This window comes from Oreochromis aureus, linkage group 22 (assembly GCF_013358895.1).
Source record: "Oreochromis aureus strain Israel breed Guangdong linkage group 22, ZZ_aureus, whole genome shotgun sequence".
Classification (NCBI taxonomy): domain Eukaryota; kingdom Metazoa; phylum Chordata; class Actinopteri; order Cichliformes; family Cichlidae; genus Oreochromis; species Oreochromis aureus.
In genome coordinates this window covers 4,692,036-4,926,077 of record NC_052962.1, presented here as the reverse complement: position 1 = coordinate 4,926,077, position 234,042 = coordinate 4,692,036, and the positions used below count along the sequence as shown (strand labels likewise).

The 234,042-nt window shown below is 43.4% G+C and overlaps 2 protein-coding genes and 1 long non-coding RNA gene across 3 annotated transcripts; 1 reads left to right on the top strand and 2 right to left on the bottom strand.

Annotated features, from left to right (window-relative positions):
- Positions 1 to 93,812: 93,812 nt before the first annotated feature.
- gabbr1b (gamma-aminobutyric acid (GABA) B receptor, 1b) lies at positions 93,813 to 217,533 on the top strand. The gene is made up of 18 exons (XM_039605151.1): positions 93,813 to 95,102; positions 108,029 to 108,163; positions 149,380 to 149,550; positions 150,741 to 150,842; positions 153,485 to 153,550; positions 154,961 to 155,152; positions 161,887 to 162,132; positions 162,256 to 162,319; positions 172,537 to 172,614; positions 178,495 to 178,645; positions 179,242 to 179,374; positions 180,558 to 180,674; positions 183,454 to 183,561; positions 184,016 to 184,109; positions 184,341 to 184,468; positions 200,889 to 201,017; positions 212,294 to 212,437; positions 212,903 to 217,533. The coding sequence occupies exons 1-18, from the start codon at positions 94,845 to 94,847 to the stop codon at positions 213,188 to 213,190; spliced, it is 2,604 nt and encodes an 867-aa protein (XP_039461085.1). The 5' UTR covers positions 93,813 to 94,844; the 3' UTR covers positions 213,191 to 217,533.
- Positions 112,657 to 116,253, bottom strand: LOC120435468. Its single transcript, XR_005609753.1, has 3 exons — positions 116,058 to 116,253; positions 115,504 to 115,929; positions 112,657 to 114,384 (listed from the first exon to the last, which is right to left on the bottom strand). It is a non-coding gene; the product is annotated as an uncharacterized LOC120435468 (long non-coding RNA).
- Positions 217,534 to 225,214: 7,681 nt separating the features above from the next.
- On the bottom strand, positions 225,215 to 227,422 carry LOC116317015 (tumor necrosis factor-like). The gene is made up of 4 exons (XM_031735669.2): positions 227,182 to 227,422; positions 227,030 to 227,057; positions 226,857 to 226,913; positions 225,215 to 226,432 (listed from the first exon to the last, which is right to left on the bottom strand). Exons 1-4 carry the CDS (start codon positions 227,356 to 227,358, stop codon positions 225,975 to 225,977), a joined length of 720 nt encoding a protein of 239 aa, XP_031591529.1. The 5' UTR covers positions 227,359 to 227,422; the 3' UTR covers positions 225,215 to 225,974.
- Between the last annotated feature and the right edge of the window lie 6,620 nt (positions 227,423 to 234,042).

Genomic DNA, 234,042 nt, shown 5'->3' with positions numbered 1-234,042 from the left:
TTACATGCATTTGAATGGAGTTCTCGCCTGAAACAAAGTATGGGTTTTCATTTTGTGAATAACTTGAAAATCTTAGCTCAAACAGCTGCAAAACCTATTTCCCCAGCATAGAAATGCTGAATTCTATAAGGCAAAGCCTGAAATATGTGTGTCCGAGTCTTCTATCAAAAGTTACAGCTGTCTTTATGAACTTAATGAAAATCGCTTTATTTCGCCAAGACAGTGCGTTTCTCGCTATTACATGCATTTGAATGGAGTTCTCGCCTGAAACAAAGTATGGGTTTTCATTTTGTGAATAACTTGAAAATCTTAGCTCAAACAGCTGCAAAACCTATTTCCCCAGCATAGAAATGCTGAATTCTATAAGGCAAAGCCTGAAATATGTGTGTCCGAGTCTTCTATCAAAAGTTACAGCTGTCTTTATGAACTTAATGAAAATCGCTTTATTTCGCAGTGCGTTTCTCGACAGTGCGTTTCTCTGAAACATGCATTTGAATGGAGTTCTCGCCTGAAACAAAGTATGGGTTTTCATTTTGTGAATAACTTGAAAATCTTAGCTCAAACAGCTGCAAAACCTATTTCCCCAGCATAGAAATGCTGAATTCTATAAGAATTCTATAAGGCAAAGCCTGAAATATGTGTGTCCGAGTCTTCTATCAAAAGTTACAGCTGTCTTTATGAAGTTAAATGAAAATCGCTTTATTTCGCCAAGACAGTGCGTTTCGTTTCTCAGCTGTTACATGCATTTGAATGGAGTTCTCGCATGCATTTGAATGGAGTTCTCGCCTGAAACAAAGTATGGGTTTTCATTTTGTGAATAACTTGAAAATCTTAGCTCAAACAGCTGCAAAACCTATTTCCCCAGCATAGAAATGCTGAATTCTATAAGGCAAAGCCTGAAATATGTGTGTCCGAGTCTTCTATCAAAAGTTACAGCTGTCTTTATGAACTTAATGAAAATCGCTTTATTTCGCCAAGACAGTGCGTTTCTCGCTGTTACATGCATTTGAATGGAGTTCTCGCCTGAAACAAAGTATGGGTTTTCATTTTGTGAATAACTTGAAAATCTTAGCTCAAACAGCTGCAAAACCTATTTCCCCAGCATAGAAATGCTGAATTCTATAAGGCAAAGCCTGAAATATGTGTGTCCGAGTCTTCTATCAAAAGTTACAGCTGTCTTTATGAACTTAATGAAAATCGCTTTATTTCGCCAAGACAGTGCGTTTCTCGCTGTTACATGCATTTGAATGGAGTTCTCGCCTGAAACAAAGTATGGGTTTTCATTTTGTGAATAACTTGAAAATCTTAGCTCAAACAGCTGCAAAACCTATTTCCCCAGCATAGAAATGCTGAATTCTATAAGGCAAAGCCTGAAATATGTGTGTCCGAGTCTTCTATCAAAAGTTACAGCTGTCTTTATGAACTTAATGAAAATCGCTTTATTTCGCCAAGACAGTGCGTTTCTCGCTGTTACATGCATTTGAATGGAGTTCTCGCCTGAAACAAAGTATGGGTTTTCATTTTGTGAATAACTTGAAAATCTTAGCTCAAACAGCTGCAAAACCTATTTCCCCAGCATAGAAATGCTGAATTCTATAAGGCAAAGCCTGAAATATGTGTGTCCGATCTTCTATCAAAAGTTACAGCTCTATCAAAAGTTACAGCTGTCTTTATGAACTTAATGAAAATCGCTTTATTTCGCCAAGACAGTGCGTTTCTCGCTGTTACATGCATTTGAATGGAGTTCTCGCCTGAAACAAAGTATGGGTTTTCATTTTGTGAATAACTTGAAAATCTTAGCTCAAACAGCTGCAAAACCTATTTCCCCAGCATAGAAATGCTGAATTCTATAAGGCAAAGCCTGAAATATGTGTGTCCGAGTCTTCTATCAAAAGTTACAGCTGTCTTTATGAACTTAATGAAAATCGCTTTATTTCGCCAAGACAGTGCGTTTCTCGCTATTACATGCATTTGAATGGAGTTCTCGCCTGAAACAAAGTATGGGTTTTCATTTTGTGAATAACTTGAAAATCTTAGCTCAAACAGCTGCAAAACCTATTTCCCCAGCATAGAAATGCTGAATTCTATAAGGCAAAGCCTGAAATATGTGTGTCCGAGTCTTCTATCAAAAGTTACAGCTGTCTTTATGAACTTAATGAAAATCGCTTTATTTCGCCAAGACAGTGCGTTTCTCGCTGTTACATGCATTTGAATGGAGTTCTCGCCTGAAACAAAGTATGGGTTTTCATTTTGTGAATAACTTGAAAATCTTAGCTCAAACAGCTGCAAAACCTATTTCCCCAGCATAGAAATGCTGAATTCTATAAGGCAAAGCCTGAAATATGTGTGTCCGAGTCTTCTATCAAAAGTTACAGCTGTCTTTATGAACTTAATGAAAATCGCTTTATTTCGCCATTTTGTGAATAACTTGAAAATCTTAGCTGCTGTTTCTCGCTGTTTACATGCATTTGAATGGAGTTCTCGCCTGAAACAAAGTATGGGTTTTCATTTTGTGAATAACTTGAAAATCTTAGCTCAAACAGCTGCAAAACCTATTTCCCCAGCATAAAATGCTGAATTCTATAAGGCAAAGCCTGAAATATGTGTGTCCGAGTCTTCTATCAAAAGTTACAGCTGTCTTTATGAACTTAATGAAAATCGCTTTTTTTTCGCCAAGACAGTGCGTTTCTCGCTGTTACATGCATTTGAATGGAGTTCTCGCCTGAAACAAAGTATGGGTTTTCATTTTGTGAATAACTTGAAAATCTTAGCTCAAACAGCTGCAAAACCTATTTCCCCAGCATAGAAATGCTGAATTCTATAAGGCAAAGCCTGAAATATGTGTGTCCGAGTCTTCTATCAAAAGTTACAGCTGTCTTTATGAACTTAATGAAAATCGCTTTATTTCGCCAAGACAGTGCGTTTCTCGCTGTTACATGCATTTGAATGGAGTTCTCGCCTGAAACAAAGTATGGGTTTTCATTTTGTGAATAACTTGAAAATCTTAGCTCAAACAGCTGCAAAACCTATTTCCCCAGCATAGAAATGCTGAATTCTATAAGGCAAAGCCTGAAATATGTGTGTCCGAGTCTTCTATCAAAAGTTACAGCTGTCTTTATGAACTTAATGAAAATCGCTTTATTCGCCAAGACAGTGCGTTTCTCGCTGTTACATGCATTTGAATGGAGTTCTCGCCTGAAACAAAGTATGGGTTTTCATTTTGTGAATAACTTGAAAATCTTAGCTCAAACAGCTGCAAAACCTATTTCCCCAGCATAGAAATGCTGAATTCTATAAGGCAAAGCCTGAAATATGTGTGTCCGAGTCTTCTATCAAAAGTTAGTCTTCTATCAAAAGTTACAGCTGTCTTTATGAACTTAATGAAAATCGCTTTATTTTCGCCAAGACAGTGCGTTTCTCGCTGTTACATGCATTTGAATGGAGTTCTCGCCTGAAACAAAGTATGGGTTTTCATTTTGTGAATAACTTGAAAATCTTAGCTCAAACAGCTGCAAAACCTATTTCCCCAGCATAGAAATGCTGAATTCTATAAGGCAAAGCCTGAAATATGTGTGTCCGAGTCTTCTATCAAAAGTTACAGCTGTCTTTATGAACTTAATGAAAATTGCTTTATTTCGCCAAGACAGTGTGTTTCTCGCTATTACATGCATTTGAATGGAGTTCTCGCCTGAAACAAAGTATGGGTTTTCATTTTGTGAATAACTTGAAAATCTTAGCTCAAACAGCTGCAAAACCTATTTCCCCAGCATAGAAATGCTGAATTCTATAAGGCAAAGCCTGAAATATGTGTGTCCGAGTCTTCTATCAAAAGTTACAGCTGTCTTTATGAACTTAATGAAAATCGCTTTATTTCGCCAAGACAGTGCGTTTCTCGCTATTACATGCATTTGAATGGAGTTCTCGCCTGAAACAAAGTATGGGTTTTCATTTTGTGAATAACTTGAAAATCTTAGCTCAAACAGCTGCAAAACCTATTTCCCCAGAAATGCTGATATAAGAAATGCTGAATTCTATAAAAAGTTACAGCTGTCTTTATGGCAAAGCCTGAAATATGTGTGTCCGAGTCTTCTATCAAAAGTTACAGCTGTCTTTATGAAAATCTTAATGAAAATCGCTTTATTTCGCTGAATTCAAGACAAATATGTGTGTCCGAGTTTCAAAAGTCAGCTGTCTTTATGAAGTTAATGAAAATCGCTTCGCTATTACATGCATTTGAATGGAGTTCTCGCCTGAAACAAAGTATGGGTTTTCATTTTGTGAATAACTTGAAAATCTTAGCTCAAACAGCTGCAAAACCTATTTCCCCAGCATAGAAATGCTGAATTCTATAAGGCAAAGCCTGAAATATGTGTGTCCGAGTCTTCTATCAAAAGTTACAGCTGTCTTTATGAACTTAATGAAAATCGCTTTATTTCGCCAAGACAGTGCGTTTCTCGCTATTACATGCATTTGAATGGAGTTCTCGCCTGAAACAAAGTATGGGTTTTCATTTTGTGAATAACTTGAAAATCTTAGCTCAAACAGCTGCAAAACCTATTTCCCCAGCATAGAAATGCTGAATTCTATAAGGCAAAGCCTGAAATATGTGTGTCCGAGTCTTCTATCAAAAGTTACAGCTGTCTTTATGAACTTAATGAAAATCGCTTTATTTCGCCAAGACAGTGCGTTTCTCTATTACATGCATTTGAATGGAATGGAGTTCTCGCCTGAAACAAAGTATGGGTTTTCATTTTGTGAATAACTTGAAAATCTTAGCTCAAACAGCTGCAAAACCTATTTCCCCAGCATAGAAATGCTGAATTCTATAAGGCAAAGCCTGAAATATGTGTGTCCGAGTCTTCTATCAAAAGTTACAGCTGTCTTTATGAACTTAATGAAAAGACAGTCGCTTTATTTTGAATGGAGTTCTCGCAAACACAGTATGGGTTTTCATTTTGTGAATAACTTGAAAATCTTAGCTCAAACAGCTGCAAAACCTTTTCCCACATGCTGAATTTATAAGGCAAAGAAATGTGTGTCCGAGTCTCTATCAAAAGTTACAGCTGTCTTTATGAAGTTAATGAAAATATTTATTTTTCATTTTGTGAATAATTTGAAAAGTTTAGCTCAAACAGCTGGGTTTTCATTTTGTGAATAACTTGAAAATCTTAGCTCAAACAGCTGCAAAACCTATTTCCCCAGCATAAAATGCTGAATTCTATAAGGCAAAGCCTGAAATATGTGTGTCCGAGTCTTCTATCAAAAGTTACAGCTGTCTTTATGAACTTAATGAAAATCGCTTTATTTCGCCAAGACAGTGCGTTTCTCGCTATTACATGCATTTGAATGGAGTTCTCGCCTGAAACAAAGTATGGGTTTTCATTTTGTGAATAACTTGAAAATCTTAGCTCAAACAGCTGCAAAACCTATTTCCCCAGCATAGAAATGCTGAATTCTATAAGGCAAAGCCTGAAATATGTGTGTCCGAGTCTTCTATCAAAAGTTACAGCTGTCTTTATGAACTTAATGAAAATCGCTTTATTTCGCCAAGACAGTGCGTTTCTCGCTGTTACATGCATTTGAATGGAGTTCTCGCCTGAAACAAAGTATGGGTTTTCATTTTGTGAATAACTTGAAAATCTTAGCTCAAACAGCTGCAAAACCTATTTCCCCAGCATAGAAATGCTGAATTCTATAAGGCAAAGCCTGAAATATGTGTGTCCGAGTCTTCTATCAAAAGTTACAGCTGTCTTTATGAACTTAATGAAAATCGCTTTATTTCGCCAAGACAGTGCGTTTCTCGCTATTACATGCATTTGAATGGAGTTCTCGCCTGAAACAAAGTATGGGTTTTCATTTTGTGAATAACTTGAAAATCTTAGCTCAAACAGCTGCAAAACCTATTTCCCCAGCATAGAAATGCTGAATTCTATAAGGCAAAGCCTGAAATATGTGTGTCCGAGTCTTCTATCAAAAGTTACAGCTGTCTTTATGAACTTAATGAAAATCGCTTTATTTCGCCAAGACAGTGCGTTTCTCGCTGTTACATGCATTTGAATGGAGTTCTCGCCTGAAACAAAGTATGGGTTTTCATTTTGTGAATAACTTGAAAATCTTAGCTCAAACAGCTGCAAAACCTATTTCCCCAGCATAGAAATGCTGAATTCTATAAGGCAAAGCCTGAAATATGTGTGTCCGAGTCTTCTATCAAAAGTTACAGCTGTCTTTATGAACTTAATGAAAATCGCTTTATTTCGCCAAGACAGTGCGTTTCTCGCTATTACATGCATTTGAATGGAGTTCTCGCCTGAAACAAAGTATGGGTTTTCATTTGTGAATAACTTGAAAATCTTAGCTCAAACAGCTGCAAAACCTATTTCCCCAGCATAGAAATGCTGAATTCTATAAGGCAAAGCCTGAAATATGTGTGTCCGAGTCTTCTATCAAAAGTTACAGCTGTCTTTATGAACTTAATGAAAATCGCTTTATTTCGCCAAGACAGTGCGTTTCTCGCTATTACATGCATTTGAATGGAGTTCTCGCCTGAAACAAAGTATGGGTTTTCATTTTGTGAATAACTTGAAAATCTTAGCTCAAACAGCTGCAAAACCTATTTCCCCAGCATAGAAATGCTGAATTCTATAAGGCAAAGCCTGAAATATGTGTGTCCGAGTCTTCTATCAAAAGTTACAGCTGTCTTTATGAAGTTAATGAAAATCGCTTTATTTCGCCAAGACAGTGCGTTTCTCGCTGTTACATGCATTTGAATGGAGTTCTCGCCTGAAACAAAGTATGGGTTTTCATTTTGTGAATAACTTGAAAATCTTAGCTCAAACAGCTGCAAAACCTATTTCCCCAGCATAGAAATGCTGAATTCTATAAGGCAAAGCCTGAAATATGTGTGTCCGAGTCTTCTATCAAAAGTTACAGCTGTCTTTATGAAGTTAATGAAAATCGCTTTATTTCGCCAAGACAGTGCGTTTCTCGCTATTACATGCATTTGAATGGAGTTCTCGCCTGAAACAAAGTATGGGTTTTCATTTTGTGAATAACTTGAAAATCTTAGCTCAAACAGCTGCAAAACCTATTTCCCCAGCATAGAAATGCTGAATTCTATAAGGCAAAGCCTGAAATATGTGTGTCCGAGTCTTCTATCAAAAGTTACAGCTGTCTTTATGAACTTAATGAAAATCGCTTTATTTCGCCAAGACAGTGCGTTTTCGCTGCTACATGCATTTGAATGGAGTTCTCGCCTGAAACAAAGTATGGGTTTTCATTTTGTGAATAACTTGAAAATCTTAGCTCAAACAGCTGCAAAACCTATTTCCCCAGCATATAGAAATGCTGAATTCTATAAGGCAAAGCCTGAAATATGTGTGTCCGAGTCTTCTATCAAAAGTTACAGCTGTCTTTATGAAGTTAATGAAAATCGCTTTATTTCGCCAAGACAGTGCGTTTCGCTATTACATGCATTTGAATGGAGTTCTCGCCTGAAACAAAGTATGGGTTTTCATTTTGTGAATAACTTGAAAATCTTAGCTCAAACAGCTGCAAAACCTATTTCCCCAGCATAGAAATGCTGAATTCTATAAGGCAAAGCCTGAAATATGTGTGTCCGAGTCTTCTATCAAAAGATACAGCTGTCTTTATGAACTTAATGAAAATCGCTTTATTTCGCCAAGACAGTGTGTTTCTCGCTATTACATGCATTTGAATGGAGTTCTCGCCTGAAACAAAGTATGGGTTTTCATTTTGTGAATAACTTGAAAATCTTAGCTCAAACAGCTGCAAAACCTATTTCCCCAGCATAGAAATGCTGAATTCTATAAGGCAAACCTTGAAATATGTGTGTCCGAGTCTTCTATCAAAAGATACAGATGTCTTCATGAAGTTAATGAAAATCGCTTTATATCGCCAAGACAGTGCGTTTCTCGCTATTACATGCATTTGAATGGAGTTCTCGCCTGAAACAAAGTATGGGTTTTCATTTTGTGAATAACTTGAAAATCTTAGCTCAAACAGCTGCAAAACCTATTTCCCCAGCATAGAAATGCTGAATTCTATAAGGCAAAGCCTGAAATATGTGTGTCCGAGTCTTCTATCAAAAGTTAAAGCTGTCTTTATGAACTTAATGAAAATCGCTTTATTTCGCCAAGACAGTGCGTTTCTCGCTATTACATGCATTTGAATGGAGTTCTCGCCTGAAACAAAGTATGGGTTTTCATTTTGTGAATAACTTGAAAATCTTAGCTCAAACAGCTGCAAAACCTATTTCCCCAGCATAGAAATGCTGAATTCTATAAGGCAAAGCCTGAAATATGTGTGTCCGAGTCTTCTATCAAAAAAGTTACAGCTGTCTTTATGAACTTAATGAAAATCGCTTTATTTCGCCAAGACAGTGCGTTTCTCGCTGTTACATGCATTTGAATGGAGTTCTCGCCTGAAACAAAGTATGGGTTTTCATTTTGTGAATAACTTGAAAATCTTAGCTCAAACAGCTGCAAAACCTATTTCCCCAGCATAGAAATGCTGAATTCTATAAGGCAAAGCCTGAAATATGTGTGTCCGAGTCTTCTATCAAAAGTTACAGCTGTCTTTATGAACTTAATGAAAATCGCTTTATTTCGCCAAGACAGTGCGTTTTCTCGCTATTACATGCATTTGAATGGAGTTCTCGCCTGAAACAAAGTATGGGTTTTCATTTTGTGAATAACTTGAAAATCTTAGCTCAAACAGCTGCAAAACCTATTTCCCCAGCATAGAAATGCTGAATTCTATAAGGCAAAGCCTGAAATATGTGTGTCCGAGTCTTCTATCAAAAGTTACAGCTGTCTTTATAACTTAATGAAAATCGCTTTATTTCGCCAAGACAGTGCGTTTCTCGCTGTTACATGCATTTGAATGGAGTTCTCGCCTGAAACAAAGTATGGGTTTTCATTTTGTGAATAACTTGAAAATCTTAGCTCAAACAGCTGCAAAACCTATTTCCCCAGCATAGAAATGCTGAATTCTATAAGGCAAAGCCTGAAATATGTGTGTCTTCTATCAAAAGTCAGCTGTCTTTATCAAAAAATCGCTTTATACAGCTGTCTTTATGAACTTAATGAAAATCGCTTTATTTCAGCCAATAACTTGAAAATCTTAGCTCAAACAGCTGCAAAACCTATTTCCCCAGCATGGAAATGCATTTATAATGGAGTTCTGAAATATGAAACAAAAAGTTATGGCTGTTTTCATTTTGTGAATAACTTGAAAATCTTAGCTCAAACAGCTGCAAAAACAAAGTATTTCCCATTTTGTGAATAACTTGAAAATGCTCAAACAGCTATAAAACCTATTTCCCAGCATGAAATGCTGAATTCTAAAGGCAAAGCCTGAAATATGTGTGTCCGAGTCTTCTATCAAAAGTTACAGCTGTCTTTATGAACTTAATGAAAATCGCTTTATTTCGCCAAGACAGTGCGTTTCTCGCTATTACATGCATTTGAATGGAGTTCTCGCCTGAAACAAAGTATGGGTTTTCATTTTGTGAATAACTTGAAAATCTTAGCTCAAACAGCTGCAAAACCTATTTCCCCAGCATAGAAATGCTGAATTCTATAAGGCAAAGCCTGAAATATGTGTGTCCGAGTCTTCTATCAAAAGTTACAGCTGTCTTTATGAACTTAATGAAAATCGCTTTATTTCGCCAAGACAGTGCGTTTCTCGCTGTTACATGCATTTGAATGGAGTTCTCGCCTGAAACAAAGTATGGGTTTTCATTTTGTGAATAACTTGAAAATCTTAGCTCAAACAGCTGCAAAACCTATTTCCCCAGCATAGAAATGCTGAATTCTATAAGGCAAAGCCTGAAATATGTGTGTCCGAGTCTTCTATCAAAAGTTACAGCTGTCTTTATGAACTTAATGAAAATCGCTTTATTTGCCAAGACAGTGCGTTTCTCTCTCGCTATTACATGCATTTGAATGGAGTTCTCGCCTGAAACAAAGTATGGGTTTTCATTTTGTGAATAACTTGAAAATCTTAGCTCAAACAGCTGCAAAACCTATTTCCCCAGCATAGAAATGCTGAATTCTATAAGGCAAAGCCTGAAATATGTGTGTCCGAGTCTTCTATCAAAAGTTACAGCTGTCTTTATGAACTTAATGAAAATCGCTTTATTTCGCCAAGACAGTGCGTTTCTCGCTGTTACATGCATTTGAATGGAGTTCTCGCCTGAAACAAAGTATGGGTTTTCATTTTGTGAATAACTTGAAAATCTTAGCTCAAACAGCTGCAAAACCTATTTCCCCAGCATAGAAATGCTGAATTCTATAAGGCAAAGCCTGAAATATGTGTGTCCGAGTCTTCTATCAAAAGTTACAGCTGTCTTTATGAACTTAATGAAAATCGCTTTATTTCGCCAAGACAGTGCGTTTCTCTTACATTACATGCTGTTACATGCATTTGAATGGAGTTCTCGCCTGAAACAAAGTATGGGTTTTCATTTTGTGAATAACTTGAAAATCTTAGCTCAAACAGCTGCAAAACCTATTTCCCCAGCATAGAAATGCTGAATTCTATAAGGCAAAGCCTGAAATATGTGTGTCCGAGTCTTCTATCAAAAGTTACAGCTGTCTTTATGAACTTAATGAAAATCGCTTTATTTCGCCAAGACAGTGCGTTTCTCGCTATTACATGCATTTGAATGGAGTTCTCGCCTGAAACAAAGTATGGGTTTTCATTTTGTGAATAACTTGAAAATCTTAGCTCAAACAGCTGCAAAACCTATTTCCCCAGCATAGAAATGCTGAATTCTATAAGGCAAAGCCTGAAATATGTGTGTCCGAGTCTTCTATCAAAAGTTACAGCTGTCTTTATGAACTTAATGAAAATCGCTTTATTTCGCCAAGACAGTGCGTTTCTCGCTATTACATGCATTTGAATGGAGTTCTCGCCTGAAACAAAGTATGGGTTTTCATTTTGTGAATAACTTGAAAATCTTAGCTCAAACAGCTGCAAAACCTATTTCCCCAGCATAGAAATGCTGAATTCTATAAGGCAAAGCCTGAAATATGTGTGTCCGAGTCTTCTATCAAAAGTTACAGCTGTCTTTATGAACTTAATGAAAATCGCTTTATTTCGCCAAGACAGTGCGTTTCTCGCTGTTACATGCATTTGAATGGAGTTCTCGCCTGAAACAAAGTATGGGTTTTCATTTTGTGAATAACTTGAAAATCTTAGCTCAAACAGCTGCAAAACCTATTTCCCCAGCATAGAAATGCTGAATTCTATAAGGCAAAGCCTGAAATATGTGTGTCCGTCTTCTATCAAAAGTTACAGCTGTCTTTATGAACTTAATGAAAATCGCTTTATTTCGCCAAGACAGTGTTTTTCTCGCTTTTTCGTTACATGCATTTGAATGGAGTTCTCGCCTGAAACAAAGTATGGGTTTTCATTTTGTGAATAACTTGAAAATCTTAGCTCAAACAGCTGCAAAACCTATTTCCCCAGCATAGAAATGCTGAATTCTATAAGGCAAAGCCTGAAATATGTGTGTCCGAGTCTTCTATCAAAAGTTACAGCTGTCTTTATGAACTTAATGAAAATCGCTTTATTTCGCCAAGACAGTGCGTTTCTCGCTGTTACATGCATTTGAATGGAGTTCTCGCCTGAAACAAAGTATGGGTTTTCATTTTGTGAATAACTTGAAAATCTTAGCTCAAACAGCTGCAAAACCTATTTCCCCAGCATAGAAATGCTGAATTCTATAAGGCAAAGCCTGAAATATGTGTGTCCGAGTCTTCTATCAAAAGTTACAGCTGTCTTTATGAACTTAATGAAAATCGCTTTATTTCGCCAAGACAGTGCGTTTCTCGCTATTACATGCATTTGAATGGAGTTCTCGCCTGAAACAAAGTATGGGTTTTCATTTTGTGAATAATAACTTGAAAATCTTAGCTCAAACAGCTGCAAAACCTATTTCCCCATAGAAATGCTGAATTCTATAAGGCAAAGCCTGAATATGTGTGTCCGAGTCTTCTATCAAAAGTTACAGCTGTCTTTATGAAGTTAATGAAAATCGCTTTATTTCGCCAAGACAGTGCGTTTCTCGCTGTTACATGCATTTGAATGGAGTTCTCGCCTGAACAAAGTATGGGTTTTCATTTTGTGAATAACTTGAAAATCTTAGCTCAAACAGCTGCAAAACCTATTTCCCCAGCATAGAAATGCTGAATTCTATAAGGCAAAGCCTGAAATATGTGTGTCCGAGTCTTCTATCAAAAGTTACAGCTGTCTTTATGAAGTTAATGAAAATCGCTTTATTTCGCCAAGACAGTGCGTTTCTCGCTGTTACATGCATTTGAATGGAGTTCTCGCCTGAAACAAAGTATGGGTTTTCATTTTGTGAATAACTTGAAAATCTTAGCTCAAACAGCTGCAAAACCTATTTCCCCAGCATAGAAATGCTGAATTCTATAAGGCAAAGCCTGAAATATGTGTGTCCGAGTCTTCTATCAAAAGTTACAGCTGTCTTTATGAACTTAATGAAAATCGCTTTATTTCGCCAAGACAGTGCGTTTCTCGCTGTTACATGCATTTGAATGGAGTTCTCGCCTGAAACAAAGTATGGGTTTTCATTTTGTGAATAACTTGAAAATCTTAGCTCAAACAGCTGCAAAACCTATTTCCCCAGCATAGAAATGCTGAATTCTATAAGGCAAAGCCTGAAATATGTGTGTCCGAGTCTTCTATCAAAAGTTACAGCTGTCTTTATGAACTTAATGAAAATCGCTTTTTCGCCAAGACAGTGCGTTTTAATCGCTATTACATGCATTTGAATGGAGTTCTGGCCTGAAACACAAGTATGGGTTTTCATTTTGTGAATAACTTGAAAATCTTAGCTCAAACAGCTGCAAAACCTATTTCCCCAGCATAGAAATGCTGAATTCTATAAGGCAAAGCCTGAAATATGTGTGTCCGAGTCTTCTATCAAAAGTTACAGCTGTCTTTATGAACTTAATGAAAATCGCTTTATTTCGCCAAGACAGTGCGTTTCTCGCTATTACATGCATTTGAATGGAGTTCTCGCCTGAAACAAATGGGTTTTCATTTTGTGAATAACTTGAATCTTAGCTCAAACAGCTGCAAAACCTATTTCCCCAGCATAGAAATGCTGAATTCTATAAGGCAAAGCCTGAAATATGTGTGTCCGAGTCTTCTATCAAAAGTTACAGCTGTCTTTATGAACTTAATGAAAATCGCTTTATTTCGCCAAGACAGTGCGTTTCTCTCTATTACATGCATTTGAATGGAGTTCTCGCCTGAAACAAAGTATGGGTTTTCATTTTGTGAATAACTTGAAAATCTTAGCTCAAACAGCTGCAAAACCTATTTCCCCAGCATAGAAATGCTGAATTCTATAAGGCAAAGCCTGAAATATGTGTGTCCGAGTCTTCTATCAAAAGTTACAGCTGTCTTTATGAACTTAATGAAAATCGCTTTATTTCGCCAAGACAGTGCGTTTCTCGCTGTTACATGCATTTGAATGGAGTTCTCGCCTGAAACAAAGTATGGGTTTTCATTTTGTGAATAACTTGAAAATCTTAGCTCAAACAGCTGCAAACCTATTTCCCCAGCATAGAAATGCTGAATTCTATAAGGCAAAGCCTGAAATATGTGTGTCCGAGTCTTCTATCAAAAGTTACAGCTGTCTTTATGAAGTTAATGAAAATCGCTTTATTTCGCCAAGACAGTGCGTTTCTCGCTGTTACATGCATTTGAATGGAGTTCTCGCCTGAAACACATTATGGGTTTTCATTTTGTGAATAACTTGAAAATCTTAGCTCAAACAGCTGCAAAACCTATTTCCCCAGCATAGAAATGCTGAATTCTATAAGGCAAAGCCTGAAATATGTGTGTCCGAGTCTTCTATCAAAAGTTACAGCTGTCTTTATGAAGTTAATGAAAATCGCTTTATTTCGCCAAGACAGTGCGTTTCTCGCTGTTACATGCATTTGAATGGAGTTCTCGCCTGAAACAAAGTATGGGTTTTCATTTTGTGAATAACTTGAAAATCTTAGCTCAAACAGCTGCAAAACCTATTTCCCCAGCATAGAAATGCTGAATTCTATAAGGCAAAGCCTGAAATATGTGTGTCCGAGTCTTCTATCAAAAGTTACAGCTGTCTTTATGAACTTAATGAAAATCGCTTTATTTCGCCAAGACAGTGCGTTTCTCGCTGTTACATGCATTTGAATGGAGTTCTCGCCTGAAACAAAGTATGGGTTTTCATTTTGTGAATAACTTGAAAATCTTAGCTCAAACAGCTGCAAAACCTATTTCCCCAGCATAGAAATGCTGAATTCTATAAGGCAAAGCCTGAAATATGTGTGTCCGAGTCTTCTATCAAAAGTTACAGCTGTCTTTATGAAGTTAATGAAAATCGCTTTATTTCGCCAAGACAGTGCGTTTCTCGCTGTTACATGCATTTGAATGGAGTTCTCGCCTGAAACAAAGTATGGGTTTTCATTTTGTGAATAACTTGAAAATCTTAGCTCAAACAGCTGCAAAACCTATTTCCCCAGCATAGAAATGCTGAATTCTATAAGGCAAAGCCTGAAATATGTGTGTCCGAGTCTTCTATCAAAAGTTACAGCTGTCTTTATGAAGTTAATGAAAATCGCTTTATTTCGCCAAGACAGTGCGTTTCTCGCTATTACATGCATTTGAATGGAGTTCTCGCCTGAAACAAAGTATGGGTTTTCATTTTGTGAATAACTTGAAAATCTTAGCTCAAACAGCTGCAAAACCTATTTCCCCAGCATAGAAATGCTGAATTCTATAAGGCAAAGCCTGAAATATGTGTGTCCGAGTCTTCTATCAAAAGTTACAGCTGTCTTTATGAAGTTAATGAAAATCGCTTTATTTCGCCAAGACAGTGCGTTTCTCGCTGTTACATGCATTTGAATGGAGTTCTCGCCTGAAACAAAGTATGGGTTTTCATTTTGTGAATAACTTGAAAATCTTAGCTCAAACAGCTGCAAAACCTATTTCCCCAGCATAGAAATGCTGAATTCTATAAGGCAAAGCCTGAAATATGTGTGTCCGAGTCTTCTACAAAAGTTACAGCTGTCTTTATGAAGTTAATGAAAATCGCTTTATTTCGCCAAGACAGTGCGTTTCTCGCTGTTACATGCATTTGAATGGAGTTCTCGCCTGAAACAAAGTATGGGTTTTCATTTTGTGAATAACTTGAAAATCTTAGCTCAAACAGCTGCAAAACCTATTTCCCCAGCATAGAAATGCTGAATTCTATAAGGCAAAGCCTGAAATATGTGTGTCCGAGTCTTCTATCAAAAGTTACAGCTGTCTTTATGAAGTTAATGAAAATCGCTTTATTTCGCCAAGACACATGGACCTGTGCTGTTGGCTGAGGCCATCTACAGCACACCAGGACGAGGGCTCTTGGCTGAGGCCATCACCATTACACCAGGGCCTGTGTTGCTGGTTGAAGCCATCTACAGCACCCCAGGGCCTGTGCACTTGGCTGAGGCCATCTACAGTACACCAGGACCTGTGCTTTTGGCTGAGGCCATATACAGCACACCAGGGCCAGGACTGTTGTCTGAGGCCATCAACATTACACCAGGACCAGTGCAGCTGGCTGAAGCCATCTATAGCACCCCAGGGCCTGGGCAGTTGGCTGAGGCCATCAAGATTACACCAGGGTCTGTGCTGCTAGCTCAGGCCATCACCATTACACCAGGGCCTGTGCTGCTGGATGAAGCCATCTACAGCACCACAGGGCCTGTGCAGTAGCCTGAGGCCCCTTACATTACACCAGGGCCCTGGCTGTTGGCTGAGGCCATCAAAATTACACCATGACCTGTGCTTCTGCCTGAGTCCATCTACATTACAACAGGGCCTGTGATGCTTGCTCAGGCCATCACCATTACACCAGGGCCTGTGCTGCTGGTTGAAGCCATCTACAGCACCCCAGGGCCTGTGCAGTTGCCTGAGGCCACCCACATTACACCAGGGCCATGGCTGTTGGCTGAGATCATCAACGTTTAACCAGGGCCTTTTTTGCTAGCTGAGGCTTTCAACATTACATCAGGGCCTCTTCTTCTGACTGAGGCCATCTACAGTACACCAAGGCCTGAGCTGTTGGCTGAGGCCAACAACATTACACCAGGACCAGTGCTGATGGCTGAAGCCATCTACAGCACCCCAGGGTCTGTGCAATTGGCTGAGACCATGTACATTACACCAGGGTCTGTGCTGCTGGCTCAGGCCATCACCATTATACCAGTGCCTGTGCTTCTAGTTGAGTCCATCTGCATTACAACACGGCCTGGGCTGCTCGCTCAGGCCTTCAACAGTATATCAGGGCCTGTGCTGCATTCTCTTTTTTTTTTTTTTTTTGCCTGTCCTGTTTGGCTCTTTTGCCATCAGAATTATTGTCTAAAAGCAAAGAAAGATGCTCAACGGATTTACTTTACCAAATGGACCATCCCAGCCTTGCCGTAATGGTCTATTTGATTCACCTCTTATTGTTTATTTTATTTTCACTTGCTGAATACGGGACAGACTTTACTGGGGAAAGAAAGGGAGAAAGAAAGAGGAAAGAAAACAGCTGAGAAGAGGGACGGGGAAAAGGGCAAAAACAAAACCAACAGAATAAGCAGACAAAAAATACATATCGATCACCTGGATCACCTGTTGAGAAAGAAGAAAAAAAACAAGCAGAAGAAAACAAGAGTAATAGAATAAACAACATCACAATGATATATGGGAATATGGCAGTAAATACTAAATGTTAAACATTATTGTGCAGCAAGTAAGATTGACAACGCACAGTGTGCTTTGAGGTAGGAGCCAAAAAGGGTGTTGTTTGTGTGTGTGATCGCCCGTGTGTACACCTGTGAGCATGGACACGCTTGTTTTTTAAAAGGTTCCTTCATGTAATGATCTGCTAGAGGGTGTAGGGGGCCACTGCCCCGTCCTCCAGGGCATGAAGCAGGTATGGAGGAGATCAAGACTCCAGACATCCAGAGGTCCCCAGAACACAAGAGACCAAGGAAGACCAACAGAGGGGCAGCTGCGCCACTATCCCAGAAAGAGCTGAGGAGAGTCCCAGATGAGGGGTCACTCAGCAGCCGCGGAGCAGAAGCCGGGGGGGTTGCAGTGACGTGCCAGTGAGCTCCGCCGGCAGCCAGCTGTGCCTGAGTGACCGAGCCCCAGGCCGAGAGGCCGAGGGCACCCCACCTCTGAAGTGGCACGAGCGAGCCCCAGGCTCCAGGCCCCGATAAGCAGCCGCCATGGAGTGAGCCGGTGTGTACCTGGGCGCCCATCCCCGGACACAAAGAACCACCAACGCACCGATGTCTGAGGGCATCTGCCACCGGAAGGGGAAGTGGTGGGGGGAGATAGGCCTCCAAACCTAATCAAACTGTGCTGCATTCTCAGGCCATCTACAGCACACCAGGGCCTGTGCTGTAGCTAATAACAGCCATCAACATTACAACAGGGTCTCTGCTGCTGGCTCAGGCCATCACCATTACACCAGGGCCTGTGCTGCTGGTTGAAGCCATCTACAGCACCCCAGGGCCTGTGCAGTTGGCTGAGGCCATCTACAGTACACCAGGGCCAGGACTGTTGTCTGGGGCCATCAACATTACACCAGGACCAGTGCAGCTGGCTGAAGCCATCTACAACACCCCAGGGCCTGGGCAGTTGGCTGAGGCCATCAACATTACACCAGGACCTGTGCTGCTACCTGAGACCTTCAACGGTACAACAGGGCCTGTGCTTCTACCTGAGTCCATCTACATTACAACAGGGCCTGTGATGCTTGCTCAGGCCATCACCATTACAACAAGGATTGTGCTGCTGGTTGAAGCCATCTACAGCACCCCAGGGCCTGTGAAGTTGCCTGAGGCCACCTACATTACACCAGGGCCATGGCTGTTGGCTGAGGTCATCAACATTAAACCAGGGCCTTTTTTGCTAGCTGAGGCTTTCAACATTACATCAGGGCCTCTGCTTCTGACTGAGGCCATCTACAGTACACCAGGACCTGTGTTTCTGGCTGAGACCATCTACAGCACACCAAGGCCTGCGCTGTTGGCTGAGGCCATCAACATTACACCAGGACCAGTGCTGATGGCTGAAGCCATCTACAGCATACCAGGGCCTGTGCTGTAGCTAATAACAGCCATAAACATTACAACAGGGCCTGTGCTGCTGGCTCGGGCCATCTCCATTACAACAGGGCCTGTGATGCTGGTTGAAGCCATCTGCAGCACCCCAAGGCCTGTGCAGTTGCCTGAGGCCATCTACAGCACACCAGGACCAGGGCTTTTGGCTGAGGCCATCTACATTAAACCAGGACCAGTGGTGCTGGCTGAAGCCATCTACAGCACCAGGGCCCTGGCTGTTGGCTGAGGCCATCTACAGTACACCTGGACATGTGCTGTTGGCTGAGGCCATCTACAGAACACCAGGACGAGGGCGTTTGGCTGAGGCCATCAACATTACACCAAGACGAGTGCTGCTGGCTGAAGCCATCTGCAGCACACCAGGGCCTGGGCTGTTGCCTGAGGCCACCTCCATTACACCAGGCCCTGTGCTGCTGGATGAAGCCATTTACAGCACCCCAGGGCCTGTGAATTTGCCTGTGGCCATCTACATTACAGCAGGGCCTGTGGTGCTAGCTGAGGCCTACAACAATACAACAGGGCCTGTGCTGCTGTCTGAAGCCATTTATAGCACTACAGGGCCTGTGCAGTTGCCTAAGGCCATCTACACCACACCAGGACCTGTGCAGTTGGCTGAGGCCATCTACATTAGACCACGGTCTGTGCTGCTGGCTGAAACCATAAACAGCAACCCAGGGTCTGTGCAGTTGCCTGAGGCCATCTACATTACAACAGGGTCTGTGCTGCTGGTAGAAGCCATCTACAGCACACTAGGGCCTGCGCTCTTACCTGAGGCCACCTCCATTACACCAGGCCCTGTGCTGCTGGATGAAGCCATTTACAGCACCCCAGGGCCTGTGAATTTGCCTGTGGCCATCTACATTACACCAGGGCCTGGGCTGTTGCCTGAGGCCACCTCCATTACACCAGGCCCTGTGCTGCTGGATGAAGCCATTTACAGCACCCCAGGGCCTGTGCAGTTGCCTAAGACCATCAACATTACACCAGGGCCTGTGGTGCCAGCTGAGGTGATCAACATTACTCCAGGGCCTGTTTTGGTAGCTGAGGACATCAACATTACAACAGGGCTGGTGCTGCTGGCTCAGGCAATCACTATTACAGTAGGGACTCTGCTGCTGGCTGAGGCCATCTACAGTACACCAGGGCTTGCGCTGTTGGCTGAGGCCATCAACATTACACCAGGACCTGTGGTGCCAGCTGAGGCGATCAACATTAGACCAGGACCAGTGCTACTGGTTGAAGTGATCTACAGCACCCTAGCGTCTGTGCTGTTGGCAGAGGAAATCTACAGTACACCAGGGCCTGGGCTGCTGGCTGAAGCCATCTACAGCACCCCAGGACCTGTGCAGTTGGCTGAGGCCACCTACATTACACCAGGGCCCTGGCTGTTGGCTGAGATCATCAACATTAAACCAGGGCCTGTTTTGGAAGCTGAGGACTTCAACATTACAACAGGGCTGGTGCTGCTGGCTCAGCCAATCACTATTACAGTAGGGACTCTGCTGCTGGCTGAGGCCATCTACAGCACATCTGGCCCTGGGGTGTTGGGTGAGATCATCAACATTAAACAAGGGCCGGTTTTGGTAGCTGAGGACTTCAACATTACAACAGGGCTGGTGCTGCTGGCTCAGGCAATCACTATTACAGTAGGGACTCTGCTGCTGGCTGAGGCCATCTACAGTACACCAGGGCTTGCGCTGTTGGCTGAGGCCATCAACATTACACCAGGACCTGTGGTGCCAGCTGAGGCGATCAACATTAGACCAGGACCAGTGCTACTGGCTGAAGCGATCTACAGCACCCCAGCGTCTGTGCTGTTGGTAGAGGAAATCTACAGTACACCAGGGCCTGGGCTGCTGGCTGAAGCCATCTACAGCACACTAGGGCCTGCGCTCTTACCTGAGGCCATCAACATTACACCAAGACGAGTGCTGCTGCTGAAGCCATCTGCAGCACACGAGGGCCTGGGCTGTTGCCTGAGGCCACCTCCATTACACCAGGCCCTGTGCTGCTGGATGAAGCCATTTACAACACCCCAGGGCCTGTGACGTTGCCTAAGGCCATCAACATTACACCAGGGCCTGTGGTGCCAGCTGAGGCGATCAACATTACACCAGGGCCTGTTTTGGTAGCTCAGGACATCAACATTACAACAGGGCTGGTGCTGCTGGCTCAGGCAATCACTATTACAGTAGGGACTCTGCTGCTGGCTGAGGCCATCTACAGTACACCAGGGCTTGCGCTGTTGGCTGAGGCCATCAACATTACACCAGGGCCTGTGGTGCCAGCTGAGGCAATCAACATTAGACCAGGACCAGTGCTACTGGCTGAAGTGATCTACAGCACCCCAGCGTCTGTGCTGTTGGCTGAGGAAATCTACAGTACACCAGGGCCTGGGCTGCTGGCTGAAGCCATCTACAGCACCCCAGGGCCTGTGCAGTTGCCTGAGGCCACCTACATTACACCAGGGACCTGGCTGTTGGCTGAGGTCATCAACATTATACCAAGGCCTGTGCTGCTGGCTGAGCATATCGACAGTACATCAGGGCCTGTGCTGCTGGCTGAGGCCATCAACATTCCTCCGGGCAAGTGTACAGCTACCTGAGGCCGTCTGCAGCACCCCAGGGCCTGTGCAGTTGCCTGGGGCCATCTACATTACACCAGGGCCTGTGCTGCTAGCTGAGGACATCAACATTACACACCAGGACCTGTGCTGCTGGCTGATCCATCTACACCACACCAGGACCTGTGCAGTTGGCTGAGGCCATCTACATTAGACCAGGGTCTGTGCTGCTGGCTGAGACCATAAACAGCAACCCAGGGTCTGTGTAGTTGCCTGAGGCCATCTACAGCACACTAGGGCCTGCGCGCCTACCTGAGGCCATCAACATTACAACAAGACGAGTGCTGCTGCTGAAGCCATCTGCAGCACACCAGGGCCTGGGCTGTTGCCTGAGGCCACCTCCATTACACCAGGCCCTGTGCTTCAGGATGAAGCCATTTACAACACCCCAGGGCCTGTGCAGTTGCCTAAGGCCATCAACATTACACCAGGGCCTGTGGTGCCAGCTGAGGCGATCAACATTACACCAGGACCAGTGCTACTGGCTGAAGCGATCTACAGCACCCCAGCGTCTGTGCTGTTGGCTGAGGAAATCTACAGTACACCAGGGCCTCGGCTGCTGGCTGAAGCCATCTACAGCACCCCAGGGCCTGTGCAGTTGCCTGAGGCCACCTACATTACACCAGGGACCTGGCTGTTGGCTGAGGCGATCAACATTATACCAAGGCCTGTCCTGCTGGCTGAGGATATCTACAGTACATCAGAGCGTGTGCTCTTACCTGAGGCCATCTGCAGCACCCCAGGGCCTGTGCAGTTGCCTGAGGCCATCTTCATTACACCAGGGCCTGTGCTGCTAGCTGAGGACATCAACATTACACCAGGACCTGTGCTGCTGGCTGATCCATCTACAGCACCCCAGGACCTGTGCAGTTGCCTGAGGCCATCTACATTACAACAGGGCCTGTGCTGCGGGTTGGAGCCATCTACAGCACACTAGGGCCTGCGCTCTTGGCTGAGGTCATCAACATTACACCAGGACGAGTGCTGCTGGCTGAAGCCATCTGCAGCACACCAGGGCCTGGGCTGGTTCCTGAGGCCACCTCCATTACACCAGGCCCTGTGCTGGTGGATGAAGCCATTTACAGCACCCCAGGGCCTGTGAATTTGCCTAAGGCCATCAACATTACACCAGGGCCTGTGGTGCCAGCTGAGGCGATCAACATTAAACCAGGGCCTGTTTTGGTAGCTGAAGACTTCAACATTAGAACAGGGCGGGTGCTGCTGCCTCAGGCGATCACTATTACAGTAGGGACTCTGCTGCTGGCTGAGGCCATTTACAGTACACCAGGACCTGTGGTGCCAGCTGAGGCGATCAACATTAGACCAGGACCAGTGCTACTGGCTGAAGTGATCTACAGCACCCCAGCGTCTGTGCTGTTGGCAGAGGAAATCTACAGTACACCAGGGCCTGGGCTGCTGGCTGAAGCCATCTACAGCACACTAGGGCCTGCGCTCTTACCTGAGGCCATCAACATTACACCAAGACGAGTGCTGCTGCTGAAGCCATCTGCAGCACACGAGGGCCTGGGCTGTTGCCTGAGGCCACCTCCATTACACCAGGCCCTGTGCTGCTGGATGAAGCCATTTACAACACCCCAGGGCCTGTGACGTTGCCTAAGGCCATCAACATTACACCAGGGCCTGTGGTGCCAGCTGAGGCGATCAACATTACACCAGGGCCTGTTTTGGTAGCTCAGGACATCAACATTACAACAGGGCTGGTGCTGCTGGCTCAGGCAATCACTATTACAGTAGGGACTCTGCTGCTGGCTGAGGCCATCAACATTACACCAGGGCCTGTGGTGCCAGCTGAGGCAATCAACATTAGACCAGGACCAGTGCTACTGGCTGAAGTGATCTACAGCACCCCAGCGTCTGTGGTGTTGGCTGAGGAAATCTACAGTACACCAGGGCCTGGGCTGCTGGCTGAAGCCATCTACAGCACCCCAGGGCCTGTGCAGTTGCCTGAGGCCACCTACATTACACCAGGGACCTGGCTGTTGGCTGAGGTCATCAACATTATACCAAGGCCTGTGCTGCTGGCTGAGCATATCGACAGTACATCAGGGCCTGTGCTGCTGGCTGAGGCCATCAACATTCCTCCGGGGCAAGTGTACAGCTACCTGAGGCCGTCTGCAGCACCCCAGGGCCTGTGCAGTTGCCTGGGGCCATCTACATTACACCAGGGCCTGTGCTGCTAGCTGAGGACATCAACATTACACCAGGACCTGTGCTGCTGGCTGATCCATCTACACCACACCAGGACCTGTGCAGTTGGCTGAGGCCATCTACATTAGACCAGGGTCTGTGCTGCTGGCTGAGACCATAAACAGCAACCCAGGGTCTGTGTAGTTGCCTGAGGCCATCTACAGCACACTAGGGCCTGCGCTCTTACCTGAGGCCATCAACATTACAACAAGACGAGTGCTGCTGCTGAAGCCATCTGCAGCACACCAGGGCCTGGGCTGTTGCCTGAGGCCACCTCCATTACACCAGGCCCTGTGCTTCAGGATGAAGCCATTTACAACACCCCAGGGCCTGTGCAGTTGCCTAAGGCCATCAACATTACACCAGGGCCTGTGGTGCCAGCTGAGGCGATCAACATTACACCAGGACCAGTGCTACTGGCTGAAGCGATCTACAGCACCCCAGCGTCTGTGCTGTTGGCTGAGGAAATCTACAGTACACCAGGGCCTCGGCTGCTGGCTGAAGCCATCTACAGCACCCCAGGGCCTGTGCAGTTGCCTGAGGCCACCTACATTACACCAGGGACCTGGCTGTTGGCTGAGGCGATCAACATTATACCAAGGCCTGTCCTGCTGGCTGAGGATATCTACAGTACATCAGAGCGTGTGCAGCTACCTGAGGCCATCTGCAGCACCCCAGGGCCTGTGCAGTTGCCTGAGGCCATCTTCATTACACCAGGGCCTGTGCTGCTAGCTGAGGACATCAACATTACACCAGGACCTGTGCTGCTGGCTGATCCATCTACAGCACCCCAGGACCTGTGCAGTTGCCTGAGGCCATCTACATTACAACAGGGCCTGTGCTGCGGGTTGGAGCCATCTACAGCACACTAGGGCCTGCGCTCTTGGCTGAGGTCATCAACATTACACCAGGACGAGTGCTGCTGGCTGAAGCCATCTGCAGCACACCAGGCCTGGGCTGGTTCCTGAGGCCACCTCCATTACACCAGGCCCTGTGCTGGTGGATGAAGCCATTTACAGCACCCCAGGGCCTGTGAATTTGCCTAAGGCCATCAACATTACACCAGGGCCTGTGGTGCCAGCTGAGGCGATCAACATTAAACCAGGGCCTGTTTTGGTAGCTGAAGACTTCAACATTAGAACAGGGCGGGTGCTGCTGCCTCAGGCGATCACTATTACAGTAGGGACTCTGCTGCTGGCTGGCTGAGGCCATTTACAGTACACCAGGACCTGTGGTGCCAGCTGAGGCGATCAACATTAGACCAGGACCAGTGCTACTGGCTGAAGTGATCTACAGCACCCCAGCGTCTGTGCTGTTGGCAGAGGAAATCTACAGTACACCAGGGCCTGGGCTGCTGGCTGAAGCCATCTACAGCACCCCAGGGCCTGTGCAGTTGCCTGAGGCCACCTACATTACACCAGGGACCTGGCTGTTGGCTGAGTTCATCAACATTATACCAAGGCCTGTGCTGCTGGCTGAGCATATCTACAGTACATCAGGGCCTGTGCTGCTGGCTGAGGCCACCTACATTACACCAGGGCCCTGGCTGTTGGCTGAGATCATGAACATTAAACCAGGGCCTGTTTTGGTAGCTGAGGACTTCAACATTACAACAGGGCTGGTGCTGCTGGCTCAGGCAATCACTATTACAGTAGGGACTCTGCTGCTGGCTGAGGCCATCTACAGTACACCAGGGCTTGCGCTGTTGGCTGAGGCCATCAACATTACACCAGGACCTGTGGTGCCAGCTGAGGCGATCAACATTAGACCAGGACCAGTGCTACTGGTTGAAGTGATCTACAGCACCCCAGCGTCTGTGCTGTTGGCAGAGGAAATCTACAGTACACCAGGGCCTGGGCTGCTGGCTGAAGCCATCTACAGCACCCCAGGACCTGTGCAGTTGGCTGAGGCCACCTACATTACACCAGGGCCCTGGCTGTTGGCTGAGATCATCAACATTAAACCAGGGCCTGTTTTGGAAGCTGAGGACTTCAACATTACAACAGGGCTGGTGCTGCTGGCTCAGGCAATCACTATTACAGTAGGGACTCTGCTGCTGGCTGAGGCCATCTACAGCACATCTGGCCCTGGGGTGTTGGCTGAGATCATCAACATTAAACAAGGGCCGGTTTTGGTAGCTGAGGACTTCAACATTACAACAGGGCTGGTGCTGCTGGCTCAGGCAATCACTATTACAGTAGGGACTCTGCTGCTGGCTGAGGCCATCTACAGTACACCAGGGCTTGCGCTGTTGGCTGAGGCCATCAACATTACACCAGGACCTGTGGTGCCAGCTGAGGCGATCAACATTAGACCAGGACCAGTGCTACTGGCTGAAGCGATCTACAGCACCCCAGCGTCTGTGCTGTTGGTAGAGGAAATCTACAGTACACCAGGGCCTGGGCTGCTGGCTGAAGCCATCTACAGCACACTAGGGCCTGCGCTCTTACCTGAGGCCATCAACATTACACCAAGACGAGTGCTGCTGCTGAAGCCATCTGCAGCACACGAGGGCCTGGGCTGTTGCCTGAGGCCACCTCCATTACACCAGGCCCTGTGCTGCTGGATGAAGCCATTTACAACACCCCAGGGCCTGTGACGTTGCCTAAGGCCATCAACATTACACCAGGGCCTGTGGTGCCAGCTGAGGCGATCAACATTACACCAGGGCCTGTTTTGGTAGCTCAGGACATCAACATTACAACAGGGCTGGTGCTGCTGGCTCAGGCAATCACTATTACAGTAGGGACTCTGCTGCTGGCTGAGGCCATCTACAGTACACCAGGGCTTGCGCTGTTGGCTGAGGCCATCAACATTACACCAGGGCCTGTGGTGCCAGCTGAGGCAATCAACATTAGACCAGGACCAGTGCTACTGGCTGAAGTGATCTACAGCACCCCAGCGTCTGTGCTGTTGGCTGAGGAAATCTACAGTACACCAGGGCCTGGGCTGCTGGCTGAAGCCATCTACAGCACCCCAGGGCCTGTGCAGTTGCCTGAGGCCACCTACATTACACCAGGGACCTGGCTGTTGGCTGAGGTCATCAACATTATACCAAGGCCTGTGCTGCTGGCTGAGCATATCGACAGTACATCAGGGCCTGTGCTGCTGGCTGAGGCCATCAACATTCGTCCGGGGCAAGTGTACAGCTACCTGAGGCCGTCTGCAGCACCCCAGGGCCTGTGCAGTTGCCTGGGGCCATCTACATTACACCAGGGCCTGGGCTGCTGGCTGAAGCCATCTACAGCACCCCAGGACCTGTGCAGTTGGCTGAGGCCACCTACATTACACCAGGGCCCTGGCTGTTGGCTGAGATCATCAACATTAAACCAGGGCCTGTTTTGGAAGCTGAGGACTTCAACATTACAACAGGGCTGGTGCTGCTGGCTCAGGCAATCACTATTACAGTAGGGACTCTGCTGCTGGCTGAGGCCATCTACAGCACATCTGGCCCTGGGGTGTTGGCTGAGATCATCAACATTAAACAAGGGCCGGTTTTGGTAGCTGAGGACTTCAACATTACAACAGGGCTGGTGCTGCTGGCTCAGGCAATCACTATTACAGTAGGGACTCTGCTGCTGGCTGAGGCCATCTACAGTACACCAGGGCTTGCGCTGTTGGCTGAGGCCATCAACATTACACCAGGACCTGTGGTGCCAGCTGAGGCGATCAACATTAGACCAGGACCAGTGCTACTGGCTGAAGCGATCTACAGCACCCCAGCGTCTGTGCTGTTGGTAGAGGAAATCTACAGTACACCAGGGCCTGGGCTGCTGGCTGAAGCCATCTACAGCACACTAGGGCCTGCGCTCTTACCTGAGGCCATCAACATTACACCAAGACGAGTGCTGCTGCTGAAGCCATCTGCAGCACACGAGGGCCTGGGCTGTTGCCTGAGGCCACCTCCATTACACCAGGCCCTGTGCTGCTGGATGAAGCCATTTACAACACCCCAGGGCCTGTGACGTTGCCTAAGGCCATCAACATTACACCAGGGCCTGTGGTGCCAGCTGAGGCGATCAACATTACACCAGGGCCTGTTTTGGTAGCTCAGGACATCAACATTACAACAGGGCTGGTGCTGCTGGCTCAGGCAATCACTATTACAGTAGGGACTCTGCTGCTGGCTGAGGCCATCTACAGTACACCAGGGCTTGCGCTGTTGGCTGAGGCCATCAACATTACACCAGGGCCTGTGGTGCCAGCTGAGGCAATCAACATTAGACCAGGACCAGTGCTACTGGCTGAAGTGATCTACAGCACCCCAGCGTCTGTGCTGTTGGCTGAGGAAATCTACAGTACACCAGGGCCTGGGCTGCTGGCTGAAGCCATCTACAGCACCCCAGGGCCTGTGCAGTTGCCTGAGGCCACCTACATTACACCAGGGACCTGGCTGTTGGCTGAGGTCATCAACATTATACCAAGGCCTGTGCTGCTGGCTGAGCATATCGACAGTACATCAGGGCCTGTGCTGCTGGCTGAGGCCATCAACATTCCTCCGGGGCAAGTGTACAGCTACCTGAGGCCGTCTGCAGCACCCCAGGGCCTGTGCAGTTGCCTGGGGCCATCTACATTACACCAGGGCCTGTGCTGCTAGCTGAGGACATCAACATTACACCAGGACCTGTGCTGCTGGCTGATCCATCTACACCACACCAGGACCTGTGCAGTTGGCTGAGGCCATCTACATTAGACCAGGGTCTGTGCTGCTGGCTGAGACCATAAACAGCAACCCAGGGTCTGTGTAGTTGCCTGAGGCCATCTACAGCACACTAGGGCCTCGCGCCTTACCTGAGGCCATCAACATTACAACAAGACGAGTGCTGCTGCTGAAGCCATCTGCAGCACACCAGGGCCTGGGCTGTTGCCTGAGGCCACCTCCATTACACCAGGCCCTGTGCTTCAGGATGAAGCCATTTACAACACCCCAGGGCCTGTGCAGTTGCCTAAGGCCATCAACATTACACCAGGGCCTGTGGTGCCAGCTGAGGCGATCAACATTACACCAGGACCAGTGCTACTGGCTGAAGCGATCTACAGCACCCCAGCGTCTGTGCTGTTGGCTGAGGAAATCTACAGTACACCAGGGCCTCGGCTGCTGGCTGAAGCCATCTACAGCACCCCAGGGCCTGTGCAGTTGCCTGAGGCCACCTACATTACACCAGGGACCTGGCTGTTGGCTGAGGCGATCAACATTATACCAAGGCCTGTCCTGCTGGCTGAGGATATCTACAGTACATCAGAGCGTGTGCAGCTACCTGAGGCCATCTGCAGCACCCCAGGGCCTGTGCAGTTGCCTGAGGCCATCTTCATTACACCAGGGCCTGTGCTGCTAGCTGAGGACATCAACATTACACCAGGACCTGTGCTGCTGGCTGATCCATCTACAGCACCCCAGGACCTGTGCAGTTGCCTGAGGCCATCTACATTACAACAGGGCCTGTGCTGCGGGTTGGAGCCATCTACAGCACACTAGGGCCTGCGCCTTGGCTAAGGTCATCAACATTACACCAGGACGAGTGCTGCTGGCTGAAGCCATCTGCAGCACACCAGGGCCTGGGCTGGTTCCTGAGGCCACCTCCATTACACCAGGCCCTGTGCTGGTGGATGAAGCCATTTACAGCACCCCAGGGCCTGTGAATTTGCCTAAGGCCATCAACATTACACCAGGGCCTGTGGTGCCAGCTGAGGCGATCAACATTAAACCAGGGCCTGTTTTGGTAGCTGAAGACTTCAACATTAGAACAGGGCGGGTGCTGCTGCCTCAGGCGATCACTATTACAGTAGGGACTCTGCTGCTGGCTGAGGCCATTTACAGTACACCAGGACCTGTGGTGCCAGCTGAGGCGATCAACATTAGACCAGGACCAGTGCTACTGGCTGAAGTGATCTACAGCACCCCAGCGTCTGTGCTGTTGGCAGAGGAAATCTACAGTACACCAGGGCCTGGGCTGCTGGCTGAAGCCATCTACAGCACCCCAGGGCCTGTGCAGTTGCCTGAGGCCACCTACATTACACCAGGGACCTGGCTGTTGGCTGAGTTCATCAACATTATACCAAGGCCTGTGCTGCTGGCTGAGCATATCTACAGTACATCAGGGCCTGTGCTGCTGGCTGAGGCCACCTACATTACACCAGGGCCCTGGCTGTTGGCTGAGATCATGAACATTAAACCAGGGCCTGTTTTGGTAGCTGAGGACTTCAACATTACAACAGGGCTGGTGCTGCTGGCTCAGGCAATCACTATTACAGTAGGGACTCTGCTGCTGGCTGAGGCCATCTACAGTACACCAGGGCTTGCGCTGTTGGCTGAGGCCATCAACATTACACCAGGACCTGTGGTGCCAGCTGAGGCGATCAACATTAGACCAGGACCAGTGCTACTGGTTGAAGTGATCTACAGCACCCCAGCGTCTGTGCTGTTGGCAGAGGAAATCTACAGTACACCAGGGCCTGGGCTGCTGGCTGAAGCCATCTACAGCACCCCAGGACCTGTGCAGTTGGCTGAGGCCACCTACATTACACCAGGGCCCTGGCTGTTGGCTGAGATCATCAACATTAAACCAGGGCCTGTTTTGGAAGCTGAGGACTTCAACATTACAACAGGGCTGGTGCTGCTGGCTCAGGCAATCACTATTACAGTAGGGACTCTGCTGCTGGCTGAGGCCATCTACAGCACATCTGGCCCTGGGGTGTTGGCTGAGATCATCAACATTAAACAAGGGCAGGTTTTGGTAGCTGAGGACTTCAACATTACAACAGGGCTGGTGCTGCTGGCTCAGGCAATCACTATTACAGTAGGGACTCTGCTGCTGGCTGAGGCCATCTACAGTACACCAGGGCTTGCGCTGTTGGCTGAGGCCATCAACATTACACCAGGACCTGTGGTGCCAGCTGAGGCGATCAACATTAGACCAGGACCAGTGCTACTGGCTGAAGCGATCTACAGCACCCCAGCGTCTGTGCTGTTGGTAGAGGAAATCTACAGTACACCAGGGCCTGGGCTGCTGGCTGAAGCCATCTACAGCACACTAGGGCCTGCGCCTACCTGAGGCCATCAACATTACACCAAGACGAGTGCTGCTGCTGAAGCCATCTGCAGCACACGAGGGCCTGGGCTGTTGCCTGAGGCCACCTCCATTACACCAGGCCCTGTGCTGCTGGATGAAGCCATTTACAACACCCCAGGGCCTGTGACGTTGCCTAAGGCCATCAACATTACACCAGGGCCTGTGGTGCCAGCTGAGGCGATCAACATTACACCAGGGCCTGTTTTGGTAGCTCAGGACATCAACATTACAACAGGGCTGGTGCTGCTGGCTCAGGCAATCACTATTACAGTAGGGACTCTGCTGCTGGCTGAGGCCATCTACAGTACACCAGGGCTTGCGCTGTTGGCTGAGGCCATCAACATTACACCAGGGCCTGTGGTGCCAGCTGAGGCAATCAACATTAGACCAGGACCAGTGCTACTGGCTGAAGTGATCTACAGCACCCCAGCGTCTGTGCTGTTGGCTGAGGAAATCTACAGTACACCAGGGCCTGGGCTGCTGGCTGAAGCCATCTACAGCACCCCAGGGCCTGTGCAGTTGCCTGAGGCCACCTACATTACACCAGGGACCTGGCTGTTGGCTGAGGTCATCAACATTATACCAAGGCCTGTGCTGCTGGCTGAGCATATCGACAGTACATCAGGGGCTGTGCTGCTGGCTGAGGCCATCAACATTCCTCCGGGCAAGTGTACAGCTACCTGAGGCCGTCTGCAGCACCCCAGGGCCTGTGCAGTTGCCTGGGGCCATCTACATTACACCAGGGCCTGTGCTGCTAGCTGAGGACATCAACATTACACCAGGACCTGTGCTGCTGGCTGATCCATCTACACCACACCAGGACCTGTGCAGTTGGCTGAGGCCATCTACATTAGACCAGGGTCTGTGCTGCTGGCTGAGACCATAAACAGCAACCCAGGGTCTGTGTAGTTGCCTGAGGCCATCTACAGCACACTAGGGCCTGCGCTCTTACCTGAGGCCATCAACATTACAACAAGACGAGTGCTGCTGCTGAAGCCATCTGCAGCACACCAGGGCCTGGGCTGTTGCCTGAGGCCACCTCCATTACACCAGGCCCTGTGCTTCAGGATGAAGCCATTTACAACACCCCAGGGCCTGTGCAGTTGCCTAAGGCCATCAACATTACACCAGGGCCTGTGGTGCCAGCTGAGGCGATCAACATTACACCAGGACCAGTGCTACTGGCTGAAGCGATCTACAGCACCCCAGCGTCTGTGCTGTTGGCTGAGGAAATCTACAGTACACCAGGGCCTCGGCTGCTGGCTGAAGCCATCTACAGCACCCCAGGGCCTGTGCAGTTGCCTGAGGCCACCTACATTACACCAGGGCCCTGGCTGTTGGCTGAGGCGATCAACATTATACCAAGGCCTGTCCTGCTGGCTGAGGATATCTACAGTACATCAGAGCGTGTGCAGCTACCTGAGGCCATCTGCAGCACCCCAGGGCCTGTGCAGTTGCCTGAGGCCATCTTCATTACACCAGGGCCTGTGCTGCTAGCTGAGGACATCAACATTACACCAGGACCTGTGCTGCTGGCTGATCCATCTACAGCACCCCAGGACCTGTGCAGTTGCCTGAGGCCATCTACATTACAACAGGGCCTGTGCTGCGGGTTGGAGCCATCTACAGCACACTAGGGCCTGCGCTCTTGGCTGAGGTCATCAACATTACACCAGGACGAGTGCTGCTGGCTGAAGCCATCTGCAGCACACCAGGGCCTGGGCTGGTTCCTGAGGCCACCTCCATTACACCAGGCCCTGTGCTGGTGGATGAAGCCATTTACAGCACCCCAGGGCCTGTGAATTTGCCTAAGGCCATCAACATTACACCAGGGCCTGTGGTGCCAGCTGAGGCGATCAACATTAAACCAGGGCCTGTTTTGGTAGCTGAAGACTTCAACATTAGAACAGGGCGGGTGCTGCTGCCTCAGGCGATCACTATTACAGTAGGGACTCTGCTGCTGGCTGAGGCCATTTACAGTACACAAGGACCTGTGGTGCCAGCTGAGGCGATCAACATTAGACCAGGACCAGTGCTACTGGCTGAAGTGATCTACAGCACCCCAGCGTCTGTGCTGTTGGCAGAGGAAATCTACAGTACACCAGGGCCTGGGCTGCTGGCTGAAGCCATCTACAGCACCCCAGGGCCTGTGCAGTTGCCTGAGGCCACCTACATTACACCAGGGACCTGGCTGTTGGCTGAGGTCATCAACATTATACCAAGGCCTGTGCTGCTGGCTGAGCATATCTACAGTACATCAGGGCCTGTGCTGCTGGCTGAGGCCACCTACATTACACCAGGGCCCTGGCTGTTGGCTGAGATCATGAACATTAAACCAGGGCCTGTTTTGGTAGCTGAGGACATCAACATTACAACAGGGCTGGTGCTGCTGGCTCAGGCAATCACTATTACAGTAGGGACTCTGCTGCTGGCTGAGGCCATCTACAGTACACCAGGGCTTGCGCTGTTGGCTGAGGCCATCAACATTACACCAGGACCTGTGGTGCCAGCTGAGGCGATCAACATTAGACCAGGACCAGTGCTACTGGTTGAAGTGATCTACAGCACCCCAGCGTCTGTGCTGTTGGCAGAGGAAATCTACAGTACACCAGGGCCTGGGCTGCTGGCTGAAGCCATCTACAGCACCCCAGGACCTGTGCAGTTGGCTGAGGCCACCTACATTACACCAGGGCCCTGGCTGTTGGCTGAGATCATCAACATTAAACCAGGGCCTGTTTTGGAAGCTGAGGACTTCAACATTACAACAGGGCTGGTGCTGCTGGCTCAGGCAATCACTATTACAGTAGGGACTCTGCTGCTGGCTGAGGCCATCTACAGTACACCAGGGCTTGCGCTGTTGGCTGAGGCCATCAACATTACACCAGGACCTGTGGTGCCAGCTGAGGCGATCAACATTAGACCAGGACCAGTGCTACTGGCTGAAGCGATCTACAGCACCCCAGCGTCTGTGCTGTTGGTAGAGGAAATCTACAGTACACCAGGGCCTGGGCTGCTGGCTGAAGCCATCTACAGCACACTAGGGCCTGCGCTCTTACCTGAGGCCATCAACATTACACCAAGACGAGTGCTGCTGCTGAAGCCATCTGCAGCACACGAGGGCCTGGGCTGTTGCCTGAGGCCACCTCCATTACACCAGGCCCTGTGCTGCTGGATGAAGCCATTTACAACACCCCAGGGCCTGTGACGTTGCCTAAGGCCATCAACATTACACCAGTGCCTGTGGTGCCAGCTGAGGCGATCAACATTACACCAGGGCCTGTTTTGGTAGCTCAGGACATCAACATTACAACAGGGCTGGTGCTGCTGGCTCAGGCAATCACTATTACAGTAGGGACTCTGCTGCTGGCTGAGGCCATCTACAGTACACCAGGGCTTGCGCTGTTGGCTGAGGCAATCAACATTACACCAGGGCCTGTGGTGCCAGCTGAGGCAATCAACATTAGACCAGGACCAGTGCTACTGGCTGAAGTGATCTACAGCACCCCAGCGTCTGTGCTGTTGGCTGAGGAAATCTACAGTACACCAGGGCCTGGGCTGCTGGCTGAAGCCATCTACAGCACCCCAGGGCCTGTGCAGTTGCCTGAGGTCATCAACATTATACCAAGGCCTGTGCTGCTGGCTGAGCATATCGACAGTACATCAGGGCCTGTGCTGCTGGCTGAGGCCATCAACATTCCTCCGGGGCAAGTGTACAGCTACCTGAGGCCGTCTGCAGCACCCCAGGGCCTGTGCAGTTGCCTGGGGCCATCTACATTACACCAGGGCCTGTGCTGCTAGCTGAGGACATCAACATTACACCAGGACCTGTGCTGCTGGCTGATCCATCTACACCACACCAGGACCTGTGCAGTTGCCTGGGGCCATCTACATTACACCAGGGCCTGTGCTGCTAGCTGAGGACATCAACATTACACCAGGACCTGTGCTGCTGGCTGATCCATCTACACCACACCAGGCCCCTGGCTGTTGGCTGAGATCATCAACATTAAACCAGGGCCTGTTTTGGAAGCTGAGGACTTCAACATTACAACAGGGCTGGTGCTGCTGGCTCAGGCAATCACTATTACAATAGGGACTCTGCTGCTGGCTGAGGCCATCTACAGCACATCTGGCCCTGGGGTGTTGGCTGAGATCATCAACATTAACACTGTTTTGGTAGCTGAGGACATCAACATTACAACAGGGCTGGTGCTGCTGGCTCAGGCAATCACTATTACAGTAGGGACTCTGCTGCTGGCTGAGGCCATCTACAGTACACCAGGGCTTGCGCTGTTGGCTGAGGCCATCAACATTACACCAGGGCCTGTTTTGGTAGCTGAAGACTTCAACATTACAACAGGGCGGGTGCTGCTGCCTCAGGCGATCACTATTACAGTAGGGACTCTGCTGCTGGCTGAGGCCATCTACAGTACACCAGGGCTTGCGCTGTTGGCTGAGGCCATCAACATTACACCAGGACCTGTGGTGCCAGCCGAGGCGATCAACATTAGACCAGGACCAGTGCTACTGGCTGAAGTGATCTACAGCACCCCAGGGCCTGTGAAGTTGCCTGAGGCCACCTACATTACACCAGGGCCATGGCTGTTGGCTGAGGTCATCAACATTAAACCAGGGCCTTTTTTGCTAGCTGAGGCTTTCAACATTACATCAGGGCCTCTGCTTCTGACTGAGGCCACCTACAGTACACCAGGACCTGTGTTTCTGGCTGAGACCATCTACAGCACCCCCGGGTCTGTGCAATTGGCTGAGACCATGTACATTACACCAGGGTCTGTGCTGCTAGCTCAGGCCATCACCATTATACCAGAGCCTGTGATTCTAGTTGAGTCCATCTGCATTACAACACGGCCTGGGCTGCTCGCTCAGGCCTTCAACAGTATGACAGGGCCTGTGCTGCTTTCTCAGGCCATCTACAGCATACCAGGGCCTGTGCTGTAGCTAATAACAGCCATAAACATTACAACAGGGCCTGTGCTGCTGGCTCAGGCCATCTCCATTACAACAGGGCCTGTGATGCTGGTTGAAGCCATCTGCAGCACCCCAAGGCCTGTGCAGTTGCCTGAGGCCATCTGCAGCACACCAGGACCAGGGCTTTTGGCTGAGGCCATCAACATTAAACCAGGACCAGTGGTGCTGGCTGAAGCCATCTACAGCACCAGGGCCCTGGCTGTTGGCTGAGGCCATCTACAGTACACCTGGACCTGTGCTGTTGGCTGAGGCCATCTACAGAACACCAGGACGAGGGCGTTTGGCTGAGGCCATCAACATTACACCAAGACGAGTGCTGCTGGCTGAAGCCATCTGCAGCACACCAGGGCCTGGGCTGTTGCCTGAGGCCACCTCCATTACACCAGGCCCTGTGCTGCTGGATGAAGCCATTTACAGCACCCCAGGGCCTGTGAATTTGCCTGTGGCCATCTACATTACATCAGGGCCTGGGCTGTTGCCTGAGGCCATCTCCATTACACCAGGCCCTGTCCTGCTGGATGAAGCCATTTACAGCACCCCAGGGCCTGTGCAGTTGCCTAAGGCCATCAACATTACACCAGGGCCTGTGGTGCCAGCTGAGGCGATCAACATTACACCAGGGCCTGTTTTGGTAGCTGAGGACATCAACATTACAACAGGGCTGGTGCTGCTGGCTCAGGCAATCACTATTACAGTAGGGACTCTGCTGCTGGCTGAGGCCATCTACAGTACACCAGGGCTTGCACTGTTGGCTGAGGCCATCAACATTACACCAGGACCTGTGGTGCCAGCTGAGGCGATCAACATTAGACCAGGACCAGTGCTACTGGTTGAAGTGATCTACAGCACCCCAGCGTCTGTGCTGTTGGCAGAGGAAATCTACAGTACACCAGGGCCTGGGCTGCTGGCTGAAGCCATCTACACCACCCCAGGACCTGTGCAGTTGGCTGAGGCCACCTACATTACACCAGGGCCCTGGCTGTTGGCTGAGATCATCAACATTAAACCAGGGCCTGTTTTGGAAGCTGAGGACTTCAACATTACAACAGGGCTGGTGCTGCTGGGTCAGGCAATCACTATTACAGTAGGGACTCTGCTGCTGGCTGAGGCCATCTACAGCACATCTGGCCCTGGGGTGTTGGCTGAAATCATCAACATTAAACACGGGCCTGTTTTGGTAGCTGAGGACTTCAACATTACAACAGGGCTGGTGCTGCTGGCTCAGGCAATCACTATTACAGTAGGGACTCTGCTGCTGGCTGAGGCCATCTACAGTACACCGGGGTTTGCGCTGTCGGCTGAGGCCATCAACATTACACCAGGACCTGTGGTGCCAGCTGAGGCGATCAACATTAGACCAGGACCAGTGCTACTGGCTGAAGCGATCTACAGCACCCCAGCGTCTGTGCTGTTGGCAGAGGAAATCTACAGTACACCAGGACCTGTGCAGTTGGCTGAGGCCATCTACATTAGTCCAGGGTCTGTGCTGCTGGCTGAAACCATAAACAGCAACCCAGGGTCTGTGCAGTTGCCTGAGGCCATCTACATTACAACAGGGTCTGTGCTGCTGGTAGAAGCCATCTACAGCACACTAGGGCCTGCGCTCTTACCTGAGGCCATCAACATTACACCAAGACGAGTGCTGCTGCTGAAGCCATCTGCAGCACACCAGGGCCTGGGCTGTTGCCTGAGGCCACCTCCATTACACCAGGCCCTGTGCTGCAGGATGAAGCCATTTACAACACCCCAGGGCCTGTGCAGTTGCCTAAGGCCATCAACATTACACCAGGGCCTGTGGTGCCAGCTGAGGCGATCAACTTTACACCAGGGCCTGTTTTGGTAGCTGAGGACATCAACATTACAACAGGGCTGGTGCTGCTGGCTCAGGCAATCACTATTACAGTAGGGACTCTGCTGCTGGCTGAGGCCATCTACAGTACACCAGGGCTTGCGCTGTCGGCTGAGGCCATCAACATTACACCAGGACATGTGGTGCCAGCTGAGGCGATCAACATTAGACCAGGACCAGTGCTACTGGCTGAAGCGATCTACAGCACCCCAGCGTCTGTGCTGTCGGCAGAGGAAATCTACAGTACACCAGGGCCTGGGCTGCTGGCTGAAGCCATCTACAGCACCCCAGGACCTGTGCAGTTGGCTGAGGCCACCTACATTACACCAGGGCCCTGGCTGTTGGCTGAGATCATCAACATTAAACCAGGGCCTGTTTTGGAAGCTGAGGACTTCAACATTACAACAGGGCTGGTGCTGCTGGCTCAGGCAATCACTATTACAATAGGGACTCTGCTGCTGGCTGAGGCCATCTACAGCACATCTGGCCCTGGGGTGTTGGCTGAGATCATCAACATTAACACTGTTTTGGTAGCTGAGGACATCAACATTACAACAGGGCTGGTGCTGCTGGCTCAGGCAATCACTATTACAGTAGGGACTCTGCTGCTGGCTGAGGCCATCTACAGTACACCAGGGCTTGCGCTGTTGGCTGAGGCCATCAACATTACACCAGGGCCTGTTTTGGTAGCTGAGGACTTCAACATTACAACAGGGCGGGTGCTGCTGCCTCAGGCGATCACTATTACAGTAGGGACTCTGCTGCTGGCTGAGGCCATCTACAGTACACCAGGGCTTGCGCTGTTGGCTGAGGCCATCAACATTACACCAGGACCTGTGGTGCCAGCTGAGGCGATCAACATTAGACCAGGACCAGTGCTACTGGCTGAAGTGATCTACAGCACCCCAGCGTCTGTGCTGTTGGCAGAGGAAATCTACAGTACACCAGGGCCTGGGCTGCTGGCTGAAGCCATCTACAGCACCCCAGGGCCTGTGCAGTCGGCTGAGGCCACCTACAGTACACCAGGGCCCTGGCTGTTGGCTGAGATCATGAACATTAAACCAGGGCCTGTTTTGGTAGCTGAGGACTTCAACATTACAACAGGGCTGGTGCTGCTGGCTCAGGCAATCACTATTACAGTAGGGACTCTGCTGCTGGCTGAGGCCATCTACAGTACAACAGGGCTTGCGCTGTTAGCTGAGGCCATCAACATTACACCAGGACCTGTGCTGCTAGCTGAGGCCTTCAACAGTACAACGGGGCCTGTGATGCTGGCTTACGCCATCTACAGCACACCAGGGCATGTTTTGCTAGTTGAGGCTTTCAACATTACAAGAGGGAATGTGCTTCGGGCTGAGGCCATCTACACCACACCAGGGCCTGTGCTGTTGGCTGAGGCCATCTACATTACACCAGGACCTGTGCTGCTCGCTTATCCATCTACAGCACACCAGGACCTGTGCAGTTGACTGAGGCCATCTACATTAGACCAGGGTCTGTGCTGCTGGCTGAAACCACAAACAGCAACCCAGGGTCTGTGCAGTTGTCTGAGGCCATCTACATTACAACAGGGCCTGTGCTGCTGGTAGAAGCCATCTACAGCACACTAGGGCCTGCGCTCTTGGCTGAGGCCATCAACATTACACCAAGACGTGTGCTGCTGGATGAAGCCATTTACAGCACCCCAGGGCCTGTGAATTTGCCTGTGGCCATCTACATTACATCAGGGCCTGTGCTGCTAGCTGAGGCCTACAATAATACAACAGGGCGTGTGCTGCTGTCTGAAGCCATTAATAGCACACCAGGACCTGTGCAGTTGGCTGAGGCCATCTACATTAGACCAGGGTCTGTGGTGCCAGCTGAGCCGATCAACATTACACCAGGGCCTGTTTTGGTAGCTCAGGACATCAACATTACAACAGGGCTGGTGCTGCTGGCTCAGGCAATCACTATTACAGTAGGGACTCTGCTGCTGGCTGAGGCCATCTACAGTACACCAGGGCTTGCGCTGTTGGCTGAGGCCATCAACATTACACCAGGACCTGTGGTGCCAGCTGAGGCGATCAACATTAGACCAGGACCAGTGCCACTGGTTGAAGCGATCTACAGCACCCAAGCGTCTGTGCTGTTGGCAGAGGAAATCTACAGTACACCAGGGCCTGGGCTGCTGGCTGAAGCCATCTACACCACCCCAGGACCTGTGCAGTTGGCTGAGGCCACCTACATTACACCAGGGCCCTGGCTGTTGGCTGAGATCATCAACATTAAACCAGGGCCTGTTTTGGAAGCTGAGGTCTTCAACATTACAACAGGGCTGGTGCTGCTGGCTCAGGCAATCACTATTACAGTAGGGACTGTGCTGCTGGCTGAGGCCATCTACAGTACACCAGAGCTTGCACTGTTGGCTGAGGCTATCAACATTACACCAGGACATGTGGTGCCAGCTGAGGCCATCAACATTACACCAGGCCCTGTGCTGCTAGCTGAGGCCTTCAGCAGTACAACGGGGCCTGTGATGCTGGCTGAGGCCATCTACAGCACCCCAGGGCCTGGGCTGTTGCCTGAGGCCATCTACATTACACCAGGGCCTGTGCTGCTGGCTGTGGTAACATCAACATTACACCAGGACCTGTGCTGCTGGCTGATCCATCTACAGCACCCCAGAACCGGTGCAGTTGGCTGAGGCCATCTACATTAGACCAGGGTCTGTGCTGCTGGCTGAAACCATAAACAGCAAATCAGGGTCTGTGCAGTTGCCTGAGGCCATCTACAGCACACTAGGGCCTGCGCTCTTGGCTGCGGCCATCAACATTACACCATTACGACTGCTGCTGGCTGAAGCCATCTGCAGCACACCAGGGCCTGGGCTGGTTTCTGAGGCCACCTCCATTACACCAGGGCCCTGGCTGTTGGCTGAAATCATCAACATTAAACCAGGGCCTGTTTTGGAAGCTGAGGACTTCAACATTACAACAGGGCTTGTGCTGCTTGCTCAGGCAATCACTATTACACTAGGGGCTCTGCTGCTGTCTGAGGCCATCTACAGTACACCAGGGCTTGCGCTCTTGGCTGAGGCCATCAACATTACACCAGGACCTGTGCTGCTAGCTGAGGCCTTCAACAGTACAACGGGGCCTGTGATGCTGGCTGAGGCCATCTACAGCACACCAGGGCATGTTTTGCTAGTTGAGGCTTTCAACATTACAACAGGGAATGTGCTTCGGGCTGAGGCCATCTACACCACACCAGGGCCTGTGCTGTTGGCTGAGGCCATCTACATTACACCAGGACCTGTCCTGCTCGCTTATCCATCTACAGCACACCAGGACCTGTGCAGTTGGCTGAGGCCATCTACATTAGACCAGGGTCTGTGCTGCTGGCTGAAACCATAAACAGCAACCCAGGGTCTGTGCAGTTGCCTGACGCCATCTACATTACAACAGGGTCTGTACTGCACTCAGAAGCCATCTACAGCACACTAGGGCCTGCGCTCTTGGCTGAGGCCATCAACATTACACTAAGACGAGTGCTGCTGGCTGAAGCCATCTGCAGCACACCAGGGCCTGGGCTGTTTCCTGAGGCCACCTCCATTACACCAGGCCCTGTGCTGCTGGATGAAGCCATTTACAGCACCCCGGGGTCCTGTGAATTTGCCTGTGGCCATCTACATTACATCAGGGCCTGTGCTGCTAGCTGAAGCCATTTATAGCACTCCAGGGCCTGTGCTGCTGTCTGAAGCCATTTATAGCACTCCAGGGCCTGTGCAGTTGCCTAAGGCCATCAACATTACACCAGGGCCTGTGGTGCAAGCTGAGGCGATCAACATTACACCAGGGCCTGTTTTGGTAGCTGAGGACATCAACATTACAACAGGGCTGGTGCTGCTGGCTCAGGCATTCACTGTTACAGTAGGGACTCTGCTGCTGGCTGAGGCCATCAACATTACACCAGGCCCTGTGGTGCCAGCTGAGGCGATCAACATTACACCAGGCCCAGTGCTACTGGCTGAAGCGATCTACAGCACCCCAGCGTCTGTGCTGTTGGCAGAGGAAATCTACAGTACACCAGGGCCTGGGCTGCTGGATGAAGCCATCTACAGCACCCCAGGGCCTGTGCAGTTGGCTGAGGCCACATACATTACTGCAGGGCCCTGGCTGTTGGCTGAGATCATCAACATTAAACCAGGGCCTGTTTTGGTAGGTGAGGACTTCAACATTACAACAGGGCTGGTGCTGCTGGCTCAGGCAATCACTATTACAGTAGGGACTCTGCTGCTGGCTGAGGCCATCTACAGTACACCAGGGCTTACGCTGTTGGCTGAGGCCATCAACATTACACCAGGACCTGTGCTGCTAGCTGAGGCCGTCAACAGTACAACAGGGCCTGTGATGCTGGCTGAGGCCATCTACAGCACACCAGGGCATGTTTTGCGAGTTGAGGGTTTCAACATTACAACAGGGAATGTGCTTCTGGCTGAGGCCATCTACACCACACCAGGGCCTGTGCTGTTGGCTGAGGCCATCTACATTAGACCAGGGTCTGTGCTGCTGGCTGAAGCCATTTAGAGCACCCCAGGGCCTAAGCATTTGCCTGAGGCCATCTACATTACACCAGGGCCTGTGCTGCTGGCTTACACAATCTACATTACTTATTCTCTCACAGTCTGTTCTCTAAAACCTAAAAGAGGAATTATGGCTTTGATCAACTGGTCCCTGATTGCAAATGACACCCTTTTCTCAACGAGAAGTCTGGGCTCGGGTGAGCCTGAGTGTCCTGGAGGTAACTGGAGGATCGTGTGCCTGGCGGGACTGTCGATCAAAGACGCTGAAGATATCTACCTATTCGGAACCATGATAACAGGGTTCTTGCTGATCGGAGCTGGCTTGGCCCTGGCTTATCGAAGAATTAAGAAAGCGGAACTGGCTGTTCAAACCCCCACAAGGCTGCCTGCTGGGAACGAAACGATGGGACAAGGCGTGAGTTCTCAAAATGAGCTCAATGAGTGCAGCACAGATAAGATCTTGGAGAAGCGTGCGGCTGCCGTGAATACTGAGAATAACACCTCTGAGCGAAAATTGGATCACATCTTGGAGAAGCTCACTGCAGTCGTGAGTTCTCAGAATCTGCTCTTTGAGCACAAGAATGACAACATCACGGAGCGTAAGTTTGATAACATCATGGAGAAGCTCATGGCTCTCCAACGGGAGATTGAGAGACCAGTGTCGGACTGTTAGAACAGGTTTGAAATTCTCATGAGTTGTTCGCACTAAAGTAAAAACCACCATCACTTCATGCGGCTATCCCTTCGGCGCCAGCTGCGGTCTCAAGGCTGGAGCTGAACAACAACACCCTGATAACGGACTGTGTTTAGACTGTTCTTCCATTCTATGCAAGGCCACCTGGGTTGGCTGGAAGACTGTTTACTTAGCCTGGCAGGGCAAAGGACACTGTCTCAGCTGAACTTTGGACACATGCACACACACACACACACAGACATATGTATATATGTCTGTGTGTGTGGCACAGGGCATGTGCTGCTGGCTGAGTACATCGTCAGCAAAAACAGGGTCTGTGCTGCCAGCTGAGGCCATCTACAGCACACCAGCGCCTGTGCTCCTGGCTTAGACCATCTTTACAACACCAGGGCCTGTCTTGCTAGCTGAGGCCATCTTCACCTCACCAGGGCCTGTAGTATTGGCTTAGACCATCTGCATTTCACCAGGGCCTGTACTGCAGCCTGAGGCCATATTCAAAACACCAGGGCCTGTGCTACTGCTTGAGGTCATCTGCACAACATCAGGGCCTGTGCTGCTGGCTGAGGCCATCTACATTACACCAGAGCCTATACTGTTGGCTGGGGCCATCTACAGCACACCAAGGTGTGTGCTGTATGCTAAGACAATCTACATTACACCAGGGCCTATGCTGCTTCCTGAGTCCATCTGCACAACACCATGGCATGTGCTACTGGGTGAGGCCATCAACATTACCCCAGGGCCTGTGCTGCTGGCTGAGGCCCGCTACAGAACGCAAAGGCCTGTGCTGCTGGCGGAGGCCATGTATAGCACACACAGGGCATGTGCTGCTGGCTGAGTACATCTACAGCCAAAACAGGGTCTGTGCTGCCAGCTGAGGACATCTACATTACACCAGGGCCGGTGCTGTTGGCTGAGGCCATCTACAGCACACCAGGGCCTGTGCTCCTGGCTTAGACCATCTTCACAACACCAGGGCCTGTCTTGCTGGCTGAGGCCATCTTCACCTCACCAGGGCCTGTAGTATTGGCTTAGACCCTCTGCATTTCACCAGGGCCGGTACTGCAGCCTGAGGCCATATTCAAAACACCAGGGCCTGTGCTACTGCTTGAGGTCATCTGCACAACATCAGGGCCTGTACTACTGGCTGGGGCCATCAACATAATACCAGGGCCTATGCTGTATGCTGAGGCAATCTTTTTTTTTTTTTTTTTTGCCTGTCCCATTTGGTTCTTTAGCGATCAGAATTGTTATCTGAAGACCAACAAGGATACCCAATGGATTTACTTTGCCAAATGGATCATCACAGCCTTGCCGTATTGGTCCATTTGATCAACCTTTGTTGTTATTATTTATTTTATTTTATTTCAGTTGTTACAGACGGGACAGAAAATTAAATTGAACTTAAATTGAAAACCTTTGAAATATGGTATCTAACCAGATTCTTAGTCTGGATGGCATTACCTTGGCCTCCAGTAATGCTGTGAGGAACCTTGGAGTCATTTTTGATCAGGACATGTCCTTCAACGCACATATTAAACAAATATGTAAGACTGCTTTCTTCCATTTGCGCAACATCTCTAAAATTAGAAATATCCTGTCTCAGAGTGATGCTGAAAACCTAGTTCATGCATTCATTACTTCCAGCCTGGACTACTGTAATTCTTTATTATCAGGATGTCCTAAAAACTCGCTGAAAAGTCTTCAGCTAATCCAAAATGCTGCAGCAAGAGTACTGACAGGGACTAGAAAGAGAGAGCATATTTCTCCTGTTTTGGCTTCCCTTCATTGGCTTCCTGTTAAATCCAGAATTGAATTCAAAATCCTGCTCCTCACATACAAGGTCTTAAATAATCAGGCCCCATCTTATCTTAATGACCTTGTAGTACCATATCACCCTATTAGAGCACTTCGCTCTCGCTCTGCAGGCCTACTTGCTGTTCCTAGGGTATTTAAAAGTAGAATGGGAGGGAGAGCCTTCAGTTTTCAGGCCCCTCTTCTGTGGAACCAGCTTCCAGTTTGGATTCGGGAGACAGATACTATCTCTACTTTCAGGATTAGGCTTAAAACTTTCCTTTTTGCTAAAGCATATAGTTAGGGCTGGACCAGGTGACCCTGAATCCTCCCTTAGTTATGCTGCAATAGACGTGGCTGCCGGGATTCCCATGATGCATTGAGTTTTTCCTTTCCAGTCACCTTTCTCACTCACTATGTGTTAATAGACCTCTCTGCATCAAATCATATCTGTTATTAATCTCTGTCTCTCTTCCACAGCATGTCTTTCATCCTGTTTTCCTTCTTTCACCCCAACCAGTCGCAGCAGATGGCCGCCCCTCCCTGAGCCTGATTCTGCCGGAGGTTTCTTCCTGTTAAAAGGGAGTTTTTCTTTCCCACTGTCGCCAAAGTGCTTGCTCATAGGGGGTCATATGATTGTTGGGTTTTTCTCTGTATTTATTATTGTGCAATCTACTGTACAATATAAAGCGCCTTGAGGCGACTTTTGTTGTGATTTGGCGCTATATAAATAAAATTGAATTGAATTGAATTGAAAATCCTGCATTATTAGGTGGGAAAACTGAATGAAAGTAAATTACTGTGTAGTGCAGCTAATACACTGAAATATAATTGGTAACCTTTTTAATACGCCAATACTGTGGTTATGCAAAATGCACATTTGTAGAGTGCAATCACAGTCTCAACAACAGAGCAATAAAACTTTAAATAGAAAAACACTTCTTTAGAAACATAAAACAAAGTGTTATAAACCTCCTTAGCGCCTTATGTCAGTTATGAGTAGTTCAGGAGGAACGTTCCTTAAGTGACATTCAAGATCCCACCTAGAAGCCAGAAATGTAGTGAGATTGTCCTTCATTTTCTGTATGGATTTACAGTTATCTGACTAAAAAACACAATCAAAATCAACTGATGATGGGAAAAAAAACAGAAAAAAAAAATCACCCCTTTTACTTTGGATGTGGCTTTTAGATAATGAAGTATGAAACAGAGTCTGCAAAGATTTCTTTATTCTATTCTCTCTTTTTTAAAAAAAAAAACTTATCCAGACTTGGAAACATGATAAACTGAATTACTTGCTTTAACAGGCACTTGAGGGCTGTGTAGGAATCCTGGACATTATTCTGCTGCCAAAAGATCATTTTTAAGACTCAGCACTTTGGGCTTCAACTTCCTACCCTCCAGACCTATCAAAACTTTCTGAATAAAGTCAAAAATGTTGGCCAAACATTTTGGGTAGCTTAGGTGCAGGGCGTAGGTCAGTCCAAATATTACTAGAAATGCATCAGCCAGGGTGGTGAAATCAATGATCATGTTACCCTCGACCAAAACTGCAGTCTTCTCAGGGCAGAAGAATGTTGCATCGCTGGAATTGGCTCTGATCAGGAGGAGTCCAAGTGGCACTTCACTAATATCTGGTCTATCAGTATGCATCATCTACAGAAAACAAAATTACTACATGTTAGTGCATTCCCATTTCTCTTAGTTTCATCTATACAAGTCACATTTCTGGATTATTACTAGCTCAGAAATCAATTGTTTGAACAACAAAAAGCCACAACACACCAAAGATTTGAGAAAGAAAAACTGACAAAAATAGTACTTTTAGTAAAGCAAAGTCATACCTCTTCGTAGCAATAACAACAGAAAGTCAATAGGAGTTATATTTTTTTTTCATTTGTACAGTGATGTATGGTTGGGCTAGGAACATTATAGGTCTACACACATTAAAAACATGTAGTGTTTCCCATTATGTGACATGGACACTGTTGTAGACAGACCCAAAGCATGGAGATGCTTCTCACACTGTCAAAGTGTCATAATGTTTTGTGAAATTTAAAGAAGGATGCTACTAAGATATTGCTCACAACTTTGTCCAAAACTTACATCCTAAGTTTTGATGAAGGTAGAGGTGTCTTTGTACAAATAGGCAGGGAGGGCATGAACGTTGGGCATGGATATCAGCTTGTTCCTACATCACAAGAAAATTTTTATTTTAAATTATTGGCTTACCTAGTCAAGAATGGTAGTTAAAATTGAAAAATTGATCAAATTACATAAAGCTCAAAAAACAAGACAAAAACCCACTAACCTGGAGATTATAGCTTCTGAAGAGCTGAGACAGAACATCAGACAGGTTCCCTGTGCAAACAGCTTTCTTTCTGAATAAGCTCTGGAGCCGGGGAGCATGTTGGTCCAACACGGCATAAAAGTGGTTCTTCAGGTCGAGGTTTGTAATCCTGTGGAATTCTGCACAGACCTGAACACACAGGATAAATTTATGTTTACAAGTTTCAATTAGTCTATAAATCCTTACACTCCAAAGGCACAATTTGTTCAGACAGGCCAGACAACAGGAGTTGATATAAAATACATCTTGTTAGATACACTGTTAGATACATCTATATACATTCTTACCTGGGACTGGAATTTCAGAGTAGGCCAGCAATCCAGGATCTGACCTACTGGTAGGTCATCATTGATGATCTCTTTGCATCGCAAGGCCAAAGTTGTGTGCATCAGCTTTGTAATCAGGACAAGATTCTTTTCACTTTTCTCGACTTCATCTACAATCTGTAGTCTTAGCTGGTCAAGGTGAACAGCATCTTCACCCCTGAAAATTTACTTCTGCCCTGGCATGGACATAACAGTAAAACACAGAAGACAAGACAGACTACACAGAGAACAGAAGAGACACATAACCATGGAGACACAGATGAAACATAACTAGCCCAGCCCAGAACTCAACTAAAGCTTAACTAATAATAACAACAATACAAGAACTTCACCTCATTTCAATATAACATAAGAAAGCAAAAATACAAAATAAACTCAAAATGCTGGGTCACAGACCCAGCCCCTGACAGAAGAAAAAACTAAGTCTTTCACTAATGAACACTGGGCATCAGAATAAAACAAAACGAAAAAATAACTGTTTGGTAAATATATTATTGATGGATTCACCCTTAAGTTAACCTAAAATAGAGCAGGCACAACAATTTTACAGTTCAGAAGCTTCTACATTTCAACTTAGTATACATAACTATTTGCAATGTAAACCAAGTTCTACCACCTAATTATGTAACGATTAATCACTGCTAATGTATGTCCTGTGCCTACAATTTCGCTGCCCCAGTTTTAATATGTACAACTCCAGAGAACTAAACGTAAGTTTCAAATTCCACCAGTTAGCAAATGGGTTAGCCAAAGTCAATACCCATGTATGCGCTAAGTGTGAAGCAGCGCAGCAGTGCATATTGATTCAACAATTTAACCACAGTGCAGTTTATAATCTGCAAATCCAGAAACGCCTTCTAAAGACTTCTTTTAAAATAGTAAGAGATTAGAAAAGTATGAGCAGTTCCTCTGCTGGGACTAATAATGTGTTATGCTAAATGTGAGCTTATTAGCATAATTCATGCAAAACACTTTGGGGTCAAGGCGACATGGATAAAACAACTCATGCATGTAATTCTTAAATGCCTGCTACAGTTGTACATTTAGGCCAATAAAAACCATATTACAACGGAGAACTATAGTTTCAGAAAAAATAAAACGTACCACAAAAGCGCTCCTGAAGATGCTGCAAAGGCGGTAAATGCAGCTAGCCAAGTGCAGAGCGTTAGCTGTTCCAGTTCGAAAGTCCGTAACATACCACAGCACGTCCTCCTTTATCCAGCGTCAAAGGCAATGCCGCAAAAAAAACCCTTCACAAATGTTTTTATTTCTGTTCGGATATTGATGTTTCACAAGTTTCTTTCAGAGTAATGAGCGGGCATTCGCACTCGAAGCGAGGAATCCAAGATGGTTGCCAGCACTTCATAAAGAAACAGGTGGCGCGCGTGCGTGCGTGCGTGCAGGCACGTAAGTGACGTCAGTGTTAAAACTCAAATTATTTGAGGGCAATGTCAGAAACTAATCAATATATTCAAGTACTGATAACTTGAAAAAACAAACTTGTTCAAACTACTCAAAAAAATAAAGGTGTATGAACTTATAATGGGTTTTTAAGTAGTTGGAACACATTTCATTTATCAAACTATTACTATTCGGTCTTACAGTGTAGATGGCCCCAGCCAACAGCATAGGCCCTGGTGTGATGTAGATCGACTCAGCCGGCAACACTGACCCGTGTGTGCTATACATGGCCTCAGCCAGTAGCACAATTCCTGGTGTAATGTAGATGGCCTCAGCCATCAGCCTGTCTATCCCTACGTTGGGTGAGTGCTGAGTATTTGTATATGTGTGCATGAGGGTGTGAATGCATGTTTTTGTCTGTGTGTGCCTGTTTGTCTGTGTTTATATGTCAGGTCGGGTCTTACACTCCACCTCTCTGGGAACTCCCAGGCCCTCCAAAGGCCTATCTCCCCTCACCACACTCCCTGCCAGTAACTGATACCCTCAGGGGTCGGTGCGTTGGTGGTTCTTGGTGTCCGGGGCTGGGCGCTCAGGTATGTACCAGCTCACTCCCGGTGACTACTTCGCGGGGCCTGGTGCCTGGTGCTCGGTCAGCCCTCTTCCGGGGCAAAGGGGGCCCTCGGGCCTCCGGTCTCTGGGCCTGCGGCTCAGTTCACTCTGGCACAGCTGGCTGCCGGCAGAGCAGAGGCACACCAGTGCAGCCCCCTCTGGCTTCTGCTCTGTGGCTACTGGGTGACCCATCATCTGGGGCTCTCCTCAGCTCTTCCCAGGAGGGTGGCAAGGATGCCCCTCCGGTGGTCCTCCCTGGGCTCTCGCGCTCTGGGGCCTCTGGATGTCTGGAGCCTGGATCTCCTCCATGCCTACTTCATGCCCTGGGGGACAGGGCTATGGCTCTCTATATCCTCTAGCAGATCATTACATGGGGAAACCTTTTGAATACAAGCGTGCTGATCCACACAGGTGTGCACACAGGTGTTCACTGTTCATAGACATAAACTACACCTTTATTGGCTGCTATTTCCAAGCACAATGTCCGCTGTCGGCCCTGCTTGCTACACAACAACATTCAATATTTAGTATTTACTGCTGGTTACACTTAGCTAGATTAACGTGATGGTGTTGTGTTTAGTATGTTGCTCTGGTTTTTTTTTGCTTGTTTTCTCTTCTTTTTCTCTCAACAGGAGATCCAGGAGATTTTTTTTTCTCTTTTTAATTGCCCTTTCTCACTGTCCCTCGTCCCTTCTGTTTTTCTTTTCTTTCATCCTTCTTTCTCCCTTTCCTATCCCTCAGTCATGTCTGTCCCATTTGTAACAACAGAAATAAAATAAAATAAATAATAACAACAAAGGTTGATCAAATGGACCAATACGGCGAGGCTGTGATGATCCATTTGGCAAAGTAAATCCATTGGGTATCCTTGTTGGTCTTCAGATAACAATTTTGATGGCTAAAGAACCAAATGGGACAGGCAAAAAAAAAAAAGAAAAAAGATTGCCTCAGCATACAGCATAGGCCCTGGTATTATGTTGATGGCCCCAGCCAGTAGCACAGGCCCTGATGTTGTGCAGATGACCTCAAGCAGTAGCACAGGCCCTGGTGTTTTGAATATGGCCTCAGGCTGCAGTACCGGCCCTGGTGAAATGCAGAGGTTCTAAGCCAATGCTACAGGCCCTGGTGAGGTGAAGATGGCCTCAGCCAGCAAGACAGGCCCTGGTGTTGTGAAGATGGTCTAAGCCAGGAGCACAAGCCCTGGTGTGCTGTAGATGGCCTCAGCCAACAGCACCGGCCCTGGTGTAATGTAGATGTCCTCAGCTGGCAGCACAGACCCTGTTTTGGCTGTAGATGTACTCAGCCAGCAGCACATGCCCTGTGTGTGCTATACATGGCCTCCGCCAGCAGCACAGGCCTTTGCGTTCTGTAGCGGGCCTCAGCCAGCAGCACAGGCTCATGGTTAATGTTGATGGCCTCACCCAGTAGCACATGCCATGGTGTTGTGCAGATGGACTCAGGAAGCAGCATAGGCCCTGGTGTAATGTAGATTGTCTTAGTCAGCAGCACACACCTTGGTGTGCTGTAGATGGCCCCAGCCAACAGTATAGGCCCTGGTGTAATGTAGTTGGCCTCAGCCAGCAGCACAGGCCCGGGTGTGCTGTAGATTGCCTCAGCATACAGCATAGGCCCTGGTATTATGTTGATGGCCCCAGCCAGTAGCACAGGCCCTGATGTTGTGCAGATGACCTCAAGCAGTAGCACAGGCCCTGGTGTTTTGAATATGGCCTCAGGCTGCAGTACAGGCCCTGGTGAAATGCAGATGGTCTAAGCCAATACTACAGGCCCTGGTGAGGTGAAGATGGCCTCAGCTAGCAAGACAGGCCCTGGTGTTGTAAAGATGGTCTAAGCCAGGAGCACAGGCACTGGTGTGCTGTAGATGGCCTCAGCCAACAGCACCGGCCCTGATGTACTGTAGATGGCCTCAGCTGGCAGCACAGACCCTGTTTTTGCTGACGATGTACTCAGCCAGCAGCACATGCCCTGTGCCACACACACAGACATATATACATATGTCTGTGTGTGTGTGCACGTGTCCAAAGTTCAGCTGAGACAGTGTCCTTCGCCCTGCCAGGCTAAGTACAGTCTTCCAGCCAACCCAGGTGGCCTTGCATAGAATGGGAAGAACAGTCTAAACACAGTCCGTTATCAGGGTGTTGTTGTTCAGCTCCAGCCTTGAGACCGCAGCTGGCGATGAAGTGATGGTGGTTTTTACTTTAGTGCGAACAACTCATGAGAATTTCAAACCTGTTCTAACAGTCCGACACTGGTCTCTCAATCTCCCGTTGGAGAGCCATGAGCTTCTCCATGATGTTATCAAACTTACGCTCCGTGATGTTGTCATTCTTGTGCTCAAAGAGCAGATTCTGAGAACTCACGACTGCAGTGAGCTTCTCCAAGATGTGATCCAATTTTCGCTCAGAGGTGTTATTCTCAGTATTCACGGCAGCCGCACGCTTCTCCAAGATCTTATCTGTGCTGCACTCATTGAGCTCATTTTGAGAACTCACGCCTTGTCCCATCGTTTCGTTCCCAGCAGGCAGCCTTGTGGGGGTTTGAACAGCCAGTTCCGCTTTCTTAATTCTTCGATAAGCCAGGGCCAAGCCAGCTCCGATCAGCAAGAACCCTGTTATCATGGTTCCGAATAGGTAGATATCTTCAGCGTCTTTGATCGACAGTCCCGCCAGGCACACGATCCTCCAGTTACCTCCAGGACACTCAGGCTCACCCGAGCTCAGACTTCTCGTTGAGAAAAGGGTGTCATTTGCATTCAGGGACCAGTTGATCAAAGCCATAATTCCTCTTTTAGGTTTTAGAGAACAGACTGTGAGAGAGTAAGTAATGTAGATTGTGTCAGCCAAAAGCACAGGCCCTGTTGTTTTGAATATGGCCTCAGCCAGTAACATAGACCTTGGTGAAATGTAGACGGCCCAAGTCAGTAGCACAGGCCCTGGTGTAATGAACATTGCCTCAGACAGCAGCATTATCCCTGGTGTAATCTAGATGGCCTCAGCCAACAGTACAGTCCCTGGTGTAGTGTAGAGCGCCTCAGCCGGAAGCACAGCGCAGGTCCTAGTGTAATGTAGTTGGCCTCAGGCAGCAACAAAGGCTCTGGTGTAATGTAAATTGTGTCAGCCACCAGCACAGGCCCTGGTGTGCTGTAGATGGAATCTGCCAGCAGCACAGACTCTGGTGTGCTGAATATGGCCTTAGCCAGCAGTACATCCCCTGGTGTGCTATCAGAATCAGAATCAGAATCAGAAGTCTTTATTTATCCCCAAGGGGCAATTAACAAACAACCGAGCAGCACACGTTGATGATAAGGACAATAAGAACAGGCAATATGAGTGAAATAATAAATACACAGAATATACATTATATACAGATGCTATAGATAGCCTCAGCCCGCACCACATCCCCTGATGTTTTGAAGATGGCCTCAGCCAGCAGCACAGACCATGGTGTAATGTAGATGTCCTCAGCCAACAGCACAGGCCCTGGTATGGTGTAGATGGCCTCAGCCAGCAGCACAGGTCCTGGTGTGCTGTAGATGGTGTCAGCCAGAAGCACAGGCCCTGGTGTAATGTAGATGGCCTCAGGCAACTTCACAGGCTTCACATTTTTGCTTGATGTATAAAGTTAAAAGCTTAAAACTAATAAAACTAGTTTTAAAAAGAGAGTTTTTCATTTGATTACATTTTATATGATGGATTATGACCTTGTTTTCTGCTTAGCCATCACCTAAGGATTTACATCACTGATAAGGAGAAGGACTCCCACTATTTGTTTAACATCTCCAATTACAATGGCCTCACTGTATGGGTATAGAGCATAAGGCCCATCTGTAGTGCACATGCATACAACTAAGTGACAGGACTGCTCTTGCTATACTAAAGTGATATGATTAAAATATGTGATTAATACATGAGAAAAGAAATCTGCCACCACAGTAACAATGGACAGTCTGAGCTGGAAAAATGGACGAAGATTACGTCGTCAGTGATACACTCAGTAAGCCCATTGATGTCCTCGGTGTGAGGCTCACAGAGTGTCTCCCAGTCAGTCACCTCAAAACAGCCCTGTTCCGCTAAGGCCTCCTCTGACTACCTCCTAATAGGGCTTTGGAGCGTGATATCACGAGAGGGGGCGTGGTCAGGATTTTTGGTTAAGGCACCATATTTCTGGGACAAACACTAGCGAAAGAGGACCCTTCTCGTGGTCACAGGTTCCCGCCTCACAATCGGCACATTGCGGGGGCTGCGGTGAATCAGGTTGTGATCTGACCTACCCAGTGGGGGAGGGAGGAGGAGCTGTATGTATCCTTGACATTCGCATACAGTAGATCTAAAATTCTCTCCCTGTTGGTGAGACAGACCACATATTGTGTGAATGCTAGTAGTGTATTGTCCAAGGTGACATGGTTGAAGTCCCCTCAGATCACAATGAAGGCACTCGGGTGCTGAATCTGTAACCAGGCTATGGCAGAGCCATATGGCAGAGCCATTTTCACTTTTGCATGCACTTTTTATGGGCTACAAGACACCTTTCTTGTCCAAATGAAAAGAGTTCTTCATTTTGTAAATAATTTGAAAGGCTTTGGTCAAACAGCTGCAAATCATGTTTTCCCGCATTGATAATGCTGAATTCTATTGTATTCATCCATAAATATGTTTGTTTGTCTCCCCTTTAAATAATTACAGCTATCTTCATTAAGTTGGATAAAAACATCTTATTTCAACAAGAAACCGTGATTCTTACTGTTACATTGTACATTTTATATATATATATTTTTTTCCCTCTGTTAAATACTGTCCATATGTATGTATATAGTGCTGCAGAACGACAAAATGCGATTCTCGCTGTTACGAGCTGGCTCAATGGGCTAGAAGACACCTTTCTTGCTTATATGAAAACATTTTGTGAATAATTTGAAAGTCTTAGGTGAGCTTCAAATCCATTTGACCCACAATGGTTATACTGAATTCTAGTTTTACACCATTTGGTGCCCCTGGTCACATCATCAGTGATGTAACCTGGGGTCATAGGGGGTTTCGGGTCCTTCAACAATCAGACCCCCTCTCTAAGGCGACCCAGCTAGAGTATATCAAGCCTCAGCTTGTGTCCAGGTAGCGCTACCCTACATGCCATGCCTCTCCTCTTTTGAGCCACAGCCACCTCGATGCCGCTTCTGCTGCTTTGGTGGTCAACTTGATGGCACTTTGCTGGCTGGCCTCTACGATGCCCAGCATTTTGTATGCTCTGCAGAGGGATTGGCCCGCAAAACCTCGACATCCCAAACTGATGGGTTGGCACTTGTCTGCCAGCCATTACTCTGGCACTTACTTGCCCTAGTTTTTCCCGGTTTAGGTTATTTCTCAGTTCTGTTCTCGCCACCCTCGCCTTTTGTTGTTTGTCCCTCTCCACAATAAAGCTCACTCACATTAGCAATGCCTGCATTTTGGGTCCTTACTCATAACCCTACATGTCTGCCATCGCAGCCGTGACATACCTACCTCTGCATGACACCAGGAGAAGGTGATTGGACCAGACCAGTGATTACACAGCTTTACATTGTGGGAGAGTAGAAGTGGTAAAGTTTAGCTTTAGCAGCACATGGGTGCTGCACATGAGATATGGGATTGTGTTTTGTTTAAAATTTCACATAGGCACTGATAAGCGGGCTTATAAAAATACAGCAACTAACTTAAACGACAATAGCATAAATTTAGAATTTGAGGCAAAAATAGTGTTATTATTGTACCTTTTCCCACAACATCAGTTTCCTGTTTTCTAAAAAGATGCAACATCTGCAGTGTTGCAACCTTGCATTGTAAAGCTAAATTATGGGATTCAACACTAGATGGCAATATGATCCTGAACATACTAGAATTTGATACAAAAGGATTAAGCATTATGACACAAACAAAAATGGTTTTCATTTCTTTCAAATACATGATCGATCAATCAGTTGTTATCAAATAAGTATAAGATCTGTTGTCATGCTAGTATGCTCCTGTCATAATACTTCAGGGTATGAGCAAGTTACAGTTTAATGTCTTTATATCAGGATTATCCTGTAATGTTGTGTGTAGTGATAAATGGCTGTGCCACTATCACAGATGTTTACATGTTTTCAGTGACGGTGATATGACAAAGAGCATAAGCACAATAAAATGATAATGAGCTCTGGTGACGTCAAGAAAATAACTGTAAGACACAACTAATTATGTTAATAAGCGTGTATGTTGTCATATAGGCTGTGAGATGGTTTTAGATTTATTATGCTAGCTGAATAAACCTTTCAAGTATTGAAGCAAAAAGCTGCATATCCTCTGCAGCATACCAGCTGGCTTAACTGTCAGTTATATTTTATTTACAGCTCAGTGGACAAAGGACAGGAGCCAGCTGACTGACACAAAATGGAGTGCCCATTGTTTTACATAAATTGAGAATACTATATTCTGAATGGACTTCCTGATGGCACAAATCTTATTATCTTATTCTAGTAAACTCACATTTATTTAATAGTCTTCATTGGTGAGTTCGACACAACATATTGTATTTTAAACTTGACTACCTTCCCACTCGCGTTTCCATGCAAATTTTAGTACAGAAAACAACCCACATAGTGATACAGTTTTTGTACATGCCAAGAAGAATCAACCCCTATCTTCTGACATATTCTGTTGTTTACAGCCACAGAGCTCATGAATAGTGGAATATTGATGAGGACCAGAGAACTGGATATGGACTGACAAACGATGTGGATTAAGTGTATTTACACATGCAGTTATATTAGGAAATAAAATGGGAATTGTTAGCATCAGAGATTTTTTTCATCATATTGACATTATAGTATTACACAGTTGCTGGAGACTTGTCATCTCCACATCCATGACTGTGCAATGACAATAAAGAGTTATCTGTTATCTCTTAAAAATGCTGCTCTGTTAAAGCTGTGTTGTAATGTATGATTATATTTAAGTTCCAATTATTTATGTATTTTTTTTAACTAAGCAAAGACGTGTGCACCAAGTTTTAGCACTGTACTCTCAGGGGAAACATTAGCTAAGAAAACCACACCACACAACAAAACTGTTCCGTTTCACGGTCCTTCCAGATTCTATGATAAAATAGTTGGGAGGAAAACCTTTCTGAGAGTTTTTTTTTTTTTTGTAAGTCTTCTATTCTTATTCTCGCGTTGTACAGAGTCCGTGGGGTCCAAAGTGATCTTCAACAACAATTGCTTTCCCTGTTGATAAGAAATGGCATCATCTGACCTGTGGCTGTGAAAAAAAATTATTGCTATGCTATATATTTTTGGAAAAGCATGATTAGGGTGACATATACAAAAATATATAAAGAATTATTGTCACATATGCACACGTAAAAATAAACACATAACATTTTGGAAATAAAGTAAATATACTAGGTGGAACATTTATTTTTATACATTAGCAATATGCTTACAATATATTTTACGAAGTTTAGCTGCTACTTGTGATACTAATTATTTAGACTTCTGATTCACGGTGCATTTCTTAATGTAAAACAACATAAATGTGGTGGGAGAGATGTTGTTTTAATAAAATAAATAATTACAAAATAAATATTAAAAAATAAAATTCTTACAAATACAAAATCTGTTAACACATATAATGTGTTTTTTTTGTATTATTTTTATTGTAATCAGGTGACTATAGAAAGACTTTTTTGATGAACACATTTCCTAGGGTGTTTTCAGATTTTCCATAAATCCCTCTTCTGCACTTTTTCTGCTCTTCTGTTCAAGCAATCTCAGCCTTACTTCTATATCTTTGTCCTTTAGACTCCTCAGCCTGAGCTGTCCCTTTGACCTACTCATTTCCAATCCTTTTATATTCTGGTCACTTCTAAAATCTTCAGCTCTATCACCTCTAGGTTGGCCTTTTTTGGACTTTCTTGCTTTGTATGGTTCATTCCATGTATTGAAACTGATCTACCATCACTACCTCTACTCCTTGCATCTTCACTGTCATATCTATCTCCAGCCCCTTCACACACATGTATTCTATACATGCAATACATCACATCTGAAGTGCCATCCTGAAGCCATCCTGAAGCTATACTGCTGCTCATACATCACTCTTCCACCTTCTCAACACAATCTTTACGTCTTTATTTTTCATCATATTAATCAGTTGTAAATCCTTTTCAGCTCCTTTTTTAGCCAATTGCTACATTGCATGCCTAATTAAAATGCAGGCAATTGGCTACAGTGTAGGCTGGATTTGGATGTAGGCAATCATTTCTTAGTGTCCTTTGGTATAAAATACCTGGATGTTAGGCAAAGCTAAGTCACTCCATAATATGGCCCACACCCTGGGAAGTACAGGGTACTTACATTTTAAGACAAATGTTGTTTGTTTTTCCCGAAATTTATGAAGAAATAACGCAGTACTTAAAATTACTTAGTCTTATTATATGCAATTATTTGAAACTGCACCTAAGTACAGGGTATTAAAAGGGGGCCTTAGGGGCCTTGCGGGCCTTAGTTGCTCCATAACACGACCTGCGCCCTGGAAAGTGCAAGGTACTTACATAGTATGTCTTGATGCATTCTCAATCAATCAATTCTCAATGTACTGTTTATAAGGTTTGGGGAAACCTGCAGTCAGCTGAGACTGAAGAAGTCACTTGGATGAGTGACGAAACGTTTCTCCCACAAAACGCTACGTCCAGATGAACAGATTCAACTTTTGGATACTTATATAGTACTTGTTTCATTGTTTCTTGCAAAGACCTGACTTGGTGCCCACAAATTGCACGTAAGTACAGGCCACTTGCGTTTTGTTGCCTGCAAATTGCATGTAAGTACATTTACTTACAGTGAACTTGTTTCATTGTTTCTTGCAAAAACCTGATTTGTTGCCTGCAAATTGCATGTAAGTACAGGGGACTTGCACCTTGTTGCCCGCATAGTGCAAGCAAGTACAGGGTACTATGTAATATTCCATACTAAACTGTAAATATAGTAATTTTTAAGGAAGCAATTTAATTTAATGTATTTATTTAATGTATTCAGTGATTTCATAAAGTCTCATACAGGAATAACGCACGTGAGGTTTAAAGCCTGGACAAGTTTGAAACCTTTTGTAGTCCACACTGGAAAATGGCTGAAAATAAAAAGGGGTATCACTTCAGCCAGCTCCCAATTTTATAAATTCTGCACTCAGCTTTGCAGTCTCCAGTATCATTGAAATGCAGCCAGATGCTGCTCATTTTACTTTTCGCTTCTTTCTTAACTTTTTCCTGACACATTTAAATCTCCCAGGTGTACCTGGCCTGTACCACTACACTTGCTGTCTGCCCCCTTCCTTGTTTGACATAATGGTATGATCCCAGTCTGTCTTTGCTTGTGATTGGCCATCTGGCGTGCTTATCAAATAAAGCCCCACCCCCCTGCCTGCATGGATTCTAAGGAGGGTTGAAGATTTGGCTCCCACGTATTGATGGGCCATTATTAATTGACATAAGAAACTATTTTGCAGGCCGAATAGAATTGATTGAGCCATAAGTTTGACACCAGTCTTTTTTTTGTTCTGATATGTCTGCATTTCTCTGTAGGGATGGGAATTGATAAGAATGTAGCAATTCTGATTCCATTAATGATATCACTCATCGATCCAATTCCCTGAATTCTCTTATTGATTCTTATTGGCTCCACTTTTTTTTTCTTTTTTTTTTTGTGCACCTGATTTATGTCTGTGAAGGTTCTCATTCATCCAGGTCATCGTAGTCAAAGGAGTTTGCAAAGAAAAGCGTCTGGACTTCTTTAAGTTGCTTGAAGACATTTCACCTCTCATCCGAGAAGCTTCTTCAGTTCTAAGGTCAAATGGCCGAGAGTCCCAGATTTAAACCCAGTGGGAGTATCCCCCCAAGGTGGGACAAAGGGCCCCCTGGTGATCCTCTAATCACCTGGGTCAAAATCAAGACACAAGAAGTGGAATCCTTCACTGCGCACATTAACGCCGTGGATAAAAACATCAAGTTCACCAGGGAAGACACAAAGGATTACTGTTTGCCCTTCCTGGACTGCGCTGTGCACATTGAAGAGAATGGCAACCTCAACATTGAAGTTTACCGGAAGCCCACACACACGGACCAGTACCTCCTCTTTGACTCCCATCACCCTCTGGAACACAAACTTGGAGTAATCAGGACCCTACACCACCGGGCAGAACATGTTCCCTCTAAGCCTGAAGGGATAAAGAAGGAACACACACACGTAAAGGAAGCACTGAAAACATGTGGTTATCCTAACTGGGCGTTCATAAAGTCAGCAAAGAGGCACAGAAAAGAAGATCAGACACCAGCGAGGGAGGATAAGAAAGACAGACGCAACAACGTTGTCATCCCCTATGTAGCGGTGTATCAGAGAAACTCAGGAGAGTTTTCTCCAAGCACGACATCCCAGTGTACTTCAGACCCAGCAACACACTCAGACAGAAACTGGTTCACCCGAAAGACAAAACTCCAAAACACAGACTGAACAACGTGGTGTATGCTGTACAGTGCAGTGAGGAATGCCCAGACCTCTACATTGGAGAGACCAAACAGCCACTTCACAAGCGCATGGCACAACATAGAAGAGCCACCTCCACAGGACAAGACTCAGCAGTCCATCTGCATCTTAAGGATAAAGGTCACTCTTTCGAGGATGCCAATGTTCACATATTGGACAGAGAGGACAGATGGTTTGAAAGAGGAGTGAAAGAAGCCATCTATGTCCACTGTGAGCGACCATCTTTGAACAGAGGCGGTGGTTTACAACACCAACTGTCTGCCATCTATAATCCAGTTTTGAGTTCCCTCCCAGACGACTTAACGCCCACTCACATCCTGGGCCATCTGACCTCAGGAATTCATGACAAGGTGGGGCCAGGTTTCACAATGAGCTCACCCGAAACCTTGGCTGATTAGGTCCCACACCCGCTTTCACACCTTGGCGCATGTGATTAGAGGATCACCAGGGGCCCTTTGTCCCTCCTTGGGGATACTCCCACTGGGTTTAAATCTGGGACTCTCGGCCATTTGACCTTAGAACTGAAGAAGCTTCTCGGATGAGAGGTGAAACGTCTTCAAGCAACTTAAAGAAGTCCAGACGCTTTTCTTTGCAAACTCCTTTGACTGCACCTGATTTACTTTACCAAGTGGATCATCACGGCTTTGCCGTATTGGTCCATTTGATCGACCTTTGTTGTTATTATTATTTATTTTATTTTATTTTTATTTTCAGTTATTACAGACCGGACAGACATGGCTGGGGGATAGGAAAGGGAGAAAGAAAGATGAAGGAAAAGAAAAACAGTGGGGAAGAGAGACAGTGAGAAAGGGCACTTAAAAAGAAAAGAAAATCTCCCGGATCACCTGTTGAGAGAAAAAAAGAGAAAACAAGCAAAAGAGAGAGCAGCATAATAAACACAACACCATCGCATTAATCTAGCTAAGTGTAAATAACAGTAAATACTAAATGTTGAATGTTGTTGTGCAGCACGCAGGACCAACAGTGCACAATGTGCTTTGAGGTGGCAGCCAAGAAAGGTGTGGTTTGTGTATGAACAGTGAACACCCGTGTGCACACCTGTGTGCACACCTGTGTGGATGAGCGCGCTTGTATTCAAAAGGTTTCTCCATGTAACGATCTGCTAGAGGGCGTAGGGAGCCATGCCCTGTCCCCCAGGGCATGAAGCATGCATCCTGGCCCCAGACATCCAGAAGCCCCAGAGTGCGAGAGCCCAAGGAGGACCACCGGAGGGGCCTCCTTGCCACCGTCCTGGGAAGAGCTGAGCAGAAATGCAGGGGGTTGCAGTGGCGTGCCCCCGGACTCTACCGGCAGCCAGTTGTGCCAGAGTGAACCAAGCCGCAGGCCCTGGAAGTGTTAAGACTGTGATTTCTGGGACTGTTGATTGTGGCTTGGCAAGTTTGAGGACTGTTTTACACTCTGATGCTAGATGTGTGGGGTTTAAAGACTCAATTTGTTTTGTTCCTTCCAAGCCCAGAGTTATTTCTACAGAGACTGTTGACACGGAGTTAGTTAACCCTGAATCAGGCTACTCTGTGCCTGTTTACTCCATGCTGGATTTTTCTCGGTGGGTATGAACTGAGCTTAAAAGTGTGAAGACTATCTCTTCTGAGCCCCATTCAGCCCCATATCCTGGGACTGATTTTGTGTCGAAGAACTATGTTAATTCTTCTCCTTCTGATCTTAGACCTCCGGGCTGGGGCTCTGGCTGGGCCTGGTCAGACTTTCCTGTCGGAATAAAGGACTGTTTTTCGCCTGCTCATTCTGAGCATTGAACTAACTCCACAAAGACTATTTCTGATTTTCAAAAACTGGCTTTTCCAAAGACTGTTCTCTCTGAGCCTGCTTCTGTGTACGGTATACATTTTAGGAAATCCTCAGGTCTCAGACAAAAAAATGTCAGGTCTCAGACAAAAAGTCGTCAGGTCTCAGGAAAAAAGTAATCAGGTCTCAGACCTAACAAATATCAGGTCTCAGGACTCAGCCAAAAAATTTCAGGTATCAGGAAAAAATGACCTGAGCACAACCACCCCTGCTTGAGTAATTGACCAATGACAGATATTGAAATGTATGTGCGTTACTCTATATAAAGTCAGTCACTGAAAGTTACATCATCATCTACAAGGATTTTACAGTCCTACATAGCAACAGTGATATTCAAACTGATGTATGCTCCAGAAGATAAATAAGCTCTTCAGAGATAACACATGCACCATAATAATGAGAAATAAAAAAGCTAGGAACAGCTAAATAGGTTCAGCCACATGTCCATGGCCAGGGAGATTAGAATGTGTTTTATGGACCAACTGCAGATCACATTAACATTATTACATTCTCTGTGAATGAAGAGAGTGAGAGATAAGCAGGAAGGGAGGAAACAGAGAAATAAATGAGTGAGATGGCAACAAGACAGAGGATAGAGAGGGGGAGTGGAGAAATTAAATAGAACAGAATAAGCAATGGACAAGTGTGAAAAATATGAGAGAACGTAAGCAAGATGAAGATAAAAGATAAACACTATTTAACTGATAATAAGATGCATAATAGGGGGATGCTAGTGAGCACCGAATGGAGTGGACGTGTTTCTGTGGAGCTCCTCATACTCTCTTCACATTTTGGACTTTCTTGCCTTATCCCTCACAATTCCTGGTTTCACTGAAGAATATTTGTTTCTTAACTCAAACAGGATGCCCAAATCAAAAGCTGAAAAAGCTAAAAAGCAGGATAAGCCTCCGAATGGGACCGACACCGCTCCCTCTGAACCAGTCGACGAAGCTGAGCTAACCTCGGACCCTGCTAAAGACGCGGACAATGATGATATAAGTTTTTTCAAGGTTTTTTCTGAAATTCAGAAAATAAATATCACGTATCACATGTCTGAAAGGTTTGACGGTCTTGAAGCGTCTCTGGCTACAGCACAGGCATCTTTGACGAGTATCTGTGGTCGGTTACAGGAGGTTGAAAACGCTAGCTCTGATCATGACCATCGTCTTTCTCTTGTTGAGAAAACATGTTTAACCTTCCTCTTGTGTTAGCTTTCTGTCATCATCTCTTATGTTAACGGGCCGGTTTTGACCCGTGAATTAAATCAGCTATAAAATACACTAAAAACAATAAGTTATCATCCAATTTGTTTCTCATCTCTTGGTTACCTTGTTAGGCTTCCTTATCCATGAAAATGTTGGTTTTAATACTTTTGGTGTGGGCCTCTGGGTCTTTTTTTGTCACTATACCCCTCAATTTCAATTTAAAAAAAAATAGTAAAATTAACCTCAAGAGAATCATATTAATAAATAAAAGGTTTTTGTGTTACCTGACTATTACTGAGGGGTATAGGAGACATCTCTTAAATAAATCTGTTTTTATTGATTTTTTCATTTTAAGCTTAATAATTAAAATGACATCTATGGTGTTACGGGTCAATTTTGAGCCATAGATATTTACATCAAGAAAAGACAAAAAAGTGTTTTTTTTTCAGCAGTAGGGTAATTGTGGGCTTTTTATCACTTCCCAATGATACAGCTACACCTTTGTGAAGTTTCCTTTGTGAAGTTCTTGTCCGAGGTCATATCTGGTAAAAAATAAAATAAAATAAAATATCACAGCTGATATTGTGACCCTGCAGTCCAGTGGTCATATCGAGGACCACACATTTTCATTGGTTCTTCTCAGGGATGCCACTCACAGCTTTGACTGTGAAAATCTGTACATTCCAGGCATAGTGGGTTTTTGCATCACAGGCTTCCCAGATTTTTCTGCTGTATTTCCCTGGCTTACTGGGTATGTATTGCCAGAAGGGGCATTTTCCTCGAAAAGTGGACAAGACGTTCATCCACTGTCACCTCTGGCCCTGGGATGAACATCAGCGGAAGAAGGTGCACCCATCTTTCCCAGACCTCCCTGATGGGAGCAAGCTTGTCAGACCTCGGTCTGGTCTCTCTGTTGTCAAATCTGAGGACTCTTGAATCAAAATTATATCAAATGTGTGAAGTGACATCTGTAGTAATATACCTACAGCTTTTTTGCCCCCCCCACCCGCATCCGATCCTCCAAACAGGTTTCACCTTTTGTTTACACCCCCCACACCTTTATCTCTGCATCTCAGAGGACAACTGAAACCATGGCAAAGCCCGGGGGGGGGGGGGGTAATGACACCTCCTAGTGGTCTGGTCTAAACCTTATACATATAAAGACTCTTTCATCATTTGGAATATCAACAGAGTGACCTAAGGAACACAGACACCTCTAACTAAGGAGTGCAGGATGACGTCGGCATCAACCATGACGAACAGCCAGAACATCGGCCAAGCCACAGAAGCTCTAGGTACGTGTACAGGTGTATGTACCCGATGCCCTCATCGTAAAAAGCAACGCTGTAAAAACATCATAGATGGGTCTAAATTTAAGTTAGAATAGCAAGGCAGTAATAGGTATGTGTATACCGTTAAATATAACAGCGGAGCAGTTATACTTCGCTTAGATTGTGGTGAGGGAGTGTTTGAGGGGAGTCACAAGTCATGTTTGCGCTGTCTTGGACAATGTAGACATCCCAGAGATGCTGTATGTTTCCCAGTGGAACAGTCCAACAGGCCCTGAGCTTTACAGCACGAGGCTGATCGTTTTAACCGTAGACCCGATGACTTTATTATTCTCAGGGTATGTGATGACAGGGAAAGTCTTGTTGGTGCCAGAGGGGTTGAAAACTGGAGGTTAAATCCTTACCCTCTGAGCATAGAAGAGCCGCACTACATGGTTTAAGGATATGGTTTTTATACAGTGGCATAAATGTGTGTGTGTGTGTGTGTGTGTGTGTGTGTGTGTGTGTGTGTGTGTGTGTGTGTGTGTGTGTGTGTGTGTGTGAGAGAGAGAGAGAGTGTGTGTGTGTGTGTGTGTGTGTGTGTGTGTGTGTGTGTATCTATGCTACAAAATATAAAATCTTTTTTATTGTTCCCATTTTCAGAGCGAGACATGCAAGCGTGGGACCTCTCAGACTGGCCAGACTCCCCACCGCCTGCGCTGCTAATCCAGACCCCACCAACTCCACCCCCTTCTCCACAGATGCTGCAGGATCCTACAGGATCAGGTCTGTGTGAGGAAACCATTATCGACATCAAGCTTGCAACCCATCACCTGGTGATGTTGGCATTAAACGCCTTTCTACAGGAAACATGCTACGGATGTCGAACAGCTCAACCCAGTCAGGTGCAACACAGCTGTTTGCTCGAACTGCCCGAGTATTACTTTGACACCTACTACGACGATGTGATGCTGAGGCTCAAGACATTCCGATTCATCCCTGCCATTTGCCTGTTTGTACGCTCGTACACAGTCGATGGGACTAAAACACAATTCAGCAGGATTGCAGAACACACCATGACTGAACTGAGATCATCACAACATATAGTATGCGCATGCGACAATATTGCACAGCTGCTAGAAGCAAGTCGTTATGCCCGTCGTGTTAAACCAGCCATGCTTCGCATGATTGGTAACTACTGGGCTGGGAGACACCTGGTTTAATGTATGTTGTTCAGTATTCATTGTCTGTGTGAATGAAATAAAAAGACATGTCAACACCGACATCTTAGTCATTTGCGGTCGCCTTTGCTTATACAATAGAGAAAAGCAACAATACAGCGTGTTTCTCTGCTCCAAGACATCGGGGGGCCTTTCACACGGTAAGCATGTCTGTTATACCCAGCGCATAAATGTCTGTATGTCAGTGCTGATTATACAAACCCTGTTTAAAATGTGACACATATGTTGTCCGAAAACAAATCCTCTAAATTTGCAAAGTTACTGATTTAAAAATATATTTTCAAATTTTTAGTTGCATGACAAACATACGATAGACTCTTGAGCGTATTTATTTATATAGCTACATTCACAATGGTACAACCATGCTAAATAAAAGATGCCCAAGCACCAAAGCACTCTAATGCAAGCCTCTAAACTGTATGTTTGATAAGTGCATAAAGTGTACCTCTACAGCTGAAAACAGTTTGCATCCGCACTCTGAGGGTCTGCTGAATTGTTTTTAATATTGCGCTTTTTCACGAACTGCAGATGATGAATTCCTCTTTATTGGAGAAAGTGTCCTTAAGCTATTGTTGCTCATACTTACTGAGTTCCCTAGCTACTTCTTTACTATGTCAGTAAACTTTTTGAAAAGGAAGGTGTTGTAGATTTAAAGAAACATCCTAATTGAAGCAAAGGCAAAAATTCGGAATGAATTTTATGTGACTGTTCATATTAAAGCCATCAACAAGTGAAAATTCAAAACCGACTCCAATCCTTTGTATTAATGATCTCCCCCTCTCTCTCTCTCTCTCTCTCTCTGTGTGTGTGTGTGTGTGTGGGTGTGTGAGCGTGTGTGTGTGTGAGTGTGCGTGTGTGTGCCCTCACAGAAGGAAGGTCACAGCAGGAGCTTTTTCAAACGCATTTCCAATCATTTTTTACAAGAAGTGTAGCTCAGACGATGGTATAAATGTATTATTTGCGATACTTTATAAATATGAAACTCTAAAGATTTTGAGTTCATGCAAATTGTGAAACAAGAATCTAAATATTTTGTGTCACAATGATTTCTATAAAAGCATGTTGTTTATGGGCATAATGTAACAAATCTTTTGTGACCCTATTAATGATCAATGGTGATTGAAGAGGAAGCTGAACACAGGCTCTGGACATTTTCATGACAAGTGACAGCGCAGACATGTGCTAATGAGAGAACATGTTTTATCATCATAAACACGGTGATATGAAGCATCGTTAAAGTGTCACTTCAGTAATGTTTTTAATAGATGTCTTTAAAACACTAAACTCTAATTCCTGTGGTTTATTTTAAGTTTACAGAATATAGCATGTGGTAAGACGATGAGTTTTACTTCTCACAGGTCGTGTTATGTGTATCTATTTATCATGTATGCTACTTTGCTCTGTGGACTGTAAAATGTTTCATTGTGTTCATAAAATAAACCAGACTTTCACCGTCTGCATCTTTTACTGTTTTTCTGCTTTTGTTCACTCCAAGTTTGACAAAACCCACAGACATCCAGAGTTAACTCGCTAACAATGTGGAGCAGTCTCAGTGTATTTAGCTGCTTTTTCCCTAAACACAACCAACTGAGAGAAACGCTTGTAGTCCTCACTTTGGTCATTTTGAACGCTGAAGGAGATTTGCTCCATAGACACCTTATACTAGTGTTTCCTGCACTTAATCCATCACTACTATGTTCTATTTAAATTCAGATTCCTTTTATAGTTTGCAGTGAAATTTCTTAAACCATTGCTTAATGGGACAGAAGTACACGTCACTCTTTACTAACACATTTGTAGATAAGTTTAATGCTGAACGACACAGCTAGCAGTCTCACTCACTCTTTAGGTTTTTGAAGTTTTGTGTGTAATGGTTTAGTCTATCAAACCTTACCCTTTTCTCCCCAGTATCACAACAGTATGACTCCCAAAGTACGGATCAGTAAACAACCAATGATTCTAAAGCCAGAACAGAAAGATACAGTTGGAAGATGCATGATTGCGTTTTTATGAAGTGTAGTAAAACTGGCCCCTCTTCTTCTTCTCTGTGTTGTTGTTGTTCTTGTGTGTGTGTGTGTGTGTGTGTGTGTGTGTGTGTGTGTGTGTGTGTGTGTGTGTGTGTCTGTATGCCTTAGAAGTCAAATAATACATTAGCCACACTTAAAAAAACAAAAAACATTTGAATTTCATTTAGAACTAAGATTCTAAGTTGTAAGCAGAAATCTTATCCTCAGCCACAAACATGTTTCCCCACTTTCACAATGCTGAGGTGTCAAATCCACAACCCCCAACAAATGGTTTGTTACACGCGGGTGTGAAGGGCAAGCTTTACTTACACAGCCTCACACACACAGTAGATTTTTAAAGTTTTTGGGTACAGTGGTTTAGCCACATATGTAACTTATACTTTTGATAAAGACCACTCCACCTGTTTATTTCTTAAGAAATTAAGCTCTTATTTATAAATGTCTACACAATAATAGACACCGTGTGCTCTGTGACATTATTGTCTTCTAATGCTGCTTCCATTGGTTTGCATTTTAAACTCCCAACCTTTCAGGTTGTTATGAACGACTTATATTTCTAACATTTTGTGATATAAAAGTGAACCATGTGGGTTTTTTTTTAATTTTCTGTGTGATGGAATGACTTAAGACACAAGTTATTTAAACAATTCTAAATGACAGTGTGATGGCCATAGTACTTAGTGCGGGTCAAATATGTTAAGGATAATGTTTATCAATGTAAAATTGCAAAGAACCTTTGAATAGATTATAACATTTTGTAAACAGTTACCTCAGAACCTGTACTGTCAGCCCTATGTATGTAAGGTGAAACTTTCCACAGTACTTCCACTTAAGTAACTAAACACATAAAGTCACCCTTTACCAGTAATCCACTGCTCCTTGAAAAAAGTAGCACAAACAGACAGCTGACTCAGCAATGATAAGTAGAGCTATCCGAGGATGAGACTCAAGCGGATGAAAATTAAAAGTTTTGGTTTTTGTGGCTCGGAAAATTAAAGAAAGTATGTTTAATAATTCAACAAGACCTACACTTTCAACACATGTACATTCAAAATTTGGATCAGACTAACATCGCTGTTGTTCAATAGTTTTTAGCCTCTCTCAAAATTCATTTTATGACCTTTATATACACGTTGTTACTGTGTTTTGTACTACCAACTGTGAGGGCTCTGCTTTTGCTTTGAGCAGTCTGTTTTTATTTTGTCTTGTGAGTGTGTGTTTTTCAAACAAGATCCTTGTCAGTTTGATTTTGTTATCACAAACTTTGTGTGCAGTTCACAACAGAGGTAAAGAGATTTAAACACACCAGTTTAAGGAGGCAGCGGTTGGACCAGCTGCACAGGGCAGGTGAAGCAGAGAGTGTCAGGGGAGATGTGCAACAGAAGCAGAGGGAACATTTTACAAGATGATAAATGGCACATTTAGGTGATTAAGGATTTGTTGACAAGATTAAAAGACACGTCCGTCAGAGTTCAACAACATTACAGTTTGATTAAATAAAAAGTTTTAAACTACACAAGGTTCATTTTCTCCTCCGATATAGTAATCATATTAAACGTGAGTGATGGAAGAACGAAAGAGTATAAAGAAAAATAGTAAATGTGTGTCTAATTCAACTCGTCCTGTGAACCTTATATCATCCTTTAATATGTTTGGTGTTACAAACTTGAAGAAGCACAGAAAAGATCATCAGACATTAATCTAATCAGTTTTTAGCCTTCATTCATATTGAAAAGTTGAAATCTTCCCTGCTAGACCAAAGTGCAGTGTTTAACACCGTTGACCATAACATTTTATTACAACTATTATTAAATGGAGAGTCCTCTTCACACACTGAGGTTAATTATGAAGCTCCACAGGCTTCTGTGCAAAGACCAGTTCTGTTTACATTACACGTGCTTTAGAAGACATAGCGTACATTTTCACTGCTATGCATATGATACCCACTTTTATTGGTTAAACTGCCGGCGTGTCTTAGACACATAATGAGCATTAATTTTCTGCTTCTAAGTTCAGATAAAACTGAGGTTATTGTAACAGGGAGTAAAAATCTTAGAAACACTGTGGCTAACAAGATCCTTACTCTGGACGGCACTGAGCCGCCTGTTGTAGTCATTTGGCACATTATAACTAAAATTGAAACATACAATCCCGTCGCACAACATCAACATTTATTTATATACAAAAATAAAAATGCCTTTTTACAGAAAAGAATTGTAACTTCACAATTCATCACCGATGAATTGTGTTAGTAAAGAGTGACGTGTACTTCTGTCCCATTAAGCAATGGTTTAAGAAATTTCACTGCAAACTATAAAAGGAATCTGAATTTAAATAGAACATAGTAGTGATGGATTAAGTGCAGGAAACACTAGTATAAGGTGTCTATGGAGCAAATCTCCTTCAGCGTTCAAAATGACCAAAGTGAGGACTACAAGCGTTTCTCTCAGTTGGTTGTGTTTAGGGAAAAAGCAGCTAAATACACTGAGACTGCTCCACATTGTTAGCGAGTTAACTCTGGATGTCTGTGGGTTTTGTCAAACTTGGAGTGAACAAAAGCAGAAAAACAGTAAAAGATGCAGACGGTGAAAGTCTGGTTTATTTTATGAACACAATGAAACATTTTACAGTCCACAGAGCAAAGTAGCATACATGATAAATAGATACACATAACACGACCTGTGAGAAGTAAAACTCATCGTCTTACCACATGCTATATTCTGTAAACTTAAAATAAACCACAGGAATTAGAGTTTAGTGTTTTAAAGACATCTATTAAAAACATTACTGAAGTGACACTTTAACGATGCTTCATATCACCGTGTTTATGATGATAAAACATGTTCTCTCATTAGCACATGTCTGCGCTGTCACTTGTCATGAAAATGTCCAGAGCCTGTGTTCAGCTTCCTCTTCAATCACCATTGATCATTAATAGGGTCACAAAAGATTTGTTACATTATGCCCATAAACAACATGCTTTTATAGAAATCATTGTGACACAAAATATTTAGATTCTTGTTTCACAATTTGCATGAACTCAAAATCTTTAGAGTTTCATATTTATAAAGTATCGCAAATAATACATTTATACCATCGTCTGAGCTACACTTCTTGTAAAAATGATTGGAAATGCGTTTGAAAAAGCTCCTGCTGTGACCTTCCTTCTGTGAGGGCACACACACGCACACTCACACACACACACGCCACACACCCACACACACACACACACACACAGAGAGAGAGAGAGAGAGGGGGGAGATCATTAATACAAAGGATTGGAGTCGGTTTTGAATTTTCACTTGTTGATGGCTTTAATATGAACAGTCACATAAAATTCATTCCGAATTTTTGCCTTTGCTTCAATTAGGATGTTTCTTTAAATCTACAACACCTTCCTTTTCAAAAAGTTTACTGACATAGTAAAGAAGTAGCTAGGGAACTCAGTAAGTATGAGCAACAATAGCTTAAGGACACTTTCTCCAATAAAGAGGAATTCATCATCTGCAGTTCGTGAAAAAGCGCAATATTAAAAACAATTCAGCAGACCCTCAGAGTGCGGATGCAAACTGTTTTCAGCTGTAGAGGTACACTTTATGCACTTATCAAACATACAGTTTAGAGGCTTGCATTAGAGTGCTTTGGTGCTTGGGCATCTTTTATTTAGCATGGTTGTACCATTGTGAATGTAGCTATATAAATAAATACGCTCAAGAGTCTATCGTATGTTTGTCATGCAACTAAAAATTTGAAAATATATTTTTAAATCAGTAACTTTGCAAATTTAGAGGATTTGTTTTCGGACAACATATGTGTCACATTTTAAACAGGGTTTGTATAATCAGCACTGACATACAGACATTTATGCGCTGGGTATAACAGACATGCTTACCGTGTGAAAGGCCCCCGATGTCTTGGAGCAGAGAAACACGCTGTATTGTTGCTTTTCTCTATTGTATAAGCAAAAGGCGACCGCAAAAATGACTAAGATGTCGGTGTTGACATGTCTTTTTATTTCATTCACACAGACAATGAATACTGAACAACATACATTAAACCAGGTGTCTCCCAGCCCAGTAGTTACCAATCATGCGAAGCATGGCTGGTTTAACACGACGGGCATAACGACTTGCTTCTAGCAGCTGTGCAATATTGTCGTTAATTGCGCATACTATATGTTGTGATGATCTCAGTTCAGTCATGGTGTGTTCTGCAATCCTGCTGAATTGTGTTTTAGTCCCATCGACTGTGTACGAGCGTACAAACAGGCAAATGGCAGGGATGAATCGGAATGTCTTGAGCCTCAGCATCACATCGTCGTAGTAGGTGTCAAAGTAATACTCGGGCAGTTCGAGCAAACAGCTGTGTTGCACCTGACTGGGTTGAGCTGTTCGACATCCGTAGCATGTTTCCTGTAGAAAGGCGTTTAATGCCAACATCACCAGGTGATGGGTTGCAAGCTTGATGTCGATAATGGTTTCCTCACACAGACCTGATCCTGTAGGATCCTGCAGCATCTGTGGAGAAGGGGTGGAGTTGGTGGGGTCTGGATTAGCAGCGCAGGCGGTGGGGAGTCTGGCCAGTCTGAGAGGTCCCACGCTTGCATGTCTCGCTCTGAAAATGGGAACAATAAAAAAGATTTTATATTTTGTTGCATAGATACACACACACACACACACACTCTCTCTCTCTCTCACACACACACACACACACACACACACACACACACACACACACACACACACACACACACACACACACACACACACATTTATGCCACTGTATAAAAACCATATCCTTAAACCATGTAGTGCGGCTCTTCTATGCTCAGAGGGTAAGGATTTAACCTCCAGTTTTCAACCCCTCTGGCACCAACAAGACTTTCCCTGTCATCACATACCCTGAGAGTTATAAAGTCATCGGGTCTACGGTTAAAACGATCAGCCTCGCGCTGTAAAGCTCAGGGCCTGTTGGACTGTTCCACTGGGAAACATACAGCATCTCTGGGATGTCTACATTGTCCAAGACAGCGCAAACATGACTTGTGACTCCCCTCAAACACTCCCTCACCACAATCTCGCTGAAGTATAACTGCTCCGCTGTTATATTTAACGGTATACACATACCTATTACTGCCTTGCTCTTCTAACTTAAATTTAGACCCATCTACGACGTTTTTACAGCGTTGCTTTTTACGATGAGGGCATCGGGTACATACACCTGTACACGTACCTAGAGCTTCTGTGGCTTGGCCGATGTTCTGGCTGTTTGTCATGGTTGATGCCGACGTCATCCTGCACTCCTTAGTTAGAGGTGTCACTCTGTTGATGTTCCAAATGATGAAAGAGTCTTTATATGTATAAGGGTTAGACCAGACCACTAGGAGGTGTCATTACCCCCCACCCCCCCCGGGATAGGCCATGGTTAATACTTTATTTCTAAAGGAATACCTGCTGTTTGTGGTATTCTGTTTGAAACTATTAGCCTGTGTGTGTTTCAGAGCACTAAAGAAAAAAGCAAAATACCCCTAAACTAGTTAAATTAAATCATCTATGTCTAAATAACAAGAGATAAAGGTGTGGGGGTGTAAGCAACAGGTGAAAACCTGTTTGGAGGATCGGATGGTCAGTAGAAAGTGTAATGGAAAGATAAAAGGTGAAAAACCTTTGGTGGCTCCACTGGGTCTGGCTCCGCTGGACCTCTGACATGATAAGATCGCTAAAGAAAGAAATCTGTAGGTATATTACTACTGACATCGTTGCCCAGAAAATATTTCTGCCTGTCGATGCGTCCCATAGACTATCAGTGGCCTCATTGCAGCATCTGTACACTCCAGCAAGAAGAAGAAAACCAATGAAAGCATCCAGGTATTCCTCATCAATATCTTTCCACATGTCGCCATGGACTTGTTTTCCTTCAAGGTTTATCATAGTAATGATGATTCTTTTTAGTGACAATGGCATAAATAGCTCAAAACATCTCTTGATGTCACTGACTTTGGTCAGAACAAACCTTGTGATTCCAGGGGTCATTTTGATGACATTTGCAGCAGCTGCCCTGCTATGTACATCATGAGGGTGCAGAGCTCCGAAAGATCGTACCATTTTTGGACTTGAATCTTTCAGCAGGAGTAGCTTCAGCACCAGCGACCGCCACCTCTGATCAGATGTGTCTGTGTCTTCTGGATGATACTCCACATTGTCTTCCTCCTTAGAAACCTGCCCATCTGAATCGCTATGCTGCTCTGTGTCCTCTCCTTCATTTTCACCAAAAATATGATCCAGAACTTGGCTCACCGTGAATCTTCTTCTCATTTTTTATGCTGCAAATTGTAAATGTGCACCCTGGAAGTCAAATGGCCACTCAAATGAATGAATTCACCTCAAATGTCTTGACATGCCTTTCTTTATTTTGTTTTGTTTTTGTGCAGGTATAATGCAAACAAGCAGCGATATGAGGGCCCTTGCACCCCATCGTGTCGAGCCACGGCCAACACCTAAAACCAGCACATCCGATCTGATGTCACATTGATGGAATTCATGCATTTAACCACCAGCTAACATTTCATCTCATTCAATCATGATTATAGTCGTCCCACTAGGTGGCGCTCAAACCATTACTGACAAATGGTATAACAAACATTTCCGTGCTCGAGTCTCATCACACCTGTGACCTCTGGGAGAGATTGGACATTGTGTTTTTGAGTGACAGCAGATTACTGCTTTTTGGAGAGTGATTGAAAATCCACGTTCCGCCATGACCACCCCGTTTCCCTGAACGTGAAAAGCTTCGCAATTTAACATCACAAAGGTCTTTAGATTCCACGCACTGGAGATCGCGGCAATCTGAGGAAATCCCTTGGAGGAGTTCGTCAAAGAACTGTGCCTGAAAAGAGGGGAAAATGTTGCCAAAATTACACATTAATTTTAAAATAGCTGACTTCCTGTTGGATTTGGGATATTGCTCCAAGAGACTTTTTTGTACATCTTGATATCTCCTGTAAGCTTACCAGGTTTCAGACTCATACATAAAACACAGAGCAGGGGCTGTTGTTTTGAAATTTTGTAGGGGGCGCTGTGGAGCCATTTTGCGCTATTCAATGAAAATGATCACATAACAAGATATCGCTCGTCACATTGGAGGTGTGCGCCCAATTTCAAGACTTTTTAAACTTTCCAAGCCCCTCAAAAGCCACTTCATTTTTCATGGTGAACCGCATTGCCACCAGGGTGCGCCGTTGAGTTTAAAGTCACAATTTTCTCACTGAAGCATCATGATGGACTGATGGTGATATTCACCGCTTTTGAGGTGGCCACGATGAACCTGTGAAAATCAGTACAACAAAGTGAAAGACATGACATTTCCTGTTGCCACTACGTGGCGCTCTGCGTATTCCTGACAATGGGCACATCAATCTGTTCAGGGCAGGTCTGACATCATCCCTGTAAAGTCTGGATCTGATCAGACTGGATTTCATTGAGTTATACTAACTTGTTTCTCCATGGCGAGACATCAAAGTTCGCCATGCTGCTGGGGTCACACCCTTTCGCGAAAAGTCACAGTTTTCACTGTAACCCAAGACCAACTCCTTAAGGCTTTCCTGGAGATATTTGAGGCAGCAGATGTCACCGATCACAATACTGTACTCCAAAGTGTAAAACATGACACTTCCTGTTCCCACTAGGTGGCGCTGTACCTGATGTCAAATATGGCAGTTGAAATATGTTCAGGGCTGGAGCCTTATCGTATGTGTGCTCTTTGGTGCAGGGTGGACAATGTATGAGGGAATGAGAGGCAATAAGATTTTCATGGCGAGTCATCGAAATTCGCCGTGGCGCCACGTCCTCACAGTATCGCGAAAACTCAAAAGCTCCGCAATTTAACATGGCCCACGTGTGTAGTTGGCACTGTCCAAATATGAAGTTTGTATGACGAAATCCCAAGGAGGAGTTCGCGAAAGTACAAGGCATGGAAATGGTAAAATCAGAGCCAAAATGTCACCTTCACTTCCAAATGGCGGACTTCCTGTTGGGTTTGCGTCAATGGGCCCATTGACTTTTTTGTTCGGCTTGGCATGATACATATGTGTACCAGATTTCATACATGTAGCTCAAACCATGTGTTCGTAGGGCTGCATTTTATAAGGCATAGGTGGCGCTCTAGAGCAATTTTCCAGTGCTCATATGTAAAACCATTAAAATACGAAATTTTTCACCAGACCTGATGCGTGTGCAAAATTTCATGAGTTTTTGAGCATGTTAAAGCCCTCAAAAAGGCAATTCATTTCAATGAAAAATAATAATAATTAAAGCTGCAAGCAGCGATATGAGGGCCCTCGCACCCCAGCACGTCGAGCCAAGCCCAACACCTAAAACCAGCGCTTCCGATCTGATGTCACATTGATGGAATTCATGCATTTAACCACCAGCTAAAATTTCATCTCATTCAACCATTATTATAGTCGTCCCACTAGGTGGCGCTCTAACCATTACTGACAAATGGCATAACAAACATTTCCGAGCTCGAGTCTCATCACGCCTGCGACCTTTGGGAGAGATTGGACATTGTGTTTTTGAGCGACAGCAGGTTACTGCTTTTTGGCGGTGATTGAAACTCCACGTGCCGCCATGACCACCCCGCTCCCTGAACGTAAAAGCTTCGCAATTTAACATCACAAAGGTCTTTAGATTCACACACAGGAGATCGCGTAAATCTAATGAAATCCCTTGGAGGAGTTCGTCAAAATATGAGGCCTGAAAAGAGGGAAAATGTCGCCAAATTTACACATTAATTTTAAAATGGCTGACTTCCTGTTGGATTTGGGATATTGCTCCAAGAGACTTTTTGTACATCTTGATATCTCCAATAAGCTTGCCAGGTTTCAAACTCATACATAAAACACAGAGCAGGGGCTGTTGTTTTGAAATTTTGTAGGGGGCGCTGTGGAGCCATTTTGCGCTGTTCAAGGAAAATGAACATATAAAAGAAATCCCTCATCACATTAGAGGTGTGCGCCAAATTTCAAGACTTTTAAACTTTTCAAGCCCCTCAAAAGCCACTTCGTCTTTCATGGTGAACTGCGTTGCCACCAGGGTGCGCCGTTCAGTTTATAGTCACAATTTTTGCACAGAAGCATCATGAAGGACTGATGGTGATACTCACCGCTTTTGAGGTGGCCACGATGAACCTGTGAAAATCAGTACAACAAAATGAAAGACATGACATTTCCTGGTGCCACTAGGTGGCGCTCTACGGATTCCTGACAATGGGCACATCAATCTGTTCAGGGCGGGTCTGACATCATCCCTGTAAAATCTGGTACTGATCAGATTGGATTTCATTGAGTTACACTAATTTGTTTCTTCATGGCGAGACCTCAATGTTCGCCATGCTGCTGGGGTCACACCCTTCAGCGAAAACTCACAGTTTTCACTGGAAACCAAGACCAACTCCTTAAGGCTTTCCTGGAGAAATTTGAGGCTGCAGATGTCACCCATTACAATACTGTACCCCAAAGTGTAAAACATGACATTTCCTGTTCCCACTAGGTGGCGCTGTACCTGATGTCAAATATGGCAGTTGAAATATGTTCAGGGGTGGAGCCTTATCATATGTGTCCACTTTGGTCAAGGTCGGACAATGTATGACAGAACGAGAGGCAATAAGATTTTCATGGCGAGTCAATGAAATTCGCCGTGGCGCCACGGCCTCACAGTATCGCGAAAACTCAAAAGCTCCGCAATTTAACATGGCCCAGGTGTGTAGTTGACACTGACCAAATATGAAGCTTATATAATCAAACCCAAAGGAGGAGTTCGAAAAAGTTCGAGGCATGGAAATGGCAAAATTAGAGCCAAAATGTCACCTTCACTTCCAAATGGCGGACTTCCTGTTGGGTTTGCGTCAATGGGCCCACAGACTTTTTTGTTCGTCTTGGCATGATACACATGTGTGCCAGATTTCAGACATGTAGCTCAAACGATGTGTTCGTAGGGCTGCATTTAACAAGGCATAGGTGGCGCTCTACAGCCATTTCCCAGTGCTCATATGTAAAACCAATAAAATACAAAATTTTTCACCAGACCTGGCATGTGTGCAAAACTTCAAGAGTTTTTGAGCATGTTAAAGCCCTCAAAAAGGCCCTTGTTTTGCCTGAATAATAATAATAAGAAGAAGAAACGGAGCAGATACAATAGGGCCTTCGCACTCTCGGTGCTCGGGCCCTAATAATAATAAACAGAGCAGATACAATAGGGCCTTCGCACTCTCGGTGCTCGGGACCTAATAATAAACGGAGCAGATACAATAGGGCCTTCGCACTCTCAGTGCTCGGGCCCTAATTAAAGCTGAGGGCCCTCGCACCCCAGCACGTCGAACCAAGCCCAACACCTAAAACCAGCGCTTCCGAGCTGATGTCACATTGACGGAATTCATGCATTTAACCACCAGCTAAAATTTAATCTCATTCAACCATTATTATAGTCATCCCAGTAAGTGGCGCTCTAAGCATTACTGACAAATGGCATAACAAACATTTCCGTGCTCGAGTCTCATCACGCTTGCGACCTTTGGGAGAGATTGGACATTGTGTTTTTGAGTGACAGCAGGTTACTGCTTTTTGGCGAGTGATTGAAACTCCACGTGCCGCCACGACCACCCCGTTTCCCTGAACGTAAAAAGCTTCCCAATTTAACATCACAAAGGTCTTTAGATTCCACCCACAGGAGATCGTGTCAATCTGATGAAATCCCTCGGAGGAGTTCGTAACAGAACGGTGCCTGAAAAGAGGGGAAAATGTCGCCAAAATTACACATAAATTTTAAAATGGCTGACTTGATGTTGGATTTGGGATATTGCTCCAAGAGACTTTTTTGTACATCTTGATATCTTACATAAGCTTGCCAGATTTCAGACTCATAGATAAAACACAGAGCAGGGGCTGATGTTTTGAAATTTTGTAGGGGGCGCTGTGGAGCCATTTTGTGCCATTTAATGAAAATGATCCCGTAACATGATAGCGCTCATCACATTGGAGGTGTGCGCCCAATTTCAAGACTTTTTAAACTTTCCAAGCCTCTCAAAAGCCACTTTATTTTTCATGGTGAACCGCCAAAGGCAAGATATGCTTCGTCAAATGTTCTAGTCTTTGTCTTGGAAGGAAGTTGGCTTGGATGCATATTTGGCAATGCTTCAACCTCTGCTTTGCGTTTATGTGGGAGCCCCATCAAAAAACCTGTCCATTATGTCCAAGCATTCTTCTTGTTTTTCTTTTTTTCTCAAATTCATACAATGCAATGGCTCTGCGCCCCACCTAGGGAACCCTTGCTCTACCAGATCATTACATGGAGAAACCAAAGCGTGCCCGTCCACACGGGTGTACACACGGGTGCTAACAGACTCAAACTACACCTTTCTTGGCTGCTACCTCAAAGCACAACATGCGCTGTCAGTCTTCTGTGCTGCAAAATAACAATATTTAGTATTTACTGTTACTTACATTTCACTAGCTGGGACCACATCCTCAGTAACGATGGGCGATGAGGGATGAGGAAGTGTGAACTGGTGCTGCGGTTTGGGGAAGGCCTTGAAGGGGACTGGCGACGGCTCCCGGGCCGGGCAGATCCCCCCCAAATGGCATCCCCTACAGGAGTGAAGACTGGGCGTTACGGAGGTCTTGGAGATTGTTGCGAATGTATAGCTGGTAATCCATCAACCTAGGAGCTTGATTAAGTGGTCGGGGATTCCTTTGTGGGAGGCAGAAGTCGCAGCGTGGATGCGAAAGGAATGGCCAGAGAAGAGATTGGGAGGAATCCCAGAAGACAAGAGCACTTGGCGAATGTGTGAGAGAAACCATGACCTGGTCCGGGCATGGCCAGATTCGGTGATGAACAGTGCCTCTGAAGGTAAGGCGTGCTGAGATTTTCTGAGGTGGAGGTAATGGGTTAGTGATTCGAAGGGACTTAAAGGTGAGTTTATTTTGAAGTAGTATATAGGTGTGGGGCTGCTCGACTGATTGGTTTTGAGGGAGAAAATGAGGCAGTCTTTGGAGACTGGGTGGATGTCGCTCAAACACAGGTGAAGATCCGGATGGGATTTCGAAGATGAGGAGGTGAATTCGGAACAGCGTAAGAAGCCGAAGAAGGCAAGCAGGAACATGGCTTCGAGTGTGCGTGCCAGGAAGTAGTCGCTATACTTCAGCCGGAGGGTAGAGATGCAGCGATGTAGAAGATCTGAAGTTAGAGGTAAGCTGTGTATCGTCGTGCCAGGTGACTGACGCTGGAGACCTTTGATGAGTAATGATATCTGGGCCGACGTCATGGTTGGGCATGGGAACCTGTGAGCAGTTTGGCAAAGAAATTGATGCCGCTGAGGTATGTCTTTATGGTGAGAATTTTGATGCTCAGAAACCGGAAAGCGTGAGATATGAAGCTGGAAACTGTTGCGATGTCGAATGATAGGAAGGGCAGGTTGAAGTTATTATGGAACGAACAGAACATGTTCCAAGCGGTCCAATAGGAGGACAATGTGCTTGCTGCAAGACTATTTATAATCGCTTCTTGGGAGATGTTCTGCGATGCTAGGGTTTAGATCTCGAACGTCGTGGCTGAAAATGGAGGAACTGGGGTCAGAGCTGCCTCTGCGTGGGGTGCCAAGGTCCTGAATGTCTGGAGGGAGGGACGAGACAGGGAGTCAGCAATGGAATTGAAATGGCCTGGAATGTGTTCTGCTCTGATTAGTGTTAAATCTCCCAATTCTTTAATCTTTGGGCTGAAGGAAGAACAACACTCGGTGTATAAATGCTCAATCATGAATCTCTTTATTCCAAACAATTCTCATTATTCCATACAACACTTTTGAGCATTAACCATCCGGATGGGAGATGTGGACAGCAGGGTGTCCGCCAGATCTCGAAGTGTCTGACCGTTTCTCACATTCTTATAGCTTTGGCCTCCTGATGAGATGGGGCAGAAAACCTCTACAGTATGTTCTGTTCTCTCTGTAATCAGAAAAGAAAGGCCATGATTCTACACAAACAGCATTTCTTATAACTCAGCAGTATAATGCATCATAAACAATGTAATTCATTCACAATAAATCAGCAGTCTAATGTAATACAAATCAGTCTAATAAATGTAATAGCTTGGGAGGCCAAGCTGAAGAGAACCACCTACCACCGTAATAGCACCCAAAGCCGGCAGAAGGGGCAGCATCTGTGTATAACTGAACGTCGTCGGGGTGGGACAGCTGATCGTTGTAGAAGAAGGTGATGCCATTCCAGTTAGCGAGCAGAAGTTGCCAGAGACAGATTTCAGCCCTGGAAGAGCTATCCAGCGTGATGGAGTCAAGAAGTGACGGTTTAGATGCAGCGAGTGAAAGCAAGTGAGAGATAAAGGAGCGGCCTTGAGGGATTATGCATAGAGCAAAGTTTAAGTGTCCCAAAAGGGAGAGCAGCTGTCGTTTGGAGCAAGTAGGAGCAAGGAGAAAGTTTTGGAGGAGAAGGGTGACGCGATTGAGCTTTTCAATGGGCAGTGAGGCCTGGAAACTTTCGGTGTCAAGGGTTATGCTGAGGAACTCCAGAGATGTTGAAGGTCCCCCTGTTTTCTCTTCCGACAAAGGACGCCGAGTTCGGAGAAGACTGACCTTAGAGTGGATAACCCGTGAGCTGTTGGTGATGTGGGAGGGGAGATGACTAGGAAGTCGTCGAGAAGAATTGATCCTCAGAACACATCAATTCTGAGGATGCCAAAGCAACACCAAGGGTGGGAACTTACATGGTTGCTATGTTCACCAGTATGGCTATTTAAACATTATTCATGTTGATGCATGGAAGGAGAACATTGTTAGCTAAAGAGGTCACAAAAAGGACTGGTTTTAGGGGTTTTTTGTTCTATAGGACCTACAGGAGTAGTATTTACAGGAACATGTAGAAAGTTACTGCTGTGGATAGCTGCATAATGAGGTTTGATACTGTCATGCTGGAGAGACACTACAGCCTCTGCTCACAGTGATGTACGATGTGATCCCTACACAGCTCATATGCTGAACAAAAAACCGGTAGGACAGGTAATCAGTCCCCTGCTGGGACAGATTGGGGAGTAAGCAGTTCATTCAGCTTCTTAAAATAAGGACGTCATGTTCTCTTCAATGATTTTGTGTGTTTCTCCATTAGTACACAATTGGTCCAGTACATATTCCAATCGCGCAGGCATTGTTCCTTTCAGCAAAAATTACACTTTACAATTATGGGAAAACGGCATCAACAGAACTCATGAAAGTGAAGGAACTCATATTACTATGACAATATTGATGATGTTTATTAGCGAGTTAATAGTGAGGCTGCACCAGAGATGTATTTTTTAACAGAGTTTAAGGAACTCTGGACTCAGCTGAAATCTTTCTCACTGACTCAAACATTTTGTCAACCTACACTTGCCACATCTGGAATAGCCAAAAGTATTTTCATCAGATGAGATGAAGGTTTTACTAACGAGAAGCTGAATTGTTTATTTTGGGAAAGAAAAAGTCCCCCAAAAATTAAGATGTCTAAATAATAGCTGTTTCAATAGTGTACAAAAACAATCCCCATTTCAAATGGATAGGGAAAATTGAGATAAAGTAAACCAAAGTGTGAATCAAAATGGCAGGAGACACTTTATTTTATCGTTAAAATATAGGTATACAGGTCATTTCTTCGCACAGAAAGAACTAGATTCCTGATTAAGGTTTTAAGATAAATAAATATCTTTTGATATTTATTTTGTGGATTTGTTGAGGCAAAAGAGATCTGTACCCACTTCTCAGACTTGTGATAATTATTAGCACTCTCTACTGGCACATCCCTCTGCCTGTAGTGATCTTGGCAGCCTGTTGAGCCAATTGTGTCACCCTACAGCAGGGGTGTCGAAGTCCAGGCCTCGAGGGCCGGTGTCCTGCAGGTTTTAGATAACACCCTGGGTGAACACACCTGAATCAAATGAGTAGTTCATTACCAGGCCTCTGGAGAACTACAAGACATGTTGAGGAGGTAATTTAGCCATTTGAATCAGCTGTGTTGGATCAAGGTCACATCCAAAACCTGCAGGACACCGGCCCTCGAGGCCTGGACTTCGACACCTGTGCCCTACAGTGATGCACAGACTTATGTAGCCAAATGTGTTGCATTTTGTGACCTTGCACCATATGCAGCCAATCACAGATGCCTGAATAATTGTCTGAGATCTTGCAGCCTGTGGTGAAATCCAGCCTGCTAAGGTACCCACAGTTCCATTCAGAAGCAGAATCCTACTAGAAAGGAGGTCTCAAGACCAGATTTGCCCATTTCTGTCCTCATATGATGCACATGGTGTAAAATGTTGATGAGGCTTGCTGCATATTTTTGGCTTTGAAAATGGAAACATGCGCATGTCATGGTCCCCGTGTCTACCCAGCTGGCCCCGCAAGGCTACATGTGTTTTGTGTTCTCTCTCTCTCTCTCTCTCTCCTCCACCGCTCTGCCTGGGCAGAGCTCACTGCGGGCTCCCAAACTTGGCCCACACACCTGTTCACGATTAGTTGTCATTACCTGTCCACTACTTAAGGCCGGGACGCAGACCTTCTCATCGCTGGATGATTGTGCGAGACACGTTAGTGATCCTCTCAGCTCCCGTGAATCTATGCTTGTGTATTTTGTGACTTTGAGTAATTACCCTCTTCTATGTGATAGTTTTCCTCCCCGGACCTGTGACCCTCCTGCTGCATGGACGTGTGTGTGTGTTTGGATGTGGAGACAGGAACGAGTGGGAGAGAGTTTTCCCTTGGACCTGGGGAACGCCGGATTTCCCCCCTCACTGTATATATTATGCACTGGTGTTGCAAATAAACTGTGTTTGGAAACGTCAACCTGCTCTGCGCTTGAGTCCCTGCTATCGACCGTGACAGAATCATCCAGCCAAGAAAATGGACTCAGCAGATTCGGCAGCCTCGACCCCCACTCTCGCCACACTGGCAGTGATGCTGGAACTGATGCTTCGTGAACTGCCTTGCTCCCTAGATGTTCTTATGACCCTGTGTATTCGGGTGGACGACCGAGTACGCACGCACACGCTCGGGGCATGAGCCGCTGGGATTTCACGGGACCTCCACAGCGGCCCGTGGGCTGCGCGACTTTGACACCTGTGAAGAGGAGGAACCCATGCAGCTAGGACGCTCACGGCTGTTGCCCACTGGCACCATTTCGCCACCAGTGAGTGCGTTTATTGTGGCCGCAAGGGTCACTCAGTCTCCTCCTGCCCGACACTGGCAAAAGGGCGCGCCCACCAGTAATTGAGAGGGTGCTGGTGGGCGATCTGTCGAGTGAGAGCCCTCTTCCCAAACTTCTTTTGCCTGCTAAACTGACTGTTCAGACTGTTTCTCATTCTCTCTCGGTACTCATTGACTCTTGGACAGAGCAGAATTTCATTGACACCTCGCTCGCCGTCAAGCTAAACATCACATTGGAGCCTCTGCTGCGCCCTCTCCGCGTTCATGCACTGTCAGGCACCATCGATCTCCTTCCCGGAGCCCCGTTGCCGTCTAGCCAATTGTACAGCCTCTCCCGGCCCGAGAGAGATGTTATGGAACGTTACATCACGGAGTCGCTCGCAGCTGGGTTGATTCGCCCTTCCTCTTCTCCTGTCGCAGCTGGGGGGGATTTTGTGGACAAAATGGATAAGATGCTACGCCCATGTACTGACTATCGGGGCCTTAACCAGATCACTGCGAAGAACAAGTATCCTTTGCCGTTACTTTCCTCTGCGTTTGAGCTGCTTCAGGGCATGACGGCCTTTACCAAACTAGACCTGCGCAACGCTTACCATCTGGTGCACATCAGAGAGGGGGATGAGTGGAAGACTGATTTCAATACACCCCTGGGCCATTTTGAGTATCTCATGATGCCTTTTGGTCTGACCAATGCTCCCGCTGTGTTTCAAGCCATGGTTAATGATGTCCTTCGTGATTTTGTCAACCGCTGTGTTTTTGTGTACTTGGATGACATTCTGATCTTTTCTAAGACACTCGCAGAGCACCAAGTTCATGTGAGGCAGGTCCCACAACACCTCTTGGAAAACCGGCTCTTTGTGAAGGGGGAGAAGTGAGAGTTCCACGTGACCTCGGTGGCTTTTCTGGGCTATATCATCGAGAGGGGGAACTTAAGGACTGACCCGGGGAAGGTGCGAGCGGTGGTGGAGTGGCCCACACCTCCTAATCAGTGGCAACTGCAACGCTTTTTTTTTCTACAGGCGGTTCATTCATGATTTCAGCAGAATCGCTATTCATCTCACTAAACTTACCTCTCCAAAAGTTCCTTTTCAGTGGGATTCCGCTGCTCAGCAAGCCTTCACCCTGCTCAAAGAGAGATTCACCACTGCACCCATTCTCCAGCAACCGCACCTCACACAGTAGTCCGTTGTGGAGGTGGACGCATCGGACTCCAGTGTGGGGGTGGTTCTGCCCCAACAGGAGGATGGTAAGCTCCACCCATGTGCCTTCTATTCTCGCCATCTCTCTTCCGCAGAATGTAACTAGGACATCGGGGACCGGGAGCTCCTGGCCATCAAGCTTGCCCTGGAGGAGTGGAGACATTGGTTGGAGGGAGTTTGTTTTACGTGCCACCCAGGGGTCCTCCGCACCATATCCTTCCTCCGGCGCTACTTTTGGTGGCCCACTATGGCTAAGGATGCCAGGGAGTATGTATCAGCCTGTTCGACGTGCGCCCAGAACAAACTTTCCAACCGTCCTCCGCCGGGCCATTTCAGCCTCTTGGTCGCATATCTCTCTGGATTTCATCACGGGACTGCCGCCCTCTGCAGGTAACACCACTATACTTACCATTGTCGATCATTTCTCCAAGGCTGCACACTTCGCCGCCCTCCCGAAGCTCCCCACTGCCCTGGAGACAGCTCGGCTCCTCACCTCCCATGCAGGCTCCACGGGATCCCCGAGGACGTCGTCTCGGACAGAGGGCCCCAGTTTACATCCCGAGGTTGGACGGAGTTCTCCTCCCCGCTGGGGGCCAAGGTCAGTCTTTCGTCCAGATTCCATCCACAGAGTAACGGACAATCGGAGCGGGCCAACCAGGAGTTTGAAGGTGCCCTCCGCTGTTGCCTCAAGTAATCAATCGACCTGGAGTGAACAGCTTCCGTGGATTGAATACACGCACAACAGCCACACCTCTACCGCCATGGGCAGGTCAAGCTGGTGCTCTCCAGCCCGTTGTGCCCTCCTTCCAGGCCCCCGCCGCCCCCCCGGCCTGTGGATGGCCAGCTTGTTTACAACATCACCCGCATCATGGACTCCCGGTGCCGGGGTACGGGTTTTCAGTACCTGGTGGATTGGGAGGGCTACGGGCTAGAGGAACATTCCTGGGTGCCTCGGGCAGCTATCCTGGATAAGGATATGCCTGGGGACTTCCATCGCTCCCATTGTTGGGATGTGTGTGTTTGGATGTGGAGATGGGAGCGAGTGCGAAAGAGTTTTCCCTTGGACCTTTGGAACCCCGGATTTTCCCCCTCACTGTATATATTCTGCACTGGTGTTGCAAAAAAACTGTGTTTGGAAACGTCAACCTGCTTTGCGCTTGAGTCCCTTCTATCGACCGTGACAGCGCAGGCTTCAAAATGAGACACAACCATTTACTTTTGAGATATGGCCTTCTTTTTGGTTTAATGCAGCTATGTGTGGATTGGCATTTTATTGCTGGGTATTTTTGTTTGTTATAGGAGCATTAATGTGTAAGCAGAGCAGGTGGGCTTCAGAACAACCCTCAAGGCTCATTCCTGAGCCAGAGACAGAAAGATTATCAGATGCTGCCTGCAGCTCCTTATGTCCTGTCAGAACCATCAAATATTAAAACACTTTTAAGTCTGTTCTCTTTCATAAATCCACAGCACTTTAACCTTCTCTCCTTAAAAGCCCCAGATGTAGCAAGTTTGACATGATAGCTATTAACAACCATAGCTGGCATATATGAGAGGGTCTGCCAGGAGGGGGTAAAAGCACTTCCTGTTTTCTAGAAGTTGTGTGTAAAACCAATTCAATTTCACTTTGATTCCCCTCCTCTAGTGACAAGTTATCATTGTTTTTTAGTTTATTGTTTTCACACACAGTCCAAATAATCAAAACACACCTAGATGAAATCAAACCTAATCAGTTGTGACATATTCCATTAGGTGTTTTAATCAGATAAACAACTTTTACACACCATGTCAATTCTTTTAGGAACAGATGCCTTTGATGACTGATTTATTCAACAGTGTAATAGGAAACACAATAGAAGAATACTTACCATTCTAGACTGATCTTGGCATGGTTAACTACTACTACTGCTACTGATGGTGGACAGACTTTTACAAATGTTGGCCAGGGTGGCCAGAGGAAGAGGTGAAACCAAACTGGAGCCTGGGGATGAAGAGAGGAAACCTCAGGTGGCCTCAGTGTCCGAAGCCTCCAAGACATGGGGCTTCTCTGGAGGCTTGGCTGGTGGCCAGCGACGACAAAGAAATAAGGAACCCAGAGATGACAAAGCAGGGCAGGTCAAGTACTTTAGTCACACCCACCTACCATGTAAATATTGAGTCCACCTTCCCAACCCTGGTACCGGAAGAAGTAATTTAAGGTAAACAATGAGTGGGAGCACTCCAGAGCAAACCTAAATGCCAAATTGTTATAGAGCTCACACCAGTGCCAGCACTTCTTTTTCATTGATAGAATAATTCTTTAATGCTTATTAAAGTTCTTTAAAAAGAAGCTTACTGTACGATCTATTCCCTCTTCGTTCTCCTGTAAGAGGACAAAGCCCCCACATAGCTGGCATCTACTTGAAGTTTGAAAGGCAGGCCAACACGTTGGGCCAACAATACTGGGGCTAAACAGAGCAACAAACAGAACATAAACCAGAACAGAACTTTCTGCAGCTTTGATAAAAGACTCTGGTAGTGTAGGAAGTTTTAATATATTGCAGGGGATTTTGTTTGGAATCTTCCCTGCAGTGGTTTTAGTGTCTCGGCAAAGACAGAAATTTAAAAGAGCAGATAGAAGAAATTAATAAGGAGGAAGAGCAAAACAAAGGAATGATCAAGAGATGAAGCGACTAAGTCATCAGAATAGCTTTGTTAGATCCAGTATTCTTACTGATCTGGGCCTGACAGTTTCCCTTTTTAGCCTTAACATTGTTCAGAATGTATTTAGATTTTTTGTAGCACAGTGTTTATCTCTAGGTAAAAACCTTAAATTAACTTTAGTGCAATGGCTTTGTTGTTACAAATTTAATTTAAAAATATTAAGGGCCTGTACCTCAGCAGCAGGTTTGAGTTCAGTTTGTAGCTGCTGTTGGACCTTCTTGACAACCACGGTAATGTTGTCTGTCCAGGAGATGTCAGTGGAGATGAGGACACCAAGGAATGGGAAGGTGTGGACCCTCTCCACACACTCCCTGTTGATGTATAGGGGGGCTAAGTCAGTGCTGTGCTTCCTGAAGTCGACAATGACCTCTGTGGTTTTCTTCATGTTCAGTGCCAGGTTCCAACTTCAGGACTTCTTCTCTGTAGTCTGCCTCATCTCCCTTTGAGAAGAGTCAGACTGCCATGGTGCCATCAGCACCACAGGACTAGTCTCTCGAAGCATTTCATGATTAGCAGCGTTAAGGCCACAGTGCGGTAATCATTCAGGCTGGTGATAGGAGAATTCTTCGGCATTGGGATAATTGTGGCTGATTTTTGTGGCAGCCACAATGGGGATGTGGCAGGATGGGATGGTAAATGGACTGGTTCTTATATAGCGCTTTTCTACTCTGTCTGAGCACTCAAAGCACTTATACAACCAATTCATTCACCCAATCACACCAGCACTTCTTCTAAACTAAGTGCTAATTATCTAACATTCATACACATTCACACTCCGACGGATGCATCAGAGAGCAACATGGGGTTAGTATCTTGCCCAAGGATATTTGGCATGCAGCCTGGGATCGAACCACTGACCTTCTGATTAGTGGTTGACCTGCTCTGCCACCTGAGCTACAGCCACCTAGATGGCTGCCTGATCTAGTAAGAGGTTGAAGATTCTGGTGAAGATGAGGGTGCGCTGGTGAGCACATGCTCTTAGCACCTTGCCAGGTACTCTGTCTGGACTGGCAGCCTTTCTGGGGTTCGGTGCTAGGAACACGTGTCTGACATCGTGTTCCGTTACAGTGAGGATGAGGATGGGAGCAGTTTATTTCCTCTGCCAGCTGCACACTGAGGTTTTCTGTTTTCACAGTGCAACCTCTGTGGTTCATGATGTTTTGTATGCCCTGCCACACTTCCCGTGTGTTGTTGCTGGACAGGTGGGACTCCATCCTTCTTTGGTGGTCTGTCTTGACTTTTTTGATTCCCATTTTCAGATCAGCTCAAGCAGCCCTTTACAGAGCTCTGTCACCTGACCTGAAGACAGCATCGCAGGCTTTGAGGAATGTGCGGACCTGGCTGGTCATCCAGGGTTTTTGGTTTAGGATGCTTTTTTTGGGAATGCTTTTGTCCACAGTCACATTTCCAATACAGAACTTGATAAAGTCGAGTACTGATCCTGTGAATGATTCTAGGTCCTGGTGTTCAAATATGTCCCAGTCTGTCTGTGTGAAGCAGTCTTGCAGTTTGGAGAGTGCATTTTCAGGCCAGGTTGTAACAGTCTTTGTGGTGGACCTGGCACTGAGTCTGAGGGGGGGTGTAGGCTGGGGAGAACAGAAGGGAGAGGTGGTTGGACTGGCCGAGGTGGGGAAAGGGTATGGCTCAATATGCATGCTTAATGTTGTAGTAAACATGATCTGGAGTGTTTTCTCCCCTGGTCAAGGTCAAGGTCAAATTTATTTATATAGCACATTTCCAGACAGACGATGCTGCACAAAGTGCTTAACATTATAAAAATGCCCTTAAAAAGAAACAATGTAAAACAATAATAACAATGTAATACAATGATAGGACAATAAAATAATTAAAACAATAACTAAGACTATTAAATAAGACCAAAATGATTGGCTTATAGTGTGATAAAAGCCAGGGCATAAAAATGTGTCTTTAGTAGTGATTTGAATTGATCGAGTGTTTGTGCAGATCCAATATTTAGGGGAAGACTATACCAAGGTCTGGGACCTGCCACAGAGAAGGCTCTATCACCACAAGATTTGAGATTAGTCTGTTTGATGGATAGCATTAATTTTGAGCTAGACCTCATGGTTTTTCCTGGAGCATAAACTGAAAGGAGCTCAGACAGGTAAGAAGGGGCTCGGGCGTTAAGTGACTTAAAAACAAAAAGTAAAAGTTTAAATTGGATCCTGTAGGAGACAGTGTAGAGAAGCTAAAACTGGGGTTATATGCTCTCTCCGTTTGGTTCCAGTTAGAAGGCGAGCAGCTGCATTTTGGACCATCTGAAGATGATGAATGGAGGCCTGGTCGAGACCAAAATACAATGAATTGCAGTAGTCCAGTCTGCAAGTAAGGAAAAGGTGAATGACGTGTTCGAAGACATTAGCCAGGAGGTATGGCTTTACATTGGCTAGCTGTCTTAACTGAAAGAAGCAGGACTGGACTACTGCACTCACCTGCTTATTCAATTTAAAAGAACCATCAAGGTAGGTTTTTTACATGTGTTTTACAGTAGGAGGAAAGGGGGCCCAGAGTGCTGTCGACATGATAATTGACAAAATTGCAAAAAATGACAACTTCAGTTTTATTTTCATTTAGCTTTAGAAAATTTAAGGACATCCACTGTTTGATGTCATCAAGGCAGCTTAATAAGAGCTGGGCATGGTCTGACCCTGCTTTTAAAGACAGATAAATCTGCAAATCATAAGCAAAACAGTGGAATGAAAATGGAATGAAATGTTGTACCGCAAAAAGATCGAACCCAATGGCAACAAATACAGTGAGAACAGGGCAGGACCCAAAATAGAGCCTTGAGGTACACCGTATTTAAGAGGGGCTATTTTGGAGCTATGGGGCCCATATTAACGTAAAAACACCTTTCTGACAAGTGGGACCAAAACCAGATCCTTTTAGGCCAGCATGAAATTGTAGCCGTGATAACAGGATGTCATGGTCGACCATGTCAAAAGCTGCTGACAGGTCCAACAGTAAAAGGGCAGCAGGGCTACCAGAGTCCAGAGTTAAAAGAATATCATTAAAAATCCTTAAAAGTGCCATCTCAGTGCTATGTAGTGATTTAAAACCAGAGATCTTGTTGAAATCAAGGTGGGCCTGCAACTGTAAGTAGACCACTTTCTCCAGAACTTTAGACAGAAAAGGAAGTTTTGAGATTGGCCGGTAATTGTACAGAACAGTTGGGTCCAGGTTGTCTTTTTTAAGACAAGGCTGAACTATAGCTTGTTTAAAACATGATGGGACACAGCCTGTAGCAAGGGACGTATTAATCAATCTCAGGATAAAAGGCCCAACAGTATTAAAAGTGTTTTTAATCAAGCATGGCGGGAGACAATCAGAGGGGCAGTGTGATGATCTTAGGTTACAAACTACTGCAGTCAAGTCATTAAGGGAGACAGGATCAAACTGCTCTGAGACAGCTGAGCACATATGAGAAAGACTAGGATCTGAGGCAGCAGTCAACGAGACAAGAGCCCTAATAGATATAACCTTGTTGTTAAAAAATGCAAAAAAAATCATCACAAATACTTGGTGAAGAAATGACTCCAGCATTATAACGAGGACTAAGAAAACGGTGGGACATTTGCTCTTACCGGAGTCCTTTGTCCTGTCCCAGCAGAGCAGAGTGCTAGCTGCATGCTAGCATCGGGTATTCCCGGAAGAAGCCAGATTTCAGTGATGATCAAGGCACAGCAGTCAAGAACATAGCGATTTCCCACTAGCTGTAATTCCAGGTCATCCGTTTTATGCACAAGGGATCTGGCATTTTAGAGATACAGGCTTAGCAGAGGTGGCTTGTGTGGTTGATTTTTTAGCCTCAGCAAGACGCCAGACCTGCGGCCCCACTTTTGCTTCTTCCTCTCCCTCCTCCGTCTGCACCACCACCTAGTCCCAATAACAATCCACGGTGGTCTCGCTATGTCATCTGGGATTGTGCATGTTATGAAAGTCCCACAAAACAAATGTCTGATGCTGGTCACCAATGTCTATGAGGTCCTGGCGGGTGTAGCAAATGTTGAAAGCAGAACCAATAGTGCACAAAGAAACATGAAGGAAGTACAAACTAAACAAAAGAAAGGAGTTCTGAGATGGAGAGCTGTCAGCCGCTGTAACAGTGTGCAACGCCACTTGTTTTTTTTAGCTCTTTTCTTGTGAAAAGAGAAAAGAGTTGTTGGTATTGGTGCACAGTAGTGTGGTGAGCTTTGGTAGTGTGTTTTGCATCGTGCATGGAGCTGCTAATGAGCAGTTCTTGGCTTCTATTAGCAGAAATGTTTTTCGTTAGATCATTTGTTAACCTTCGTTTGTGTTACCAGCGCTTTTGATTAGCTGCCATCTTTTGTTTGCTGTTGGACATATATATATATATATATATATATATATATATTTTTTTTTTTTTTTTTTTTTTTTTTTTTTAAAAGCTTCATTTTGAACACTGCTTTGCTGACTCTTTCTTTCACTTGGATCTTTTTATTGTTATACACCTCATCCTATACTCTGTTCAATATTTATTGAGCAGAAAAAATTCCAAATGGATCAGGAAGTGATGTATGTTCTTCCCAGTTTTGTGTCCACGGAAAATTGTTTAACAATTGTGTGCACAGAGCTGTCTGCTATGAAGTCGCAATAAATGACAGCACAGTTTGTGGATAGAAATGAGCTGGAACTGAGGGATGTGGGAAGCACAGATAATATGCCTTCCATCACATGCAGCATAATTTCAGTGAGATGAAGAAACAGAAAAAAGCATATCACACCACCTGAGAAAATGACAGCTGGACAGGTTTACGGAGCTTGGTTTGGAAACAGAAATAGGATGGACCAGATAGTTATCACACTTCAGTGGCACACTGAAGGAAGGAAGAGCAGAGGCATGTGGCTCTAGGAAATGTGAAGAAAGACCAAAACAAATAATGGAAGGATCAATGTTATCTCGTCACTGTGCTGATACAAAGACACATTTTGCATACACACTCATATATACAGGAACAAAATAAAAGCCATCACTGCTCTTAGGAAGAGGCAGTAATGAGGAAACATACAAATGTAGGAGTATGTGGGAGAGAAGCAGCACATGATTCAATACTGCTAAATAAGGTCTCTGAAATGCACTATATTTTGGAGAAGACCAAAATTAAGGTCTTCTCTAATGTTTTTTTTTTTTTTTTAATTGATAGGTTGTAATGGTCACATTTTCATCATATTATCATATCTCCATTTTTAATGGTAGCATGGAAACTTTGAAAAGGAGTAACAAATATCACATGCTGTAATGAATACACTATATGTAGTGTTCACTGTTTAGTCTATATTCTTTAGTTTAAAGTGGGCACTTTATTTTGGCGAGCTGCTTTATTAAACAGCATTTGATTTTATCTATTTGCCTTGCCCTCCAGCTGAATTCAGCTGGATTGAATTCTATTCTATTTATATAGTGCCCAAATCGCAGCAGCAATCACCTCAATGTGCTTTACATTGTAAAGAGCCAACGATAAGAGAGAGAGAAAACCCCATCAGATGACAGTGGAAAGAAAAAAAATTCCCTTTAACAGGAAGAATCAGAGCCATCCTCAGGGACCGGCGGCTATCTGCCACGACCAGTTGGGGGTAAGAGGAAGAAAACAGGACAAGGACACACTGTGGAACAGAGCCAGAGATGAATAATCATCAGAGATGATGATGATTAAATACAGAGTGGTGTATAAACACAGTGAGAAAAAGGTGAGTGAAGAAGAACACACGTGTGTTTACTATGTGCATTGAAGGACATATCCTGGTCAAAAATGACCACGGTGTTATTGGAGGCAATGCTATCCAGAGTTGTCTCGTTAGATGACATCTGGTCATGTTTCTGGGAGGAAAGACTCAACGTTATTGCAGGAAATAAAGCTTGAAATCTACGAGAAAACCAGAATAAAGAAATCCGGAACCCACAAAAATAAAAACATCAAACACTGGGATAACAATAAAACCACAAACCCAAAATCACATTCACAAAGAATTCACAAACCTAAGACAACGAAAACCCTAGAGGCCTTGGCTGTGGGTGCAGGGCATACTGGATCAAATCAAGTATCATCACAGTTGATGCTAAAGTATGTTTCAAAGCTACTTTCGGCTGCTAACTTATTCAGATGTGGTCGTCAACACCGGTAGTTAACATGTTTGGGTTTTGTTGTTTTTGTTTTGTTTTATTTACACTGGATGCCCTTCATGATGTAACCCCAAAGGGATTTGTAGAATGAAACCAGGTTTGCTTTTCATGAAAATGTGTAAAACACTACACTAAGGAACCACTATACTACAGTATGTGTAAATATTGTATATTCCTCTGTCAAACTGGTCACATTTATGGAGAAAAATGGAATAACACTCATGTATGTATGTGCATGGTACCTAAGAGCAAGGTTATGTACCTGTTACCTCTTGCCATATTTAGCTTAAATACAAGAGAGTCATAAGACCAGTAAGGTCGGAGGTTTCCCTCAGCAGGGTGGGAGGGCTAAATTGTACATGTACTGTGTAAATCCGGTCCTGCCCTTTTTATGACTGAACTGACATGACTGAATGAATTTCAGAGGACAATTTTAGCCTCGCATTATGAGCTTAATGAGGTTTTTCCATGTTGGCGAGAATACAGTTGGTATTGTAATTGTGATCGGTAAACGCACGAGAGAGTAATAAGAGATTCTTTCGGGAAGGTGAAGTGTCGCTAAAAACCTACGGTCCACGCGGTGGCGTTCCTGTGACGGGTAATTAACGTTTATTGAGCAAGTCTGAGGTGTGGCAGGGGATGTAAAGACTGGGGGGAGGGGTTCTTATCGGAGGAAAGATAAATGCTCGGGGCTGTGTAAAGGGATTGCAAAGTGGTTTGTGAAACGGAGGGACGAAGCATCCTCCTCCTCCCTCTCTCCGCTCTTGCACGCTGCTGCAGTTAGCCACAGCGGGCTCAGCAGCTCCCGTCATTTTTCTCGGCTCTCTCCTGAGCGGCCGACTGCATTCCATCAACACTGAGGCCACTTTTTCATCTGAAGATCGACCTTGCTGTCTAATCGACCGTTCTCCTATTACGCCTACTGGATTACTGAAAACCAGACGTTTTCATTTGTATGATGTGGTCTGTGTACAAAATGTTAAAAACGTTCTAATAAGGCTTTCGACTGGAGATCCGTGAGTAGGCTATGTATGTAGGCGGATAAGATGGAGAAGGGCAGATAAATGACGGAGAGGACAAATTAAATCTCCGCGTGTCTTCGTGGGCTCGGTGTGGATGGTTCTCAATTTCTCATAAGCAGAAAAAAGAAAGCATCGTTACAGCAATCGGTTATCTCTTGGAAACAGACAGAAGCTGAAAACCAGGCAGCCTCGGACACTTTCGGTACCTTAGACGGTGGAAATAGCCTGAAACCTGATTCAGTCACCAATCTCAACCTTCTATTCAACTCCAGCAACTTTAAAGCTGCTTTCTGCCAATGAATCGTCCCCCCGGTTTACCAGCTGCATTTAATAAGTTTGATGGAGATCGTTGTACCTGTGGACAGAGCACTTTATAAAAGCGTTGAAGCTGCGTGTTTACGAAGTTCTGTTCCAAACACAGGCGATGATAGGTTTCCTATTTTTAATATAACGGGAGAAGAGCTTGATGACAGTCCTCTGCGTTGATTTGAATTGTTTGTCGGTTGCAAAAAGCTTACGATCACATTAAAATTATGTAAATAACACAGAATTGCAAATGGGCTCTCTTCTCTCAGGAACACCAGCGTGGGCTCGTTCATAGGATTTCATTCTTCCCGAGCCACACGCAATACCACCTTGCTCCCTCCAAGCCGAAAAGTGTATAGAAGGAATACACTGACTCCAAGCTTCGCTCAACCTTCAGCATCCCCCAGCTATGACAAGGCTTTGCCAAAACCTCCCCCGTAGGCCGGTCTCCCGCTACTCTCTGATCTTTATCCTTACTGTTCTAGCCTGCTCCTGCCCGGCTCTAGGCAAGAAGAAGCTCTATATTGGAGCCCTGTTTCCCATGAGTGGAGGTTGGCCTGGTGGACAAGCCTGCCTCCCCGCTGCTCAGATGGCCCTGGACTTGGTGAATAATAGGACAGACATCCTGCCTGACTATGAGCTGGAGCTGATATATTATGACAGTATGGTGAGTACAGACTAGGGCTCACCCTAATTTCTTTCCAGCTTTAACTGCATGTGTGCAAATGTTGATCAGAACTAGTAGGACTTCTCATATAAGTCAGCACCTGCTGCAACAAAACAAGGGCAACAAGGGCACGGCACAAAAAACGAAACAAAAAAACTGACAGTAGAATTCCTGTTTCTTTTGAATGGTGTTAAGGAGGGTAGCCTGATACGCCTATATTAATATTTTTAAGGCAACTTTAATGAGACTTGTAGGTGTAAACTAATAGCTTTATTAAACATTGCTGAATTAGCATTCAATAATGTTTTACAAAGCAGTTATTAACAATAATATTTGACTTTCTAGGTTAAAATACTCCCTTCACTGGTAAAATCATTTCACTTCTTGTATTTTTGAAAATGGCTGAACACATCTGGACCAAAATGAATTAATTAACACAGACCCGCAGAGTTGATGATTAAAATTCTTTAACAATGAGCCACAGTCATTTATAACTAGAGGTTGAAGGCTAATTATATAGTATGGGACCCAAATTATTTATTATTGGCGCACCAACATTTCTAACAGCACTCTTTTTTCAACAGCAAAAGTTTGTGGCAAAAGTTTTTACTTTTATTACTCTATTACTGTCCCTGTCGATCCAGAAAGAATAAATAATAAATCTATTAATAGACATTTAACAGTGGCAGTAGTCATGGGATGAAAGTGTGCAGAAAATGCTAATCTTGTGACTTTTGTGGAAGGACCATTAATCACCGAATTAAAGGCATAGATTGTCCCCCCTCCACATATCAGATATCTCTGCACCCCTCAGACACATTTCCAGGATCACGTTATGCCATCAGAAGAATAAGTGGCAGTCTTTTATGTATGTTTTTAAAATGCAGCATTCAGGCCATAAAATGGGTTGCAGCCCACTATACACTCTACCTAGTGTATAGTGATGTGAAAACTGCATCTGTGTTTGTTTGCAAAAGAACAGCAGCTATACAGCCTGCACATGTTCAAACAGCACCACACTCTGTGCTAATGGCTCTCTGTGTGCTCACTGTGGAAACTCATCTATTTCTGTCTGCATTCAATCTGCAACTTGAATGTTACAAAAGCAACATGGTATCATGAATTCAAATGTTTTCCATGCAGTAAAATAGCAATAGCATTTTTATACAAATTGGAGATGGTTCTGGAGATGGCTGACTTGACACTGAACCCATATATATGGTCACATTTTTCATCAAAGTGAACAACAACATGAAAACATCTCAGGAGGCTCATAATCTAGAATTTTATATTTGAATAAACCTGGAAAAGGTTACAGAGTCTCAGATTAGATGGTAACAGTCACATTATCCACAATTGACAATACAAGTTTCTGTTCTCCATAGATGCGGCCAACAGCTAAGAGGATTCCAAAACCACAACACCGAATGCTCAGTGAGGCATAAGACAAGCCTAGAATATCTTCTAAGGGCTTAAAGAAATCACTGTCAGTGAAAGCTTATGTTTGCCGTTGCTCTTTTTAGGTGTTTGATTTCTTTTTATAGACAAATGGATAATAACAGGTTTGTGTTTCAGTTAAAGATTTGGTATACAGGCATTGACTCTAGCATTTTTTTGTCAGCACCAGCTAAAACAGGCTGAAGTCTATGAGAACTGCTCTATGGATGATGATTTCCTTATATTACATGAATGGAAAAACTGAAGACACAAGACCTCCCATTAAAATAAAAGTTCATCTTGTTTTGGCAGTTGTCCTGCACAATGTGCTGCAGGCAAAACCAATAAGAAACATCCATTTTGGGTCAAATGCACCGCATGAACAGTCTGCATACACCATGTGTTCAGTGCAGCTGGACTTTAAAGTTAGTGAAAGTGACTGTCACAAGAATATAAACATGGTAAACTGCAGACTGGCAGCTTTTTCCGACAGGAAAACTGGCAGTGCGTCTGCTTCTTCTGGCACATTTTCTTTGGCACAACTGATCGAGACTTGCGACTTAGCGTTATTATAGTTTTGTATTTTCTAGTTTATTTTTATTTAAATTTTTTTGTTAGTTTCAGTTAGTTTCCAGAATGGACTTTCATGTTTCAGCTTAGTTTGTATTAGTTTCAGTGTTAGTTTTAGTCTTTTTAATTATTATTGTATTGAACGCATATGTCAGAAGCATGATTTAGGAAAATATGTACATCCACTACAAAAAAAAAACAGCGAGACACACTCATGCCAATATACTGTACGAGAAATTAATGAATGTGGCAGCTGTTACAAGCTAGATTTAACGGGGACATTTTGGGCACTTTAGTATTAACAGATCATTGTTTAAACACCACAGCCCAGATGAGTATTGTTGCACACCATGTTCATACTTTAATGATCACAGTGTACCATTTTACTGACGGCTGCTTCCAGCAGGATAACGCACCATGTCACAAAGCTCAAATAATCTCAAACAGTATTTTTGAACATGACAATGACAATCTAGGAGAGCACGTTGTGATAGGCGCACGCACACGCACACACACACACACACACACACACACACACACACACACACACACACACACACACACACCCAGTATATTAACAGTTAAATTTAATGTGACAAGTGTATACTTTTTTTCCCCCAAGAAGCATCACTGTTATTGGTTCAAGCTGTTCTGCATTGGATCTCTACTTCAAAATCCAGGAGTGGTGGTAGTGGGGGTGTAGGTTGGCGTGACAACAGTAACCACGACAACTGCAGTTCAAACAAACACAGATTTGGCTACAAGAATAAGGCAAGATCATGCACCTTGTATGATGACACAACAGGAGCAGATGGACGGATGCATGATGTAAACCTGTTGTGGTGAGAAAACCATATTTAGCACACTTAGCCAAATGTAACAAGCACTAGCTTGGTCACTCATCAATCACAGATGACTAAACCTATTCCACTGCTGTGCCAGGCCAACTGCACATTACACTAAGCATGCTCTGATGGATCTCCCACAGATCATAGTCCAGAACCACACAAAGAGATCTCTGAGAGGTCAGAAAAAACGGCTGAATCATCTGTTGCAGTGGTTCCCTCATTTTACTGACCTCTTAAAGCACTTTAAAGCCACATTTAACCATCCATTCTATAAAATTAGGTCCATGAGAGAGAGGGGCGGGGGCTGTTTCCAATTTTGCCTCTGTTTACCTCCACAGTGAATTTTGTCTCAAATGATAAGATGCAATTGAAGGGTAGATTTTGAGTTTCAACTCAACATTTGGCTGAATCTGAGCAGAAAGTATAGCTTTGTATAGTTTACAATTCATCCTACTGCTTTTATCAGCAATCACATCATCGATAAACACTACTGACCTTGTTCCAGTGGCTGCCAAACATATACGATAACACTATGTTTCACAGATGATGCAGTATGCTTTGAGTCATGAACTATTCGTTTCCTTCTCAATACTTTTGTCTCCCCATGATTCTTCTACAAGTTCATCTTAGTTTCTTTCCAAAATGTTGTTTTCCAAAATTGTCCAGGCTTTTTTTGGGTAAAATCTAGGCAAAGTGAAAAAAAACAAAAGTAAACTGTGTTGTTGTCCAAATACTTAGATACCAAATTGTATATTTAAAGAACCTCATTCACTACATTCAAAAGATATGCTGTGGAAGGAAGCCAGAGATTAGTAATAACTAATCTCCAAAAGTTGATTCTGTTCATCTGGACGTAGCGTTTTGTGGGAGAAACGTTTCATCACTCATCCAAGTGACTTCTTCAGTCTCAGCTGACTGCAGGTTTCCCCAAATTCTCATGACCATTGATCAACAACCACTGACCAAAATCCACTGATCAAAGACCACTGATCAATGGCCATGAATACCATTCACAGAGAGTTGGGGAATGGCTGCAATCACAGCATTGTAAGATGGTGAAAGATGTACCCTTAGGCCCCCTCCTCGATTCAGAGATGGTCTTTCCCTTTTCACGTAAATGGCCTCCTTGACTCTGCGCTCAAACCAGCGTTCTTCCCTGTCCAGGATGTGTACATCCTCATCATTGAAAGAGTGTCCACTGGCCTGTAGGTGTAAATAGACTGCAGAGTCCTGGCCTGATGAGGTAGCTCTTCTGTGTTGTGCCATCCTTTCACCATCTTACAATGCTGTGATTGCAGCCATTCCCCAACTCTCTGTGAATGGTACTCATGGCCATTGATCAGTGGTCTTTGATCAGTGGGTTTTGGTCAGTGGTTGTTGATCAATGGTCATGAGAATTTGCATAATTATGATTAAGGAACTGACCTCACAGCCCATTGTTCCTTCAGTGGGCTGGTTTCAGTCATTATGCAAATGTACTGTTTATAAGATTAGGGGAAACCTGCAGTCAGCTGAGACTGAAGAAGTCACTTGGATGAGTGACGAAACGTTTCTCCCACAAAACGCTACGTCCAGATGAACAGAATCAACTTTTGGAGATTTACTTTCCTGGATGATTGAGAATGCATCAAGAAGTAATAACTAATGATTAAATGCAGAGAAGTATATAGACGCATAGTGAGGGGAAAAGGTGAGCGAAGAAGAAGTACTCAGCAGCCTACACCTACTGCAGCTTAAGTAAGGGAGGATTCAGGGTCACCTGATCCAGCCCTAACTATGTGCCTTAGCAAAAAGAAAAGTTTTAAGCCTAATCTTAAAAGTATAGATAGTGTCTGTCTCCCGAATCCAAACTGGAAGCTGGTTCCACAGAAGAGGGGCCTGAAAACTGAAGGCTCTGCCTCCCATTCTACCTTTAAATACTCTAAGAAACCACAAGTAAGCCTGCAGTGTGAGAGCGAAGTGCTCTAATGGGGTGATATGGGACTGATTATTCAAGACATTGTACGTGAGGAGCAGGATTTTAAATTCAATTCTAGATTTAACAGGAAGCCAGTGAGCAGAAGCCAGTATAGGAGAACTCTGCTCTCTCTTTCTAGTCCCTGTCAGTACTTTTGCTGCAGCACCGTGACCAATATGTTTTTACAAATGTAGTGTGTTCATGGACTTTTAAAAAATGCATTTAATGTCTTTTTCTTTTCCTTGACCTTCTCTGTGTTCCTGACTTTCAGATTTTACAAATTAAGCTCTATGTTTTCAACATTACAACAAAACACACACCTTACTATCGTGGACAAGCACTGTTCTAGCTCCATGTGGGAGTAGAACTTGCAGTTTCCCAGGGAGATGGGAACAGGTTGTGGAAACAGTGGAGGGGTGAGATGGGGACTAATTAGTGTATTAATATATATACATCATTTTTTCCCCGTAAGTGACACTCAGTCTATGCTACTGGATACAAAATAATTCTACAGTGAAACCTCAAAGGCCTTAGTTTAACTGTCTTAACTTCTTTAAGTAATAATGTCTTAAAGCATGCTCAATTGTCCAAGTAAGGAAATCCCAAAAAGTTGATTATGGTCATCTGTGTGTAGGGTTTACAGTGACTTCTTCACTCCGCTGACTGCAAGTTTTTCCAATCATCAGTATAATCAGTACATTGCATAATGAATGAAACTAGAACCACTGATGAACAATGGACTGTGAGGTCAGTTCCTTGATCATTAATATGCAAATTCTCATGACGATCCATGGTCATGTTCGTCAGTTGTGCTAGTGTCAGTCATTATGCAGATGTACTGTTTATGAGGTTGGTGAAACCTGCATTCAGCTGAGTCTGAAGAAGTAATGAATGAGTAATGAATTGTTTCTCACACTGAAAATGCTACTTCCAGATGAACAGAATCAACTTTTGGGGATTTTGAATTGAGGTTTTTTTCCTCCTAAACTCATTTACTTACCCATAGGGGTGATGAGCTCATGCCATGGTGACTCCTCTTAGAATATTAGTCTGAATTGAATCAAAATTACACACACTGATCACCTAATGGGTTTTCGCCAAATTTTGCTCAAGGTCAAGGTCATATTTATTGTTATTACATTCTCATTAGTTGTGCAATACAACCACATCACTTTCCTCACTACATCACACATTACAATAAACTGTGAATAATGATGGATTGTGAACTGGATGAGGTACTGATTTAGTGGTAGTTCAAGGCTGTTAACTAACTATTTTTTCTGTGAGATTATGTTTTCCCTTTGCTGTTTCTGAAATTATGACTGAAACTCTGCTTTTATTTTGCAGTTTAAGATGCCTACCAAACTAGGTCTTAGCTCATTTGTCTTCATTATTTAAGACATTGAAACAAATTTTAAAAAATGGAATTTGAGGTTGCTTTACCTTTTCTGTAAAGAAATGCAAAACATTGAATGCATAGTTTACGAAATAAGAGGTAAGCTTCTGTGGTACCCTTTTGACTGGAGAAAAATCATATTTAATCTAAAAGATGATATATTTTCTTCATATTCCTCATATTTTCCTCCACAAATGGTTGCTTTGTATTTGAGTACTTAACCAAAGTTACTATATATAGATGGAGTCAATCAAAACATCCTGCACCATAATAGATACAAAGCAATCAACTGGTTAGAATGGGATCAGCAGCAAATCATCAGTCCTTTCTAACCGAAAATAATAGAATGTCTATTTATGTCTTTTCAGTAAATAGACTCCATTGATGAAAACAAGAGTTTCACACTAACATGGAATAGTCTGCTACTTTAACTTTGGTGTTTTAATAAGTCTGGTTTAGTCTACTTCTAAACCAGTGAGTTAAAACACCAAAACATCAGTCTTATTAGATTTGATAATTACCGCACTGTGATACTGCAGCCCTTAGACAGCAATAGATTACATGGATGAATACCTGTTTTTCAAAACATCAAGGTTAGGCTGACCCAAACAGTTAGTCAGGTCAGGTCAAACAGTTTCAGTTACAGCAAACAGATACACATTAACTAATGACGGGTGATAACAAATCTGGTAATTATTATTAAATTTGATGAAAGCTTTTTATAACAGATACATTTAAATGTGGACCAATATGAAATACTGTAAATCTCCTCACAAGTTTTGCTAGCTTCCCTTGTCAGTGCCCTGCTTCAAACACAGCTCTCTGTTCATAAAGTGAGGAAATAATGTTTTTGATCCCTGGTGAATCTGCGTGGAACTACCACATTAATTACAGACTGTTCATTTCTTTAGAAGTGAGCAAACTTACAGATGCAGCAGGGGATCAAATAATTTTTACCCTGGTTAGTGAAGTCCCACCTTGCATCACCGAGATGAGAATTTTACCTGTCTCGGTCTTGGTTAAAACAGCCCCCAGTTTTAAACAAAAACACTGATAACACAACAGCAGCAGTGATAATGACGTTGGCACAGTTTAACATAGAGCCGGAGTCTGTTTACACACAAGGAAGAGGAGGAGCTGTTGCTGAGACATTGAGCTCAGCTTGAGTGAAAGAAAAGCGTGTTTCTAGCATCCAATACAGCAGGGCTGTTCCTGTGATCACCATTAAAACCTTTACTGTAAAAAGCTGGCGGGAGTCCTTCATCAAAGCCTCAATCAACCAACTCTGACTTTAAGGAAAGCAAACTTTGTAGCTGCCCCATCCACCGCTGTTTGTTTTACGCAGAGAAAATCTACAATAAGCCTCCAGAAGTTGTATTAAAATATGCAGATGGACTCTTAACTTATTTTCTACATTATTTAAATTATACCGCTTGCTGACGGCTGATGGCAGCCATCCTATTTTACATGGAAGCAAACAGGGGTAAGTCTGAAGGTGGGCATGGGGTGTAGTAGACCATATTTATTTCAAGGTTTTCATACATTTTTTTTTCAAACTGAAAGTGAAATAATATAAAATACTTTCTCAATTAAATTGAGTTGATATTTTTAAAATATAATAAAGCTTTTTTCACAGCCAATAAAAAGATACATGCAGGTCATCTTGAAAGACTATCTTGAAGTCTTTCTTATCCAATTAATTGACTAATCGATGGAATAATCAATAGATTATTTGATTACTAAAATAACTGATAGCTGCAACTCTACACTCACAGTTTCTGCCCTAAAGCTTAATGCTCATGGTCCTTTTTGACTCTGACATTGACCATAATTTACAAAATGAACCTGATGATAAAGGAATGAAAGTAAGAACTGCAACCTAGCCTCATCAACACTGGCTTCACTGTCTGGACCCCGATGCTACATCAGTTTTTCATATACAGTTCATGTTTAAGCTGGTATTGGTACATCACTTATGGTTATATCAGTATGCTCTCTTTTAAAAGCGATGTTACTGAACCATCCTAAAAGTTTTGGGCACCAGGCCTTATTGATCATGGTGTAAGAAAATGTCAGGCATGGCTATGCAAACCCCTTTTTCTGGCTCAAACCTGTGTGATGATACATAGATTTGTATAAACATTAATTTCGTTGTTTGTGAACTCTCTGTTAAATGTTGTGGATGAATTCTGAAGGCTATGCTAAGATTCAGGCAAATGTTTTAAACTGATCAGACAGCATCTCTCTCAGTGCAATTGAATAATGATCCAAAACAGTGGAAAGCAATCCAAGAGAAAAAAGAGAGATATTTTTGGACAAGGCAATCATCTGATGTCTACCCCCTGCAGGCTTTTCAGTTACTGAAAACAAAACCGAAGGCACAGAAACCCGCAAAGAAACAGGAGCGTAAGACAGCTGTGGTAAAGACCTGCTAGAGCATCTTAAGGAGGACATACAGCATTTGGTGATATCCATGAGTTCTAGACTTTAGTCAAAAGATTTTCATCCTGTTAGGGTACCTGGGTCGTTGACCCACTGTTTTGAGATTTGCATTATTATTGCACTTTGATTTTGTCCATCCATCCATCCATCTTCATCCGCTTTATCCGAGGCCGGGTCGCGGGGGCAGCAGCCTAAGCAGAGAAGCCCAGACCTCCCTCTCCCCAGCCACCTCCTCCAACTTATCCGGGGAACACCAAATGCGTTCCCAGGCCAGCCGAGATATAATCTCTCCAGCGTGTCCTGGGTCTGCCCCTGGGCCTCCTCCCGGTGGGACATGCCCGAACACCTCACCCAGGAGGCGCCCAGGAGGCATCCTTGTCAGATGCCCGAACCACCTCAACTGGCTCCTTTCGATGTGGAGGAGCAGCGGCTCTACTCTGAGCCCCTCCCGGATGGCTGAACTTCTCACCCTATCTCTAAGGGAGAGGCCAGCCACCCTTCGGAGGAAGCTCATTTCTGCCGCTTGTATCCGCGATCTCGTTCTTTCGGTCACTACCCACAGCTCGTGGCCATAGGTGAGGGTAGGGACGTGAGATCGACTCGATAAATTGAGAGCTTCGCTTTTACACTCAGCTCCCTCTTCACCACGACGGACCGGTGCAGCGTCCGCATCACTGCAGCCGCAGCACCAATCCGTCTGTCGATCTCCGGCTCCCTTCACCCATCCCTCGCGAACAAGACCCCGAGATACTTGAACTCCTCCACTTGGGGCAGGAACTCATCCCCGACCTGGAGTGGGCACTCCACCCTTTTCCGGCTGAGAACCATGGCCTCAGATTTGGAGGTGCTGATCCTCATTCCCGCTGCTTCACACTCGGCTGCGAACCATTCCAGTGCGAGCTGGAGGCCCTCACCTGATGAAGCCAACAGAACCACATCATCCGCAAAAAGCAGAGATGAGATTCTGAGGCCACCGGCCGAAAGCCCTCCGCCACTTGGCTGCGCCTAGAAATCCTGTCCATAAAAATTATGAACAGAACCGGTGACAAAGGGCAGCCCTGGTGGAGCCCATCACCCACCGGGAACGAGTCCGACTTATTGCCGGCAATGCGGACCAAACTCTTGCAACGGTTGTATAGGGATCGAATGGCCCGTAGCAATGGGCCAGACACCCCATACTCCCGCAACACCTCCCACAGGACACCTCGAGGGACACGGTCGAATGCCTTCTCCAGGTCCACAAAACACATGTAGACTGGTTGGGCAAACTCCCATGCACCCTCAAGTATCCTTGAGAGGATAAAGAGCTGGTCCAGTGTTCCGCGACCAGGACAAAAACCGCATTGTTCCTCCTGTATCCGAGGTTCGACTAGCGGACAAACTCTCCTTTCCAGCACCCTGGCATAGACTTTCCCAGGGAGGCTGAGGAGTGTGATCCCCTGTAGTTGGAACACACCCTCCGGTCTCCCTTCTTAAAGATGGGGACCACCACCCGGTCTGCCAGTCCAGGGTACTGCCCTGATCTCCACGCAACATTGTAGAGGTGTGTCAACCAGGACAGCCCTACAACATCCAGAGCCTTCAGGAACTCGGGCGGACCTCATCAACACCAGGGGCTCTGCCACCAAGGAGTTGTTTAACTGCCTCAGTGACCTCGCCCCGAAATTGGCGGGTCATTCCCTCATCCCCAGACTCTGCTTCCTCCTCGGAAGACGTGTCAGTGGGATTAAGGAGGTCCTCAAGTATTCCTTCCACTGCCTGACAATTTTCTCTCAGTCGACGTCAGCAGCGCTCCGCCAGCACTATACACAGTGCAGGTAGAGCACCGCTTTCCCCTCCTGAGACGCCTGACGGGTTTGCCAGAATCTCTTCGAGGCAGTCCGAAAGTCTTTTTCCATGGCCTCTCGAACTCCTCCCACACCCGAGTTTTTGCTTCAGCCACTGCCCGAGCCGCATTCCGCTTGGCCTGTCGATACCTGTCGGCTGCCTCCGGAGTCCCACAGGCTAACCAAGCCCGATAGGACTCCTTCTTCAGCCTGGTGGCTCCCTTCACCTCTGGTGTCCACCATTTGGTTCGGGGTTACCACCACGGCAGGCACCAACCACCTTGCGGCCGCAGCTCACTGCAGCAGCCGGGCGATGGAGACGCTGAACATGGTCCATTCGGACTCAATGTCCCCAGTCTCCCTCGGAATGCTGTTGAAGCTCTGCCGGAGGTGTGTGTTGAAGATCTCACGGACTGGGGCCTCTGCTAGACGTTCCCAGCACACCCTCACTACACGTTTAGGTGCACCGGGTCTGTCCAGCGTCCTCCCGCCACCTGATCCAACTCACCACCAGGTGGTGATCAGTTGACAGCTCAGCCCCTCTCTTTACCCGAGTGTCCAGAACATATGGTCGCAGGTCTGGTGATACGATTACAAAATCGATCATCGACCTGCGGCCTAGAGCGCCCTGGTGCCACGTGCACTTATGGACACTCTTATGTTCGAACAAGGTGTTCGTTATGGCCAAACTGTGATTTGCACAGAAGTCCAATAACAAAACACCGCCGGATTCAGATCAGGGAGGCCGTTCCTCCCAATCACGCCTCCAGGTCTCGCTGTTGTTACCCACGTGAGCATTGAAGTCTCCCAGCAGGACAACAGAGTCTCCAGATGGGGCACCTTCCAGTACCCCCAGGGACTCTAAGAAGGCTGGGTACTCTGAACTGCCACTCAGCGCATAAGCGCAGGGTGACAGTCAGGACCCGTTCCCCGACCCTAAGGCACAGGGAACAAACCCTCTCATCCACCGAAAAAACCCAAGCATCGGCAGCAAGCCGAGGGATATTAGAATACCCACCCCAGCCCGCCGCCTCACCAGGGGCAACTCCAGACTGAGACAGAGTCCAGCCCCTCTCAGGAGACTGGTTCCAGAGCCCAAGCCATGCGTGAGGTGAGCCCGACTATATCTAGCCGGTACCTCTCAACCTCACGCACTAACTCAGGCTCCTTCCCCACCAGAGAGGTGACATTCCATGTCCCTATTGCCAATCTTGGCAGCCGGGATCAGTCCGCCAGGGCCTCCGCTCCTGGCCACCGCCCAGCACACAATGCACCCGACCCCTATGGCGCCTCCTGCGGGTGGTGGGCCTGCGGGAGGATGGGCCCATGTCTCCTCTTCGGGCTGTGCCCGGCCGGGCCCCATGGACTAAGGCCCGCCACCAGGCGCTTCGCCCTCGGGCACCCTCCCGGGCCTGGCTCAGGGGCGGGGCCCCGGTAACCCTATCCCGGGCAGGGTAAACTGTTCCCTCGATATTCTCTTCATAAGGGTCTTCTGAATCGCTCTTTGTCTGGTCCCTCACCCAGGACCAATTTGCCATGGGAGACCCTACCAGGGGGCAAAAGCCCCCAGACAACATAGCCCCTGGGATCCCTGGGACACACAAACCCCTCCACCACGATAAGGTAGCGATTCACGGAGAGGACTTTGATTTTGTCATTATTTATAATTTCTAGTCTTTTGGTTTCTATGTTAGAGTTCTTAGTCTCCTGGTTTCTGTCTGTGTTTCATGGTTTCTCTGTCTCCCCTGTCAGCTGTATCCCCTTGTCGTCTCTGTGTTATGTTTCCTGTTTTACTTTGAAGGTCTTTGTCTCATGTCAGTGTTTCTACTTTTGTTTTCCTTGTGTTGTTAGGACTGATTTGTCCCAGCTGTGTCACCCTCTTGTCTCCCATTACCTGATTGCTCCCTCTATGTATTTAAGCCATATGTTTTCCTTGGTCTGTGTAATGATCTTTATTGTCTCGTGCTATGTGTTCCGTCTATCGGCCTGCCTACCTAGTTTATTTGTATTTTCAGTTAAGTTATTTTTTGGCATCCAGCAATAAAGCTGCATTGAGTTCACATTTTTGCCTCTGTTAGTCTGCACTTTGGGTCCACTATTCTTGCCTGCCACACGCAGTCACGACGCATCCAGATAATAAATCCTTACATTTAAAATTCTGTTTGTTTATGCAATTATTTTTGAGCCTCACAAAATTGATCTTAATTCCTGAATAGTTACCTAAATACTATTGTTAAACCATTAACTAAAAAAATGTAAGTGCATCTTGATGTTTAATTTAAAGTTCAGTGGTGGTGAACAGAGGCAACATCACAAAAAAATGTCTTTGACCAAATACTTATGGACTTAACCGTACCTATGAACAGTTATTTATTTAGTGTTATCATATGTAAGGTTGTTTGGAACCATGTATGCTAAAAAAAATGTCTTGTGTGTTTGTGTCCCTATAGTGTGATCCTGGTGAGGCCACCAAGCTGCTGTATGACCTTCTGTACACAGAGCCTATCAAAATCGTGTTGATGCCAGGCTGCAGCTCGGTGTCCACACTGGTGGCTGAAGCTGCTCGCATGTGGAACCTCATAGTGGTAAAAGCCTTTACATTTTTAGACCTTCAATCAACTCATATTGCATTTAATGTGCACTTACTTCTAAACAGTAATTCAGTGATGTATTTACATTGTTTTAAGAAAAAAAAAACAATGGCAGTAGTATTACTGAATAGTGCAAGTCACAATGAAACTGGAAAGAAGAACTGTGCATACAAAAATACTGATGCAAAAGAAAAGGAAACACAAAGGCTGCCCACAGCGTTTAGGTGATAAGTAATCTCTGGGTGCTGTTGTGTGAAAATAGCACCAAGAACACTTAACACTATAGGTGACAACAAAACACAAAAATATCACAGGAAGCAACTCTTTACACCAAGAATACAGAGCCAAAATATACACTTGAAGACAGTGAACTAAAGAGATGTCACAGTGAGACAGTCAGATTAGGGCGTCAGCTGCAGAATACTTGGTTAAGGTTGTGATACGGATTCATCCAACCATTTATCTTTTCATGCCTAAAGATGAATAAAAATCCCGATTGAAGTTATCATAATTCATGCATCAAAGAGTTAAACAAATGATGAATAGTAAATGGACTTATAGGGCACTTTTCTGCTCTGCCTGAGCACTCAAAGCACTTTATACAACATGCCACATTCATACAAGCTCCTAGATAGATAGATAGATAGATATCCACTTGACTATCAATAACTTTGTCAGAGTATCTCTCTCTCTCTCTCTGTCTCTCTCCATAAATATATATATATATATACATGTGTGTATATATATATATAATATACATATATATATTTACACATAGGGAGAGAGAGAGAGAGAGAGAGAGAGAGACGGACAGTTATTGGATAGTGGATAGTTATTCAGTCAACTATCAAGTGGATATCTATCTATCTATCGATCGATAGATAGATACACCGACGACCGGGGAACGGGAAAGTGTAATCGAGGATGTCACTTTAAGAGAGACAGACTTGACCTCCTGACTATGAATGATTAAGATGATAAGGTGCTGTCTCAGCACCTTATCATCTTAATCATTCTTCTTATCGGACAACCCTGTTGAGATTGTGGATTCATAGTGTCTATGAATCCACAATCTCCAACCTAGGAGGTCCAACCTAGGAATGGACTGTTGACGGACGGGAGCAACTCGAGATCGGATGGCTAGGAAGGCTACCTGGATTCCCCCTATATGATCTTCTGTCCGAAGGTAGGCCACAGCTCCGTATGCCTTCTCAGATGCATCGGAGAAGATGTGGATGCTTTGCTTGCAAAGGGATAGGTCTGTCTCTGGCTGCATGTAACAATTTGACAGGGAGACATCAGGGAGCTGAATCAATTCACTTTCCCATGCATACCACAGCTGCAGCAAGTCGACTGACAGATTCGGATCATCCCAGTCTCTCCTTTTTCTCCAGAGATGCTGCACCAGGATTTTGGCCCGAGTGGTGTAAGGAATGAGGAGGCCAAGCGGATCATACTGCTTGGCCAGAACCCGATAGATACATAAACATCACATTGGGGAGACGGGTCAAGTTAGGTAGCTGGCCGGTCAGCCGCACGAGCAGTGACCCGGAACTGAACAATGGAAAATACACAACATCAGGAACGACAAGGAGAAAAAGAACTCCCCCAGACTGAGCTCCAACAAGGAGATCAGTTTGAGAACAGAAAAAAAAAACACCTCTGCGCATAGCACATGAAAAACTCTTAATACACCATAGAAACACATGACAAGCAACAGGGATGGGTAAAAGGTGAGAGACAGCCAGTGTAGACAGTGCATCCGGGTCTGCAGCACATGCGCTCGTCCCATTTGATCCACCGTCTGCATCGGGAGGGAATAAGCGTCGAAGGCGTTTGGAAGGGGAGGGGGGATGAGTGTATATCTGCATGTGTATATATGTGTGTGTGTGTGTGTGTGTGTGTGTGTATGTGTGTCCAGAGTTCAGCTGAGACAGTGTCCTTCCCCCTGCCAGGATAAGTAAACAGTCTTCCAGCCAACCCAGGTGGCCTTGCGTAGGATAGGAAGAAACAGTCTATGCACAGTCTGTTATCAGGGTGTTGTTGTTCAGCTGTTGTGGGGTGTCGTGGTTTTCAGACACAAAACCACGACACCCCACCCCCACTAGGTAATGGAGCCCAGAGATATTGATGTAATGTGGCAGCAGAGGCTGTAACAAGACTTATATGGTCTATCAAACAGTCTTTATAATGGTTAGAATTAAGATTATTTTAATTTCTTCAGTTCATGAAGATAGTCCTCTTGGCAATGCATAGGGCAGAGGGCCATGTGGACTGCATTCATCTCAGCATGCATTCATTCAGTTTATTGAATCATCTGAAAGTCTTGAGAAAGAGTTTATTATTGTAATTAACTCAGAGGTAATTACATTCAATGGTTTGTGAGTGTTGGAGAAAAGTAACACGTCATCCACATAAAGACTGATTTTATGTTCTACATTTTTGCATTTTATGCCTGTAATCATCCTGTCTAATTGCAGTGCAAACAGCGAAGGGGAGAGTGGGCATCCCTGCCTGGTGCCCCTCTAGATACAGAAGTGGAGGATGTTTGGTCCTTTGTCCTGACACATGCTTTTGGGGAATTATATTATATTTTTAACCAGTTTATGAAAGTTTCCAAAACCAAATTTGTGTAAAGTTGCAAATAAAAATATCCAGTTTACTCTATCAAATTCCTTTTCTGCATCTAGAAACAATATTGTGGCTTCAGTGAAATGTCAATAAACAGTGAGCTGCTGACTAGGAAACAATCCAGATGAGAGCAAGAGTGATGGATGTTTGAGAAGAATTTGGGTGATGTGTAAATGGTAAATGTGCTGAACTTTTCCACTCTAAGTCAACGCACAAGGTATTACAATATGGCTTAAGAGAAGAGCCAAATGCATACTAAAAACAGCTTTATTTTAAAGGCAATAAAACAGTGAATAATCCAGAGGTCCTAATATTTCAAAAACCAGAAACTCAAAGATAAGTCTGACAAAAAGTGCAAGGAGAACATAATTATTTAGTTATAAGCCGGGCCCACTCTCTCTGAAGAGAGTTCAGTATACAGAGTTTATATTTCCATTATCTGTACTAACTTAGCACGTGCAATTAAGGAAAGTGGTCGCATAAAGTTGGTTATTGACTCACTAAGTTTCCTGTTAAGGCCAGGTGGCCGGAGAGAGCGTGGACCCAAATGCGAAACACAATGCGGAGGCAAAAATAGCTTTTCACCAGTTTATCATGTATATAAAATGTACAATCCAGAGGAGCGTGACGCTAAACAAGTGAATAAATCCTGAGCGTGAGATCAGTAGCCAGTGGAAGAGGCGATTAGCTCGGCATGAAATGGACTCGTGGCGTGACTGCTTGCAGGGACAAGAGATCAAAGTTAGTTTTACTCAGAAATATAAAACAGAGAATTTCTGCATGGCCTGGTAACAACCATCAGGTAGCTGACCGACTGGCGGAGAACTGGTGGAGACGCTGATCTTCTATACATCTCCTGATGATTGCCGGTAATGAACAGGTGGACGAGGCAGATGTGGACGGGGGTCTCCACCCTGAATAGGTGGACACTGCAGGACCAGGCCAGTTCTGAACCCTCACTCAGATTATGACATTTCCCTGTGCATTTAAAATTACAGGAGGGGTGTTGGCAGCAGGTGACCAATCACAATTATGGCGAAAGTGTAAGAGTAACTGATTTTACAAAGGATGATAAAACTTAAATGGGGCAGCAGAACAATTTAGCAGAGTGTGAATGTGTGAGTGCACTTCCTCAAAGCCCTGTACAGTAGTTTAGTATCAAAAGTGTTATATGAATATGCTTTAGGTGCTTTGATCAGTAAGACAAAATTGAATCCAGGAACAAAAGCCATTTAAAAAAAAAAAAAAGCAGAAGTTGACACAGTTTCTTAAAATTAATTAAAAGAAATACTTATTCTCCTGTCTCATGATGACAGAGTTAGGACACTTATAAGACAATTTTTTATTCTTTGAGCAGCTGCTTCAGTGGTGTTTAATGCCCTGAGAGTAAAGAATAAATAGAAAAACAGAATCAAACGCTGGCTCTGTCTATGGGCAGATTTGATATAATGTCAGCGATTACAAGTAGGTGTGCTGGTTTAGGATAATATATCCTTGTTTATAGACCAATAAAATTGTTTGCATCCCACAGAGAAAAAAGGAGTAAAGTTCCCTCTAATAATCTAAAGGCCTTAGATACTGCTGAAAAACATTAGACTGTCCTCATATCTGTGCAGAGAGGTCCAAGGAATCTTCCAGTAATGGTGACACTATTATCCAGAAAACTGACTGGTGTTTGACATGTTCTGGAGCAGTAAGTTACCATACTGATATACCTCAGTAAAAAGTGATCCATCTTCATAGTAGCAAGTCATTTTAATTCTTAAGTTACCTGGATAAGATTAAATTCTTCTAAGTACAAGCCCCAGAAAGGGTAACAAGAGACAATTGAACCAAATCTAGACAAGTTATGGGGCCCAGAAGTAAAATTACTGGACAATATAGATAATTGTCCACCAAAATAAAACAGAACTAAAACTGAACTTGACAGAGGGGACTGCCACTGAAGGATGAGATAAAGGGAAACATTGTGGGGACTAAGTGAATGTCATAAACACAGACTAGAACTAAAGATTCAAAATGTGAAGGACTGAATGATCAAAACTGAGGACAAAGAAACCATTAAGAGCAGCAAATAAACAAAAACACTAAACTCCAAAGTACAAGAAAAACACAAAGAATAAAAACTCCATAACATCTAAACTAGGCCTCAAATATAATCTTGTGAAATACTCATGAAACTAAGACAAATCAAAATGTAGCCTAACAACAACAGAGATAAATTGGAATTCTTGTACAGGAGAAAACAGACTGAATACACTTATTAAATGTAATTTAATTATGAAATCCAAACAAAACCTGCAGGCCATAACACAATGTGTGAATTATGGTGTCACAGGGACAAGTATAGGAGGTGGTGACTAAACACACTGGCACACAGACTCAGGGTCTCTCAGTGAAGCCTTAAGACATTAAAGTAGGATTCCATGTGTGTACACTTATGTAGGTCTGCAAGTTTTTAGACATTGTTTGTAATTTGCCTCTTAGCTTTGATTCTAGAAGTTTAACATAAGTATTCACTTAACAGGTTAGAAATGACAGACATAGTCCCCCATTTTCAGAGATTCAAAGGTAACTGGAAAAACTAGCATGATTCTAAGTATAAGGACTGTTTTTATAACTAGAAAAACAGTTTAGAGTCATTGTCAATGTGAAGTCCAGAACACAGGGATATCACCCTATGCTGGCTCTTCCAGGCCTTCACAGCACCAGCATTCAGTTGCTGCCTTCAGTTTTTTGGAGTTGCAGAAAAACATGCCCTCTTAGGTTGAGACAGTGTCACTAACAGTAATAACCATTTATGAAAACAAAGAGGCAACTATTTCTTTAATAGAAGATTGAAAAGTAATATTCTTGCCAAAGTAAATCTAATTAAATTCAACAAATGATTTCAACACTCAAAGACAAAATGCTGCATGTTTAAAGTTTGTAATTTTAGATGTGTTATAATAAAAATGCCAGGAAACAATCTAATATAGAAATGGTCAACATTTCCACTGCAAGGAAAAGGCATGTATAATAACCACTCCCCAAACTAAACAAAAACAACCTCAATCAGTCCAAAACTTCAACCAGTCCGTAGGCCCAATTGCAATCCCCACGACGGCCACATAACAGCCAACTGCAGTCCAGGCGGTGGCGACAAAACAATTCTGGTGGTCAACCCGATGGACAGCAACAGTGGCAGAACAGTTCAGGCGGCCTGCCACGGGCCTGGTGGAGCAGTTCTGGTGGGCGGCCAGGGGTCTGATGACAGCCTCGAAGTAGCTCTGATGGCTGACCACGAATCCAGTAGCAGTGAAACTGTTCAGGTGGGCGGCCGTGGACCTGGCGGTGGTGACGTTGCAATTCCGGCGGTTGACCATGTAACAACTCCGATAGGCAATGGCAAAGCACAGTAGGTGGTTCATGATGTGCAAGCCGTGTTGGACGTGGACGTGCAGGCCGTTTCAGGGCGCTGCCATCTAGCTCCGATTGAGCGGGCCCCTCCGGCGCGCTGACCTCCTGCTCGGGCAGAGCGGGCCCCTCTGGTAGCGCTGCAGCTACAGACGGTCGAGCCGATGGTGATGATGGTGATACGGCAGCTGCAGGCGGTGGAGATGATGGTAGTGTAGCAGCCACTGGCAGTAGATTGGCAGTAATACAGCAGCAATAGGCAGGTGAAGTGATGGTGGTGTGGTTACTGCAGACTGCCTAGCTACAGGCTGGGCGGCTGACTGAGCTAATGGCTGGGCTACAGTAGGCTGTGCTAACAGCTGAACTGACGACGGAACAGAAGACTGCACTAGAGACTGAGCTCGTGGCAACACAGGAAACTGAGCTTCTGACTGTAGTGACATTTGTGGGTGAAGTTGAGCAGGTGGTTGAGTGGCTGACTGAGCTACGGGCCAGGCAGCTGACTGAGCTACAGCCTGGGCAGCTAACTGAGCTACAGCCTGGGCAGCTAACTGAGCTACAGCCTGGGCAGCTAACTGAGCTACAGCCTGGGCAGCTAACTGAGCTAATTGCTGAGTTTCATGCTGAGCTGGCGGCTCTGAGTGTTCTGGCCACAACTCAGAGTTCCCTAAATCAGAGTGCTCTAATTCAGCATGTGCAATTTCAAAGTCCACTAAAACAGCTACACTGTCCACAGTCCGCTGAATCACCTTACTTGGTCTCCCTGCCAAGGACGAAGGCGGCAGTGTGGGTTCTGGTTGCAATCTCTCCAGAGGTCCAGGGGCAGTTCCAGAACCATGTTCAGCCTCAGAATCGACCCCGGGATGAGTTACTAACTTTTAAGCAGTCTGGTTAACAGCCACACAAACAGTCTGAAAATCCATAGCCTTGGTGTTAATGGGCTCTAGTTTAAATACTCCAGGCTCAGAATGAGCACAAGAAAAATAGTTTGCATTACTCCCTGAACAACACTCCTCCCCTGAATGAATAGTCACTGTTTCAACAGGTAATGACAAAATGTCTCAGTTACTCACAACAGCTTCACAATTAGTAACTACAGGGCCAACTGACAGTGAGCTGACAGTCACTGAACTAACTGTCTCCAGGCCCACTGACCCAGAGAAACCCACAGTGGACAGGTCAGCCAAAACCTCTCTCTCTCCACTTTCAGCAGGCTTAGCATTACTAGTGAGTGGGGAAGAAACAGCCTTCATTTTCTTGTTCATAGCAAATTGAGTGACAACTATGGTGGAGTCGGAGTTACTCACTGCGGCGCCTTGCACTGCTGGTCCAGAATCAGCTGATTCTTCTGAAGCCACAGGAGTGAGGTGAGATTTGGTTTGATGATGGCGTGGGCACCGTCTCCTCCGAGAAGGTGGGGCCGCATGTATGGAAACTGTCCCCTCCTGATTATCTGTATTTTTATCCTTTGTGACAGGATTTATTAAAACAACAGAGTCCGGTCTACTCACTGTGGTGACTAGCACTGCCGGTCCTTTGTCTGCTGACTCAACTGACGTTCAAGGAGGGAGAGGAGATGGGGTAGGGCGCCAATGGCGAGGGAGCCTTCTTCCCTGCAGTGGAGGGTCCAACAAGTGAGCAGCGAGCGACGGTAGGGAAACTGTCACGCCTATGAAGAAAAAAACCAGGCAGCAAGGGCTCCCAGGGAGGCAGCCACATCCTCCTTGCCCGAACTGCCCAAACCAAACGGCTCAAAGCTGGAGCTTGCCCTCAGCACGGTTACAATTTGAATTAGTTTTTTAATGTCCAAAAAGCTCACAGAAAAGGTATTGGATGACAGGAAAGTATCAAAAAACACTACCTGTATGTGACTCTGATGCTGATTTGCAGCCTGGATTACGCTCCGGCAGTAACTCCAGAGCTGGGTGAGCAACTTCTTCTCTGAGGTGACATTTGAGTCCCCTGGGCCCATTATGGCAGAATTATTCTGTCACAGTCAGCGATGGCAGACCACGGAGTTGAGGAAAGAGGAACTTTACAGGTTTGATATAGTGTAATCCCACACTGACTGGAGCTCCGCCACCTTCTTAAATAGGACTCTCTTGATGAGGCCATCAGCTGCAGCTGGTGAAGGCTAACGAGCGACAGGTGCGGCAGCCTCCAGTGTGAGAACACTTCTGGGTCGCAGTCCTCTCAGCGACCCAAAATATCCCGGAGCGCGTATGACCACACACACAGGAAGAAAGAGGAAAAAAGGAGAGAAAACCACCAAGAACACAACATACGGAAAAATAAACATATACAAAAAAATACATGGTCAGTGTCAACTACACACCTGGGCCATGTTAAATTGCGGAGCTTTTGAGTTTTCGCGATACGGTGAGGCCGTGGCGCCATGGCGAATTTCGATGACTCGCCATGAAAATAATATTGCCTCTCATTCTGTCATACATGTTCCGACCTGGACCAAAGAGAACACATACGATAAGGCTCCACCCCTGAACATATTTCAACTGCCATATTTGACACCAGGGACAGCGCCACCTAGTGGGAACAGGAAATGTCATGTTTTACACTTTGGTGTACAGTATTGTTATGGTTGACATCTGCAGCCTCAAATTTCTCCAGGAAAGCCTTAAGGAGTTGGTCTTGGGTTACAGTGAAAACTGTGAGTTTTCGCAAAAGGGTGTGACCCCAGCAGCATGGCGATTATTGATGTCTCGCCATTAAGAAACAAATTAGTATAACTCAATGAAATCTAGTCTGATCAGTACCAGACTTTACAGGAATGATGTCAGACCCTCCCTGAACAGAATGATGTGCCCATTGTCAGGAATAGGTAGAGCGCCACCTAGTGGCACCAGGAAATGCCATGGCTTTCATTTTCTTCTACTGATTTTCACAGGTTCATCGTGGCCACCTCAAATGCGGTGAATATCACCATCAGTCCCTCATGATGCTTCAGTGAGAAAATTGTGACTTTAAACTGAACGGCGCACCCTGGTGGCAACGCGGTTCACCATGAAAGATGAAGTGGCTTTTGAGGGCTTGGAAAGTTTAAAAGTCTTGAAATTTGGCGCACACCTCCAATGTGATGAGTGCTATCTTGTTATGTCATCATTTTCTTTGAATAGCGCAAAATGGCTCCACAGCGCCCCCTACAATATTTCAAAACAACAGCCCCTGCTCTGTGTTTTATGTATGAGTCTGAAACCATGGTAAGCTTATGGAAGATATCAAGAAGTACAAAAAAGTCTCATGGAGCAATATCCCAAATCCAACAGGAAGTCAGCCATATTGAAATTAATGTGTAATTTTGGCGACATTTCCCCTCTTTTCAGGCACCGTTCTTTGACGAACTCCTCCAAGGGATTTCATCATATTGACCCAATCTCCAGTGTGTGGAATCTAAAGACCTTTGTGATGTTAAATTGCGAAGCTTTTTACGTTCAGGGAAACGGGGTGGTCATGGCGGCACGTGGAGAGTCAATCACTCACCAAAAAGCAGTAATCTGCTATCACTCAAAAACACAATGTCCAATCTCTCCCAAAGGTCGCAGGCGCGATTAGACTCGACCTCGGAAATGTTTGTTATGCCATTTGTCAGTAATGGTTAGAGCGCCACCTAGTGGGACGACTATAATAATTGTTGAATTAGATGAAATGTTAGCTGGTGGTTAAATGCATGAATTCCATCAATGTGACATCATATCGGACGCACTGGTTTTAGGTGATTGGCTTGGCTGGACGTGCTGGGGTGCGAGGGCCCTCATATCGCTGCTTACAGCTTTAATTAGGGCCCGAGCACTGAGAGTGCGAAGGCCCTATTGTATCTGCTCCGTTTATTAGGGCCCGAGCACCGAGAGTGCGAAGGCCCTATTGTATCTGCTCCGTTTCTTATTATTATTATTATTAGGGCCCGAGCACAAAAGTGCGAAGGCCCTATTGTATCTGCTCTGTTTATTATTATTATTAGGGCCCGAGCACTGAGAGTGCGAAGGCCCTATTGTATCTGCTCCGTTTATTATTATTATTATCATTATTATTATTATTATTATTATTATTATTATTACGGCAAATGAATCGGCCTTTTGAGGGCCTAAACATGCTCAAAAACTCATGAAATTGTGAAAATTTACGTATTTTAATGTCCTTAGACATGTCCACGGAAATTTGGCTCAGTAGCGCCACCTAGAAAAATGAGAAACGCGAGCCCCCGAGATGGGTATGACCTACATGTATAAAACTCGGAACACATCTAATGCTCGGAGACGCACAAAAAAGTCTATTATGGCCATGTCCTAAACCCAACAGGAAGTCCGCCATTTGGAAGTGAACGTGACATTTTGGCTCTAATTTTGCCATTTCCATGCCTCGAACTTTTGCGAACTCCTCCTTGGGATTTGATTGCATAAGCTTCATATTTGGTCAGTGTCAACTACACACCTGGGCCATGTTAAATTGCGGAGGTTTTGAGTTTTAGGGATACGGTGAGGCCGTGGCGCCATGGCGAATTTCGATGACTCGCCATGAAAATATTATTGCCTCTCATTCTGTCATACATGTTCTGACCTGGACCAAAGAGAACACATACGATAAGGCTCCACCCCTGAACATATTTCAACTGCCATATTTGACACCAGGGACAGCGCCACCTAGTGGGAACAGGAAATGTCATGTTTTACACTTTGGTGTACAGTATTGTTATGGTTGACATCTGCAGCCTCAAATTTCTCCAGGAAAGCCTTAAGGAGTTGGTCTTGGGTTACAGTGAAAACTGTGAGTTTTCGCGAAAGGGTGTGACCCCAGCAGCATGGCGATTATTGATGTCTCGCCATTAAGAAACAAATTAGTATAACTGAATGAAATCTAGTCTGATCAGTACCAGACTTTACAGGGATGATGTCAGACCCGCCCTGAACAGAATGATGTGCCCATTGTCAGGAATAGGTCGAGCGCCACCTAGTGGCACCAGGAAATGCCATGGCTTTCATTTTGTTGTACTGATTTTCACAGGTTCATCGTGGCCACCTCAAAAGTGGTGAATGTCACCATCAGTCCCTCATGATGCTTCAGTGAGAAAATTGTGACTTTAAACTGAACGGCGCACCCTGGTGGCAACGCAGTTCACCATGAAAGATGAAGTGGCTTTTGAGGGGCTTGGAAAGTTTAAAAAGTCTTGAAATTTGGCGCACACCTCCAATGTGATGAGTGCTATCTTGTTATGTCATCATTTTCTTTGAATAGCGCAAAATGGCTCCACAGCGCCCCCTACAATATTTCAAAACAACAGCCCCTGCTCTGTGTTTTATGTATGAGTCTGAAACCTGGTAAGCTTATGGAAGATATCAAGATGTACAAAAAAGTCTCTTGGAGCAATATCCCAAATCCAACAGGAATTCAGCCTTATTGAAATTAATGTGCAATTTTGGCGACATTTCCCCTTCTTTTGAGGTAACTTTCTTTGACGAACTCCTCCAAGGCATTTCATCAGATTTACGCGATCTCCAGTGCGTGGAATCCAAAGACCGTTGTGATGTTAAATTGCGAAGCTTTTTACGTTCAGGGAAACGGGGTGGTCATGTCGGCACGTGGAGTTTCAATCACTCGCCAAAAAGCAGTAATCTGCTGTCACTCAAAAATACAATGTCCAATCTCTCCCAAAGGTCGCAAGCGTGATGAGACTCGAGCTCGGAAATGTTTGTTATACCATTTGTCAGTAATGGTTAGAGCGCCACCTAGTGGGATGACTATAATCATGATTGAATGAGATGAAATGTTAGCTGGTGGTTAAATGCATGAATTCCATCAATGTGACATCAGATCGGACGTGCTGGTTTTAGGTGTTGGCCGTGGCTCGACGTGCTGGGGTGCGAGGGCCCTCATATCGCTGCTTGCAGCTTTAATTATTATCATTATTATTATTATTATTACGGCAAATGAATCGGCCTTTTGAGGGCCTAAACATGCTCAAAAACTCATGAAATTTTGCACACTCATCAGGTCTGGTGAAAATTTACGTATTTTAATGTCCTCAGAAATATCAAGGGAAAATTGGCTCAGTAGCGCCACCTAGAAAAATGAAAAACGCGAGCCCCCGGTGTGGGTATGACCTACATGTATGAAACTCGGAACACTTATCTACCGTTAGGAGACGCACAAAAAAGTCTGTTATGGCCATGTCCTAAACCCAACAGGAAGTCCGCCATTTGGAAGTGAAGGTGACATTTTGGCTCTAATTTTGCCATTTCCATGCCTCGAACTTTTTCGAACTCCTCCTTGGGATTTGATTGCATAAGCTTCATCTTTGGTCAGTCTCAACTACACACCTGGGCCATGTTAAATTGCGGAGGTTTTGAGTTTTAGGGATACGGTGAGGCCGTGGCGCCATGGCGAATTTCGATGACTCGCCATGAAAATCTTATTGTCTCTCATTTCCTCATACATGGTCCGATGTGGACCAAAGAGCACACATATGATAAGACTCCAGCCCTGAACATATTTCAACTGCCATATTTGACACCAGGGAGAGCGCCACCTAGTGGGAACAGGAAATGTCATGTTTTACACTTTGGGGTACAGTATTGTTATGGGTGACATCTGCAGCCTCAAATTTCTTCAGGAAAGCCTTAAGGAGTTGGTCTTGGGTTACAGTGAAAACTGTGACTTTTCGTTGAAGGGTGTGACCCCAGCAGCATGGCGAACATTGATGTCTCGCCATGAAGAAACAAATTAGTATAACTCAATGAAATCCAGTCTGATCAGTACCAGACTTTAAAGGCATGATGTCAGACCCGCCCTGAACAGATTGATGTGCCCATTGACAGGAATACGTAGAGCACCACCTAGTGGCAACAGGAAATGTCATGTCTTTCACTTTGTTGTACTGATTTTCACAGGCCACCTCAAAAGCGGTGAATATCACCATCAGTCCCTCATGATGCTTCAGTGAGAAAATTGTGACTTTAAACTTAACGGCGCACCCTGGTGGCAACGCGGTTCACCATGAAAGATGAAGTCGCTGTCGCTACCCGATCCGTACCGGAAACCCGATCGGTACCCCGCATGCGCGAATCTTACGTCACTTCCTCTCTTTGCCAGCATTGCGACATTCAATATATTTGAATGATGCGGTTAGCGCCCAGTTAGCTCCTAGCATTTCTCAACAGCTCTGCCTCATTTTCGACTGCCCGGAACATTTAAACAATGGATAATCCGTATACAAACAAAATTCACGCTTTTCTCCTCAACAGAGAGCGTCTCCGATTGAACAACAGCGCCGTAAAATAAGAAGAATGGTGCCGAATTACAGACTTAATAATTCTGACTTAGTAATGTGTCACGTAAAGATTCATCAGTGAGATTAAGTGTTTTCTGACAACTGACAGTGATGGCGGACATCATCATCACTATTCCAATCAATCCTCTCCACACAGACAAGCATAAAAACACTCGACTATCACTAAATCAAATTAAACATGCATTTGTAATGACGCTGCTTCAGTTTACAATACGGTTCATTCGTTTGGTCAGCAGGTGGCGATATCCTTATACACTGGGGAGTAAACTGCCATTAAACGAACAGAAGAAGAAGAAACCCCCTGCACATGCGCAGTACGGATCGGGTAGACCCGATTTGTACGGTCCGACTTTGCACATGCGCAGTAAGGATCGGGGAGTCCTGATCCGTAACTATCTTTTTATTTTTTTGTTTTTGTCTACATTATATTAAACGTTTCATTATCGGAAACGTTTTAAGGGACACTTATTATTCTTAACATCTTAACAGATACTCTGACCCGTAACTATCGTAAAATGCTTCGACCGGAAGTAGACACCTTTCGCGCATGCGGGGTACCGATCGGGTTTCCGGTACGGATCGGGTAGTGACAGTGGCTTTTGAGGGGCTTGGAAAGTTTAAAATGTCTTGAAGTTTGGCACACACCTCCAATGTGATGAGCGCTTTCTTTTTATTTTTTCATTTTCATTGAATAGCACAAAATGGCTCCACAGCGCCCCCTACAAAATTTCAAAACAACAGCCCCTGCTCTGTGTTTTATGTATGAGTCTGAAACCTGGTAAGCTTATGGAAGATATCAAGATGTACAAAAAAGTCTCTTGGAGCAATATCCCAAATCCAACAGGAAGTCAGCCATTTTAAAATTAATGTGTAATTTTGGCGACATTTCCCCTTCTTTTCAGGCACCGTTCTTTGACGAACTCCTCCAAGGGATTTCATCAGATTGAAACATTCTCCAGGGTGTGGAATCTAAAGACCTTTGTGATGTTAAATTGCGAAACTTTTTACGTTCAGGGAAACGGGGTGGTCATGGCGGCACGTGGAGTTTCAATCACTCGCCAAAAAGCAGTCATCGGCTGTCACTCAAAAACACAATGTCCAATCTCTCCCAAAGGTCGCAGTCGTGATGAGACTCAAGCTCGGAAATGTTTGTTATGCCATTTGTCAGTAATCATTAGAGCGCCACCTAGTGGGACGACTATAATCATGATTGAATGAGATGAAATGTTAGCTGGTGGTTAAATGCGTGAATTCCATCAATGTGACATCAGATCGGACGTGCTGGTTGTAGGTGTTTGGCGTGGCTCGACGCGATGGGGTGCGAGGGCCCTCATAACGCTGCTTGCAGCTTTAATTACGGCCCGAGCACCGAGAGTGGGAAGGCCCTATTGTATCTGCTCCGTTTATTATTATTATTATTATTTTTTACCGAAATGAATTGCCTTTTTGAGGGCTTTAACATGCTCAAAAACTCATGAAATTTTGCACACATGCCAGGTCTGGTGAAAAATTTTGTATTTTAATGGTTTTACACATGAGCACTGGGAAATGGCTCTGTAGCGCCACCTATGCCTTGTTAAATGCAGCCCTACGAACACATCGTTTGAGCTACATGTATGAAATTTGGGACACATGTGTATCATGCCAAGACAAACAAAAAAGTCTGTGGGCCTATTGACGCAAACCCAACAGGAAGTCCGCCATTTCGAAGTGAAGATGACATTTTGGCTCTAATTTTGCCATTTCCATGTCTCGAACTTTTTCGAACTCCTCCTTGGGATTTGGTTGTATAAGCTTCATATTTGGTCAGTGTCAACTACACACCTGGGCCATGTTAAATTGCGGAGCTTTTGAGTTTTCGCGATACGGTGAAGCGGCGGCGCCACGGCGAATTTTGATGACTCGCCATGAAAATCTTATTGCCTCTCATTCTGTCATACATGGTCCGACCTGGACCAAAGAGCACACATATGATAAGGCTCCACCCCAGAACATATTTCAACTGCCATATTTGACACCAGGGACAGCGCCACCTAGTGGCAACAGGAAATGTCATGTTTTACACTTTGGTGTACAGTATTGTGATCGATGACATCTGCAGCCTCAAATTTCTCCAGGAAAGCCTCAAGGAGTTGGTCTTGGGTTACAGTGAAAACTGTGACTTTTCGTCAGAGGGTGTGACCCCTGCAGCATGGCGAACATTGATGTCTCGCCATGAAGAAACAAATGAGTATAACTCAATGAAATTCAGTCTGATCAGTACCAGACTTTACAGGCATGATGTTAGACCAGCCCTGAAGAGATTGATCTGCCCATTGTCAAGAATACAAAGAGCGCCACCTAGTGGCAACAGGAAATGTCAGGTCTTTCACTTTGTTGTACTGATTTTCACGGGTCCATCGTGGCCACCTGAAGAGCGGTGAATGTCACCATCAGTCCCTCGTGATGCTTCAGTGAGAAAATTGTGACTTTAAATTGAACGGCGCACCCTGGTGGCAACGCAGTTCACCATGAAAGATGAAGCGGATTTTGAGGGGCTTGGAAAGTTTAAGAAGTCTTGAAATTTGGCGCACACCTCCAATGTGATGAGGGCTTTCTGGTTATGTGATCATTTTCATTGAATAGTGCAAAATGGCTCCATGGCGCCCCCTACAAAATTTCAAAACAACAGCCCCTGCTCTGTGTTTTATCTATGAGTCTGAAACCTAGTGAGCTTATAGGAGATATCAAGATGTACAAAAAAGTCTCTTGGAGCAATATCCCAAATCCAACAGGAAGTCAGCCATTTTAAAATTAATGTGTAATTTTGGCGACATTTTCCCCAATTTTCAGGCACCGTTCTGTGACGAACTCCTCCGAGGGATTTCATCAGATTGACACGATCTCCTGTGTGTGGAATCTAAAGACCGTTGTGATGTTAAATTGCGAAGCTTTTTACGTTTAGGGAAACGGGGTGGTCGTGGCGGCACGTTGAGTTTCAATCACTCTCCAAAAAGCAGTAAACTGCTGTCACTCAAAAACACAATGTCCAATCTCTCCCAAAGGTCGCAAGCGTGATGAGACTCGAGCACGGAAATGTTTGTTATGCCATTTGTCAGTAATGGTTAGAGCGCCACCTAGTGGGATGACTATAATAATGGTTGAATGAGATGAAATTTTAGCTGGTGGTTAAATGCATGAATTCCATCAATGTGACATCAGATCGGATGTGCTGGTTTTAGGAGTTGGGCTTGGCTCGACGTGCTGGGGTGCGAGGGCCCTCATATCGCTGCTTGCAGCTTTAATTATTAGGGCCCGAGCACCGAGAGTGTGAAGGCCCTATTGTATCTGCTCCGTTTCTGATTATTAGGGCCCGAGCACTGAGAGTGCGAAGGCCCTATTGTATCTGCTCCGTTTCTTATTATTATTATTATTAGGGCCCGAGCACTTCGAGTGCGAAGGCCCTATTGTATCTGCTCTGTTTATTATTATTATTATTATTATTATTATTATTATTATTATTATTATTATTATTATTATTATTTTTCATTGAAATGAATTGCCTTTTTGAGGGCTTTAACATGCTCAAAAACTCATGAAATTTTGCACACATGCCAGGTCTGGTGAAAAATTTTGTATTTTAATGGTTTTATATATGAGCACTGGGAAATGGCTCTGTAGCGCCACCTATGCGTTGTTAAATGCAGCCCTACGAACACATCTTTTGAGCTACATGTATGAAATTTGGCACACATGTGTATCATGCCAAGACGAACAAAAAGTCAATGGGACCATTGACGCAGACCCAACAGGAAGTCCGCCATTTCAAGTGAAGGTGACATTTTGGCTCCAATTTTGCCATTTCCATGCCTCGAACTTTTTCGAACTCCTCCTTGGGATTTTGTCATAGAAACTTCATATTTGGACAGTGCCAACTACACACCTGGGCCATGTTAAATTGCGGAGCTTTTGAGTTTTCGTGATACGGTGAGGACGTGGCGCCACGGCGAATTTCGATGACTCGCCATGAAAATCTTATTGCCTCTCATTCCCTCATACATTGTCCGCCGTGCACCAAAGAGCACACATATGATAAGGCTCCAGCCCTGAACATATTTCAACTGCCATATTTGACATCAGGGACAGCACCACCTAGTGGGAACAGGAAGTGTCATGTTTTACACTTTGGAGTACAGTATTGTGATGGGTGACATCTGCAGCCTCAAATTTCTCCAGGAAAGCCTTAAGGAGTTGGTCTTGGGTTACAGTGAAAACTGTGAGTTTTCGCGAAAGGGTGTGACCCCAGCAGCATGGCGAACTTTGATGTCTCGCCATGAAGAAACAAGTTAGTATAACTCAATGAAATCCGGTCTGATCAGAACCAGACTTTACAGGCATGATGTCAGACTCGCCCTGAACAGATTGATGTGCCCATTGTCAGGAATATGCAGAGCGCCACCTAGTGGCAACAGGAAATGTCATGTCTTTCATTTTGTTGTACTGATTTTCACAGGTTTATCGTGGCCACCTCAAAAGTGGTGAATATCACCATCAGTCCCTCATGATGCTTCAGTGAGAAAATTGTGACTTTAAACTGAACGGCGCACCCTGTTGGCAACGTGGTTCACCATGAAAGATGAAGTGGCTTTTGAGGGGCTTGGAAAGTTTAAAAAGTCTTGAAATTTGGCACACACCTCCAATGTGATGAGCGCTTTCTTGTTATTTTACCATTTTCATTGAATAGCGCAAAATGGCTCCACAGCGCCCCCTACAAAATTTCAAAACTACAGGCCCTGCTCTGTGTTTCGTCTATGAGCCTGAAATCTGGTAAGCTTATAGGAGATATCAAGATGTACAAAAAAGTCTCTTGGAGCAATATCCCAAATCCAACAGGAAGTCAGCCATTTTAAAATTAATGTGTAATTTTAGCCACATTTTCCCCTCTTTTCAGGCCTCGTACTTTGACGAACTCCTCCAAGGGATTTCATCATATTGAACCAATCTCCAGTATGTGGAATCTAAAGACCTTTGTGATGTTAAATTGCGAAGCTTTTTACGTTCAGGGAAACGGGGTGGTCATGGCGGCACGTGGAGTTTCAATCACTCGCCAAAAAGCAGTAATCTGCTGTCACTCAAAAACACAATGTCCAATCTCTCCCAAACGTCACAGGCGTGATGAGACTCGACCTCGGAAATGTTTGTTATGCCATTTGTCAGTAATGGTTAGAGCGCCACCTGGTGGGACGACTATAATCATGATTAAATGAGATGAAATGTTAGCTGGTGGTAAAATGCATGAATTCCATCAATGTGACATCAGATCGGACGCACTGGTTTTAGGTGTAAGGCATGGCTCGACGCGCCGGGGGTGCGAGGGCCCTCATAACGCTGCTTGCAGCTTTAATTATTATTATTATTATTAGGGCCCGAGCACTGAGAGTGCGAAGGCCCTATTGTATCTGCTCCGTTTCTTCTTCTTCTTCTTCTTCTTATTATTATTATTATTATTATTATTATTAGGGCCCGAGCACAAAAGTGCGAAGGCCCTATTGTATCTGCTCTGTTTCTTATTATTATTATTATTATTATTATTATTAGGGCCCGAGCACTGAGAGTGCGAAGGCCCTATTGTATCTGCTCCGTTTCTTATTATTATTATTATTATTATTCAGGCAAAAGAAGGGCCTTTTTGAGGGCTTTAACATGCTCAAAAACTCATGAAATTTTGCACACATGCCAGGTCTCGTGAAAAATTTTGTATTTTAATGGTTTTACATATGAGCACTGGGAAATGGCTCAGTAGCGCCACCTATGCCTTGTTAAATGCAGCCCTACGAACACATCGTTTTAGCTACATGTATGAAATTTGGCACACATGTGTATCATGCCAAGACGAACAAAAAGTCAGTGGGACCATTGACGCAAAACCCAACAGGAAGTCCGCCATTTGGAAGTGAAGGTGACATTTTGGCTCTAATTTTGCCATTTCCATGCCTCGAACTTTTGCGAACTCCTCATTGGAATTTCATCGTACAAGCTTCATATTTGGTCAGTTTCAACTACACACCTGGGCCATGTTAAATTGCGGAGCTTTTGAGTTTTCGGGTTACTGTGAGGCCGTGGCGCCACGGGCGAATTTCGATGACTCGCCATGAAAATCTTATTGCCTCTCGTTCTGTCATACATTGTCCGACCTTGACCAAAGTGGACACATATGATAAGGCTCCACCCCTGAACATATTTCAACTGCCATATTTGACATCAGGGACAGCGCCACCTAGTGGGAACAGGAAATGTCATGTTTTACACTTTGGGGTACAGTATTGTAATGGGTGACATCTGCAGCCTCAAATTTCTCCAGGAAAGCCTTAAGGAGTTGGTCTTGGGTTACAGAGAAAACTGTGAGTTTTCGCTGAAGGGTGTGACCCCAGCAGCATGGCGAACATTGAGGTCTCGCCATGAAGAAACAAATTAGTATAACTCAATGAAATCCAATGTGATCAGTACCAGATTTTACTGGGATGATGTCAGACCCGCCCTGAATAGATTGATATGCCCATTGTCAGGAATACGTAGAGCGCCACCTAGTGGCACCAGGAAATGTCATGTCTTTCATTTTGTTGTACTGATTTTCACAGGTTCATCGTGGCCACCTCAAAAGCGGTGAGTATCACCATCAGTCCTTCATGATGCTTCTGTGCGAAAAATTGTGACTTTAAACTGAACGGCGCACCCTGGTGGCAACGCTGTTCACCATGAAAGACGAAGTGGCTTTTGAGGGGCTTGGAAATTTTAAAAAGTCTTGAAATTTGGCGCACACCTCTAATGTGATGAGGGATTTCTTTTTATATGTTCATTTTCCTTGAACAGCGCAAAATGGCTCCACAGCGCCCCTACAAAATTTCAAAACAACAGCCCCTGCTCTGTGTTTTATGTATGAGTTTGAAACCTGGCAAGCTTATTGGAGATATCAAGATGTACAAAAAAGTCTCTTGGAGCAATATCCCAAATCCAACAGGAAGTCAGCCATTTTAAAATTAAGGTGTAATTTTAGCCACTTTTTCGCCTCTTTTCAGGCCTCATACTTTGACGAACTCCTCCAAGGGATTTCATCAGATTAACCCGATCTCCTGTGTGTGGAATCTAAAGACCTTTGTGATGTTAAATTGCGAAGCTTTTACGTTCAGGGAAACGGGTGGCCATGGCGCACGTGGAGTTTCAATCCTCGCCAAAAAGCAGTAACCTGCTGTCACTCAAAAACACAATGTCCAATCTCTCCCAAAGTTCGCAGGCGTGATGAGACTCAAGGTCGAAAATGTTTGTTATCCCATTTGTCAGTAATAGTTAGAGCGCCACCTAGTGGGACGACTATAATAATGATTGAATGAGATGAATCGTTAGCTGGTGGTTCTAGGCATGAATTCCATCAATGTGACATCAGATCGGACGTGCTGGTTGTAGGTGTTGGGCGTGGCCCGACGTGCCGGGGTGCGAGGGCCCTCATAACGCTGCTTGCAGCTTTAATTATTATTATTATTATTATTATTATTATTATTATTATTATTTCGGCAAATGAATCGGCTTTTGAGGGCCTAAACATGCTCAAAAACTCATGAAATTTTGCACACGTCAGGTCTGGTGAAAATTTACGTATTTTAATGTCCGTGAGACATGTCCAGGGAAAATTGGCTCAGTAGCGCCACCTAGAAAATGAGAAACGCGAGCCCCGAGATGGGTATGACCTACATGTATAAAACTCGAACACATATCTAACGTTCGAGACGCACAAAAAAAGTCTATTATGGCCATGTCCTAAACCCAACAGGAAGTCCGCCATTTGGAAGTGAAGGTGACATTTTGGCTCTAATTTTGCCATTTCCATGCCTCGAACTTTTTCGAACTCCTCATTGGAATTTCATCGTACAAGCTTCATATTTGGTCAGTGTCAACTACACACCTGGGCCATGTTAAATTGCGGAGCTTTTGAGTTTTCGGGATACGGTGACGCCTTGGCGCTGCGTGGCGAATTCGATGACTCGCCATGAAAATCTTATTGCCTCTCGTTCTGTCATACATTGTCCGACCTTGACCAAAGTGGACACATATGATAAGGCTCCACCCCTGAACATATTTCAACTGCCATATTTGACATCAGGGACAGCGCCACCTAGTGGGAACAGGAAATGTCATGTTTTACACTTTGGGGTACAGTATTGTAATGGGTGACATCTGCAGCCTCAAATTTCTCCAGGAAAGCCTTAAGGAGTTGGTCTTGGGTTACAGAGAAAACTGTGAGTTTTCGCTGAAGGGTGTGACCCCAGCAGCATGGCGAACATTGAGGTCTCGCCATGAAGAAACAAATTAGTGTAACTCAATGAAATCCCATGTGATCAGTACCAGATTTTACAGGGATGATGTCAGACCCGCCCTGAACAGAATGATATGCCCATTGTCAGGAATACGTAGAGCGCCACCTAGTGGCACCAGGAAATGTCATGTCTTTCATTTTGTTGTACTGATTTTCACAGGTTCATCGTGGCCACCTCAAAAGCGGTGAATATCACCATCAGTCCCTCTTGATGCTTCAGTGAGAAAATTGTGACTATAAACTGAACAGGCGCACCCTGGTGGCAACGCAGTTCACCATGAAAGATGAAGTGGCTTTTGAGGGGCTTGAAAAGTTTAAAAGTCTTGAAATTTGGCGCACACCTCTAATGTGATGAGGGATTTCTTTTTATATGTTCATTTTCCTTGAACAGCGCAAAATGGCTCCACAGCGCCCCCTACAAAATTTCAAAACAACAGCCCCTGCTCTGTGTTTTATGTATGAGTTTGAAACCTGGCAAGCTTATTGGAGATATCAAGATGTACAAAAAGTCTCTTGGAGCAATATCCCAAATCCAACAGGAAGTCAGCCATTTTAAAATTAATGTAAAATTTGGCGACATTTTCCCCTCTTTTCAGGCCTCATACTTTGACGAACTCCTCCCAGGGATTTCATTAGATTTACGCGATCTCCTGTGTGTGGAATCTAAAGACCTTTGTGATGTTAAATTGCGAAGCTTTTACGTTCAGGGAAACGGGGTGGTCATGGCGGCACGTGGAGTTTCAATTACTCGCCAAAAGCAGTAACCTGCTGTCGCTCAAAAACACAATGTCCAATCTCTCCCAAAGGTCGCAGGCGTGATGAGACTCAAGGTCGGAAATGTTTGTTATGCCATTTGTCAGTAATGGTTAGAGCGCCACCTAGTGGGACGACTATAATAATGGTTGAATGAGATGAAATTTTAGCTGGTGGTTAAATGCATGAATTCCATCAATGTGACATCAGATCGGAGCGCTGGTTTTAGGTGTTGGGCTTGGCTCGACGCGCCGGGTGCGAGGGCCCTCATATCGCTGCTTGCAGCTTTAATTATTATTATTATTATTATTCAGGCAAAAGAAGGTCCTTTTTGAGGGCTTTAACATGCTCGAAAACTCTTGGAATTTTGCACACATGCCAGGTCTGGTGAAAAATTTTGTATTTTAATGGTTTTACATATGAGCACTGGGAAATGGCTCTGTAGCGCCACCTATGCCTTGTTAAATGCAGCCCTACGAACACATCGTTTTAGCTACATGTATGAAATTTGGCACACATGTGTATCATGCCAAGACGAACAAAAAAGTCTGTGGGACTATTGACGCAAACCCAACAGGAAGTCCACCATTTGGAAGTGAAGGTGACATTTTGGCTCTAATTTTGCCATTTCCATGCCTCGAACTTTTGCGAACTCCTCATTGGAATTTCATTGTACAAGCTTCATCTTTGGTCAGTGTCAACTACACACCTGGGCCATGTTAAATTGCGGAGCTTTTGAGTTTTCGTGATACGGTGAAGCCGTGGCGTCATGGTGAATTTCGATGACTCGCCATGAAAATCTTATTGCCTCTCGTTCTGTCATACATTGTCCGACCTTGACCAAAGTGGACACATATGATAAGGCTCCACCCCTGAACATATTTCAACTGCCATATTTGACATCAGGTACAGCGCCACCTAGTGGGAACAGGAAATGTCATGTTTTACACTTTGGGGTACAGTATTGTAATGGGTGACATCTGCAGCCTCAAATTTCTCCAGGAAAGCCTTAAGGAGTTGGTCTTGGGTTACAGAGAAAACTGTGAGTTTTCGCTGAAGGGTGTGACCCCAGCAGCATGGCGAACATTGATGTCTCGCCATGAAGAAACAAATTAGTGTAACTCAATGAAATCCAATCTGATCCGTACCAGACTTTACAGGCATGATGTCAGACCCTCCCTGAACAGATTGATGTGCCCATTGTCAGGAATACGTAGAGCGCCACCTAGTGGCACCAGGAAATGTCATGGCTTTCATTTTGTTGTACTGATTTTCACAGGTTCATCGTGGCCACCTCAAAAGCGGTGAGTATCACCATCAGTGCTTCATGATGCTTCTGTGCGAAAATTGTGACTTTAAACTTAACGGCGCACCCTGGTGGCAACGCGGTTCACCATGAAAGACGAAGTGGCTTTTGAGGGGCTTGGAAATTTTAAAAAGTCTTGGAATTTGGCCCAAACCTCCAATGTGATGAGCGCTTTGTTGTTATGTGATCATTTTCCTTGAATAGTGCAAAATGGCTCCACAGCGCCCCCTACAAAATTTCAAAACATCAGCCCCTGCTCTGTGTTTTATTTATAAGTCTGAAACCTGGTAAGCTTATGGAGGATATCAAGATGTACAAAAAAGTCTCTTGGAGCAATATCCCAAATCCAACAGGAAGTCAGCCATTTTAAAATTAAGGTGTAATTTTGGCCACTTTTTCGCCTCTTTTCAGGCCTCATACTTTGACGAACTCCTCCAAGGGATTTCATCAGATTAACCCGATCTCCTGTGTGTGGAATCTAAAGACCTTTGTGATGTTAAATTGCGAAGCTTTTTACGTTCAGGGAAACGGGGTGGCCATGGCGGCACGTGGAGTTTCAATTACTCGCCAAAAAGCAGTAATCTGCTGTCACTCAAAAACACAATGTCCAATCTCTCCCAAAGGTGGCAGGCGTGATGAGACTAAAGGTCGGAAATGTTTGTTATCCCATTTGTCAGTAATGGTTAGAGCGCCACCTAGTGGGACGACTATAATAATGATTGAATGAGATGAATCGTTAGCTGGTGGCTCTAGGCATGAATTCCATCAATGTGACATCAGATCGGACGTGCTGGTTGTAGGTGTTGGGCGTGGCCCGACGTGCCGGGGTGCGAGGGCCCTCATAACGCTGCTTGCAGCTTTAATTATTATTATCATTATTATTATTCAGGCAAAACAAGGGCCTTTTTGAGGGCCTAAACATGCTCAAAAACTCTTGAAATTTTGCACACATGCCAGGTCTGGTGAAAAATTTTGTATTTTAATGGTTTTAAATATGAGCACTGGGAAATGGCTCTAGAGCGCCACCTATGCCTTGTTAAATGCAGCCCTACGAACACATCGTTTGAGCTACATGTATGTAATCTGGCACACATGTGTATCATGCCAAGACGAACAAAAAAGTCTGTGGGCCCATTGTCGCAAACCCAACAGGAAGTCCGCCATTTTGGATTGAAGGTGACATTTTGGCTCTAATTTTGCCATTTCCATGCCTCGAACTTTTTCGAACTCCTCCTTGGGATTTGGTCGTATAAGCTTCATCTTTGGTCAGTGTCAACTACACACCTGGGCCATGTTAAATTGCGGAGCTTTTGAGTTTTCGCGATAGTGTGAGCCCGTGGCGCCACGGCGAATTTCGATGACTCGCCATGAAAATCTTATTGCCTCTCATTCTGTCATACATGGTCCGACCTGGACCAAAGAGCACACATATGATAAGGCTCCCGCCCTGAACATATTTCAACTGCCATATTTGACATGAGGGACAGCGCCACCTAGTGGCAACAGGAAATGTCATGTTTTACACTTTGGAGTACAGTATTGTGATCGATGACATCTGCAGCCTCAAATTTCTCCAGGAAAGCCTTAAGGAGTTGGTCTTGGGTTACAGTGAAAACTGTGAGTTTTCGCGAAAGGGTGTGACCCCAGCAGCATGGCGAATATTGAGGTCTCGCCATTAAGAAACAAATTAGTATAACTCAATGAAATCTAGTCTGATCAGTACCAGACTTTACAGGAATGATGTCAGACCCGCCCTGAACAGAATGGTGTGCCCAATGTCAGGAATAGGTAGAGCGCCACCTAGTGGCACCAGGAAATGCCATGGCTTTCATTTTCTTCTCCTGATTTTCACAGGTTGATCGTGGCCACCTCAAAAGCGGTGAATATCACCATCAGTCCCTCATGATGTTTCAGTGAGAAAATTGTGACTTTAAACTGAACGGCGCACCCTAGTGGCAACGCGGTTCACCATGAACAATAAAGTGGCTTTTGAGGGGCTTGGAAAGTTTAAAAAGTCTTGAAATTGGGCGCACACCTCCAATGTGATGAGCGCTATCATGTTAAGGGATCATTTTCATTAAATGGTGCAAAATGGCTCCACAGCGCCCCTACAAAATTTCAAAACATCAGCCCCTGCTCTGTGTTTTATCTATGAGTCTGGAATCTGGCAAGCTTATGTAAGATATCAAGATGTACAAAAAAGTCTCTTGGAGCAATATCCCAAATCCAACATCAAGTCGGCCATTTTAAAATGAATGTGTAATTTTGGCGACATTTTCCCCTCTTTTCAGGCACCGTTCTGTGACGAACTCCTCCGAGGGATTTCATCAGATTGCCGCGATCTCCTGTGTGTGGAATCTAAAGACCTTTGTGGTGTTAAATTGCGAAGCTTTTTACGTTAAGGGAATCGGGGTCGTCGTGGCGGCACGTGGAGTTTCAATCACTCGCCAAAAAGCAGTAATCTGCTGTCACTCAAAAACACAATGTCCAATCTCTCCCAAAGGTCGCAAGCGTGATGAGACTCGAGCACAGAAATGTTTGTTATGCCATTTGTCAGTAATGCTTAGAGCGCCACCTAGTGGGATGACTATAATAATGGTTGAATGAGATTAAATTTTAGCTGGTGGTTAAATGCATGAATTCCATCAATGTGACATCAGATCGGAATCGCTGGTTTTAGGTGTTGGGCTTGGCTCGACGTGCTGGGGTGCGAGGGCCCTCATATCGCTGCTTGCAGCTTTAATTAGGGCCCGAGCACTGAGAGTGCGAAGGCCCTATTGTATCTGCTCCGTTTCTTATTATTAGGGCCCGAGCACTGAGAGTGCGAAGGCCCTATTGTATCTGCTCCGTTTCTTATTATTATTATTATTATTAGGGCCCGAGCACTGAGAGTGCGAAGGCCCTATTGTATCTGCTCTGTTTCTTATTATTATTATTATTATTATTATTATCATTATTATTAGGGCCCGAGCACTGAGAGTGCGAAGGCCCTATTGTATCTGCTCTGTTTATTATTATTATTATTATTATTATTATTATTATTATTATTATTTTTCATTGAAATGAATTGCCTTTTTGAGAGCTTTAACATGCTCAAAAACTCATGAAATTTTGCACACATGCCAGGTCTGGTGAAAAATTTTGTATTTTAATGGTTTTACATATGAGCACTGGGAAATGGCTCTGTAGCCCCACCTATGCGTTGTTAAATGCAGCCCTACGAACACATCGTTTTAGCTACATGTATGAAATTTGGCACACATGTGTATCATGCCAAGACGAACAAAAAAGTCAATGGGACCATTGACGCAGACCCAACAGGAAGTCCGCCATTTCGAAGTGAAGGTGACATTTTGGCTCCAATTTTGCCATTTCCATGCCTCGAACTTTTTCGAACTCCTCATTGGAATTTCATCGTACAAGCTTCATATTTGGTCAGTGTCAACTACACACCTGGGCCATGTTAAATTGCGGAGCTTTTGAGTTTTCGGGATACGGTGAGGCCGTGGCTCCACGGCGAATTTCGATGACTCGCCATGAAAATCTTATTGCCTCTCGTTCTGTCATACATTGTCCGACCTTGACCAAAGTGGACACATATGATAAGGCTCCACCCTGAACATATTTCAACTGCCATATTTGACATCAGGTACAGCGCCACCTAGTGGGAACAGGAAATGTCATGTTTTACACTTTGGGGTACAGTATTGTAATGGGTGACATCTGCAGCCTCAAATTTCTCCAGGAAAGCCTTAAGGAGTTGGTCTTGGGTTACAGAGAAACTGTGAGTTTTCGCTGAAGGGTGTGACCCCAGCAGCATGGCGAACATTGAGGTCTCGCCATGAAGAAACAAATTAGTGTAACTCAATGAAATCCAATCTGATCAGTACCAGACTTTACAGGGATGATGTCAGACCCGCCCTGAAGAGATTGATATGCCCATTGTTAGGAATACGTAGAGCGCCACCTAGTGGCAACAGGAAATGTCATGTCTTTCATTTTGTTGTACTGATTTTCACAGGTTCATCGTGGCCACCTCAAAAGCGGTGAGTATCACCATCAGTCCTTCATGATGCTTCTGTGCGAAAATTGTGACTTTAAACTCAACGGCGCACCCTGGTGGCAACGCTGTTCACCATGAAAGACGAAGTGGCTTTTATGGGCTTGGAAATTTTAAAAGTCTTGGAATTTGGCCCAAACCTCCAATGTGATGAGCGCTTTGTTGTTATGTGATCATTTTCCTTGAATAGTGCAAAATGGCTCCACAGCGCCCCCTACAAAATTTCAAAACATCAGCCCCTGCTCTGTGTTTTATTTATAAGTCTGAAACCTGGTAAGCTTATGGAGGATATCAAGATGTACAAAAAGTCTCTTGGAGCAATATCCCAAATCCAACAGGAAGTCAGCCATTTTAAAATTAATGTGTAATTTTAGCCACTTTTTCGCCTCTTTTCAGGCCTCATACTTTGACGAACTCCTCCAAGGGATTTCATCAGATTAACCCGATCTCCTGTGTGTGGAATCTAAAGACCTTTGTGATGTTAAATTGCGAAGCTTTTTATGTTCAGGGAAACGGGGTGGTCATGGCGGCATGTGGAGTTTCAATCCCTCGCCAAAAAGCAGTAATCTGCTGTCACTCAAAAACACAATGTCCAATCTCTCCCAAAGGTCGCAGGCGTAATGAGACTCAAGGTCGGAAATGTTTGTTATCCCATTTGTCAGTAATGGTTAGAGCGCCACCTAGTGGGACGACTATAATAATGATTGAATGAGATGAATCGTTAGCTGGTGGTTCTAGGCATGAATTCCATCAATGTGACATCAAATCGGACGTGCTGGTTATAGGTGTTGGGCGTGGCCCGACGTGCCGGGGTGCGAGGGCCCTCATAACGCTGCTTGCAGCTTTAATTATTAGGGCCCGAGCACAAAAGTGCGAAGGCCCTATTGTATCTGCTCTGTTTCTTCTTCTTATTATTATTATTATTATTATTATTATTATTATTATTATTATTATTATTATTATTATTATTTCGGCAAATGAATCGGCCTTTTGAGGGCCTAAACATGCTTGAAAACTCATGAAATTTTGCAGACGCGTCAGGTCTGGTGAAAATTTACGTATTTTAATGTCCGTGAGACATGTCCAGGGAAAATTGGCTCAGTAGCGCCACCTAGAAAAATGAGAAACGCGAGCCCCGAGATGGGTATGACCTACATGTATAAAACTCGAACACATATCTAACGTTCGGAGACGCACAAAAAAAGTCTATTATGGCCAAGTCCTAAACCCAACAGGAAGTCCGCCATTTGGAAGTGAAGGTGACATTTTGGCTCTAATTTTGCCATTTCCATGCCTCGAACTTTTGCGAACTCCTCATTGGAATTTCATCGTTACAAGCTTCATATTTGGTCAGTGTCAACTACACACCTGGGCCATGTTAAATTGCGGAGCTTTTGAGTTTTCGGGTTACTGTGAGGCCGTGGCGCCACGGCGAATTTCGATGACTCGCCATGAAAATCTTATTGCCTCTCGTTCTGTCATACATTGTCCGACCTTGACCAAAGTGGACACATATGATAAGGCTCCACCCCTGAACATATTTCAACTGCCATATTTGACATCAGGGACAGCGCCACCTAGTGGGAACAGGAAATGTCATGTTTTACACTTTGGGGTACAGTATTGTAATGGGTGACATCTGCAGCCTCAAATTTCTCCAGGAAAGCCTTAAGGAGTTGGTCTTGGGTTACAGAGAAAACTGTGAGTTTTCGCTGAAGGGTGTGACCCCAGCAGCATGGCGAACATTGAGGTCTCGCCATGAAGAAACAAATTAGTGTAACTCAATGAAATCCAATCTGATCAGTACCAGATTTTACAGGGATGATGTCAGACCCGCCCTGAACAGATTGATATGCCCATTGTCAGGAATACGTAGAGCGCCACCTAGTGGCACCAGGAAATGTCATGTCTTTCATTTTGTTGTACTGATTTTCACAGGTTCATCGTGGCCACCTCAAAAGCAGTGAATATCACCATCAGTCCCTCTTGATGCTTCAGTGAGAAAATTGTGACTATAAACTGAACGGCGCACCCTGGTGGCAACGCAGTTCACCATGAAAGATGAAGTGGCTTTTGAGGGGCTTGGAAAGTTTAAAAAGTCTTGAAATTTGGCGCACACCTCTAATGTGATGAGGGATTTCTTTTTATATGTTCATTTTCCTTGAACAGCGCAAAATGGCTCCACAGCGCCCCCTACAAAATTTCAAAACAACAGCCCCTGCTCTGTGTTTTATGTATGAGTTTGAAACCTGGCAAGCTTATTGGAGATATCAAGATGTACAAAAAAGTCTCTTGGAGCAATATCCCAAATCCAACAGGAAGTCAGCCATTTTAAAATTAATGTGTAAATTTGGCGACATTTTCCCCTCTTTTCAGGCCTCATACTTTGACGAACTCCTCCAAGGGATTTCATTAGATTTACGCGATCTCCTGTGTGTGGAATCTAAAGACCTTTGTGATGTTAAATTGCGAAGCTTTTACGTTCAGGGAAACGGGGGTGGTCATGGCGGCACGTGGAGTTTCAATCACTCGCCAAAAGCAGTAACCTGCTGTCGCTCAAAAACACAATGTCCAATCTCTCCCAAAGGTCGCAGGCGCGTGAGACTCGAGCTCGGAAATGTTTGTTATGCCATTTGTCAGTAATGGTTAGAGCGCCACCTAGTGGGACGACTATAATAATGGTTGAATGAGATGAAATTTTAGCTGGTGGTTAAATGCATGAATTCCATCAATGTGACATCAGATCGGAAGCGCTGGTTTTAGGTGTTGGGCTTGGCTCGGCGCGCGGAGGTGCGAGGGCCCTCATATCGCTGCTTGCAGCTTTAATTAGGGCCCGAGCACAAAAGTGCGAAGGCCCTATTGTATCTGCTCTGTTTCTTATTATTATTATTATTATTATTATTATTATTATTATTATTATTATTATTATTATTATTATTTCGCAAATGAATCGGCTTTTGAGGGCCTAAACATGCTCAAAAACTCATGAAATTTTGCACACGCGTCAGGTCTGGTGAAAATTTACGTATTTTTTAATGTCCGTAGACATGTCCAGGGAAAATTGGCTCAGTAGCGCCACCTAGAAAAATGAGAAACGCGAGCCCCCGAGATGGGTATGACCTACATGTATAAAACTCGGAACACATATCTAACGTTCGGAGACGCACAAAAAAGTCTATTATGGCCATGTCCTAAACCCAACAGGAAGTCCGCCATTTGGAAGTGAAGGTGACATTTTGGCTCTAATTTTGCCATTTCCATGCCTCGAACTTTTTCGAACTCCTCATTGGAATTTCATCGTACAAGCTTCATATTTGGTCAGTGTCAACTACACACCTGGGCCATGTTAAATTGCGGAGCTTTTGAGTTTTCGGGATACGGTGACGCCATGGTGCCTGTGGCGAATTCGATGACTCGCCATGAAAATCTTATTGCCTCTCGTTCTGTCATACATTGTCCGACCTTGACCAAAGTGGACACATATGATAAGGCTCCACCCCTGAACATATTTCAACTGCCATATTTGACATCAGGGACAGCGCCACCTAGTGGGAACAGGAAATGTCATGTTTTACACTTTGGGGTACAGTATTGTAATGGGTGACATCTGCAGCCTCAAATTTCTCCAGGAAAGCCTTAAGGAGTTGGTCTTGGGTTACAGAGAAAACTGTGAGTTTTCGCTGAAGGGTGTGACCCCAGCAGCATGGCGAACATTGAGGTCTCGCCATGAAGAAACAAATTAGTGTAACTCAATGAAATCCCATGTGATCAGTACCAGATTTTACAGGGATGATGTCAGACCCGCCCTGAACAGAATGATATGCCCATTGTCAGGAATACGTAGAGCGCCACCTAGTGGCACCAGGAAATGTCATGTCTTTCATTTTGTTGTACTGATTTTCACAGGTTCATCGTGGCCACCTCAAAAGCGGTGAATATCACCATCAGTCCCTCTTGATGCTTCAGTGAGAAAATTGTGACTATAAACTGAACGGCGCACCCTGGTGGCAACGCAGTTCACCATGAAAGATGAAGTGGCTTTTGAGGGGCTTGAAAAGTTTAAAAGTCTTGAAATTTGGCGCACACCTCTAATGTGATGAGGATTTCTTTTATATGTTCATTTTCCTTGAACAGCGCAAAATGGCTCCACAGCGCCCCTACAAAATTTCAAAACAACAGCCCCTGCTCTGTGTTTTATGTATGAGTTTGAAACCTGGCAAGCTTATTGGAGATATCAAGATGTACAAAAAAGTCTCTTGGAGCAATATCCCAAATCCAACAGGAAGTCAGCCATTTTAAAATTAATGTGTAAATTTGGCGACATTTTCCCCTCTTTTCAGGCCTCATACTTTGACGAACTCCTCCCAGGGATTTCATTAGATTTACGCGATCTCCTGTGTGTGGAATCTAAAGACCTTTGTGATGTTAAATTGCGAAGCTTTTTACGTTCAGGGAAACGGGGTGGTCATGGCGGCACGTGGAGTTTCAATTACTCGCCAAAAAGCAGTAACCTGCTGTCGCTCAAAAACACAATGTCCAATCTCTCCCAAAGGTCGCAGGCGTGATGAGACTCAAGGTCGGAAATGTTTGTTATGCCATTTGTCAGTAATGGTTAGAGCGCCACCTAGTGGGACGACTATAATAATGGTTGAATGAGATGAAATTTTAGCTGGTGGTTAAATGCATGAATTCCATCAATGTGACATCAGATCGGAAGCGCTGGTTTTAGGTGTTGGGCTTGGCTCGACGCGCGCCGAGTGCGAGGGCCCTCATATCGCTGCTTGCAGCTTTAATTAGGGCCCGAGCACAAAAGTCGAAGGCCCTATTGTATCTGCTCTGTTTCTTATTATTATTATTATTATTATTATTATTATTATTATTATTATTATTATTATTATTATTATTATTTCGGCAAATGAATCGGCCTTTTGAGGGCCTAAACATGCTCGAAAACTCATGAAATTTTGCACACGCGTCAGGTCTGGTGAAAATTTACGTATTTTAATGTCCGTGAGACATGTCCAGGAAAAATTGGCTCAGTAGCGCCACCTAGAAAAATGAGAAACGCGAGCCCCGAGATGGGTATGACCTACATGTATAAAACTCGGAACACATATCTAACGTTCGAGAGGCACATAAAAGTCTATTATGGCCATGTCCTAAACCCAACAGGAAGTCCGCCATTTGGAAGTGAAGGTGACATTTGGCTCTAATTTTGCCATTTCCATGCCTCGAACTTTTGCGAACTCCTCATTGGAATTTCATCGTTACAAGCTTCATATTTGGTCAGTGTCAACTACACACCTGGGCCATGTTAAATTGCGGAGCTTTTGAGTTTTCGGGTTACTGTGAGGCCGTGGCGCCACGGCGAATTCGATGACTCGCCATGAAAATCTTATTGCCTCTCGTTCTGTCATACATTGTCCGACCTTGACCAAAGTGGACACATATGATAAGGCTCCACCCCTGAACATATTTCAACTGCCATATTTGACATCAGGGACAGCGCCACCTAGTGGGAACAGGAAATGTCATGTTTTACACTTTGGGGTATAGTATTGTAATGGGTGATATCTGCAGCCTCAAATTTCTCCAGGAAAGCCTTAAGGAGTTGGTCTTGGGTTACAGAGAAAACTGTGAGTTTTCGCTGAAGGGTGTGACCCCAGCAGCATGGCGAACATTGAGGTCTCGCCATGAAGAAACAAATTAGTGTAACTCAATGAAATCCAATCTGATCAGTACCAGATTTTACCGGGATGATGTCAGACCCGCCCTGAACAGATTGATATGCCCATTGTCAGGAATACGTAGAGCGCCACCTAGTGGCACCAGGAAATGTCATGTCTTTCATTTTGTTGTACTGATTTTCACAGGTTCATCGTGGCCACCTCAAAAGCGGTGAATATCACCATCAGTCCCTCTTGATGCTTCAGTGAGAAAATTGTGACTATAAACTGAACGGCGCACCCTGGTGGCAACGCAGTTCACCATGAAAGATGAAGTGGCTTTTGAGGGGCTTGAAAAGTTTAAAAAGTCTTGAAATTTGGCGCACACCTCTAATGTGATGAGGATTTCTTTTATATGTTCATTTTCCTTGAACAGCGCAAAATGGCTCCACAGCGCCCCCCTACAAAATTTCAAAACAACAGCCCCTGCTCTGTGTTTTATGTATGAGTTTGAAACCTGGCAAGCTTATTGGAGATATCAAGATGTACAAAAAAGTCTCTTGGAGCAATATCCCAAATCCAACAGGAAGTCAGCCATTTTAAAATTAATGTGTAAATTTGGCGACATTTTCCCCTCTTTCAGGCCTCATACTTTGACGAACTCCTCCAAGGGATTTCATTAGATTTACGCGATCTCCTGTGTGTGGAATCTAAAGACCTTTGTGATGTTAAATTGCGAAGCTTTTACGTTCAGGGAAACGGGGTGGTCATGGCGGCACGTGGAGTTTCAATCACTCGCCAAAAGCAGTAACCTGCTGTCGCTCAAAAACACAATGTCCAATCTCTCCCAAAGGTCGCAGGCGTGATGAGACTCGAGCTCGGAAATGTTTGTTATGCCATTTGTCAGTAATGGTTAGAGCGCCACCTAGTGGGACGACTATAATAATGGTTGAATGAGATGAAATTTTAGCTGGTGGTTAAATGCATGAATTCCATCAATGTGACATCAGATCGGAAGCGCTGGTTTTAGGTGTTGGGCTTGGCTCGACGCGCCAAAAGTGCGAGGGCCCTCATATCGCTGCTTGCAGCTTTAATTATTATTATTATTATTTCGGCAAATGAATCGGCCTTTTGAGGGCCTAAACATGCTTGAAAACTCATGAAATTTTGCAGACGCGTCAGGTCTGGTGAAAATTTACGTATTTTAATGTCCGTAGACATGTCCAGGGAAAATTGGCTCAGTAGCGCCACCTAGAAAAATGAGAAACGCGAGCCCCGAGATGGGTATGACCTACATGTATAAAACTCGGAACACATATCTAACGTTCGGAGACGCACATAAAAGTCTATTATGGCCATGTCCTAAACCCAACAGGAAGTCCGCCATTTGGAAGTGAAGGTGACATTTTGGCTCTAATTTTGCCATTTCCATGCCTCGAACTTTTGCGAACTCCTCATTGGAATTTCATCGTACAAGCTTCATATTTGGTCAGTGTCAACTACACACCTGGGCCATGTTAAATTGCGGAGCTTTTGAGTTTTCGGGTTACTGTGAGGTCGTGGCGCCACGGGCGAATTTCGATGACTCGCCATGAAAATCTTATTGCCTCTCGTTCTGTCATACATTGTCCGACCTTGACCAAAGTGGACACATATGATAAGGCTCCACCCTGAACATATTTCAACTGCCATATTTGACATCAGGGACAGCGCCACCTAGTGGGAACAGGAAATGTCATGTTTTACACTTTGGGGTACAGTATTGTAATGGGTGACATCTGCAGCCTCAAATTTCTCCAGGAAAGCCTTAAGGAGTTGGTCTTGGGTTACAGAGAAAACTGTGAGTTTTCGCAGAAGGGTGTGACCCCAGCAGCATGGCGAACATTGAGGTCTCGCCATGAAGAAACAAATTAGTGTAACTCAATGAAATCCAATCTGATCAGTACCAGATTTTACAGGGATGATGTCAGACCCGCCCTGAACAGATTGATATGCCCATTGTCAGGAATACGTAGAGCGCCACCTAGTGGCACCAGGAAATGTCATGTCTTTCATTTTGTTGTACTGATTTTCACAGGTTCATCGTGGCCACCTCAAAAGCGGTGAATATCACCATCAGTCCCTCTTGATGCTTCAGTGAGAAAATTGTGACTATAAACTGAACGGCGCACCCTGGTGGCAACGCAGTTCACCATGAAAGATGAAGTGGCTTTTGAGGGGCTTGAAAAGTTTAAAAGTCTTGAAATTTGGCGCACAGCTCTAATGTGATGAGGATTTCTTTTTATGTTCATTTTCCTTGAACAGCGCAAAATGGCTCCACAGCGCCCCCTACAAAATTTCAAAACAACAGCCCCTGCTCTGTGTTTTATGTATGAGTTTGAAACCTGGCAAGCTTATTGGAGATATCAAGATGTACAAAAAGTCTCTTGGAGCAATATCCCAAATCCAACAGGAAGTCAGCCATTTTAAAATTAATGTGTAAATTTGGCGACATTTTCCCCTCTTTTCAGGCCTCATACTTTGACGAACTCCTCCAAGGGATTTCATTAGATTTACGCGATCTCCTGTGTGTGTGGAATCTAAAGACCTTTGTGATGTTAAATTGCGAAGCTTTTACGTTCAGGGAAACGGGTGGTCATGGCGGCAGGTGGAGTTTCAATCACTCGCCAAAAAGCAGTAACCTGCTGTCGCTCAAAAACACAATGTCCAATCTCTCCCAAAGGTCGCAGGCGTGATGAGACTCGAGCTCGGAAATGTTTGTTATGCCATTTGTCAGTAATGGTTAGAGCGCCACCTAGTGGGACGACTATAATAATGGTTGAATGAGATGAAATTTTAGCTGGTGGTTAAATGCATGAATTCCATCAATGTGACATCAGATCGGAAGCACTGGTTTTAGGTGTTGGGCTTGGCTCGACGCTACCGGGGTGCGAGGGCCCTCATATCGCTGCTTGCAGCTTTAATTATTATTATTATTATTCAGGCAAAAGAAGGGCCTTTTTGAGGGCTTTAACATGCTCGAAAACTCTTGGAATTTTTCACACATGCCAGGTCTGGTGAAAAATTTTGTATTTTAATGGTTTTACATATGAGCACTGGGAAATGGCGCTGTAGCGCCACCTATGCCTTGTTAAATGCAGCCCTACGAACACATCCTTTTAGCTACATGTATGAAATTTGGCACACATGTGTATCATGCCAAGACGAACAAAAAAGTCAATGGGACCATTGACGCAAACCCAACAGGAAGTCCGCCATTTGGAAGTGAAGGTGACATTTTGGCTCTAATTTTGCCATTTCCATGCCTCGAACTTTTGCGAACTCCTCATTGGAATTTCATCGTACAAGCTTCATATTTGGTCAGTGTCAACTACACACCTGGGCCATGTTAAATTGCGGAGCTTTTGAGTTTTCAGGATACGGTGAGGCCGTGGCGCCACGGCGAATTTCGATGACTCGCCATGAAAATCTTATTGCCTCTCGGTCTGTCATACATTGTCCGACCTTGACCAAAGTGGACACATATGATAAGGCTCCACCCCTGAACATATTTCAACTGCCATATTTGACATCAGGTACAGCGCCACCTAGTGGGAACAGGAAATGTCATGTTTTACACTTTGGGGTACAGTATTGTAATGGGTGACATCTGCAGCCTCAAATTTCTCCAGGAAAGCCTTAAGGAGTTGGTCTTGGGTTACAGAGAAAACTGTGAGTTTTCGCAAAAGGGTGTGACCCCTGCAGCATGGCGAACTTTGATGTCTCGCCATTAAGAAACAAATGAGTATAACTCAATGAAATCTAGTTTGATCAGTACCAGACTTTACAGGGATGATGTCAGACCCGCCCTGAACAGAATGATGTGCCCATTGTCAGGAATAGGTAGAGCGCCACCTAGTGGCACCAGGAAATGCCATGGCTTTCATTTTCTTCTACTGATTTTCACAGGTTCATCATGGCCACCTCAAAAGCGGTGAATATCACCATCAGTCCCTCATGATGCTTCAGTGAACAAATTGTGACTTTAAACTGAACGGCGCACCCTAGTGGCAACGCGGTTCACCATGAACAATAAAGTGGCTTTTGAGGGGCTTGGAAAGTTTAAAAAGTCTTGAAATTGGGCGCACACCTCCAATGTGATGAGCGCTATCTTGTTACGGGATCATTTTCATGAAATGGCGCAAAATGGCTCCACAGCGCCCCCTACAAAATTTCAAAACATCAGCCCCTGCTCTGTGTTTTATCTATGAGTCTGAAATCTGGCAAGCTTATGTAAGATATCAAGATGTACAAAAAAGTCTCTTGGAGCAATATCCCAAATCCAACAGGAAGTCAGCCATTTTAAAATGAATGTGTAATTTTGGCGACATTTTCCCCTCTTTTCAGGCACCGTTCTGTGACGAACTCCTCCGAGGGATTTCATCAGATTTACACGATCTCCTGTGTGTGGAATCTAAAGACCTTTGTGATGTTAAATTGCGAAACTTTTTACGTTCAGGGAAACGGGGTGGTCGTGGCGGCACGTGGAGTTTCAATCACTCGCCAAAAAGCAGTAATCTGCTGTCACTCAAAAATACAATGTCCAATCTCTCCCAAAGGTCACAAGCGTGATGAGACTCGAGCTCGGAAATGTTTGTTATGCCATTTGTCAGTAATGGTTAGAGCACCACCTAGTGGGACGACTATAATCATGATTGAATGAGATGAAATTTTAGCTGGTGGTTAAATGCATGAATTCCATCAATGTGACATCAGATCGTAAGTGCTGGTTTTAGGTGTTGGGCTTGGCTCGACGTGCTGGGGTGCGAGGGCCCTCATATCGCTGCTTGCAGCTTTAATTATTATCATTATTATTATTACGGCAAATGAATCGGCCTTTTGAGGGCCTAAACATGCTCAAAAACTCATGAAATTTTGCACACGCGTCAGGTCTGGTGAAAAATTACGTATTTTAATGTCCGTAGACATGTCCAGGGAAAATTGGCTCAGTAGCGCCACCTAGAAAAATGAAAAACGCGAGCCCCCGAGATGGGTATGACCTACATGTATAAAACTCGGAACACATATCTAACGTTAGGAGACGCACAAAAAAGTCTATTATGGCCATGTCCTAAACCCAACAGGAAGTCCGCCATTTGGAAGTGAAGGTGACATTTTGGCTCTAATTTTGCCATTTCCATGCCTCTATCTTTTGCGAACTCCTCCTTGGGATTTGATTGCATAAGCTTCATATTTGGTCAGTGTCAACTACACACCTGGGCCATGTTAAATTGCGGAGCTTTTGAGTTTTCGGGTTACGGTGAGGCCGTGGCGCCATGGCGAATTTCGATGACTCGCCATGAAAATATTATTGCCTCTCATTCCCTCATACATGGTCCGACGTGGACCACAGAGCACACATATGATAAGGCTCCACCCCTGAACATATTTCAACTGCCATATTTGACACCAGGGACAGCGCCACCTAGTGGGAACAGGAAATGTCATGTTTTACACTTTGGTGTACAGTATTGTTATGGTTGACATCTGCAGCCTCAAATTTCTCCAGGAAAGCCTTGAGCAGTTGGTCTTGGTTTGTAGTGAAATTTGTGACTTTTCGCAAAAGGGTGTGACCCCAGCAGCATGGCGAACATTGATATCTCGCCATGAAGAAACAAATTAGTATAACTCAATGAAATTCAGTCTGATCAGTACCAGACTTTACAGGCATGATGTTAGACCCGCCCTGAACAGATTGATCTGCCCATTGTCAAGAATACGAAGAGCGCCACCTAGTGGCAACAGGAAATGTCAGGTCTTTCACTTTGTTGTACTGATTTTCACGGGTCCATCGTGGCCACCTGAAGAGCGGTGAATGTCACCATCAGTCCCTCGTGATGCTTCAGTGAGAAAATTGTGACTTTAAATTGAACGGCGCACCCTGGTGGCAAGGCAGTTCACCATGAAAAATGAAGTGGCTTTTGAGGGGCTTGGAAAGTTTAAAATGTCGTGAATTTTGGCACACACCTCCAATGTGATGAACGCTTTCTTGTTATGTGATCACTTTCCTTGAATAGTGCAAAATGGCTCCACAGCGCCCCCTACAAAATTTCAAAACAACAGCCCCTGCTCTGTGTGTTATCTATGAGTCTGAAACCTGGTAAGCTTATAGGAGATATCAAGATGTACAAAAAAGTCTCTTGGAGCAATATCTCAAATCCAACAGGAAGTCAGCCATTTTAAAATTAATGTGAAATTTTGGCGCCATTTTCCCCTCTTTTCAGGCACCGTTCCTTTGACGAACTCCTCCAAGGGATTTCATTAGATTAACGCGATCTCCAGGGTGTGGAATCTAAATACCTTTGTGATGTTAAATTGCGAAGCTTTTTACGTTCAGGGAAACGGGGTGGTCATGGCGGCACGTGGAGATTCAATCACTCGCCAAAAAGCAGTAATCTGCTGTCACTCAAAAACACAATGTCCAATCTCTCCCAAACGTCGCAGGCGTGATGAGACTCGACCTCGGAAATGTTTGTTATGCCATTTGTCAGTAACGGTTAGAGCGCCACCTGGTGGGACGACTATAATTATAATTAAATGAGATGAAATGTTAGCTGGTGATTAAATGCATGAATTCCAATGTGACATCAGATCGGACGTGCTGGTTTCAGGTGTAAGGCGTGGCTCGACGCGCCAGGGGTGCGAGGGCCCTCATAACGCTGCTTGCAGCTTTAATTTTTATTGTTTTTGGAAAACTAAACTGTCGATTATAGTTATTATGACAGTGAGTCATCTTACACTTGTCTTATGCCATCCAATAGACAGATCAGTTACACAGCTGTGTGGCTGTCTGAGCTGAGAGCAAAGCACATGCTTTTGGGGGTTTGGTTGTAAAGTGCACTGATTAAAAAAAAAACATCTTTAAAAATTCCAGACGGTTTCCTTAATTTTTTATACACGTTGCTATTTTCATCTTGAGAGCTTTTGCTCCACTTCCTACACCAAAACTGGAAGAAGTGTCCACTTTGTGATATACTGCCTGAAAATATGTGTATTCAAAGGAAAATCTTAGATATCACATTTTTGTGAACTAGAAGTTCATATATTCTTTAGCTTATCTCTGCAGCCTCTCTTTGCTCTTTAATTTCTAGGATATCAGTAGGCTCACAGACCTAAATAGACTCATTTAAATTCTTGTCTCCAACATGATTTAAATAGAAATGGTGAACTGACTTTAAACCCCCCTTTAGAAATGCACTCCTTTCTTTTATTGCGATGGCTTCTGACCATGTTCATGTCTGTCAGAGTTTTCTTTTCTGTGAAAACTGTGACAGCAGCAGCAAGTAATGTATCTCTTTTCAAGCTTAATTCAGATTTCACATGGTGACATTTCTTTCATCATTATGATAAGTGAGTTCACTAAAAGACAAAATTGTTTTGAAAAATTAACTGCCATGTTTCAAGCATTTGACACATCTACATTCATTGTTATGCTGTCATGTATCCAAATTAATCTCACAAAGAGTAATCAGGAGGCCAAAAAGCGGTTCCTTTATTACAAAGAAGGTATACAGCAGGGGAAATAATTCCCCTGGTGAATTTGTAATTTTTCTCACTTGAAAATAAATTAATAGTCTCTAATTTTTACAGTAGTTTCCTTTTAATATATACAGAGAACATTAAAAAAACACATTATATAAGCGTTATAAACTGATCTTTGGGGGTTTCATATTCAAACTAAATGCATTTCTTTGTGTCTTTACATCTCTTAGCTGTCATATGGCTCCAGCTCTCCTGCTCTGTCCAACCGACAGCGCTTCCCCACTTTCTTCCGTACTCATCCATCTGCTACACTGCACAACCCCACTCGGGTACAGCTCTTCCAGAAGTGGAAATGGACCAAGATTGCCACTATCCAGCAAACAACAGAGGTTTTTACCTCAGTGAGTCATATATTACAATAATTCTGTGAACTCATGTACAATGAGGGGTGTGGTGAAGACACTACACTGGCCCCTGCAACCCCACCTTTAAATAGGAGCTCGCTAGTCAAAGTTTAGCTAAATGTATATTTAAGTATTTTGTTAGCACACAAGCAAAATTGTGAACTAGATGCATAGTCTTATAATATGCTCCACTCAAACTGTGTACTAACACATCCAATTACTGCAAGGGCAGAAAACTAAGCACGAAAAGCTTTCTGTCATTTTATAAAATAAATCACTCTGAATTCACTGAAGGATAAGACTACAATAATGTGAAATATTTTGCCATTTAAAACAAGAATATTAATTTTTTTTTTTTGCAACAGTTCACTTTGACACTAAAATATTTTACTCGAAACTAAATTTTATGGTTGCACCATTTATTTTTCAATACTGTCCTGTGAAGTGGAAAAATTTGTCCCCCAGGCTGCTTTCTATATATATATTTCTATATTTTTGGATTTAGTGTTATTCATGTTTTTGGTTCTCCTTATTGTTCTCCATGTGTGTATCCTTAAATTCTAGTCTTTAAGTTTCTGCTACTATGTGTTACACGTTTCATGTCTAGTCACTCCTGTCTCTATGTTTGTGCATCTCCCAATCAGTCATGTCTCCATGTCTCATGTGACTCATTCCCTCATTTCCTGTCTCATTCCATACATCTGCCAGCGAAGAAGTGACAATGTGATTGTGAAAGAGTTCTTTTTAACTCAAACCATGATCTGATCTACACAAGTAGTTTTGGGCCACAAAATGTACCAAATTGTGAGTGAAAACACAGTCTCTCACAGTACAGAGACCTTCCATGGTGTTTATTAAAACCTGAGGAAAATTCTGCTGCTCATGTCATCACCCTGCTGGCTAATGATGACTTTGTGATTTTTATAAGCACTACAGTTTATGACGATTTATGCTCATGAAATCAAATTTAAATAAAAATCAATAGATAAAATGTTATTTGAGACAAGACAAATATGGACAAGAGAAGATGAGTGCACTTATTTCAGTTGCTGTTAACTGTTCTTTGCATTTCTTCCTACTGCCTACTATTCCATTATTGTTCTCTTTCCTTTTTTAGTTGCTGTTTCTGTTGCTCAGTCATCTTCTGCGTGCTTTTAATTGTGCTTGTCTCTTTTTGTGTGTCATAGACTCTGGATGATCTGGAGGAGAGGGTGAAGGAGGCAGGGATTGAAATCAGTGTTCGTCAGAGCTTCCTAACCGACCCAGCTGTGGCTGTCAAAAATCTCAAGGTGCGAGTTCCCCAATCATTCTTACACATACCAGCCAGCTGGACACTGATCAGTCAGGCCTTGTCTGGCCAGTTAACTGCCAGAGCTTTTGGATACTTAGCAAAAATAGGACAGAAATTTCAGAGGGAGCCTGCTGCTCAGAATGTTGAGTTAGTAACAGATGGAAATTCTTCCCAATGGATGAATCTGTTGTGTAAAAAGTGTGATCATAATTGTATTATAGTGTCCTTAGGATGTTTTCACACCTATTGTTAGTTTTTTCTGGTTGAAATCACTGGATGAGTTTGTAAGCAAGTAGCTTTGGCCTGTAGATAATAAGTAGATACAGTAAGAAGGTGCTGTGTTCTGGACTACAGGAGAAGCCAAAGAATTTACATTTATTTCATGGTAAATGGTAAATGGACTGATTCTTATATAGCACTTTTCTACATCTCCCGGAGGACTCAAAGCGCTTTTTACGGAGAGCAACTTGGGGTTAGTATCTTGCCCAAGGATATTTGAATGGGAGGAGCCAGAATGGGGGGAGCCAGGGATCGAACCTTCCAATCAGCAGATGACCTGCTCTACCTCCTGAGCTACAGCCACCCCAGTGGGTGGCTGGTGTATAGTATGGCCAGTTGTTAGCCCGTACAAACCTTTGCACATCTATAGTATGTTCCTATATTGACAATACAGAGCACACGTGGCTACAGGACATTATTTAGCCCAAACTTGTAACATACACATGGTTCAGATCAGGGTCGGATCTCATTCACACCATAAATAAAGTGCCCTGGAGTTTGTTTAGAACTGTACTGAGACCACCTCCTCCAAATGGTCTCAATACGGTTGTTTTGATCTGCACACCAGTACCAATGAACTGCACTGAGGGAGTAAACAGACCAGAGTTTGATTTAACACAGCAGGTGTGAAAATATCCTTACGATACAATTAATGATGGTCAAAATTTGTCCAACTCCTTGGAAAGCAGTTCAGTGACAATGTTTCAGTGTTGACAATGTTGATGAGTAACTGCAAATTTTGTAGTCAAAATCTCAAAATATTACTGTTACAAAGGACCCAACCCACACAGCATTGCAAGGTAAGTGAATGTTTATTTGCATTGTTTTTCACTTTTTAGTTTGCGCAGCTTTCCAGCTGCCTTCTTCGGCTTAACACAGCACACAGCTCTGCCGTCATCTGTTCCTGACCTCAAGCTGAAGCGCACTTGGGTCCTGCAGCAGGATAATGATCCAGAACACATCAGCAAGTCTACCTCTGAATGGCTTAAGAAAAAACAAAGTAATGACTTTGTAGTGGCCTACCCAATGTCCTGATGAGTGTCTGACTGAGATGCTGTGGCATGACCTTAAAAAGGCAGTGCATGCTTGAAAAACCCTCCAATGTGGCCGAATTACAACAATTCTGCAAAATGAATTGGCCAAAATTCCTCCATAGTGCTATAAAAGATTGCCAGTTACTGCAAATTTTCACACCATTGTATTCTCCCATCCAAATGACTTCAGTAAGATAATGATAACCTGCATACTACAGCTATAAAAACAGCACAGCTTCATAGTAGAAGAATCGTAGTTCTGAACTTACCTACCTACAGTTCAGGCTCCAAAACATTTGGAGCATAATAGCAGAGCAGCTAGAATGCTCTTTTAGACAAAAATGGCATAACTTTCTCTGTCAAAAGTTCAGCACTTGCTCTGTTCAGCTCCCGCACACTTATGGACTGTTATCAAAAGATGAAGGGTTACTACAAAGTTTTATTTACGATCCTGTACCATAAAAAGGTACATTTTTGTCACTATGAATCTTTGATATGTTTAGTTTTATATTTGTGAATTGTGTATTTACATTTTACCCCAGAATTGGGTTTGTACAACTACAGTCAAAACAGACCCTTAGTGCACTGTATTAAGTGGTGATTGTCTGGTGACCACTGGAAGTAATGTTTATTCAGGTAATTTTTTAAAATTACTGCCAAATGAAGTGACCAGGGTTGTTTCAAGATGGATGCCAAGTGTTAAGCCTCATTTCTAGGAGGAAATGAAGCTCGTGTGAAACATAAAAAAACGTGGAATTCTCTTTTTTTTTTTTTTTAAATGCTGTTCTTTAATAGTTGACCGAGCAGTTTAGAATGTCAGAAGAAAATCTACAGTGATAAACATAAACACTCTCTTTTTGGACATTTCTCACTCGGAGCAACAGAGCTAAGGAATTATTGTCTCTGAGCAGCACATTCTGTGTCTTATCTGGTTAAGTTACCAGATATGTATTGTCAAATCAAAGATGGTCATTGTTGTCTCTGCACAGTCATCAGGATCCCAGACCTGGAGAGATTTGCTGGCAACAAAGCTTGAGAAAGCTGCAAAAAAAAAAAGTTCTGACATGTGTTGGCCGACTTGCTTTCTTCCTGCCACACACATACCTTACAATGACCCAGCCCAGCATGCCACCCTATAGTTGCAGAAACACAAACATGGATAGATGTCTTGCAGGATAAATGTCTTGCAGTGGAGAGAATGTCTATTATTGTGTGATGCAGGATGAGGGTTGACTTTTTTGTACCCAGCCCGGCATGGCTTTTAAAGTGTGCGTTCTGTCTCTTCTCTCTGTGACTGTGCTATCTTCATTTTATTTTCACTTTCAAGCGTCAAGATGCCAGAATTATTGTCGGCCTGTTCTATGAGACAGAGGCAAGGAAAGTCTTCTGTGAGGTAATGTTCTAACCAGATTCATGTGTCTACTTTAAAATATTACATAACAGAAACATTTTAGGGAGGATTTTTTGGCCCAGCTTAAAATAATATGATAATAGTGGGGTAATAAGGTGGAAATAAGCTGGTAATGTTTAGAGATAGCAAGTTATCACTTAATTAGCCAAATAATATTCAAGTAATTATCTTGGATCAAATTTATGTAACTGGGTAATAACAAACTAACACTTGACAAAAATAATGTGGGAACAAACATGCCTATCAGACAAAACCGATTAGTATTAGTATAACCTAGTAATATAGCATTTTTGAAATAATGTATGCAATGTAAGTAATGTATTGGTAATATGTTTGCATTGAAAAATTTAACATAATGACTTGATAGTAACCTCATAATAATTTGTAATAAAAATTGAAATTTTAACATATTATAATGCTGGAATTAATCCTGCCTATTCCTACCTACATTAATCCTTCTGTGTAATAACATTGAAGGCTGTAAAATGAAAAAAAAAAAAAACAATAAATAAATAATAAATATAATTCTCCAAATTATCAAATTATCATACATGATGGAACATTGATTCTACATAGTAACGAGAACTAGAATTATCACACACATTCAATAAATATGCAATTCTGCTATTTTACTCTCTAAGTTACCACCACCAAGTGCTGGTTAGCAGTTTATAACAAAATGTACATATCATACATATCATATCCTGGATTATTCTATTCCATGTTCCAAACTGATTTTGTTACAATTTTTAACAGGCCTCAGAAGTTATTGCAATAAGTTCTGTATATAAGGAGGCCTGAGAGAAAAAAAAGTAGAGTGATCTATAAAACACCAGATTTGACAGAACTCCTGTAGACTTCATACTACTTCTTTGTTTATATTCACAAGAACAATTCAATATTTTTGAGCACTACAAGGCCACTTTAATGTCAGTTTACGTTAATGTCTCAAATCTAACCAGTGTCAGACAGAGCCTTCACAGGCTTTAACAGTAACACGCTTTATGTCTCAAATGTACTGTTTCACAAGACTTGATGGGTATAAAATGTTTTGTTTTTTTAATATATTGAATATCACTATTGTTGTTGATCTTAAACCCTCAAAAGTAACACTCACAGGTGAAAAGTTATAGTAGATCAAGACAATTTTTTTATCCCACAGACCCACACCTAAGGAGCAGATCATTGTTGATGTATTATTTATATGGTTGTATTAGGCTCAGAAGAAGAATGCCATAATGTTGAATGTGTTGCAAAAGGACACAAACTGTAGGATGCTAAGGCTCAACAGGTTGGGTCAGGAGCTCTGCAAGATCACTTCTCTTTTCCTTAAATAAAATTGGTGTTGAACTGAATTTCAACTTCACACATTCTTCCATCATCTTTTTGCAGGTTTACAAGGAGAAGTTATATGGGAAAAAGTATGTTTGGTTCCTCATTGGCTGGTATGCAGACAACTGGTTTAAGATCAAAGACCCATCCATCAACTGTACTGTGGAGCAGATGACAGAGGCTGTGGAGGGTCATGTAACTACTGAAATTGTCATGCTTAACCCAGAAACAGTACGAGGAGCTTCTAACCTGGTAAGACATGCATTATCTTATGACACAACTTATCAGCGATGCTCAGAAGAATTGTTGCAAAAAAATCTAACATTTTAAAAAGCTTAAAAAAACAGGCTAAATGAATTTATTTCAAAGCTTTACAGCCTCAATAAAGATTTTACACACTACATGTCAGTCATACAGAACCATCAGCTTCCAGACAGTTAGACCAGTGCCATGCCAATGCAACCTGTTGTGCATTGGCAGCTGTTTTTTAGGACTTTCTAGACTGGTTAAATCAAGAAGTGGCTACACCATCATATTTACCATATACACTGGCAGGACTCTAACTGCAAGTGAGCATGGGCTGGCCTATGATGTGGTGATGAACCTTATTCATTCCTGTCTTGGCACTGTTTACATGGGCAAGTACCAGACTGTTCCTGGACCTGACAAGCATGAGGTTGGTGTATGTAGCACCTACACGGAAAATAGAAAAGGATGCCCCAGACGAAGGGCAAATGCTCTGAACAAAAAATGTCAAAGGGGATCTGTGAGATGGATCAGAGGAGGCCCACTTGTTTTTGTGATGTGGATGGGCACACGGGAGGTGTCTGTGTGCTCCACCATCTATCCTGCATTTTCAGGAGAGACGGTGAAGAGAAAGGTAATGGTTGGAAATGGACACTAGGCTATGAGAGAGCTCACCTGTCCCACACCAATCATGGCATACAATAAAAATATAGGTGGGGCTGACCTGTCCGACCAGCTCATTCAGTACTATTCCACTCACAGAACAGCTGCCCGCTGGTACAGAACCATGTTGCTGCATTTTATGGACATTGTGACAACAAATTCATTCATCTTGGGGCAGGGATAGCTCAGTAGGTAGAGTGGTGTGCCCATGATCGGAAGGTCGGGGGTTAAAATCCACTGAACGGCCACTTTGAAGTACCCCTGTGCAAGGTACCGTCCTTACACACTGCTCCCCGGGCGCTAGATTGGTGCCTTCCCACTGCTTCACTGGGTGAATGGGTTTAATGCAGAGAGGAATTTCCCCACGGGGATCAATAAAGTATACATCAATATTTTTTTATTATTACCTTGCATCATGAAATGTGCAATGCCAAGCAGGTACACACAAAGATTTCGTGGTGAGCTGGTATGTCAGTTTTGTGGCATGGACAAAACAGGTGTTCCCAACAGCAGGAGAGCTGAACACATTCCTGTTCCCATTCTCACAGACACAGATGCTGTCCAGAAAGCCACTGAAAGCAGATTAAAATGTAAACGCTGTCTCCAGGAGGACAACAGAAGGAGTGAAACACCCTGCCCCTGTGTCTTGTGGTGGACAGGAACTGTTTTCTGAAGTGGCACAAATGATATGTGTGAAATCTTTTTGTGACACCTGATCATTTTGTAAATAGAAGTATAAAAACTGCCTGAGGCATTGGCTGCATTTTTAGGCAAATAGTTGTAAATAACTTTTTTGTTTGAAACACTTGTGTATAGGTTTTTAAAACTTACCATTTATATTTGCATTTCAAGTTATGAAAATGATTTGTTAAACATGTTTGTGGTTTTTACAGTAAAATATAAATTTGTTTCTACTTGGATTTTATGTTTTTTGTCAGATTTTATGTATGTCAGTATGTCAAAATGAAAACTAACTGTAAATTCAGACATGTGAGGTTGTGCTGAAAAGAATGATACCAAACAAGGCAAGGTAAACAGTTTTTAAAGGTGAAGTATAGAAGTAAAATCAAAAGTAGTCAAAAAAGCAGCCAATTATACCCTGGACCCCAGAGGGTTAAAAGATGCTGTTGGGATTTACTAAAGAGGTTCAGTTTCAATTTTGTGACTAAAAGGAGTGGCCAGCATAATTTTGAAGCTGCACTTTATTGTATATGTATTTTTAAAAGGTTCCTTTTAAGAGCACACAATTATCAGAGGAGAATATTTAAATGAAACACCCAAATGTGATTTGCTAAGCTTTTGCTCAAACAGTTTACTGTTTTTTGCACTAAATTTAATGCAATAAAAACAGGAATGTCTTATTTTGCTTCATATGGCTGTGATTGTTGCTTCTGAGCATCCATTTATTTGGAGGGGGAAGATGTTATGAGAACATAATTAGCAATGGTGGGTTGTTCAGAGCTCAGTGCTTTGCCAAAACATTGGCTCTGTCCTGTAACTCTTCATTCAGTCCTCACACTGCACGTTTAGAGCCAAGCCCCACTTATTCCTGCTCCTTAATAATACTGTTATGTTTAAGAAGCAGAGCTGAACTGAGATTGATTTAGATTCCAGTACATGATATATGCAAGGATATGCCTTATTTTACAAGCAGCCAAGTAAATTTAGTTGATCAGTTTTGCAGTATTTCAGGGTGTTACTCGCATTTTCACATGAAGATCAGTACAGAGTGGAAATGTCTCAGTAGTTCACACACTCAGTGAGTTTCACAGTGTTTCTTTATTTCTTTCACAACATTGTAATGCTGACTTTAGTAAGTATAGACAACCTCTCTACGTATGGAATCTTCGATACCAAGCATCCAGATTGATGGCAAAACAACTAGTAGCTCAGTGTTCCAACATTTGGAAGAAGGAATTGCTTTCACGGCTAGAGATTGACGAGGTACAACACATACAAATGCTACAGCAAGGGGGAGCCAGGATGACAGGTCAGGGGGGATATATTATCATCATCGCTTAAAGCGATATACTAGAGAAATAGAAGGCAGGAGAATAAATCAGCTGTTCGCCACAGACCCGTCCAAGGTGTACTCTCAGTGACAGGGGAACAATATGAGAACAACACCACCAAGGCTAGAGACTGAGTAATAGTGGAAGAGGATATGTGAGAAGGACGCAACCATAATAGCAATGCTCGGTGGCTATTGGACCACAGCAACCACCCTGAACAGAGTCCAGTAACCATCACAGTGACATCCTAGAAAGAGTCCCTAGTATAGTAAATGGAGTCGTTTTTATATAGCGCTTTTCTACTCTATCTGAGCACTCAAAGCGCTTTATACAACTAGTATGGAGAGTTGGACAGCACCAGGTCCTGACATGATTCACGCCTACTGGCTGAAGAAGCTGACTGCATTCCATGAGCATCTGGCAGTACAAATTAACCAGCTGCTATTTGATGAGAGACACATCTAGAATGGCTGGACAGTCGGAACTTTTCGGCCTGATCCCCAAGGACCCCCAGAAGGGACTGGTCCCATCCAACTACTAGCCAGTAACCTGCCTGAGTACCACATGGAGCCATCATAGTGGCTAAGATGATTAAGCACATGGCTCAATACATGAGTAGGGATGGGTATTGATAAGATTTTCACGATTCCGATTCCATTTTCGATTCTGTTTAACGATTCGATTCTTTATCGATTCTCTTATCGATTCTTATTTTTAAAAAAGGAGAATACTAAGGTCAATTAGCTTAGAACTTTGTTTTATATCTTACCTTTGAACAAGATAGAAATTTAGGAGTAACATGGCCTTACAAACCCAACAGTGAGATCTTAAGAGATCCACAGCCTACAGCTCTTCAATGGGGTGTCACAGGGTCCCCAGGAAAAAAAACTGTAAATGTAAAATAATAAAATAAATATTCTTCTATAGCAGTAACAAAGTATAACATAAATTATTCTGTAGCAATTACACAAGAATATCCAGTAATGTCCCTGCCTACAATTAAACACATTCACTTACCGAAAATCGGGGGCATCTCCTGTGGCAAATGGGTGCAAGCCTTTGACCACAAACTTAGTCTATCCTGGCTAGACTCTGTCTGTCTCTCTCATCATGGTCACCTAAATGCAAAGCACAGTAATGGCAGGTTTTCTAATAAGGCAGATCGCGCTAACATAATATGCACTGTTAGTTGATTATTTACCTGCCGCATTAACGGGAGAGGACGTGCAAACATTACCGCTGCTGCTGGGTTGAGATTCACAAGTCCGGAGCGGAATTAAAAACACGACATTCATTTAAGGTTATCGCGTGTTTTGTGAGCAAATGCTTTTGCATATTCGTAGTGTTTCCTCCCTTAAATGAAATATCTACTTTGCAAGTATTTCAAGTTGCCCTGTTGTCATCCGTTCTCGTAAAGTATAACCAAACTTTTGAGCATTTGAGACGCTTAGGCGCCCTGCCAGGTAAATGACGCTCCGCAACGTGGTGACGTCATTCGGGGCGACTGGAATCGATAAGGGAATCGTTTGCAAAAATGGCAAACAATTCCAAGGAATTGAAACAGTGGGAACCGGTTCTCAACAAGAACCGGGTTTCGATACCCATTCCTATACATGAGCGGGCACAAAAAGAAATTGGCGAAATTGGCGAGGAGCGAAACACCAGCTACTGGTAGACCAACCTGTGCAATGCCTGGATTGATTACAAGGAGGCCTAAGACTCGATGTCCCACACATGGATCCTGGAATGTCTTGAATTTTACAAGATCAACAGGACCTAAGAGCCTTCATCAGGAACTCAATGGGGATGTGCCGTTGTCAAAGACAACATTGCAGACATCGAGGACTGCTACAAGTACCTGGGAGTCCCACAGGCAAAGGGGAAATGCAAGGAGGTCCCTAGGAAAGCTGCAATCACCAAATACCTGCAGAAAGTAAGGCAAGTCCTGAGAAGTCAGCTGAACTGTAAGAACAAGATCGGGGCTATCAACACCTACACCCTGACCGTGAACAGGTACACTGATGGGATAATAAGTTGGCCAAAGGAGGAGATACAAGTGACTGATAACAAGACGAGGAAGCTCCTGACCATGCATGGAGGGTTTCACCCGAAGTACAGCACCCTGAGACTGTACAATAAGGGGAAGGAAGGAGGCTGGGGACTGGTGAGGGTCAGTATAACAGGCCAGAATGAGACAACGAACATTCATGGCTACATCAGAAAGATGGCCACGACCAACCGCGTGCCTGGTGAACACCTGACGTCCCCTTCTGTTAGAATAGAATAGAGTAGAATAGAATTCAACTTTATTGTCATTGCACATGTCACAAGTACAAGTCAACAAAATGCATTTTGCATCCATCCATTAAGCAATAATATGGATATATTACAAAATATGGATCTATTATAGGTATGTTACAGTGTACACGGTATGAAGGTATGTTATGAATATACTATAACTATAAGTATGTACAAGCTATGTACAGGCTATAAATATGGTTAAAAATATAAGAAACTATACAGAAATATGAAATATGAAACTATACAGATTGTACTCTGTTAACTCTCTTCCCAACTTCTCTTTCCTTCTTATTTTTCTGTGCCATGTCCCGGTCCTGTCCGTTCTGATTTTAATAACTTGAAATAAAAAATAAAAATGATAAACATCAAATAAACTATGAAAATCAATATAGCAAAAGCCGTAATGGTCCACTTGGGAAAATAAGTATTTTCTGCAGTTTTTCTTGGCCTTCAGACAATAATTTTTATCACTACAAGACAAGACAGGTAAAAAAAGAAAAAAGAAAGCATGCAGTAAAGCAAAGGCAAGGCAAAAGGATGTGAGATACATAAAAGTGTAGAGGATGGACATTTCGCAATCCGGTCAGTCATTTGTGTGATCCCTGGATCCATGGCTATATCATCACAAGCAGTAATGACAAGAAGACTGAAAGAATTTCAACAATTAGTGTTTGTTGAATTCCCTGAGCACTTTAAAACACACAAGTAGGCCACACCTTGTCACTACTTAGAAATCATGTCACTTATGGAAAACAGGCTTGTTTTTGCCTAAACTTGTTTTTGTATTAAACTTTAAGTGATTAAACAGTCACAGATTATTCTGAATCTTTTTACATGTACCATTAAAACTGTTAAGTAGACACTAATGGTCACTGTTGAAAAGTCAGAGTGTTGTTTGAAACAAAAGTTGTACAGCATCAAACGAATGTCTGCCAAGCCTTTTTTAAGCAATTTTAATGAAGACTTGTGGAGGTTTACTACTGAAATGACAATAACTTGCAGTTTAAACAACTTTTGTTACACATCAGTGGAAGAGCAGAACTGCAATTTTAGTACATATGCTCAGTGAAAACGTCTGAGCATGTGACCATATTGTTAAGTATTTTATACTCCCTTTTTTGTTATGAGAAACATAACATTGTTTTGTTGGAATTTAACCCTATACTCCCCCATACCTTCACACAGTGCACATAATTTTAGAATCGTCATTAATTAATTAATAAATTATTAATGATTATTGTTAACGAATTATTAATTAATTTTTTGCCTAATAACTAAAATTCTTATAATTTAACATAGTTAAAGCTTTCATCATATACAGTGTAGCAATGATTTTTAAAATCTGCAGGATGAGGGGTTTTTTTAGCTATTTTGCGTAGCCCTAGTTACTTGCAATTAGGGCTAGGCAGACATGAAAAACATGACAAACAGAATTAAGGTGAGGTTTTACATGTGCACATCATGAACAATGAGCATTGTACACAAAGGAAAATGTTTTCTGTGGTATAACTGGATATAAGAATCTAACAACTTAAGTTATGCCTCAAGTAAAATGCTTCAGGGTCACAATATGCTTTCTCTCTCCCTCCTTTTCTCTCTCACTCACACACACACACATACACACACACACACATACAAAAGACCATGCAAAGCAAGAGAAATGATGTAGTTACTGGGGTTCTCTTTCCAATTTGTTGGGGTTTTACCTTATAATCAGTGTGTCCTATGTCTAACTATTGCTCTGTCATGGTCTCCCTTATCCAGACCTCTCAAGAGTTTCTTGCTCAGCTCATGTCCAAACTTGGGGGTAAAAATCCAGAAGAAACAGGTGGTTTCCAAGAGGCTCCGCTGGCCTATGACGCTGTGTGGGCTCTAGCGCTGGCCCTCAACAAAACCGTTGGGCCCCTTAGGGCCAAGGGTCATCGTCTTGAAGATTTTAACTATAACAACCGAGATATCACTGCTGAGGTCTACCGAGCAATGAACACCAGCTCTTTTGAAGGAGTGTCTGTAAGTGCAACACTTACTGGTGCTGGAATGAGAGAAAAAAAGGTGCAAAGAGAAAGACACATGGGTACTGTGTGAAGGGTGCGTGCAGATATTGCATCCTTAGCATTTTTCTGCTTCTTTCAGGGTCATGTTGTATTTGATGCTCAAGGATCTCGAATGGCCTGGACTTTAATTGAACAGCTTCAAGGTATGCTGCAGCAAACATGTCTACTTTCAAATAGAATTTATTTTAATAGCTTATTAGATACAGTGTGCAGTGATTTTGTCCTTTAACAATTATATGTATATCATGTAAAGATATTCATGTATGCAATGTCTTGATGCATGCTCAATCATACAGGTAAGTAAATCCCAAAAGGTTGATTCTGTTCATCAGGACATTTTCAGTGGAAGAAACGTTTTGTCACTCTAACAAATAAAAAACCATCTAAATAAATCAGGGCACTGAATATTTCAGATTTGACACTGTCCATTACCCAAGATTCCATAGAGCTGACATAAAGGCTTATCCATAATTTTGTAAATGTAAATAAGAAAGTATGCTGGTACACAGATATCTATCTAGATTTTGCATCTATTATTGTAAAGTCTGCATAATAGGTAGTGCTACATAAATAGAATGGAAAGGAATGATGTTTTATCTAGAAAAAAATACAAGCATATATTCACACTGAAGTTCATCTCAAGCCTTATAATGGGAAAGTCTTCATTAAATGTGCCATGGCTGATGCTGAGCATTTGTTACTCAAAACAAACAAACTAACAAACAAAAAAGTGATGTATTACACAGTACTTTTGTTACACTACTTTTTCTATAAGTAATGCCGCATGTTACTTAATTTTCTGTCAAAGAAAGTAATTTGTCACGTTACATTATTTTTGTGTTACTCCTCTACCTGATCTGTTATACAGATAAACAAATAACCTTTGCGAGGAAAATAATATAATTTTAACTGTAATGTGATTACAATAACCCCACACAACCATCTCTAGGGTTTACAAAGAATGGTCTGAAAAAATATATCCAATGCATGATAGTTTGGTGATTTGATGCAGATGGACTACAGCAGCAGAAAACCAGAGCAGATGCCACTCATGTCAGTTAAGAACATGAAATTGAGGCTAGCATTCCGCATAGGCTTACAAAAATTGCTGAGGATTGGAAAATTATCGCTTGGTCTAATGAGTCTTGATTTTTGCTGCAACAGTCAGATGGTAACATCAGATTTTGATGTAAACGAGCTCCATAAGGATCCATATCATTGGTTCAGACTATGGCTGTGGTGTAATGTTTTAGGATAAATATTCTCCTGGCACGCTTTGGGCTCCTTAGTATCAGTTCAGCATCATTTAAACACCACAGTCTGCCTAAGTAACGTTGCTAACCATTGCCATTTATTTATTACAGTGTACAGTGTTTCTGCTAATCGCATCCGCCAGGAAACACATCATGTGACAACAGCCAAATAATCTCAAACTGAATTCTTAAACATGAAAATGAGTTCACTGTACTCAAATTGCCCCCGCAGTCACCAGATAATAATCCAATAGACCACCTTTGGGGTGCAGACTATATCATCGTGGATGTAGTCTGCAAATCTGCTGCAACTGTGTGATGATGATCTCATGTCGACATGGATCAAAATCTTTCAGGAATGTTTCCCACACCTTGTTCATTCTGTGCCATGAAAATTTAAGGCTGTTCTGGTGGGAATCAAATGAGGTTTATCTAATAATTTGATGGGTGAGTATATTATAGAATGTAACTGACTGTTTCTGACTTACTTACCAAATGAGTAATTTTATCATGGTGCGCAACTACAGTGGGAAGAGAAGAAATTTTTTTAAAAAGCAGTATGCTTTAGATGTTTAAACTATCTTGAGTGAATAAACTGTTGTTCACTGACTAAAAGATGTAATGCCAACATAGCTGTGGACTGTCATGAGGCCTGTGAGCCATGCAATGAGCAGTACTGCTGTAGAGCATATTACTGTGCGGAACCCTGCTTATTGACATTAAGAATTATGTATAATGGTTATGTGATTGCAGTCCAGTGGGTGATAGCTCGTTTATTCATTCATCTGGATTTAAAAGTGTTATTACAGTAAACCCTGGGTTTCTCACATGGGTAGATTTTATTTCCATTAAAAAAAGGTTCTGTTGGTATCCCACTGTCTGGATTTCATTAATAAAATATTACATGAATTGCATTGTCTCTTGGAGTGGAAGATTTTCTGGAAGATCAAAAATTTGCTGAAGATGAAATATGTATGGAATGGGACATGTTGAAATACAATAGTAAAAAATTATTTTTTTCATCCCACTGTCTGGATTTCATTAATAAAATATTACATGAATTGCATTGTCTCTTGGAGTGGAAGATTTTCTGGAAGATCAAAAATTTGCTGAAGATGAAATATGTATGGAATGGGACATGTTGAAATACAATAGTAAAAAATTATTTTTTTCATCCATCCATCCATCCATCCATCCATTTTCTTCCACTTATCCGGGGCCGGGTCGCGGGAGCAGCAGGCCAAGCAGAGAAGCCCAGGCCTGGGAACGCCCAGGCCAGCCGAGAGATATAATCTCTCCAGTGTGTCCTGGGTCTGCCCCGGGGTCTCCTCCCGCTGGGACATGCCCAGAAAACCTCACCCAGGAGGCTCCCAGGAGGCATGCTTGTCAGATGCCCGAACCACCTCAACTGGCTCCTTTCGATGTGGAGGATTGGCGGCTCTACTCTGAGCCCCTCCCGAATGGCCAAACTTCTCACCCTATCTCTAAGGGACACGCCAGCCACCCTTTGGAGGAAGCCCATTTCCGCCGCTTGTATCTGCAATCTTGTTCTTTCGGTCACTACCCACAGCTCATGACCATAAGTGAGGGTAGGGACGTAGATCGACAGGTAAATTGAGAGCTTCCCTTTTACACTCAGCTCTCTCTTCACCACCACAGACCGGTACAGCGTCCACATCGCTGCGGCCGCTGCACCAATCCGTCTGTCGATTTCCCGCTCCTTTCTCCCGTCACTCATGAACAAGACCCCGAAATACTTAAACTCCTCCACTTGGGGCAGGGACTCATCCCCATCCCGGAGTGGGCACTCCACCCTTTTCCAGCTGAGGACCATGGCCTCAGATTTGGAGGTACTGATTCTCATTCCCACCGCTTCACACTTGGCTGCGAACCGTTCCAAGGCGAGCTGGAGGCCATCACCCGAAGAAGTCAACAGAACCACATCATCTGCAAAAAGCAGAGATGAGATAGTGAGACCACCCAAGTGAAAACCTTCCGCCACTTGGGTATGCCTAGAAATTCTGTCCATAAAAATTATGAACAGAATCGGTGACAAAGGGCAGCCCTGGCGGAGCCCATCACCCACCAGGAGCGAGTCCGACTTATTGCCGGGTATGCGGACCAAGCTCTTGCAATGGTTGTATAAGGACAGAATGGCCCATAGCAATGGGCCAGGCACCCCATACTCCCGGAGCACCCCCTACAGGACCCCCCGAGGGACACGGGACGAATGCCTTCTCCAAGTCCATAAAACACATGTAGACTGGTTGGGCAAACTCCCATGCACCCTCAAGTATCCTTGAGAGGATAAAGAGCTGATCCAGTGTTCCACGACCAGGACGAAAAGCGTATTGTTCCTCTCGGATCTGAGGTTCGACTAACTGACGGACTCTCCTCTCCAGCACCCTGGCATAGACTTTCCCAGGGAGGCTGAGGAGTGTGATTCCCCTGTAGTTGGAACACACCCTCCGGTCCCCATCTTTCTTAAAGATGGGGACCACCACCCCGGTCTGCAAGTCCAGGGGTACTGCCCTGGTCTACGATCGTCATACTCTTTTGAATCTCCGGCCGTTGGGTCATCAGACACTCGATTTGAAATGGAAATATGAGAATCCTCCTCCTTCCTCGTTGGATTATCCTGATCACCTACGCCACCTATCACCTACCCCCCCATTAAGGAAACGCTCACGCAGATGGGGTAAACGGGGTGGTATCCGTGTTCACCTTAAGGCTTACTTTAACTCACATGTTGTGACAAATCATCCCATACCTTTGGACGTCCTACCTTCATTCTCTGCTCTTCGGGACTCCACTACATCAGACTGTTTTGTCATCGTTGGATTCGCCCTGTTGAACTTCAGACGTGCCCGGAGCCGCCGGCTGATCTTTCACCCGTTCTCTGCTGGATGCGCTCCCCCAGGGGTGGTGTGAATCACGGCGACCTTCGTCTGCTGCAACGCTCTCCAACCAGCACCAGAAACAGCGCCACCACTCTCCATCTCCACCAGGTACCGGAACAGCTTCTTCCCCAAAGCTGTCAGACTCCTGAACTCTGCCTCCTGACATCTGACCCACATTAAACTCATGGACTGAACATACACACACCCACAACCACTAGCACTTTACCACTACTGTATAGTTCTGTGTAGATAATCATTCTGTACATACGATAATTTTTAATCCCACAACTGTTTATAACTTACATAGTTCACATTCTGTATAACTGTATATCTCAGATTTCTGTATAGTTTTTATTTCATATTTATATCCTGTTCATATCCTGTACATAGCTTGTACTCACTACAGCCTGTACATACTTATAGTTACAGAATATTCATAACATACTTCACACTGTGTACATTATAACATACCATAATAGACCCATTTCTGTAATATACTTACACATCTCTATTATTGCTAATTTATATTGTAATATATCTATATCACTGGATGGATGCAAACTGCATTTCGTTGCCCTGTACCTGTGACATGTGCAATGACAATAAAGTTGAATTCTATTCTATTCTATTCATATGGCCTTAAACACAAGGTCACTGGCTAATAAGACTTTTGTCTTAAATGATTTTATTCTCTCATCCGGACTTGACTTCTTATTTTTGACTGAAACTTGGCTTCGCCCTGGTGAGTTCTTTTCATTCTCAGAACTGCTCACACCCGATTTCACTTTTCTGAGCTCACCCCGGACCACTGGCAGAGGTGGAGGAGCTTCAGAGTTTTTAAAAACAAATTTCAATGTCGGCAGCTGTCATCTGTTCTGTACCCCAGCTTCGAGGTGCAGTTATTGGAATTGAACTGCGTCCCTTCATTTCTTCGCGCTGTGGTGTATCGCCCCCCGAAATTTGTTAAGGATTTTATTTCTGAATTTGCTGACTTACTGAGGAGTGTTTTCTTATGCTATGATCATATTTTAATTGTTGGCGATTTTAACATTCATGTTTGTTGCGAGGACAGCTCACTAGTCAAGGACTTCCTTGCTCTTATTAATTCGTTTAATCTCACCCAGTGGGTAAGTGATCCAACTCACACAAAAGGTCACACACTCGACTTGGTACTGTCCCATGGTTTGGATATCTGCATCATGGACATTAAGAACCTTGGCATTTTGGACCATGTTCCGATTTTGTTAACACTGTTATTAACAATGTTGATTTGTATAGTGATGGTTCTCTACGCCAAACGCGCTCAATGTGCTCTCAGTCAATTGCTCATTTCACTGCTGCTTTTCTTGATTCTCCTCTTTCTGATGTTAATGGTATTGCAGATTTATCAGCAGAGGAACTTGCCAACCTTTTTAATACTACATCCGCCGACATTCTTAATTTGGTGGCACCTCTGAGGACAAAAAGTGCCAAATTGTTACGCCAACCCTGGCTTAATGACACTACCCCCGCCCTTGAATGAATGTCAGCGCGCTGAGCGAAAATGGAAAAAAGATAAACTCCATGTCTCTGGACATGCTTCGTAAATGTCTTTCTAGGTATCAAATGTCTGTTAAAGCTGCTAAATCTGCCTTCTTCTCTGGTATTATCAGGTCTAACTGCCAATCCCCGAGCCCTTTTTAGTATTTTTAATTCCTTGATAAACCCTTGCCCCTTCATTTATAGGGATGCCTCCCCTGTACTTTGTGATAATTTTTTAAACTATTTCACTGACAAAATTTCAGTTCTGAGGGCATCTCTCTCATCTCAGTCATTGTTAGTTTCTGACCCTGTTCCAGTCCCTGAATGCTTGACTGTCTTTCAACAGTTCAAGCCACTGTCTTATTCTGATTTAACAGCTATAATTGATCATCTCAAAATCTCTAATTCCCCCCATGATATCCTTCCCTCTCGTTTTCTTAAGGAGGCTTTGCCCACTATTGGTCCCTCCAATTTTTACTGAATGTTTCACTGTCATCAGGTTGTGTACTGCCAGTATTTAAGCATGCTGTCATGCAACCCATTATAAAGAAGAAGAATCTTGACCCTAGTGCTTTAACTAACTACAGACCAATCTCCAAACTCCCCCTTATATCCAAAATTCTGGAAAAAGCGGTTCTAAAACAACTTCAGACCTTCCTTGATACTAACAGTATCAATGAAACCTCCAAAAGTTGATTCTGTTCATCTGGACGTAGCATTTTGTGGGAGAAACGTTTTGTCACTCATCCAAGTGACTTCTTCAGTCTCAGCTGACTGCAGGTTTCCTCAATCTTATAAACAGTACATTTGCATAATGACTGAAACCAGCCCAGTGAAGGAACAATGGGCTGGGAGGTCAGTTCCTTAACCTTAATTATGCAAATTCTCATGACCATTGATCAGCAGCCACTGACCAAAATCCACTGATCAAAGCCCACTGATCAATGGCCATGAGTACCATTCACAGAGAGTTGGGGAATGGCTGCAATCACAGCCATTGTAAGATGGCGAAAGACGTACCCTTAGGCCCCCTCCTCGATTCAGAGATGGTCTTTCCCTTTTCACGTAAATAGCCTCCTTGACTCCGTGCTCAAACCAGCGTTCCTTCCTGTCCAGGATGTGTACATCTTCATCATTGAAAGAGTGTCCACTGGCCTGTAGGTGTAAATAGACTGCAGAGTCCTGGCCTGACAAGGTAGCTCTTCTGTGTTGTGCCATCCGCTTAACCAGAGCACATCAAGAAGGCCCTGAGTAAATGTGGTTATCCCAGCTGGACTTTTGTCAAAGCTGGGAAGGCGCCAAAGGAAAGCTCCAGCCGATCCAGGAGAGAAGGACAACCGCTGCCTAAGCAAAAACCTGTAGTGATCCCGTACGTGTCAGGAGTATCGGAGCAGTTGAGACGCATTTTTTCTAAACACCGGGTCTCTGTGGCTTTTAAACCCAAAAACACACTGCGCCAAAAATTAGCCCACCCCAAGGATGGGGTCCCCCGACACAAACAGAGTAAAATAGTGTACGCTGTTAAGTGCCAGGAGGATTGCCAGGATTTATACATCGGGGAAACCAAACAACCTCTGGTTAAGCGGATGGCACAACACAGAAGAGCTACCTCATCAGGCCAGGACTCTGCAGTCTATTTACACCTACAGGCCAGTGGACACTCTTTCAATGATGAGGATGTACACATCCTGGACAGGGAGGAACGCTGGTTTGAGCACGGAGTCAAGGAGGCTATTTACGTGAAAAGGGAAAGACCATCTCTGAATCGAGGAGGGGGCCTAAGGGTACATCTTTCGCCATCTTACAATGCTGTGATTGCAGCCATTCCCCAACTCTCTGTGAGTGGTACTCATGGCCATTGATCAGTGGTCTTTGATCAGTGGGTTTTGGTCAATGGTCATGAGAATTTGCATAATTAAGATTAAGGAACTGACCTCCCAGCCCATTGTTCCTTCACTGGGCTGGTTTCAGTCATTATGCAATGTGCAAGTTATGCAGTCAGCTGAGACTGAAGAAGTCACTTGGATGAGTAAACGTTTCTCCCCCAAAACGCTACGTCCAGATGAACAGAATCAACTTTTGGAGATTTACTTACCTGGATGATTGAGCATGCATCAAGAGGTATCAATGAAAAATTTCAGTCTGGCTTTAAACCTCGCCATAGCACTGAGACAGCGTTACTTAGGGTTTTTAATGATCTTCTTTTAACTGTGGACTCGGGCTATTCCACAGTCGACCACAACATTCTCATTTCAAGGCTTGAACATGTTTTTGGTCTTAAAGGCATAGCTTTATCTTGGTTCAAATCCTATCTCTTATGCTGTTGAAGCTCTGCCGGAGGTGTCAGGTGAAGATCTCGTGGATCGGGGCCTCCGCTAGGCGTTCCCAGCACACCCTCACTCTACGTTTGGGCACGCCACGTCTGTCCAGCATCCTCTCCCGCCACCTGATCCAACTCACCACCAGGTGGTGATCAGTTGACAGCTCAGCCCCTCTCTTTACCCGAGTATCCAAAACATATGGTCTGGTGATACGATTACAATATTGATCATCGACCTGTGGCCTAGAGGGTCCTGGTACCATGTGCACTTATGGACACTCTTATGTTCGAACATGGTGTCCGTTATGGCCAAACTGTGATTTGCACAGAAGTCCAATAACAAAACACTGCTCGGGTTCAGATCCGGGAGGCCGTTCCTCATAATCACGCCCCTCCAGGTCTTGCTGTCATTGCCCATGTGAGCACTGAAGTCTCCCAGTAGGACAACAGAGTCCCCAGGAGGAGCACCCTCCAGTACCCCACCCAGGGACTCCAAGAAGGCTGGGTACTCTAAACCGCCACTCGGCGCATAAGCACAGACGACGGTCAGGACCCATTACCTGATCCGAAGGTGTAGGGAACAAACCCTCTGGTCCACTGGGAAACCCCAACATACCAGCAGCAAGCCAAGGGGATACCAAGATACGCACCCCAGCCCGCCGCCTCTCACCAGGGGCAACTCCAGACTGAGACAGAGTCCAGCCCCTCTTCAGGAGGCTGGTTCCAGAGCCCAAGCCATGCGTTGAGGTGAGACCGACTATATCTAGCCGGTACCTCTCAACCTCACGCACTAACTCATGCTCCTTCCCCACCAGTGAGGTGACATTCCATGTCCCGATTGCCAGTCTTGGTAGCCGGGGATTGGTCCACCAGGACCTCCACATTGTACCCGACCCCTATGGTGCCTCCTGCGGGTGGTGGGCCTGCAGGAAGATGGGCCCATGTTTAGGGCTCTGACCAGTCGGGCCTCATGGACTAAGGCCCAGCTACCAGACGCTCGCCCTCGGGCACCCTCCCCGGGCCTGGCTCCAGGGCAGGGCCCCGGTAACCCTATCCTGGGCAGGGTGAACTGTTCCCTCAATGGTCTTGTCGTAGGGGTCTATATCTCATCTAATTCAAAAAAAGGATATCAGTGTCACATCTTTGTATTAAGTACACAGTGGCATTCAGGATGTGGATAATATAGTCTGACACCATCTATACTAACAGACTGAAGCAGATTTATTTAAATGAACACAAAACGTCCCCATGAAGCTTGTAACTTATTTACTTACCTAGATTTTCAGTCGTTCATAGAGTCTTCTTGTCACAAAATGCTAGATTTGATGCCATGTAGAAAGTTGTGATTTTATTTCCCAAAAGCAGACTTGATTTAACAAAGGTGATCCTGTTTATTCAGGCTGCTGACAAATTCAGTCAAACAAAAAGTCCAAAAAGCAAGGCAAACCTAAATCCACAGGAACATACTGAGACAGATCACAGACATTGTCCCACCGACTTCTTACCATTCAGCTGACTCCTCAGGACCTGCCTGACTCTCTGCAGTTGCTTACTGGTTGCAGCTGTCCTAGTGGCCTCTTCATGGTTCGCATTTGTCTGTGGGATTCTTGTAGCTGTCCTCTATGTCTGCAATGTTGCCTTCTGGTAGTGTGATCCCCTCGGTTGTACATATATATATATATATATGTATATATATATATAGATATATATATATATAAACACCCTGAGGACCAGTCAGTGAAATACATCACAGTGGGGGAAAAGAAGGTACAGGCAAATACATTATGAGATAGCCGAGTGACTGAAAATGAAACCTGAGGTGAGAACCAAACACAGACACTGAGAGAAACAAAAACGAAACTTTAATACAAACTGGAGTTAAGAACTTAAGACTGGAAAGTCTGAGCAAATGCATGAGGTTGAAAATGTAAATAAAAAGCAAACAGAAAAGCAAACAGAAGATATTTAATAATAAACAGTACCTGAAAGTCCAAAAGCACGACAAACTGGGTCAACAACACCGGACCATCCTGTTTTCAGGATCCAGCACTGTGAAGTTCCCAATTAAACCAGAAGGTCCACTTTAAAGTCATGAGATGCAATGTTTCTCCTGTTGTAAGTTAAGCTGCCTACATCCTTCAAAAGGAAAGTGAGGGAGCCCATTTCACAAAATGCCAAGCATTTAATTTGAGTTCAGTTCTGGTAAATTTTGCTGTTGTACTGAAATATTTAGAGGAAAAATGTCCCTACACATATTTGGCTTGTTAGTAAGGTTGAAGACACTTCTGGATCTTCATTAATTATGTTAAGAGGCATTAGAGTGTGAGCCTCCACTCTCATTCTCTCTCTTTGTTTGTCTTTCACAGGAGGAAGCTATAAAAAGATCGGATACTATGACAGCACTAAAGGCAATCTGTCCTGGTATGGGAATGACAAGTGGATAGGTGAGGAACATTCACCTTCCTCTGCCCCTTTATTTTTCTGTCTTGTACTCCACCCTGCACCCTTGTTCCCCCAAATTCCTTTTTACTCCCTCTGTTTTTACCCTCTCCTCTTTACCATCTCACTCTCTGTGGTCAAAGATTGGTGGTCAATTTGCATACATTTTTTTAGGTTTTGTTTAGCATGTGGGAAAAGCAACAATTTGCTAAATTTTAAAAGCTCACCAGATATCCAATTAAGTCACACCTAGATAACACCAGTTAAGCACTGTGATGAACCAGTGCTATGCAGTGGTAGTTAGATTCTATTTATTAATTAAGCATGAAAACAAGTTTAAGGCCATGACAGTGATACATTAAATAGAAGGTAGCTGCTAAAAGTCAAGTAATCTGGGTGGATCTGTGTTCTCTAATAAGCACACAGAGGATCTAAGACTGCATTCATTTCCGTTCTGCCTGCACGAACACCAACAAAACGCAGATCTCACAGTGGTTAATGCACTGAAAAACTGTGGAGAATGTTGCAAGTCTGTCAGGTGGGAAATAAAATAAGTGATGCAATGGGCAGTAGTGAGAGGGGGTAGTTGGTACATATTGACCTTGAGTTGTTTGTAATGTTTGCTTGGTTGTTCAATGCCTATAACAGGTCCTTTAAGAAGTGACAGATTACTGCTCAAAAGTTGAGGGTAACTTCAAAATAATATATATATATATATATATATATATATATATATATATATATATATATATATATATATATATATATATATATATATAATTCTTATATATACAAAATATAAGAAGTACTGTGAATTTTAAAGAATGATTTATAGAGTTAAACATTATTTAATAATTGAGGTTTATGTATCATATTTACCACCCTAATTCCCCACAATGCTTGCTTTTAGTGCAGTGCCACCAGAGGGCCTGATGATCATGAGCCTCCAATACTGATTTTCAGCCTTGTCCCTTTCACAAAGAGGATTCTCCAGATTGGTGAATTTTAATATTATTTACTGTGGATGATGACATATTGATAGTCTTTAGAGTTTTACATTGTGGAGCATTATTCTGAAACTGTTCCACAATTTGTAGACACGTTTTTTGCACCCTAGCTAATCTTTGTTTCTTCTGAAACACTGCCTTTGTAAGATACCCTTTTATTACCCAATCATGTTACTGACCTGAACCCAATTAACCAAATTAGCTGCAAAATGTGCCTCATACTTAATTTATTTAGTAACACATAAAACCAAACATTTATCTGAAACTTGTCACAGATTTGTTTTTATAAGTGGTGAATACCTTCATATTGGAAAATAACAATAACAACAAAAAAGATTACCTACAGCACTGCGTACCACTAAAACTGACAGCTGAAATGGAGGTGACAGCACATGCCCAGTTAGGTGCACTAACACCAAAGGGGGATGCAGTTTGCTATTGCCATACAAAAAGGAAGAGCATGCATACTGCATTCATGAAGGAGATGGAAGCTACACCTCTAATGTTGTTTTGAACACAGATATGTTTCACCTACTTTCTTTCTCATCTCTTGAGATCATTTTCTTCCAAACAAGGTGAATTATAATGGGGGCTAATTTGCTATCAGTCATGAATAATAAATGTGGTCAGTGTTGTTCTTAGCTCCTTAGGGTGTAAAGTGTAACTTTTAGACAACAAGGTCATCCAAGTGGCCTCTCTCTGGTATGGCAAAGCTTCAAGGGAGGGTTTGTTGTATATGTTGTATTTTTGCAGTCATGCATATTCAAGTGAGGGACATCTGTAAGTCGCCAGATGCTTTCATCAAGTGGACTTGTTACGTAATGCAATCATGATGGGCAGTCGCCCTAAGAGATGTGTCTAGTTGCTCTCCTTCCCTTGCTGCCCGTCCTGCCCTTATAATTGGTTGGTGCCAAAGGTAGCTGTGGTAGTGACATGACAGAATTAGGCCTCCTTACTGTGAGTTTGTTGTAGATTGGTTCTTACGTGTCTTTGTGTTCAAGCAATGGGTATTGTACAAGATATATAGGTTTTCCCCTTGTTCCTCATGTTTGTCTCTTTCTTCTGCACCTTCTTTCTTCATAATCCATCCTGATTCATTAGTTTCTTATCTATATGAATCTGTCTAACCTGTCATTTTTCTCTCTTCTCTCTCTCGCTTTTATTTTCAAGTGTTTGTTCATCTCCATACTTCCTCTTCATTCTTTCAGTCTCTTTGACAGTCACTGGCTTTCTCACATAATGTTATTGTAACCGTTATGGAGCCAATTGTCATGGTAACATACTATCCTGATTCTACCATCAAGGGGCAGGGAGAGGTCTTAATGTAGGAGAACACATTTTCCCAAAGGACACTCAGTTATACACACACAGGTAGATTATCTCCCTTCAGCAAACACACCCACTCACTTGCACAGTGCATAATCTTTATGAGTTATGATTCTGGCTCCCTACAGTTTAGTCTTTTTACTGCACAATGTGTATTTACAAGGGATTGCACAGCAGGGTGAAAAATGCATCCTAAAACATTAACACAAAAACGGAGCTAAAATGAAGCAGTGCTTACAATGTAAAATGCTAATGTGGCAGACAGTTTCTTAAAGCGTATACTCACTGGACAGCCAAGTCTTTTTAACACACACACACACACGCACACACAGTAGCCATATTTGAATACAGTGTCAGTGAGCGACATCTCTGTTTTGACTAATTGCATTTTACTTATGTGATGAGAGAACGGCCCCATGCAAATATCACCAGAGGTGGAAGAGAAAAGATATTATAGGCGCTGATGTGAAATGCCTGTTTTAACCAAAAAAATATGAAAACAAAAAACGCAAAGGAAAGACACAACACCAGCAGCATCTTAACTAAATGTCATCCTCATTCTCCTCACCGCAAGCCTCATCTCGTGAACTCAAGTCAAAACGCGAACACACAGAAACACATAAACATTCTAAGTTCTTGCCACTCAATTAGCTGTGGTAGTTTCTGTGTAACTACTATGCACTATGGGTGCAGGATCCGACTGGATACCAGCAATCCCCACCCCAGAAACGGGTATGTATGGGTGCAGGGACACACTGGGTCTCAGCCGTCCTCACCCTGGGAGCCAGGACAGGTGGAGGAACCTGCCAGACGCCAGCCACCCAAGAAACAGATGCAGAGGTGGACTTGGCTTTGGCTGGCCTCACCCTGGGAGCCGGGACAAGAGCAGTTGACTGCTGGACTCCAGTGGTCTCCAAAGGATGGGTCTAAGCCACCCTGGGAGAAGGGCACAGGGACCGGCTGCACCCTAGCCACGCAGAACTGGAATGGGTGCAAGGGAAGGCTGGGTCTAAGCCGTCTTGAGAGCAGGATCATGCAGAGGGGATGGCTTAGGGGAAGTCACAGGAGGAACATCAGTCACCATAGCTACAGGCTGGTAGACATGCACAGTTTCAACACCAGCATACTGGGGGTCTCATAACCAGCAGGCTGGGATGATGAATAGCCTCGTGAGGAGCAATAGTGACAGTCTATGGAGGTGATGGAACAGTTTTTAAACACACTGGCTGTGATAAATAAACATTTTTTTATTGCCCAGCATGAAGGCATATGTGGAAAGACCAGACCCCACACACACAGTGTGCACGGAATGTCTCTTTATTCCCTTTTGCCACACAGCAGTGTACTTCCACAGGTTCGGCACAGATGGATGTCCCACTGCTGCTCTTCCCCAGCATCAGACACACATCTGAAGCCTCCTTCCTCTTCACTCCAGCGCCACTAAAACAGTAGAGAGCTCGTCAGCGCATCACCACAACCTGTCCACTCACCTGCCCCTCACCGCCTCTTGAGCTCACTCTTCCACCAGCTGAACCAGGGATCACATCCCCGCCACAGTCCATAGTTCATAGTCCTTGTGTGTACTGGCAGAGAAAAACTAGCCACCTTAGGGACAGAAAAAATGGTTCTTAAGTTAACCAGCTCAGAAACACAGCTGACGCAGGCTAAGGCAGAAAAATTGTCTCTTGCTGAGGAGAGGATATCTGACAATGAGAACGCTGTTTCCTCCTGGAAGAAGGAACTTGTGGAGCCGGTGCAGCAGGTGCTTCCAATGAGCAGTGTGGAATCATTGATCCAGACAAACTCAGTGGGGCAGCAAATGGAGGACCATGACGTTTACAGGGACGCCTGAGAGCCAGGCGAGTTGTGCGGAAAATCGGTTTGTGCTCAGAGGTAACTGACGATACACAGGAAGCAAAACTGAACATGACGCATGCAGGACAAGAGACTTTTACAACAAAACAGGGACTAGAGAAACACACACTGAGATTCAGACTGACTATATACAGAGAACAAGGTAGAGAGCGAGGGACACAAAACGAGCAAGAGGGACACAGGGAGAGAGAACAGGAGAGCGAGGGACACAGAAAGAGAGTGGGACAAACAGAACATGAAACGGAACAAAACTCAAAAAACTAAGAACTAGCACCAGGGCTCTCAAAACTGAACATAAGAATCACATAATTCCCTAAAACATGAACAAGACCAAACAATGCAGAACACATAATACAAAATGCCTCATGAACCCAAACAAACTCAAAACAATAGGTCAAAACGCAGGACTGTGACAATAACTACAATTAAAAATGTATATTTATATATCTCTCTGGAGGTCTCCACCTGGTTGGTTAACTTTTCAGTTGCCGATAAGTCTACCTACATCTGACAATTTCAATAAATCTGTTCCCAGTAGCGCTTTCCTGGCTGCAGCTGATAGCAGGGTTGCTCTGCTCTTGCCCTCTGTCTCTGAACCTTTGAAAGTCCTGAAAGCCAAAAAAACCCCTTCATGCTAAATATTAGGTCCGAGTCAAACAAAACTTTCCAACAATGCTTTATCATTGCCAGTTTTCATTTAAAACCAGAGGCCTATTCTTGTGACTTGTAGCCATAGGGTGCAAACAGTCCTTATTTGATGTTGTTATATTATTTAATAACACTCTACTATACTAACTAGTAACATGTGAAAAAACTATTCTGTTTTGGAGGGGTTGTCTTGTTATTACCTTTCCAGTACATCTGTTGTTACTGTGATTTGGACCAAAGCAGGTGAATTGGATTCACAATGGTTTATGCTTCCTAACTGGACAGACTAATACCCCTGAAGTTTAAATGATGGTATTATACTGTGATGATCAAATGTTCTCTTCATTTTTTTGGCAAACAGACATTCAGTTGAATTTCAGTCGCTCTAACTTGTCTACATGTAGGAAAATGTATGAAATCACAAGTTCAAAAGCTGATACTCAGTTTCAAAGAAACACTTCACTTGTTTTAAGCTTGTAGAAATAGTTGTTTTGTACCTTTTCCAAGATTATTTCCTTCAGATGAAACAATCCATAAGTTTACAATCTAGCTGATTTATTTGACACATATTGACAAAACATATTAGTGTGCATTTATCAGAATTTCTCATTATGCTCATTTTACTGGACATTACGCATGGCATTGAACAGACCTTGCATTTCATCATACCAATGTTGCTTTGCAAATCTGGGAAATGACTCATGAACAACATGGAAATCAGTTAATAAAAAAAATAATCCAGACGTTTAGTCCAGAGCTGCATCTCTGTACCTATTAGTGCTGGTTGCAATGTGAATGGTAAATGAACCTTGCCAATGGGGCCACATATTATGTGACTGTGTGTGACTCACTACTAACATTAATGGCTCTTGGAGGATGGGCATTGCTAGACACTTAACTGACAGGAGACCAAACACTGGCATGCATTTAGCATTTCTGCTCTGCTAATTAGTTTCCCCTTGATCCCTCTTGTTCATGTCCTTTGTTGCCTAATGTGTTCTTAACCTTCATGTCTTGTGTGTCTGTTAGGCTCTGGACCTCCTGCAGACCAGACAGTGGTCATTGAAGAGTTCCGCTACCTGTCTCAGAAGCTCTTTGTGTCTGTGTCTGTCTTTGCTGGGTTGGGAATCCTTCTGGGAATTGTCTGCCTCACTTTCAACATTTACAACAGCAACGTCAGGTACAAAAACTCAACTCTACTTTCACTTTGTACTAATTATATATAAACAATAGAGCAAATACATTTTTTGTTATGTGAGAGGCAAGATACTACCCAGGCAAGAGCTATGTAGAAATGGTGATGCTGAGGAAGAACCAAAACATTTAGAAAGCTTTTTGAGTAATTTGAAACAAATAAACAAGGACTGACTGAGAGTTACTATGTTTTAATGTTGGCTTTTGAGCTGCGGAAAGAAAAAATCAGCTAAATCTTTTGTTAATATTCTATGATATGACACAAATAAACGGTCACTCTATAAGTAGTCATAGAAAGGGTAACATCATTGGAGACAGTGTGCATTATGTTGTAAAGAATCCTTTTCGCTGTCTGTGTCAGCATTTAGTTCAAACCTTTATGAGGTTTTGTTACTGCTCAAAGCACCAGAGGGTTCACTTTTTATTGACTATGAGTATTCTAGCAGAATACATCACAAATTCCATTGAAGGCCATGCATTCTGTGGTTTGTGGTGAAATGCATTTTAAAAAGTAATCATCCCAATATATACACTATCTTTCTACTTTCTTCTTTAAAATAACTGTTGGTGCTGTTGCTCCAGGTACATTCAGAACTCTCAGCCCTACCTTAACAACATGACAGCAGTAGGCTGCATGATGTCTCTGGCTGCTGTCTTTCCTCTGGGTATTGATGGCCTTCATGTCCACAGGAAGCAGTTTCCTGTCATCTGCCAGGTACACTTTTAAAGTTGCATCTAACACAATGATTTAGCTAAAGACTGTTAACACTGATGATTAATTTCCTAGTGCTAATTAGAATTATCATTCTTTACTGAACGGCAACCAGTTCTTAGTACTGAGCAAGTGTGAAGCTTGATACTTTGGTGCAACAGTGACACAACTGGGACTTCTGTGGAGGTGGAGGATTAGCTGAGGCCACTTTCTGATGAGTTTTGCAGTAACAGTTTAACAGTCTTTCTTGGAGGTGAGAAACTGAGTGTCAAGATGGCTCTTTATGACAGGCAGGTTTCTAGTAATTTGAGTGGTGCAGCAGTGGAGAGTGTGCAGGTGGGTTAGCTTCAGGTAAGTCCTTCTCTTTACAGTCACAAAATTCAGAAAATGAGTGGCAGGTGGATAACACAGGACAGCAGGAGTGGAGCAGAGCAAGTTATCATGGTAAGGCATAGGCTGACAATCAGAAGTCAGACAGAGTAACAGTAAGTTTGTCAATGGGAAACTGAAGCAGAAGTAGCTAGGAGAGACACAACCATGACGGCTAAGACAATATGGTGGTGCACTCCTGTACCATCCAGGGGTTGATGAGGTTATTCAGAGCAGGTAGGAGGACAACTCAAGCAGAAGGACTCGGCCAATAGGTTGACCCTAGGAACCCAGAACTCCACCTGAAAATTGAAAGATTTTCATAACAAGTGAGAGAGGAACAGAAGAAAAAGAGCATACCCAGATCATGACACCAGTTAGACTTGGAAGTATCATTGTATAAATAAATTGGCCCTGACAAATTCTGTATCAACAGGACAAAAAGATAAAGCAACTAATTATTCTGTATTTTGAAGTCTTCAAACTCTTTCAGATTTCTTTAAGTGGAAGGAAAAACAGATATTATCCTATTGTAAAACATTGTTACTCCTTCCTCCCTGATGAGACTTTGACTTAAACTTTTACTCTTCCTTGTGATGTCAGTTGTCTGACTTATTCTGCCCATAGCAGACAGGCCATCACTGCTCTGTTACAGAGGATTGTGTATAGGATTGACAGCCTCACAGAGGGTTTTTGTAATTTCAAACTCAAACAGGGCTTAATGATGAAGAATGACTGAAGAGCTTATTTGATTCATCTACTTGATATATTAATCAGTGTAATCTTAAAACCTTTCATGTGTCTTCTTCTCCACTAGTTTCGCCTGTGGCTGCTTGGCCTGGGTTTCAGTCTTGCATATGGCAGCATGTTCACCAAGATCTGGTGGGTTCACACTGTCTTCACAAAGAAGGATGAAAAGAAGGATAAGAAGAAGGTAAATGTGACAGGGAGTTGAAGCTTTACATTTGACAGCTCTTTAAAAAAAAATTATGGGACTTTATGCAGTTTGGTGAAAAACTAAATACACTCGTACAATACTAAGAGCGTTCCAGTGTTCTACTGTAAAGTCAAATGGGAAGCTGCCTGTTGACCGCTAATCTTGGCTGTAACAGCACAATAGGCACAATATTTACTCATTTACGCATGGAAACATTCAGGGTAAAACTGTCAGACTCATAACACATGAACACCACCTAGATTTGTTCTTAACCGCCATGTCTTTTTAGTGAATCAGATTCATTGCAAGTCCACAAGCACATGTTCCCTGCCTGCAATCGTTATATTGTCTGCATACCGTCACACCACCACTTCTCTATCTCTCTATATCTCTGGAAACATATTTGTCTCCAGTTTAAGCTGAGAAAGTGGAAAAGTCTGCACCACCAAGGCAAAAAAGCAAAGAGATTCTGACTACAGGACTTGAAATAATAGTGTGGAAGAAGTAAGCTAGCAATGTTTCCATGGGAGTAATTACCATTAACCCCCCACCCCCACCCCCAAAAAAGCTGAAATAACAAGCATGTGTAATATTATATTGCTGCTCAGTTATTAAAAAAGACAAAATATTGTGTGTTATTTAAAAGTGTCATTGTATAAATACTGTGACTATAGTAGAAACAGTGATTAGGGAAAGAATTCTGGGCTTGTTTTTTTCCCATTAATAGTGGACAGACCCCTGAAATCCCAGTATGGATATAGTTGCAGAAAAAGTAAAGTTTAACTAGTTAAACTTAGAAATAGGAAGAAGAAACCCTAAACATAACTTACACATAGTAGATATAAAGAACATGATTTATTCTTCAGTTAATTAAAAAAAATGTTTTCAAGGCTTTATGTACTTTTAATACCATCCTTTTCTTGACCTTTTCATAACATTTCTCAGTGTAAAATGAAACTTTAATATTCTCTAATGAAAATGTCACAATGGACCGAACAGACTCAGGCACAGACACAGCTTTGAAAACAAGAGTTCACAAGTTTATTTACAATTTTTTCACCAAAGTGTAGAATATGTACAAGGTGTGGGATGGGATGGAGGGTCCAAGGCTCCGAGGGATGAGGGAAAGGGAATCCACACACATCTCCTTCAGCAATCTCATGTCCACACTTCCTCCGCTCACACACACTCCTCTTCTGCCACTCACACTTTCACTCCTTACGCTCCAGCTCACACTGCCGCACTCAGGGATCTAGGAACAAGGTTCACAAACTTGTCCTGGACCGTTTTCTACATACAGAAACGAGTATTAATACGAGCCAGAAATACACAGCGAGCAAAACTTAGATTAAATTTATTTATTTAGGGCAGTGCATGTTAATGAACATACATGTAAAAAAAGAAATTACATGAATGTAAACACACCAGATTGTCCAAAAAAAAACATATTAAAAATGGACAAAAAATTCATAAAAAAGTTCATAATTCATACATAATAAGAACTCCATCACCAGACTCACACATACATACCATTCTATTCCCAAGTAAAACATTGAAACTATACAACTTATACATGATCACACACTTGATTTGTCCATAACCAATTTTTAACCTGTGCCTTAAACAAGTTGATTAAGTTGATTAAGTTGTTCAACAATTCTGCTATGATACGCTCACAGCCTCAAATAGTGGCCGAGGAGACAGGACTAAAAAGCAGCAGGTAGTGGCAATCAGAGCAGGTGTGTGGGCCAAAGGCGGGAGCCCAATAATGAGCTCCGCCCAGGCAGGCAGGCGACAGCGAGGAGAAGAGAGCCCAATAAGCATAACCTGCCAAATGCATCCACGATTCTGTTTGTTTGTTTTTGTTTTGTTTTTTGTTGTTTTTAAAATGGTCTGTCTCATAGCATCACATTTATATGAGAGAAAAACGCATCCAAGACTAAGATTAGGTTGAGCAATCTTGGTTTATTCAAAGAACAGTTAATTTGGTTCCAGGACACAAACTCTGGGACAGACACTTACTACCACAATCTGTTTCCATTGAACGGATTTAGGGATGGTTTGATGGAGTGGTGCATTCAATTTCCTGGAGAGTTAATCTGAGAAGTTAGCTGCACTATGCTCTACACTGGAAGGCCACTGGCAATTGTCATCTAATAAACAAACATGCTTGTATTAGATTCTGTAGAAACACATGGAAATGAGAGAGTCTATTTTAAGTTAATAGAAAGTGTAAATAATATTTCAAGTAGTGGCTGCTCAACACCTCTAAATGTAAAACACAGAAAAAGAGAGTAGTCGGTCTAAGAATGTCAGTATCTATTGTGTGGTTGTGTTGTTCAACAAGCAGATCATATCTCTCTGTTGCCGTTGTGTCTTTCTGAAAAGCCCAAAAGCTTTGGTCTCTAGGAATAATGCAGCAAAATCAATCCTCTTTACAGAGCTGCAGCTGGTCCCTTAAAATCTTCAGGGGGTTTTTTCCCTTTCTTTTAAGCTAAAAGCATAAGAAACACTTATTTATTGACTAAGTAAGGTAGCTGTGTGTGCTCATCAGTATGGTCCCTTTGTCTCTTCCCCTGCCATGACCAAGTGCTTAGAGGGTAGATTGAATTGGCCTCAGTTAATGATGGATTATTGTTTTCACATCCAGTTTGGTCCATTCTACTTATGGCTTCATAAATCCCTCTCTCACAAAATCAAAAAGAGAGGATTTATGTGTTTTTCTGATCCCTCATCATCCTGCTTTAGTGATCACCACTACCCTGTTTCCCAGCAGCACCTGGAACCATGGAAACTCTATGCGACTGTTGGCGTTCTGCTTGGCATTGACATCCTGTCCCTCATGATCTGGCAGATTGTTGATCCTTTGCACATCACAGTGGAGGTATGAGCGTTTTCATTTTTGGTTTAGTTGTAACAGTTTTTTGTGAGTACCCATGTAGATAACTTTGCTTTACTTGTAAACGTTTGTTTTCTTTGTTTTCATAAGACTCATAGGTCTTTTCTTTCCTTGCAAATTCTTTTTATACAACATAGTGCTATCTTGATTAATACCAATGGTAATGTTTCAAATTGTCATGTACTAAAAAGGGAGCACTTTCATGAGTAAATCTTCATGAGCCAAATAAATCTTGTGAGACAAACATTCATTAACTAAAACAAACATTTACTAGTTTACCTTTTATTCTAATTATTAGCATTATTTCCAGTCAAACATTTAGGCTTTTAGAACATTACACAATCCTAGGCTGTTGAATTTGTAGCTGGTGATGTTCTTGACCTGTGTGTTTATTGTGTTTACCTGTTTTTCTTTTTCTTTTCTTTTTTTATTGGAGCAGAAATTTACCAGAGAAGCTCCCAAAGGGGATCTTGATGTTTTGATCCAGCCCTTACTGGAGCACTGCAACTCAGAAAAGATGAACACCTGGCTTGGTGAGCAGAACACTAGCTCAACGTGCCTTCAATATTTCTCTCAAATTTTCTTTTTATCAAAATAGTTGCTTGCACTTGCAGTGCATTTCAACCAAGTTAAAAGACAGTCAGAACTGCAGTCCTTATAGTAAAACTGACCCATATACTGGATCTGTTTGAAATATTACCTATTCCAAAACAGCAAATACAAGCTGAATTGCTCCTCACTGCTACTATCTAATCAATCTGCAGGTGTGGTATATGGTTATAAAGGCTTACTACTGCTGCTTGGCATCTTCCTGGCCTATGAGACCAAGTCCATCTCTACAGAGAAAATCAATGATCATCGTGCTGTTGGCATGGCCATCTATAATGTTGCCGTAAGTTTAAAGTGGTGTGTGTGTGTGTGTGTGTGTGTGTGTGTGTGTGTGTGTGTGTGTGTGTGTGAGAGAGAGAGAGAGAGAGAGAGAGAGAGAGAGAGAGAGAGAGAGAGAGAGAGAGAAGGTGGTGTGTGCAACGCTTTGTGTGACATGTATGACTTTTATTTGGCAGTTTGCTTACCAAGTCTCCTTGTGGGGATTGTAAGTAATAATATAAGTTATTGAACTGTAAGTTCAAAGCAACTCCCTGGAGGTGGTTTTTGCTGGCAATATCTTTTCAGAGGGCAAAAATAGTTACTACGCACAGCACTTAGCTACACTAACTGCTTGCTAGCATTCAAAGCCCCTCACAATGTGGTTTATTTTTTATTTTTACAGGCCCCATGTCCTACGGCTCATTAATCTGATTAGTTAAAGTTAGCCTACAATGAAAGACAGATGTTTAAGCAATCACCTGCAAGCACAAAATAAAACTAATCTTCCCAAAGTCCCACACAGCCACAGAAATGTTTGACATGTTCAAAACAGCTGAGCTAAAGTTGTCCTTTAGTGAAGAAAGGCCAAAGTAAGAGCTATCTAAAGAAATATGAGGAAGACAACCTGATAAAAGGAAAAGGTCAAAATATAGCAAGTTACCTCCCTAACAGTCTTCTCTTGTAGTTATATTGTTTTGTCACTACGACTTGATTGACAATACAAATCACTAATTTCTGGGGCCATCTTTAGAACTCCATATAGACTGAAAAAGGCTGCTAATCCTTAATTATGTCATTAATCTGAACATTTATGAACAAAAAAAAAAAAGAAAAAGGTTCACATTTAACTCAGTTCTCCCCATCCTGACACTGGAACGTTAAAATGCCAGATGGCCTCTCCGGAGGGGTTGCGTCTTTTTATTAATTTATTTGTGTTTTCTGCTCTTGGCAGTAGAATCGCAGATCCTGTGCTAATGAAAGATACCACTACTAGTGTAAAAATACTCAAGTAAAGTTGTGCATTTAAAGTCCTACATTAGCTTAAGTGCACACATTGTTAACATAATAATATATTTAAACAACCCAAAAAGGAAGTACTTTATATGCTGAATCAGCATTCCAGCTCACATATACTGTACAATATTCATTCATTACTACTGAGTCATTTTTTTAATTTTAATGTTACAGCTGGAAGTATTTTTAATGAGTTTATATATACACAGTGAGTTGCATAATCAATAATATTATAGCATAACTTTGCATATTTACTGTTAATTGAAATCCTCCAAACAGCTAGAAACCAGTGATTTATTATGAATATACTTGAGTGCAAAGTGCAGTATTTTTTCTGTATACAGTCACAGTCCTATGCATACAAAAAGCTCATTCTAAGCCCGAGAAGAAACCCTGGTTTCCAAATATTGAAGACTAATCAAATAATGTTAATATTAAATACTTTGTTAAAATTGTGCTACTAGATTCTGATGTATTCTTCTTAATGCTATGACTATATTTGCTTTGGAACCCAGTCGATGTTTGTGAATCCAGTCATAGGCTCTGCATTTAGCGCTGTGTGAGAAACCATGTTCTGACTGAGTGAACCATACATATCAGTATGAAAAGAAGAAATGTTGATCAGTGATAATAAACTTGAAGAACTCAACCACATTGTAGGCTTTGTGTTCCAGATTTCAAATTCAAAAAGAGATTACCGTTATCTATCGGTAGGCTCACAAAACCCCTAAACAGGATTGCAGTTGAAACTGATGTGGGTGGCTTTGAAATCAACCAGGCGTCTTCCCCGCTAGCCCTGATAAGAAGAAACCTGAGTAGCCTTGCAGGTCTAATCACATCACACACACATACACACCAAGGTCAGACTTTGTACAGATTCACAGTGAGGCCTGAATCACTCTTATTCCATTTACTGAGCCATTATACTGGTTTAACATATTTATTTTTATTTGTTCTATTTTTTCAACATGAGCAACTGAGCATAATTAAACCTCAGTAAGTATTTGTGTTTAATATGTTGTGCTGTATTTTGATCGGTATTAAGTGATTGTGCAACTGTGTTAACCATCAGTAATACGCCATATAAATCATGGTTCTGTGGTTAACAATTAAAATACTTAATGCCAGGGGTGTTTTAGCCCATTTTGGGGGGTGCTTCAGCACCCCCAAAATGAATCAAAGCACCCCCAAAGATTTCTTACTTTTTTGACGATATTTGCTGTTTGTGTGACACACTACTGAAAATATAAAAACCATGCAGTACTTGGTTGAGACGTAATATTTTAACAACAAAAGTATAGATATCCCCCCAAATGATTTGTTCCAGCTCGCCTCTCCCATGGTCTGATTCTAGCGCCCTTTCTGCCAGAGCGATGGTGGCTGTGACACAGCGGAGTGAAGGTGTGAGTGCCTGGCTTAAAACAGGACATGTTAGTTGCATTTAACCTTCAGTTACTCTTATATAGTTAGGTAGGAGTCAGACCATGTTTCTTTTTAGCTGAAAAACATTACACCCAGGTAACCTGCAGTGTTGAAAACGTGTTTTCAGACGATGTTTACCCTACAATCCGTCCTACTCTGTAGTAAAATCAGCGACATTTGACCATCCTGTTGCTCCCATTGAAATTTATACAGCCTATTTAAAATCTAAAACTCAAAATTGTCCGTAGCATACTGTTGTTACCACTGTCCTGTTTGAAATGGAATGAGAGAAGCTGGTTATTTTATGTGCCAATATTAAACCCAAGGTACTAACCAGTTAACTGACTTGAGGCCCATTAACCTTGTAACTCCTCTTTTGTGTGTGTGTGTGTGTGTGTGTGTGTGTGTGTGTGTGTGTGTGTGTGTGTGTGTGTGTGTGTGTGTGTGTGTGTGTGTGTGTGTGTGTGTGTACAGAGAGACAGCCAGGTTCATAATGGATATAAGAAAGTTTTTTCAAAAACAGGAACCACATTCAGGTAAAAGTCTCAGATCAAATAATCTGTCAATCAAGAATAATGTTGGATCAGTGTTTCAATATTTATATCTCTCATTAGATTTACATGTGGTTTGGTTATTTGCCTTTTGGTTGAAAGTACACTGAGAGTGAAATTTTTTATTAATGATCTTAATAGTAATTTTTTCAAATTGAATCTAACTAAATACAATCTATTTGTGTATGATTGTCAGTCCAAAGAGGGAGAGAGGAAAGAGGGGAACATGAGGAGAAAGTACAAGGTCAGGAACCAGGTAAGAAAACAGACAGGGAATAGTGACAGGCAAAACAGAAACTGTTATAAACTGACAAAGAACAAAAACCGAATTTTACTCATACAATCTGGAAGTTGTGTTCTCCCTATATTAAAGCTGCTATAAAGAATCTGTAAAACAAATTGGGTTGAAATATTTTTTGGCCTGACAGAGACAGGGAAGAAGTCTCATCGTGACGAGTAAAATTTATCTTGCCTGACTGGGCAGCTCTCCGGGTGCTCAGCACCCCCAAAGCTCTGATCCTAGAATCACCCCTGCTTAATGCTATCTTTATCTATCCATAATCCTGAATCTATCTGATTTAGGACTATGTGTATGATGAGTTGGCAACACAGTTCGTATCTTCCTACGTTCCTCCAAACACACACAAATATGCCAAGGTTGAAGCTGGCTCATGAGCTGGCTCAAGCTGACACGTGCTTTCACATTAGAACAGTTATTTTCACTAATCAAACTACATTTCTTATTCATATATGGATCAAACATATATTTTGATTTATGTTTAATTAAAAATAAAAATAATGGAATATTAGGAAATAGCACTCATTTATTCATTTTTATTCATTTTCTCTTAGCTGTGATGTAGAGTCGAGGACTTATGGTGGAAAGGCCCTTTTAATGATGACTGTTTTGAATTCTACAAAAGTGCACATTTTGAGGAACTCAATTTGGCAGAATACATTCATTAATACAATATTGTATGTGTAGAACAACTAGATGGCAGAGAGAGAGACACCCTCAGCCACAACAAATGATTAAACACACTATTAAATCTTTATTTATAATTTGACTTTGAGTGTTATGGAGAGCTAGCTAAGAGGACAACATTCATTCCCCACTAACTACAACCCACAAGCCCAAGATATTGTGTGTGCCACTGTAGGCTAATCTCAGAAATAAATCTGTCTTATTGTGGACTGTGGGCTCTGTGCCTGGGAGACTATATAAACTTACCATATCAAAAGTCTGATTAGTATGTGTATTTGTCAGTACCTCTTAGGAGCCAAGGTAATGTAACTCTCAGTAGCATTCCTCTCTCCGGGCTGTGTTAGTCTGCAGGCATGGTCTTTCACTTTCTGTCCTTTACCAGTGCTACTACTCTCAGCAGTCATATTGGCATTTATTTGTTCATGCCCTTCTGAGAAAGCTCTGTCATCCTTGATGGCAATGCTCACATCCAGCCCAATTTGCGGACTAACTATACTATACAACTGCTGGACACACATGTTGCACAATGCTGTGCCACAACACATACCCAAGCTGACACAGCTGTGTTGTGTCCTCATCATCAGAAATAAAGTCATAGGCAGAAATATACACAAATCATATTCCACATTAGCACTTTTGTTAGGCAGTGTTACGCTCACATATTTGCTTGCTTCTTGTAGAAGTCTACTATCTTCTGATTTTTTGAAGAGGAATCAGTCAATGTACAGAAGGTTAATTTTCTCTTTGAAAATCACTTAAGAGAGTTACTTTTCAGGCATACAATACTGAGTAACAATAATGGCCTAATTAAACCCCGTAGGGTTCCTTTAAGGTTTGATATTCCTTACTCTGAGAGAAAAGAAGGCTGTTACTGAGGTTGCAGCTTCTAAATGATGGAACAACAAGCAGAATTTAAAAATTCTTAATAGTCAGTTGTTGAGCTTTTTTATGTGTATAGGAAACACCACCGTGTTTTCGGGCAAGATGGCACCTGTGTTTGGCTTTGCCACTGCTACAGCTTGCTGGAGGCAACAGTGTAGTTTTTCATTGTCGTCAGTCGTCATTTGCAATATAATTTTTGCTCTTTTGTGTTCTGACTTTGCTTCTGCTGCTTCAATTTATGATTGGGTTACACTGTTAAAATCAAAGATTCAATGGAGAGCTACTGTGACAGCTGGGAGAGCTACAGGAAAACTTTTCCTACTCCTTTGGTGTGTTCCTCACCTGAGTGCGTGCTACTGTGCACAACCCACGGGATTTCCACCCCCAAGAGACGAAAAAGGGGAACGAGGGGTGGCATCCAGGTGAAATGGAGAAGGTACCGGAGGCTATCTTCTTGGCTGTGGGGAGACTCCCGGTGCCTGCGACCAGTTCCTCTCCTGTCGTTTGCTGGGGATGTTGCGCCTCCACCTGGGACTTGGACCCCATGGCTCGAAAGCAGTTTGCTCACCCTGCGTCCGTCATCCGTTCTCTGTTTTGCTGATGACAGCTATGTCTGCTCACCGATCAAGGTTTTTCCCAGCTCTGGAGTTGCCGCCCTGCCCGGAAGGTCCACAGGTGTTTAATTCAAGTGCCGCTGCATTCAGCTGTTGATTTCGCAGATAAACCGTCATCAGTTCGGTTCGGCCTGCTTAATGTTCGCTCCATAACGAACAAATTATTTATTCTAAATGATCTCTTTATTAAATTTTATTAGATTTTATGTGTCTGACTGAGATGTGGCAGAAAGGATTATGTCCACTTGAATGAAATCTGCCCGGCTACCTGCTCTGTCATTGGAACTCCGCGTCTTTCGGGACATGGTGGAGGACTTGCTGCTGTTTACCAGGACAGAATCACATGCAGACTGATGACCTCGGACTCTTTTTCTTCATTTGAATCACAGATGATGAAGGTCGGTTCTCTGAAAACCTTTCATTGTATTTTAATCTATCAACCTCCTGGACCTGCCAGGGTCTTTCTAACTGAATTTAACGTCCTTCCATCATTAAATTGGAGAAGGTTGTGATACTGGGAGATTTAAACCTTCATATTGATGATGCATCCTGTAACACTGCTGCTGAGCTCATCGCTGTCACTGAGTCTTTTAACTTTAAGCAGCATGTTTCTGGCCCCACTCATACTCATACAAAGGGCCACACAGTGGATCTCGTTTTCTCCCTGGGTTTAAATATACATGACGTATGTGTGGAGGATGTCCATGTGAGTGACCATAGCTGCATATTTTTTTAATTTGTCATTTTACTTTGATCCTTCACCTCCTAAGCTGATGATCCAAAGGCAGATTATAAACCAGGATGCTGCTAGGTTCTCTGCCATGTTTGACCCTCACATGGCTCATAATGACGTTGATTCACTTATCAATCAATGAAAATCTATTATAGATACAGTCGCACCTCCGAAACAAAGTGTTGTCAATTCTTCAAATTTCTGTCCCTGCATAAATGAAAATATTCAAAATTTTAGAAAATATTGTCGCAAATTAGAATGTTTATAGAAGGCTTCCAACCTCAAGGTTCTTAGGGTACATCTCAAGGAATCAGTTTTCTCACTTAACGACATGATACAAATACCAGAACTGAATATTTTGGTAATCTAATAGCTTCAAAAAAGAAAAATCCCAAAGTGTTGTTTAATACTGTTAAGAGAATTTTTAGGATTTTGGGATTTTTATTATGTTGTGCTTAAAAGTACGTTTCTTTATCTAAATATGTTTGCTCTTTCAGTATTAAGCTTAAATAGGTAAGTCACATTTTGTGCAGACTCCTAAATGGGGAAGTTACATACACTCTGTACTCCACAGGAAGCCTGCACGCAGCACGGGTCTATTTTATCTCTTCCTGTACGTCTCTGAGAATGCTATGAGTAAAAAGGCTGACAACTATTGCACGGTGCGAGTCTCCCTCAGGCTCACCCGTGTACACGTTAACCTGTCTGAGCGTCTTTATTCAGACAGGTTAACGTGTACACGGGTTATATAATTAAATTATATTAAGAATATTGTCTCTCCTGATATTCTTCCTGTACCAATCTATACTAAATCTGATTGTAAAAACTTCATTATTTTTCATTAGTGTGTTTGACTCTATTGGCCCCTGTATTCTGGAAATAATTAATACTTCTCTTTATACTGGCTCAGTTCCCAGCTATTGTAAACAAGCTATTGTTGAACCAATATTAAAGAAACCAAATTTGGACCCATCTCTTCCAAGCAGTTACAGGCCAATATCAAAATTACCATTGGTGTCAAAGATCTTGGAAAAAACAGTCGCAGAACAACTTAACAACTTTTTGGAGAAAAACAATGTTCTGGACATTTTCCAGTCTGGTTTCCGCAAATTGCACTCCACTGAAACCGCGTTATTTAAAGTGTCTAGTGACATTCTGATGGCAACAGACTCTGAAGAGTACACCGTTCTGGTTATATTGGGTCTCACCTCTGCTTTTGATACTGTTGATCACAGCATCACGATAAATAGGTGGAAGGACTTGTTCGGGATTACTGGTGTTGTTTTAAAATGGTTCATGTCGTATCTATCTAGGAGAGATCTTTTACTGTCTGTATGAATCAAGTGTTTTCTGAAACATCAGTTCTCCACTGACTCCTTTAAAAAGCAACTGAAGACATTTTTATACAAACGAGCTTTTAATTAATCTTTCACTATTTTATATTATTTTATTCATATTTCTGGTTTTACTGTAAAGCACTTTGTGATTTTTATCTGTGAAATGTGCTATGTTTCTTACTTACTATGTATAGCACACAGTAAAAATTGTCAAATATTACCTGACAGATTATGAAGTATTCCTCTCTGCATAAAAGTTTAAAAGACAAGTAAGGTTTCAGCTTTTGGTTTGAAACTCTTTTTACAGGCAGTCAAATGCTAATACACTGAAAATGGTTTCATAATCATCAACATTTTCACAGGATGGTACCTGTGTAAGGCTTTGCCACTGCCACTGCCTCAAGAGTTGGCAGTTCGTCTTGTAATCAGAAGGTTGCCGGTTCGAGCCCCGGCTCCGACAGTTTCGGTCGTTGTGTCCTTGGGCAAGACACTTCACCTGTTGTCTACTGGTGGTGGTCAGAGGGCCCGGTGGCGCCAGTGTCCGGCAGCCTCGCCTCTGTCAGTGTGCCCCAGGGCAGCTGTGGCTACAATGTAGCTTGCCATCACCAGTGTGTGAATGGGTGGATGACTGAATGTAGTGTGAAGCGCTTTAGGGTCCTTAGGAACTAAGTAAGGCGCTATACAAATACAGGCCATTTACCATTTAATTTATGATTGCCTGATGCTATTATCTATAAGATTCTATATAATGGCTCATGATACTTCATCCCACTGGGTCGGTGTTTCACATCCTTTGCTCCCGGTGGTTGGATCCTCTTCTGGTGACCTCAATGGTTCCCTCCTAGGTACACAGAGGAAAAGAGGAAAAGGGGCATGTGGCGGGGGGGGCTCAGCGGCAGGGGAAGGGTGGAGCAGTGGGATCAGGGTGCGGTGTCAGGGGAGGCTGACACAGACACGTGAGCTCGATCATCTAATCATGTCTCCCCTGTAAAAGATGTGCCGGGACCTGAGGTGTGGTGTGTGTGTGCTGCAGAGCAGTGTGGCAGCTGGAAAGCTGCTCAGACAGAAGGTGTTCTAACATACATTATAAAACATATAGCAACGTGCAAGCTGTGTGAGTGGGTCTTCATTCGTTTCACAGCTTGATTTATATCCCTTGCCCCCGGTCAACGATTTCCTGGACCAGATAGGCACTGCTCGCTTTTTTACGACACTGAATTTAACCAAGGGCTACTGACAGAGTCCCTTGTCTGCAGAGTCCAAGGAAAAAATGGTCTTCTCCACTCCGTACAGTTTGTACCAATTTGTCACGCTTCCGTTTGGCTTGTTTGGAGCCCCCCGCCACTTTCCAGCGCCTTCTGGACCAGGTGCTGTAGCCACATGCTACATACAATGCCTTGCAAAAGTATTCGGCCCCCTTGAACTTTTCCACATTCTGTCACATTAGAGCCACAAACATGAATCAATTTTATTGGAATTCCACATGAAAGACCGATACAAAGTGGTGTACACTTGAGAAGTGGAACGAAAATCATACATGATTCCAAACATTTTTTACAAATAAATAACTGCAAAGTGGAGTGTGTGTAATTATTCAGCCCCCTGAGTCAATACTTTGTAGAACCACCTTTTGCTGCAATTACAGCTGCCAGTCTTTTAGGGTATGTCTCTACCAGCTTTGCACATCTAGAGACTGAAATTCTTGCCCATTCCTCTTTGCAAAACAGCTCCAGCTCAGTCAGATTAGATGGACAGCGTTTGTGAACAACAGTTTTCAGATCTTGCCACAGATTCTCGATTGGATTTAGATCTGGACTTTGACTGGGCCATTCTAACACATGGATATGTTTTGTTTTAAACCATTCCACTGTTGCCCTGGCTTTATGTTTAGGGTCGTTGTCCTGCTGGAAGGTGAACCTCCGCCCCAGTCTCAAGTCTTTTGCAGACTCCAAGAGGTTTTCTTCCAAGATTGCCCTGTATTTGGCTCCATCCATCTTCCCATCAACTCTGACCAGCTTCCCTGTCCCTGCTGAAGAGAAGCACCCCCAGAGCATGATGCTGCCACCACCATATTTGACAGTGGGGATGGTGTGTTCAGAGTGATGTGCAGAGTGATGTGCAGTGTCTTTGGCTCTTGGCGAAGGCGGTCGCACTTTTCTCCTCTCCTCTCCCCCTTATCTTCCCTGCTTAGCCTCTTGTGTCCTTGTCTTGTCTCGTGTATTTTGTATTACTTTTCCCTGGAACACTCTCTCACAGTCTGTTCTCTAAAACCTAAAGAGGAATTATGGATTTGATCAACTGGTCCCTGAATGCAATTGACACCCTTTTCTCAACGAGAAGTCTGGGCTCGGGTGAGCCTGAGTGTTGAAGACATCTACCTATTCGGAACCATGATAACAGGGTTCTTGCTGATCGGAGCTGGCTTGGCCCTGGCTCATCGAAGATTAAAGAAAGCGGAATCGGCTGTTCAAAACCCCACAAGGCTGCCCACTGGGATTGAATCGATGGGACGAGTGGTGAGTTCTCAAAATGGGCTCATTGGGCGCAGCACGGATAAGATCTTGGAGAAGCTTACGGCTGCCGTGAACACTCAAAATAAGACCTCTGAGCAAAAATTGGATTACATCTCGGAGAAGCACTCAGAATAAGACCTCTAAGCGAAAATTGATTACATCTTGGAGAAGCTCACTGCAGTCGTGAGTTCTCAGAATCTGCTCTTTGAGCACAAGAAGGACAACATCACGGAGCGTAAGTTTGATAACATCATGGAGAAGCTCACGGCTCTCCAACAGGAGATTGAGAGACCAGTGTCGGACTGTTAGAACAGCTTTGAAATTCACATGAGTTGTTCGCACTAAAGTAAACACCACCATCACTTCATGCGGCTATCCCTTCGGAGCCCGCTGTGATCTCAAGGCTGGAGCTGAACAAAAACACCCTGATAACAGACTGTGCTTAGACTGTTCTTCCTATCCTACGCAAGGCCACCTGGGTTGGCTGGAACACTGTTTACTTAGCCTAGCAGGGCGAAGGACACTGTCTCAGCTGAACTCTGGACACATACACACACACACATATACTGATATACACTCATCCCCCCTCCCTTTCAAAACGCCTTCGATGCTTGTCCCCACCCGGGGAAGATGGCGGTCGACTGGACCAGCGCAGACATGCTGCAGGATGCATGTCTTCCCAATGTGTTGTTTGTGTAAGTTTGGTCAGAAGGTTCCTTTGTAAGTGCGCATGCGCCATTAGCGTGCTGCCTGCTGTAACCCTAATTTCCTTCGGGATTAATAAAGTATTCTGATTCTGATTCTTTTAGTTTTCCGCCACACATAGCGTTTTGCATTTTGGCCAAAAAGTTCCATTTTGGTCTCATCTGACCAGTGCACCTTCTTCCACATGTTTGCTGTGTCCCCCACGTGGCTTGTGGCAAACTGCAAACGGGACTTCTTATGGTTTTCTGTTAACAATGGCTTTCTTCTTGCCACTCTTCCATAAAGGCCAACTTTGTGCAGTGCACGACTAATAGTTGTCCTATGGACAGATTCCCCCACCTGAGCTGTAGATCTCTGCAGCTCGTCCAGAGTCACCATGGGCCTCTTGGCTGCATTTCTGATCAGCGCTCTCCTTGTTCGGCCTGTGAGTTTAGGTGGACGGCCTTGTCTTGGTAGGTTTACAGTTGTGCCATACTCCTTCCATTTCTGAATGAGTGCACCGTGGGATGTTCAAGGCTGGGGAAATCTTTTTGTAGCCTAAGCCTGCTTTAAATTTCTCAATAACTTTATCCCTGACCCGTCTGGTGTGTTCTTTGGACTTCATGGTGTTGTTGCTCCCAGTATTCTCTGAGGCCGTCACAGGGCAGTTGTGGAGCTGTTTTGCAAAGAAAAATGGGCAAGAATTTCAGTCTCTAGATGTGCAAAGCTGGTAGAGACATACCCTAAAAGACTGGCAGCTGTAATTGCAGCAAAAGGTGGTTCTACAAAGTATTGACTCAGGGGGCTGAATAATTACGCACACCCCACTTTGCAGTTATTTATTTGTAAAAAATGTTTGGAATCATGTATGATTTTCGTTCCACTTCTCTCATGTACACCACTTTGTATTGGTCTTTCACGTGGAATTCCAATAACATTGATTCATGTTTATGGCTCTAATGTGACAAAATGTGGAAAAGTTCAAGGGAGCCGAATACTTTGGCAAGCCACTGTATCTAGTGCCTAGTGTAACTTTTTAGATACCATTTGTTACTTTTCAAATTCTATATTTATTAAGTTAGTCAGGCTTGTTTGCACAACAAGGCTAAATAATTATATAAACTTTTAAGAATCTAAATAGTGTACTTTGGTAGAATTAAAAAATAAGTGTAGTGCAGGTCTATGATGATTTTTACTGCTACTATCATCTAGTTTTGATTCTGGTTCTGTTTTTGGTTAAGTCCTAAGTAGTCCTGATTTTGAACTGTTGTAGTCCTGTTTTAATTCCGGATCACTTCTGGGTCTGGTTGAATTGGGGTTTAGTCCCTGTGTTTTGATATAGCCCCGACTTTGTTCTGCCTTGCTGCTTAATTAAAAAACTAGTTTAAGGTGTCCTGCATATGTGATTTTTTTTTTTTTTTTCCTATATGAAGTCATTGTACTCAGTGAAATGAGACAAAATTCCTCCAAGACCATTGTGCGACATATAAGGTATAATGTATATATACAGACAATCAACACAGGACTATATAAAGTGCAAGTGTGCAAAAATTGCCAAAACAACAAAACAAATCAAAGACAATGCAACACCAGACAGAATGACACAGACACAAGACAGTGATGACACAACAGTGTAAAAGAAAACTGCAACAATGACAGTGGGGTGTGCAAAAGACTGAGCATTGTTGCAAAAAGTAACTTGATATATGAAGGTGTGTGTGTGTGTGTGTGTGTGTGTGTGTGTGTGTGTGTGTGTGTGTGTGTGTGTGTGTGTCAGTCCAGTCACTGGCGCTCTGGAGTCTAATGCCTTGGGGGGAGAAACTGTTCCGCAGTCTGGCAGTGAAAGCTCCGGTACCTCTTGCCAGAAGGCAGCATGGCGTTGTGGAGGACCCAGTGCACCGATGCATTGGGTCCTCCACAACGCTGGTGGCTTTGCAGATGCAGCAGGTGTGATGTGTCTGTGGAGGGAAGAGAGGCTCCAATGTTCTTCTCAGCTGTTCCCACTATCCGCTGTAGGGTATTGCGATCCAATACGGTGGAGTTACCATACAAGACAGTGATGCTGCTACGCAGGACACTCTCGATAGTCTCTCTATAGATGGTGGTGAGAATGAATGGTGGGAGATGGGCTTTTCTCAGCTTTCGCAGGACATAGAGATGCTGTCGGGCCTTCTTAGTTATGGAGCTGGTGTGGAGAGACCAGGAGAGGTTCTCTACCAGGTGAACACCAAGGAATTTGGTGCTCTTCAACCACCACAAAGGATCCATCAAAGTTAACTGGACAGTGCTCTTCTGAAGTCAACAATCTGTTTTGTTTTGTCCACCTTCCTTACCAACACGTTATTCTGAGCGTCAAAACGTGCATAGAAGTTGGTCAGGTAGGGAGGTGTCACCATCGCAGGCAGGTGCCATCTTCCTGTAGTTGGTGATGCCCTGCCACATGTGCCGTATGTGGCCACTGTCCTGGAAATGGCTGTAGATTCTTCTGCCATACGTGCGCTTTGCTGGTCTGATGGCTCGAGACAGTTTGGCCCTCGCTGTTCCCAGGGCCACCTTGTCACAAACTCTGAAGGCAGAGTCTCAAGTCTTTAGCAGCTCAGGCACTTCTACAGTCATCCACAGTTCCTGGTTGGAGCGTATTATGAAAGTCTTCTTGATGTAGCTGGTCACAGATGATGTGTGCTCCTCAAAGTTGGTGTAGTCACCATTTCTTGCAGCCTGCCTGAACATGTCCCAGTCAGTGTGCTCAAAACAGTCCTGAAGAGCAGAGGGAGCTCCTGCAGGTCAGGTTCTCACCTGTCTCAGAACCGGTTTGCAGCGTTAGTTTAGTTAGTCTAGACTAGTGATTCTTACCATGAAGCCACACCATGAGCTACATTTTGGGGGGCAGCGGGACATCACAAGTTATTATTTTAAGACACTACTGTTATCCATGAAAATCTCAGTTATAATACAGCTTCCCACCGCTTGGTGGTAGTGGTTTAATTAATCACCCTCAATAAGCAAGCAGAAGAAGACACTCTGCCTGCCGGTTGCTGTTTTCAAAATATATGAAGAAGTTCCTAAAACTGAAAAGATAAGATGAAAGTGACCCCCCCCAAAGGCAAAATGTTTGCGCAAGTACAACCCTGACTTCCTGAAGTATGGGTTTGTGAATGGAGGAAACGAGGCGGACCCGAGAGCCCAATGTGTGGAGTGTGGACCAATGCTATCCACTGAAGCCTTCGAAATTAAAACGGCATCGAACCCAAACATCCCAAGACAGCCGGTGAAATAATTCAAGAGAAAAGAAAAGACAACAGATGCAGAAATTGTCTATTTTGTCACTTACTGGTAACTCTAAATGTGCTTTAAAAGCTATCTACCTCATATCCAGACTTGTGGCACACAGTAAAAAGTCTTTCACTTATAGCAGAGCAGTTGACTTTGCCTGTCGCTGTAGATATGTGCCGTGAGATGATCGAAGAGGCTGCTGCAAAGAAGCCAATATCCATCCCACTCTCAAACGACACTGTGAGCCTCTGTATCACGGACATGTCCTTAGACATACAGCATCAGCTTCTGGAAAGAATAAAAAGTAGTCCATTTTTCTCTTTGCAACAAGACGAGCCCACTGATGTCACGAATGGTGCAATGCTGCTGGTTTTTGTTCATTATCGCTGGGATAGCAGTTTGCATGAAGACATGTTGTTTTGTGGAGAGTTGCCAACACGAGCCATGGTTCAGGAATGAATTGACAACTAGTTCATGGAGAATGACCTGGACTGGCAGAACTGTGTTGGGGTGTGCAGTGATGGTGCAGCTTCAGTGACTGGCAGGCATCTCGGCGTCATTAGACAGATTCTTGAGTGCACCAGAAGCTAAACAGATCAACTGTTTTCTCTACCGTGAAAGCCTTGCAGCAGAAAGATGTCACGAGGTGATGGATGTAAGTGTGAAAACTATCAACTTCATTAAAAATAATGGAGTGAACTCCAGATGTTTTGCCAAGCTTTGTGAGGACATGGAAGCAGATCGTGTCCAGCTGCTCTACCACAATGAGGTGAGACGGCTTTCAAGAGAACTGGACCTCAAGCGTTTGTTTGAACTGAGGAATGAGGTCTTTTCTTTTCTCACAGAGAAAAAATCTCCTCTTGCACATTATTATGCCAACTCAAAGTTCACAGCTAAGCGTGCCTACCTCTGTGACATTATTTTACTGCTGAACCAGCTGAACATCTCACTTCAAGGGAAAAACAGCAACATGTTTTTTGTTGCAAAGTTGAAGCTTTCAAGAAACTTGCTTTGTGGACTAAGAGGGCCCAGGAAAAGAGGATGGACATGTTTCCACTTTTGTCTCAGATCTTGGAAAACTCTCCTCAGGTGAAGTTCAGTGTCTCTGTCTGTCAGCACCTTTCACAACTGACAGAGAAATTTGATGAATATTTCCCTGAGGATCCCAGAGAAGCACACATGTGGAGTTTGGACCCATTTTCTGTGGAAGTCTATATGGTAATTGTGTTTTTCTAACTATGGGTAACCGAGGATCAGAGGTGTGTCAGGACAATGAAAGGTGAAAAACTAGAGGGTCTCCCAGTTTCTAGACAAGATCAGATAAACTGATTCCGTTTGATGAGTGATAGAGCAAAAACCTGGTTATTGAGTCCAATGGCAGGTATGGGAGGTTCTAGCATGAGTGGAAGGGCTAACATTTAAGGCTTGCAAAAATAAATCCTGAAGCAAATGATCGGGCCAACTGGCTTCCAACTGCACAATTCAATGACAAACTTTGCTACATCACATTTTGCCCTGCCATAAATGTAATAATTGGCCCGCACTGCCCCCTGACTGGGTGAGTGAAAGTCTTTGTCAGCTCACCAAGAAGCTCATTATATGGACAGGAAATAATTGGGTGAAATGAAAAATGAGCTTCAGCCCGTGCCAGCGTCTTTCCCCTCAGCAGACCTACTAAGTGGGAGAGTTTAGCAGCTACTGTGTGTCACTGATTGATTTGCACCTGATTTTGCCTGAAACTGCAAGATTTGCTCATGTTCACCAATTATTGCTCCCTGTTTGGAGATCGCTGTCCGAATTGCATCTGTTAGGTCCATTTTTTCAGCCAGTTTGTAATGTCAAAGGCTGAGAGGCCAGTAGGTGGGAGTGGACCCAAAGACAGACTCAAGGGACAGATAGATGAAGATTTTAACAAAGCTTTATTGAACACAGTGATACAAATAGTAGACATAGTAACGTACTGAGAGTCTCTGGCGTGAAGGCAATTGAGGGAGAGGGTGGTTAATTTCGGAGCTGAGTTAAGGTTGACAGAAGGTGAGTATGAATTTTAAGGAAAGAAGGCAGGAAAAGAGAGGCTTCGGTGAGGGTGACTGAGTGAGAGTCTGGCTGTTTAGTGGGGTGCATGGAGGAGAGGTAACGCCGTTAGTAATGCCATTACTTTTAACGCCATTAATCCCATCATTGGTCTTCAAAATCACCATTAAATTGAAACCAGAGGTTTTGTATTAATGTTCTGTAGAAAACAGTTGGACTGAATTAAACCTGAATTCAAAGTGATCATTCCACTTCATTCCACTTTTTTACTAGTGTGATAGTCAACTCTGTTGAAATTGTTACACTTATTTTTTTAAATTTATGCTAAGACTAAAGTTTTCTTGTGATTTATTTTTGTAATAAACAAGCTAAGCTTATCTACTCTATTTATTCTTCTCTTCAGGTACTGTGTATGATCACAGCTCCAGTCACCATGATTCTGTCCTCCCAGCAGGATGCCTCTTTCGCCTTCGCCTCTTTAGCCATTGTCTTCTCAGTCTACATCACCCTGGTGGTTCTGTTTGTCCCCAAGGTAAAACCATCTCACACCTCTCTTCATCCCATACCTGCAGATTAAACTAGCACATTTAGCATAAGACCGAATGAAATGCCATTAGCACGGAAGGCATCTGAGATTGCATGATATATCACCTGAAGGTCTGCAAATTGGGTGAGTGTTGCCGTGTCAGCATCACCAATTCAGATCTTTAACAGTCTACTCTGGCCAATCAGCATGGTGCTGTGTGTCTGTTCATATTCCTGGAGTGCTGTTAGATTAGGGAGGATGATATTAACTAAGTACACAAATATCATGTCCATACTTGCCAAGTAAATCAAAAAACACATTTTAATTAGTAAGCTGATGAGACTAATTTTTGAGCGTTGGTCCAGAGCAAGGCTAGCTTTTCCCAAGTATTTCCAGTTTTCATACTGTAAGCTAAACTGATACTTGTTGTATTTTCTAACCTGCTGAAAAAAATTAGTATTGTACATACACTACCAGTCAAAAGTTTTAGAACACCCCAATTTTTCAAGTTTTTGTTGAAAATTATAAAGTTTAATATTTCATTACACTCTGAAATGAAAGCATAGTACAAATAAGCATTTAAAGGTATACAAAAGAAATCATGGAATCAATTTATGGATCAATATGTATTCAAAACTTTTGACTCATCAAAGCCGCTACCTTTGACAGATATAACAGCTGAACATACTCGTGGCACTCTTTCTACAATAGAAATCAAATATTCTTCAGAAAGTTCTTTTCATATCTTTTGCAGAAGGTCCCATAAATGTCAACGTTGTAGGTTGTTTTGCTTTCACTCTTCTGTCCACCCCCAGTGGGGTTTAAGTCTGGAGACTCTGCTGGTCACTCCATGTTTTCAAGCTTACCATCTTGTTCTTTTTCCTTGAAGTAGTTCTGGCATACTTTGATTTATGTTTTTGGTCATGATCTTCCTGTAGGACGAACCCCTGACCAACTAGACACATACCAGAGGGTACTGCATAGCCCTGTGTAATGCTGTGGTAGCTGTTTTGGTTCAGGGTACCCCTCACTCTGTACAAGTCACCGACCCTGGATCCAGCAAAACAGCCCTAGACTATTACACTGACAGTTGATGCCACACACTGTGGAACTATCCTTTCGCCTACTCGATGGCGTACAAAGCTCCTGCGTGATGAACTGAAGATTTTGATTCATCAGTCCATAATACCTACACATAAGCATGGACACACACTGGATCTTGACGGCGTTTCATGGCCCAGGCAAGCCTCTTGGTCTGATTCGAACATCTTAGCAATGGCTTTCTTGCTGCAACACATCCTGTCAAACCTGCAGCTTGAAGTCTTCTCTTCACAGATGAAACTGAGACTTGCTTACTATGACTGCTTTTAACCTGTGCTTGAAGCTGTTGTCCTGTGAGCTGCTTATCACACAAGCTGTTAACGCTCAGAAACTTGTCCTCTGATTCAGTTGTGGCTTTGGGTCTGCCAGACCTCTTCCTGTCAGAGTTTGTTTCTGAGTGCATTTTGATGGTGAAGGGAACTGTACTCACTCACACCTTGACTTTATTTGCAATTTCTCTGCAGGAAAGACCTACATAAGTGTTATGATGGTCTGTCTCTCTTCCATTGTTAATTGCCTTTTTCTGACCATCTTTGAAGCAACACACTACTTTCTGCATTACTATACTGTTCGACTGATGCTCACGAGGTTATGGTACCACAGTGTGTTCCAACATTGCTTTTATGCAGACAGAGGGGGTTCTAAGTAATCCAGAAAAGTTAAAGCACCTGTAGTAGCTCCAGTTTTCAAGGCTTGATCAAGAACAGGTGAACAGCTTTAAATTGTTAACCCATGTTGTGTTCCCTGCAAAAGGCCTTTTTGTATAATTCTGAAATGTAATTCTGAATGTGAAATGTTCCATTTTCGGTAACCTTAGCAAAAATGTTCGTCAGCACATTGAAAAAAAAAAAACACCATATGGGCAGGCAGCAATGGTCAGAATGTGAAAAAGCCTGAGCCCACAGCAGAAGCTAGTGAGCATTATAACAACTAGAAGAATGGTCCAGGGTATAATTGGCCATTTTTGATTACTTTTGATTTTACCTTTATATTTGACCTTTAAATTTTTTTTACCTTGCCTTGTTTGGTATCATTATTTTCAGCACAATCTCACGTGTCTGATTTTAAAATTATTTTTTTAAATTGACCTTCTCTATTAACACAATTGATCTGAAATCACCCAAAAAACCTAAAAACCGAGTAGGGAAAAAGTTATATATATATATATATATGTATATATATACACACGTACACCAAGACTACATGAAGTACCTTCTGAAGAACTACTAGATGGTGTGAGTGCAGAACTACAGACAATACCTACCGAAACTATTACCGAGAGTAACCAGCTGATCTACACTATGGCAGCAGTGATCAGTAAGATGCTTAGCTACAAGTTGAACAGCCATGAGGAGCAGTACCCTCCATGGAGAAAGAGACTACAGGCCAAAATCAAGGTAGCATGGAGGGAGGTTAGCCAAGTATCGGAGCTGCAGAAAGGTGCAATGAAGAAGATGCCTAAGAAATACAGCAAGCTGTCCATACCTGAGGCCTTGGAAACTGCCAAGCAAAGACTCACAGCCTTGGTCAGCTGCTTGAAGAGGTACACCTAGAGATAGAAGGCAGGAGAATAAACCAGCTGTTCTCCACAGAACCAGACAAGGTCTACTCTCAGTGGCAGAGGAAGAATATGAGAACAGCATCACCAAGGCTGGAGATGTACTGGAAAATACTGCTGGCAACACCGAGCATTACAATAAATGCTCGGTGTTGTGACAATAAACCAGCTGACTTTGACAGTTCAGCAAACTGGAAGCCTCTTGTCTTCCTTCCTGTATTCTGACCAATATACCATCTTGTTGGCTGCTAAAACCTAAAAGAACTAGCCCTTACCTACTCAGGAACTCAATGGGGATTTGGCATACAACACTAGAGGCTAACTTCAAGCCAATAGCACCTACTAGAATTTGTAGGTACTTTTTGGTTTAACTTTCTTTTGACACTGTAGTTTTCATTAATAGTTTTGTCACAGTTTAAACACATACATGTACTACATTTCAGGAGAAATAAACAAACAAGCACACAGTCAAAACAAACAGAACTAAAGCGAACAAAAGGTGTGGGTGCCAATTATAATCAACTACCATATGCATGTTTTTCTTGAAGGATGCAGACTTCTTCCTGTACCACTGCTTGAAGAAGGTGTCTTCCAGAAACTGGCAGTAGGACTGGGAGTTGAGCTTGACTCCATCCTCAACCCGAAAAGGCCCCACAAGCTCATCTTTGATGATACCAGCCCAAACCAGTACTCCACCTCCACCTTGCTGGCGTCTGAGTCGGACTGGAGCTCTCTGCCCTTTACCAATCCAGCCACGGGCCCATCCATCTGGCCCATCAAGACCCACTCTCATTTCATCAGTCCATAAAACCTTAGAAAAATCAGTCTTGAGATATTTCTTGGCCCAATCTTGACGTTTCAGCTTGTGTGTCTTGTTCAGTGGTGGTCGTCTTTCAGCCTTTCTTACCTTGGCCATGTCTCTGAGTATTGCACACCTTGTGCTTTTGGGCACTCCAGTGATGTTGCAGCTCTGAAATATGGCCAAACTGGTGGCAAGTGGCATCTTGGCAGCTGCACGCTTGACTTTTCTCATTTCATGGGCAGTTATTTTGCACCTTGGTTTTTCCACACGCTTCTTGCGACCCTGTTGACTATTTTGAATGAAACGCTTGATTGTTCGATGATCACGCTTCAGAAGCTTTGCAATTTTAAGACTGCTGCATCCCTCTGCAAGATATCTCACTATTTTTGACTTTTCTGAGCCTGTCAAGTCCTTCTTTTGACCCATTTTGCCAAAGGAAAGGAAGTTGCCTAATAATTATGCACACCTGATATAGGGTGTTGATGTCATTAGACCACACCCCTTCTCATTACAGAGATGCACATCACCTAATATGCTTAATTGGTAGTGGGCTTTCGAGCCTATACAGCTTGGAGTAAGACAACATGCATGAAGAGGATGATGTGGACAAAATACTCATTTGCCTAATAATTCTGCACTCCCTGTATATATATATATATATCCATATATATATGCATATATATGGATATACAAAGTTATAGACATAAACCTTAAATGTTTTGTTCGTTCTTTAATTTTCCTGCCATATAATGTCCACTTCTCCCACTTAGCAACAAAAATATTGTGGTGGACCACTAGAAGGCTACACTCACACCCAGGGTTGAGGAAGTGTGTTTCTGTGTTTTGTGGTGCGATGTGTTCAGTTGATGTGAGGAGAGGAATACAGCAGGAGTGAGAACTAAGAGCTCTGTGTCGTCTGTGCTTACCTCCACATTGGTGACCCCAGACTCAAACATGCTACAGGTCGAGGATGACCCCACTGGTCCTCCGCCTCCTGCTGCAGCTGCATTTGCTGTGGAGCTGAAGCTGCCGGACCCTCCTCCGGGACCCGCCCGCCCAAGGGAAATACGCTGCCCTTAAGGGGCTGCTTCTTCGGCGCTATACCCTCTCTGACGTGGAGCGAGCCGAAAAGCTTCTCTCCCTCTCAGGCCTGGGTGGTGGCACGGCTCTGGAGCTCATGGAAAACATGTTGTCCTTACTCGGACCAGATGACGGAGGATTCCTCTTCACCCACCTCTTCCTCCGACAGCTGCCGGCTGCCATGAGAGCCAGCCTTGCCAACTCTCCGCTTCTGGCCGCTAGGGATTAGCGCTCCCAGGCAGAGGAAGCGGATCGAATTCTTCTCGCTACCCACACTTTCGACGTGCACACCCTGGTTATGGACCCACCGGTGGCATCTCCACCTGCCTCCTCCAGAGCGTCTGATCTTTCGCTGACGGCAGGGATCGCTACACGACGGCTTCGTGGGAAGAGCCTCTGGTTTTACCATCAGCATTCTGGCACCAGGGCGTGTCGCTGTCTGCCACCTTGCTCTTTCCTGGCCTAGGGAAACAGACCTGCCAGCACACCGTAGCGGCTGCAGATGCTGGCGATACGGAAAGGCTGCTCTTCATAGAGGATTCGCGCTCTGGGAGGTGTTTTCTGGTTGACTCTGGCTCCCAGAAGAGCTTCCTTCCCCTGGCCACCGCCAACAGACTGCCAGCAGGCTGTGGACCACGGCTGATTGCAGCTAATGGTTCTCCCATCACATGGTTCGGAGAAAGGTTGGTGACTGTTTGTTGCACCACTTTAAAAGATGCCTATCGCTCTGTCCCCTGGGCAGCTTTGGGACATTCTGATCACTGCCTGGTCCATCTTATTCCAGTTTATAGGCAACAACTCAAACGTGCCAAGCCTGTAGTCAAAACTGTGAAGAAATGGACTAACTCAGCAAAGCAGGAACTGCAGGACTGTTTTGACTGCACTGATTGGACTGCTTTTGAAGCTGCATCTGAGAACCTGGATGAGCTGACGGACCCTGTGACATCATACATCAATTTTTGTAAAGATGTAAAGATGTGTGTGTGCCAACCAAGACCTTTTGCACATACAACAACAATAAACCATGGTTCACTCCTAACTCCAACATCTTCGTAAGGCCAAGGAGGATGCCTACAGAAGTGGTGACAGGGCCCTGTACAAGCAGGCCAGGAACACACTGACCAGGGAGATCAAAGCAGCTAAAAGGATCTACTCCCCACCTTCTAGAAGATCATTACATGAAGGAACCTTTTAAATACAAGCGCGCTCATGCTCACAGGTGTACACACGGGTGCTCACAGACACAAACTACACCCTTTTTGGCTCCTACCTCAAAGCACACTGTGCGCTGTCGATCCTACGTGCTGCACAATAATAATCAATATTTAGTATTTACTGTTATATTCACATAGATCATCGCAATGACTTTGTTTATTATATTGCTCTCTTTTTTTTTGCTTGTTTTCTCTTTTTTCTTTCTCAACAGGTGATCCAGGTGATTGATATGTTTTGTTTGTCTGTTTGTTTTGTTGGTTTTTGTTTTTTGCCCTTTATCACCGTTCCTACACCGTTCCTGTGTAGCAAGTGAAAATAAAATAAAATAAACAATAAAAGCAAAAAAAAAAAGAAAGAAAGAAAGGATCTACTCCCAGAAGCTGAAATAACAGCTCTCAGCCAACGACCTTGCATCATTGTGGAAGGGCCTGTGGGAAATCACCAGCTACAACACCCACCTTTACCCACATCTTCAACAGATCCCTGAAGCTGTGTGAAGTTCCCTCCTGCTTCAAATGCTCCACCATCATCACGGTCCCCAAGAAACCCACCATTACAGGACTCAATGACTACAGACCTGTCGCCTTGACGTCTGTGGTCATGAAATCCTTTGAACGTCTGGTGTTAGCCCATCTGAAGGACATTACAGACCACCAGTTGGACCCCCTGCAGTTTGCCTACCGGGCAAATAGGTCGGTGAATGATGCAGTGAACATGGGGCTGCATTACATCCTGCAACAACTCGACTGCCCGGGAACTTATGCCATGGTCCTGTTTGTGGACTTTAGTTCGGCTTTTAACACCATCGTGCCTGAACTTCTCTCCTCCAAATTCTCCCAGCTCAACGTGTCACCAGCTACCTGTCAGTGGATCACCAGCTTCCTGACAGACAGGAAGCAGCAAGTGAGGTTGGGGGAGATCACCTCTGAAACTCGGTCCCTCAGTATTGGTGCCCCTCAAGGATGTGTCCTCTCACCACTACTGTTCTCCCTCTACACTAATGACTGCACCTCCAAGAACTCGGCTGTTAAACTCCTAAAGTTTGCAGACGACACCACCGTCATTGGCCTCATCCAGGATGGTGACAAGTCTGCATACCAGCAGGAAGTTGAGCGGCTGGTACTCTGGTGCAGTCAGCACAATCTGGAGCTGAACATGCTTAAGACTGTAGAGATGACAGTTGACTTCAGGAGACATCCCTCAACACTGCTCCCCCTCACCATATCAGACAGCCCGGTGTCGACTGTGGAGAAGTTCCTGGGCACCACCATCTCCCAGGACCTGAAGTGGGAGACCAACATCTCCTCCATCCTCAAAAAGACCCAGCAGAGGATGTACTTCCTGAGACAACTGGGGAAGCACAGTCTTCCACAGGAGCTGCTAATCCAGTTCTACACTGCAGTCATCGAGTCTGTCCTGTGCTCCTCCATCACAGTCTGGTATGGAGCAGCCACTAAACAGGACAGGCAGCGGACTGTACAGGCAGCAGAAAAGATCATCGGCGCCCCCCTCCCCTCCATCCAGGACCTGTACCTCTCAAGAACCAGGAAACGGGCAGGGAAAATCATCACAGACCCCTCACACCCGGGACACAGGCCTTTTGACCTGCTGCCCTCTGGCAGACGATATAGAAGCCTGCAGACCAGGACCACCCGATATAGGAACAGTTTCTTTCCCCTCGCCATCGCCCTCCTAAACAGTTGAACTGTCACACTGCTCCCACTGCCAGACTGCAACTGCACCTTATGTACATTCTGTGGTACTCATTTCATCTTTCATTTCTGTCATCCTGTATTTTATGTATATAAGATTTAGGATGGTTATTTATGGTTGGTTTACACAGCTTTGTGTATGTTTGTGTATGCATGTGTACATGTATATATCCACACGTGTGTGTGTGTGTGTGTGTGTGTGTGTGTGTGTGTGTGTGTGTGTGTGTGTGTGTGTGTGTGTGCGTGTGTGTGTGTATTGTGTTGCTTACATTGTTGAGATTTACATTGCTGTGCTTGAGAGTCACCATCTACCGGAACCAAGTTCCTTGTATGTGTCTGCGCATATACATGGCCAATAAACGCGATTCTGATTCGGATTCTGATTTCCATGGCCGCGATTTCCAGTGGAACTTTGTTGTTGCCACTAGCTCAGTGCCTATCTTAGGCGCTGATTTTCTGTGTGCCCATGGATTGCTAGTCGATGTTGATAACAGACATTTAATTGATGCTCTCTCGTTTTCTTCACTAGCCTGTTTTACTCGGGCTGCCGAGCCCCTGATTCAGGCTAATGTAGTGACCTTCAGGGATGCTTTTCAGCGTTTGCTTTTGGAGTTTCCATTGCTGTCTGTCCCTAATTTCTCTAACACGGTAACGAAGCACGGGGTTGAACATTATATTCCCACAGTCGGGCCCCCGGTGTTCGCACGCGCTCACCACCTCGACCCCGCGAAACTGTCCGTCGCTCAGGAAGAGTTTGCAGCCGTGGAGCGCCTTGGCATTGTAAAGTGCTCGAACAGTGCCTGGGCCTCTTCGCTTCACATGGTGCCCAAATCGGACGGTCGGTGGCGGCCATGCGGAGATTTTCGCCATTTAAATAATGCCATGGAGAACGATCGTTACCCCATCCCTCACATTCAGGATTTTTCGGCCATCTCGCCGGGACCTCAAGCTTTTCTAAAATTGACTTGGTGCAGGGGTATCACCAGGTTCCCGTATGCACCGAAGACGTTCCTAAAACCCCTGTCATTACCCACTTTGGCTTGTTCGAGTTTTGCGCATGCTGTTTCGCCTGAAAGGTGCCGCCCAGACCAACTCAGCGGCTGATGGACTCTGTCTTGCACGGACTGCCTTTCGTTTTTGTGTACCTGGACGATATATTGGTGGCCAGCTGCTCGGTAAGCCAGCACGAGTCCCATCTGCGCCAGGCTTTTCAGCGTTTGGCAGAGCACAGCCTGATCATCAACCCCTAGAAGTGCCAGTTTGGGTTGCCTGTCCTGGATTTCCTTGGGCAACGCATTTTTACTGACGGTGTGGTCCCGTTGCCAGGCAGGGTCCAGGCCGTTTCGGCTTTTCTGCGTCCCACATCAGTTAAAGCGTTGCGGGAGTTCTTGGGGATGATCACTTTTGACAACCACTTTCTCCCCAGAGCTGCCCACCTGCTACAGCTGCTGTACGCTGCCTTGAAAGGTAAAACAGCCAAAGATCCTGTTGACTGGCTCCCAGAACGCGTCCAGGTGTTTTCCGCGGCCAAGTCTGCACTGGCTAACGCCACCCTGCTGGCCCACCCGTTTCCGTCGGCGGAGATTGCATTGACCACCGATGCATCCGACGTAGCAGTGGGTGCCATTTTGGAACAGCAGGTTTCCGGTGTCTGGCAGCTGCTCGCCTTTTTTAGTCGTACACTCCGGGACGCCGAATGCAAGTACAGTGTTTTCGACAGGGAGTTGCTGGCCCTGCACCTAGCGACAGGACATTTTCGTTTTTTCCTCGAGGGTCGCAACTTTACCACGTACGTTGACCACAAACCTTTGACCTTTGCCATGTCCAAGGTCTCTGACCCATGGAGCGCACACCAGCAGCACCAGTTGGTAGCCATTTCGGAGTTTACGGCAGACATTCAGCATGTGGCTGGTAAGTCCAATCACGTCGCTGACTGTCTGTCTCACATGTTGGTTTCCCCCGTGTATGTTGGCGTAGTCTACGCTGCCATGGCTGCTGAGCAACGTGCTGACCTAGACGTCCTTGCTCTTCAGTCAGCGAAAACGGGCCTCGTGCTGGAGGACACTCCCGTGTGGGACGGTGGTCCGCGCCTGCCTTACAACGTTTCCACTGACCGCCCACACCCGGTGGTCCCCCTTTCATGGCATCTTCGTGTTTTCGACTCGGTACATGCCCTCTCTCATCCATCCGTCTGGGCCTCCGTTTCGGAGCTTTGGTCTGCCATGCCTGGGGCCTGGGGGTCAAGGTCCACCGCACCACAGCATACCACCCGCAAGCTAACGCTCTGGGCTTCCTTAAGAGGTGGCAACTGGGTTGACCGTCTTCCGTGGGTTTTGGCTGGGATTGCGCAGCACGGTTAAGGAAGACCTCGGGGTTTCCCCGGTTGAACTGGTCCTCGGCCAGCCCCTCTGGGTCCCCGGGGAATTCCAGCATCTTGAGTTAGTCGTTGTGTTCTGGGTTTCACACACATCTGCCCATTCCTCAGTTGAGATATCAGTTTTTATTTCCTCCTCCCATTTCTTTATGTATTCAGTTTATGTCGCCGTGTTCTCTATTAGGTTTTTATATTCCTTGAACTGGAGTCCACTGTATGTTTTAATTACGCAATCAAGCACGCAATAAGACATACATGAACTTACTTTCTTTGAAAAGTAGTCTCTAAGTTGCAAGTACCGATAAAAATCTGTTTTCTCTAGACTATACCGATCTTTTAAATCTTGGAAACTCATCAAATTGCCATCTTTCATTATCGTACAAATTGCTGTTATTCCTTTTTGTTCCCACTTCCTGAATCCTGAGTCGTGTGCACTTGGTATAACACCAACAACATAAGCAGCCCAGTTTAACATCTTAACCTCCCTTTCCAACTTACTTTGTTTAACTAGGCCAAACCATATCTTTAGAGTGTGAGATGTTATAGGATCAAGGAAATGTTGTAAAGTTTTCTTAAGTTGCTCATTTCCAAGAAAAGTCTGGACTGGGTGGTTTAACTTTTACATCCTTTATTTACCATAAATGTACAGTTTAAAGCACCATATCATCAACTCTTTGGGTATTAATTGGTTTAATACACTGTGTACATTATAGAAATAAACTTCTAAACTTTGTTTCTGCTATTTGCATTCATTTTGTCATAGAAAAGTTATACGTTGGAGTTAGGTAATATCAACTGAAATAACTGCTAATTAGCCAACGCCCAAACTAATATTAATAACAGATATTTTATATGAGAAACATGGAACTCAACAAACCTTGGATAGATATTTATGAAAGAATCATGCGACAGCAAAGATTGATGGCAGCAAAACTTGTATTTGGAATGAAGTTTTTTAAGTGTTATTTGATGAGAAAAATTGGGGTGTTTCAGCTTTGATAATTCTATACATGCACTTTGTATGTCATGGTGACCATTGAAATTAAAGATAATGTAGATAATGTTTCAAAATAACTCATTTTGAGTTTGATGGTAAGAAATGATTTTCAAAACATTTGGGACATGGCCATCTTTACCACTGTCTAGACTCTTTTAACAACAGTCTGTAAACATCTGGAAACTGAGGGGACTAATTGGTGGGAGAGGAATGAGGTCTCGTTCCTCTCTGATAAAGGATTCTAGATGCTCAGTAGTCCTGGGTCATTTTTGTTATATCCTTTGTTTCATAATGTGCAAAATGTTTTGAGTTGGTAAAAGGTCTGCACAAGAAGTACCTATCAGCAGATGGACTCTTCTAGAGTACTACAAAGCCCTGCTGTTGTAATAGATGCACTATGGAGTTTTCATGTATCACACTGAAAACATTTGCGCAATTTGTAGATGCGGCGTCTGATAACACGAGGTGAGTGGCAGTCAGACACCCAGGAGACCATGAAGACAGGTTCATCCACCAATAACAATGACGAGGAGAAGTCCAGACAACTAGAGAGAGAGAACAAGGAACTGCAGAAGATCATCCAGGAGGTCAGGCAGGCCCTTTTCTTATCCAAGTGTTTCTTTCATTTAAGCTCTTCCTCTATATTTAACAGGTTAACGACTCAAATCCTTTTTCTCCCAAGAAGTACCTAAATAAGAAAGCAGGTTCTCACGGCCTTCCTGAGCAGATGGGTTTCATTTAACTATGACATCAACCTGCGGGATTTACTACACACAATGATGTGACACAAAAATGTGTTGTAGACTTTGAGTAGCACACAGTTTAAAGTCCATTCCAGCATTTATTTATTTCAAAATCTGGGTAAATGAAATCAGCACTTTTGGTGTGGATACATACCAATAAATAGACAAATGTGTTGCTTTACATTTGCTTTATAACCTTTTATACATCTCTTGTTAACTAAGTCAGTTAAAACAGATGCTTATCAGGTAAAAGTCTTTTTGGATCTGTAATAACTGAATTTTTGAGTGTTTACTTTAATTTTCCCCTAGAAAGAAGAACGTGTGTCAGAGCTGAGAAACCAGCTGTCTGAGAGACAGGCCCTGCGATCAAGGAGAAGAGCGTCCACCATCACTTATCAGAACCACAGCCCCCCTCCCTTTTCCATCACCCAGAGTGACCCCAGGTCTTTGGCCCCTCCTCCAGGATACCCAGCGCCTGCCTCTGACCCCCATCCCGTTCCACAGTCCTTCGCCAACTCGTCCAGCCTCTACCAGTCAGACAGCAAAATCAGTCGAAATAAGTGCCACACTAGCCGGCTTCAGCTACTCTACAAGTAAGATGGTGGTTAAGAGTGGCAGGATGAGGATAGTAATACAAGTTTGAAAAATAAATCAATATCTAAGGTTTCAAATGCACATAAATAAAGGTAAAGGATTTTCCCTCAGACAGAAATGAGTGCAGCAAGATATGTTCCAGTCAAGCAACAGCTCAATAAAAAACACTGGCGAGAACGCACATACACAGATATACACCCTGTGATAGCATATGTTCTTTTGATTAAATTGATTGAGGCATGAGCAGTGTCTTTAAATGTCCCCTGGTTTTAAGGTCACTGGTTTACCACTACTACTACAACTTGAAAACAGTAGAGCGGCTGTAGCTCAGGATGTAGACTGGGTCATCCACCCGTTGGCTCCTCCAGCCAAACCACATCAAAGAATCCTTGGCCAAGATCCTGAGTTGCCCCAAAGGCATCCATCACAGTATGAGGTTAAAAGCACTTAGGCATAGAAAAAAAGTGCTTAAATGAATGTGTGTGCAAATGGGTGAATAAGAATTGTAGTAAGGAAGCACTTTGAGTGTTCAAATACAGTAGAAAAATGCTATATGTGTACCAGTCCAGTATTTTCTAAGCTAATCTCTGCTGGATTTGTTTTTGATTTATTGCTCTGGATAAATTTCCTGCCAACTGAAGTCAGTGACCAAATTTGTAACCGGTCTGTTCTCTATTAGATTTAAATGGTAGCCTACAAAATTAGCAAGGTTAGTTTAGTTTTAAACCTGTGCTGGTGCTCACTGTTTGGTGAAAGAGGAGCAGAGGTCTGTCCAAGAAATCTGTCTTCCAGTTTTGATGAGTGAAATATTATTATTTCATTAGTATGTTTTTTAATACTAATTGGCAGGTATCCGCAGTGTATGCCCAGTGCACCAGTATAGTTAGTCGTTGCAGTTTGCTAACCAGGCAAGAGATGGCCAATGATGGTGACCAAAATGCTTCCATTAAGGCTTCAACATGTCTCCTGGTGGCTGCATCCATCCTTGTTATTACAGTTTCAAACTGGTTGGGTTTATATACAGAGTGGTAGAGTTGTAGAACAACAAACTTGCCTGAAGACTAGGCTATTTGCTATTTGTGTTATAAGCAGAATAGATATAATTATAGCATACTACATTTGTTCCCCAATGATAATATCTTTGAGCAAACCAAAAGACTATGTTTACAGCCTTTTATTGTTGTGGTGTGCATTCCTACAATGTGTAACTAAATTTCTGTGTACTAGATTTAATGCAGAAGTACAAATCAAGTTTAACATTGCATACAATAGTATTTTCAGCAGTGACAGGTTTACCATCAAAATTCAAAGTAATCATTTATGAAACAACAAGAAGAGCATTCTATCTGTGATGACCACTGACACACCTGAACACTGAAGATGATGAGAGTTTCTTTAGCTGAATCAAAGGCACTTTGATATGCACACAGTTATCAGCATGTCTATTATGATGATTCATGATAAAGCTGCTGACCCAGGCATGATTGCCAGCATCCCCCACTGGTGTATGTAATAGACATAGTGTCAGGTTTTACACAAGTGGACCCAGGTGGCAGATCATTCAGACAGACACGGCTGCAGTTAAACAGGTTTATTTACAGTGAGGACGAATATCAAACATAACACTGAGATGAGGGAGCACATTTAATGGAAACCTCAAACTATCCAGAGGGGGAAGAGGAGAGAAGGAAGTTTGCGACCGATAGGAACAGAGCTGAGGAGATACGGAAATGCTCACAAGGAATTAGAGAGCTTACTCGCCACACGGTTAGTACGGACTTGGGTGAGGTACATAGAGCCGGAGGTTGAGGCGGGGACCAGCGACAGTGTAGGCGAGTGGGCTGACAGGGTCCAGAAGAGATGAACTCAGGTAGCACGGTGAAGCAGACAGGTGGATGGCTGGGCAGATAGTGTCGTGAACTGACCGGAAACAGAGGAGAAGGAAATCTGTGAATACCTTGGTTATCAAACTAGTACATAAAATACGGGTGATTTGTTACTGCTTGAGGCTTAGACAATAATCTGACACCTGAGAGCTGCTTCTTAAATAGTCCAACTAATGATGCCTGATGCTCAAAGGGTGCATCAGGGAAACCGTGATGATCACAGCCCAGCGGCCTGCTCCAAAAAAGGAAACAACACAAAACACAATAGAACAGACCCGTCCCAGCTTTTAAATCACAGTTTAAAAAATAATCAAATGCAGATAACAACAGCCTAGCAATCATTTAGAACTCATAATATGGTCTTCTAATGTGGTTAAATAGTGATTGAAGAGACTGACAAAAAAATATGATTTTTTTTAATGAATGTTGCAAATTTTGTTAGTGGTTATGTTCATTATTTAATTAGCTTTGTCACTGTAGCTCTTCTGGTTAAATGTTTGATGGTGGTTTAAACAGTGTTCCTGGTCGCTGTTTAGAGAGAATCCATAGTTGGGTGTGTTCATGCTAAACCCCTCACTGTCAAGGGCAGTGCTATCATTGGACTTCTACAATCCGGGTTTCTCATTTCTCAGTAAAATGTCTTGAAGAGTTTAAAATTAGATTCAAACAAGATTAGATCTTAAAATGTTTTATTTAACCTTAATTTGCTGTAGGAATTACATTTGCAGATCTTATGTTTAAGGCTATAAAATACAACATTACCAATTTTTAAATCAGTTTTTAGACCTTTTTTTCTAGTTGCTCAGTATTGTTGCTGCTTATTTATGTCGTGAGCATATATTTCTTTTAGGATGTAATTACACTGTCCAATACACTTGGGGGTGCTAATGTCATGATTTCTGTTGTGTTTTACTGTTCCACTGGTAAGTTTACAGCAGCACATGTGGTACATCTTAGCACAGTATGGGTGTCAGCTAAACATATGAATTGAAAAAACATTATAACATTTCTGTTGTTCTTTTGTGAACATTTTCTAATAGTTCTACCAGTATCCCGTTTTTCTCTTTAGAGAAATGTACAATTGGTGTTGAATTCTAACTGCAAGCGTGAAGGTAATATGTCAGCTAGGTCAGGGCAATATGGCCAAAAATATTTATCACGATGTATATTTGAAAATTTGCGATAACGATATAACTGACGATATAATTGACACGAGACAAAATACTTTACAACTCCACAACTTTATTAGTGCAAAAAAAACTCCCCCATCAATGTATTTTCACTTAAACTAGCAGCTGTTTTTCATGTGCATTAAAGATATATAAAAATTTAACAGTGCAAATGCAAATTTCTTGCTGACAGTTCAACCAAAAGGCATTTCCAGTGGAAATTGGCCGACATATCCTGACCATAACCATATATAATATCCACAAAACTTAAAAAGAGGTTATACATACACAATGCAGCACAGTATGTATTACTCCGCGAGGCTCCTGCCTACGGTAGCCAAATGCTCCAACAATCCATCAAGCGGTGCGGCTTCATAGCTTACAAAAGTCGTACTAAAACATTTTTTGACAGATTTTTGAGCGCCGTGTAGCACTTAAAATCGGTTCAGTAATAACGACAGCCAGCTTGCATGCTCTGCCAAAAATTGTGCTTTGGTGTGTATCTGATGGATGAAAGCCAAACCAGTTGCACACCACTGAAGTTGCACAATTTTTACAAACCAATTCTGGTTCTTCTGTTTCATTCAACAATCCGCTTTCACCCTTCTCATTCTCCATCACCGCCATGCTTTTTTCGCCATGTGCGTGTGAAAACAAAGGCACTGCGCATGTGCGTTTTACCCATATTCTATCACGATATTTCATTTTCTTATCATTGCCTAACATTATACCGGTATTACCATGAACAGTATGATATATTAAGTAAAGAATGGTTAATTATAATAAATGCAGCCCTTAATCTACCACAAGGGATCAAAAAGTTAAGTTAAGTATTATCCTGTACCATTCCATTATGTGCTTGCTGTCACTGACAGACCCTATGTGTTGATGTTTACTGGGAGTGGCGCTTAGGGGACATGCATGTAAATCAGTAAAAAGTAATGAAATTATGGACAGCAGACTACATGTAACAACCAAATGGAATTAAATAACACAATTGCAATATAACTAATATTTTTCTTTACTCTAATCATCACACACAGATTTTTCTGTGTGTTTCACTGCGTTGTGAAAAGGCTGATTGATTCCAGGAGCTACATGTAATACCAGACCAGCTTTCAATTAAAAATGGTAAACCTGTTGACTATATGGCCAGCAGTGTATTTCAGACAACTCTAATGAACAGTTCCTGTCACCTTGTTTTTGAAGCTCAAAGTAGAGTTCGCTGCAGGGTATTCAGTTCAGTTCAATTCAATTTTATTTGTATAGCGCCAAATCAAGGCACTTTATATTGTAAGGTAGACCCTGCAATAATACATACAGATAAAAAACCCAACAATCACATGACCCCCTATGAGCAAGCACTTTGGTGACAGTGGGAAGGAGAAACCCCCTTTTAACTGGAAGAAACCTCCAGCAGAACCAGGCTCAGGGAGGGGCGGGGCCATCTGCTGCGACCGGTTGGGGTGAGAGAAGGAAGACGACATGCTGTGGAAGTGTGATTCAATGCAGATATGTCTATTAACATATGTTGAGTGAGAAAGGTGACTGAAAAGGAAATACTCAATGCATCATGGGAATCCCCCCATGGTTAGCATCCATATGTCTCTCAAAGTGCAAAATCCCCACATAACCACCAGGAATCATTATGTCAAGATTAGACTTTGCTCAGAATCAGAATATATTTATCCTCATCACCCTCTCTGATACATCCCACTACTGCAGAATCGTCATACAACTAATGGAGGTGGCAGGTTTCTGAAGTCCATAATGTACACAGTGAAGAGAAAAGAGACAGGACAGTCCCCTGCAGAGCATCTGTGCTCCTGACCATACTGTCCAACAAACAATACTGCAGGCACACATAGTGTGGTCTGACAGTCAGATAGTTGGTAATCCAGGTGACTAAGGAGGCATAACTACCTACATTGCTGTCAGTTTATCAAACAGTAGGGCTGGTCTGATGGTGCTGAAGGAGAAGCATCTGGCTTTCATTTATCTCACCATGCTCACTGACTAGGTAAAATGGAGAGGACTATGAGTGGGCTAAGCATGGGCCATAGATGGTGTAGAATAAGTCTCTCCAGCATCTTCATGATGTGTGATGTTCACAACGAGCACCATGGGTCTTTAGTTCTTAGTGCCATGGAAATATGACATCTTTGTCTGAGGCTTAAAGTATGACCTCTGGAGTCTCATCAGCTGGTTCCTGATTTGTTTAGTAGTGAAGGTGACTGTAGTCGTTGGAGTGGAGGTGCCCTGATGTAGAATGTGAAGAGTGTACAGACCCTGGGAGCCTCCTCACAGGAGGGTTTATACATTAACACAAGAGTTTGTTTTATTTATTTTTTTTAATTGCTTGGATACAGACTTCTGAATTGTTGAAATTAATCATTTAGAATACCAAAACTTAAAATCCTAATTGCATGTAGGTATAAATTTAAATTTAAACTATAGCAGTTTTGCTTCTCAGATCAACAAAACAGAAGGTACACTCTGTTTCAGTCAAATCACTCATTTTATTTAACTTGTAGTCACTGACATTATTTTTAAGGTAATGATATACAATAAACAGTTTGTGCCATTTAATTAGGGCTGCACCTTTATTTGGACTTTATTTTAAGGCACATCGCTCATGTATTTGTGCAATAATGTGCACCAGTCAGAAAGAGATCTAGATGTGGGTATCATCGACATTAATATAAAACAGGATTTGTTTCTGAGCTAAAAGATGCGAGATGATATTTTACTTTACTCTCTACTGAATCACCCTCAAAAGAGGTTAATCATATCATTTCCTTTTACAACTCAAGTTTCACCAACAGTTCACACACTTCCTCCACAGCTATAAACAAACTTATTCAGAACAAGAAAACCACCAGGCTGTCAGATTTCCCCTGTATGGGCTGCTGCTCTATTTCCGTTTTTGTTGTGTTCTCTCTTCTGCTTCTTTTTTGTGGAGGGGGGGAGGGGGGATTTTGATGGGAGAAACTGAAATCATGCTTCATTTCTGTATACCTAACAGAGATAAGTGCATTGGGTTCAGAGCTTTATGTTAACATAAATGGTTTAACTGGGGCTTACCGACTTTAGTGAAACGAGACCATCTATTTCTTCAGCACTGGTCAAAGGGCACTCTTGTAATATAAAGCAGGTCAGGCATTATTAATTCAGTCAGAAAGGTTTCCATACCCACAAACATTACAAAAACTGACCACAACTTTGACAACACTCTCCTCCCGTTTCTCAAAAGAAAAATAACATGAAAACAATTAAATAAATTAAATGTGAATTCATGTTTCAGTTTAGTATTGCAGCACTAAACTGAAATCTTGATTCTCAGAAGGGTGTTCAATGCAAATAAGTGGAAGTAAATAATGCTAACCAGTTTCATTTTTCTCATTCGGTTTGGCATTGGGATTATGCCATCAGACTACTGTCCTGATTCTTATTAAATCAAACCGTATTTTGATATATCTTTGGTCTTTGTGGTATGGTCTGTTTACAGTAAAGATCAGATGTAGTTAATCCAGCAGTTTTCATGAGGTCATTTCTCCCGTACTCGTGGAAGCGCACCTCAAACTTTGAGCACTTCATGGTGCTAGATTGCTCAAGATACAGTCCTAGAACACCACTTTTTTACAGTTCAAGGGGCTGCCACAGGCTGCAGGGGCAGTGGAGGAAAAAATGTTAACAAAGACAGAAACGCTATGGTTGTTTACATGGCTGCACACTGCTTGGGCCACACATAGTGTCCTCTGAAACTCTTAAAAAGAACATCCATATCATTTTTTTCTTACTGCCGCCACAGAGTAAGCTTCAATCATATTAGAGGCTCAAATTACCCACTCATTATGACTCTTTGATAGCCTCACACTGTTTTTATTTCTGAGCACAGACCCATCATTTATACCACAGATTTAGTGTCTTTATAATGATAAAGTTGCCATGGAGTTTTTTGATTAATTTTTGAACAAATAATTAAAAAAATCCTAACGCTAATGCTAAGTCCTAACCTGAAGACCATCTACATGGCTTGATGTTAGACGTTAGCTAACTGCAGTGTTTCATCCCCTCTGTGTGTTATTTTGGTTGATTTCCAAAAATTGTGACATTTGACCAAAAACGAAAAGAAAGACAAAAGGAAATTCTCCCCTCTCACAAGCTGTTCTTAGCGCTTTCAACCACAACTGATTGTCTTCCTCTCAGCAAAGAGTTTCACTTCTGCCTCTTCTTGTGACAGCTTTTTATTTGACTGAGGATCCAGCGTTCCATTGTGTTGTCATGTCGGTTTCTTTGAATCCAATACATGGGAATATTCTACACGTGACAAATATTCAGTGTGATCTCAAGCCTCATGTTTTATTTCTGTGGTAGCACAGCTTGTTTCAATAGCACGGGTAATCTAAATTGTCCCAAACACCTTGCCCCAAGTAGACTAACAAAATAAAGTATGAGATACTGATGTGTGAACCACGCAAACATTGTGCAGTGCTTCGGCTAAATTTGTTCCCGGTGATCTTGTGTAAATATCTAATGTAATGTATGTTTGTGTGTGTTGATGTGAATTAACTGTAGAGTCTGTAAAGCAGTGCAGATGTGCTGTTCATACATATGAAAATATGCACACAGAGTGTAAATACTGGTTATGTAAATAATTACAATTGATTATTTGGCATATATAACATGTCTTTCATGTGGTACAGTATTCAAACTATATTTCTATATGCTGTTACCTTTAATATGGCAGATTATTTCATTTGCAAGAATGAAAATAAAACTAACTGTTTTTCTCAAAATGTTGTGTTCATTGTACAGAGCATCTAGAAGGTTTTCACAGTTTCCACATGTTGTCAGCCGTATTCCAAAATGGATTAAAGTCATTATCCCCTCAAAATTTGACACACAATACCCCATCCATCCATTCGCTTCCACTTATCCTTTTCAGGGTCGCGGAGGGGCTGGAGCCTATCCCAGCTGTCATGGAGCGAGAGGCAGGGTACACCCTGGACAGGTCATCAGTCTGTCGCAGCGCTAACACACAGAGATAGACAACCTCACACCTATGGGCAATTTAGATTGATCAATTAACCTATCCCCACTGCATGTCTTTGGACTGTGGGAGGAAGCTGAAATACCCAGGGAGAACCCATGCAAACTCCAGACAGAAAGACTGATGGTGAAATTGAACTGAGGACCTCTTGCTGTGCGGCAACAGTGCTAACCACCGTGCCACCGTGCTGCCCTACCCAATTTTTTTTTTCACACAATAACCCATAATGAAAAAAGGAATCAAATTTGCTTAAAATTCTTGCACATCTATTTAACACAAAAAAAATAAAAAAAATAAAACATTCACAAAGTCTGGCTCAAAAATGCATCTCTTCTGCCATTATCCTTCTAAGGTTTTTAGGGACCTCTTGAAGTGTGTTAGGCAATAAAACAAAAAAGACAGAAACAGATTACAAAGAGCTGTAAAACTACAAAGCTAAAAGACAAAGATTTGTACAAATACATGCAAAACAAACAGAGTATGCAAGGGTCACTTTTCCAAAAAAAACAAATTGTCATTGTTACTGGTATAGAATCATCTTCTTATGGCATTCCTAAAAGTTTTGACATATACACTCCTCCTTGATTTCTTAGTGTTTTGCATATTTGTCACACTTACTTGTTTCAGATCATCAAACAAATTTTAATATTATACAAAGATCCCCCTGGTAAATACAAAATGCTTTTTAAAAAATAAAACGTTATCCAAAACTACCTGTGTGAAAAAGTAATCGTCCCCTAATAACTGGTTGTGCCAGCAAGAACAGCAGTCTAAGATTTGTGATAACTAGCAGTGAGTCTTTCACATTGCTGTGGAGGAGCACTGTATAAGACAAACACATATAAGCTATTTCCAGAGAAACAAAGAAATGCACAGAAAGGAAGTGTGCTACCTGGTCAAAATCAAAAAGCTTCAAAATTTAAAAAAAACTATTTACTGTGAGATAAATACTTTCCACTGGTGATATTTGGTACAGCTCTGTAGGCAGCTGGAGGAGGAAGCAGGGGAATTACCACGTAAGCAGGGAGTTCCCCTTCTCCCTTCCACTCTGTTAAAGTGTTGAGGAATTATTACTCTACTGGAAACTTTCGGTGCCAAATACAAAAAAATTGCATTGTTAATGAATATGAACACAGAGCTAAGTCATAGTATCTTACGTAATAACCAGGCTAATATTACCCAATGTCAGCGGTGATGAACTCATACGAAAAATGTGTCAACCTAAAGCCCTCATTGGTGAAATGACCTGAAATATTTTAGTATAAAACATTTATATTAAAATAGGTGCACTTATATAAAGGTGGTGGTTTCATGTCATTTCATCCCCACCTGGCATGAAAAAATTATTTAGCAAAGTAGGAACATGTAAACCAGGGAAAAACAGCCGCTGAAGTGGCCAGGTCAAGATAAATATTTCTGAGCTTCAAGGCAGGTGCCAGAAGGAAAAACCAATGATAGCACAGGATACAATTAATTGACATATCCCCTGGTGGTAAATACACTGAAGGGTTACTTGGGCACAATGTCTGAAATTACTCCCTGTGTGGATATAATTTATTGCTCAAATAAATGAACCAAACAGATTGTTCTGGTGAAAAATTCCTTCTTTTATGGTATAGTTTGCCAACCCCTACTCTATCTAATACAACCTTATTACTTATTCCAGTATTATTTCTAGACATCAGAGTTTGCCCAATATTTCACAAGTAAATCAGCTAAAACATCTTAAATTTGTAATAGATTTGCAACCCTGTTATTATATCTTGATCTACAGTCAAATGTTACGCAAGTCATGTAACCATGCAGCCCTGTATTCAATTACATGTGTGAGTACAAGAAAATAATTATTATAACATGATGTGTTAAATTTGTTTAGATCACAGGAATAAGGAAGGATTGGTCTGTGTTTTAGTTTGGCTTAGCTGTAGGCCTGAGAGTGTGTGTAATTGTTTAGAGGGAAAGGAATTTATTGACACTGGGGGTTTGCCTGTCATAAAAGGAGACAGGAAGCTACAGTTGGGGGTTGCTGAGGCTGATGCTTGTACCTTTAATAAAAGTTCATAATTGCTATAACTTAGAAGTAAGTTTGCAGGAGACTCTCCACATCCTTATCTGTAAATGTAAATGTAAGACAACAAAAGGCCAATGGACCAGTGGATGCAGAGTGTGTAATTAACGTTGAGTACGCTAACCACATTATTATATTAATGCATGTAAGGTGAACTAGCAAACACCGTCGTAGTTACATGCGGCTGTCTTCTTGTTTGATGGCAGATACTCCCTTCACCCTGGCCAAAAAGGCTAAAATGACCAAAGAAAAAGTGGAAAACAGCTAAACATGAGAGGTTTTTGGACAAAGTTTGTGTTTTTTCCATTGTTTAAGCACTGCTTCCAGCCAAGAGTGAGACCATATATGCCCTATAGCTACAGAAAAGGCTAACATTGTTATCTTGTTACAAAAAAAACAGCTGAACATGAGAGGTTTTTGGACCAATTTTGTGTTCTCCATTCTTTAAGCACCGGTTTGAGCACCGTTTAAGCACCGGCACCATTTCAAAAGTACTGGTTTGGCACCGGTATCGGATAAAACCTAAACGATACCCATCCCTAAAGCTGACTGTAACAAACAAAGGAGTGAAGATATTGCAGAGGGACACCGGCCTTGCACGTCTTCCCTTCTAGAAGATGCATGCTTAAATGAAGATGAATAAAGGTTTTGTGAAATAACTACTGAGTTCCGGTGCCGTCTCTGGATGCCCGAGGAATAAAAAGAACCGGCGTGAAACTGATTTCGTAACACATGTTACCATGTATTTTTAATTAAAGTAATTTAGCTCAGAAGGGTTTAACATATTGTCTAAAGTTTTGTAGGGTTCAAAATGCACCGACTATATTTTTCAAAAGTGTTGGAATTAAAATGCTATTTAATTCTAGAATGGCTTTTTTCAATCAAAAATACAAACCATATCAAGTTTTTCTGAGAGATTACATTACCATAAGTAACATATAAACTTTCTAATATCAGCTTTTAGACATTAACAGCTATGTCTGAAACATTAGCAGACACCCCATCCTGGAATCAGGCTTTAAACCAGGTTCCGTACCTGAGGGGTCTGAAACTACATTTATTGTGTCAGCAACACAGTTCTGTAACTTTACATGGTCCGCCACTTTGTGGCCTAGTTCCTGTAGTTCTTCCACTTTGGAATAATACTACTAACAGTTGATTGTGGAATATCTTACAAACTGACTTGTGGCATTCATTACAGGACCACACTTGGAGCTCTTTAGAGTGACCCAGTAAAAATGAATTCTCTAAGTACTAAGATGTGTAACGGTATCAAATCCTGCAGACAGTGACAATTTAGAATGAAACGTGGGCCTCCATTTTAAAAGCAAGCTCCTTTTAAAAATCAAATTCACTTTAAATATATAGTATGTCATTTGCTAGAGGTTTCTCGATCACAGAAATCCATACTGTGTGCAATGTTTTTGTTCAGCCCACTAAATTAAAGCTGTATGCACTTCAACTGCATCTGAGTTGTTGTTGATTCAAATTCATTTAAAATTCATTGCAGTATTTTACAGAACCAAAATGAGAAGAAAAAAAAAAAGGTGTCTCTTTAAAATATTCATGGACCAAACTGTATTCCCCCATTTTCATTTCACTGACTGGAGGCATGACACTGGCAGGGTGATTACATGAAAATAAGTTGCACATTTAATTTTACTTCATTTGCAAGTATTATAAAGTATTCTTTTAGTGTGCATGCATTTGAAAGGTAACATATTATACATTTCAATAATGGTGTCATAGAGACAAATATCTCAGTATTTAGCAAGCATGATAAATTTGGGTTCATCTCAATGAAGTAACTGTTACACTTCTCCACTTCCACGACTGTTTCGCTGTACACAACAAGAGGACAGAACACTGTGCTCTGTGGTTACTACCGTGTGTTAATTAATTGTCCCATTGCACACACTAGCAATAATTTAGGCTTTCTTTAGCCGTTGTGGCTCATTTGTTTGCTCTGTTTAGTTTGACCTTGTAGCATGTTTGATATTTTTTATTTTTTTCGCTGGTTTGTAAAATGATAAACACAGCTCTTGCAAATATCATTTCTTTATAAGCTGACTTTTATTCAAATATTTCAGAGTACCACAGGCACTATAAATTCGCAGACATTTTTTTGCACTTGCCATAAAATGAAATAAATAGTTTCATAAATAAAAATCCACACAAATACAGTTGGACATTCAGTATAAAACACAATAAAATTAATAAATATATAAGCATTTCAATACTTCAATAAATAAATAAATAAATATAACAAATAAAATAAATATGACAAAGATATGTTGAATAAATAAATTCCCCAAAAAGTAAACCCTTTGTTATTCAATTCTGTCAGCCTGTAGTGACATGGTAGCACTCTTTGGTTGACTGCTGTAGTTACAATGGTTTGGTTTACTTACAAAAACGAAATGACTTGCTGATACAAATATTTCAAGTATGGCTGATGGTAAAAGTAAATTTTCCATCACCTCTTTAGTGCAATGTGAACCCTCTGCGGCTTCCTCACATTCAATAGTTGCCTTCCACAAGGGCAGCAGGTCATGGTGGAGAAATGGAGTCTGACGTCACCATTTCACCTACATTCATCAGACACCTCTCCTCACAAGGCAAAAACACCAAAGAAGTTCTTCCCTGGCTCATCCTCCAATTTCTCCAGCATTGCCTCCTCTGTCTTTGTTCTCAGTCTGTCCCCAGCATACAAGTTGAACACAGCCCCCATGTAAACTGCAGAGTACCAGTTCCCATCCTCATCTGAATCACTACTGGTTGTCTTTTGGCAGACTGTACGGATAGAGTGAAGAATGGTCACATATTTAGGTGCATATGAGTGAGACCAGCGTTGGACAGTGTGGCTCAGGTGGACCATGGGATGCGAAGACATATCGTCGGCATCGCTGCTGCAGTCAACCCGGAAAGATGCTTGGCTGTAAACAAAGTAGAGGCCATCTCGAGGAATCACAATTTCATTGTTATTGAGCTCTAGTCCTCCCTGAGAGTGGGACTGGTCCACATCCTTCTGCCATTCCACTGAGGTCTTTCTACTATAGTTGTGTACTCCTGTTGAATAGTACAGACAAATGGCGGACACAATGGTAAATTTGAGTCAAGGGTTCCTGAAGAGAAATTTCAAATGAATTCTGTTGTAGTAACATGAGCCTATTTCTGATTTATAATCCACATTCTTCAGTCTATCTAGAACTCATTTAAATCTCTGAAATATCCAAAGGAAACAGGCATAATGTGCCCTTAAAAAAATCAAGGAGAAGTTCTAAAACTTGCTGGAAAAACTGGTAAGCTTCCTGAACCAAGTACTTCCTCCAATTATGATCCACTAAATGTCCCATGAATCTCACAGAGATGTGTGATTTCATGATTACAATACTGGGAAAGGTGTAGTAAGATTCTCCACAGTCAGTCTAAAATATGCCTGGTAACTTTTTTTAGATTGCACTTTTTTTTCAACTTGGGTTTCATTCCTTACCTTGCAAATGAATGGCTGCTCTCACATTTGATATTTGCCTCAAAGTGTGATGGAGATCTGGGAACAAGAAAAGGATAGGAATTATACAGTGTTTTCACCTACTATTCTCTAACATTACTGAGCTAAAAAACGTCAATAGGTCCACTACTTCTGTAAGACTTAAGGGTACTCACCAAAATTGTCCTCATTTTGTCCAGGAGCCTGTTTCAAATAGAGCATGATACAGAAGGCTTGTTACAGAATGGTTGGTTTTAGGTGAAACAGTTCATTCACTGTGAGAGTCACTGGTGCTCTTGAGTAGTTTAGAGAGTATTTTAAAACCCACCTCAGCACGCCTGTTAACAACAAGGGCAGCAGCAGCAGTAGCAGCGAGGCAAAGTGTGAATGCCAGGAGGACCATGGTTAGCTTTGACCTGGGCTCTCTCTGTGTTCTCTGTGTTGCCTGTTTCTCTGTGTCTTTGTTGATCGTAGTATCCAGCACTACCATGCATTCACCTTCCATTGTTTTTAGTGGGTCCCTTCTATCAGATACAGTTCACTTCTTAGCAGCCTTTCCTCCTCTTCCTCTACTACCGATCTTGTTTGATGCCACTATCTGTGAGAGGCTGTTTTAAAAGACAGAGGTGGAAACTCCAATGATGTCACACATTTGAGCGAGTGGAGACTCAATGAGGAATAGAGACCCAGTGCCTGGGAGGATCTTACACACCACACCTCCTCTGCACATGGCATGTGTATGACTGAGTTATACCAACATCAAATAAAAAAACAGACACCTGTGTGGAATCCCCTTTTGCACCTCAGTGCACACCCACACAACTCAATAGATCATTTCAAACAGGCACATACACTCACCTGCTGTATACCTGCGTACACAGGCAAGACCACAGATCACTTAGTTCCACCATTCTAAATTTTTAAAAAGCATATGATAGCTATTGATGTGAAGTGTTCACATATGTTGTTGTGTTGTCTTCGTTTCTACGTGGGGCAGACACACTGAAAGCCAGTTCAAATGTGGGGCATTAAGTCATAGAAAAGTCTGCAACCTTCAGCTATTCGTCAGTCATGTTGACCACTATTGCCAAATGTTTTTCACGTTATTGTGTTTGATTTTCCACTGAAAATGAACTGCCAGTAATGTCATTGTCAACACTGTATTTATAGTACATGTGTCACTTCCCTTATAATTTTATAAAGGTTTTTAGAATCAAAATGAGCTGTTTCCGTAATAATACTTAGCATTATGTTGTTTGTGAAAAAATGTCCTTGTCCTTTTTATCTAGCTCATGCTTGAGATTTTTTTTTTGCGTAATATTCACAAAATCTGAAAAATGTTTTTTGGTGTGTCACATAGTAACGTAAAGACAGTACAGAGACAACACTGGAGTGATTAGTCTATGTGAAGCACTTGTGACAGCTTGAAAAAAGAACTGTATTTTAAGAGGAAGAGCAGGCCCAGGGAGAGGCATTTGTTTAAACATGGGTCACTTTGAGGGACAGGTGCCATTTTATCTTGCTCGTTGTTTAGTTATAGGTCTACTATATGTTTAGACAAATGGTTCTATTCGAATTGTGAAATTAGTGGTAACTGCATGTTTAAATGTCTTGAAGTAAGTCCCAAAAGGATGATTCTGTTCATCTGGACGTAGCGTTTTCAGTGGGAGAAATGTGGGAGAACCATTTCGTCACTCACAAAACATTGAGTGACGAAATGTTTCTCCCACTGAAAACGCTACATCCAGATGAACAGAATCAAAGTTTTGGGATGCATGTTTTAAATGTGATATACAAAGAAGATGTTGTTGTAATTACTAAAAGGCACTCTATGAAGTACATTCAATTTTAGGTGTGAATCTGAGTACGAATGTTTGTCTGTCTGTATCTCTGTGTGCCCTGAGATGGAATGACAAGCCATTCAGGGTGGACGCTACCTTCTTGCTCTCTAGCTGCTTGGATAGATCAATGATTAATGGAAATGATGGACTGATTAATGATAAGAAGTAATATAAAAGGTAGAATATATGTAATATATAATATTAGAAACCATCTGAAACTGTATCAGTCATAATCCTTTCCATGGCTTGTTTGTATGAAAAGATCATATGGTAACTATAATGAGTAAGAATGAGTGTAGGTGTTTCATGTCTATTAGCAGACAGGAGTATGTGTTGAAGATTTAGTCAGCACTCTAGTCAGATAACCAGAGTTCATTACTATTCTGAATTGATTGTCATAAATTCATCTGGGAAAACTCAAAAATAGGAACACGCTGCATCGCAATATGTCTTTTCATCATCACTGACAAACCATGCCCTGGAAAAAGGAACACCCTTCTACGTTTGCTGCAACAATGTGGGCGGCTGTGGTAGAGCGGGTTGTCTACCACTGGGAAGGTTGCGTGATCAATCCCTAGCTCTCCTAATCTACATAGGCAAGATCTTGAATCCCCATGTTGTCCTCAACTAGAGTGTGACTGAGTGTGTAAATGTTAGAAACAGCCAGAAAAAAAAGCTGTATGATGGTATATGTGACTGGGTGGAGAAAACTTTGAGTGCTCAACATAAGTGTAAAGGTGCTATATTTCAGCCAATTGTAAAAACAATAACAAGTGATTTATTTACATTAGATGCTGACTTTCAAAACTAACATATAATGACATTTCAACTTCACAATCACTTTAAACCATCTTCTGAAGAGAAAATGAAAATAGCACTTTATTTTGAAGTTGTCTTTGGTTTCATCGAGGTAACCAACGATAGTTGGTGGTGGAAATCCCAGATCTTGAACACCACACATGTTAAGGTGTAGCTCCTGGGCCTCAGGCTTATCTTTGGCCCATAGTTTAAAAACAGCTACCCAGAGGGTTTCACAGAACCAAAAGAACAAACCTTAAAAACCTTCTCTACAGAGATAATGTAGAAAAACATATGATATCCCTTTCACATGAGCTTACAAAATAACAGTTGTGTAAAATAGCAATGCCTATTAGGGAGGCTTTGTGACTGTATCACAGTCATCATGGAGAATGTGTGTCTTTATTCTTTAAGCTGCAAGTTTTTTACAGTCATCTTCACGCTAGAGTGAGCCTTTCATGCTCAAGCTATATTTTGGGTGGAGTAGCACCTTAAGGTGTTAAATGATGTCACCACTGGTGTTCAAGATAAGATGAGCTCTATTTTTCTATATCTAGCATATATGTATATATTTGTATTAGCTATGAAACAGCTATGGGAAACAGGAAAGAAGTGTGACCAGTAAGATAGACAGAGAGGTTGCAAACAGTTGAGTTTTGTCAGCTAAAATCAATATATTTGCATAAACAAAAAGTGAGTGTGGCCACAATGCCCACAGGAAGACTCATAGCGACAGCACGGCACATCAGATTCAGAAAGTTTACTTCTTACACTGATGGCCACAACATTAGCACTGCTGAATATGAATCAAATTTGCTCTCTATAGAAAGGACCTCAAAACACATCAAACACCAAAGGAGGAGGAGGAGAGGTCTGATAAATTTCTTTAATATTATGAAAATCACTTGCACATACTTGATTTGTTTGTCTGGGGAAGAGATGACAGAAAGACAGAGGAAAGCAAGCTCACAGAGCTTTGATTGGAAAGCGTGATGAGTATAAAGCATTCAGTCTGATCCATGGAGGCCCTAGCTTGGAACTTTCATGTCATATATGCTGCTAATGTCTTGGTGCTTGATATCACAGGCCTTAATGACCTACATATTATTAGATGGGTGGTCTTAATGTTGTGGCTAAAGCAAACATACCTAATGGAGTGAGTTTGCAACTGAAAAATGTTTGTTGTTAGTTATTAGTAATATGAATAATGACCCAAGACACATAAAAAAGTAATGAAATCTTCTTCAGGAAATTTAGTAAATCTAACGACCACACTATGCAATATAGTAAAATATCAACACTACCATTAGTGCTGAAGTTCTTCATTAGGTCACAGACTGAACAGCAATATTGGAGTTTTACTATCAGCATTTGATGCTACTGTGTAGTCACATCCTACTCACACTGTATTATGCTAGATAATTTGGCTTGGCATGTTTCCAAAATGGTGAATGTTAACTAATGAGATGCTAGCTGTTGTTAATTATTATTACAGACAATAAAAATTACTTTTACTGTGAGAAATATCTGAAAGGACAAAAAACTGGCTGAAGTACACATGAAACAGTTATGGAAGAAACACAGTAACACGCTGTCAGCTATTGCTCACTATGTGGACTACAAATGTGTTAAACTATCAAAGGTTAAGATAAATACATAGATCAAATCCAGAATACTCAAAACAGTTCATCATTTTAATTTAGTTTTATTGTCTTATAGCAGCAATGATATCCAACTTTATTACAAGAACTAAGATGTCTCCAAATCTGCTTTAACAGGAAGGCAAAGTACAACCCTTTACTGTAACTCCACAAAACTCTTTCAGTGCTACTTTAGTTTACAAAACTAGTCATGGAATAAAAGACCACGCACAAACCACAAACTGTTTGGAGACTGTTGTCTATTGTCACAGACACATACCAAGATAAAATCTAACACAATCAACTAAAACACTGAAAAGGAGAAGAGGAATCAAAGATGTCAAGATGCATTCAAATAAACAAAGATACTTTCTAACACATTTTTATGTTTCCATGTATCATTTTATATGTCATTCAGCGAAAATGACTAAACATGGTTTTCCATAGAGGGTGAACTTCAGTAGCAGGGGAGTATACGCAACAACAAGACAGAAATTTTATTTAAATTTTTTTCTTTCCTCAGAAACTGCCCCTCATGTGGTCTACAGCCCACTTACACACAGAGATTTGGTATTTTGTTCATCAAAAGGATGTGAAAAAAAAACTCCCCTCATGTTGCAGTACATCAGCCTGCTTGTCATGCTTTTTTCCCTTTCTAAAACTGCCACAAGAATCAAACTCCCTTTACCTAAAAAAAGACTTGATACATTCCCTGAGAAAAGAGGAATGCACAGTGCTTTCTGTAGAATGGCCCACTACTCAGCTTCCTCTTTACAAGACAGAATTCGAAAAGCTCTAGAAGATAAAGAGCTCACCAAAAATATGATGTGGAAATCTTCCCTCTAGAAAGGTTTTGATGAAAAATTTGTTTAAAAATTGCTATGTTATACTGCGACTATTACCCACAAATTGCAATTTATCTACAGAGGTTATTATTATTATTGTTGTTGTTGCAACATTTCGTTATTATTGTCACATTTTATCTGACTCTGTTGTCAGGGTCAGATAAAAAGGCCTGGCTCCATGTGTTCATGGAGTCGGGCTTGGATGGAAAATTTTCAAATTCCTGGTGACCTGCACCTATAGGGACTAAGTAGATGTTGGTTGGGTGGGCAGCATGCTAGCATCATGACTCAAACAAGGACAGAGACCTTGGCTTGCTGATCTCTGGCTGCAGAAACTTCAATCTGTATATGGAAAGGACCCTCTGTTGGGTTGAAAGAGCCAGATCTGATGCATAATGCAAAGCTATAACTACTTCTCACATTCTTGGGTCTTGGATTACAGAGTCTTGAGCACTTGTGTGAAGACAGGAAGCAAAGCAGAGATTAGCTAAAATAGAAATCGGAAGTTACTACACTTATTCAAATCACTTTGCTTAGTTCAAGAATTTTAACCAAACTAAACTGTAAATGGTTTGTACAATCATTTCCAAACTCTACTGGGTACCAGCAGATAGTGAAACTCTCAATTTTTGTTAATCCATGTGACCTTTATTCTACAGAATAAATGCCCCATTCAATTTTAGGGGAAACAACCATGAATCAGTCATATAACAACTGTAACCACTTGAAAGGAGAGAAAGGAAGGTTTCAGGCTGATGATGATGATAGGTTATCTAAGGACAGAAGAGGGAAAACCCCAGTGCTTTACCTTCTTGGTTTGATTCACTTGTAAACAGGGAAAATTCCAAAATAAATAAACTCTTCTTTCTCAGTATAGTTTTTTGCACCAAGACAAATTTTTAATTTAGTGGAGCCAGAAAATGGATACAAATGGATTTATCAAAATCCATTGTAATTGATTCACACAAACGCAATTTTCTACAGTAGTAATGTACAGTGCATGAAAGTCCATCCATCCCTCCCATCAATTTCATAACTTCTTATCTAATTCATGGTTGCAGGGTTGCGGGATCCTACTCCAGCTGTCACAGGGCGGGGTATATGGAAGCATGTGAATGAATATTACACACTGATGTGACACAATGTACATTAATGTGATGCTGTAACAGTCATCATGCTTTTAAGCTTCCCACTAGATGATTAACATCTGGTTAATGGCCCCTTTTTCTTTCAAATCATTAGATTTTTACTTAGGAAAGTATATGTATATACCAGCGTATCTATCTATCTATCTACAGTATCTATCTTTCTCTGAGAGAAAAAGGATATGTATACATATATATATATATACACACATATATATATACACACATATATATACACACACACACATATATATATATATATATATATATATATATATATATATATATATATATATATATATATATATATATATATATATATATATATATATATATATATGTATATATATATATATACATATATACACATATATATATATGTATATATATAGACATATATACACACATATATATATATATATATATATATATATATACAAACACACACACACACATATATATATATATATATATATATATATATATATATAAACACACACACACATATATATATATATATATATATATATATATATATATATATATATATATATATATATATATATATATATATATATATATATATATATATATATATATATATATATATGAACACCAGCACGCCCCTGCGGGGCGGTTTATCCTTCAAGCTCGGGTCCTCTACCAGAGGCCTGGGAGCTTGAGGGTCCTCTTGCAGTATCTTAGCTGTTCCCAGGACTGCGCTCTTCTGGACAGAGATCTCCGATGTTGTTCCCGGATCTGCTGGAGCCACTCGCCTAGCTTGGGAGTCACCGCACCTAGTGCTCCGATTACCACGGGACCACCGTTACCTTCACCCTCCACATCCTCTCGAGCTCTTCTCTGAGCCCTTGGTATTTCTCCAGCTTCTCGTGTTCCTTCTTCCTGATATTGCTGTCATT

What these genes read in the sequence shown, in the direction of transcription:
- gabbr1b (XM_039605151.1), top strand. Translation starts at nt 94,845, where the DNA reads ATGACAAGGCTTTGCCAAAACCTCCCCCGTAGGCCGGTCTCCCGCTAC. An exon ending in TGATATATTATGACAGTATG is followed by an intron (nt 95,103 to 108,028) that starts GTGAGTACAGAC and finishes GTGTCCCTATAG; the next exon opens with TGTGATCCTGGTGAGGCCAC. An exon ending in TTTAATTGAACAGCTTCAAG is followed by an intron (nt 162,320 to 172,536) that starts GTATGCTGCAGC and finishes TGTCTTTCACAG; the next exon opens with GAGGAAGCTATAAAAAGATC.
- LOC116317015 (XM_031735669.2), bottom strand. Translation starts at nt 227,358, where the DNA reads ATGGAAGGTGAATGCATGGTAGTGCTGGATACTACGATCAACAAAGAC. An exon ending in TTGTTAACAGGCGTGCTGAG is followed by an intron (nt 227,058 to 227,181) that starts GTGGGTTTTAAA and finishes TATTTGAAACAG; the next exon opens with GCTCCTGGACAAAATGAGGA. An exon ending in ACAAAATGAGGACAATTTTG is followed by an intron (nt 226,914 to 227,029) that starts GTGAGTACCCTT and finishes TCTTGTTCCCAG; the next exon opens with ATCTCCATCACACTTTGAGG.